This window comes from Lacerta agilis, chromosome 8 (assembly GCF_009819535.1).
Source record: "Lacerta agilis isolate rLacAgi1 chromosome 8, rLacAgi1.pri, whole genome shotgun sequence".
Lineage (NCBI taxonomy): Eukaryota > Metazoa > Chordata > Lepidosauria > Squamata > Lacertidae > Lacerta > Lacerta agilis.
In genome coordinates, this window is record NC_046319.1 from 53897356 (window position 1) to 54176781 (window position 279426).

At 46.6% G+C, this 279426-nt stretch overlaps 16 protein-coding genes across 44 annotated transcripts in view; 7 read left to right on the forward strand and 9 right to left on the reverse strand.

The window, feature by feature from the left end:
* Positions 1-5494, forward strand: part of EVA1B (eva-1 homolog B) — a 9235-nt gene extending 3741 nt beyond the window's left edge. For all 3 annotated transcript variants that reach the window (XM_033157516.1, XM_033157517.1, XM_033157515.1), the window contains 2 exons: positions 2997-3082; positions 4087-5494. In XM_033157516.1, the coding sequence (XP_033013407.1) occupies positions 3016-3082; positions 4087-4508 (489 nt within the window). In that variant the 5' untranslated portion in view covers positions 2997-3015 and the 3' untranslated portion in view covers positions 4509-5494. The remainder of the gene's footprint in view (positions 1-2996; positions 3083-4086) is intronic.
* Positions 5495-9543: 4049 nt separating this feature from the next.
* On the reverse strand, positions 9544-12650 carry LOC117051956 (IQ domain-containing protein C-like). The gene is given in 5 exon segments (XM_033158683.1): positions 9544-9722; positions 9985-10045; positions 10047-10215; positions 11520-11668; positions 12429-12650. Coding segments are annotated over 5 exon segments (621 nt in total). The 5' UTR covers positions 12492-12650.
* Positions 12651-17554: 4904 nt separating this feature from the next.
* On the reverse strand, positions 17555-31489 carry DCDC2B (doublecortin domain containing 2B). The gene is made up of 11 exons (XM_033157518.1): positions 30695-31489; positions 26655-26712; positions 25169-25245; positions 24499-24630; positions 23290-23436; positions 22812-22848; positions 22122-22190; positions 20008-20191; positions 18975-19078; positions 18453-18515; positions 17555-17833 (listed from the first exon to the last, which is right to left on the reverse strand). Exons 1-11 carry the CDS (start codon positions 30970-30972, stop codon positions 17729-17731), a joined length of 1254 nt encoding a protein of 417 aa, XP_033013409.1. The 5' UTR covers positions 30973-31489; the 3' UTR covers positions 17555-17728.
* A 4486-nt stretch (positions 31490-35975) lies between these two features.
* Positions 35976-44482, reverse strand: CCDC28B (coiled-coil domain containing 28B). 2 transcript variants are annotated; one of them, XM_033157519.1, is made up of 6 exons: positions 44387-44482; positions 40529-40764; positions 38725-38897; positions 38289-38443; positions 36735-36757; positions 35976-36431 (listed from the first exon to the last, which is right to left on the reverse strand). In XM_033157519.1, exons 2-6 carry the CDS (start codon positions 40687-40689, stop codon positions 36368-36370), a joined length of 576 nt encoding a protein of 191 aa, XP_033013410.1. In that variant the 5' UTR covers positions 40690-40764; positions 44387-44482; the 3' UTR covers positions 35976-36367. The 2 variants fall into 2 exon arrangements, with proteins under 2 accessions (XP_033013410.1, XP_033013411.1); XM_033157520.1 differs by having other exon boundaries at positions 35980-36422; positions 44387-44480.
* Positions 44483-46648: 2166 nt separating this feature from the next.
* TXLNA (taxilin alpha) lies at positions 46649-58475 on the reverse strand. Of its 2 annotated transcripts, none has more exons than XM_033157521.1 (11): positions 58280-58475; positions 56528-56775; positions 55073-55399; positions 54423-54514; positions 53109-53279; positions 52358-52552; positions 51171-51290; positions 50801-50875; positions 50239-50331; positions 49923-50018; positions 46649-48899 (listed from the first exon to the last, which is right to left on the reverse strand). In XM_033157521.1, the coding sequence occupies exons 2-11, from the start codon at positions 56739-56741 to the stop codon at positions 48555-48557; spliced, it is 1728 nt and encodes a 575-aa protein (XP_033013412.1). In that variant the 5' UTR covers positions 56742-56775; positions 58280-58475; the 3' UTR covers positions 46649-48554. The 2 variants fall into 2 exon arrangements, with proteins under 2 accessions (XP_033013412.1, XP_033013413.1); XM_033157522.1 differs by lacking the exon at positions 58280-58475 and adding an exon at positions 58077-58114.
* A 4496-nt stretch (positions 58476-62971) lies between these two features.
* On the reverse strand, positions 62972-92669 carry KPNA6 (karyopherin subunit alpha 6). Its single transcript, XM_033157523.1, has 14 exons — positions 92475-92669; positions 79949-80085; positions 78821-78916; positions 78389-78488; positions 75774-75868; positions 74440-74571; positions 73400-73488; positions 71112-71211; positions 70349-70512; positions 69630-69708; positions 68951-69076; positions 67219-67346; positions 65419-65597; positions 62972-64885 (listed from the first exon to the last, which is right to left on the reverse strand). Exons 1-14 carry the CDS (start codon positions 92476-92478, stop codon positions 64698-64700), a joined length of 1617 nt encoding a protein of 538 aa, XP_033013414.1. The 5' UTR covers positions 92479-92669; the 3' UTR covers positions 62972-64697.
* Positions 92670-94941: 2272 nt separating this feature from the next.
* FAM229A (family with sequence similarity 229 member A) lies at positions 94942-100770 on the reverse strand. 7 transcript variants are annotated; one of them, XM_033157530.1, is made up of 4 exons: positions 98468-98637; positions 97930-98094; positions 97120-97253; positions 94942-95179 (listed from the first exon to the last, which is right to left on the reverse strand). In XM_033157530.1, exons 3-4 carry the CDS (start codon positions 97236-97238, stop codon positions 95077-95079), a joined length of 222 nt encoding a protein of 73 aa, XP_033013421.1. In that variant the 5' UTR covers positions 97239-97253; positions 97930-98094; positions 98468-98637; the 3' UTR covers positions 94942-95076. The 7 variants fall into 7 exon arrangements, with proteins under 7 accessions (XP_033013421.1, XP_033013416.1, XP_033013423.1 ...); XM_033157525.1 differs by having other exon boundaries at positions 97120-97257; XM_033157532.1 differs by lacking the exons at positions 97930-98094; positions 98468-98637 and adding an exon at positions 100545-100770.
* Positions 100771-100924: 154 nt separating this feature from the next.
* TSSK3 (testis specific serine kinase 3) lies at positions 100925-104014 on the forward strand. Its single transcript, XM_033157524.1, has 2 exons — positions 100925-101231; positions 103284-104014. The coding sequence occupies exons 1-2, from the start codon at positions 101060-101062 to the stop codon at positions 103943-103945; spliced, it is 834 nt and encodes a 277-aa protein (XP_033013415.1). The 5' UTR covers positions 100925-101059; the 3' UTR covers positions 103946-104014.
* A 1262-nt stretch (positions 104015-105276) lies between these two features.
* On the reverse strand, positions 105277-118092 carry BSDC1 (BSD domain containing 1). 8 transcript variants are annotated; one of them, XM_033157536.1, is made up of 11 exons: positions 118033-118092; positions 116259-116319; positions 115337-115453; positions 114925-115092; positions 114779-114833; positions 112893-113008; positions 112283-112351; positions 111150-111231; positions 109289-109813; positions 108907-109010; positions 105277-108097 (listed from the first exon to the last, which is right to left on the reverse strand). In XM_033157536.1, the coding sequence occupies exons 1-11, from the start codon at positions 118041-118043 to the stop codon at positions 108065-108067; spliced, it is 1341 nt and encodes a 446-aa protein (XP_033013427.1). In that variant the 5' UTR covers positions 118044-118092; the 3' UTR covers positions 105277-108064. The 8 variants fall into 8 exon arrangements, with proteins under 8 accessions (XP_033013427.1, XP_033013426.1, XP_033013425.1 ...); XM_033157535.1 differs by having other exon boundaries at positions 116259-116343; positions 118033-118057; XM_033157534.1 differs by lacking the exon at positions 118033-118092 and adding an exon at positions 117718-117811.
* Positions 118093-127720: 9628 nt separating this feature from the next.
* ZBTB8B (zinc finger and BTB domain containing 8B) lies at positions 127721-148145 on the forward strand. 3 transcript variants are annotated; one of them, XM_033157548.1, is made up of 5 exons: positions 127754-127961; positions 132339-133315; positions 135170-135348; positions 136725-137046; positions 148044-148145. In XM_033157548.1, exons 2-4 carry the CDS (start codon positions 132370-132372, stop codon positions 137031-137033), a joined length of 1434 nt encoding a protein of 477 aa, XP_033013439.1. In that variant the 5' UTR covers positions 127754-127961; positions 132339-132369; the 3' UTR covers positions 137034-137046; positions 148044-148145. The 3 variants fall into 3 exon arrangements, with proteins under 3 accessions (XP_033013440.1, XP_033013439.1, XP_033013438.1); XM_033157547.1 differs by lacking the exon at positions 148044-148145 and adding an exon at positions 141008-142407; XM_033157549.1 differs by lacking the exon at positions 148044-148145 and having other exon boundaries at positions 127721-127842; positions 136725-138617.
* Positions 137023-154073, forward strand: ZBTB8A (zinc finger and BTB domain containing 8A). Of its 5 annotated transcripts, none has more exons than XM_033157546.1 (4): positions 137023-137046; positions 148044-149005; positions 150800-150969; positions 153349-154073. In XM_033157546.1, the coding sequence occupies exons 2-4, from the start codon at positions 148066-148068 to the stop codon at positions 153679-153681; spliced, it is 1443 nt and encodes a 480-aa protein (XP_033013437.1). In that variant the 5' UTR covers positions 137023-137046; positions 148044-148065; the 3' UTR covers positions 153682-154073. The 5 variants fall into 5 exon arrangements, with proteins under 5 accessions (XP_033013437.1, XP_033013436.1, XP_033013432.1 ...); XM_033157545.1 differs by lacking the exon at positions 137023-137046 and adding an exon at positions 144467-144575; XM_033157541.1 differs by lacking the exon at positions 137023-137046 and adding an exon at positions 144754-145054.
* Positions 154074-157181: 3108 nt separating this feature from the next.
* LOC117051302 (ferritin heavy chain A-like) lies at positions 157182-161400 on the forward strand. 3 transcript variants are annotated; one of them, XM_033157551.1, is made up of 4 exons: positions 157182-157649; positions 159034-159180; positions 160372-160497; positions 161158-161400. In XM_033157551.1, the coding sequence occupies exons 1-4, from the start codon at positions 157590-157592 to the stop codon at positions 161311-161313; spliced, it is 489 nt and encodes a 162-aa protein (XP_033013442.1). In that variant the 5' UTR covers positions 157182-157589; the 3' UTR covers positions 161314-161400. The 3 variants fall into 3 exon arrangements, with proteins under 3 accessions (XP_033013442.1, XP_033013443.1, XP_033013441.1); XM_033157552.1 differs by having other exon boundaries at positions 157186-157844; positions 161034-161251; XM_033157550.1 differs by having other exon boundaries at positions 157188-157844.
* Positions 161401-163050: 1650 nt separating this feature from the next.
* On the reverse strand, positions 163051-168689 carry ZBTB8OS (zinc finger and BTB domain containing 8 opposite strand). 2 transcript variants are annotated; one of them, XM_033157554.1, is made up of 7 exons: positions 168322-168689; positions 167508-167532; positions 166012-166133; positions 164794-164876; positions 164441-164493; positions 163783-163819; positions 163051-163591 (listed from the first exon to the last, which is right to left on the reverse strand). In XM_033157554.1, the coding sequence occupies exons 1-7, from the start codon at positions 168407-168409 to the stop codon at positions 163505-163507; spliced, it is 495 nt and encodes a 164-aa protein (XP_033013445.1). In that variant the 5' UTR covers positions 168410-168689; the 3' UTR covers positions 163051-163504. The 2 variants fall into 2 exon arrangements, with proteins under 2 accessions (XP_033013445.1, XP_033013446.1); XM_033157555.1 differs by lacking the exon at positions 167508-167532 and having other exon boundaries at positions 168322-168421.
* Positions 168690-169909: 1220 nt separating this feature from the next.
* On the forward strand, positions 169910-180810 carry RBBP4 (RB binding protein 4, chromatin remodeling factor). Of its 2 annotated transcripts, none has more exons than XM_033157557.1 (12): positions 169910-170184; positions 172661-172808; positions 173467-173612; positions 174223-174396; positions 175369-175484; positions 175586-175746; positions 175896-176022; positions 176382-176459; positions 178036-178112; positions 178202-178259; positions 178879-178989; positions 179841-180810. In XM_033157557.1, exons 1-12 carry the CDS (start codon positions 170169-170171, stop codon positions 179904-179906), a joined length of 1278 nt encoding a protein of 425 aa, XP_033013448.1. In that variant the 5' UTR covers positions 169910-170168; the 3' UTR covers positions 179907-180810. The 2 variants fall into 2 exon arrangements, with proteins under 2 accessions (XP_033013448.1, XP_033013447.1); XM_033157556.1 differs by lacking the exon at positions 169910-170184 and adding an exon at positions 170334-170479.
* Positions 180811-181829: 1019 nt separating this feature from the next.
* Positions 181830-192049, reverse strand: SYNC (syncoilin, intermediate filament protein). The gene is made up of 4 exons (XM_033157558.1): positions 191861-192049; positions 187211-188171; positions 184717-184841; positions 181830-182305 (listed from the first exon to the last, which is right to left on the reverse strand). The coding sequence occupies exons 2-4, from the start codon at positions 188162-188164 to the stop codon at positions 182245-182247; spliced, it is 1140 nt and encodes a 379-aa protein (XP_033013449.1). The 5' UTR covers positions 188165-188171; positions 191861-192049; the 3' UTR covers positions 181830-182244.
* A 33425-nt stretch (positions 192050-225474) lies between these two features.
* The window catches only part of KIAA1522 (KIAA1522 ortholog), a 55069-nt gene continuing 1117 nt past the window's right edge, over positions 225475-279426 (forward strand). The window contains exons 1-6 of one of the 2 annotated variants that reach the window (XM_033157559.1): positions 225475-225751; positions 271242-271397; positions 272875-272930; positions 274848-274968; positions 275301-275417; positions 276493-279426. The exon at positions 276493-279426 is cut by the window's right edge and continues 207 nt beyond it. In XM_033157559.1, the coding sequence (XP_033013450.1) occupies positions 225514-225751; positions 271242-271397; positions 272875-272930; positions 274848-274968; positions 275301-275417; positions 276493-279426 (3622 nt within the window). In that variant the 5' untranslated portion in view covers positions 225475-225513. Of the gene's footprint in view, positions 225752-263223; positions 263455-271241; positions 271398-272874; positions 272931-274847; positions 274969-275300; positions 275418-276492 lie in introns of those variants that run through there. The other variant, XM_033157560.1, reaches the window with a different exon arrangement.

The following is a 279426-nucleotide window of genomic DNA, read 5'->3' on the forward strand; positions in this document are numbered from 1 at the left end:
ACAAATGAGAACCGACATTTCTCACCTTTGGTGGAATTTAGCAGCAACACCCCCTGGATCCCTCCCTTACAACTTTGTTGTTATCCCCAACTTATGTGGAAATACTGCTTAGCCAGTCTGGTAGGAGCTGAACAGACCCCTGATGCAGGACCTTCTCTGCATTCCTTGTAGAGATGAACAGTGGGACGTAACAGGAGGAGGTGCTCTCCTTCCCAGCAGTAGTGACCAAACTCACACCCCGGATCAGCAAGGCAGTGATAGTCACCAAGCTAGATGACTCTAAAAGTGGTTTAGACAAATTCACAAAGGAGAGGGCTATTGATGACTAACAACCATGATAGCTACTACCCATGACCAGTCAGGGGCAGCAAAGCTTCTGAATACCAGTTGCTGGAAACCACAGGAAAAATCCTGGTTGCTGTTTCCCCTTTAGGACATCTGTTTGGCCACTGTGAGAACAGGATGCTGGACTAGATGGGCCATGGGCCTGATCCCGCAAGCTGGTCTTATGTTGTTATGTTTAGGGCCCATAACTTTGCATGGTTTATCCTTAGCATGTTCAGAAGAGGAGGTAATTTTCCCCCCAGAAACAACACCCTCTTTCTTCTCTGGCCTGCTGCCCAGCCCAGCTGCCTGGCTCTCATCAAAGGGTCACTCAGAGCTTTAAATCTTGGACTCATGAAAAGCTTGTGGGGTGAGGGGTGAGAATTCTGTTTGCAGATGAGGCTGGCATCTGTCTGGGGGGCATCCAATCCAGCATGTTGTCCTGAATAGGGGGGGGAGTATGAGACAGGGGGGTGCTTTCTACCTATTATTCAGCAGAAGAAGTGGGGCCAGGAATAATTATTTGCCCAAGGCCTTGTTTAAGGAGTTAGTGCTGTGGGTAGTAATATTGGTGAAAATTCCTGTTCACGTGCAGCTTAAGAACCTTCAAAGCTTTTGACTCAGATCTAGTTTGAACCTGAGAGTCTCAGACCCAATCTGTCCTTCTGTCCCCAAGACCTTTTTGCTCTGATTGCAGGTTTGATCCCCCTATGGGACAGCCACATATTCCTGCATTGCAAGGGGCTGGACTAGATTATACTCAGGGTTCCTTCCAGCATCTACAATTCGTTGACTATCAGCTTATTCCCCGGCCCTTGTTCCGTCCACCCTGGAGTGTGTCCTCTGGACCCTCTGCAACATCTTTTCAACCTGCCAGAAATAGCCTTGACCTGGAAGACTCCTGAGTGCGGCTGTTGCTGGGTGGGGGCAGAGGAAAAGGCAACATCCGGTCTCCAAACAACAAGCCATCTTCCCACCACTGAGGATGCATCTTTTCCTGTGACAGTGGCAGGAAGTGCCCTGGGGGTGGGGTGGGGGGCTTAAGGGATGGGGGAAGAGAGGAAACATTTGCTGGGACTCAGTTCCCAGGATCATGCACAACCGTAAATTAAACATTGGGCCTCGGTGCATGACAAGGCAGTGTGAATAATGCATTGGGTTTGGGTATGGAGAAACTTGGGTTCAAACCCTGTTCGGGCATGAAACTCAAAGGCCTGGGTCAATGAGAAGATTAAATGCCACAGGAAATTATTTGTATCCTTTGGCACCCCTCTTTTCAGCTTGCGGAGTCACTGACAGATGCCTCCATCCAAGCTTGCCTGGGGTGTGGTGTGTGACGCATGTCGGAAGAGGCCCCCTGGGAGGGATGACTGTCACAGGACTTTGTAGCCTGAGAGGCTGTCCTGTCCAGCAACCCCATGACTGGCCTGGGGGCCTGAGGGAAGCAAGGCAGCTGTTTTGCTAATTAACGGGGGGGGGCAGTTGTTTGGCACAGTCAAGCCCCCAAGGTTTCTTTTATTTGACTATTTTAAAATATCTCAGCTGTTTGCCGTTTAAGCTTAAGTGTTCTGGGTCTGTGCACCCAATAGTGTGAGCAAAACCAAGAGAGAGAAGTTCTCAGGAGTGCCACAATCAATTTATTAAAAGCCCGACCCATTTTAGAGAAATTCCTTTGTTGAAGGCATCTTAGAGATACAATAGACCTGCAACCCACATGCATTTAACTTGCAGGCATTCAGCTTTATGTGACCTGGTTCTAAGAAATGATTCACAGTGGGGACGGTGTACCTTGTTTTTATCCCACACGTTACTGAGGTGCTCATCTGCAGTGGTCTTTGTGTTTGACCCACATACAGTTTCCTGCATGCACACCAAATGGCATAATACTACATAAATGCTGCACATGGAGAAATGTTGGCTGGTATAAACTGTTGGATTTGTGAACGTGTAAAATTTACTTGTATGATTACAGTGAATGCAGTGTCTGCAGGGATTAGATATTCCCAAGATAATGGACTGTTGTGGATTTTACACTAGAGTCGCTGTGGACCAACCAGTCCTTTAAGTTCCTTGTTCTTTTGTGATTAAAGGTTTTCTGTCTAAACCTAGAACATCATCTTGAGATGCCAATGTTTGTGAATACAATTCTGAAGACCATTGGTGACACTGTCCTATCTCAGACCACAAACAATTCTGTCCTTGCTGCTCAGCAGGGATATTGATAGAAGGTCCTCTGTGTACTTTCTGAAGGCCCTTAGTCTGATATTCTCTGCAATTCTTCATGGACACCCTCTGTCATTTAGTCCTCTTTCCAGTCGAGCTGCCTCCTGTCTGAACGAATCGTTAGATGAACCATGTTTCCTAATTCTAAGAAAGTGGGCAGGAGAGCCAGTGTGGTGTAGTGGTTAAGAGTGGTAGACTCGTAGTCTGGGGAACCGGGTTCGTGTCTCCCCTCCTCCACATGCAGCTGCTGGGTGACCTTGGGCTAGTCACACTTCTTTGAAGTCTCTCAGCCCCACTCACCTCAGAGTTTTTGTTGTGGGGGAGGAAGGGAAAGGAGAATGTTAGCTGCTTTGAGACTCCTTCGGGTAGTGATAAAGCGGGATATCAAATCCAAACTCTTCTTCTTCTTCTAATATGCTAATAACGACCCCTCCTCCCTGTCCTCCCAGGTGCCACTGAGGAGCCACCATGGAGACCCACAAGAGGGAGATGGAGCTGTTGAGCAACAGCATAGCAGCCTATGCACACATCAGAGGTGGGTCAGGAAATGGGGGCAGGGGCGGACATATATGTGAGCAATGGCAGTCTCTGGCACTTGGCCAGAGGTGGCATCTTGTTCCCACTATCCATCCTCAACACACTATCTTGGGATGTGGATGGAGGATCTTCTTCCTCCTGTTTCAAAATGACAGGCCAACCTCCTTCCTTCCCATCCCCAGAAGGGAGTCTGGTTTACCTGCATTTATGAACTGACCGACCAATTTAGCCACCAGCCTTTGGATTTCTTCTCTCAGAAGCCAATATAGTCCACTGCATTTCAAGTTAAGGAACCCTCTTGGTCAACTTCATCATAAAAGTTATATTGCTCCATACAGTGCAATGTGATTTAGGATACCTCCTTGACTTCATTCAACACCGTACTCTTCCATTCATTCATTCATTCATTCATTCATAAACTAATTTGTATACCGCTGTGTCATTGAGGATGAAGGCTACCCATCCCTTGATGTGCAATTCACAAATGCCTGAAACTGAGCATTTACAATGTGAAATAAATAAATAAATAATACTCTGGTAACCATTTAAGAAACCTCAGCAAAAGACTAGTGTCAAATTAATTGCCTTCTTCCTGTACCCACTTCCGTATTCCCTCATTGCATCCCAGCTATTCAAAGGCCATTTCTTTTCACACAGAAGAAACTGTATCCCTATATTTTATATATATGGCATTCTACTTTCCCTCCACCATAGTAGTTATCTAAGTTTTAAGCATTTAGTACTGAACAGCCCTTCACCTCCAGCTGCACAATAGTTTAAATCTCCAGTGTCTTTCAGTGTTTGGCTACTAAAATTCCAGCATCCACAAAGAAATGGCAAATCAACTCAGTTTCTTACCGCCTAATGTCTACAGAGTCTGTGGGAGCCCCAATTCTTAACCATTTCTGTCCCCTTCACTACCATTTGAATCTCAAAAGCCGGTCTCCTCAGTGGTCTTCCTGGCCTATTTCTGACCCTCTCCTCCATGTATCTCTCATCTAGATCACCCTGAGAGCTTTGGCCTTTATTTCGTGCTGGGGGTCTGCTTTGGCCTTGTCTTGACCCTGTGCCTGTTGGTCATCCATATCTCATGGCAGCCTCAGGCCATCCCCCGCAAGCCCCGAAAAAGCCTACGTGACTTCAGTGAAGATGAGGACGAGGAGGATGATGACGATGAGGAGGAAGAAGACACCATTGACCAAGCGGCTTCTGAGCCCCCCTTGGCTATGACGGAGCTGCCGCTGGAGGCCCACTCCACCCCTGATGGGACCCTCACCGTCAACGTCTTTGCCTCAGCAGAAGAGCTGGAGCGCGCCCAGCGGCTGGAGGAGCGGGAGCGCATCCTCCGGGAGATCTGGCGCAACGGGCAGCCTGACATCCTGGGCACAGGCACTGGCACTATTGGCAGAGTCCACTACTACTGACCCATGGTTGGCCATGGTCACATTCCTCACCCGGGCAGGGTGGACTGCTACTGAACTCTTGAACCCCCTTGTCTCACCTCAAGGGATTTATGGTTAATCACTTCATGCAGCCAGTATCTCAAACATTGCGAGACCTGCCCTGATGCCAGATAAGAGGCAGCGGTTTTGCACAGGGGTGAGAGAGGATCAAGTGACAGTGATAAAATGGCAAGAAGGACCAAGATGACTTAGTTAAACTGTTGGACAGCAAATTCAAGGACTCTGCTCCTTTTCCTCCTGGGAACTTGAGAGGAAAGGCAGTGCAGGCAAAGTAAAGGAGCAGCACACAGAACTAATGCCAGTTCCTTTGTTTACATGTGAGGACTATTCCTGATTTTCACAATTGACATGTGTAGGGAACATGGAAAGTGGTGTAGCAGTGCCCACTGCAGTAACAGAAAGGTACGAGGGTTGCAGTTCACCAGCCTGAACAGAACCAGACTCAGTACTTGCATGCAGGACTCTGGATTGCATTGTGCTTAACTGATCTAGTAGGCAAAAAAGGAATATGGTGCTCTTGGGGAGGACTGTGGCGGCAGTGGGGGGGATCTTGTTGCACCTGTCCAGGTACCTCTAAAGGAATGGGTTGGAGGGAATAGACTGCAAGGACCTTCAACCCACCTATGCTTACACACAACCACACACCAAGGGAGACAGATCAACCGTTACAAAGTTCTGTATCTCCCTTTTTTCCTGGCTGTGTTGGAAGCCTGTTTTTCTCCTACCCCTCCCAAATGATGTTTATTATTTCAAGGAGTTGCATAGGGAACAGGTAAGTGCCAGCTTCAGTATTTTTCCACACTACCAGGAAACTCCCAGTGAATTCTCAGGGTGCAGCACTTCATCTCATCCCACCTTCAGCCAGGCTGATGCACAACTGGGGAGCATCCTGCAGGGAGGCAGCTTGGGGATGACCCCAGCACTTCCTTTGCTGCCTGACTCCTCTCATCCCAGGAGGGAGCCAGTTTGGTGTAGTGGTTAAGAGCGGCAGACTCGTAATCTGGGGAACCGGGTTCGTGTCTGCACTCCTCCACATGCAGCTGCTGGGTGACCTTGGGCTAGTCACACTTCTCTGAAGTCTCTCAGCCCCACTCACCTCACAGAGTGTTTGTTGTGGGGGAGGAAGGGAAAGGAGAATGTTAGCCGCTTTGAGACTCCTTCGGGTAGTAAAAAGCGGGATATCAAATCCAAACTCTTCTTCTTCTTCTTCCCACAAACAGGGTGTGGTTTGGCCAAGTATTATCAAGCAGCAGCCTTGTCCAGTGGCCTTTATGGCTCTTTCCCCGGATGGAAAAGGGGGGGATTAACAACCCTCCCACTGGTCCTGTGGGGCTTTGTGCCTGGTGCCCATGTACCCCAGAGGGGAACTCTTTCAACTTTGCACAGACCCATGTTGCATACAGGACAATCTTGCTTTATAACAGGCCGGTAAACTTTTGTGTAAAAATGTGCCTTATCTTTCATAAACATAATTCCAGTTTTCTACAACTTGCCTTGTGGTCTTGGTCTCACCTCTGGTCCTCTGCCTAATTTTACCTGGGTAACAAGGAAATTGGGGGAAGCAGGCAGGAAGGCTAGCTTTCTCCTGCCCTTGGTGGAACCTCCTTTGGTTGAGATGCTTTGCCAATTGCCTCTCTCTCCAAGCCCCCTAATGCACAGGAAGGAGCCAGATGGGAGGTCTGAGAGGGCGGGGGAGTCTGAGAGACTCTTGGCCATGTTCCAAGCATATTTTGGTAGTATAACTTCCTTTAACTTTCTCTCTGTCCCCATCCACACACACACAGACCCACCAACATGAAGGATGTCTACTCTTTTCCTGAAAAAGGCTGGTTCTCCGCTGCACCAGACCTTCCCTGTGTTGTTGGAAGAAAAGCTTTTTGTACCCATGCTACTTGAAGGCTCTTACTGACCCTCCTTGTTTGGGAGCCCTCTGCCTGGTTCCCACAAACCACCTCCCCCCCCCCCGCCTGTCCCTTGACTGAATCTTGGAAAACAGTAACAGGCTGGTGGGAAGGGGGGGGTCAGGTTGGGGTTGGCTTCCCAGGGTCACAACCTCTGTCCAGTAACTGCATGCTTTCTCCCAGAGACACAGCACTGGTGATGTGGGAGGTGTGGAGAGTGAGAGCAGAGTAAATGTGTCTGGGCTGCGAATGGGCAGTGCGGAACAGGGACAAGCACAGCTGAAAATCAGATGATTAAAGAGTTTATTTTGCAATTAGGGAAAGCAACCAATTCTTCCATCCAAGAAAACAAACCCCACCCGATAGCATCTGGCCCCTGGTAGGACATTTGGGGTCATTGGTCCTGGGACAAAAAGGGCCCTTCCTCCCTGCTCCTTTTGCTCTTTATCCCACTCCTCCCTAGTTTGGTTTGATAAAAATAGCCTGTCCTCTCCTGCTGCTGCTGCTCTAATTGGAGCCAGATGTTTTCTTGCAGGCAGGGGAGGGGGCTGGGCAGGAAATTGCCTGGAATGCAGTGGATGAGGGGATGAGAAAGGGTGTTGGGGGAAGGAAGCCATCCTGCATCTAGGGAGTGGGAAAAGAAGGCATGGCTTCTGGGTCCAGATGCCCCAAAGAAAGCCTGTGCCTGCGCAGGGTCTTCCCTGTTCCCATCTGTTGAAAGTTAGGAATGTGACACATCATCAGCTGTGTTGGGATTTCACACAAACAGCATCTCCAAGGCCAGTGTCTCCAGTCACCCTAAAATTCTTCTCGGTCCTATCCTGCCCCACATTTTTTTCAAGGCTTGTGTGCCACTTCTTTCTGTCTGTGCATGGGAAGGTTATTATGCCAGCTTCATAAGAGAGGCTTAGTATCATTTCCCTTATATTATTTGGTGTAAGGGGGAAGCTAATGAGTGAGGCTTATGACCACCCCACCAAAACAAACATCATTTAGCTGGCAATTATTGTTGAAAGCAAAACCTGACCTACCCAATTCAATTTGGGTGGGGGAATAGAAAGGAGGGCCCCACAAATAAAATTTATGTCTGCAAGAGTCTAAGAGGTTCCGGTTGTGCCAAAGCTTAAGAGCTGAAAGGTCCTGGCTAAGTGAATTTCTTCCCGTTCCCTTAAAAGGGGGCAAATGTCGATCCCTACAGGTGTGGGTGATGAGACTCCAAACAGTGTTAAACATTCTCTCGCTACTCACCTGCCTCCTTGAGTCCCTTTAGTGTTATGAGCAGCACAAACAAAGGCATGTGCCATACAACATACCACTTATCAAGCAACATCTATTCTTTAGGAGGGAACCATGATATGCAAACTGCCAAAAACAAACAAACAAACAAAAAACACAGGTTCGGAAACTCCCTTCAACCCCTTGAAGGAAACAGGAAGCCAAAACTTCAGGCAGAGTCTCTTCTTTCTGGCCAGGACGGGCTGCCTGGAGCTCTGCCAAACTGGAGGTTCCGAAGGAAACTGGTTTTTAGCCAGGTTTGTGCATGTGCTTGTTTAGTTTCAAGTAGTCACATCCATATCTCTCCTCTCCCCAAAGAAGCCTGGGACCAAGATATTGGGTTCGTGGCCAGTGCTCTTGATAGTCATTTAATCCCTTTGAAAATCCAAGTTTCTAGCTGCAGAATGGTCCTGTTTGCACAGGGCACCTTGAAAAGAGCATCTCATCAAAAGCAAGAGTAAGGCAAGTAGCAGGGAGGACCATGGTGGACAGGAGTTCCTCTTTGGGCACTAGCACATTCATATGGTCTCAGTAAGCCATGGTTTGGCCCAGTGCAACATGAGAACTAGGACAACAAAGTAAGTAATGGAATAGAATCATCCAGGAGTTGTCTACACTAGACACTTGCAGTTCCCCCAGAGTCCAACAGCACTTGCTTTGCACATTTAGCAGGGAGCTAACACATTGTTCCCTCATTTGTTATGGGACACCTACATGATGATGCCACCCAGTTGTTATTCTCTTGTGTTCCCCACAGTATCGGCTTTTTCTTCATCCAGCTTCCCTTAAAAGTCTCTGCACTACACCCTCTACCACAGGTGTGCTTTTAAATATTTTTACAAAATGTCCATGGAGGATGGAGAGGTGGTTGTGAGTGTGCTGACGCATATCTAAACACTGTGTGGCTTGAATGCAGCCTATTCTACAAAGGTTAAGATCCATGTCTGTCACTTCACAGTAATATTTGTAAGTTCTGGAGTACAGTTATGGGAGCTGGACTCTTTGAAGCCACAAAGCTCCGTTTCTAATTTGGGACTTACTTCCGTCTGTCAAATCACCCACATGCAGCTAAGGTCAACAACCAACAGACTGCAGAACAAGCCAATACAGGGACCACAAAGGGTGCTAATAGCTCATGTAAAGTTCAGATTTCATCCAAGGTATACCAGCTATCAGTCTGTAGAAATGGGCTCTGGGCCTCACTCACAACAGATAAATTGGAAGAGAATCTTCACTGTTGCTTTCACAAGCATCAAAGCTGGGGGCATGCAGAGTAGCCAACTCCAGGGAACTACAAGCCCTTCCCTGCAGTCATGGTGGGAGCTGCTACCCCAATGCTTTCTGCCCCCTGATGGCTGGTAAAAGCATCTACATCTGTTTCTGTGTGACTGGGAACATAGGCTGGAGACCTCCAAGTCAGCAGTCACTCTGGGCTCCCCAACTTCTGTTTCAGGATCAAATACTATGAAGAAGGGAGAGAGGGAGAAAAGAGAGAGAGAAAAGGGAGAAATAAGGAAATGATTTGGGGATGAAGTCTTGTCCTTTGTACAGCACCTAGTGCACTGTTGGTTCTGAAATGAATATTAAACACTAATAAGAACCAGCGTACGCTATATCCCCTTTAGACTCCAATGGATACTGTCTCTGACAATTCTAGCTATTTGTGGCTGAGCACCCACCCACTGAATTTAAAAGAACCAAAAGCTGAAGAATCACCCCAGACCCACCAGCTCTTTTCTCAAGGGTGGAGGGTGCTGTAGGCATCATTTTACAAAGGTGTGAACAAGAAGTCACAGCTCTGCACCGCAGCACCTGCTCTCCTAGCATCTCCTCCCCATGCACAGAAGGCACCCCATGGCTCCTTGAGGACCAGCTCTTGCATTCTTATGGCTAGCAATTGCTTGTTGTAGCCACAGCAGCTCCATGGCCAGGTGCTTTTGGTAGCGCTGGAGGTCAGGCACAGCTTGGAGCATTTCTGGTACTCTTTGGAAATGAAGCTCTGCATAACAAGAGGTGCACAAAAGGTCAAGAAACCACTTAGTCTGCTCCCCTTGTCTCTCTCCTCCAGTTGGCTCCTCTTCCCTGCCCCCCCCCACTACCAGGTAAGTTTATTGGGGCAGGGACCTGCCTTTTTAGCATAAGCAAAAAGCACCATGTTGAGTGACGATGCTGAAGAACAGAGAAAAACAGTAACTGTACTGCAAAGCAAAGGAAGATAGTGGGTGGGAGCTTGACATCTCAAATTGTTCCACATGCCTTACCTTGGCTCAACTTCGGAGACTCCTTGTTGAGGATCATGCTGCTCCATTTGGATGACATGCTACTGTGGTGCTTGCTTGCCTTCCTCACTCTCTCCTGGCAGGCTGCAAACATTCCGAGGGGGCCTGCCCACAAGATGGTCCTCAGCCTCAGTTTTTGCCACCATTTCAGCTGGTGACTGCATCTTGCAATCAAGGTCTTTTTCGGAGCGTAATGTTATAAAAATTCTGTAACTGGGTCTGTCTCCAGAAGGGAGTCCATAACCCCGGGAAGAGCTCTATATTTTAAGAGCCCTTTCTGACAATGCAGCACAAAAGACAAAGACAATACCGAGTCTCCCAAAGCAAGGCCTTGTTTATTAGAAACTGCTGCAGCAGGGTGTTTTGCAAGCAAAAACAATGGCGCGCAAGCTCCTATATAGACTTTTGAAATTGCCCCCCTCCAGCTCAAGACCACCCCTCCAGACATCATACATACATCACAAATTGGGAGGGTCTGTTAGCAGTGATCTGAGCATCCTGGACCCTGCCCCCATGTCTCCTCTTGCCCTCCACCAAAAACCCATCAAGTGAAACAAAAGATATTTACATTTCCCTATTTCCCAGCCTGTTGTCTTTGTCCATGGAATTGATGCTTTTGAATTATGGTGCTGGAGGAGACTCTTGAGAGTCCCGTGGACTGCAAGAAGATCAAACCTATCCATTCTCAAAGAAATCAGCCCTGAGTACTCACTAGAAGGACAGATCCTGAAGTTGAGGCTCCAGTACTTTGGCCACCTCATGAGAAGAGAAGAATCCCTAGAAAAGACCCTGATGTTGGGAAAGATGGAGGGCACAAGGAGAAGGGGACGACAGAGGATGAGATGGTTGGACAGTGTTCTTGAAGCTACTAACATGAGTTTGGCCAAACTGCGAGAGGCAGTGAAGGATAGGCGTGCCTGGCGTACTCTGGTCCATGGGGTCACGAAGAGTCGGACACGACTGAACGACTGAACAACAACAATTTCCCAGCCAAGTTAATCACACCCTTTTGTTTGGCACTCAGGTATCAGGATGCCAGAGATTATCACTCAGGCAGGGGGCTGCTGAGTAGCTGGAGGGCAACCCCCCCCCCTTTTGTTCCTGAGACAAAGAAATACTTGGTCAGTTGGGAGTAAAAAATGGAGTGAGGCCTGTCTTCCTGTGCTGTTTTTGTTTTGGTACATTAATAACAATTATTATATATAAATAAAATACCTTAAAATTCTTACAACAGTAGCTCTTCTTGACAACAAAGCGCTGCCTCCTTTTCATGCAACTTGTTCTTGTTGGCTCCTGGCTACTTAATTCCCTGCCTTTTATTAGTTTCTGGACAGACTATATTTAAGACAGAGGAAGAAGAGCACCATTTTCAATACAAGGCTGCAACATTAAGTATCACCCTTACTTTTACTGACGCCAGTTTTCATTTCCCTCTTCTCTTTCCTCCTGGTGCAATTAAAAGCCAGTGAAATCATAAGCAACGACAGCTTCTACCAAGAGCAGAAAGAACCAGTAACCATACCTTAGGAAGAAGCACTGGCACTGGCATGGAATGCCTGTTCCACTTCAGCCAATCCAGATCCCCTTCAATCTCCTTAATGATGCTCTCATATTCCCCCTTTAAGCTTTGAAATTTCTTCCTGACCAGGTAACCCCTGACATGAGCCTAGGAAGTAAATGAATCATAAAAAATAACAATCACAAATTAGGAAGGAATTAAAGGCCATTGGCTCAAGCCTGGCTATAATAAGGCAAGTCCACACAGACCAGCCTTCTAGGGTTGCCATGAGTCCCCCCACTTCCTAGTCTTGGGGCTTTAAAAGGCAGCCCAACAAGCAGGAATTACATAGTGACAGTTTTTTTCTATCTCCACCTTTGCCAGGCTGCTGTAGAAGACACAGGAGAAAGGCCAGTGAGGAAGTTAGAAGTCCTAGTATACTCTGCTCCTGACCCCAATCCCAAGGGAAGAGATGCTGGAGGCAGGAAAGGAAAAAAAAGAGGGGCAAAAGGCATGGGCCTATAATTGTGTGCGTATTTATGTATTACATGCTGCACCACCACTTTTGAGAACTTTTCCCTATGGGCATACTTTAACAGAAGCCACCATTTCCATTTAAAAACAGCAGCAGCACAAAATGCTTTAAGCAGAACAGTTTATTTGCTGCAAGGGGTGGGATGGGTGAAATGTGTATTTACGCAAAGCAGGCCATGTTTGGAAGGGAGAGTAATGGCTCAGTGGTAGAGCATCTGCTTTGCACCCACATCAAGCATCCCGCCCTCCCAGGGCTGCTGCTCCTTTTCAGGGTCCTCAGAGGGAATGAGGCCACGATAGGAAGCCAAACGATGAGGACTAGCACCCCTACGTCTGCCTTGAGTGGCAGGTCCACCATGCCAACAGATGCCACCCAGAAACCTCGTTCCGGCACCTGAAGCGTCACCACTCTCCTCAGCACCAGTTGCTGCTGCTCTTCCTCACTCTCCTCCATCATCTTCCTCGGCGTTGGCTGCCCTGGCAACCGCGGCTCTCGATGACGTCAGTGAAGCGCGACAAGCGCGGCCTCTTTTCTTCTTCCTTTTTCCTGAAGTTCCTCAGAGCGGTCGCGAAGTGGCGCTGTCCAGGCGCCCTCTTCGTTCTCCGAGCTGGATGACGGAGGAGAATGGGGAAACTAAAAAAAGTCTTCCGTTATTTGCTTCCAAATTAATTGTAGGCATAGCTACATTGAGGGTTTCTCAGCAAGTGCCTATAATATCGTTCACTGCATTTTTAGTCCCCTGCTTCTCCAAATAACTGCCCCTTATTTTATAACTCTAATCCGTTATAATGGAAAGATGCAGGTTGATATACCGGTATGATATGATATATTTAATGAAATATTATCTCCCCAACCCTCGCACATGTACAGTGTAGTAGAACGTCTAGCGCGCGCGCGTCCCCTCCCCCAGCCCACCTGCCCCCCCTGCTGCCCGCAGCCAAGTCTCGTCTGCAGCTCGTGGCGGCTGTTAGCAGCGAACTCTCGCGAGGCTTGTTCGCAAGGCATCGCGGATGCGCCTCTGAGCCGCGCCATTTTGGAACTGGCTGGCTGACTGGAGCGAGGCCTTGTGGGCGCGGCGGGGGAGAAACGGCGGCAAAGAGGAGCGTTCAAAATCCGGGATCCCGACTGGAGCTGCTGTGCTTTGCCGGAACTTGGCTGACAGGTGAGAGCCTGTCGCTTCCTCCTCTCTCCACACCGCCGACCGGCCTGAGGGGAAGAGGAGGCGGAGGAAACAGTGTTTGCGTGTGGGGGGCGGGGCGCGTCCCCGAGAGAGAAGAGGGAGGAGAAGCCAGGCTATCTGAGGCTCCCATAGTTCGGTCTCTCACCGCCTTCCTAAAGCATGTGGCCTCTCCGTCCTTCCCCCCCCCCCGTCTCCCTTCTTCCAAGAGGAAAAAAATAATGGGTCGCAAGTTGGTCGAGGGGCGGCAGTTGGAGGCGGATTGCGAGGGAGGGAGAGTGTAGATAAGGCAACCTGGGGCGGATGGGGGGGGGGAGCCGTCCCCGACTTTACCTGGCTATGAAATGGGAGGGGAGGAGGAGGAGGGCAGGAAACGCGCGCGCACTCCCGCAGGTTAGGCGCTGAGATCCGCGGGCGCTTTTCCTCCTCCCGCCCCCTCTTGCTTTCCTCGGGTCTCGGATCCGAACTTCCCACCTCTGGTGGTTTGCAGCGCCGTCCTTTTGCGTGTTTATTCGGAAGTAAGCCACACGCTGCGTAACGGGGACTTTTGTCGAGTAACTCTTATGCCTTGAGGTTGCAGCTGCAACTCCTCCTTTCACGAAGGATTGCCTTCTCTTTGGCTAGTTCGTTGGGCCAGGCAGCGTGGTTGGTTGCAGTTTTAATTCCTCCGGTTTTCTTCGCGCCTGTCTCCCATGATAGTATCCCCGTTTCACCCTCAGTGAGACATTCTCCCCTCCCCTTTTTGCTGCCGACTTTTGCACGTTTCCAGCACTATCAGCGTGGATTTCGTTGCATGTTCTTATTTTAAGGCTATGGTGTTCACGTCTGGAGAAAGGAACATTGATTGCAATGTGTCTTGTCTCTTCTTCCCAGCCTGGCCTTCTAGGTGATCTGGATTCTGAACATGAGGCCTGGATATTTTGCAACCTGTTGCCTCAGCTTGTGGGGGGAAAGTAGCTGGATGTTGACCTGCAGAGTCTGCTTCGGTTGAAAAGGGGAAACGTTGCCTAAAAAGGGAATTGGGATTATAACCTGCTCAGTCACTTTTCCACTTCAAACACTTCTGAAGTCTGCAGAACCCACCTCATTAACTTTTGAAATTCTCATTAAATTCTGGATAACACCTTGGACTAATTTTTGCCCATATGGAATGGATAATTGTATAAACTTATTAAGTTCTGCATACTACTTTCAAGAGCTGTTTTTTGCTTTCTGGTTCAAACATTTCGGACAAAACTGAGATTTTGTGCTTCTACGCAACAAAATGCCGAAAAGAAAATGTAAATTTAGTGTTGGGCTACAGAAGAAGTATACCTGTTTTAGAAGAGGTAGAGATGATTTCGAAGGTGAATGCATGATATGTAAACCGGGTACATTTGTCTCTGTGGCAAATAAAGGAGGAGGCGACCTGCAATCACACGTGGAGTCCGAAAAACACAAAAAGGCAATTCGAGGAGAAGCTTCTTCAGCACAAGTAACAGACTTTTTCATAAAACCGTGTAGCAAATTGGAAGATGAAGTAACCGCAGCTGAAGGAACTTTTGCTTTTCACACTGTTAAGCACCACAACAGTTATAACGTGATGGCGTGCACATCAGGCCTACTGAAAACATCATTCCCAGATTCTGATATTGCAAGGAAGTTTTCAAGTGCAAAAACCAAGACAGAGGCAATTGTAAATTCTGTATTGGCACCCGACTGTTTGGAAAATGTTTTGAAAAGCATTGAAGAAAATGACATAGGTTATTGTGGAGTTTCTACTGATGGGAGTAACCATGGTTCAGTAAAGGTGTTTCCAATAGTTATTCAGTATTTTGACTGGAAAAGTGGTGGTTTGCAGTCCAAAATAATTGAAATGCAAAGCCAACCCAATGAGACTGCAGATACAATCTTGTCATACGTGAAGGAAACTCTTGAAAGTAAAGGACTGCTAAAGAAATGCATAGCATTCATAGGTGACAACTGCAACACAATGTTTGGAGGGATACGATGGGATTCAGAAGGAAGAAATGTGTTCGCAAAGTTGAACAATGAGCTAGATAACAAAACTTTAATTGGTGTGGGATGTCCAGGACACATTTTGAATAACTGTGTTCATCAGGCAGCAGAAACTTTGGATGTCGATGTTGAGAGCATCATTTTCAAGATATACCAGTACTTTCACATCTATACAGTCCGAACGGAGCAGTTAAAGGAGTACTGTGAATTTGTAGATATTGAATACAAAAAGCTGCTATCTCATAGCAAGACAAGGTGGTTGTCATTATTTCCAGGCGTCAATAGACTCATTCGCGTGTTTCCAGCTGTCAAGGCATTTTTTCTCTCGCAGAATAATCCACCAACAATGTTAAAAAAGTTTTTTGAACACGAGTTTAGTGAGGTTTATTTATTGCACTTGCAGTCTCTCATGAGTATGTTTCACTCATATATTTTAGAACTCGAAAGGGAAAATAATTCAGTTGTAGAGGTTCTGAAAGTTCTGCTTTGTGTTCAGAACATGCTCAATGAACATAAAGGCAACAACTTTCTGTCCCTCAAAGTTAAGAGCCTTCTAGAAGAAAAGCGTAAGGAGGGTCTTGGTGCAGAGTGTAACAAATTCTATGCAGAAGTAAATGGCTTATATGACAGCTGCATAGAATATCTGGGGAAATGGATGGAGTCCATGAAAGAGTTTTCATGCTTCATGTGGATGTCTCTTAGTGAGTCACTTGAGTGGGATAAGGTAGAACCTTCCATAAAATTTCTCCTGGACAGGGATGTGTCCATAGATGATGTGAAGTGCTTTGATCAATTTTGCAACCTCAAGAAGTTTGTGGATCAATACAAAGGTGATGATGAGTTCATTAATCTTCAGGCACATCAGAAGTGGACCAAGTACTTTGAGACTTCCCAAAACATGCGCCACTCAGAACTTTTGAAGATTGCACAGTTTTTTTTTGCTGTTGCATCACATGATAATGCAAATATGGAACACATTTTCTCTTTGATGCAAAGTTGGTGGAGCAAAGAAAGAGGCCACTTATCCTTGGAATCGCTGCGGAGTATATTGCTAGTACAATATAATTATAAGCACTTTACTTGCAAGGAATTTCATACTTATCTCTTAAGCAATAAGCAGTTGTTGAACAAGATAAGATCTACAGAGAAATATGCTTGGGCCAGACAACATCAGAAAGAAGAACAAAGTGCATTTGAAAGTGACATACCATGAGGTAGTTAAAAGTAGAAGTTAGCAAATGTGTCCTCTTTTCTGTTCTTCAAAATAGGGCATCCTTAGTCTGGAACCGAGAGGCATGTTGTGCACTGTTGGCACTAAATAAATGTTTTGTGCTGACGGTATATGGTGAATGCTAATGCATACATTTGCTTGGAGATAGAGCTGCATTATTAAACAGTCTGTCTCCCCACACTGCCTCATATTTAAATCAAGCCTTCCAATTGTGTATTTGTGCCCCCTCTCTCAGCCTTAGTTCCCAAGGCAGCTTAAATGAAATTTAAAAATCCATCCAAGAAATGAAAGGGCCCCTGAGCAAATGAATGGGGAGGACACACGAGGGTGACACAGCCAAGAGGAGCCTTGGGGCAGAACAGCAGTCCCCTAGGATTGCTATCAGCCAGATAGGTCACTAAAGTGTAGTGCCAGTTCCCTCCCTTCAAAACATTAGTATTGGAAGCTGAAAAGCTGTAGGAGAGCCAATATACTCGCATGCACCCTCCACTGGTGTAGACAGCAAGTGTGGTTATAGTATGAGCAAGAATTGAGAAAAAAATACCGTATATTTCCATGTATAAGACTAGGTTTCCCCCCTAAAAAATAATGTCCAAAATTTAGGGGCGTCTTAGAGATATCTCCCCCCACTTTCTTAAATCAGAGTCCCCCAAAATAGGGGGTGTCTTATACATGGGGGTGTTTTATAGACGGAATAATACAGTATTTTTAGACAGTTTGCCAGTCTGACTTGCTTTGCCACAATGATGTCTCCCAGCCCACATAAAGCCCCTGAACTCCTGGCTCACTGCCCCCTTGGTCATGAGACCTTCTCCCTTCCGGCACGATGTGCTCTCAAGGCTCAGATTAATTCTACTGGACCCAACTTTTGCACAAATCGCTTGGAAAAGTGAAGTGAGTGCATGCAAGCTTTCTCTTGCACACCTCTGATATCTATGATGTTAACTGTCCTGTCCATTCCCATATTTTTGTGTGTGTGTCACTGTATTAAACTTGCAAGTATCAGTTTTCTCACATACACAGTCCCATTGAGGGCTGTGCCCCTTTCCCCCTCCTGGATCCCACCACCACAACCCACATCTCTGATCCTCAGATGTACATTCCAAAGTAGAGAGCATTCCAATGCTACATCTTTATTTTAAGAACATCCATAAGATAAGCATTTGAGACGAAGATTGCACAATACCAGCATGTGGTTGTTTTAGGATCTCACACACACGCATATCTAGGAAAGGACTTGCGGGGTCTTTGTGTTACCACAGTCTTTTCTCAGGTGAAACAGTTTCTTCAAGCCAGATGAAAAGGAGGCTTTCCTGTCACTTCTTCCTGTGAGTCACCAGCAGAATACTGGATTGTGTGGGCCTTCTGTAGTTTGTCAGTATTTTCAACCTTCTTGTTGCATAAAGAATTAGAAATTAAAAAACAAGGCTAGTGCTGTCTCCAAAAAAAATTGAAATAAGCATATAGGGCTTTGAAAGGAAGGTTGAACTGGGGTGCAACTGCTGGAACAGGAGAGCTGTAGGAAGAACAGGGATGGGGGACTTAAGGTGTCCCAGATGTTGCTGGACTACAACTCCCATCATCCCTGACCATTGGGCCATGCTGTGTGCAGGGGACAATGAGTCCTGCAAGATGTGGAGGGCCACAGATTTACCCCACCCCTGCCTTAGAAAAAGGTAACAGGTGCAAGAATAAATGGTATTTTGTGCTCAAGTGATTAAACACATTTTCTAAGGTGACTTGGGGTTAAACTGTGGATAGGTTTTTTCTGTGAAAGGTGCTGCAGGCAATTTGCACATTTCTCTGAGATGGCTACTTACCTTCCTGCGTTGCAAAGCTTCACTTTGGGGCACAACTTCCTCTTCTACAGTCTCAAGTAATTAAACACATTTTTGAAGGTGCTCAAGTGATTAAACACATTTTCTAAGGTGACAGGGTTAAACTATGGATAGGTTTTTTCTGTGAAAGGTGCTGCAGGCAATGTGCACATTTCTCTGAGATGGCTACTTACCTTCCTGCGTTGCAAAGCGTCACCTTGGGGCACAACTTCCTCTTCTACAGTCTCTGCAGCTTTCTGGAAAAATGGGAGAGGGAATTGAAGAGGCCCAGGAGGATTCACAACACACACATCTGGAGAAGTGCTTTGTTGCTCCATACAGTAGTAAGTCCCAGTGAAGAAAATGGGACTTGCTTCTGCGTAGAGGGCTGTACAATAAGTTGGCCACAGCCACAAAGCCAGCTGCAGCTTAGAATAGTGGCCACGATTGGAATGTAAAATTAAACAACAGGCTCCTTGTGTGAGGATGGAGGTCTAAAAATGCTTTCGGCTTTCAAGTCAATGAAAAGGCAAAGAGACTCCAGCCCACTATTCAGAGTTCTCCGTAACTCCTCCCCCAGACACATTTTGCAAGTGAATTCTTCCTGCTGAAGTTTTGACACCCACTGGGATTCTTTGCGGTGGTGACAGTTGCCATTCATAAAATCAATCCAGAAGATGTTGACCTAAAGAGAGGCCCACATAACCCCCTCATACCTGGTCAAGGGGCAATTCCACCTGCGTGTTTTCATCATCTCTGATTTCCTGTGCATCCCGTATCTCTTCCCTTGCACATTTTATTTTGTAAACACTTCCTTCATCTGAAGGAAAAATAAAACATTTTGAGAAAATGTTCTTTCGTATCCTGGGGCATCCTTGCTAGAGGAAGTTTGACTGCGAAGGCAGCCTACCCAAATGGCCTGCAAGTCTGAAGTCTTTACTTTGGGAGAATCCTATGATCTTTCCCCTTAAAAAGGAGCACCCTTTCATTTCGCCCAAGAGGTACTTCTGAATAACACAGCCACATCACATTCCAGAGAAGTTTTCAACATCTCTCACACATGATGTATGGGATTCACTGCCAAAACACCGTTCTTGCCACCAGCTAAGGACAAATTCATGGAAGACGGAACCTTCAGGGGGCACAGCTTAAATTTAAATCAAGCTGGCTCAACCCGAGACCTTCCACAACCTTGGGCTTTATGTGAATTCTACCATCTTTATTACTGCCGTATTACAGATACCACAGTCCATATTAAACCAACCAGTAAAGACATTTGGTTGGCCTGAATGAATACACTGCCCCTCATAAGGATTTGAGTTTTGTTTTTTAATGACCAATAAGGCTATCTTTGTGTTATGTGCAACATTCATTCATTTAACATTTGTACTCTGCTCTTCAGCCCTAAAGGCTCCCAGAGTGGCTTACATGCAATCAAAACAAGATAGGCTTATCATCTAAAAATTGACACAACACGCAAGGGGAAAGGGACAGGGAGGGGAGAGGAAAATCACTACACAGGCACTACACAGCTGCTCCTATATTGACCAGCTGGCACAGTTCAGGGGAAGGAGGTGCCTGATGGAAATGATCCTCCAGCAAAGCTGATTACGTTAACCCTGTTGATTTCCATCTCTTCCCCTGGGGCAGCCTGAGAGAATGGCTGCCCCCGGGATGACAGGGGAGGAGATCTGGTGGGGCTGGCTTAGCTGACAGAGATTCCAAGCAAGAAACCCTTTTCCTTTTTACCTTGGTCAGAACTCTGCTTTGAGTTCCTCCTGATATGCCTGGCCTGGCCTGGCTTGGCGTGGAAGATGGAGTCCGCCTCTTCCTTGCGCAGGTGCTTCCTGACTTTCTTGCGCTGCATCACCGCGGAAAGGTTCTGGCTGCTGTCCTGCACAATCCCTGTGGACTGCACTCTCCGAAGGTTCCTCTGCAAGCCACATTCAATAAAAACTCATAAGTGTGTATGGGGGTGGGGTTCCATTCAGCTGCAAGTGTGAGACAATTTTATCATTCTCAGGAGAAATTTATTTCTAGGAGTGGTGCCTTGTTTGAGCTGGGAGCCCCACCATCTCCACATTCATGAGTGTCGATGCTCAGGTCAGGTGTTTCTTCACAATCACACAAGTTGCCATGGCTGTCACTTGTGAGCTCCTACACTCACATTTCACCGCTGACATAACTAGGCTCTTTCCACCAAAAAAAGAAAGCTAGTGTGGTGTAGTTGTTAGAGCATGGGACTAGGACCCAGGAGGTAAAGGTAAAGGGACCCTGATCATTTAGTCAAGTCGTGGACAACTCTGGGGTTGCAGCGCTCATCTCGCTTTATTTGCCGAGGGACCCGGCGTACAGCTTCCGGGTCATGTGGCCATCATGACTAAGCCGCTTCTGGCGAACCAGAGTAGCACATGAAAATGCTTTTTACCTTCCCGCCAGAACAGTACCTATTTATCTACTTGCACTTTGACGTGCTTTCGAACTGCTAGGTTGGCAGGAGCAGGGACCGAGGAACGGGAGCTCACCCCATCGCAGGGATTTGAACCGCCGACCTGATCGACAAGCCCTAGGCTCTGTGATTTAACCCACAGCGCCACCCACGACCCAGGAGACTAGGGCTCAAATCCCCACTCAGTCACTGGGTGACCTTGAGCCAGTCACAGCTTTCCAGCCTAACCTACCTCCCAGAGTTGTGAGGATAATGGGGAACAGAACCATGCATGCTACCTTGTCACTTTTGAGCTGGCCATCGGGTTTGAGGGAGAAGCAGGGCTGTTTCCATACAACGATTGCTGAGGTGGAAGACATACCACAGGATGACTTTTCCCACTCCATATTCTCATGCTGAAGCAAACTTGGGGAAAGGGTCCCCACGTAATAAAATGGCAGACTTGGGTAGCCAGAGAACAGGTGCTTTCAGCACATCCATCATTTGTCATTGCCCTCTAGCTCTAGAGGGTGGACTTGATGGCAACCTCATGGAGATTTCTCCACTTTGAAAATGCACCATCTCAAATCGGGGTGTACAGTCTTCCTGGCCCAGTGGGCCTGATCACCTTCTGTTCCCACCCTCACAGGGTCATTACGATGCTAGCTGCTTGGGGGTGCAGTAAGAGGAGCTTGGGCAACCCTATGCTTGGCATATCTGTATTCTGGATGGATTGGCTGTGCAACTGAGTTGCCCATGGGTTGAGTTCACCTGCTGATGGGCAATGGGCCAATCCTGCTAAGTGCAGGAACCATGATCAAGTATCATGCAGATGATCTACCTATGTCTATACTTGATGTTACATTTGCAAAGCTAAGCAGGATCCAGTATGGTTTAAAACCATGGAAGACCACGTGTTGAGATTCCTGCATTGCAGGGGACTGGACCATAACACCTTTGGGGTCCCTTTCAACTCTGCAGTTCTATAAATCTATTATTCTATGTGACATCAGGTATGGGGAAGATGGGTGTGGTTTGGGGAAAACAGTGTCACAGGCCAAACTAGAACCCACACAGGGACAAATCTGTCTTGAAGTCTGGAGATTGCTCACCCCTATCTTAAATTTTTCAAACATTTATATCCCAAATGGCATATCAAGAGCCACCATTTGCTTTTCTTGGGGGGTGGATAGAAGTATTTAATGATGGAAGGGAGAGATATGTACAATAAAAACATGTTTTTTTAAAAACGACATCAATGAATTTTTAAGGCTGCACAAACCTTTGGGATCTTTGTTAAGTTCTTTGAAGTAATATTATTTGTGCACTTTTACTGAAGACCATGTAATCACAAGCTCCCCTTTTCAGTCAACACAAAAGAGAAGTGTGAGGAGAAACCCCCATTTCCCCAGAGCTGCTGTTTGTGTTTCTCTACCTGTTGTGGTGGTTCGAGGAGTGCTGAGTCACTGGACCCCTCTTGTGGAGCCAGGTGGAGCTTAGCTAACTGAAAAACAAGAAGATATAAAATCCCCACCAGGGTACCAGTGAATAAATCAAATTTATTGTTAACTTAACCCAAGCAGGCTTCATTTCAAAAAGACAGGCAGACTTCAGGGGGCTGGAATCATAGTAGAGGAACCAAAGCCTATTTCTGCATTTCAATGGGGTTTTGAGCCATTGCAATGGAAAGGCCAGACTTTTGTGGCACCACATCTGGAAATCCTATGCACTGAGATTAAGCCAAAGTGAGATTTTAGCTTCCCTGGGATCTCTTTGACTTGATGAAATGGGGGTGGACCAGCCCAATAGATCACACAGGGAAGCAAGCGTTTTGCAGAAATCACACTTATTTTTGAAGAACCGTAACATCTCCTTGGGTACTACCAGATGGTCACTGGAAACACCCCCTCTTTTAATGGATTTTTCCCAGAAAGGGAAAATCTAGAATAAAATATTTTTCTCATAAAATATCTGAGAAGAAACATGGGCTGGCCATTCTGCATGAGCACCACCAAACCCACCATATGACACACCGACCCATCTGGAAGTCTTGTCCCTACCCTGCCCCCTTCAACCAGCAGAATCCCTGGTCAGCACCATCCCTGGGGAAGTCAGCAAAACTTACCCCTCGATTGTGGCTCATTCTTCTATTTGAGTGGTCCCTGTAATCATAGAAGCAGGAAATTCACTGCAGCCCACACTGGGATAAGTTTAGTTAGGGAAAGAGGGTCTGGACAGGTAAGATTTATTTTCAAATAATAATTCTTATAGTGCTAAAAAGTTGCCTTTGGTATGTTATATCTGCTATTGTGTCGTTTTACTATGTAATTAGGACATTGTTTTGGCACTGTTTGATTTTGAAATGCATTCCTGTTTCCTTGGTTGTAAGAGCATTATTTGTTTTGTAGAAAAGTGGCCTACAAATACGATTATGAATGATTTTTATTTTGTTTTAAAGGGCAATGCTTGGAACAAGAGGGACTGAACAAATTTGAGCAGCATGAACACAACCACGGAGGAGTGGGGAGGGGCTGGTGCTTACAGACTTGTGGCCATCTAAGGAGTGGCACTTGAACCGCCCCCCAGTGACTTCAGCCACCTACCGAATTGGCTGGTGTGTTATCTTTGGGGGCACCAGCAATTCAAAGTAGGGCAGGTCTTTGTACTTCTCCAGGCCCACCGCCACGTAGTAGTTGCCGCTCACCAGATCTTCACCAGTGGAGACGGCATCGCCATTGAGCTTGCAGAGCCTGGCCAGAGACAGAAAAGTGAATATATATAACAGGCAGGGAAATCTAAACTGGGAACGAGATCAAGGATGGAGAGAAAGTTCTATATTTGAACGGGGAAGGGCCATAGGTCAGTGGTGCAGCACCTGCTTCGCATGCAGAAAAGAACCTTTGCATGGGAGAACCCTGGAGAGCCACTGCCAATCAGTGTGGGCAATACTGAGCTAGATGGGCTAATGGTCTGCCTCGGTATAAGGTAGGTTTCTGAAACTTCACTATAAATCAGAAGTGAAACTAGCAAACCAAAATGCTTAAGAAGCCTTAAGAATCGACTTTGCACCTTTCTGCATTACTGTAAATAATAATAATTAATTGGTATTCTATTCAAACATTAAACCTACAGCACAAAACAATGTGGGTTTAAATGTCACTGTCTTCCCTTAGGAACTGTGTTGACAGCCTGGGACTTTGAGCATAATAGCCACATTACAGTTCCCTGAATTCCTTGGGAGGAAAACTATGACAGTGATGCCGATATAAAAGAGAGTGCATAGTGCTTGTAACCCCCAGTCAACAAACCTTGTTGCACATATTCCTAGGAATGGGCACTTTCAGGGGAAGAATCTAGCAACACCAATTACTTTTATTTATTTATGGCATTTATACCCCATCTCTCCTTCAAGCTCAAGGTAGGATTCTTCCCCATTTTATCCTTATAACAACCCTGTGAGGTGGGTTAGGCAGAGAGTGACTGGCCAAAGGCCACCCAGTGAGCTTCATGACTGAGTAGGGTTTTGAACCTTGGTCTCCCAGGTCATCATCCAATGCTCTAACTACTACACCTTTGGAAAGGCAGCCCCATACTGCAAACATCTCATTCCCAGCTGGTTTTTCTACTTGTAAACTACTTAAAAGTCTATTTTGGCATTAAATGACATATAAATAGCCAGTCTTCCAGAATTCAATAAATCCCACAGAGGTGCCTCCTAGGAGACAAAAATCTTCGGGTCCATTTCCCGAAGAATCTCGTTGCTGGAAAGCGAAAGGCAGGCAAAAGGGGTGGCGTTTGTTCAAAGTACTCACCTTCTAACAGCCCCAGTCCGCAGGTTCGCCTTGGTTGACAAGATGGACAGGACGGCGCTCCACTCCTGCAAGGTGCTCTTGTTGAGGATCAGGCGGAAGGGGGGGCTTAGCAGGTCCCCATTGCGGAAAACACTTCAACAGAGAAGCAAAGGGACAGGCTTTGTGGGGCATCATTTTTATAGTCACCTGCATGTGTAAGCTTTCCATTTCTTTGGGAAGGGGCATGGCTCTATGGTATGGTTGCATATGGAAGGTCCCAATTGAAACCCCAGTGGCATCTCCTGGTAGGACTGGGAGAGAACCTGGCCTGAAACTGGAGAACCACTGCCAGTCACTGTAGACAATGCTGAGCAAGATGAACCAGTATGAATGGTATTGTTGTTAATTCGTGTCCGACTCCTTGTGACCCCAAATCCACCAACTGCATACAACAAGACACTTAATGCCACTGTTGCTTCAGGAACCTCCAAGCCTCCTTGCATCCAACAGGTACTCAATTCAGATTTATACATTTTTGCTAACTTTGCATTCACACAGGAGCTAAAAGCAGCATGAAGCCCTTGTGCAGAGAAGTGTGCCCCTATAACGGTCAAGAAATGTAAAGACATTCGTTTTATTTCTCTGCTGCTCCAAAGGGGAAATTGTCAGAAGAAACCAGGGAGTCACTCACTGTATAATGCAGGGCAAGTTCGTCTGCTTCCTCCAGTGTGTCGAAACAGGCATCTTCTGGGGAATAACTGGGTAGCTCTGAAGACCAGAAACACCAAAATTGTTATTGACAACAAGAGATCTCCAGTCGTGCTCTTGGTGCTCTGCAGTTAAGCATAAACAGAAAAGAGACCAACAGGGGTCTCTGCCCCAGCAACCTTACAATCTGATTTTTGGAAGACCAGAAGAGGGGAGGGAGGACCAAGTCTGACAAGCGTCGCACATTGGGTAACTCGGAAGACAGAGGCAGCCCAGGAAAGCCTGACAGGTTTATGCATCCTAGAGTTCAAACTCAGAATTTGAAACCAGACAGCCAATAACAGGTTAAATGGGCTGTTTCCCTCCCTGCTAAGCCCAGAACTATAGCACACAGCAGTGAGTCATTGTGGCCTTGGCAGGCCTGTTCCTAAGAGGCACTGCTAAGACAAGGTCTTTCTGTTGTCACCAACACAGAAAGAAGCCTTCACAATGGCTTGCTGAGGGCACATCCTGCTGCTACGGTGACTAAAGCTTTACTGTATATGCACACATCTCAGTTGGTAGAGCAAGAAACTCTTCATCTCAGTGTTGTGGGTTTGAGCCCCACATTGGGCAAAAGATTTCTGCATTAAAGGGGGTTGGACTAGATGACCCATGTGGTTCCCTTCCAACTCTTACAATTGTATGATTTTAAGTCTTGTAAGGTGGATGGGACTAACTCAAGGGGTTCCACTCAGCCCTAGGAAGATTTAAACCTTCCTCCACAGATTTACTCTTCAGAGGTTAACCTATATAATTCATATCACCATCTTCAATGAGTGGACCATTCTGTACCCCACCACTGCTTGCCTTTCAACTGAAGTAGAATCACAACAGTGATAGATAGTTCAAGGTCTTGTTGCTATATTTAAGAGAAAAATCAGTGGGTGGGTGAATAACTTGCTTGCATCAGCCACCAGGCATTGCAATTTGTGTACAAACACATGCATTGTTATTGTTATTGTTGTTATTTTATTTGTACCCCCACCCATCTGACCGGTTGCCCCAGCCATTCTGGGTGGCTTCCAACAAATATAAAAGCATAATAAAATACCAAACATTTACAATCACTTAGAGCTGTTTTCTACTGAGCCTAAAAACGGAAACAGAGCAGTTCAGAGCCCTCTTGTAGGTTTGCTTCACTGCATTGGCTTCTCAGAGACTGGACTATATTGGAGTGGGTGGGCCAAGCGGAGAGAGTAACTTTTCCAGCCTCTAAGCGTGAAGGCAAAGCTTATTCTTTTGCTTCCACAGTGCCTAATGTGCCAATAAATATTTTTTTAAAGTGTGTGTGTGTGTGTGTGTGTGTGTGAGAGAGAGAGAGAGAGAGAGAGAGAGAGAAAGAACCGCTTTAAACTGCTCATCCTTAAAGCATCATCAGCTGCTTACAAAACAGCCAAGGCCTTTCCCTGCCCCACTCTGGAGCTCACCTGCACTCTGTCTTTCTTCTGGCTCCCATTGAGCTGCTTCATTCCAGGGTTTAGATAGCTGTCAAAGCAATGAGGGAAGAAAATGAACAGGGTGAGCAAGCAGAGGTCAAATCCCAGCTCAAGTCTGTCTCACCGATTGGGTCTGGGCAAGTCTACTGTTGCCAAGTCTCACTCTCCCCTGCTGTGGATTGGACATGTAATTTAGCTTTACAGCTTCTTGTTTGGGAGAATTAATGTCCCCTGACAAAACCAATGTGATCTTTATAAACAGCAACATTTGGGTGATTAATTAAAAAACTAGTTGGATCTGCAACAAAGTGCTGCGGTATAGCAGGGGTGCCCTCCAGGACTTGCAGGGGTGAGCAAGTAAGCAGACACCAGCAGCACCATGGCCATTGCTGCTGCTGCTGCTGCTTTATTACCAGTGTTCAAAATTAGCCAGGAGCCAGGCACATTTTGCAAACAAATGAAGATGCCAGGGAGCCAGGATGGCGCCTAACATCTCCATCATCTGGAGGTACATGCCTGGGAATCATTGGATCTTGATTGTTTTCATACACTAATATCACATCCTGTAGAATTCTATCTGTTATATTTTATCTGCACAATCAGAACAAATTTCTAGAACCACTTTTTTTTCCTGTGCAGCCTGAGCAAGAGTGGTGAACAACGTTAATTGTTGTGCAAACCTAAAGTTATGGTGTTCCCTTGAATGCTGCCCCTCTCCCAGAAAATAGTGACTCTTTGGAGGCGACCAGAAAAAGCCAGAAACACTATGGTTTACAAAAGCCAGAAACAACTCCCAACTTCATACTGTAACAGCCTCCCAAAATGCAAACTGCCAAACAGCTGCCTGCCTGTCTCCCACCCAGCTTTCTCTTCTGCCAACATCCCTGTCAATGGCCATTAACATCCCAAAGCTCTTGAACAGGTAAAGACTAGGGTCCTAATCCAGTCTCAAATATATGATTATGACTACTACTACAAATTATACACTTTTTGGCCCAAATACCCCCAAAGTGGGAAACAGCACGTTAAAACAAAATATTTATTTCTTTAAAATATTCACAAACTGCCTACTCCCATAAAATATATTAAGGCAATGTACAACAATGCACACACACACACAGAGTAAAGTGTCGCAAAACAGCAAAAAACAATCATAAAAATGACTGGCTCATCTTTTAAAAAACTGAAACAACTGAACAGGCCTGTCAGCATAGAAATGTCTTCAAGAGACATCTGAAAGTCAAAAGCAAGGGATGCCCTCCTCTGGTTAATGTCAGTGATCAAGCTGTGGTCCTTATTTCATTGAGTACAAGAAATGCTACCATCAAATCAGCAAGCAAAGGCAGCCAAATCACAAGAGGAAAAGCCTCCCCAAGCAAGTTTGCTTACAGGTGACCACCAACCCTCCACACGACTGAACAGACAAGAAAGAAACACTTCTCTTAAAAAAAACGAGAGAAACACTTCTAGAACATGCCCCCCATTATTTCTAGCAAAATACATGTATAGCCCCTCAATAGAAGCCTCATTAGACTTGTGTGCCCAGTCCCTCAGAAACCTCAGCCATGACCTCCAAAGTCAAAAGCAGTTGCAGAAAGGTACTAGTTCTCATAATAATTATACTGATTCACCTCAGCCACTCCATACAAGTCTCGGGCAAAGGGCTGAGTCACCTCTTCTCTCTGGGACCCTCCAAAAGCCACTAGACTTTGGACACACACCCTGTTTTGGGGCATGTTGGCTGGGGCTGATGGGAGCTGCAGTCCAGAGCATCTGGAGGGCACCAGGTTGAGGAAGGCTGCACTAATTATTGACCACCAGATAGACTGCTTTTTAAAGCAGCCCTTTTTACCTGCAGACGGGGATAAGAGGCGCTGAAATTCAGACCGTTCCGTTACCTTGCACATCTGCTTTGTAAGTCAGGAGCCCACACGTACACAATACTTGTTGGGGATAATGCCTGTGATGCTTGTGGGCTGACATCACATACTTGCTGCTGTCACAATCCAGGAGGGGAGTCTCCCTGGGACACACGGCCCATTGTGGGGCCTCCTGTATGGGTACGGGAATCACAAATGGGGAGAAGTGTTGTTGTGGCACTCAAGTCCTTGTGCGCTTCCCAGAGGGCCAGAGTAAGAACAGGATGAGAGAACATCCAAGTGCCCCTATTTTCCAGGGACAGTCCTGGATTTACAAAGCCGTCCCAGTTTCTGATTTGATCCCAGAATATCCTGTTTTTCCACTTTTCATCAGAGAAATGTGGGAGGGGATGCAGTTATGCAACCCCTGAGCTAAGAAGATAAGTACAGTGGTACCTCGGGTTATGTACTCTTCAGGTTGCGTACTTTTCGGATTATGAACTCTGCTAGCCCGGAAGCGCAACCTGTTGCACACGTGATTTGCGCATGTGCAGAGCATTTTTCGTGGGTTTTTTGGTCTGCACATGCGCAGAACGAATTGTTCGGGTTACGTACTGTAACCTGGAACGAATTAAGTACGTAACCTGGGGTACCACTAACTGTACAACCTTTAGAATGGGGTTGCTATATTCCCAAAAGCGAAAATCTGGACAAAGTTGTTGACCAAAAAACAAGTAAGTCTTTGGGCCTTTGGGGGATTTTTAAAAGCATTTTTATTTTAAAAATCACCCTAGTTGCCCAGATGCCATTTTGACAGCCTGATTCCCAAACGTGTCCAGGAAAACCAAGACATATGCCAGCCCTACTTTAGAAGACATCTGAAAGCAGCCCTGAAAAGGGAAGTTTTTATGTTTAATATTTTATTATGGTTTTTATATACATTGGAGGCCACCCAGAGTGGCTGGGGCAACCCAATCAGATGGCTGAGGTATTACTACTACTACTACTGAATAGGACGTCCCTATTTTCATCAGAGAAATGTTGGGGCGTAAGGGGTGATGGGCTAGATTGGCCACTGGCCTGATCCAGCAGGTGGGCTCTACTTGTGCTCTTACCTTCTGCTCATGCCATCAGGACTCGTGTAGGAGATCCTGCTGCAAGGAGGCCGGAGGGTGGCAACACAAGAATGGGCCTTTTCTGCAGTGGCTCCCTCTTTGTGGAATGCTCTCCCCAGAGAGGTTCAGTTGGTGCCTTCATTAAACACTTTTAGGTGCCCAGAGAAAACGTTCCTTTTCAACCAGGCCTTGGGCGGAATGACATCCGATGCCCTTTTAAATGGGTGGTGGTGGGGGAATTATTGGATTGTCTTTGTTCTTACGCTTATGTATTTTGTGTGTGTTTTTATATTAGAATTTTATGGTGTGAACCGCCCTGACATCTACTGGTATAGGGCAGCATGCAAATTTAATAAATAAACAAATAAAATACTACGTGCCAGCAGAGGGAGCTCTCCGAGGGCGTTTTCTTATAAGACGACTTGCCAAACACAGCGAGATTCAGTGTCTATTTCTAGTCACCTCCCAAACATTCCTAAAATTCTCACAGCCACGAGGCGCTGTACGTGAAAACAAAAACATTGAAGGCTCTAGATTGGATCAGGGACAGCATACGGGAGAAAGGGTTAACTCTGTTTGGCATGGTCTTTCAGGTTTAAATGACCTTCCTACCGCCACAATCCTGTTATTTGCTCAACAGGAGAAAATGTGCACATTGAACCAGCACATGTTTCCCTACAGAGCTAACTGCAGCTTGGGAGGACAATTTTTATCTGGGGAAATGGTGCAGGACAGCTGGGTTGAAAGCCTAACTCCCCTCTACACACACACACACACACACACACACACACACACACCCCACTGGCAGCTCCTTTCAAATAAAAATCTGAAATCCTGCAGTGCCCCAGGTGAGAAGATACCCTCATTTTTGGTATGAAATCAATGCCCTTATACCTGACTTCATCCCTCCCTGCCAGTCCACATACCAACAGGTTCACAGTTGGTGCAACTGATTTTCTGCAGAGAGCCTGGGATTTGGGGGGGCGGACACACAGATATTCTGCTGCCATCGGTATGGCAGGCAACACAGCCAGCCTCCATCCAAGTGCCTACTCACTCCAGTCTCTTGAATCTCTCAAAGCCTCCCGCAACGTACTGGCACCCACTCTGCAGCTCGCCCAGGTCGGAGACCCGATGACCGTGCCGGGGGGTGTAGATGCTTCTGATGGCTGTGGGGGCATGGATTGCGCTGGTCACCTCGTTCAAAAAGGCCTCAAAGGTCAGGAACCGCCGGTGGCTCACCACGAACTTCCTGCCATGGAAAAAGGGGTCCCCGTTGCGATACACCATCACATTCTTAGCCACAGGGGCCACTGCCACTGTCCCTGAGCTCATGTCCCTGTGGCCTGTGGGTACCAGCAGGTTGCTTATCTTGCAAATCCCCTTGGCCAAAGTTGGAAAGGAGAGCAATGGGGGCGGGGGGCAATCCTAGTGAGCTCCCACCACTGCAAACCCTTCCAGTCTGAGCAGCGCCTCTTTGCCAAGTTCTGTTCTGAGAGTGCAAGGCTTGCCGTTTCCATAGCTGCCAGCTCAGCAGGGGAGGAGGAAATATCCTCGGTCAGGCCAGGAAGCTGAGCCACATCAAGAGCGAGAGGGAAGGAGAAAGAGAGTGAGTCACTTTTGGCTTGCCATGGACACCGATCCTCCCTTGAACAACATTCATAATCCAGGTTCCTTCCTTTGACTTCAGAACCTATCCAGTTCTCAGGCCAGCAACATGTGAAGCACTTGAGCATGTGCAGAATTCCTCCCACCTAGGATTATAAGCGAGGCTTCCAGGCCCTTCTCACTTATGTTGAGAAGTGATGCCACTGGTAGACACAGCTTGGGAACGTATATTTTTCACACTATAGGAAATACATTTATTTTGCAAAAGAATTTGCAATCCTTCCTGTGCTTGCCCACCTAACAACGCTGCAAGGTAGTCCATTGTTGATTCCAATTTACAGATGGGGAAAAAAGAGGTTGAATGTGTTGCCTACCCACTGAAGCCACAGGACTTGCCCCTGGGCTGCTTATTTGTCAAAGCAAGCTCTGTAGACCCTGGCAGGACCAAGTACTACAGTCACAAACAGCCGTGTTATAACTCCTGTGATGCAGAGTAGATTGTCTGTTGGAGAATATTCTGTGAATATTCACAGAACCTGGTGCTCCATAACCATCTCCCTGCATTGGGCACTGCTGTCCAGCCAGGTAGGAAATGTGGCTGCCACCTCTGATGATCACGGATGGTTTGTATTCTGCAATTCAGTACAAGAACAGGAAAAAAATGCAGATAGTGGCACAAGGGGCAGAATCCAGATTCTCCAGAATCTTTAACTTTTTGCTGGGGGGAAAGCATAGTCATAAACCTTGCAAAGGATGTGGGCAAATCTAACCACAGCAGGCCCACTTGTTGCACTGCATCTTGCTTGCACCCACAGAAGGCAGCATTGGACCAGAAGTGATGGTTTGGTACCAGGCAGAGGACACTCCTGGAGAACTGGGTGCATAATCTGGGGTAATCCAAAGATTTTTGTGGGATTGCTGGGAGCCTACTTTGTTTCATACACTACATATCTCAGCCTTTCCCAATATTATTGCCTTACGACAGAGGATGAGATGGTTGGACAGTGTTCTCGAAGCTACTAACATGAGTTTGGCCAAACTGTGAGAGGCAGTGAAGGATAGGCGTGCCTGGCGTGCTCTGGTCCATGGGGTCACGAAGAGTCGGACACGACTGAACGACTGAACAACAACAACAACATCTTGTTTATTTTCTTCCCCTGCCTTCTAAATTGGTGGGGACAGGGCAATCATGATTAGGAATCTGGAGGGGGGGTCAAGTATTTTGACTCTTTCATCCTAATTAAACCCTACCGCCCACTTGGCTACAGGATGTGATTTGGACTCCAGAAGTCTGGAAACTGAGTTGTGATACCATTTGCAGCTTAAAGTATATCAGCAGTGACTGGGTGCTGCTAAATTGCAGTGTTGCCAAGTTAGCTGTCAAAATCAAAGTCACAAAATAAACTTACCTACCAAATATACTGTACACACAAAACTTGTCCTATAGAAAGTTTAATAATTATTTATGAGCTGATTTTACAAATATTGGACTCCACCCACTCCCAAACGTTTCATGTGTTAACAAGCATAACAACATTTAAAAAAAAATTTTAAAACCACATCCATTTGTTCAGTAGACTACAATTTTCACAAAGGTTTAGAAGAGCTTGGGAGGGAAAGAGAACACAAGGAAGCGGGCTAGTAATACAAATTAAAGTTTGCATACTTTATCTGCTTCTTGTGATTTTAAGTGCAGCTTTTGGGGGTACACACTACCCAGTCTTTGCCAAATTTGTGCCCTCCAGATGCTTTTGGATACGGCTTCAGACGTAGCCAAAAACAACTGGAGGGCACCATGTTGGTGAAGGCCACACTAACCCCTGCCTTCAGCAGTCCTATGCATTAACAAAGAATTCTTCCATGGGACTTCAACTCACTTAAGCACTCAATCCATATCCTTACACCATCACAGTTACTAAACAAACACTAACTGGGCCATGTGAGATCCTCTCCAAACCTCAAGGGATGGGCAGTGCACTACTGGTCCAGCTATCCAAATGGCTCTGGCAGTGACTCTGGGTTCAAGGCTAAGGGTGATCAGGAGAAGGAGGCAGTTGGGAGCACTTGCAGCACCACCAGAACTGGGGAAGGGTCAGAAAAATCCCAAGAAATGGTCCTCGAGATTCCTGCCCCTGATACTCCTCAGCGCTAATTTCTCCTGCAGGAAGACAGAGGTGGCTCCCATGTGCATTAATCCGCATGGAGAATCTGGATGTTGATCTTGAGTTAGCTAGGCCTGCGGAGCCATCAGCTGCAGCAAACAGCAGCAGGCAGTAGAGCAGCCGTCATGGGCTAAAGCGAATGACAAGGTCAATTCTGCCACATTGCGCAGGCCGCTTGGAACTTTCTGCTGACCCTCAGGGACAGTCACAAGAGGCCCTGGCAACCCGATGAGGTCGTCACAGGAAACATAATCCCATCAGCATAAATAAGGTACTAAAAAGCGCAATGAGAACAACAGCCACAGCGCCTCAGCAAATGTGGAATCAATAACATGATTGACAATGGAGTGTCAAAGTGACCTGAGCAAAGGTGTGCTGGAAAAAAATGGGGCTCACAGATTATGGACACCCAGAATCTACTTCTTATATGGGCTTGCCAAGCAAGTAATTAAATTGATAGAAAAGGTAGAAAACACAATCTTTCTGGTATATAAAAGGTGTTCAGAGAATCTCTCTCTTTCTACCTGCCTGCTTGGGGTCTAACTCTTTTTTTACATCCTCTCACCCAGCAAAAAGGCCACTGGATCCTAGCCCACAGCTATTGATGGTTAAGTATTTTATTCCAAAATGCTACATGTGCCATCAAACTTAGAAATTATTTTTCACAACTAGATGGCTCCAAGTCAGGAGGCTAAATTTTCTGGAAACCTAGGTTTGCTCGGCACAACAAAGCCACTTAAAAGAAAAAGAAAAAACAAGAGCTTTCTGCAGTTAAGAAAGTGATGCACTAAAAATGCACTAAAAAGCATGGGATAAATGACTGATTAAAAGGAAGGCATAACACCATCACGCAAGCAATTCAATCACAATGAATGTCCATTGTCGTATAACGTCCCTGAAAACAAATCAGGATGTTTGCTCAATAAAAACCAGACACCGTATCACCTCCACATAAACATAGTGTAGGCAAATCATGCTCAATGTAGAGGCCACCTGGAGGCGATATCCATATTAAGTTCTAACAGTACAGTACTGCAATATTACATTTCTTCAAATGCCACAGTTATCTATTTGAAGAGAATAATACACCTTAAATGAAGCAAATGAATAATATACCTTCATTTCATGTATAATCTTGAGTCTTTTATCACTGGTTATGCATTACTGTCTCACTAGGTTCTGATTGAGCAAATGTGAACCCTAATTAGATTCCCCAAGTTGTCAACACTGGGAAAGTTTTGCATCTCCGTTTTGTTGCCTTGGAAAAACCGCCAGAGCCCTACATGTGATGGAGGGGTAACCTAGCATAGTCTTGGATTAGGCCTGTCGGGGGATTCCTAGGGCTGGGTTGTGGGGGTGGGGTGGGGGGAGAAATGAGGGACAAGCCCCAGGGAAGAGAAAGGAGGTAGCCCAGGAATAGTATTTCTACACCTCTAGCAAATCAGCTGTTTGTGTGCAGTTGCAAGGGACAGCTACTTCCTGAATAGAGAGAGTGCAGAAGTTCACCTGGCAGCATGCAAAGGGCTGTGGAGCCAGGAAACCTCCCCTCCTCAAGTGACAGTTGTTCCCTGAACTGTTCCACAACCTGTCCTTCAAATCTGGTATCGGGGGAACTGGGTCCTCCTTTTCATGGCAGAAATGAAACATGCAGACCAAAGATTGGATGATCCCAATGATGAGGATAATAAAAATAATAACACTTAACATTCGTATAGCACCTTCACATGTACTCTCTCTAGCTGTAAAGCTTAGCAACAACTCTGTAAGGTACCCTATATTGCAGAGTGGGGTACTGAAGCTGAGAGAAAGTGACTAAGGACAACTAGTCAGTTTGTGGCAGAGGCAAGATTCAAACTGGACACTTCGTGATTCATAGTCAGTCTCTTAAGCCACTACACTACACCAGCTCTCTACAAGTAGGCCTGGGGGATAAATTTGGGTCCGGCTTGCATTTTAATGCAGAACTCCATAAGCTGTGCTTATTAAAACAATGTGTAAATAAAAATACAGCTATTCTTCAAAATTCACACTCCTCCGAAGTCTAAAACAGTTCTCAAACCAAATAATGTTTTTAAAATGTGTATGTGAGGGGGAAGTGTGCATAAAATGCATATATTAATGAAAATTACATACAAAAAAAATGCATTCAGGGAAATTGCTTGCAAAAATGTGTTTAAAGAAAACTCTGTATAATTATGAGGAATTCAACTGAAATTCTGATAAATTTGGCCTCCCGTCATAAGACCACTTTCCTCCTCCAGGGGCAGTTTCCTATTAAACAGTTGGCATTAAAAAAAAAATGTTGATGAGGCACCAAACAAACAGTCATGAAAATGAGCATTCATGCTATGCTGAAAAAAATAAAATACTAAAACTGGAGGCAGACATTTCTTGGCAGAAGCAGCAAGACTGATGGAATACATCACCATTCAATTTGCTGGCCTTGCGCCTGTCAAACTGTGTGTACACACATGGCATATGTGCAAACTGGTCTGGAGCTGTAGGAGTGGGGGGAGGGGAGCAGATCCTGGTTCTAAGGACTGTCTGTAGGCAGCCAAGCCCTAGAACCTACATCTCTCTGTGTTAGCACAGGACATTTTGCCAGTCAATGCCAGAGCCCTGCATGGCCCAAGAGGGCTCCCCCAGCATCCCTTGCCACATCACTCAGGGCCCTGCAGTGGAGCTCCCAGTTTGCCCTCTGTCGGTCGTGGGGCGCAGGAGTCTCCGCCAGGGACTGGCTTCCATGCTGCATCTGCAGTGTATCCCCAGTGCACTGACACCCAGGAGTCGCATCCTTTTCCACCAGGCTTCATCTAACTACAGTCCAGAAGTAGTTCTGCGCGAGGGTCTTCTTTGCTTGGCTCCGCAGCTTCTTCTTTGCTTCCTTTGTTTTTCTTTTTGAGGCTTCTTAATGAAAACAGTCAAGAGAAAAACCAGGCAGCCTCCTCCTCCTCCTCGTTCTAGACTGTGGACGCATCCTCCAAGTCAGGGTTTTCTGCCAGGTGGAGCTTTTGTCTGAGGTGCCTTATTAAGGAAAAATGGAAGGCAGCTAAGCTATGATGACCCCCCCCCCTTCTTCTCTGCAGATATACCTTTTCACTCTGATGCTGCTTCTCTTGGGGAGAGAGAGGAGGAGGGAGCCAGGGGGAATCTCCTATTTAAAAAGGAGCAGCTGGACTATTCAACCTTGCCTATCTGCCACAGATAGATACACTACTTCCTCCCTGCACAATGTACCCCACCCTTCTCCCCCGCCATTGCCTCTGCCGCCAGTCTGCCTGGGAAATGGCTTGGGCATTCGCACACTGGGCACCATAAAGAGGATACATGGAGTTGCTGAGTTCTTCCAGCTGCAAAAGCAAAAGACAGTCAGCCACGGACAAACACAAGGAGCTCTTAAGAGGAACCGAGTAACAGGAGCCTTGCAGGCACTGAAAAGCAAGAGGTGTCCTTTCTGCACCAAAGCAGCTGACATTCAAAATCAGCCTCCCCAAACCTGGTGCTCTCCAGCTGTTTCGGACTACAACTCCCATCAGCCACAGATAGCACCTGACCGGTGGGAGCTGCAGTCCGTAACTGCAGCAGAAGAGCATGCTGGGAAAGGCGACTGAACATCACAACCACACTGTACTACAGTAACTCGGGAATGTGGTGCTGAAAAAATGTAAGACTCCATGGGCAAAAACTCCACATTCTGCAGTGGAAATAAACTGGGGCCACACTAAGCAAGGTGATGGAGCTCTGTGATAGGATCTCTTTAGATTTTGGCAAATAGCAGCTTCTGGGAGAAGGCAGTGATAAGCATCAAGGGTGCAGGCGCTGAGTGAGTGTGTGTGGTGGTGTTTTTAACACACACACACAAAGCCCAATTTTTCAGATAAAGATGCCCCTGAAACAGGTATTTGCTCTGTTAAGGGAGAAGCCAGAGGGATCTCCCACTGCCACCTCTGTGGCTGCCATTTGCCAAAATTTAAAGAGAGGGGATATCCAATATATCATATTCCCTTATTTAGCCTGCAGGTACTTTAAAAATGGATCAAGATTAAGAAAATTAACTTGTTTCCTAAAATGCAGAAGAGAGTACCATAGATATTGCACCAACATGGAGAAAGCTCTATTGCAGGGTTTTGGAACAGGATCTGGCCAGGAGGCTGGATGGATCTTTATCTCCCCCATAGGCCAAGCTTGATAGGCAGGCCAGTCAATCACGCGACATCAAAACAATGTCAGGGATCTAGTTTTTGTCCATGCAGACGATCAGCTCATTGATGGGGCTTGCAGAGTGCTGCTCACAGAACACTGCAAGTCCTGATGATCAGCTGACCACCAGTACCTCCAAACCTCTTCTGTCTCAGCCACACCTTTACCTGCCCAACACCTCATCAGGTATAGGGCTTGGCCAAAACCACCAGACTGGCCATAAATATTGGAGGAGCACAGAGCAAGGTCTCCCCCAGCAGGCAGAGGAGTGTAATTTTGCCAGCAAATGCACCCTACACACAGACTGAGTAGATGGGATGTCATGGATGCTCATAAACTTCTCAGGGGCATAGGCAATTATATTTTAAGTATGCTGGGTTTCCATAACAACCAAGGCATAGGCACCCAAACATGTCTTGTGCTGGACAACATTTGTGACTTGGGCTACTTGCATACTATATATTGTAAAGCACACCCCCCCCCCACCTCAAAGAATTCTAGGCACTATGGTTTACCCATCACAGTCTAACAATTCGCAGCAACCTTTAAACTACATTGCCCAGAATTCTTTGAGGGAAAGTGTGTGCTTTGGATGTGTTTCAAAGGCATAGTGTGTAAGCAGCCTGAGCTCTTCAGTTCCGGGCTGAGAAAAGGGATTCCAGGATTGCTCACAGCACTCACATTAGTCAGCAGCTGATCCAGGTTCCTGTCGGCCACCGTCTTCTTCTGGTCCTCGGCAAGTTCCTCCACGTAGACGTCAAGGCTGAAATGCAAGCGAGCCAACTTCTCCTGCATCTCCCGAACGTGCTCCAGCTGCTCAAAGGAACATTCCTTCCCTGCATTAGTCGAGACAAAGAACACCAGCATTATTCCACAGAGCTTCTAGGAGATGCCAACCCTATTTCCCCTGCAGGGAGGACCAGTTAGCTACAGTAGGTGAGGCTGAGAAAGTTTAATTCAGCCAACTGCACTTGCTAAGCAAATATTCAAATTCAGGCCTTGTCGTTCCCCGTCCAACACCCTGCATATTACAACACCCTGTCCAGAAACAGATATTTCTGAGATGTTTTTCTCCCTTGGAACTCAAGGGCCGAGAAATGACCCCCGAAGCACTTACCAAAAGCCTGCAGCTTTCCCGAATGGAAGTCGTTCAGGAGGTTCAGGAGGCCCCCCTCCATCTCATACACATCCGAGACGTCGGTCAGGAACGAATGCTGCAGAGGGGTACCCACAGCTGCTGTAGCAGCGCTTCCTCCGGGCTGGGGAGCTCGGGGCTTCTCCTTGTTTGCTCTGCACCAGACAACAGCAATAAGAAAAGGTGACGGGTGGGGCGGGACCGGGCAGGAAGTCCGTCTTCCTTCCTCAGAGCACAAAGGAAGCCAGAGACGGCCTCCAAGAATGTCCTCAGCATCACTTCCACTTTCCTTGCCAAGGAGTCAGGGGCTGTGCCAACGCAATGGCCAGTTGGGCACGCAGGGGTGGAGAAACGCCAAAATGTCTCCTAGGAGGGCTGCCTCACCTCCTCCTACGGAAGTTGTGGGGGAGAGCTGAGGGATCCCCCACCCCAAACTATTAACAGGGAGGCATTGGGGTGGTTTTTTTTCCAGGGTGGAACAGAAAGTTAGACAGCTAACAGGATGTGAGCAGAGCCTTTTTCTTGTATGTGGACTTCTTCTCAGCAGCTGACCTCCCCCTAAATGCTGCTAGGAATTCTGCTATATCATCACCCCAGCTACTGGACATTGATCTGCTTACCCACAACTTTAAAGCAAAATTTCTCAGTCCAGAACTTTCAGCTTAGAAGCTCAGAAGACATATTCCTTCCAGCTCCCTCCCACCTCCCACACACCAGGCCACAATACCTGGACTAGGAAGTCAAATCCTTTTGCTTTGTTTACCGGATAAAGAAATGCCATTGACTCAAGGCCACGGCCTAGATTCCACCAAGGCACCCATCTGGCTTGCTCTAGCAAAGATCTCCTTTCATTTCAGTGAGGCCTGCTCCGGAGGACATTGCTCGCAGCGCTCAATCGTGTCCATCTTCCCTCCTGCCACCCTTAAGGGCAGCCCCAAACTGGAAGCCTGGGTCCCCTTCGCTTCAGGTTATAATCTGGGGAGAGGTGTCATTTCAAAGGGGAAAGAGGTGGGCTCCCTCTAAGGGGAACGGGCCTTAGGTAAGCTGTCGCCAACCTAGCTGGAGCTGGTTTTAGTTGTAGTCCCAAGCATCTGAAGGCTGCCTTAAGGCACTGTGAGGTGAAGCAAGGACCGCTTGTGACTTTAGCAAGGCATAAGCCAAGACACTGTAATTCTTCATACACTGACTCACTGTTTTTGACTGTGCCTTGTTTGCTACTGCAAGGAGATGCTGAGATAATTTTATTCAAAAGCAGGGTTGCCAAGTTTTTCATATCCAATAATGTTTCCAGGGGTTAAATGCCTCTAAGCATGTGCCGGGTCCCCTCCTTTTGTGAAGGCAGACAGCTTTTTTAAAAAGCAGACCTATTAATTTTATCTTACTTACTATAAAAAATTATACCCTGCTCTCCCCCTGCGAATAAGTCAATCAAAGCAGCTTAGAAATGTAAAAAAAAGAAACAATGATGCAACCATTTAAATGCAAATCATTAAATTCAAAGCAGTAGCAAAAAGCAAGAAAAGGGGAAAGCAGTTTGTTTTTTAAAAAAATAAAATAAAATAAATCAGCATAAGGTTAAAGTGTCCTTAAGCATGCATGGAGTGTCCAATTTCGAACAGTCCTATTTAAAGGTAGGAACACAACATAAGGATTAAAACACCTCCTCCCCAGTTTCACATCTTTCCGCTTGGCAGCTGCTAGATGGATGAAATTCTAGCCAGCTGGGCTCTGGGTTCAAATCCCTCCCAGAGGAAACCATGCAGCTCTGCCCCAAGCTTTGGCTGACCTCTTGAACTTGGCTCTTTGCTTTGGCGAAGGGAGATGAGGCATCGCCAGGGAGAAAGAGGTGCTCTTGCTAGAAGGGACTGGCAGCTTGCGGAGAGCACTGGCTGGAACTGGTTGAGCTAGGTGGGCTTTGGGACTTTTCTTCTTCTTCTTCTCCTCCATCCTGGAAGCAGCGGGTCTCTCTTAGTCACACACTGGAAACCGCTCAGGGGAACCGAGAATGAACCTAAAGATAAGCTAGAAAGAGAAAGAGATAGCAACAGCATATTGGTGGCCTTCAGCCATGGACGAAACTAGATGGAGCCTCCTGTGCTCCAAGGCAGTCTATCTCGGAACATCAGGTGCTGGGACTAACAACACGGCAGTGGCCAGTCCTGCCATGCTTTGCAGAGGAGCTTCCATAGGAACACAGGAAGCTGCCTTATACCGAGTCAATTCCTTGGTCTTTCCAGCACAGTACTCCCTGCACTGACTGGCAGCAGCTCTCCAGGGTTTCTGGGAGGGGTCTCTCCCAGCCCTACCTGGAGATGCCATAGGGGAACTGAACCTGGGACCACCTGCAGGCAAAGCTGATGCTCTGCCACTGAGCTATGGCTCTTGCACCTTCCAGACGAATCTGGCTGGCCTTCAGTGAAAATAAAAGGCTGGAACAGATATCTTTATTATTAATATTTTTAAAAATCCATTTAGTCATCAGAAAACTCCAGGGTGTACAAAAGTTTTAATAAAACTCTTCACACAGCTTGCAAATATTTTTTATAACCCCAACGGTAAACAAGACGATAAGAGACATACAGTATAAATGTGTCTTCCTCCTGTATACAGGTACATAGATATGTAAGGATGTCATTGCACAGCCCCCGTTGAAGGATTCATCACAATCCTGGATTTGCAGGAAGTTGTGGTGGGGTAGGGGAGGAAAAGAGAAGGCAGGTTGTACAACAGCAGTGGCAACGGCAAGGGAGTGAGAAGGGAGGCACACTGAGAGGGGAAGCAATTTTGTCAAGTGTTGGCCAGGCAGGCCAGGGAGCATTATGAAGACAGCAGCCTGTTCTGTAACCAGGACAAGAAACAGACTTCCACCACTTCCAGACTTCCTCTTCCTCACGTCCCATCTCCAACCCTTTGAATCAGAGGTGGGGAATTGGATCTAGCAAACAAAAGCCAAGGTTTGAATAAAGAACCTTCCATACAATGAAATCAAGAGCTCCTCATCCTCTCTCGCACAAACAAGAGTCAGGTGAGGAATAGAAGGAGGAGACGTTTGAGTACAGCGAGAAGGGAGAAACACTGAAGTGGGAAAATCGCAGAAGTGGGACTGGAGGAGCACAGAGGGAAAAAGTAGTTTCAAACAGCAGCACAGGTCTGAATAAAGCAGGGGTGGGATGAAGCAGAGCAGGGGATGGTTATTTTAAACAGTGGCAGAGGTTTGAGTTGAGGTGACATTAAGAGGGGTGAAGCAGCAGATTAGAAAAAGGTTTGAAAACATCAAGAAGGGAGGTGGGAAGGCTCTGTTGTGTTAGCTGCTATGATGCACCCATTTCTACTACTTCTCCTTGTTAAAACAGTTTTGTTTTTTAAAATAACAACCCCCCAGTGTCTCTCCAACCCTGCCGCACTCAAGCCTCTGTCATGGTTAAAACCACCATTTTTGTCTCCGTGTCTCCAGCCCCGCTTTACTCAGATTTCTGCTGTTGTTTGAGTACAGTGAGAACTGTGTAAGTACAACATGAGAACACTTTCTGGCTGTTGCTATTTTCAGGTAGGATTCAGTCACACACTGGCAAATCCAGGTTGCACAATTTTTTTTAATGCTTGAGCACATCAATTTTGCTCCCCCCCCCAAAAAAAAGATTGTTTTGGTGATAAGAAAAGTGATGGGGGAAATGAACTGGAAGGTTTTTGGATAACATTTGCTCGATGCAAGATTGTACAACCTTCCCACAAACAAATCAGTAAGTGCTCAGTAAGTCTGCATCCGGCCTAAGTCTTTACTGCTCTCCCCTTCAAAAGGATATCATACATGGGTTGTATTGGCCCTGGAGTTTCTCATTACTTGGAGACAATAATATGAGAAAATGAGGTGCTGGGTGTTTTTGGTTCAGTGGAGATACCTAAGTACCCTTCTTAGAGTCTCAGAATTGTAGAGTTGGAGGGGACCCACGGGTATTTCTAGTCCAACCCCTTGCAATGCAGGAATCTTAATTAAAGTATCCATGACAGAACGCCATCCAATCTCTGCTTAAAAACCACCAAGGAAGGAGAGTCCACAGCATCCTAAGGGAGGCTGTTCGACTGTCAAACAGCTCTTACCATCACAAAGTTCTTTCTGGTGTTTAGTCAAAAACTCCTTTCTTGTAACTTGAATACATTGGTTTGGGTCCTATCCTCTGGACGAGGTGAAAACAAGCTTGCTCCATCTTCCATGTGACAGCCCTTCAGATATTTGAAGATGGCTATCATATATTCTCTCAGTCTCCTTTTATCCAGGCTAAACATACCCAGATTCCTCAACTGTTGCTTCTAAGACTTGGTTTCCAGATCCCTGATCATCTTGGCTGCCCTCCTCCGAACACATTCCAGCTTGTCAATATCCTCCTTAAAACTGTGGTGGCCAGAACTGGACACAGTATCCCAGGTGTGGTCTGACCAAGGCAGAATAAAATGGTATTATTACTTCCCTTGACCTGGACATTATACTTATGTTGATGCAGCCTAGAATAACACTGGCCTTCTTCACTGCACTACCAGAAGATACAACCCAGAAAACGGCATCGCTGATCAGCGTTGGGGATAGGGAGAAACAGCTTCAGTCCCCACCCAGCCACAAAGCTCACCAGGTGGTGTTGGGAAGGTGTTTTGCTTGCTTAGGCTAACTTAGCTCTTAGGGTTTGTTTTGAGAATAAAATGAGGATGCATGGGGGTAGCGGTGGGGGGGGGCAACTGCCCCCCCAATCAATACAAATCAATATAAATCTGAGGTTCTCTCCTCCCCACAAAAGCCTATTCCCCCCCAACAAAAATCCTGGCTAAGCCCATGTGAGGGTGGGATAAATATTTTACACCCCTTAGCTCTGTGTAAGAAAACTAAGGTAGAATTTAAATTGATTCCATAAATAAATGTGTTAATATTGCAGAAGGGACATTTAGAGAAGGGGCTGTAATCCTCCCTCCGTCCAGTTCTCCAAAGCTGCCAGCTGCCTGCTGCCTGGTGTTCGAGCCCCAGCTCTGTTAAGGCACATGGTCCCATCAGGGACACCTCTTGGTTTAGGGCCAATTAGCAGAGGTCGGTCGGTGCGGGGCGGGGGGAGTGATGGGTAGAAGGGCTCCTTCTCCAGCAGTAGCTGCTGGGGGTTGTCAACTGCTTGGGTGACGAGGACTGGTTCTCCCGCTATGAGCAATGTCCTGTGCACCTCATTTAGGTAACAACACTAAACGCTGAAGTGCTAATTTGAACCCTCCCCGGCTCATCGACCTTCTCTTATTTTCGCCCTTGCATCACATAAGGAGCTGACATAAATAGATCGATAAACACGACCGTGCAGAGGAGGCAGAGATGATGCAGCGCCTTAACAAACAGCCCTGCCTGGCTTCTAAGAAGAGGTCGCTGCCCGAGAAACGAGGTCCGGGGCGACAGAAGTAAAGGTCTCGCTCTCCGCCGGCAATCTTAAAAGGCCGGTTAATCCCACCCACCGCCATCTGCCAGCAACAAAAGATGCCACGCCAATGTTCCGATTTGGAACGCTGATTCCTCGCTCCGCGTTCCAAATCGGAACGTTCTCCTCGCCGAGGTTCCACGCCCCCCCACACACACACTTCGCACCGCATGGGGTGGAGGACGCGCTGCGGAGACACTGACCTCTGCGGCGGAGACAGGCCATGGGGGACGCTCCCGCGGCGACTGCTCTTGCTGCTGCGCGCCCGAGAAGCGCCGAGCGCGAGCGCGAGCGCGCGCACTCCCTCTCGGAGAGGCGGTGGCCAGGCAGGCCCCTCCGCAAAGGGGCTAATGGAAACGGCGGCCGCTCCGATGCTCAGGGTCCGCTCTGCCTCGGGTCAGCTGCAGCTGGTATCCCAGGGCACGGGCGGAGGGAGGCTTGGCGGCCAGAATGACATGCCCTTTCACTGGATCCGACGCCTGCCACCGCCTTCGTGGACAGCAGCCGCTGCCCCATCGCTCAGATCCGGGCCCTCGGAAAACTAGCTTGCTCCCCACCCCCACCCCCGCTCCGAGCCAGCCCATTGCAAACGCCCGAATTCTTAAACCCGTTTTGGAGGATACGGTTCAGTAGCCCAAGAGCACGTAGAAGGGGCGTGAGCATCGGATTCCACCTGCCCATCTCCCCCCCCCAAACAGCTTCCATTCAGCCCAAGTAGTACATTAGACTTCTTCCTCCCCCCCCCCCTCCACGCTTGACCTGGTACATTTCTCCAGGGTAGAAGCAGGACCTTTATAAAGAAAGAAAAGGAGATGGAGCCCCCATCCCTTGAAAAATGTAAATTAGAAGTTTAGCTGCTTGCCCCAAGCAGAAACGCTTAAGCCCGACATGATAGCCTGCAGAACCTCGCCAGTGGGGGTGGATCTGTGTTTGGTCATATTCATAGCTGTCAACTTTCCCTTTTTTGCGGGAAATTCCCTTATTCCAGTGCCGTTTCCCACTGCAAAAAAAGGGAAGGTTGACAGCTATGGTCATATTCATAGCCTAAAGCTTTGGGGCAGGGTACACAGCTACAATTCCTTTATCACAAGTGTTGCTGAAGGAGTACAATGCTTGAAAGCACCCTGTCCCCCCTCCTCCCCAAAAAGCCTGAATGGGGGCTAGGATGCCTCATGGCAGAGTTATATGACTAGAGATAGGGGTGCCTGCTACATCCATGTTCCAGATTTTGTTGGACCAGACTCAAAATCGGTCCTGGCCAATGGTCAAGAATCAGAAGGGTGTCATGTTACCCCACGTTCTACAGTGGGATCCACACCAGTTCATTCAAAATTACATGGTTTCAATAAAGCATTGAGAACTTGTCGTGCTAACAGCACAAGATATTCAATCCTGGAAACGGTGGGCACTCTTTTTGGTTAAGAGGTTTTTAAACAGAAGCTGGATGGCCCACACCTCTATAAGGCTGATGTAACAGTACACTGGATGGTCTTTGAGGTCCCTCACAGCTCCATGGTTTCCTTTTTAAAAATGCAGCTGGAAGAAATGCTATTATGTTACTGTTATGTTATGTCACTATATGTAATTATTATTGTTAATATCAATTTTACTATGATGGAAGTTTAAATAAAGTATATATTTTTAAAAAATGTAGCTAGAGTTCCACTTAAAATTATAATACAAATTAGTAAGACCCCTTGTAACTTCAGTCTTCAGTATTCTAGACCAGGGGTGGCCAACTTCCAAGAGACTGTGATCTATTTACAAAGTTAAAAACTGGCAGTGATCTACCCCCTTTTGGGGGGTTCAGGTCAAAGTTGTTGAGCTTTATTTTTAGGAAGGAAAGCCCTGTTTGGGGGGTTCATGTAAAAGTTGTTGAGCTTCTTTAGGGAAGAGGAAAGCAACGTTGAGCTTTTTTTTTTAGGAAGGAAAGCCCTGTTTTTGGTGGTTCAGGTCATTTTAGGGGTGCAGGGCAAAGATGTTGAGATTTTTTAGGGAAGCCAAAGTTTTTTAGCTTCTTTGGGGGGAGCCACTGATCTACTGGTGATCTACCATAGACGTCCAGTGATCTACCGGTAGATCACGATCTACCTGTTGGACATGCCTGTTCTAGACCAATAAAAAAAACAAATGAGTTGTCTTCTTGAACTGGGACCTGAAAGTTTGGTGTTGATGCTTAAGAAGTCTAGCATTCCCTCTAAAGCACTACATTGGTTTTATTTCTGAATCCTAACCAAAAAATGATTTTGAAGCTAAGCAAGGGAAAATATTTCCCAGATCCATTTTCACCACTTACAGTACACATGAAAGTGATGCAAAAACTGTTCCAACCCCCTTGAAAAGGACCAAAATACCCTTTTTAGCGAATTGGGATGGAATCTGGAAATTGGTGCTGTGTGCCAAGCTCAATAGCCTGCCTCAATATCCATGATGGTAGCGGAGAAAAAAGGAGCAGAGACATGCAGTCAAGTTTATGTTCATTTGTATTGGATACAAAGATATATATAACAGATCTAGATATTGCCTGTACCACTGCATTAAAAAAAATTGGAAGGTTTTATTGAAAGATCCTGGTGTTCAGTTCTGTCCTGCTCCAAGAGTAAAGTTCTATCTCCCATTAACATTCACCAGCTTTTGGCCAAGCCCTGCAAAGTACGAGAAGAGGATGGAAGGCAACCCATAGCATGGACTTGCTCTCCCCACCCCCACCCCAGCCCCCCATGCACCCTTGAAATTGCTCAAGGGTTGAGGGACCCTCCAGAGCAGATTGGGCCTGCGTGGGGAGAGGGGTTGTGACGAAGGTGAAGTCCTGCCATATCTGCTGGTGCAATGCTGGATGTCACCCAAAGCTTTGATGAAATCACTACCTCCAGTAAGAAAAACAAGGAAGCAAAACAGCTCTGCAAGAAATCTGCCAACCTGAGTGAGAAGTCAGATCATACAAAATGCATTGCTAATCCTGTTTCCTAAAGCCCAGCTTCCTTTAACAGAGTGTTTGAAGTATATAGGGCGGGGCCTGAATGGTGCCTGCCCACAGCTGTTCCCAAACACCAACACTCAACACAACTGAGGAATAGGCAGCTCATCAAGACAGGAATTACAATAAAGGCTAATAATGGCCCCAGCGAGGAGGGACACAGAGTTTTAAAAGCAAAGAAGGCAGCTACTAAAACACAAAGAAGTCTGTAGTTGGGTTTTAAACCCAAGAAGCAGCAGAAATAGAAATCACAAACAGAAAAAGCCTCTATGCGTTTAAACAAGCCATGGCAGCACTGAGGACTAAATAGGAAACCTCTTTTTTACTGACATGGAGCTCTGTAGAGAAGGTGGCCCAAGGAAAAGTGCTGTTATAAGGAAACGGGAGTCCGGTCACGGAGGACAATCTCCAGGCAGCTCCTGATGTGTGTTGTTTGTTTCTAGTTATTGGGCTTTGCTGCCTGGGAGGTTAGGGTTTGTCTCCCTGAGCCTCTGGGACTGTGAAGGATGTTTAGTACCAAAGTATCCCAAAGAGGAGTATATAACACATGCGGGGGATTCACTCCCCCTGCCCGCCCCACCCCCACCCCCAGAGCATTCCCCACACGCAACCATGCGCACGGGTGCTCATCATGTGCAAAACACTTAAGGAAGGAAAACCTTTGGATTAAATCTTTAATACATACACTTGTGCGTGTATAAGCATAGAGGCAACGGTGAAGTCGTAAGGCTGTTGAAACATAGATTCTGGAAGTAGCAAAGTCCCAGAGAGGATGCTCCCCACCCACCCTCTCCTCAAACCAACAGGGCTCTCAATCTCTTGTCCCCGTGAAGCAAAGTCACATCTACTTTATTCTCTGCTTTCTTAGGGGAATCTACATGCTAAAAATAACCGACTAGAAAGCAAACTCCTGAGTCTCCTGTTCTGGTTTTAAGCCTCTGAGTCTGGTCAATATATGAGAAAAAGAAACAAAACCTGATGCCAACCTCCTAAATTTGCATTCATGGCATAGCACCCACAGTGAGATGTAGCAGCTGAACTGAGTTTGGGGGAGGGGAATAGGGTTATGGTTGGCAAGATTCTCCCACGCCCATACTTCAGAAGGTATTTTGGTGAAACTGCCACACACTTAAGAGATGTTCACACGACACATATGGATGTGGCTCAATCTAGTTCCTAGGCCTATATATAAAAAGTGGGAGTTGCCCTGCACATCATATCGTGTAATATATTGTGAGATAATTTTTATAAAGCAAAAAAGAAAAGAAAAATGCCTTCAAGCTTAAACTGGAACACCTTAAATGCCTGGGGGGGTGGGGGACTGAGCTTTGTCACCCCAGGCCTGGGGCCCAGTCTCTGGAGAGGTATGCCCGCCTCTCCCCCTTCCTCCATCTTTACTCAAGAGAGACAGCAGCTTCATCCATCTTTTCCCGAGCAGGGGCTCCTCCCATGCTTGGCTCCCCAAACCTCTCGGCTGGTCCTGTGCAGCACACTGCCTGTGCCAGGGCAAGGCATTCCTCCACAGTGGTGCCCTGAGGTGCCAGCTCCTCTGAGCTGCCTTGGGATGGGTTTTTGGGTGGTCCTTGGAGGTCCGTGCTGGCAGCGGGGGGCACAAGGGCACACAGGTCCTGCACTTTCTTGTTCAGGTCGTTGCGCTCTGTCTGCAGGGCCCGGCAGAGCTTCTCCAGGCGCTGGATTTTCACTTGGAGCCCTTCCAGTTCTTTGTCCCGGAGAGTTTTCTGCAAGGGGCAACAAAATCAATTTCAGAGCCAGCTTCTGCCTGCTTGCCAAGGTAGAGAAGAGATTGTGAAAAGGCGACAAAAATAAGTTGCTTAAATACAACTGCTAAGACGTTTGGAAAATTGCTTGTTCTTAAGCATGGGAAATGTCCTTAACCAGCTTACAGGCCAGCTCTAGACCAGAGACTAAGTAACCCTCAGCTCCTTGTACCACTGGCATCCTCACAACTGCCTGGTGTAGAAGCCCCACAGCAAGTAGTGCAATGTGTGCTCTGGAAGAAGAAACTTCCAAGTACAAGGACAGGGAAGTGCATATCCCTGCTTCTTTCCACTCCACTCCAACTCATTGTGGCATTGAGGTTGGCCTGGAGCTTCTAGTCCCAGCCAGCAATGAAGAACAAAAACAAGGGCACCATTCCTGGGTTGTCTTTCTGTCAACTGGCCAGCGCCCAACTGCAAAGCCAGGACTGAGCGCCAGGCAAAGAGCAAGAACAAAAACTCAAAGGCTTGTTGAAAGGAATCCTGACCCAAGAGCACGGAATGCCAGGAGCAAAACTAAGGAAGTGAGAGAGCAAGAGAGGTTTCTTCTGCTGGAGAGGATTTGTGATTTCACCAAAATGCCCCCCTTTTTACCCCCAAAGAGTGGCACATAGGGAGGAGGATGCTTCCAAGGACTGAAAAACTACGCGCAGGCCACCTACAGGTTGAGACTTCAGCAAAAGGTTGCTCAGCATTTCCAAGCTCATCTCTAAAACTACAGAGGCACCAGCATCTTGTACTGGATCTGCCAATATTTATTATTCTCTCCTGAATGCAGAGTCAGGGGGGAAATGAACATAATCTTCCAGAAAATCTGATTTCTTGAACATTATTTAGATCCTTGAGGGTTTCAAAGTTTTGAAGGGGTAGGCACAGTTTCAATCCCTCATAGGAATTTCTAGAGCCTGTCTGGCTATGCATTTGACCCTGAAACTCTTGTTTCCCCTAGAGAAGCCAAGGTGGGTAAGGCAGGGGTGACATTACCTCTTCTGCCATTTCCAAAAGGGCCTTGTTGCTGCTTTCCCAGCGGGACCTGTACATTGTGGTCTCTTTCTCCAGCTTCTTAATCTTCTTTGTCATCTATGGGGTTGCAGCAAGGAAGGAAAAAACAGTGTAAGTCAGTCAGTCCTGAGATGCCAGCAGAGAAACAGTTCAGGGATTGTCTTCCCCTCCCAAGGCAGCAGCTCAAAGGGATGGGCTTATGTGCTTCAGAATTTAAGTGTTGTTCAACAGGAGTGACAATTTAAGACGCAGAGCCTCCCCTCCCACAGCACATGAAGGCAGCACAAACATACAGCACCTTCTCCATTTCTTGCTTGAAGGTTGTGAACACTTCACTGCTTTTGGATAGTGTGTTCTGAAACTCTTCAAACTTTGCTGTGTAGAGGGCCAGCTGGAAAAAAGGAGAAGGGAAGGAGAAGAGTTAGCATCTACAACTCTTTCTTTAGATTAGGGCCGAGTAAGAGAAAGGGAAGTGTGCGCTCACGCTCTCTCTCTCTCTCTCTCTCTCTCTCTCTCACACACACACACACGCACACACACACACACATATGCACACATTCTTCAAGCACCATTTACTGAAAACAGTGCAAGTGCAGAGGTTGGGTGGGAAGAGGGAGCTACTCAGGACTCAGCTGGGAACTCAGACAAAACCATCTTAAGTGCCTAATAACATTCCAACCCAATTTAGGTTTGGAGGAAGCAACTGTTCCTTTAGCCATACCCCTGTCGTGACCAACTGATCCTGCCAGAAGGTTGCAAGAAGGAAAATTGTTTCCCCATTCGAAGAAAGTGGATTTTGTATAGAAAATGTGAACTACTGCAAGGGGGGAGGGAGAGAAGAGTGCCACCCATGCACACACCTGCTCCTTGAGATGCGTTTCCTGTTGCTTCATCAACTCGCACATCCTCTGGGACTCCACGGCTTCCTTCAATAGCTGTGCAAGAGAGAAGGAACAGGGGGAAGACAATAAGAGAAATTAACCCCCTACCACCACCACCACCACCACCACTGCAGGAGAACAGCACCCTGCAGCCTGGAACTTCCCTCCACTCCATGTTTAGAGGATCAATTAAGAGGCAAGCAGGGCCTGATGCAGCTTTGAGGAATATCAAAGAATCCAGGAGGAGGGGAAAGGACTCCCTAGCTTTGACACAGCTCTCCTCCTAAGAGATGCTCAGCTGCGGGAGCCTGACTGGGGCTTCTCCTTGGACCATTTGAGCAAGACTCACAAAGTCTTTCTCTCGCTGATGCCTGTCCTCAGCCTCCTTCAGCATCTCCTGGGCCTGCTGGAGCTTGGCATCCACCAGCTGCTGCTGCAGGTCCTTGTGTTTAAAGACCTTGTCGATGTGCTGCATATGGAAAGACAAAACAGGCTGTCAGTCAGCAGCAGCGGCAGCCACTTCTGGCAAATGCATGAGCCGAAAGTCACAGGCACAATATCAAGACACAAATATCACTTTTATTTTCCCAAGTCACATTAGCCGAAGGAAAGCAATCGCTCATGGGGAGGTTGCCTCTGGCATACCAGAAAAAAAGCTGCAATGTTTTTGGGGTGTTTTTTTTTTAAGTGAAAGCATTTTAATTTGGGGGACTGCATAGGACAGGTCAGTTTAAAGCCAGTGTGCAGACTCAGGGATCAAAATGGTGTTTCTTCAGTTGCCAACAGGCCACTGGCTACTACGAGCACAGGAAGCTGTCTAATACAAAGTCAGACCCTTGGGCCACCTAGCTCAACATTCTCTATTCCAGCCTTCCCAAACCTGGTGCCTCCAGATGCTTTGGATTACAAGTCCCATCAGCCCCAGCCAGCACACTTATGAGACTGATGTAAAAATCAGAGACCCCAAATGCATATTTTTTATTTTAGAAATGTTTCAATAATTGCATTTAACCTTTGGCTAGAATGCATCCATGAATGATTCCTGTGTGCCTGCATTTTATGACTCCTAGTAGCTGCATTCCTTTCCTATTTGACCCTGAAAGTGGCACAAACGGTCACTCAGGGTGTTTTGCCGTGTCTGTTTTGAGTTAGCACTAGAATGAATTCCGGCACCTCCTTGAAAGGTTCCAAGGAACAGATAGGGACAGGAATGTCAACAACCCTGTCAAAGGCCTGGTTGCTAAGGAAACAGTGATAAAGTGGGACATTTGCAATAGTGTCTAATAAACTCTGGGTCCCTAACTGGATCTGCTGAAGCTTGCTGTAATTCCCTTGGTTCTGTGTGGTTTTTTTTAAAGCTGTTCCCTCACTTGGGTAACAAACAGGTGGTGTAGAAGTAAATTCTTATCATAAGACTAAGGTTGCAGAGATTTGGGGATACTTCTCCTTCTCCCTACCTCCCCAACTTTCCTGCAGTCCCTCAAACCCCCCTCCCAGTCACAATGCACACCCCACCGCTCACTGTGGGCTGCGCACCTCCTCTCGCAACTCATACTGCTCGATGAGTTTTTTCAGTCTCTCGGCCAGCTCCATATTCTCCTGGCGCAGCTTGGAGTTGCGCTCATTGTGCTGCTCCATCTGCAGCTGGATATCGTTGAGGGTCACCTGGAAGTGGGATGTCACCTCCTTACGCTTCTCTTCTTCCTCCCGGGCTCTTTGGACACCTTCTTCCTAGAGAGATGGGTTGGAAAGAACATGTGAAAGTCAGGGGGCAGAAGAAGGGCCGCAGCTCAGGGGGAGAATGAGGACTCCTGTGGGCAGAAGGTTCTCCGGGTGGGGATACCTGGCACCCCCCTTTTAAAGGACTTCTGTTCAGTGGCCGCAATGGGAAAGGAAATGGCTGCAAGTCACAGTAAGCAATGCTTAGCTAAAAATGGGCTGGCTCGCTGGAGAAAAGCATTTATTTATAATCCCTTATAGGAAAACACCTGCTGAAATCCAGTTCAGAAGCTGTTATCTTCTTCCTTCTTCCCCCATCCTGCCCCCCCCAACCAATTTGTCTACAAAGTCACAGACTGGGAGCTCCACTATAATAATTTAAAATCAGCCAAGAGGGCAATCTTCTTAGGCTGAACTACGCTGCTTGGCTCGCGCTTTCTTTTGACCCCAAAGGTGCAGCAGCGTCACACAGGTCTCTGGTCCAGAGGCCTGCACATGACACTGGTACAGCACCCAGGGCTTTGATGGGGGTGGGGGAGAGGCTACCCACAGGTTGGGCCTCACTTGCCTTGAGGGTGCGGTTGTGCCTCTGGAGCTCCCGGCACAGGCTCTCCAGCTTGCTGCGGGCCAAGATGGCCTTGCTGTGCTCGCTCCGTAGATGATCCTTCTCCTGCACCAACTGGGTCTGCTTCTTCTGAATGATTTTCATTTGCTTCTGAGAGTTTCTGTGCTCTTCCAGCTGGCAGGACAAAGAGAAACAGACCAGGACAGGCATGATGAGTAATGGTATCCACATAGCAGTAAAAGGAGTGTCCAGATCAAGGAAAGTTAATAGTACCACTTTATTCTGCCTTGGTCTGACCCTACCTTTGAGCACTGTGTCCAGTTCTGGACACCACAGTTTAACAAGGATATTGAGTAGGAAGCATGGCATTGCAGATATTTTGCCATAGATTGGACATTGCAAAGACTATGAAACTCCAAGGAAGGTCAGGTGAGATTGTATAAATCAGTGGATTGAGATGCATTACACCTGACACTGTGGGTTTGGTGAACACACTGGGGCAGAGATGAACCTGAACAATAACCCCCTATTACTATCAGGGGTAAGAGATAACTGCCACTGGAAGCCATTAGCAAAAGTACTCATGGTCAGTGAACAATCTGGAACCACTTGTGCCTAAAGTGTTTTAGGTATTTCACAGGTCTAAGGCAGCTCTCTTAACTCTTTAACTGGTAAATCTTTTGGTAAAGCCTCCTTTACCAGTGGTTTGGGAAGGTCTGCTCTACAACTCCTCCCCCACCCATCCTGCCAGCACTGGCAGCAACTTGGCAATAAGCACACTGCTGCCTGTGGTTTAGTTTTGGGTTCCCAAGAGGCAAAGCACTGCTAGAAGCCTGTTGAGCACTTCTGCTTGGCCATAAAGGTTTCTGAAAGAGTCTCCAAGGACAAAAGGAGGGAGCGCTCTGCTGCCTGGGTGTTTTGCATTCCTCATCACAGGCAAAGCTACTTTATCTATGGTCCCTATGAAAAACTCCCAAGTCCCTTGAAAACAAAGTTTCCCCCTTATGAAGGGCCAGGCAGTTAAGTGGGATTTGGATATGGCACACACGTCCCCAACGTTTAACCTACAGTTGCACCAAACTATAAAAGCATATGTCTTGGCTTTAGCAGACGACTTGGGTGGAGTGCCACTTGTTCTGAACCTGTTATGACCCACAACAAACCATACAAGATTCGAAGCAAAGCATGCACACCCTGCCCCTGGCATCTGGTTTCCTGAGAGATAAGCTCTCACTTTCAGAAGAAGCCCTCTCCTGTTGCCTCCTGCACCGATACCCCACTCAAGCATCCCTCCCTCTCACTTTGCCAGACACTGACCAGTTCAGCATACTTCTTGCAGAGGGCTGTCAGTTTCTCCTCAGATGTGCTGAGAGTGTTGAGGGTCTGCATTAACAACGTGATCTCCTTGCCTGGAACACAAAGGATAATGTAGAGACATATTCAGATCACAATGCAAAGAACTAGGGGGTGGAGAGTAGGAGTTTGAGACCAAAAGAATCTAGGGAACTAGAAACCTATAGACTGTGGAAATTACTACCAGTTCCCAATAAGGTTGTAGATCGGGGGTGGGGGGAGGATGTGGATTGGTCTCTGCTATACACTTTCCTGCCTGCCTTATGTATCTCATTGTTCTTTAACAAAAGGCGTTTTCCAGAGATCAGCCAGCTCACATTATGTTTTTTTCAGTCATCATGTGAAAAATCTCTGCAATTCTCTCCTTAAGCACTCTACAATCTGAACTTAGGCAGGCCAGAACGTCTGTGACAGAAAGAAGTTCAGTCAATACCAGCCACAATAGCCCTGGCATGACTATTCTAACATCAGAGCACAGCAGGCAAAGAGACCAGAGGCCCATGAAGAGATTGCAATAGTGATTACTCTTTAGCACGGGCAACTGCGTTTAGGATTAGGACATAAACTGAGGATGGGACAGCAGAGAAGAGCACTATCAGGAAGGAACCACCTACCAAGCCCCTTAGCTTTCTTTTTTTCTTGGGCACGTTTCTGGTCACGCTCGCCACCTTCATCACTGGTCCCTCTGGGTCCCTCTTTCTCTCCATTCATCTCAGGGCAACTCTGCTCCTGCTCGCCATTCCTTGGGGACTCACTCCGGCACTTTTCTGCCTCATCCATTTCTACGGGTTCACTCTGCCCGTTGTCATCTCCTGGTCCTTCCTGGTTTGTATCCAGGCAATATGTGTTCAGAATGTCCTCCAGTTGTCTGCTTAGCTCTTCAGAGACATCACAGGTAACCGGTTGGTGGGGTTGGGATACAGCCTCATCCACCAAAAGTGCTGCAAAAGGAAGAAGTGAACAACACTACTCAACATTAATACGAAAAATGTTACAAGCCAGGTGGTAGCATGTTAAATGTGTGAACATGTGCAAACTGGAGAGAAGGATTTTACTAACTAAATCAAATCAAATGTTATTGTGTTTCAGATTGTTGTGCAAAATTTATAGAGTCTACTAGAATAGCATACATACTTTCAATATTTCAAAATATTCTGCTCGTAATGTGCTAGACATTTTACCAACAGCACAGATGAAACTAGCTGTTTTTTCTGTAAAATAAGGCTTGGAAACTGATAACAGAAAATTGACATACAGTAAAAACTAACTTCCTGGGTAAGGTTCAAGCAGTTAACAAATAAGCACTTTATTTAAACCACTGCATATATTGCACTGAAAATATATGCAAGTCAAAAAAAAATTGCACTTCTTAGCCATGTAGACACTAAAAAGGTAAAGGGACCCCTGACCAATAGATCCAGTCGTGTCCGACTCTGGGGTTGTGGCGCTCATCTCGCGTTACTGGCCGAGGGAGCTGGCGTACAGCTTCCGGGTCATGTGGCCAGCATGACAAAGCCGCTTCTGGCGAACCAGAGCAGCGCATGGAAATGGCGTTTACCTTCCCGCCAGAGCAGTACCTATTTATCTACTAGTACTTTGACGTGCTTTCGAACTGCTGGGGGGGGGGGGAGGAGCTGGGACCGAGCAACGGGTGCTCACCCTGTCGCGGGGATTCAAACTGCTGACCTTCTGATCAGCAAGCCATAGGCTCTGTGGTTTAACCCACAGCACCACCCGCGTTTAGTAAATAAGGTGCTGGGAATAAAGGTGGTACATCAGAATTACAGCACGGGGGAGGAGGGGAAGAGATGACACCAACGCTTCCTGGAAGAGAGCATGGTATGGCCTCAGGTGTGTTTTGGCTTTAGAGTTCTCAATCTATGAAAAGATGGGCATTGTGAGATTTAAGAAAGTATGCAATATAAACAACAGTCCCTTTTATCGGTGGTGGTGCAAAGACAAAGGAAATAAATGTTTAAAAGCCACTTGCAGCCTAGTGCTGAAGAAAAATGTAAAGGGATATAAAAATTAACGTTTGAAAGGGCAACAGGCCTCATGATAACACATACCCTCTTTCTTACTCTGCTCCTCACTCACTGGGTTTTCAACATTTCCGTCAACCAAAGAGTTCAAGCTGCACATCTCAGGCTGGTGTGGACATTCACAGCTTTCTGTAGTCACTATGGGAGCCTCAGCTAAGTCTTCCAACCCCAGCACACTACTCATTTTGGAAGGGCTGGCAGGTAGAAGGACAGCTTTGCTTTCCCCATCTTGGCTCTTCATTGTAAGTCACCTTCCAAGCCACTTCCAACAGCGTCTAGTAAAAGAAAAATGTGGCCCTCTGTTTAGCATTAAGTTCAGAGGATGACTGGCAATTTCAATGGAAATTAAAAGTCATTACTAGGTAATAAAACACCACATTCAGGAGAAAGGCTAGCTGCTGGTGCAGTCATTGAAAGCATATATCATTCATTACAGCTTGGGACAATTTGAATGGTTGCTTTCTCTCAGCATAGTGGAGTGTTTTGCTCTCATAGGTTTAAAAACACCCATGATTAATCTTCCTGCCCTGGCCACACCCATCCCCATCAGAAACAAGGTAAGAGAGGCCTGTTAAAAGCTCATATGTGAACCCTATCAATTGAGGGAACTCAAACTCCTAGCCCATTCCCATTATGCCCCTCTCCTATGCCAAAAAAATAAATGTGGCACATTTCCACACAGTCCCAGAAAACATTGCCAGTCCCTTACAAGAAAATAAAATGCCCTCAGATGTTCTCTCATGAACCCCACCAAGTGACTTACCTCTCTGTCTTATCAGCCAAGCCCCACTCCAGGGCCAGCCCACCCATGAGGCGAGGCAGCCACCTCAGGCGGCAGGGTCCACAGGGACAGCAGATCCAGTCCCCAAGGAATGCATTGCTGCCCCCCTCCCCAATGTTGCCTCTACAGTGGCCTCTTGGTGAAGAGGAGGCACTGCTGGTCTCCTCCCACCCTTGTTCCCGATGTAGCACTTTATTCCTTCCCACTCTGACCCCCGCTTGCTCCTGATGCAGATCTTCACACACCTCTTCTTCTCTTGTGGGCTGCTTTGTGTCATTTTGTGGTTTGTCTCAGGTGCCAAACTGTCTTGGGCCAGCCCTTCCCTGCTCCCACTACAACTGCCTTAGGACATGAGCAACTCATGGGACCCCTCCTCCCCTTAGCTCAACACCACCTATAATTTTCATTCCCTCAGCCCTAACATCTCCTTATTACATGAGTTGGGAACTCAGGCCCCAGATGCTCCCTGCTTGGCTCCAAATTTTTCCCTGTTCACCTCCCACACCAAGCCCTCAAGAAAACAGCACTACTGTTTCTCCCTCATCCATGCATACAGCTCAGCAGTCTACTGACCTCAGCCCCGTTTCTTTGCCACTCAGTCAAACACCCCAAATACCCGGCGTGGGTTTTACTGCTTTTACCAGCCCATGGCTGCTGCCGCAAGTTTCCTTTTATGTATTCTGAGTGTTTACCTTTGCAACTTTGAGGGGCGGGGAAAGAAGGCCTTATGGAAACCTACAGGCCTCCTCCTCCTGCCACTCAGTCCCAGCCCCGCTCCCCATACAGTTTGCCTACCTTTCCACCCAGTCCCAGCCTCCGTCCGGGACTCCTCTCGTTCCCACAGCCTCAACTTGCCGACCCCACTACGAATGCTCCCCCGGGGCAAGGGCGCTACCGCGGCCCTCCCTGCTCTCCACACGACCACATCACTCAGTTGTCGTCACTCCTAGTGCTCTGACGTCACGGCCCAGAGGTATGACGCGTCCTACCAAACTCACCGCACGGCACCCACGAGGCTGCTCTGCTCGCTTTTCCTTTTTCCCTTTTGCTGCTTCGCCGCCACTCTCTTCTTAACGAGTCGCCGCCGCCGCCAGCGCTTCCTCCCGGTTTCCACTCTGGATTTAGCGGTTCCAAAAAGCTCGAGAACGCAGCTCCGGCCCCGGGTCTCAGAATTGCGCATGCGCCGCCAGCCGCCGCCAGCCAATCAGCGGGAGCGGCCGAGAGAAGCATGCTGGGAAACTTCGATGGGGAGGAAAAAAGCGGCACGCGAGGCGGGAGTCTGGGCTGCACTACAGTTCCCGGCATGCATCACGCCGGGGAAAACGGGGCGGTGTAATACACAGCCTCGTTAATACAGTACTACAACTCCCAGCATCCTCTCGAATGCGGTCCAAGACTTCTGGCTGAAGAACAAATCCCGGCTAGTTCCACGCACCCACCCCAAGCAAGGAAGGTGGCAAAGGGAAAGGGATCTTACCCAATGGCAGGGCGGCGGCACGCAAGGGAGAGCTTTCATAATTAACATTTACACTGACCCTTAAAGTGCTAAAAGGGCTTCAGATGCGCTATCTGGTTGTATTTACAAGCGTGGAAGGTAGATAACCTTGCTCCCTATTAGAGTGAGCGTCCGTCCGTTGAGATTCATCCTTGGCAATGGTCGCTTTGCTTCCGTGGCCTTAAAACAAGCCAGACTTCCTTAGATTATTAAAACACTGAAATTTAACAATACGGAAATTCGGATAAAGTGGTCTTACACAAGACCTGTGCCGTTTTTTAAAAAAGTTCCAATGTATATGTGCCACAGTGATATGTATATGTATACAGTGATTGTCTCCAAGGTAACCCCTCACATGTGTTGCTATCTTGAGAGACTAGCCTCTCCAAAGTAAATGTTGAGAGTGCAACACGCAGGAATTGAAAAAAGGCTAACTGACGTTGTTTGGGCTATGCAAGGTTGTGATCAGGCGAGGAGCAAATGGGCGTGACAAACCACTCACTCAAAAATAAATAAAAATGCTAATAAGCTTCCACCACATCCATGACTTCTAATGTGCACCATATTTTTACCGGTACTTAACAGGTTTTCTGCTGTATGAGGAAATCTGAATTAAACATGGACAGTTAAAAAAAGCATGGTTGCACAAGTAGCAACAATTCTACAATAGCATTACCAGATTAATACAGTTGTTATTGCATTCCCTTATTTTATCCTGTTTGCTAATTATGTTGTTTTCATTAATGTGATTTATTCTGTCTGAAAAGTGAGCAGATAAAAATATATTGTTAAAACCCCAGTGCATAAAACTTTGCAGTGCATTAGTCTAGTTTTATCCATATTCAGTAGTAGTATAAAGCTTCTAGGTAGAAATTAGGTTTCCTTAAATTTACTAGACTATTTATACCAGAAATAATTTTTCTAGATTTCAATTGGAAAATTCAAGTATATTATCACCGTTCTACATTAATTCAGTTCACCAACATAGCAACCCTCCTATGAAGCCTCTTTATGTTCTGTGGTTATGTGGATGGTTACCTCCCCCCACCCCCGGAAAAAGTACAGAGCTGAAGGAGGAAACTGGAACAGTGATACTCTTGAGATTTTCAAGGACTAGATTAGTTCTACTGGATCCAACTTTTACCCAGATCCCTTGTAAAAGCAATTGTGTGTATTCATGTGTGCACTTCTTCTCTGAGGGAGAGGCCTAATACAGGGGGAAAGTGGCCAGCCAGAAGGGATGGCATCCATGTCACTCAGAAATCCAAATATCAACCTAATGACAGTCAACAACCTCTAACTTAATCCTTGGAACATTATAGATGGCAGTCCCCTTTCCTTCAAGCAGGAATTCTATTAATCACAGGTCTTGGGCCTTTTATTATCAAAAAGAATTTAGTCTTCTACACAGTAATAAGTTTTCTGTCTCAGTTTGATGACAAATTAGCCAAATGACACTTCCATAGTAAAAAAAACAAAAAAAAAACAACTCCAAATACTTCTAGCTTTGTCTGCTATGAGAAATCAGATCAGCTCTAATAAAATCCTTCACCAAGATGCTCAAATAAGGGGCATATACATTATGCCTCACTCGATTTTTAAAAAATCATGCTAAGAGATATAAATCAAGTTTTCTACCACCACAACAAAGTTGTATCACGATTACTCGCTGGAAGGTTTAAAGCAGCTTTCATCCACCTGGTGTCCTCTAGATGTTGCTGGACTGGACCGCAACTATCAGTACCATTCAGTACTGGCTAGGGACCTAGGGTTGATGGGAGCTGCAGTGCAATAGCAACTGAGGAGGGCATCAGGTGGGCAAAACCTGCTTTTAAAGCAGCATATATTTCTGATTATCTCCTTTTAGATGTGATGGGTCACATAATTTCTTAAGGCAAGAGAGGGAATCCTCAGAACTGATGCTTTCAGTAGTCCAGGTCCTGGTCACAGTGGCCTTGTCCTGTTCCAAAAAAGGTATTATTCAGACCTCCAGAACGACAGGTAGATGAGTAGGCACAGGAATTGTACATATTTTTTTACAGACTAAGTAGATTTGGATACCTACTTAAGGTTCAAGGAGTCTGCATATTTTAAAGCAAACAAAGCAGACCAACTCTACTTTCACATCATTGGGATTGTAGGGGAAAGTACATTTGCCCCTCATGTAGCTAACGTCTTATTAGGAGAGTGAGAGAACAGAAGAGCTTGGTTATTGGATGAGCATCATTCAGCCCCACTTAAATTTCTCAATCAATGTGAGCAACAGTTGCATTTGTTGATATGCTTGTATTTGAGACGAGGCAGTATGGTTATTAGTTATAAACAGACATATTAAAATCAGCCCTGGCCTGACTGGAATTCCTAACAAGCGGGAAAAGAATATAGGTAGAAGTTGTGTGGCATAGGAATTTCACATCATCAGCTGGGTGTATTACAGAGATTGTACAGAGACATTAGCATATAGATCAAAGATATATAAATCCACTTATATTTGCATAATCGAGGTACCTGGGGCTTCCCCCCTCGCTCACTCTTCTTCCCAACCCACATCTCCTTGCCTCAGTTTCCCTCCCAATGACCATGTGGTTTTTCTTTCTCAGCTTCCAAATCTACATAAAAGGTCATAGTATGTCCTCCACCCACCCACACAACTTCCCATCAAAAGGACAATCTCTCCACACACCCCAAATTCTCTCACACACCTGACTGGAAAAGCCTCCCTCAGTAGCTGGGAACAAGAGCAGCAGGGAGGAAGTTCCCTCTCCCAAGCACATTATAGTGACACCTCCCTCTCCCTTGGTGACCCATGTGGGCTCTAAGGTGGATTTCTGCAAAGGCCAGCTTCCAGGCCTCAGATCACTCCATGTTTCTCTTGCACCCCTGGCAGCTCAGCCTGCGGTCACAGGATGACAACATACCAGTACAAATTCAGAGAGACGAGGATGTAGTTAAGTAAGGAGCAAGAGAAGGTCACCACCAGTTCTGTTAACAAGCCAGCCTCTTCCCATCTGCCACTTCATAGCAGCCACAACATCAGGTCAAAATGAAAGAATGGAAAGAAGGGATGCAGGGCCACTTCATTAGCACAGCTGAGAGAACAGCAGCTTTTGGCTCCTCCTCTCCTTGAACTTTTCCACTTTAGCTGGACCCTGGAAGAACATGTTAACTAAGAACTTGCACCTGCATGGTACACATTCCCCACATTCAATTTTAACTTGTACTAAGCCTTTTGAGGGAATATGTCTAGGCATTCATATTGCTTTGCTTGTGCTCGAGCCTTTGGTTCATTTAAATCAGAAAAGGGAAACTTGTCGCCCCTTTGGACGGGATTTGACTCAAGCTCCTACCAAACCAAGAAAGCATTGCCAATTGTCAAGGATGATGGGAGCTGTAGTCCAAACATCATCAGGAGAACCACAAGTTTCCCCACTCCAATTTATATTACATGGAATCAAAAACAAAAAAGGAAAAACTGCACCAGGAGGATGAGATTGGTGTGTCAGTAAAGTAGACTCCTCCACATGCTGCAACACGGCTTGTATAACCTAGACTGAGATCCAGAAGAGGCACTTTTTATGAACTTTATGGGTTATTTCAACAGGCAGAATTCTTGTTTAACTTTATTTCTTGTAGCAAGAACTAAGAAACCCGTATATTTACTGTGGCGGTTTTTCTTCTGGCAGGATTTCAAATCCAAGCATCAGTTTAAGGCAAAAAGGAAATAGTGAAGCTCTCCTTATCCCCCACCCCTTTATATCCCCTGATCTATGCCTGTACAGTGGGGGACCTTCAATTCAATGATCTCTATGCAAGTGTCTCTAAAATCAGTAGTAAGTTGTGTAATAAATTTATTATTATTATTATTATTATTATTATTATTATTATTATTATTATTATTATTACTACTACTACTACTACTACTATCCCACCAATTGCATAAAGCAATGCTTCCCGGCAGTTAAGAGTGCTGACCCACCTATGACTGCCGAGTAGGTTCAAAGCCTCAGCTGCCTCAAGAAAACACTGTGGCCTCAGTCAGGAGTACTTTGCCTCCATTCCCCTTCAACAGTAAAATAACGTTAACCTACCTCGCAGGGTAATTGCAAGACACAAATAAAAGCATGCATGCCATTTTGCACATTGGATCCTGGATATTGCTAGTGTTATGTTAAGGAAAACAGTCTTCACTCCAGTCTTATCTGGATTGCAATCACTGAATGCACAGATGTAGTTTATTAGTTTCCTTGGCATTTGTTTCACTTTTTTTTTTCCTTTTAAACAACAAAGAGCAAATCTCTATTACAAAATGCAGCCCAAGGTTTCGCATCCAGCTTCACACCTGCCTGAACGTCTCTTCTTGAATGCTTTGGGAACCCTGAATTCAAATGTCGGAGAGTGAGAAGAAGAAAAGGGGGAGGGGATATGTGCATACCGTAAGCATTTAAGCAATCTGAAGGGGCCATTCCCCATCGCAGAAATAAGTTTATAGTTTGCCTTGGCCAAGTAATCTATACCTGGTAAAGGGAGCTCAACTAATCTGGCACTTCCTACAGTAGGTAAAAGAAGAACTCAAGATAACCAAAGAGGTTTTCATGGCCATGTGTTCCTAGGCAGGCCTGCCACACAGTATCCTATATATATACCTTAGAAGAATTATAGTTTCCCCCCCTCTGGAGACCAAATTAGACAAATATCTACGTGTATATATAATATATAAAAAATACAGAGCTTTCTCTTCTTCATTTTGAAGTAGAATGTATACGACACAGTTGAGCAGGAGGTAATTCTGAGAAAACACAGGCCACTTGACTCTTTGAGCTGAGAGCAGATTGTGCACCAAGTGCAGGCACAAGACCTGCTCCAGGAAACATGTCAGGTTTGTCCCCACCCCAGCCAGCCAAGACCCAAAAAAGGGAAAGAATTTCTTTCAAAATAAATGACATGGAACCAAAAGGCTTCAATAAGTTTTGAATTTTTTCTTCAAGTAAAGATGCAGGATGAGGTTTCCTCCACCAGTTCAACACTTCAGTCAGTAGCAAATGTAAGAGAAGCCCACCTTCATGGTTAGCTGTGCTTTGAGTCCTTTTTATCCTAGGCCTCTTCCTCTTCCTTAGACTGGGCCTTCAGGAGACAGTGGGAACTGCTGTACTGCTTGAATTCTGAAGCAGTTCAAAAAAGAATCCCTCCATGAAGGACAGTCCTTCTGATGCCTGGTGGGATGGGGCTGTCCAACTTCTCCTGCATCTGGGTACAGGAATATTTTTGAGGAGGGGGCAGGAGCAGCAGCAACTTGGCCAAAATCCCTTGAAAAGGTGCTGTTTGGCAAGAGGGTTTCAGGGGTGGGGGGACACAGAACAATGAGGGCCAAAGTGCTGCTTTTGGCAGATCAATCAAGAGTCTTTAATAAAAATCAAGATGTGCAAAAAAGATTTTTTTTTAAATAGCTGAACCCAAGCATCCAGGATTAAATTCCTTGGTTGTGATCTACGTTATTTTGCCTTCTCCCAATGGAAAAAAGTCATCTCTCAAATACCCAAGTGAAGATACACATTTGGGAAAAAAAACCAACACAAAAAACCCCAGAGGAAAACCACACATTAGAAGGTGTAACTGATTTACACCTCCACTTTCATCCACCTCAGCACCTGCTTTTTTGACACACATGTGCAGCAGCAAAAAGGAAAAAAAATGTATTGTGTGTAAGAATCTCTCTTCTTCTGCTTCTTCTTCATCATGAGCGCGAAGTACTGCTGCCATGTGTCAGTGAAGGAGAAAGCTGTTTTGTAACAGGTGGAGTGGGCACTTTGCAGGCTTCTGTTTGGCTGAGAAGAGAACACGGCTGGGGGTGTGAAGGCTCTCTGCAGTTAACTTTCCAACAAAGTTACGATGTTCTCCCCCCCTTCCCCCACTCAGCACACATGTTATAGCTGGAAGCCTTCCATGGGGGCCTCTGGTTGCTGGAAGATAAACTGCTGCTGGGTCTCGTCTACCTGGGGAGCCAAAGTGGAGTCATCGTCATCAATGCCAAAGTAGTGCTCAATCAGATCAAAGGCTTTCTGGTAGATCTCTTGGTTTTCATGGCTCTGGAGAAACTCTATTTTATCCAAGCCTGGAGGAGAAACACATTGCCCTTGTTATTATGCATACACAGCTCCACCACCTGGTGCTATGCTATAGCTACAACTATGGAACTCACTCCCATAGGAGGCAGTGATGGACAAATTAATGGAGGAGACAGCCGTCAATAATTATTGTAATCTGCCCTCGTGCTCAGAGGCAGTAATGCTTCTAAATACCAGCTGCTGGAAACCACAGGAGGAGGAGAGAGTGGTCTTGTGCTCGAATCTTGTTTGTCGGATGGGAACTGCAGCTGAAGGTTGGCAAAAGTTGTGGTAGGGTTTGGGGAGGACTGAGGTGTGCCAAAAAGTTCAAGGAAAAGGAAGGAAGGAAGGAAGGAAAGAAGGAAGGACTTGCAGGTGGCTGAGGCTGGTGGAGATGGAGGAGCAAATGTCCCATGCAGGTATGTGTGAGGATGTGAAGGAAGAATCACTGACAATTTATTGGGAAGTGTTTGCAAATGAGGGTATACTTATTAAGCTGCCTCGGGAAAAGAGTTTCAAGATTGCAGACGGGTCAACTCACCATAAGCTTCCTCAATGAGGCTACAATAGGGGTTGATGCCAGAGCCATTCTGTTTGGCCTCCTGCTCACCCAGGCGCAAGATGTTCTCCAGGCCATTCAGGGCCACTTGAACGATCTTGGAGTCCATGACAGTCAGAAGGTCACACAGGGGCTTGATGCAGCCAAGGTTGACTAAATACCTGAGAAAGGGAACACAAATGCTCAGAACCAAACCAAACAGGCAGACGTTACTGGTTGAAGTTCAGGTCAAATTTATGTAAGACTTTCAAGTGTGGGGGGCGGGGAGGTAAGCAACTCAAGCTTGCTTGGAATACATGCTCTTCTGCCCCACCACATGCTCACACAAAAGGGCTGGGTTTTGGCAAAAGATATGAAAATGGTACTCTGCCCACATTCAGGAGAAACTTTAGGTAAGCTTGGAGATGCAAGAGTCTTGGAAGATTCCAGGGTTTAAAAACCTGCAAGGTTCAGCTGAAGTTAAAGTACTAAAAGTAACAGAAAAAGTATGTCCTGGTTGCCAAGTTGTGCTACTCTGTTTTTAGACATGTACATTTTGATCTACATTCTATTACCTCCCTCCAAACCCCCAGGGAAGTGCTTGCCAACCAAGAGGAAGGTTACAGTGCTCTGAACAAGGATGCTGCTCTAATCATCAGACTTACCTGCTGTGAATTAATACTTTTTAAAAGAAGCCCTTTGTTCTAATGAAAAATGTAGCAATTTAACCGTCTGAGGCAATGAAATCTGCATACACTGTGGGAAATATGCCCTTGTCCCACCAGTAATGCTGATGATCATCAGTTTCTGGTGTGCGTTTGTTGTTGTTTTGAATAATTTTAAATTGGATTTTATAAACAAGGCTCATAGGAATAATAAATGATACAAATAAATAGACCACATCTTCTCATGGCATTTGTAGCACAATAAATTTGCAGTAATATCTATAACATATATTGCATTATTAGTGGTCAATGTACAAGTTATTGGTTCGGGAATTGGTTTAAACAAAAACAAAGGGGAAAAAGAATAGAACAGAGTTAACAGATAACATTCAGCATCACACAGCTAGACACTGAATTGGAAGTTCTTGCGGTTGTGGTTAGATTAAGTATGAGTGATAGTCATTGATGAACATGGGAGGCGGGTTCAGAGTGAAGATAATAATTCATCAACTAGATTGGGCTAAAATGCTGATGGGGAGGATCATTCATTTTCTGGAATACTGGCATATGTTGTGAAATTAAACCACACTGGGGTAAAGCCATCTTTCTTGATCTGTCCATATGTTAACTATAGTTTATTTGTTACTCTCTCAAGGAGGGCTGTTTCCCAAACTGTTTTGTACCAATTGTCTATTGTTGTGATAATCAGTTTCTGTTAACTATAAAGAAACAGGGGGTGTGGATTGAGAGAGAGCTCTACTCTTGTCCATGCTAAGCTCCTGGCCTGCACCTGGTCATTATTTCTCCTGAGAGCAAGAAGTTGGGGGAGGGGGTTACATGTCGTTCATTCTTCCTACCACAAATAGTGTCTCTTTCTGACTAATTCTTAAGTCTCTCAACAATCCATTCCTGACTTCCTCCACAATTTAACCAGCAGCCCAACCTAACTGCAGAACTCCTCTTTCTACCCAACTTATTTGGCCAAAAACCATAAAAGCAAGGTCAAGACTAGGCACAATGTATCCTAACCCATCCCACAAGTCCTTTCACGGCAAAGTTCTTCTGGAACTGCTGGTAATGAGAACACCGTGATACAAAGAGGGAAAGACTCTGACAAATGAGAACAGCCTCAACCTACTTGATCTGCTCTGGGGTTCCTCCCGATGTCGCATTTGTGATTGCCCAAGCAGCTTCTTTTCTTGTGCGAAATTCAGCCTTCTGCAAGATCTCAATCAGCACTGGGAAAATGTTGGCATCTATGACTGCCTGCAGGGGGAATGTGAAAAAGGGAACAGTGAGTCCTTCTCCTGCAAGAAGGAACTCCTGCCATCCGTATTGATGGGGCAGTTCAATCATTTCATCGGCTTCCGTTTCTATGGGCTCACTCTCCCCAAACTGGATTCTGGCTGGTGTCCATTGGACCTCTTCCCAAGATTTGCTTAGGCTCAGGCAAGGCTTTCCTTATAGCAGCCTGGCAGTATTGGCAGATAACTTTCTTTAAACCATTGCCCTTCTTGCAACTATCACTAGCTACTGTTGAAAAGTGAGAGGAGTTTCCAACAGCAGTTTGCCACATGGGCAAAGGAAGGGAGGATGGAAAGGGAGCTGCTGCTGTTTCAGAAAGTTAGGTTCTCGCTGGCACTCAACAAACTAATCCCACAGCTCTTTAGATTCAGGCTCTGGTTTTCAAAAATTCTAGCAAGAAATTCTGGAGAATCTCAGGTGTCATTTCATTAAGTTTTAGGGGCTTTAATACTTTGAGGTGGTGTGTGGGGAACCTCCAGATATTGCTGAACTACAACCCCCATCAGTCCCAGCAAGCATGGCCTATGGCTAGGGATAATGGGAATTGTACTTCAGCAACATCTGTAAAGCACTAGGTTCCCCACACTTGACTTAGAAGGTAGCTATTCAATATCTGCTACAGGCTTTGCAAACCCATCTTTTGAAAAGGAGCATTTGGTTTCAGGCCAAATGATCGGGAAAGCACGTCATGGAAGGTTCCCGGGTGTCTCAAATGAATTAAGATGCAATTTGGTGAGTATATGTTCTGAGGGGGGAAACGGATCCTGCTGCAGGTGATTGCTGTAGAAATCAATTGCTACCTTCAAAAAAATGCTACAATTCCTTATGAACATCAGTCATTGTCCAAGCCATGCAGCCAAGAGCATTTTGTTTGCTTTGACCACTACCATTTCTGCAGTATTATTCAAGCAGGAGAAGTCTCAGAACACCTCTACTTAGGAGATGCAATCCAAAAGCAGGCAGGCAGACTTGTACATCTGCTTGATCCAGAAGAATTTCATTCTTTTGAAGAAGCTTTCACATTCCAAAGTATTTTTGCTTTAGCAGTAAGAAACTGCCTACTTATTTCCATCCTTACAATTTGTAAAAGTTGTTGGAGCAAGATTAATATAACCTAAATCTCCCACCGAACAGCTTTCCCCTCCTTGCAGTATCCCCAGGCTTGTACAGTACTGTAAAGTACCATAGCAGTATGGCTGCCACACCCCAGGACTGGCTTTCTCAGGCACCTGCAAAGGCCAATACCCCAGCAGTGGCCTGCTGTCAACTGCTACAGCCTTCTGGCCCTGATCCACCTCGCCACTGCCACCTGCACACCCTCTCCCTGAAAGCAGGTAGGTGAACAAGCAGTAGTGGCGACAAGGAGGAGAGGATCGCCTTGCCCCAAGGGCTGACTACAAATGCAGTGCTGGCACTGTTACTGCATCAGCACCCAGGTACCCAACAGGGAGTCTGCTTGAGAAATAGCCAGTTATGTATGCCCCTCCCACGCCATCTCTCCCATTATATTACCAGAGTAAAAATCCCAAAAGGTGTGCTACGCTTTGAGTCAAAGGAAGCTGTACCTGTATCTGAGCACTGTTCCCCGCTGTGACGTTGGAGATCGTCCAGCAAGCTTCTTTCCGGATAGACTCTTTGGAGCTGCTGAGTAGATGAAGGAGACAAGGCAAAGCTGAGCAATTCAGGATCACCTGAAAAGGGTAAGTTGAAGAGCCACTTGTTAGAGAGAGCTGCTCCTACCCAAAAGAAGAGCACCAAGCTCTTGCTCTCTAGCTATCCTGAAAAGTCTCTCTGTTTATGTTACACTTCACAGTAGCAAGAAAACAATCCAGCTTTCCCTGTATGACTGCAAATCCTACCCCCCCCCCCAATAAAGCCAGTACAGTGGTACCTCGAGTTACATACACTTCAGGTTACATACTCTGCTAACCCAGAAATAATGCTTCAGGTTAAGAACTTTGCTTCAGGATAAGAACATAAATCGTGCTCTGGCGGTGCAGCGGCAGGTCCCATTAGCTAAAGTGGTGCTTCAGGTTAAGAACAGTTTCAGGGTAAGAACGGACCTCCGGAACAAATTAAGTACGTAACCAGAGGTACCACTGTATTTGCTTTGATGTCACTTTCACATCTTCTCCCAAAAGCCCAACAGAATTGTATCTTCCAGAACCAACCCTCTGCAGTGGTTGCAGGTTCCCGTATCCTGAATTTGGGACGGCCCCATTTAACTCTTATTCCCAACATCACCTGGGTCTGGATATCATCCCCCGTCACAATGTTGCCAACAGCTCGCAAAGCTGGGGAGGCCACCTTGTAATCACTGTGCCTGTCAGGAGAAGAAGAAGAAAAAGACGAGATGCTCACCTTATTACCCTGCAGAAGGAACACCCCAATCCCTATCTCAATGCTTCACTCCTCTTGGCACTGGCTATGCTCTACCATTTTGAGTGTGGTACTTCTGCCCTACTTAATACATCTACTTTATTTATTTCATAAGATTTATGTGCCACTTAATTGTGTGTTAAAAAACAAACAAACCCAAAGAAAAATTATGGTGCTGTTCACATTATCCCACCTATTTATTCCATTTTAAAACCAGTGCGCGCGTGCACACACACATATGCAGGGGCTGGTGCCATTCCATGCTTCCTATGTCAGAAGGTCTCAGTACCTATAATGTAGATTAACATTATCCCCCTTCTGATGAATGGAAGCGACTCTAGCCGTAATAATGGTCAATATTAATTCCATATACTGCTTTTGTAAAACTTCCAAAGGTTGCCAACATTTCTCTCAGGCCAACATGTGGCTAAAATTGTGACACACATATCCCTTTCATGTAAGAGATATGCCCTCCTATGAATCCCAGCTATAGTGGGGAGGCAACTCTGCCATTACACACACACACACACACACACACACACACACACACACACACCAACATCCTTCAGAGGCTGGGCACTTACATCAGCAGTTCCACCAGTCGCCGACACACCCCTGAATCTATTACAGCCTGGATTTTCTCATTGGGGCCATCCGACAGGTAGGAGAGGGCCCAGCATGCATCCGCCAGCAAGTCTGAGTCACTGCTGAAGAGTAAGCGTGACAAGACTGGCAAACACGATGACACCTACCAAGAAGCACAATCGTAAGGGAAAGAAAGTAAGATCCCAAGAGAGGCAGAATGACAAATAAGACCGTGACAAATTGGGGGTGGGAACCAGGACAAGTTGCAAGCATTGAAGGAGCATGCCTGAATGCCTGTCAACTGCAAGACCAAACTCTTGTCCAACTTGACTCATAATATAAAAATCCATTTTGGGAAGTTGGGGAGGGATTGTTTGAACCAATGGCCCAAGCCACAAATCCACCCCCCTTCATTTCCCTTACCCTGGGGCTTGGGGCTGTTGCTCACATTCACTCTGCCTACTGGAGAGCACAGCAGGGTCACAATGGGATGTCTGTGTAGAAGAAGCTCATGCCTATTACTTCACACACACCACAGGGTTAGTAGTGGATATTTTTGCCAAGGGCAAACCCTGAAACTTTCTTCCAGACATAGTAGTTTCTTACTACTACAGGGTTAGTTTTTGGCCCCACACATTACAAAATATGAAGCATGTGGGTGGAGTGTGAGTGTGTGTATCTACTTCAAATGGTATAGTCTAGAGTTCTATGACATCATTCTGTGGAAGGTGCCAGGGCAGAGGCCACACTTTTATATCTCACCTTCTCAAATTCAGGGGGTGGATTTTTCCCTCTGCACAAGTTTGACAAGGCCCAGACAGCATTTCGTGTCATTGTCAACCTGGTGGATTTTGTGAGGAGTCTGGAAAACAGGCAAATTATATTTTATATAAATATTACAATGCTAAATATAAAACCAGAGATTACGATTGTTTGTTATTACAGTCATCATTGTTATCAGTTAAAACTCTTCTAATCCTTAAATCCTTTTCCTTTCAGCGACAGCTTGAATTCAAGCTGAACTGCAAAAGTAGAAAAGGAGAATCTGAAACACACCCAGACCTTTCTGGTTTGTTTAAAGGAAAGTTGGGTTACCTCAATCCAAAATCCAAAATGCCTACTATGCCACAATGAACACTTGCAAGATACGTCTTATTCCACACCATCAAGCTTTATCCTGCCCTTTCTTCCACCTACTCAGGGCAGCTTATGTGGGGTATCCTATTTTAACATTCGTGATTGACAGGTGGGCTGTCCCACCCAACTATCTTGCAGCCAGCTGGCTGTCAAGCACTTGGGAACTGCAGTGCAATGGGCTTTGCAAAGTGCTGAGCACAGGGCTGGCAAAGCTGCTTTCTGCAGGGACCAGCTATGTGATTGAGTTCCCTGCAGGTAAGTCTACCACACAGCAGATCCAGCCACATCTCTATCTGCCCCACACCAGCATCATATGTGACATCAGGTGGGGGCAAGCAAGCAAGATTTGGGGGTGGGAGGAGGGAGGACTCTCTTGCGAGCCAAACTGCAAAGTGTGCCAGGCCACATTTGTCCCATGGGCTGGAGATTCCCCAACCATGACTTGGGAGAGATTGCTTAGGCTGAGAGAAATGGATCATGGTCTGTTCTGGTTGAGAGCTTCCCATAAGCATCTGGATGATCATTGTGAGAACAGAACACTGGAGATGTGTTTGGCTTGATCCATGACTGCTCTTACGTCACCTAGCAAATTTAAATGACCAAGTAGAAACCTGAATCTATTAGCCTCTCTGTTGCTCAACTAAACATGTTTGTTTATTACATTTATATCCCACCTTTCCTCCAAGGAGCTCAAGGTGGCATATAAAGTCCCCCCCCCCATTTTATTCTCATAACAGTCCTGTGACATAGGTTAGGCTATGAGTGTGAATGACCCAAGGTCATTGAGGGATGAGCGGGGATTTGAAAACTTGTCTCCCAGGTCCTAGTCTTAACCTATCTATCCATTCATTCATTCATTTTTAAAATTTGTATACCGCCCTACACCCTTAGAGCTCAGGGCGGTTCAAAATATAAAACTGGCTCTCATCCACATTCTGATCTTCATCCACCATTCCACTTTCCTTCATTATCAAGAAGGAAGGAAGGCCTTGCACGTTCTTCCCTGAGCAGAGATCTTTCCCACGCATCGCTCCTCAGGTGAGCCACATCACAAAAAAGGTAAAGGGACCCCTGACCACCAGGTCCAGTCGTGTCCGACTCTGGGGTTGCGGCGCTCATCTCGCTCTATAGGCTGAGAGAGCCGGCGTTTGTCCGCAGACAGCTTCCGGGTCATGTGGCCAGCATGACAAAGCCGCTTCTGGTGAACCAGAGCAGCGCACGGAAACGCCGTTTACCTTCCCGCTGGAGCGGTCCCTATTTATCTACTTGCACTTTGACGTGCTTTCGAACTGCTAGGTGGGCAGGAGCAGGGACCAAGCAACGGGAGCTCACCCCGTGGCAGGGATTCGAACCGCTGACCTTCTGATCAGCAAGCCCTAGACTCTGTGTTTTAACACACAGCGCCACCTGGGTCCCTTGCCACATCACTAGCATCATGCTAAACCACCATGGGCTTCTTGAAATCTGGGTTAGAGACACTTCATGTTACAGACGCTTGAGGACAGTTGAGGAAGCGGGAGGCACCATTAGCTGAAGTGGTACCTCAGGTTAAGAACAGTTTCAAGTTAAGAATGGACCTCCAGAACGAATTATGTTCTTAACCCAAGGTACCACTGTAACAGGATTGTTTAAAGTTATTGGACTGGTAAGTTTTGTGTTAATAAGAAAAATTATTCTCCATCCTGGACCTCCTGCCAGTCTGGTCTGGGGATAAGTCTCCTCCAGACTCCAAATATGGTGATCAATTTGATCCTACTCAAGAGAAAAATCCCACTGGGTCTTCCCAGGGCATTTCATGCCACCTAACAAAATTTTTACGTCCATGGCTGTAGAATGGAAACAAAGGAACACACGCACACACACACACTGCCAAGGAGCACCCGAAGTCGGAGTTTCATGCAACTGCTACTCACAACAACAAGGGAGGGAGGATGCCACAGTTGAGGACGTAATCACGGCAGGCAGAACTGTCTCCAGCAATGTTCCCCAGTGCCCAAACAGCCTGGAAGAAGAACAGGAGCTTTAGCACTCAGTCATTGAATGGAGAGGGAATGGTGGAGCAGTAATCCCTGGGCCCCCTCAAAGAATCCAATAACTTGTGGCAACTTTCAGCTATTTGTCATTTTTGCAATTAAAACATAGCAAAGCTATTTTTCCTGAGAGTTTCTGCACACACCAATGTGGGCAGCTGTTAACTGCTGTAGGGAGCTACTGCCAAATGTTTGGTTGAAATCAGTGTAAAATGCATCCCTAGCTTTCTGATCTTGCTCTCCCTACTTTGAATCATTGACCCACAATGATTCAAGCTCCTATGTTCCCTTGCTGCCCCATTCCCGTTCTTGCCAACTGCTCTTGAGCATGCCTACAAAGCACTAATACCACCACAGGCCCTGCTCACTGCTCGGAGCAGTCAGGATGCTATTATTATTATTTAATTATTATTATTATTTAATTATTATTATTATTGTAAATTTATATACCACCCTTCACCAAGAGACCACAAGGCGGTTTACACACACACAAACACACACTGCATTAAAAGGCCATAGATTGATTAACAGCCCAAGGCCTGGCTGAAAAGGAATGCTAATGATATGTAACTAAGGCACCTGGCAAGCCTCCCTGGAAAAAGCATTCCACAAATGGGGAGCCACCACAGAAAAGTCCCATTCTCGTGTTGCCACTCTCTGGCCCTCCCGCGGAGGGTGCACATGAAGAATGGTATCAAATACTGACTACAGGGTCCGGGTCAGTTCATACGGGGTAAGGCAGTCCTTGAGCTATCCGTGACATCACTGCAGCTTTGTCGATGGCATTGAAGGGGCAGGGTAGGGGCTTCACAAGCAACAGGGAACAGCCAGTTTTTCTGTCATATAAAAGCTTTGCAGCAAAGAAATTATTTGGAACTGCTCACCCATACCTAAGCCAAAAGCTCTCCCTGAAAACGCCTTACCTGCTCTTGGACATCTTCAAAATCAGAGCTCAACAATTCAATGAAGATCGGAACTGCTCCAGCTTCTATTACTATTTTGGTTTGTAGTGAAGTGCCCGAGGCAATGTTTGTTAATGCCCATGCAGCTTCAAACTGAAAAGTAACAAGCAACCAATTAAAGAAATTCTCCAACAGAAGTACACTGTTCAACAGAGCAGTGGCCCCCAAACTCCCCACCCCAGACACTTGAAAATCACTGATTGACAGAGTGGACCACTTAATGGTTTTTCTGCCTGTTAGAGCAATTGCAGTGAGCTGTATGAGATGCTGTGTGATTTTAATTGTTTTTTTTATTGCTTCTGTTATTTCTAATTTTGTATTTATTGTATTACAATTCACACTCAACAAAATTCCAATTGTACTGCAATAAAATACAACACAAGCAACAAAAAAGCAATAAAAATACAATTAGAAATTCAATATTAATATTTTATATGGACATGCCATGGACCACCTGAATGAAGGACCACAGTTTGGAAATTCCTGCAACAGAGGAAGTGTGCATGCACACGAAAGCTCATACCAAGAACAAACTCAGTTGGTCTCTAAGGTGCTACTGGAAAGAATTTCCTATTTTGTTTCCTATTTTGTTTCTGCAACAGAGGATTAGTTGTCCTGGATTTTAGCTAAAGCAAGTCAAAACTGACTTCTCACAGAACAGTTCAGTTTGTGCCTTGAGAGAAACATTTCACAGAGCAGAGCATTTCAGAGGTTGGACCCTTTGTTGACATGCCGTGACCAGGGCTGTGGTGAAAGTTCAAAGGACTTAATCCAATTTTCTATTGGGGGTGTACAGGCAAAATTTGGAACCCCTACTCCCCCCTTCTGCCTAAAAAACAGAAGCCATTTTACTGATTCTCTGAGGATACAAAAGACACCCTCGTGGAAGAAGTTTGTCCATTTTAGCTGTAGTAGCTAAAGCATCACTCTTAACTTTTTAAATTTTAATTAACTTTAATCTGAGAGAGCACAGCCTCCATTTTCTTTTCTTTTCCCCACCATGCCCCAGATTGATGCTGTGTCTGGGACTGTGGGGAAAATGAAAGGCAAACAACATAACCAAAGTCTATGGATATCACATTATGTAAGTGAGCTTTTATGTTATAGGTTTGTGGGCAGATGCTTAATGTTTGGTGGGAAAAGTCAGACCACAATCGTGGCTACAGTCACAAACAACCCTATGCAAAGGCACAAACACTAAGAGTGACAAGGGGGCGGATTTAATTTCCAGAGAAACAGATGACAACCTTGCTGAGAGCACTGAACAAATGCAAAGGAATCTCATTCTCACTTACCTGCAATGTGCAGTTTTCACTTTTTTTGAGGAACTCCACAAACCTGTCCACCACACCCTGAGTATTGATCACTTCATCTATTGGAGGATTGGGCTCTAAACAGAGGGGGAAAGACTATTGTTAACACATACTTATTTCTTCACACCAGTGGTATGCTAAAATAGCACTTAGGCACCTAGTTTGTAAGCAGTTAGCACAGATAGTGATGTGAGGTGAGAATATTCTTCAGAGTTTATTTTCTTTGACTTCGAAGAATACAAAGTATGCTTTAAAACAGGGGTCCCCAAACTAAGGCCCGGGGGCCGGATGCAGCCCAATCGCCTTCTAAATGTGGCCCGTGGACGGTCTGGGAATCAGCATGTTTTTACATGAGTAGGATGTGTCCTTTTATTTAAAATGCATCTCTGGGTTATTTGTGGGACCTGCCAGTGTTTTTACATTGCAGAATGTGTGCTTTTATTTAAAATGCATTTCTGGGTTATTTGTGGGGCATAGGAATTCGTTCATTTCCCCCCCCCCAAAAAAAAAATATAGTCTGGCCCCCCACAAGGTCTGAGGGACCGTGGACCGGCCCCCTGCTGAAAAAGTTTGCTGGCCCCTGTTTTAAAAGCTTTGGCTGTAAAAGAAGAAGTGGAAGATATTTTATCAAAAGTCCCTGATACTAGATGAGGCAGTATTTTGGCTAAGAGTACTAAAATTTCATGACCTTATTGCTCCAATAGTGAAATGGATAACATTATTAGAATCGGACACACCAAGGTTAAGTAGGGTGGTTGAGTCATTTAAAGAACTAGAAGATCACTTTGAAAAAGGGATGCCTTTGAGCCGCCTTACAAAGCAAGAAGACAAGCAGCTGAAAGAGGCAGTTAAGAAAAGAAATAGCATTGCGGCCAATTCACTTTGCTGCAAAGATCCTTGATCCCAAGCATAATGGTGTTCATTTATCAAGAGATGAACAAATTCAAGGTACCGAGTTCATTGATCTCAAAATATCAGCAAGTGCACCAAATGATGCACAAGATATTTTGGCAGAGCTGGCAGCATATTGTGCTAAGGAAGATTTATTTAGCAAGTCATATGTATTACGGTATATCATTTTCAATGCATTAAAATGAATGTCCTCCTATGTTAAATGAAAATTCTCTAATGTTCTCAATAATCGAGAATATTCTCGAGAATATTCTCCAAAAGATTATTCTCGAGAATTTAACATCCCTAAGCACAGGCACCCTTTTTATCGTTTTCCATCAATGACACAAAGGCAAGATATTCCATCAATGACACAAAGGCAACAGCTGAGGTTCTCAGCATTCAATGAAGGCTACACCTGGGGCAAGGGAAGATTGCGTATTGACAAGCGCCTAGCTCCTAGCTCCTACATGTGGTGGACAACATAGAGCTCAACGCCAGAAATCTCACCACCACCAGGCCATCCGTATTTTGAAGACTCTAATATTCTAAATTAAAATAGCCATTGCATTAAGAATATAGCATAAGAACGTCAGAAGATCCCATATAGTCCAGCATCATGTTCTCCAAGTGGCATTGGAATACCTATGGGAATCTTACATGCAAGACACTGGTGTAGTAGCACTCTCTCCTCACTTGCTATTCCCAGGAACTGATAAACAAGAGGCATACTAGAGACAGAACATAGTTTTATCCTCCATGAATTTGTCTAATCCTCTTTTAAAGCCATCGAGATATGAAACAGAACCCACAATTTAATTATGCACTATGTGGATAGGTACTTTCTCTCACTGACTCACACCCCTTAATCATTCAACATTCAGCTTCACTGAATGGTCAAGGTTTTAATATTATGAAAGACAGCAAAAAACTCACTTTTCTACCCACTTTCTCTACACCATGCATAGGTCTACAGACCTCTCATGTGACTCCTTGCTCACCTTTTCTCTACATTAAGAAGCCACAAATGCTGCAACCTTTCCTCATTGGAAATCAGGGTTTCTCTTTTCCCAAACCTTTCTAGCTCTACAATATCCTTTCTGAGGTGAGACAACCAGAATTGTATACAGCATGCCAAGTACAGTCACACCATATGATTTGTATAACAGCATTATGACATTGTCACTTTTATTTTCAATCCCTTTCCTAAGGATCATTAAAATAGAACTTGGCTTTTTCACAGCTGCCACTCACAAGGTTGACATTTTCATCAACTGATCCACTATGACACCAGTTCAGGCCCTATTTGTACATATGTGATTTAACCCTATCTTCAGGTTTGTTTAAAACCATCTGCTTTCTTTATAAGAAGCTCTTCAAATTAGGGCCAACAAGGCACACATACATCCATGGGCACTATTGGAAAGGGTCCAGAAATGGTTTAAAAATCTAAAAAAACCACCTATCATTCCAAGAACAATCAGGGTTGAAAGGTTATCAGTATTCCAACCCCATGTTTGTATATCCCCATTCTTAACTTATTATACTCCACCTATTCAGTCCACTTTCATTTATGAGTTTTTCATAAGTTTCTGGCAAACAATTTACGCAATTAAAGCATCTCGAAGTCAATCAAACAAACAAAATACACGCAACATTCCTACAATTTCTATTTACAATAGAAAATTCTAAATAGCTATATTTACCTTTTGAAAGCAGTTTCCTGAAGCGCTGGGTAGTTATTAGCTGAAGATCAGGGTCGTCGGAGAACAGCATTTCCACCATCTCCCTTGTAATTACACCTTCCTGAAAAAAAGCCCATATGCAACAGTCCTAAGGCTAACTCTTCAAAGCAATGCCCAAATCTAACAGTTCTTCAGATGAGAAACTACCAAACTGGACCTAAGAACATGCAGGTTTAGATCTTGTAAGGTCCATTTATTTTATTTTTAATTAAGAAATCCGGTCCTCATCTTACACCTCTGCAAAAAAACTAAAAAGGAACAGCAGAGAGTAAAGTAAGTTACTTAAAACAGTTCTTCATTTCTGTACTATTAAGATTATACTGGTATAAGCCAAAGCACAATAAATGCCATTAGAGGGGAATATGACACAGCTTCTGAGACTACGGTACTTACCCCACCTGTGGTGGAACTGACAAATGAGTCTACATGAGGACTGTCAGACATAGCAGCATCTTCATTAATTAGCTCCACATTTCTTCGTTTAAAGAGCTGAAATAAAAAATGGATAAGTATCAAATCAATGGCAAACAAAAATGCCAAATGTTGGGCATAAGCAAATGCTTTCAGGTCACTGAAGTCCCCTTCACTCTTTGAAAGCAAGGTTCTATTTGTTCCCATCAGCATTTAAGATTCATCAGTCATTAAATCCTCTTGTGAGGATTCTTCACCTCTAAAAAATCAGAGTTCTAGGACACAAATTCTATAATAGTGCAGTATGACTGAGGAGAAGAAGAGTGTGTGCACTGCTGGCAATAAACAACAATAAACAACCCTTTTCAATCATCCAAAGCACTGTACTTCAGCTGCAGTTAGCTTAGCAAGAGACACAGCTCATACTGGCTTGCTACTCGTTCCTCAAGCCTCACAATCTACAAGTTCTGAGGGGTAAAATTTGGGGTTTGCCTCCCTCCCCTGCTGCCCCTTCCCCAAATTGAATTTGCAGAACCACATCTTCTGAAACAGATCTGAAAACAACACTAATTCCAAGGGCCACAAAACTCCTCATCAGGAAACACTGGTGCCTTACAGAGTGTTAAAGTTGTTGAACACTGTGTAAAGGCACTGTCTAGAGATTTAGTTTATTTGCATTTTACTGAAACTCCATATAAGGGCATTTTGGAGATACAAGTGGGAGATCAAGAACAGTAGTTTTGTTTATGAAAAGGAAAGGCTCTCTAGTACTTCCTCTCATTACCTGTTACCATAGCATACCAGATCAAAGACAGCCTCAGGCAACGCATGTGTCCACTAATTAAAACTGGAACCCACCCACCTCCCTGCAACTTTAGGCCAATTCAGGTTAGGTCAATTAAGACCCCAACGTTTTATTATCCATTTTGTTGTTCTGCCAGCTGCCTAGGAACCGCACAGCCAGTGATGGCAATGACCAAAGAATCATTTACACAAGAAGTTGAAACTCGTCTGTCTCCTACACTCTAGAAACACAGAAGTAGAAACTATCAGCCTGGGCCATATTTCTGGTCGACCTACATGCCTGCTCACCATCCACACAGAAGTTACCTGCTGCTCCCGCTTCTGTTTGCGTAGCTGTATCCCTTCTTCTTCTCTCCTCCGGCGCATCTCCTCGGGGTTCAGTGCCTTGTTTTTGTAGCTCTTCATTCTGTAATTGTTCTCTTTTGCTGGGCTCGCCATGGTTTCTACAGTGGAAGAAAAGAATGTGTCATTTTTACTCCATTTCTTTGTGCAACCAAAAGAAAACAGGGCATAGTCCTCAAACATAGGCACTGTTTGCAGCACTTGCCAAATGGTACCAACAGAATCCAACAATCTATTTGCAGATGAGGAACAGATTGTGCAGTGAGTCGGGACATTGCATGGATGAGGTTGCCTGTGCTCTATCCCCAAGTAGGGCTGGGAAAGACCCCTGCTTCAAATCCTGGACCACTGCTGCCAATCAGTGTAGACAATACTGGGCTAGATGGACCAATAGACTGAATAGGTATAGGTAGCTGCTTATGCCTTAAACCCCAACAAAACTCTAGTTGTTTTTTTTTAACTCCTTTAGGAAGGTGTACACACACACACACACACACCACCCTATCTAAGGAGAGCAATGAGCCCAGAAGAGAAAGTGAGTAGCAGCTAATCTAAAAGGATTATAAGCTATCAAACATAAATGGTTAAAATAATTAGCTGCTCAGCTGCCTAAAAGTCCACCTCTGTTCCAAAGCCAACCTCCCTGCAGAGAACACCCTAGAAGCTCTATTTTTAGAGTATAAGTCCAGGAGAGCTTCTCCAACACCAAACAGGAATGCTGTCAAAACCCAAGTTGGTCAAACATTCCACCTTTGGCCAGGTACAGAACCTGCAGAGTGTGCCAGATTGTTTCTTCAATCTTATGCTACTGCAGGTAGCAGCTGAAGAAAAATGAGGGAGGGATGAGACTGAAAAAGGAATTTTTATATGATACAAGTAGGATCTAGCAACCTGTTTACCCAATTCTCAACTTCCAATCCCACTTTCAGCCAGCCTTTGGTCCAGGCTTTGCCCAGGCCTTAACTCCACCAATCATAACGAGGTATGCACGATAATGGCATCCCATCCCCATAGCAACATCACATGTCACAAAAGAAGACTTTCAACTTCACTGCAAAGCTGGGCGGCAGAAGAAGCTTGTCAAACGGGCTATAGTGGGGAACCACCAATAAAACAGCTAAGACAGTTCTGCTTCACTCAGGATGACTGCAAAGCTCTTGCTGGATAATTTCAACTATCGTTCCCACCACAAACTTACATAGTGTCTAAGGAATGGCTGCAAATCTTTAACAATCTAGCCCAGATCCCACTCAATCCTCCTAGTTACTTTTCCCTGCTCTTGAACCTCTTATTCCACTACTCTCTACAGCTTAAGGATCATTTCCTCCTGAATTCTTCCTGTTCTCCCTTGGTGCCGTCTCTGCCTGTGAGTTCTCTACAAACTACCACTCATCTCTCTTCCTTCAAAACTCCCCCAAACCCAGATTTCCCACAAACTGTTTGAGCTCAAGCTAGCCCTCCACTCCCAACCACACCCATCTAAGTGCTATGTACAACTGCATTTTCTCACCCCTCGTCACCCTCCTGCTTCTGTCTCCTATCAAAACTTAAGATTGGTGTTTTTAGAAAGGCCAACACCCACCCTAAGTCCTTGAAGACACGGACAGCTATAAACCTATCTAATCATTCTCTCTGAAGGTCAGTAGCTTCGGCTGCTCAAGCCTTTACCAAAATTGACTCAGGAAGCACAGCAGAGCCGGGTCCAAACTTCAGCTGTGGCTTTCCAGTCTCCTGTCAACTATGTCGCCACTTTGTGCTTCCTACCTCATCTCTGCTGAGTAATTGCTGAAACCCAGATGTCTAAAACTGGGCTTTGCATTGCTGAGTCAGACTTAATAGCAGACAGAAGGGGGGGAGTATATGGATTAGACAAATGCAGCAGTGTTTTTATCCCAACACACATCCCAATAAAGGGAAGCCCAAGCGGCAAGACTTGTGGGAAAACAAATGTGGGTGTGCTGGGGGTCAGCAGGACAGATAAATTCACCTGTACAGCACTATACAAAATGTTAGCCTACGTCACATATATATATATATAATGCCAAATGTGAAAGAATCAAGGCTGCATCAGAGGTTTATCTGGGGGTTTTTTTGGGGGGGAGGGGGGTTTCTTCCCCAACATCCTTAATGCTGAGAACATTCACCTTTTTTGGCACCTGTCTGCAGTTTTCTGGTGTATTTTGATGGAACCACTGTTTTTTAAATGGGTCTCTGTCTTTAGACCAGTCACACAGGTGATGCCACACAACTGACCATCATGTCCAGCCAGCATCAAGGCAATATGCAACACAACTGGACTATGTGCAGAGGTCACGGAGAGCAAACAAAGCAGCAGTAGGTTCACTCTCAGGATCTATTCCTTGCAAAAAGTACAAGGAATAGATCCTGCTCCTTCATGACACAGTAACATCCTGTGCCCACAGCTCAGAAGTTGCAAAGTGCACACTTAGAGCTGAAGAACTTAGTCAAGGGCTGGTGTATACCTTATGGTTTGATGGCAAAACATGCTGTCTACCTTCCCCACATGTCTCCTACACTGGCATTCCCTCCCAACTTGGAATCAGATGTGCACACCAGTCTAGAAACTGGGCCCAAACCCATTCAGTAATCTCCTCACTTGCAGTCTTTGCTTCCATCTTGACTAGTGATATACTAAGCCTGCTAGGCTCTGTGGAAATTCCAAGTTCCAAACAGCTGCTCCCCGTAAATATGGAATCTGACAGTACTACTGTTGAGGGGGACAATGGAGAACTGCTAAGGCACTGCAAAGGAAGGGAGAATAAACACACAGATCTCCAGTTCTCTTAATTATATGCCCAGCAGGTGTCTTCAAGGGAACTCTCTGACGAAATCCTGTACTATCCAATACAGAGCTCCTATCACCCACTAAGAGACTGGCTCACAAATTAAATCCGGCAAGCTGACGGCAGAGTGCGACAGAGTGCTGCTTGTCATCTTTGGCTCCTGGTGCCAAGGGAAGTATGAGGAGCCAGTGAGCAGTTTGGCAGCAGACACCACCTGCAGACATCATCGGCTTAAAATGCAGGCTCCTCCATGCAAACTAATTCCAGGATTCAGCAGGAGTATTTTGTGATGGTCTCACTCTGTGCCAAGCATGCGGCAGTCACTAGGGGATGACTAACTAGATTTTCCCCTTGCTCATTTCTCTGGATTGAGAGAAACTCTCAGCTCTGTTCAAGCCTGCCTTCTCCTGACATATTAAATATGCAAAAACCATCACACCTTCAGAAAACACATGCCCAGTTTAGATCCCATTTTATGTGTCTGAATCCCACAAATTCCAGTTTTATTTGTTTTTAGATGCTTTCATGCTGTTGTTTAATTAGTTTTAGGCTGTATTTCGTTTTAACAGCATTATTTCTTTTCACCACTTAGATGGTTTTCAAATACTAAGCTGTTGATAAATGCTTTTCTAAAATAAATAAGAGCATAGAAACCCCTCTCAGACTACCCTCCATACATTCAGATAATCTGAATCATGTGATGTCATTCAATTATTTGTTTTATTACATCTGTTTGCCATGCATATATCTGTATTCCCTGGATGGTTTTCCAACCATCAATAAAAAATGCAGAATGCAAAATTTAAATGATAAAATAAAAAGACCACTTAAATAAACCAGTTATGTGCCCTGAATTTCACTGGGAGGGAGAGAGAGAATGTGCAAGTGCTTGCCCAGGGTAAAGAGCTGTGGCACAGCAGTCCAATGTGGTCTTGGAACTGTCAAGCTTTCTGTCTGCTCCCCCAAGTCAGAAACAGAGCCAACCTCCTGCTTTACAGAGATTCCCTTTCTAACAGGGCTCATAGTGAATTTCACGGCCAAATACAAAACCACCACCAGATGTGTACCTACAGCCAGTCAGAGAAAAGGGAGGACAGGAAGGGAAAACAGAGCCCTGCTTTGTAGAAACAAAGAGGCTCCACTCTCTACATACAGCCACAGACACATTTAAATTGTCCTCTCCAAAGGGCTCATGTATAGTACTTAGAACTCTGATAATATTGAAACCTGTCAGGACCAACTGGGCTCCTGTACCGCTAGGAACCTGTTTTCAATGTACTGGGACACAAGAGGCTGAACTCAACATTCAAACAATACCTGAGCCACTTGCTATTTGCAACCAGTTTAGCAGACCCAGCATACAATCTGCTTTAGGAACATGTGTGTAGGCAAAGCCAGTAAATGTCATTTTAAGGGCTCAGCAAGTAATGGCCCTGAAATCAAATCCATTCCCACTCCCCACATGCCTTCCTGCCTGGATTGCTCAAAGTATCTTAAGGCATTAGAAGGAAGGACAGCCATGAGCACACAAGGAAGTGTGTAGGCAAGACTTGTTAGCAGGGCATGGGGGATGGGGAGAGGGGGGGGATCTCAAAGAAGTTTCCAACCTACATTAAAACATCAAATAAAAACAATACAGAAGAAAGTCAAATATAAAGTATACATTCAAAGCAGCATAATTAACAGGAAATTAAAATAATACCTTAAAGTTTTCCTAAATAAAACATTAACACAGCAAAGTTAATTAAAAATAAATATCTTAAACATTTCAAAAGAAAACATTACTAAAGGAAGTCAAATATAAAACATTTAAAACAGCATAATTAACAAGAAAATAAAATATTATCGTAAGCATAGAACATGTTCTGCTGTTACTGCTGCCAGTCCTGGCAATGTTGGTTCATGGTGGCTGGCAGCTGTAGAAGCTGAGACTTGATGATCTGCGTCTGCACTAAGAGACAACCAAGATGGTCCCTGGCATCTTCAGCGACTTCAGCTTTTATAGTGGGAGTCAGTCAGGGCCCTCCCCTCCCAGGATAGGTGGGAAAAAGGCTACAAGGTGGGGAAGCATGTCTTCCAGGTCTCACAGTCTTCTGTTATTATTTCTGTGGCCTTTTAGGAGTAGGTGGGTTGTTTTTAACACATTTCTCTTTCCTCTTGGTCTTAATATATCTATGTGGGATTTGCTATTTGTTTGGTTGCAACTTCGCTTTAAACCAGGCATAGGCAAACTCCAGGCATAGGCCCTCCAGATGTTTTGAGACTGCAATTCCCATCATCCCTGATCACTTGTCCTGTTAGCAAGGGATCATAGGAGTTGTAGGCCCAAAACATCTGGAGGGCTGAGTTTGTCTATGCCTGCTTTAGACTGCCCAGGGCAAGATAAAGCGACTGACAAATTTAAGGAAGGAAGGAAGGAAGGAAGGAGTGCACACACTGCAAACTAGCACCGATCCCAATGGTAAGATTGATCACCAAAGCCAAGAGTTTTGGGCATAGTTCCCTCTGTGCTGACAACAACATCTTCATCCCAGCAATTCTTTCAGCTCGCCTGGTGCTGTGGTCACGGCTGGCTCACTCAATCCCACCCACCCAGTGAGCTCACAGAAGCCAGCAGCACATGAGCATCTGTGGAATGTACTACTTTGCTGACCAAGCTGGCTCCCACACGAGGGAGGAAAATAAAACATTTTGAGATCTAGGACATAATGATTGCCATAGCAATCCTGCCAAAGAAGGGCAACAGTTGGACACTGGAGTCCAACAGTGCCTCTCCACCACACTTGTGTAAGAGATGTAGATCAGAAGTAGGGAGACTTTTTGGCTCCACAGGCCAGATCCTTATCAGAATCTGCCTCTCAGGGCTGCCCACCTGTCAAAATAGCTTGCGCTTTGCATGTCTTCCTGTTCCCCACTTTTAAACTCTTGATCTCAGAGGCTTAAGCTTTCAATATCAGGAACTTAAAGGGGTAGGGAGACTATAAAACTTTGCACTCCCATTTGAGCTTCCAGAGAATCAGATAGGAGTGCAGAAGCCTTTGCAAAAGCTTTTTTTGAACCAGCTAGCACACGAGAGCTGCTTCAATGGGGGCACTTTTGCACAGGACTTAAATCCCTGCTCAGCTAATGAACAGGCTTGAATCCTGCTACACTGGTTGCACAATCTTGTTCATTGCTGGGAAAAGGATAGTCCAGCTAACAGGATTAAACCATTTTCTCCTGCCCCATTCAGCTAACATCATCTGTGACATAAACTGATAGGCAGGTGGGCCTGATTTGGGGAAAATGGCCTTGTTGGCCAAATTGGATCCCCTGGCTAGCCAAGATTAGCCCACAAACCAGAAGCTCCCCTCCCCTGATGTAGATATACTGTAAAAGATGAAGATGGAGGCCATCATCACACCTTTTTGTTGTTCAGTCGTACAGTCGTGTCCGACTCTTCGTGACCCCATGGACCAGAGCACGCCAGGCACGCCTATCCTTCACTGCCTCTCGCAGTTTGGCCAAACTCATGTTAGTAGCTTCGAGAACACTGTCCAACCATCTCATCCTCTGTCATCCCCTTCTCCTTGTGCCCTCCATCTTTCCCAACATCAGGATCTTTTCTAGGGAGTCTTCTCTTCTCATGAGGTAGCCAAAGTACTGGAGCCTCAACTTCAGGATCTGTCCTTCTAGTGAGCACTCAGGGCTGATTTCTTTGAGAATGGATAGGTTTGATCTTCTTGCAGTCCATGGGACTCTCAAGAGTCTCCTCCAGCACCATAATTCAAAAGCATCAATTCTTCGGCGAATATCCAAACGCCTCTACATCTGGGTGTCTGAAATGTTTCCAGCTCTGTGGCAAACAATATGGGTGGGGGTTTGACGATACAGTCCACCTAATCTGATCACACATTATCCGAGTTTTGACAACTGCATTATAATTACAACCAAGGAAGCTGGATCCAAGGAGACCCAGACAAAACAAAATGACTAGTGCAGTTATGTGGGTGGTGATCAATTACCAAACAACAGGGTTTAATTCGTGGATGTGCAACCATCTTACTCTGTCTCATGTTCTTGTCACTAAAGTAGGAGCAGGAAGTCAGGGCCACATGTCACTAGCCTACACTATGGCTGGACCATCAGCCATAGTGTGTGGCAATTTTTTATTACATTTAGCTGGTTTAATAGATTTATTGTTAGCCAATTTGAGTTGTTATGGACAAAAATCGAGGGTATAAGTTCCCCCCCCCTTTAGGTATCATTGCAGGCTTCCTTTGGGGTGTTCCTGGAGTACTCCCTTCCACACCCCAATTGCAGAACTGGTGCGGCGAAAAGGTGTGCAAACCACTATTTTCTCAGACTCACTCCTACATATAGAAGCACCTGCAATATGGGAATAATATGGATCTGCAGTGACTGCTGTGAATTCCAGACAAGTAGCCATGTTAGTGTGTTGAAGCAAAGTCTTGCAACACCTAAAGACTAATATTCTGTAGTTCATGTCACATTACAAAAACATATGCCACAATAAATCCATTTTAAGGTACTATTGGGCTGCTTTAGGGCTGCTTAGGGATCATTGAGATAATATATGAATTGCTTTGTAAACTCAAAGTATCTTGCTTGCTAGCAGCAAGGAATCCTTAACTATGACAAGTAGCTGCAGGTGCATCTTCAATGCATCTACCAAAAAGCCTACAGCTGAACCCACATTTTAGGAGCTGTGTCATCCACTGCTACTAACTGCTACTTTGCAGGTGTCCAGGCATTCATCTCCCTACCTTCCTAGCAGCACTTAAACAGATTAGGGTTTTCCTTAACACAGTTTTGGAAGAAGTGATATAAATTATTTGTCCCCAATTTCAGATTTATGGGAATCAACAGCAACAACTATCAAGCAACAATAAAAACTTGGCATTTACACACACACAAACACACACACAACTCTTACAGCCCTCCACAAGGTAGGCTAACTTTCTCAGCACAATGAGGTGAGGCAGGAAGCCTATGAGAACAACATCCTGCCTAAAACAACCTGATGAGGTGAACTTTGAACTGGTGACTTCCTGGCTCAGTGTTGATTTGATGTTCTCAGTCTCTCAACTACAGGCAGGACCCTGGCTCAGCCCTGTCCATCCCTTGCTATGCGCATTAGGTGCTCTTCCAGCAACTGGTACAGTATTACAAAGACCAACTGAAATACTGCAGCAACCAAGAAATAGACTCTACAGCAGGAGTTGGCAAGGCTTACTGGGCATGGGCCGGACCGGTGCAGCGCGACGCCAGAAATTGTGTCTGTGCCTGTCCGCGGCACCAGAAATCGCTTCTGCACATGCCCAGACACCCAAAATCACACCTGTGTAGAAGCGATTTTTGGTGACTGGGCATGCACAGAAGCGATTTCTGGAGCCATGGAAGAGAGTCCCTGCGCCGTGCCACACTGGTTTAGCACAGCTTGCAGGGACTCGCATAACAGGCAGCTCGGTTCAGGGGCAGCTTGTGGGCCAGTTAAATGGCCTCCATGGGCTGCTTCCAGCCCATGGAACGTGAGTTGGGAACCCCTGCTCTACAGTATTGCCAGTATACCAAATGTACTCCTAAAGTACTCAAAACTAATTTAACTACTTAACACTACAACTCTTCCACCATTTCTTTTCCTTCAGCTGGTTGAATGAGTTTTGATTTGAATCCACCTAGCCCTTATTTTTAGGTGTATTTCCCCTTATCCGGGATGTTTAATTTGTTAATTTGTTTTATTTTACTGTAAGCTGTTTTAGGGCCAAAAGAAGGACTTAAATATTCTTAAGAAAACAAGGAACCTTAGCCCCAGACTCCTCAAATGGAAACTAATAGCCTTCTCTGTAGAAAATAAAATTATCAGGATGCTAGGAAGATCATGCTTTATCATTATTTCATCTCTGAATAGCTGTTCACTCCATAGGCTCCCAGGATAGTATACAAATACAATATAATATAATATAATATAAAGCACTACTTTGAAAAAAGCAACAAATATGAATACTTTATAATCATGAATACTTTAGTACAGCACAAACCAATTACGAACTGCTCCGCTCTCACTCATCTCCCAAAGACCTGAAGGAATAGATGCGGCTTCAACTAAAACTGGAAATGGTATATCAGTATATTGAAATGTTTAGCTAGTGATATTCTATCATGATGCTGAAAACCAGATATCGCCCAGGCCTACCTCACAGTTCTCAAAACTCAGGTCAACAGTTATTGAAAGAGGTGCTCCGTTAAATACTTGGGTCCTAAGCTGTTTAGGGCTTTATACACCAGTCCCAACACCTTGAATTGGCCCCAGTATCAAACAGGCAACCCGTGCAGTTCTTTAAACAGCAGCAGTATGTGATCCCATTTTGCTGTTCTACTTTACTGCTTTTTAATACATACGTGATACAAGTAAAGATCAGAGGATAATCAGGGAACAGATTCCTCCATTGTTTGCAAGTGGGGGAACTACCTGTTCAGAATGCCTGCTTTTGAGGTGGTTTGGCAATACCACCTTTTCCACATGGACTGGCAGGAAGAACAAAGAGCCGAGCCATCCTATGCACAGAAAACATATGAATATAAGAAGTTGCCTTATACAGTCAGGCCATTGCGCTATCGAACTCTATACAGGCAGCAAACAATTTGCATGGGAGTTATGTTCCGGCTGCCCTGCCCTGTCCCTTCTGTGACACTTCTGACTTCGATGTGATGCATGCGTGTGCAGTTGCACACATATCAGACATACCTAAAATGGTTGCTGCCTGTACTTCAACTTGCTGCAGCTTACCAACGTTTCAGATACAGTGGTACTTCGGGTTAAGAACTTTTCACTCTGGAGGTCCATTCTTAACCTGAAACTGTTCTTAACCTGAGGTACCACTTTAGCTAATGGGGCCTCCTGCTGCCGCCGCACCACCACCACCACACAATTTCTGTTCTCATCCTGAAGCAAAGGTCTTAACCCGAGGTACTATTTCTGGGTTAGCAGTCTGTAACCTGAAGCGTCTGTAACCTGAAGCATTTGTAACCCGAGGTACCACTGTAGAAGGTTTTAATTTCCCACCCTGAGGATTAGTGCTGAAGCTGCACATGCATCCCCCGAAACTGGAGCTGCAATTGTGTGGATGTGCCCATCCAACTTTGACACGCACAGACTTTTCCAACTTCCTTAAGTCAACGCTTAACCTAGAACTTAAGTAAGATGCAGAAACTAAGCCCAGAGTGATGAACCTGAGCAGTGCTTATCTGACCTCCTGGCAGCAGAGCTGCTGCTGCTTAAGAGAAGAAGAAGAAGAAGAAGAAGAAGAAGAAGAAGAAGAAGAAGAAGAAGAAGAAGAAGAGTTTGGATTTGATATCCCGCTTTTCACTACCCAAAGGAGTCTCAAAGCAGCTAACATTCTTCTTTCCCTTCCTCCCCCACAACAAACACACTGTGAGGTGAGTGGGGCTGAGAGACTTCAAAGAAGTGTGACTAGCCCAAGGTCACCCAGCAGCTGCATGTGGAGGAGTGGAGACACGAACCCGGTTCCCCAGATTACGAGTCTACCGCTCTTAACCACTACACCACACTGGCTCCCAGTGGAATGGGAGATCAGTGCTGGGCAAATATGCTGGCCGAGCCGATACGGCGCTCCTGTCAGTGGATCTGCATAACTGCAACCTCCTCACCTCTTCTGCTACTGGGCCTCAGAAACCAGATGTTGCTGCCTACTCTGATTATTTTGCCAACTTGTAATAATCACTTCATTGTTAACTGGAACAGTTGGTGTGGTGTTGCACTTTTTAATGTTCTCACTGTACCAGTTTGCGAGAACAGGTGGGTAAGTAATTTTTGCAGGACAAATGTTTGTGGGGGTAGAGAGATGCAGAACTTCAATCCTCCTCTGCAAACACACATCAGGTTTCATCTAATGTATGAAGACTATCAAGAGTAGCTATTAATACCACTTTGATATCAATGCAGAGGTAATGAGGATAAATAATCCAAAGTAAAAGCCAAAGATGGTTTGGGGGTTTAGAGGAAGCAGCACAGCTCTGAAAGGCTATAACAGGGATGATCTTCCCATGCAGATCCCAGGTTAAATCCCCAGAATTTCAACACATTGGGTTCAGGTATCAGGGCTGGGAAAACCCTCTGCCCAGGGCCAGAAGGTCCACTAAGGTGGCTGGTATAAGGAAGAGATAGAGAAGCTGTGGCCCTTCAGATAATGTTGGCGTAGAGTACAAAGATCAGGGATTATGGGACTGGGAATCCAGCAACAAGTGACTGCCACATTTCCCACCCCTGGTATAAGGCAACAACTTGTATCTTACTACGCCTTCAGAAGAAAGTAAAATCATTTCAGAAACCACCAATATGCACTTATCATGCTGTGTGAACAGACTCAAAAAGAGGTTTGCATGTCCAGGAAGACCTCAATAAAAGCCAAGTAGAAGTTTACCAAGGGCGGGAATGTAAATTTAGAGCCACACAGGCCCTCAAAATACTCCCAATATCCACCTTCTGATGTACTTATAAACATAAGAACGAATTTGGTATAATGGTTAGCGTGTTGGACTATGACTTGGAATACCAAGGTTTGAATCCCCCACTCAGCCATGAAGCTTACTGGGTGAACTTGAGCCAGTCACTTTTTGTTGTTCAGTCTAATCTACCTCACAGGGTTGTTGCGGGGATTAAAGTAGTAGGGAAAGACCCTAATGTGTGCCACTTTTAGAAGAAGAAGAAGAGTTTGGATTTGATATCCCGCTTTATCACTACCCTAAGTAGCTCCTTGGAAGGAAAGGTGGTACTGTATATAAATGCAATCAATAACTATAAATCAATCAATCAATCAATTTGGAAACCAGATAAGTGAGAAAGAACTATCTCAACCAAACCCTTAAATGCCACAGGATATCAGGGACTTTTGGGGCGGGGAGGGAGAACGCACGACTCCCGGGCGCAGAAAGCAAAGCCCCTAATGCCGACAGGGACACCGGCGGTGGGCCTTCCAAGCCCACGGAGAGGGAAGGAGACGGACACCTAACAAGCGCTGCCTCTTGGCGCGAGATGGAGCACCTCGCCCGTATGGAGGAGAACTGGGGAAACCTCACCCACCCGCCCCAAGGGAAGGAAGGGCTAGAACTGGGGCCGAAGCCACGCCGGCACTGTCGGAATACCTGGAGCCAGGGGCGTGTGCGCCGGGGAGCAGCGGTGAGAGCTGCTGGAAAGGGAAGAAGAAACCGAGGAAGGGAGAATCGCCCGCCCACCATCCTGTTGGGTTATTTATACATCGCCCCTCACAGACAGACGTATCGTTAAGGGCTGGCACTTCTCTCCTGCCTCAAACTCAGCCGCGGAGGGAGACGGGGGAGACTCCCTTCTCCTCCTCCTTCTCCTCCTCCTGCTGCTGCTTAGAGGCGGCCCAGAAGGGCAGCAGAGTACAGCCCCGGCCTCAGCGGAGCCCGCGCCCCACGTTCAAGGGACTGAACGCGAAGGCCTCGCTGGAGCAGCGACGCCTGAGGCCGGACTGGGGTGCGGAGGAGACCCAGGAGAGAAGGGCCGAAGAGGCCCTCAAGGAAGAGAGGAGACCCCCTCGCCGCCCACCCCGGGAGCCCAGAGAGTGGGAAATAGAGGCGCCCGAGGAGGGGAGGCGCTCTATGCCCGGCGCAGGCCCTCCCCGCCAAGGGCTTAGCCTCACCCATGCCTGCGTGCGTCCGTCGCTCTCTCTTCCCTCCAAAGGCGGCGGCGGCGGCGGCGGCAATATGGCGGGCGGGGCCGGAGCGGTGGGCCAAGCGGACGCGCCGGGAGGCGGAGGACGGGGCCGAAAGGGAAGCCGACGGCGGCCGAAGCGGGACAGAAAGCCTCGGTGGCACCGAGCGCCCGAGACCGGCCCCTTCCTTGGGCACGCCCCTTTTTTTAAAGAGTCGGTTGGGCGGAGCTGGGGGCGGGGCGGGGGGAGGTGGGCGGGGCGAGGAAGAAGAGTCCGGCTTGAGACCCGGACAGAGCGCTTCGGGCGGAATGCAGGAGCGGGTGAAATCCCGGCGGGGCATGCCGTGGCAGCGAAAGGAGACGGGCATCTGGTGGCCTCTTCGAAGGAGGCAGTTTTTGTTGTGGCCTGAATCTCCGTAGGCGAGGAGAGCCCGCTTCCTCCGCTGCCTAAAGTGATAAGGCGGTGTGTGTGTGTTTGCGTCCTAGTCAGTCCGTTAAATTAGTCGATTTCAGATATTTTGACTGTCTCGGAAAGGGGCCTCCTCCCCTCCCCCCACTAGTTAATCAGTTCTTTAATTAGCACCATCACAAAATAATTTCCAGCAATATAGGCCTGTTAGCCTCTTGCAGTACAAAGAGTCTTGTGGCACCTAAAGGCTAACTAAATTATTATGGTATAACCTTTTGTGTCACTCTGAATTATACGTCAGAACATTATGCATCAGATGAAGTTGACCGTAGGTCATGAAATCTTGTGCCTCAACAAGTCATTTACCCCATGGGTAGGCAAATTAAGGCCCCGGGGGCCGTGTCTGGCCCAATCGCCTTCTTGTGGCCCCCCACAAGGTCTGAGGGACAGTGGACCAGCCCCCTTATGAAAAAGTTTGCTGACCCCTGATTTACCCTTTAAAGTTACCACTCTTTGACACCTAAAAAGAGACATTCCTCTTCATCCTGTGCAGGAGGGACCATCTCTTCTAAGATGAAGACTGCACCGCATAGTATCTAAAAATAAAAAAACCCACACCTTTTTTAAAGTGCCTCTTTCAAAATGAAGTGAAAAACAACTAAAGAGTGCACTAGTTCCTTCCTTTTATTTATTAGAATATTTTGTGCCCACCTTTAGTACTCAAAAACAGAGCATCTATTTAAAAATGGGAGGGGGGGATAGGTTGCACATGTGAGATGCTAGGAATGCAAAGCCACCCACCAGGGGGTTTCAGCAAATGGTTGCAGCACTTAGCCACTCTCCTGTGTGGCCTTTTGGATGCCAATTAAATGGTGCTCACAACAAACTGGCACCCAGTAGAGCTGCTTGAGAACAAGTTTAAAAAGTTCATTTCAGCTGGTCCAAGTTATTAACCTCACTGCTGTATTTTGAACTGGTGGAAGTTTCTCAGAAGTCTGCAGAGACAGCCTGTTATGTAACACACTGCAGTAGTCTAGCCTGGAGGTTAATAGTGTAGACCAGGTATGTCCAAAGTCCGTTTCGGGGGCCTAATCCGTTTAATGTGGCAGTTTATTTCCTGGGGTAAAATCCTAAAAAAAGATCAACAACTTTGGATGGCCCTTTACTTCACCAAATCTGGCCCTCTTTGGAAAAAGTTTGGACACCACTGGTGTAGACATGGCTCAGGTTATTTCTGTTGCAGAGTGGGGCAGGTTAGATGGGGATCATTTTATGTCGGATGTGCTACTTGGATTGTCTTTAATGAAGTAGAACTTTCTCAAATACCGGTAAATTAAAAATCCAGTAGCAATATTGGATGCAAAAAGAGCTTTTAAAGGAACTACAGAATTGTAGGTTTAGAAGGGACCCTGAGGGTCATCCAGTTCAATTCCCCCCCCCCACACACACACACACTTCTGCCCCACAATGCAGAAATCCTGCTTGCAGCTATCCCTGTGTGGGCTCGAACCACCAACCTTCTGGTTAACAGCCAGACCCATTGACCCATTGTGCCACTCAGGATGTGAACCTGCAGGTGTGTTTATATGCACAATCTCATCCAAAGCAAACTTATCCACTCAGATGGGCCGTCCACCAACAACACTGCCATCCTCTTAGCGTGGAGCCTGTTTATTAGCCATCATCCATTACTGACACCGGACGCTGCTTTAGTGCTTTCACAGCCTCCAAGGCATAGCAGAACTGAGCGTTAGCAGCATGGGCGGAATTATTTTTTTTAAGAGAGAATAAGTGCTTGAGCTTCCATACAAATAAAGCTCTCCGACACAGAAGCTATCCCTCCAAATCCCAGCAAGGGTTTGGGGACAGGGTGGTCATGGCAGCTGGCTGGGCTTACTCATCAGGGAGGGAAAGATCCAGTTGTACCCTTTTATTACCTACATGTCCCAGGGCTGATTCCACTCCCCACTGCAGGGTTGATATGGGGAGGGGAGGGGAGCAGCAAGAGAGAGAAACGAAGCAGAACTCCAGGAAGGACACCCACAGAAACATTTTAAGGTGTCCTTTTATTAAAATGTGCGTCACTGTTCTGTGTGGCTTGCTTTGCTGTTGTCCGGCTGTCAGTGTGTTTCCTGGGACAGCCGCTGTGGCCTCAGCACTCGAGCCCGACCTAGGGGAGCCTTCAGGTGGTTCGTGGCCTGTGGCTCCCACCCATGGCAATGTAGACGTCAATGGGGACGTTGGGCAGGGTCAGGCAGTGGCACCCTGGACATCTTCGCAGCTGCCTGCCCAAAAGACAGAGAGAGTTGATCCCTGCATTTGTTAGGAGCTGCATATTCATATGCACTATGCAAAATGGAATGTGTCCCAGAATGTCATTCTATTTAAAATAAAATAAAATCCAAGTTCCAATTTCAAACAGAACTTAGTACTAACACAGCCAATCATTTCCATGTGTGGAGCTAGTAAGTGGGTGCAACTCACCAGGACCCATGATGGGAGGTGCTCAAGACAAGGACAGATTCCTCTACTTATCATTGTTGCACCAAGTCTTACCTCTGGGGACACATTTAGGAAACCACTAGGAGCAGCAGAGTGGGAGGTGCTGCTTAACACAGCCTTCCCCCCCCCCCTCCGGTACCCCTCTTGATGTTTTGGACTGCAACTCCCATCAACCTCTGATTTGAGTTGTAGTCCAAAACATCAGGGAACCAGGTTGAGGACAACTGGATATTTGCCTGTACAAGCCCCACTGGACTAAATGAAATATATTAATTAGCACATGGCATGTTGGGGGGAGATATAGATCTGCATTTGCCACTTCAGGCATCAAAACACTGTGGGCCAAGGGAACGTCAATTCCAGATTTTCCCATCTACCTTCAAAATGCTGCACAGAGAGAGTGACAAAGCACAGTACAGTTGTTGTTGTTGTTGCTGCTGCTGCTGCTGCTGCTGCTGCTGCTGTTGTTGTTGTTGTTGTTAATAATTATATTTGTTTTCCGTATTTCCTCCCAAGAGATCAAGGTGGCTTACATGGTTATCCACTCCCATTTTATCCTCACTCACAACAACCCTGTGAGGTAGTTTAGGCTGAAAGTGAGTGACTGGCCCAAGGTCACCTAGTGAACTTTATGGCTGAGAGATTTGACCCCTGGTCTCCCTGGTCATATTCTTATACTTTCTGTAGACATCTACCCTGTTTCTCATAAAATAAGACGTGCCTATAAAATAAGCCATGGCAGGATTTTCAAGCATTCACAAAATATATGACATACCCCAAAAATAAGCCGTAGTGCTGGGCGCAGTTCTAGAGGGCGCCAAAGAAGAGGAAGAGGCCTGTCGGGTTGGCACCCAGACCCGGATGTTGCTGCTTGTGCAGCCCCGTCAAAATGCCCAGCAACCCAGCAAGAGCCGCAGCGCGCGCCGCCCGCAGCCAAGAGCCAGCGGGACCCAGCAAGAGCCGCCTCCTCCTCCTGTTGGCTTCCGGAGGCCCGGGGTGCTCAGCGCAGCGCTGCTGGAAGCCGACCTGGCAAGCCTCCTCCTCCTCCTGCTGCTGCGACTCGGGGCGCTCCGTGCGGCGCTGCTGGGCGCTGACCCGGCAAGCCGCCTCCTCCTGCCGCGGCTCGGGGTGCTCCGTGCGGCGCTGCTGGGCACTTTGTGCGGCGCTGCTGGGAACAGCCAGCAGGAAGAGGTGGCGGTCTGCCAGGTCGGCGCCAAGCAGGGCCGCGTGCCCCGAGACAGCTGGACCAAGCAGCAGCAACGCCGGCCGCAGCAGGAGGAGGCAGGTGCCCAGAACTATTTTTGGAGAAACACGGTATTGCCTGTTATTCTCCCTACCACCAGTAAAATAATATATTTTATCCTCTCCACACATACACACATATTTTCTTGACCATTTCTATCCCTTATCAGCTAATTTATTCTAACAGCCCTTCATCTGGTCTCTGCATAAACTGCAGTCAGGCTGGCAACTGACAACTGTTCTGTCCACCCATATTTTCAGAGGCAGATTCCCTCATACACTTGCCTGCTCGATGCAAGAGAAGACGGGTTAGCACCTGCTCTCCACAGAAAGAGGAGTGGCAGCTTAGGGAAAGGGGAACCTGCCTTTTTTGAAGTCCATCTAGCCCATTATCATCTATGCTGACTGGCAGTGGCTTTCCAGGGATTGAGGCAAGGGCAGGTTCCAGGCCTGCCTGTCCCACTGTGAAACGTTTCCTTACCTTGTTGCAGTGCGCTCAGGGGCAACTGGCTCCTGTGTTTCGGGGGCAGTCGCCAGGCTGGGAGAATCTCCTGCCTCTATTGGAAATCTCCGAGCTTGTGGGGTCTCTTGGGAGCTCATGTCCGAGCCCCAGACCTGTCTGTGGAAGAGGAGAATGGTTCAATGAGACACGCCCATCCCTCTGCCCCTGCACCAGGCCCATCCACCTACTCCAAAATGCCAGCTGGGTAAGCAACTCAAGGAGCATCACACACCAGCCTAGGAAGCTCCTGGTTCTTCTGAGGGTCCCCTGCCCCACTCTGAGGCCTCACAAGTGGGTGCTCAGGAGGCATATCTGCCGACACCAATGAATTCTTTAGTCCATTGGTTCATTTTGGGGTTGTGATCTTTTGAAAAATACTCTTAATGTCAACAGTGTTTTTGTATATGCTGCCTGCTTAGATAATACATTGATATGCGAGTCATAGAAAGGGAGGGGAGCAAGAGAGAATCTGGTTTATGTGATTGGAAATGCAGAAATAGTGTGTGCACAAGGGGGTGGATCCTGTGTATTCGTGCATCGCTAAACATTCAATAGTTCTACATTTCTGACCATGTATGAAAGAACTCAGAGGGGTGCCAGAAGCTGCCTGGGAGCCCCAGCCAACTCCATACCTCAGCTGCCAAGAAGGTAAGTGTCTGTTTTCCTGTTCCTGTTCCTGTTCCTGTTCCTGTTCCTGTTCCTGTTCCTGTTCCTGTTCCTGTCCCTGTCCCGTCCCCCCCCTCTCTCACACACACTACAGTATGGCTGCGACATTATTTAAAACAACATCTTGTACCTTCAACTGAAACCTGACACAGAAATTGCGCAGGGGAGGCCTTTTCCTGGTGTGGAGAAAAGTTCGCCCCAGGCACTCTAAACGGACTCCAGTCCAGTCCAGCCCAATACATTTCACTGCTCCCAAGGCAAAGGGCAAGAGGACAGCCGCTACCCATCCTGCAGAGGAAAGTTGCTGAACTTGCAAGTGAATCACAAGCAACAGAGTGGTGTGTCCTCTGCTGCACCCAAGGCCCCAGGTTAGTTTGGGGGGGGGGCAGGGCAGACCACATAGCATGAACAACTCCAACCAAGGGGAACAGCTTGGGGTATTAAGGAGGAGCAGCTGAGGGAACACTGCTTTTGCCACTGCCCCTCAGAATCTACCACCTGAGGTGGTCGCTCCACTCTGCCTCATGACAGGGCCGACTGGTTCCACTCCTGCTTTGGTTGAGTATTGTTTGGGTGGCCCCACCATGGGATGCCTGGAGTCTGGCATCCTGGGCCGGCCCATTCCTCTGTCTTGCCCTTGGCTCCTCCATCCCAGCCTTACCTATCAAAGGCGGAGGAGTGCTCCCTAAGAGTCTACTGGGCAGGTTGAAGCGCCTATTGCAAAGGGCAGGCTGGGACGGAGCCCAGAGGGAGGCAGCGGCTCAGAGGCATTGTGACTCGGAAGGGCTACGCTTGCATCACAATGCATCCTGGCCTTCTCTCTGCTGATGGTCCCCAGGGCAGGGAATCTTAGGCTGAAAGCTCAGCCTAAGCCAGCCTGGCCCATTCCCTTCCTAGCCTTGTGGACGCAAGAGTCACTTCTTGCTCTCTGACAGCATCCATCCATAATGGCATCCAAATGTGGGATGTTTGTGAGAGGACAATCACATTTACATTCACAAACCAGCCAACCCTATATGTTTTGTCCCTGTTGTAGCACCAGTGTCTTCTATTACCCTCAGGTAAGAGCTTCTTTAAGTGGGACGTGGGTGGCGCTGTGGTCTGAACCACAGAGCCTAGGGCTTGCTGATTGGAAGGTCGGTGGTTTGAATCGCTGTGACGGGGTGAGCTCCCATTGTTCGGTCCCAGCTCCTGCCCACCTAGCAGTTTGAAAGCACGTCAGAGTGTAAGTAGATAAATAGGTACCACTCCGGCGGGAAGGTAAACGGCGTTTCTGTGCGCTGCTCTGGTTCACCAGAAGCGGCTTAGTCATGCTGTCCACATGACCTGGAAGCTGTCTGCAGACCAACACTGGCTCCCTTGGCCCATAGAGCGAGATGAGCGTGCAACACCAGAGCCGTCTGCGACTGGACCTAATGGTCAGGGGTACCTTTACTTTTTTTTAAGAGCTTCTTTATTCATATCAGCTGACAGGTTTATATGATACCTCCAAGCGTTCGCAGTTGCTCAGCTCCTAGCAATTTCCCCTTTAACAAACCCTCCTCCCTCCTCCTCCAGCCTCTCTAGTGATGTGGCTTTCAGGTCCTCCTGAGGCACAAAGGTGATGCTAGAAAACCTGTCTCTCTTGTCTTCCTTAACGTGTGGCGCTGTATGAAAATGCCCACAGTGCCTTAAAGATGTCAAGCAGAAGTTGGGACTCCACCATCATGGGTCTGTTTAGAGCAGGGATGAGGAATCTGTGGCTCTCTATATGTCCTTGGGCTACAGTTCCCTTCATCCATGCTAGCTGGAGCTAAGGGGAGCTGGAGTCTACCAACATCTGTTGGACCACAAGTTCCCCATCTCTGGTTTAGAAAGAGAAACACCAGTCTTTACCTAATGGGTAAGGGAGGGATCAGCTTAATTTTGGTTTCTAACCTCCTAGTGTACAACATGGGCCTTGAAGATTTCGTTTGAAAAACCACTTACAATGGGTATATTTATTTCCAAACTCCAAGTTATGTCATCTCAACCCTTCACATCTTGAGTTATGCATACATTTAACATCATAGCTGCATAGTTCCAGGTCTTGCTACCAACATACAAGATGGTGGTCTTTAGTTTGCCCAACAGCACCAACATCAAAGCCCAAAGTGCTATCAGGCAGTCATTATTACAGAAGTCCAAAGAACAAAATTATTGTATCTTCTTTCACAAACTGATCATCTTCCATATAAAGATCTGCTTGAACTGCTGGGACCTTTTAGGTTATAAAAAAAATCGTAATTGTGAGGGGTTCTCTAGTTAACAGATGATGGAGAAAAGCAAGAAAAATAACCTATCAGACTCTGCTCTTAAATTTCTCTTATGCACCTGGCTGGCCCTTCAGAAGGCTCATAATGATGAACTAGGTGGCCTACTGGTTCCATTATACATCATAGATGAGTGATTCGAAGTAGACCACGAATGGATCCCCAGCAATTCCAGCAGCCACAGGTGCAACTCCCAAAATAGGAGTCCCAATGTGGTGTTCACAGATACAGAAGCACATGCAAAGCCCCCCTCCCGCAGTGCCCACAGGTTCCCTTCTCCGTACTTGAAATTTGGTTTGAATGAAGCATTCTGTTGTAGCCAATAGAACGCGTTGTGTTGTGTGTGGCGCCCACAAAGGTTTTGGTTTGCAGGTGTGTCCAATGACTAACACTTAAGGAAATAATCTCACTGAATAAGAAAATGGTTGAGGAAATTAGAATACTTACTCTTAAGAGTTGCCTGACGTATTTAGACCCAAACCCTGCCAAGTAGCCTCAAGCCAGCAGACTTCCATGATGGGGAAAAGCAGACTAACTTAATTGTCCATGTTCACCCTGGACAAATAAAGAGGTTCACTACACTACAGTGTGGACTATAGTCATCTCTTACCCAAGGCCTCAAAGCTGTAGGCCTCTTGGCAGGTTAACCCATCACCCCCCTGGAGGGCACTGGAGGAAGCTGAGGGCTTGGGCAATGCAGGCTCTCCAAGGAAGCATGTCTGCTTTTCTCCCATTGGTGCAAAACTACTACCTCCAGCCCGGGGCCCTCAGGTAACACAAGGTTGCATCACAATGGGGGCTCAAAGTTTCAAGATGTCCAACCTCAGTTTCACCCCTCATCAAAGGACCTTGTCTGGGCAGGAAAAATGATCTAGCATCCTGGGCTGCAACCAATGCAGACCCTGGTCTGGGAGGAGAAGGACGGCGATGTATATACTTTGTGATGACATGATGTCCTGAGAATGACAGATGAGCACGTTAAAGACACAATGGAGGAGTTTCTTCTCTCCCATGGTTACCAGATGGGTAAAACCATTGGAGAAGGGACATATTCAAAGGTCAAGGAAGCTTTTTCAAAAAAACACCAACGAAAAGTGGCCGTGAAAATTATAGACAAAATGGGAGGACCAGAAGGTAAGAGCCAGGAAAAAGCATTAAGCACAGGACAGATGAGGTTATGCCGGTTCACACACCTAAATCGAGGAACAAATAGGCCCAGTAGGCTGCATTTTCCTCCAGGGAGCTGGGATCCTCTGGCACAATTGCCTGCAATTGTCATGGAAACACTCTTTGCAAAAGCATTACCATTCTTCTGAATGGAGACTGGACTGTCTTTGCCCATATGGCTGACTAGATTGTTCTTCTAACTACAACATGCAGCAAACTGCTTACTACTTTGCAGAATTTGTCCTTTCTGCAGGTGCTTCACCAGAACATATTTGGGGTGGGGTGGGGAGAAGAGGAGGTAAGGACAGTGAACTAAAGATCCCTAAGAACAAGCAGGAACAGCCCGCTCCTCTATCTTGTCTGGAAATACGGGGCCCCTTTAAACATTACTCTAGTTTTGTCAGAATTGCTTTTCTGCAAGTGGCTCTTGCACAGCAAGGGTAATGGTAAAAGGAACCACCAAAACAGCAGGGCTGATTATGCAGCAACCAACAAAGGAAGCTCCCCATGGGAAGATGTCTGAGGTTAGACCTTGCCCATGGAGGTGGCATTGCTATTCAGCCTGTTGTGGACAGTTGGGAAGGGGTTGTATCACAGCTCCAGCTTTTTGCTGGAGGGCCAAGTGGCACAGAGCAGCTTCCAACCAGCTAAACCTGGTACACGAGCTGTGGCCTTTTCTTGGCACATAGAGCCTGGCCATAGTTATCCATGGTCTGGCATTCTCCTAGTTAGTATAATGGGTTGTGTGGGGACCAGCTTTGAAGATTGCTTGGGAAGGAGAACTAGTTCCAGACACAGATGCAAGCTTCCTCACTAGGATCAGGTATTGGAAACTCATTTCACCATTAATGGTCTCCACTAGCACCTGATGTGTTTTCAAGTGCAATTCTAGGTGCTAAACTTTCAATCCATGGCTTATGATTTGGGCACCTGATGGAACATTCCAACATTGACCAATCCAAGCCCCAAAATCTTTGAAGGTCTTCCTCACTCCCTTGTCTGAGGGGTGCTGAGTGGCAATTAGGAAAAGGACTTTTTCGATTGCAACCCCTCTTTCCCCAGGGAAGCTTGCCCAGTACCTGCTTAGAGGTCTTTTAGGCACCAGGCAAACTCCTATTTATTTTCTCAAGTATTTTAAAACTAGATTGGTTTTAACACTCATTTCTAGTGTACCGTTTTAGCATATTCAAAACATATACTGTAAATACTTTAATTTAATAATACTTCCACCTATGGTGGGGTTGTACTAGAGTGCAAGAATTTTGGGCAATGGTATTCAGAGAAGTTGGTATAAAGTGGTAGTTTAAAATCTTATCAGTTAGCCCTTTTATTTATATTTGTGGAGGGTGATAAAAATTTGCCTAATAAAGACTTGCTAGTATACCTGCTTATAGTAGCTAGAATGACCGTGGCACTGTATTCAAAAAATTGGGACGGGGCCAATCTTACTACGTGGTACACTGAAGTTTGGATATTGCCTGCTGGAAAAACTAATAAGCTAAGAGTCCTTAGGGGCCAAAGAAAAAGGGATTTCATGCCTGTTTGGTCTGACTTTATTTCATTTGTAAGCAAGGAGGAACATGGCCAAGGATTCCCCCTCAGCCTATGAACTAATATGACTAATAAAGTATTCAAATGTCCTGAATCAAATGTAATAACTTTCCCTTGTATAATAGGGCATATGTTTTGTAACTGTTTTTTTAACCATTACATCTATGCTGTAAATAGTTCCAGTCGCTACCTTCCACACATTCACATACCTGTGGCTTATTTATTATGGCTTTATGTCTCCGTTTGACAGCGAGCTATAATTGGTGATGGACTATGTATATTGTCATAACGTCTTGTTTGAGAACTTCCCCGGTACCATCATGGTCATTAACAGAAACATATAATTTCCCTGGAGGGACTCCTGATTTAATTTTACCAGGAATATGTAAATAAGCTCTTCTCCAGCCAGCTTAGTTGCTAGTTAGCCCTTGATGCATCTTTGCTTACTCTTGCCATTTGCCTTTGCAGAGTTTATCGAGAGATTCCTGCCCAGAGAGCTCCAGATCGTCAAGCGCTTGGACCACAAGAACATCATCCGAGTGTACGAGATGCTGGAGTCAACGGACGGGAAGATCTACCTGGTGATGGAACTAGCAGAGGATGGAGATGTGTTTGACTGTGTCCTGCAAGGGGGGCCCTTGCCTGAGAGCCGGGCCAAATCGCTCTTCCGCCAGCTGGTGGAGGCAATCCGCTACTGCCACAGCTGTGGCGTGGCGCACCGTGACCTCAAGTGCGAGAATGCGCTCCTGCAGGGTTTCAACCTGAAACTGACCGATTTCGGATTTGCCAAGCTGCTCCCCAAAAACCGAAAGGAGCTGAGCCAGACATTCTGTGGCAGCACAGCCTACGCAGCCCCCGAGGTGCTGCAGGGTGTGCCCCACGACAGCCGGAAAGGTGACATTTGGAGCATGGGCGTGGTTCTCTACGTCATGCTCTGTGCAAACCTGCCCTTTGACGACACGGATATCCCCAAGATGCTGTGCCACCAGCAGAAGGGGGTCTCCATTCCTGGCCACTTAGGGATTTCTGAGGAATGCCAGGACCTCCTCAAAAGCCTGTTGGAACCAGACATGATCCTGAGACCTTCCATCGAAGAAGTGAGTTGGCACCCGTGGTTAGCAGGCTCCTGAGAAAAGGACCATGTCAAAAACTCTCCCCAAATAAAAGGGGACAGGCTGTTTCCAAAATGCTCACATATATTTTAACGTTATGCTCAGTTTCTGGTCTATCCTTGCCCAATTCTTTGCACACTTCCCCCTCACTGGGCAAATTTGAAGTGGCCCCGGCCTCTGGAGATATATGAACAAGAGCAGAGAGGCTTGTCTTCCCTTGCCAGCCTCTCTCTCTCTGCCATCCAAAGCTGCCTCTAAGAAGCATTCCAATACAGACCAAGGGCATGTGTGATGACTCTTAAGGAGGGTGATTGGCTCCTCCCCAGCTGCCTCTTAAAGGCACAGTTTCAGTGGGCATCCCACAGGAGTACTTGCTACTTTGCAAAAAATATTCCCCCATGTCAAATATAAAACCCTAAGAAGCTGTCTTGTACTGACCCATCAATCCATCTAGTTCAGCATTTTCAGCTCCAGCCTACACCAACCTGGTGCTGTGAAGATGTTTTAGACTAAACAAATATAGGGCAGCAGGTTGGCAAAGGCTGGTCTGCTCTGACAGGGAGGTTTATCCCAGGCTGGTACCTCAAGAGCATTTTAACTGGAGGCGTCAGGCATGTTGAGCACAGGGTCTGCTGAGTGACAGCCCGTCCTTCCATAGCTCTTTGGCTATGCGTGGGGAAAGAGCAAAATGAGACAACTGATAGGGTAGGAAGGACACCCTAGAGCCCTTGCAGCCAAAGGCCAAGCAGGGATTTACTTGCTCCCAAGAGCGCTCTTTCTCCCTTCTCATGAAGGCCCCAAAGAAGGAACTTTCCAAACAGAAGCTGAAGGAAGCAGCTGCTTTTATTTTTCTCATGGTGGACCTAGAGTGGGGGGGGGGAATCCCACTGCCACTCCCACATTCTCCTCTTCAGCCACCCCTAAATACCTTGCCCTTCAGACTAGAGGGTACAGCTCCTTCACCCTCCCATCCCACTATATCTTCCAAGAGGATAGCGGCTAGTTGTAACCCCTATTCTGGCAATGCAGCCTGTCTTGTTGCTCATCCCCTCTAAGACAGCAGTGTGTTATTTGGCATATCTGAAAGGAAGAGAATCATAGAATGGCTCTGGCAGGTGGGCAGCCAACCTTGGTTGAAAAACCACCACCTTCCGAAGTTGTCGATTCCACTGTCAAACACTTATCAGTGTCACAAAGTTCTTCCTAAGACTTTGAATCTGAACTGAATTTGAAAAAAAAAAAACCACACTTCCTAAACTATGGCTGCTACACCTACCGGTACTTGCACAACAGGGTTGGTGGTGCAGGGGGGGGGGGGATGGAGTCAAGAAACCAATATCACCAGGCCATTTCTGTAGAACTCTTTTAATTGCTGTTAACGGCAAGTCTGTAAAAGGTTCAGGAGAAAGTCATCATTACAAAACTAAACAGCTGTTAGAGTCACTTCTTCACCCCAGCTAGAAAACAGTCCAGGGAGTTGCAGTATAATTTAAAAATGAGAGAATATTGCACAACCAAGAGAAAAAAAAGAGAGAAGAAAATGAACTATGGAGAGTTATGATGAAATCAGAGCCTCAATGCTTTTCCCCAACCCCAACTGGGAATGAGCCTCGTCCCCTTGGCAGGCTACCTCCTTGAAACAGAATCTGGCTCTATACTACAGTACCATGCTTTGCCAAATCATCACACAGACACATCTAAAAAAGCAAGCTGATCCAAGAGCCACAGATGTCCCTTGACAACCATCATCCTTCTCAGACACTTTGATTTGGGTTCCTCTAGACAGATGTAACACCACTGATTCCTGGCACCCCCTATGCTCTGCTAAACTCAATGAGATCCAGTCTTCAAGGGGACATAGAATATAGGTCATTTTCTAAACTACCCGTGTCCGTGGCTTAGCCAAACCCTCATATGATTAAGACACATCCAAAAGCAGCCTCCTCAAGACTGTGGTGGAGCTCGTACCTGCAAATGCAGGGAACATTCATTAGAAATAGAAATGGCCTTATACCAGCAACTCGGGCAGAAAGTCAAACCCACCTCCTGCTGCTAATGATCCTTCTAAAGGGAGATGGCAGGGATGCAGCATGAACGTATGTGCTCCACCACTGATCCCCATTTCAGAAGCAACAGCTCATGCGGACGAACACAACAAGAAATACTGTGCACAAAGCAACCAAGAAACTTGGGTGCTTCACTCTCCTTAATCTGCTTTTAGGGCCGACTCTGTTGCTAGTTTCCCCCAAATGGGGGTTCATTTACAGGAGCCTGCAAACATGTCTCCACACCATCAGAAGCCTCTAGGAGAGGTGACTGTAGCAGCTATAAATTCTGACAGCTACTAAGCGACCCATGGAGCGCCTCCTTCCAGCTCTCGCACGGCACTGCTGCGTCCTCACTTGCTTACTCTCTTTTTGGCAGTGTTTGGCTTCCAATTGGAGCAGGAAAGAGAAATAAGTAGCAGGAACTTTCTTATTCCTGTCTGGTACTCTCAAGAAGCCAGGCACTGTTGAGAAGATGAATGAATGAGCAGAAGCACTGTGAGAAGGCTGGAAGGGAGCTGCCTCTGGATGGCTTAAACAAGTATCAGATGCTTCTGAAGGCTCAACCACAGGGGCTCTGGTATGAAACCAGCCTGAGTCAGAAAACCCCCCCAGGTATATTGCATCATTGGGGAGGAACATAAGCACATTTTCTGTCACAGCTGTATGAATCAGGGAGATGCTGAACATCAGCACAACTCCCATTTGCTTCAACGGAGTTTGTGCAGGAGAGCTTCCTAATGGAGAAGAAGCCGATTTCCATTTTGGACCCATTTTAGAAAAGCATGAATAGAGCTAATCAGTTCTGAGGTCAGAGATGCTCAAGTAGTTACAGACGTTTTCGACTCAACTATGTTGTGGCAAGGAGCATATCAGGAGAAGGGGGGAATCGCACCAAAAGGAAACAGATATGCCTAGAGAAGGTCAGAGGGATGCGGGCAAGGAAGGAACACAGCCTTGTAGGCAGTTGTAGCTCTTGGCAAGGTTGGGGAGCACGAGACACCTCTCCCCGGGGATGGGGTTTTTCCAGAGGCTTGCTACATACTAGCCTTCACTAGGTTGGCAAAGGCTGCCATAGACAGAGATTGACAAATGCATCAGCCCAAGTGGGGGCGGGAAAGAGGGGCACGAGGCTTTGGCAAATGCTGGTCCTTCAACACTGACTGTCAGTGCTTCTCATGGATGCCTAATAGCAAGGCCACCAGCAGAGGAGCTGCACTTGCGCCATTCAGCAGCTTCACAGAAACTCACACCCAGCCCTTTTCAAAGAAGGTCTCAGCAGCACAACCCAGCAGGAACATCTCCTTCCACTTGTGTTCAATTCAGGGGAGCTTGTGCAGCAGATGCTCCCGCTAGTGTCACGCACTGCTAAGCAAGGATTCGGCTTAAGATTTCATTTTTATTTTTTGAAAAGTGCCTCAAGTCCCAGAAAAGCAGAGGAGCAGTTCAGGAGGGATAGGTAAGGATGAGAGGAGGATTCTCCCAGCTTTTCAATGTCCTGGCTTCCTATCAGGCAGTGCAAGATGCTAAGGGAAATGGGTAAGAGCAATCAGACACCATGCTAGAGGGGTTGTCTTCTCCTTCTCTAAAAGCTTATTGGGTTTCATGAAAACACACAGAAGGAGGCACAGCTAGGAAGTGGCCAGCCTAGTGAAGAACAGGCATAATAATCCTAATTATCTTCTAGAGCCCAGTCACTCACCTCACACCCACCCCAAACCACCATCAACTGACACCCACCTCAAACCGTGCCCCCCCCAAAGGAAAATAAATCCACACCGAGACAGCTCTGAGAGAAGCAATAGTCCAGAGGACCTACTGGGAAGATACACCTATCCCTGTGCCCCACTCCCTCTGCTGAGGCTCTTCGGCAGCCCCACATGATACCAGCCACCACCAGAATCCAAATGTGGGTTATGGTCCAAGGTCCCCAACAGGATTTCAGCAGAGATGAGATGCAGGCAGCCCGGAACACATTTACACAGGAAAAAGGAACCGGTTGCTCTGTGGTTTAATTCACATTGGATGGTGCGGAGGGGGGAAGGGGGTGGGGGAAGATACCAAGATGCACCACGGAAGTGACGACCCCACATTATTCCCAGTCTTCCCATTCTTCATCTTCTATCTGCAGTAGGAGAGGGAGGGAGCACAAGAAGAAGAAAGGTGTTTTAAGGTAGGATGTTACAAAGGGACAAAGAGCAAGCACTGACCGAGGTCACACAATGATTGTGCACAGGATTAGACCGAGAGCTGCCAGCAAATTAAAGCATTCTAAGTTGATTGATCCTTTGCCTTGCAAAGAACCAACCAAGCAATCCAGTCTATGTGTTGCTGAATCATTATTAAAACCTGAGACCAGAAGCCAGTTGCAATCAAAATTATTCAACCCCCATTGCAAATCAGGTTTATTACCAAAATTTTACAGACTTTCAGCTGTTGGCAATGAGGAAATCAAACAAATGCGATTGAAATAGCTCAACCCAACAGATGCTTCAAGTGGTTTCCCCAAATTCAGCTAACATAGATGTGGTCTTGAAGATACAAGTGACTGGATCCCAGTCAGCAGTCTTGCCAGAGAGAGAACTAAAGCATTAAGATAGTCTTCCTCTTCCTCCTCTTCAGTGCCTGGCTGCTCCCCTTCTGCAAAAGAGCAGGCATGGCATTTTTTCTGGAGCACAAGGACACGCCTGTGTCCAACACAAGTCATGTACACTTTAGTGTCACGGTATCACAAAGGTGTCAGCAACAAAATAAAGAAAAATAAGGTCCTCATTGTCTCTTCTGAAAGCCCTCTTAAAGCTGCAACCCTTTCCTGGGAGTAAGCCAGTGACCGAACAGCAGCCTTTTTTTCAAAAGGCCTTTGTAATATGTTCTGCCACCATCCCAAGAACGCCAGGGACGGTCTTCTGGACCTGGCTGCCTGCAAGGACTCACCTCCCCAGAGACGTCCATCTTGGAGAGGGCCAACTGCACCTCTTCTTCAGTCATGTCCAGGTCAAAGTCCTTTTCCCAGTCCTCACTAATATCTGTGCTGGAGCCTGAAATTAATAGAAAGAACAACAGAGACGTCCCCTGCTCAAGGCTTTTGATGTACCACAAATGCCACAGCAGAAAGTAAGTCACTAAACAACAACAAATGCACTCAAGGCTGTGAAGCATCCACACCTTTGTAGCCAGACCACACCAGCATGGAAATGGGTATTGTTCCAGAGCTGTCAAGGGTTAAGAGGGGCTTGCAAACAGGTTAACTTTCCACACGCTAATGCACATTTACAGAGGGCTGGGGTTTGGACTGAGCCCTGTCCAGGCTACCCACCTTTCTTCCCATTGTTCGAGGGAGTGGATTTCCCACTGTCGGAGTTGAGTTCAAAGAGTCGCAGATCCATTGGCCCGTCTTCTCGCAGAGTCTCTGTCCTGCTCACTGGCTTGGCCTCCGCTTGCTCCTTGGGCTGCTCTGGGGACGGCTTCGCCTCTGGAGCAGCTGGGGAAGGATGTGCAGGCTCTGCTGGCTTTGCAAATGAGGTCTGCTCCTCTGCGGTAGCTTCCTGCAGCCTCTGAGAGATGTCCCCTGCCCCAGAGAGCTGAGCTCCAGTCTGTAAGGGCACAGCAGGTGAAGCAGCAGCAGCAGCAGGGTTTGCAACCTGAGTCACCAAAGAGATGCTTTCGCTGCTTTCAGATGGAGTCACCTCTGCCGGGGCAGTGCTCAGCATAGCCCAGCTTTCCACCGATGCCTCCAAGGTTGGAGTGAGCACTGCTGCAGAGGTGGGGGAAGCTGGCTTCACCTCTTGGGGAGATTGTGAGCAGGCATAAGATTGGGAGGAGGATGACCCAAGGAATTCCTCTGTGGTAGAAGAGGTGGAGAGAGTGAGGCAAAACGGGTAGGTGAATGTGTCACTGATGACATTCATAAGCAGGGGAAAATGAGACGGGGGAAACAAGCAGGGGGAAATTATTGCTTTTCCCTCTGACTTGGTAAGGGAAAGACTGATCAGGAAGTTTTCCTAACAGTCTTCTGAATACTATTAATGCCAGAAGTTTCTCTACAAACAGGTTTCTCTCCTCTGCCCTTCTCTTTTGTACTTCCTGGCGTGTTATTTCTTAGCAATGAGGGCACTACCAAGCAATAAGCCATTTAATTCCCCCCTGCCAGGATGCCTGCGATTTTTTCTCCCTTTCTCCCAAGCTTTAAAAACGTCCAAAAATTCTAACACTGCTAAGCAAAACAGCTCCTAAGATTTTTTGTGTGCAATAAGACAAGCAAAAACTTCATCTGCATTCATTAGTGGAACTTCAGGTGAGGGCCCCATCTTTATATATGTGTGTGTAGCTTATGTTACTCTGTACACCAATAGGGCTACGTTAACCATCAAGGCAGACTAACCTGGGAATCCCCAAACAGAAACAGCTACAGGAGGATGGGCAACTTGCCTAGAAAAACCCACTCTTGCACTGCAACCCAGAACAAAACTTTAGGGAGCTAGAGCATGTTTGCAGACTCCATCAGGAAAGGAGCAAACATGTTTAAATAGCCAAAACAAGCCCAGCTGCTAAGGAGGCAGCCAATATTGCAACTTTCGGCCTAATGAAGACACACCAACTCCAAATATGTCTCCAAGAAGATTTCAAAATGCTGGTTCTCACCTATGTGGAGGCTTGAATGACCTGGGAACTGGTTACCTGAAGAACTGTCACCTGTCAAATAGATCTGCTCATGTCCTGAATTCATCAGCTGAGGCTTTGCTTCAATTAACTCCACCTTCAGGGGTTAGACAGGTGGCTACCAAAGACAAGACCTTTTCTACTATCGCACCAAAATGATGGAAGGCCCTTCCCATAGGTATATGCCTAAGCTCCCCCTTTACTATTCTTTTAGGCACCAAGTGAATTCTTCTCTATTGTCCCAATTTCTGGAGATAAAAAGCATGAGTGGTTTAGTCACTGTATTTGTTCTCAGGGCAGATGCTCTTCTGATGTTGATCTGAGTTTTATTTTGTATTTTATCCTTGCATGGTTTTAATTTGGCATGGAAGTTGCCCCAAAAGCTATTAGTGGAAAGATGCAGTAGGCATCTTTTCAAGAAATAAATTGTGCATAAAGAGCAGGAAACTACAAACAAAAGGGCCAGAAGACCCCTCCAGGCATCTTGCCCAGCTGGGAAGCAATTGCTGTTCACTAACCTTCTTCCTCTTCCCAGCCTGGCTCCTCTGAGTGAACACTTTGTTCTGCTCGCTGCTTCAAAACCTCTCTCCGGACCTCCTCCTGGGACAGAAAGGAATTCAGATGGCTGTCAGAAGTTGCTCACCTGCTGACCAGGGAGAGGGCACAAGACTACCCCTGCAGGCAGAGTTCAAGAGCTCATACTCCCGGGTGAGAAAAGATTTCTGACAGCTGCACATGGGAAGGAAGGTGGCAAGCAAGGGGAAGAAAGGAAATACTTATAGAGCTAAGCCAAAGGGACATGCCCAAGAGTAGGGCAGAAGCTTCTGGGGCCAGGCCTCAAGGCAAGCCCTCAATCCCCTGGAAGGTACTATGGAAAGTCCTCACCTGAGCATCAGAACAGATCAACAGGAACGCCATAGGCCTGAGTGTAAAACCTCATCTGCGGGTTTACCAGTTGGTGTTCATTGCGCATGATTCTGGCAGGCTGACAAGACTTGGGCTAATAAAGGCTTGACTTTAAAATGTCTTGGCAAAAGCAAAGAGTTTCCTGCTAACAAACAATCCCTCACCATATAAAACAGCCACTCCTTCCACTTCTCCTTAGTTCAAGCTGCACTTTGCATCTAGACTTCCAAGTCATTTGAAATGTGACCACATATGCCGCCTTACCACTTGCATGCTTGATTCTTCCAACTGCTCCAGTCTCTTCATAAGAGCATGATTCCTGTAGTCTGAAGCAGCAGCACTCTCCTGCCGCTTCCCACCCACCCAACTGAGTAGGCCAGAATCTCAAAGAATTCTACAAGCATAGGACATTTCCAAGGGTTCTGCTGTTCCACAGTGCTACTGAATGCTAAGTGACACACTGTCTGCTTCAGGAAAAAAGACAGGAAGGGCTTGGCAAGCAAGCTGCATTAAGGGATGAGGTAGGAGCCACTCTGTGTGCCCACAGGTACACATAAGAAAGGCCTATAAGCATCTTTCCCTGAACTTAGAGCCTCTCTCTGGAAATGTGACTTAGAAGACTGTCCTGGAAAGACACTGTTGCACCCTCCTTCAAACACCCTTGTGTTGCCCCTTACTGCATCCTGCAATGGAGCAAAACTGCCTCTGTCTCAGTTGCTCCCAGAGATAACCTCTACAAACTCACCTGCTCCAGCTGATGGACTTTGTAGAAGTAGCGTTGCCAGAATTCAGAATGGGACACAGCCACTGGCACCTGATGTCAATAGAAGGAAACAGAAGGGTAAACAGGGATGCAGTGGATACAGTTGTCTTAAACCAGAATCACATTAGGGGAGTACACACAAACCCCTCATAGGTTCACCCAGGAGAGCAAGGCAGTTGTAGGGTTGCACTCCATAGCCCCATCAACATCAAGTGTGGGACAGGCCCTGCATGCATATACAGAGATTCCTCCACACTGGGGGGACTCTAATAAGACAGACAGTATCCTGCTGCATGGCTGAATGTGTGTAGGGAATTATGGGTAGAGAGATTACCTCTGTAAGAGGTAAAAGAAGAAACCCCTAGATTTAAGACACTGCTGCTCCCTAGAATCTTCTGTTAGGAACCGAATTTCCTGCATTCAAAAACATTACACAGGGATTGCAATGGACACGTTCTGGAGCCCTGCCTCTTCCTTCAGAATAGAGACCACCACCACCCCACAGATAAATGTGAGCAACTAACTTCTAGAGCAACTGTTTGAAAACAAGACCCAGAAGATCAAGGGACTAAGCCACACTGCAGCACCTTACCATCTTGGAGTAGAGAGAGCGGATGGAAGGGCTGTTCACCAGCAGCTCCGAGATCTCCCCTTTCTTCTCCTCTAGGTTGAAGTGCAATAGCCAGGCCTCAAAGAGCTGAGAGGGTCCTGCAGAGGATGGAAGAAATACCACCATATCACAGCGGAAGTGGTACAATCAGCTTCCATACCTGAGGACTGGAAAGTGACCAATGTAACACCAATTTTTGAAAAGGGATCCAAGGGGGATCCTGGAAAATTGCAGTCTGGTTAGCTTAACATCTTTCCCAGGAAGACTGGTGGAAAGTATAGTTAAAGAAATCTGGAAGGTGGCAACACGAGCATGGGCCTTACTGTAATGGCTCCCTGTTTCTGGAATGCCCTCCCCAAGGAGGCTTGCCTGGCACCTTCATTACACTACCTTTAGGTGCCAGGTGAAAATGTTTCTCTTCAACTAGGCATTTGGCTGATAAACATTCTATGACTTTTTAAATGTGTTTGTTGTATTATGCATTTTGCGTTTTCATTTTGTATCGTGTTATGAACTGCCCTGTGACCTTCAGAGGAAGGGCAGTACACAAATCTAATAAATAATAAAATTATGTGTGGTGCGCAGAAAGTGGACAGAGAAAGGTTTTTGTCCCTCTCTCCTAACACTAGAACTCAAGGACCTTCGATGAAGCCGAATGTTAGAAGATTCAGGACAAACAAAAGTACTTTTCCAAAAAGCATATATAAAATTCGCTCCAAGAGGCAGTGATGGCTACCAACTAAATCTTCTATATCTTAAATTATTAAGTATGATCACTTTCAGTGCTTTGAATCTCCTATATAATTTTGGAATTTGTATTGTATCCTTTATTGTTAATCATCTTGAGATTTTTTGGCTAAGACAAGGAACAAATGAAACAACAACAATACATAGACTCAACTCATTTCACAAAATGCCTCCCCACCCTCCACCTGTATGTAGGTTTAACACTCCAAGCTGGCATCCCCAAAGCAGGTTTGGTAGGCAGGCATCCACCAGGAAACTTCCCACACATTTGTTTACAGTTCCTGCCCTTTCTTAAGACACTCTGCAGACAGCAGAGGTCAGGCTATGCCATGGATGTGAAACCTCTGGCCTGTGGGCCAATCTTGTCCAGCTAGGGGGTTCAAGTTGGCCCTCCAGGGCTGGGGAGATAAGGATATGGGTCAGCTAGCCAAAAAAGCATCTACATCCCTGCATTACACTGTTCTTAGGCTCAAGTTTCTATGGTTTCTGCCCACATGCCTATATTCCAGGCAGGATCTCAGCCTTCCAGAATGGACTCTTCTGACCTTAAAAGACCAGCATGTGTGAGCAGCCACTAATGGCTGGAAAGTAGAGTGCAAAACTATCCTGGTTGCCTCTCCAAGCCAAGAAGGTGGCAGGGTAGCTTCACCCTTGCCAGTCTGGCAGAGAACACTGTGAGGATAGGGGGAGTGGCAGAGGGTGGGGGAAAGCAGCAGGAGAGGGGAGGGGCAGGTGCAACTTGGCTTTCATGAGAAGCAGGTGCCTTGCAAAACCCTTCCTCATTATTTGCAAAAAGTCTAACTTGCCAGAGGCCACCCGCGGCTGAGCAGGAATTCTGAGAATAGCCTCCCATGATGAAGCATAACGCATCCACTGCATCATGCACCAATCCCCAACCTGTCACCCTACTTTCTTCAGACCTTTTGACTGCAGCCCCCAAACCTAGAAGTTACTTTTTCTTTTAGCAAGGCCTGCATTTCAAAATTTGGGCCATCCCATCAGGTTTTGCTTTATGAAAGCAAACAGCATGTTGTGGACTTCTGTCACCCTCCAGATAGATAGTTCACCCAAACATTTCCCTGACTGTGGGGTTTTTCAGTCCAAATCAGCCCCCAACTTACCATCAGGTTCATTGCAATAGGTGGCTGGGTCAGACTGAAGGCTGTACAACCGAGCCTGGAAGAGGACAGACAGGGAGAAGTATATGAGCACAAGACATTAATGGCGGGGACAGAGGCCTCTTTTGGGGGGTAGAGGCTGGAGGTACCTTGGCACTGTCGTATAACTCTGTTGTTCCAGAAGGGGTCGCCATCAGGGTTATGACGTCACAGTCAATGGTCATATCTGGTGAAGGTGCAAATGTGTCGGAGATAACGCCCAGGAAGTTGGAGAGCCCTTTTCTCACTTTCTCTGTCGCACCCGAGGAACTTTCCGTCTTCACAAAAACAAAGAAATTCACAATGAAAACTAATTTAAGGCAGAGGAACCAGAGTGGACAGTATCTCACAAAGCCTAGCATTGCCATGGGCTTGATACACCAAATCAACAAAGAGAATAATGAAAAAAAGTTGTGGGGAGAGGGAAATGGCAAACACAAATGAAAACCTGCCAGCCCTTCCCAATGACATGCATTCCTGCCCCTGCCTCTCCCTCCATTTCTGTTTTTGATGCCCACTCACAGCCAGCTTCTCCTTGACCACACTGGCAGTGGCAGCAATGGTGCAGGCTGTGTCATGCTGGACCACTTGCGTGAACTCGGTCAGGTCACGTTTCATGAACTCCAAGGCCTCTGTGGACTGCAACAGAGTGAGAGGAGAATATACTTATTGTTGGGTACACTGTGGCTGAATTTCCAATGAGTGTGGTAGTTAGCCTGGGTTGGGGGTTAACAATCAAATAACACCAAGTGTTTATCAATCTAAGAGTGTGGCCATCACAAGGAGAAAACAGCATTCATACATCCAAAACAATAAGCACCTGACAGCTCTTGTTCCAATCACCTCAGGTGGCTTCAGGAGCATATTCACAACTGATCCCAAAACAAGCATTTTTAATTCCAATAACAGATACATGAAACGTGACTGTGAGGTGTGAATGCTACTCCAATGAACCAAAGTATTACCCTGGCAGATCAGACCAAGGTGGGTCCATGTAGTTTAGCCTTCCCCAACCTGGGGTCCTCCAGCTGCTTTTAACTAACAACTCCCATCAGCCTCAAGATCCTACAGCCATGCTGTGTGGGACTGATGAGAGCTGTAGTCCAAAACAGTTGGATAATACCAGGTTGGGGAAGGCAGGACTAGTTCAGTATTTCATTTCCAACAGCTGGCAAGCAGGTGCCTGAGACAGGCTCATAAGCAGGGGCACAAAGATCATGGCCTTTCCATGGCACCTAATACTCAGTAGTATAATAAGCAAGAGGTTTTTCTTACAAAGGGAGTCATCAGTCATTAATTCAGAGGTAGCCAACTTGATGCCCTCTAGACCATGATGGACTCCCACCAGCCTCAGGCAGCATGGCCAAATATCAGAGTTTGAGCTATGTCTTTTTGACAGCCTCTCTCTCTAGTTTACCAGTGGATAAAAAGCAAACCCACCTACCTTATCTTTGACTGTCTGAAGGCTTTGCTGTAGCCAGCTCCTCCACCAGCCTCCATCTTCCCTATTACAGGACAAACATATGAAGCTGAAATTGGGAATTTTACATAATAAACTCAAGACAAGGAATGTAGAACAGTCAGCTACTGCAGCAAATCCTACAACAGCAGCCTTTGTTTCTATGAAATGTTAACAGAATCTTTTTCCAACTCCAATTCAGGACCTTCCCTTTCAAGAGCCAATGCAGAAATACCTTAAAATCATTACTGTACTACACTTGTGTCCTTGGCTTGGCCTCCTCCTGCCACAAGTAGAATAATTTAAATTCTTAGGCACAAGATTCCAAGATTTCAAAACTTGTGCTACACTTTCAAGCAGACCAAGGCTCCTGTTTTTCTCATGAATTGAAAATTCTTTCTAGTAGCACCTTAGAGACCAACTGAGTTTGTTCCTTCACAACACAACTTCTCATGAATTGTTACACATTACCTCCTTCCTTCTCTCTCTTTTGCCCCTTCTCAACATTACCTCCCAAAATAACCAATTGCAACCAAGATAGAAAGCACTTTAACAACTTAGCAGGTCTTTAAATACTTATTTAAGTTTAAGGGAATATTATTGAACTCCTACAACATGATGTGAACGATGCAAAAAATGTAATACAAACTCAAGCATCCTACATAGAAATCTATGAAAAAGAAGGGTACGAACAAAATAAGTACTCAGCTTTTACAGCACACAGCCTCAAAGACATACAAGTGAATTAGAGGCTCCTGTGCCACCTGTTTAAATCATATAATTTAGTTTGGGGAGTAGTGAAAGAATGTGGATTTACTGGTTCCCTCCTCCCACACACAGTTTTTCTAGTTTGCCATAATTAATACATAATCATGGAACACACTATAACCACAATCATATTCTAGTGCTACTTTGGAATTCTGTATATAAATGACCATACAAGTGGTCTAGGAGCAGGGCTGGGCCAAGGAACCTTTGATTCAAAGCCTTCTTCAAACCATTAAACCCCTGCATAGCAATCAATTGCACTTCAATCTGCATGCCCCCACCATCTGTCACACTAAGGTACTACCTTACAAGGCTCCTCAACAGATGCACATGGCAAGAAAGGAGCCAGTGATGAATAATTTCATATATTAACAACAAACCTACAAAATGGGTCAGACTGCAACACAGTGGCTTACCCAAGGCTGCCAGAGAGTCTGAACCCAAGTTCCACACATCCAAACACATCATTTGAAGTGCTGTAACAAAGCAGATGTTTTTCAGGACCCTCTTTTCCCGTTGTTCTCAGATATGCCCACTTTGACAATTTTGAGGCCTCACCGCACTATTAGCCCCAAATTCCTATATCTCTTCCCAAAACAGCCAACGCTGCCCTACCCCCAAGCAATCCTAAACTGGCCACCACCCCCCCCCCCAATACTATACAGTACAATCCTACCTTTCTCCTCCGCAACCTGTTCCCCTGAAAAACCCACACCTCATCTTCTGGCTTCGCAACCACCGCCAGGGCTGCCTCTACCGGTACAAAACAAGAGTGCCCAGACTCAAGAGGGAGGGGGAGGGGCTAACAACACTAACTCAGGACCAAAGGAACGCACTATGCATTACTAGCGGTACTCTTTCCTGCCTAATTAGTCCAGGGGTCCCGAGACGAAGCTCTGGCACAACATCCCGCTCCTCCTCCTCATTCGCCCCCAGGTCCCCCCCCCCCAGTCGCAAAGGCACCACTCCCAGCGATACCAGCTACGCTCACCCTTCCGCCATCTTGGCCGTCTGACGTCACCAATATTTACTGACCTTTGACACTGAGCAGAAGCCCCGCCCTTTTGACGCAGCAACCGCCACTACTTCCGGGGGAATCCTCCACTTTCTCTCAATCGGGCTGTCACAACTTCAGTGTTACCATAGAAACACTTCCGGCTTCCACGATAGAGAGCTCTGGGTAGAGTGGCTTCCCTGGGGTTACACATCGAAATAGAAAAAGCCTTTTGGCGATGTCGCTGTTTTCGCATTATGCTCCTCACACGGGTGGCTTTCAAAAGGAACCCGAAAGTGAGGGCTGGAATGGGGAGTGTCTTCTCTCACTCTCTTTTTAATCTGTATTCTTCTCCTGGGTTTGGTCAGCCTCTGTAGGTACGGCAACCGCCGAGGCCCGAAAACGTTCGCGCGAAGCACGTTCAGCATTTTCCTCCCGCAGCATCGAGGCGGGGCCGGGAGAAAGGCCCTCCCCTTTCCCCTCCCTGGAGCTAACGAATTCCGTAGCTCCTTCGAAGTTAGCTAACTTCTGCAATCACCTCTTACACTTACACTTACCAGTATTTCACAACAACGCATTTAAAATATGTGTGTATGTATCATTTGCATTTTAAAACTCTCATCCCTCCTCACCCGATCCATAGCTGTCAAGTTTCGGATTTGAAAATACTGTAAGGGATCAGCACCCTCACCTGTCCCGGGGACAGTCTACGGTTCTCAGGGACAGTCCACGCCGTGGTAATCCCCCCAGGCTACAAATTAATTTACACCAGGCTACACACCATCATCTTTCTCCACATTCAAATGTGGGATTTGACTGGAGTAACACATGACTGGAAAGGTTTGCAGTTCCACAAACACAGGTGTGCACTGCCTCGAAATAAAAAGAAGTGAACAAAAGAAGGCTCACTAGGGGGGCATTGCTAAAAAAAATGTCAACTTTGTAACCAGAGGTTCAACTGAATAGAATCTGAATTAGATGCACCACAAGGCCTATGCAGCCTCAACTTAAGGTGGCTCCCGGCCTGGCTTTTTACAGGCCCCAGCTGACTGCACAACCTGGCCTTTGGAAAGGCCATATAGACAGATACCTTTAGCTTCTGCACCCCTCCTTTGCACACCTGTCAACACAACCACATAGGCATTTTCCACAACAGCTCCGCAGCACAAATCCCTTCTGCAGGCAGGCACCCGTGCGCAAGAAATGCGCTCCGCTCCCCACAGCGGACCCATGCTCCCTCACCCTCTCGAATTTCCCCTCTGCAAGCTGCATCCGTGGATAGAACATCGCACCTAAATATTTCCATTCTGCACAACGCGCAGCATTTGCACGACCCCCTCCTGACAGCACCACACATGGAGGGATAATTCCCACACACAGCTTGATGGGCACATTTGCAAACCCACCCACCCCTGATATATATATGTATGTATGTATGTGTATATATATATATATATATATATATATATATATATATAATCTCAGAACTGCATCAGAGGGAATGGCACATGCCTCTTTGACAATTCGAGCATAGTTGCACTCTGTGGGCGACAACGTACGTGAATAGAAAGAGATGGGCTTGGCCTGGGCAGGCCGCGGCAGGCCGGGTCGTCCTCTTATATACCTGCTGGGATTGACAAGTCATCTGACCCTCACCCTCACCTGAATCTCATAGCTCTCCGGTAGCTGCCTCTGATCAGTTATAATTTAACTCTTGGGGAAAATAATTAGCATCACACATCATGTGCCTGGAAGTTGCCAAACCAATTAACCAGCCAGAAGGATTACTGTTAATAGCACCAGTTTCCCTATAACTTGATATTGCTGGATAGTTTTGATCAACTGCAAAAGCATTTTTAGTTTGCTTTCTGTTGCCACACTGGAATGTTTCTTTATTAGTGCCACTTGGTTTTGTATGATTCCTTGCAAATGAAGGAAAACAACTTTTCTGCTTGTATACGTTGATAATATAATTTTGGTTACAGAGGACAAACAAGATTGTACAAAAACAACATTAGGTGCAGGCCATGCTGTAGTGTAGTGCTTATGTGACTGTGAATAAAAGGTGGCTGGGCTCATTGTCTCAGGGTTTGGGGGGAAGAGGTGACAAAACTGATTTCCAATACGTGTCCCCCTTTATTTCTATAACAAGTCCTTGAGTCTGTACTCTGAATGGTGACATCAGGGACCCAGAAGGTGCAGGGCTTGTCAGTCCAACCCCTACACAGTCTCATCAGGGCTGACCTTAAGGCAATTGGAGCAATTCAGCCAACTTGGGCCCCGCGGGCCGCTCCCAAGAGGGCCCCTGCACCAAGGCAATCTAGATGGATTTTATTTATATCTATAAGATTTTGCAGACTTTGGGTGTGAACTGGGGCCCTACAAAAAAATAAAAAATAAAGTTGCGCCCCACTGCTTCAAATTGGGCCCCACTGGGTAGCCCTGAGTCTAATAGTTGCTGGGCCTGAGTTGCCCCCTGCCCTTGCATGCAGTCTTGGGTTTACAATTTTGGGAGAGGGGAGACTGCGACACTGGAGAGTGGGCAGGCTGGCGAGGCCCCCTAGATTTAGAGGCCCGAGTTGTCCTGCCCTCACATGAAGTCTTGGGGAGCGGGAGGGCTGGCGAGGCCCCCTAGATTTAGAGGCCCTAGGCTTCAGCCTACTTAGCCTATACAGTGGTGCCCCCGCTAGACGAAAATAATTCGTCCCGCGAAAATTTTCGTCTAGCGGGGTTTTCGTCTTGCGGAGCGGCAATGGGAGCCGCGCTCCGCAAAACGAAAAAAAAAAAAGACGAAATTTTTTCGTCTTGCGAGGCAGCCCCATAGACTTTTTCGTCTAGCGGGGCTGCCTCCCGCTAGACGAATGCTTTCGTCTAGCGAGTTTTTCGTCTAGCGAGGCATTCGTCTAGCGGGGTACCACTGTACATAAATCTGGCACTGATTAAATCCCAGCCTGTAGTTTCAAGGAATGGCCGGCAGATGGCAATACAATAAAAAAGGAAAGCAAATATTTATTCGTGATCTGCTATTTTTGGACAAATGGATGGATGGATTTCGCTCCTCTCTTTCTGCATGTGCCATTCCCAAAAGGTTTTCTCTTACGGGATAAGGGACCTCTACACCTATAAAGCAGGATGGGGGGGCGGGACCATAATTTGCAACCGGCTTCTCACCTCTCTCCTCTTGTCAGAACCATCCCAATCCCTTCGGCCCTGACTGGTTTGGCAACACACACACTGTTCCCCCTTTTAGGCTTATTCTCAGATTGGGAAAACCCGATTTACAAGTGAGAATGTGTGAGATAGGGGCTGAGTGGAGAAGGGCATCATGAGGGCATCATGAGGGAATTGCTAAATAAACAGAGACATAAGCAACCTTAAATTCCCATTAAACTCCAGTGTGGACAACCCCTCAGAGAAGAACATTGAGTTGCAACCACTCTGGGACAACAAAGTCCCTCACCACTCCTTTTAAGGCAGGCCTCTGGTCTTCTGCCTACTACGTAGACCAAACAATATGATGCTTAATGTCCTCCCAGTGCTATTTTTCTAGGAGTTTCCCGCAAAAAAGGGAGACTTGACAGCTATGACCCGATCTCAACATGTTTGTTAGCATCCGTCTGTCCCAAGAGACCATGGAGCACGCCTCCGGGGGTGAAGTCCAACCACTGCGTAGGCAGCACCAAAGTGACTCTCCTGGGGTGCAAGCCTGGGTAGTGGGCATGGAAAGACTAGTGCAGTGATTACCAATTGTTGCTCCGTGGACCCCAGAGGACCACGTATCCCATACAGGGGGTCCGTGACACCATTTATAAAACAAAAACTACCATAGAGATATAAAAATAATAATAACGAAAAGTAGGAAGTCCAAAAGTACTCCCTAAAGTAGGCTTTTGAAAAACAGGGGAACCACAGTACTTAACTAATTGGGAACCACAGCTCTAGTGGTACCATAGGCGCGGGTCCAGGGGGCCCTGGGTGTTCCAACCCCCACAACATTCCCTATGGAGGGGCCGGGCACCCACCATTTTTTGTGCCAGGGGCGCGGAGGGAGCCCGCTGCGCCCAACCTTGCCGGGCCCAGGAATTCTGTCTCAGCAGCATCCTCGCGCGGCACTGCCCAGCCGATGAGAGGGGCGGCAACGCTGCATCATTGATATCAACAGGATAACTCCTGCAATCTTTACCACTAACGTCAGAAGAGCCCAACACACTTTAATAGACTATACGGTGGACCAAGGTTGTTGGGGAACTTTTCTATCCGAGAAACTTAGTAGAACAATTTTGTGCATGTCATCTCAGAAGTAAATCCCACTGTGTTCCATGAGTAAAGGTAAAGGGACCTCTGACCATTAGGTCCAGTCGTGGACGACACTGGGGTTGCAGCGCTCATCTCACTTTACTTCAGGGTCATGTGGCCAGCATGACTAAGCTGCTTCTGGCGAACCAGAGCAGCGCACTGAAACACCGTTTACCTTCCCGTGGGAGCGGTACCTATTTATCTACTTGCACATGCTTTCGAACTGCTAGGTGGGCAGGAGTGTTCAATGGAACACCCTCCCACCAGATGTCAAACAGAAAACCAACTACCAGACTTTTAGGAGACATCTGAAAGCAGCCCTGTTTAGGGAAGCTTTTAATGTTTAATAGATTCTTGTATTTTAACATTCTGTTGGAAGCCGCCCAGAGTGGCTGGGGAAACCCAGCCAGATGAGCGGGGTATAAATAATAAATTATTATTATTAATATTAATATTATTATACGGGTAAATGTGCATAGGGTTGTGACTGTGCTGACTGGGGTTGGTGGGCGCTGCAGTTCAAAACATCTGGAAGGCACCAGGTTGGTGAAGGCAATGTAATGGGGTGACCTTTCCATTCTATCAAGCACACAAATTAGGTGGGAAGCTGATGAAACGCTTTCCAGAGTACTGTATCTTAAAGGGAAACAAGTGCAAGCTCATGTAAAAATAATAATCTAGGACCAAATGCACCAGTGCCTCAAGGCTCCTGCTTGTTCTTTCCACCATTTATATACAAATAAAACTGGAGGGCTTTTGTTAATGAAGGACACTCCAGTGGTATGCTATATACCGGTAAACAAAAAGAGCTGGTGCCCTTCATATGCTTTGAGCTACAATCAGCCCCAGCCAGCTCAGCTGTATTGTGCTGGTGCTATGGGAGCTGTTGGGAATTGTAGTTCAAAGCACCTGGAGGGCACCAGATTTGGGGAGGCTGCCATAGTAGCTAAGAAACTCAAGTTTCCAGATAATTTCACTTGAACCCCTCTTATCCAGCTATAATAATTAGCTTTATATTGCCATCTGTGCACATGACACTTTACAAAGAATAGATCCTTGGCCTGATAACTACACAAGAGAGACAGCAATGAAAGGCGAGGCAACAGTAAATACTAGGGCTAAACTGTTCATCTCATTTTCATCCTATCCTTCCTCCAAGGAGTGCTTACCATCCCCAGGGAGACTTGCCTGGCACATTGGTTGTTATCTTACATGCTGCATAAATCCTATCTTATTCACTCAGGTCTTTGGTGGGTAATTATAATTATTGGTTGTGGGTCACTACCACCACCATCATTTTAAAAATATTTTTAACTGCCACACTAGGGAGTTCTTGCTTCTCTTGTTAGTTGCACAACTAACTAAAGGCTAATTTGTTTCAAGACAATTTTTAGTAGTTGGCAACAAATAATAATAATAATAATTGTACATAATGGCAAATTGTTCTTATTTGTAGGAGAAAGGCAATACTGTACAGAATTTGTTGAAAATAAATACATTGAAGCCATGAGCATCTAGTCTTCCTTGTATCTTTAGTCTTTAGTGTGCGTTGAAATCTAGCCCTTGCCTGTCTTAGCAAGGCCACTCTTGTGCTCCTATATAGCTTGTGCTATTTATAGAGTAGGATGGATATTCCTCTTTTTTCTCTTTCGCATCTATCTATTCCTCCACTTCCTTGCTCCACAGGGAATTTCCAGAGGAAATACGCTTGGCTGATAAAGCAGCCAGTGAATTCATGCCATCTGCTTTCAATCAGTGACTCTCTGAGAGTCAGCTTCACACAACTTGGTGGGTCCAATTATTCTAGCATGAGACTCCCATATACATACCGATATTTCAGAAAGAATGCTTAATGCAGTACACACAGATATATGTACTAGCATTCTCCCTCCAAGCTGGGAGTAGATTTGGAGCTGTAGGAGGTGTAGCTTGTAGACTGGAGAAATGCTGAGTACCACCTAGTCTGAAAACTAGGGGTTGTGCCTACGATGCTGTTGCTTTTATTCTGAGGAAAATTCCTTTTATCCAGAGTGTAGCCTTCTGCTTTTTACGTCTCTACAGATCCCAATCACAAAACATAAATGTGTAGTAGCACATCGCTTTGTTTAAAGCACCCCTCTCTCTGGGCACAAATTCCCCCTTCCTCCTCTCCCTCCCTCCATTTGGAATCTTTCTGGGGCAACTGCCAAGAAACGCAGCAAGCCCAGGTGGGATCCAAGGGGTAGAGGACACACAGGGGCTTTTTGTCTGCCTTCTTCCAGCTGCTACCTTTGACAGTTGTTTTGCAGCTGCCCTCACTTTAGATTATTTATTTACTTAACTACATTTGTAGAACCATATTTGTATAAGCTCACAAAATAAAATGTTCACATACAATAAAAATAACAACTTAATCAAACAACAAGTTTCTGCCTGCAAAATTCCAGCAGAAAGCATAAAACCAGATGTCTGAAAAATCACACATGCACAAAACCAAGCAAAGTCACAGATTTTAAAAAAGCAAAACCCTGGGGGAATTAAAAAAATGTCTTCACCTGACACCAGAATGTAACCACAAAGAAGCTCCCCTTTTCCCTTGTGTGCCATGTTTTTCTTTTCTAGATTATAAACCTGTAGGCTAGGGATTGCCTGTTTTGGTAGTATGTAAGCCTCTCTGGGAGCCTTTTTGGCTGAAAAGCAGGGTACAGATGCTCTAAATAAAGAATGTATGATAGGGGTTTAGACTGAGGAGTAAAAACATTTCACATATGTAAAGTGACAGGCTGATGGGAGTTGCAGCCCAAAACATCTGAAGAACACCAGGTGTCATGAACTGGCAGGACAATGAGGAGGACAACCCAGCAAGATGTGTAGCCGTGACTGGTACACACCAGGGCAAGCTGGGGTGGAGAATGAAAGGTTGGGGGCATAGGAAGTACTCAAGGGCAACAGAGGATGGCGGGGGGTGGGGGTGGAGGTCAGTACACAGGAACCAGAGGAGCAGGACTCATCCCCAGAGCCAGAGGTGCCCCTGTGTCCATGAACACAGCAGGCTTGGAGGCATCGGAAGCAGTGGGAGGTAGCTGGCCAGGTAGGGGCTTGTTAGCTCGGGAAGGAGGTGTGTGAGTCTTCAGCTGGAGTAAGTTCAGGAAAGGTAGGGTCACATGCTTTGTCAAACCCAGATGCTGCAGTCAACATTCATGGTATAAAAATGAAGTAGGAGTGAGCAGGTCTGCTCAGCTTCCCACATTGATGGACCTTGGTTTGGATGTTCTAGGAGCTCTAGGGGACTACTTTTTGGGACTGTATGTACCAGCGGAGACTTGCTGCCAGATGCGCTAGGGATTCAGAACACCAGGAGGGCAAAGACTGTGCTAAAGCCTTCATACTGTTGAGGCATCACATTTTCTCAATCAACAGAAAGCAAAATTAAAACATGTTCCCCATGCAATGCTCTCTCTTAGGACCAAGATGCTTCTGTAAAGTTTACTCACAAGTGAGTCCCATTCAGCAAAGGTCTTTTGGAATGTTAACTGAAAGTGTCCTCCTAGCATGTTATGCCCAATATCAGTTTGTTACCAACCTAGGGGGTGTGCTATTCACAATACAACAGTTGTTTAAAATTACAGGTGAAACTCGAAAAATTAGAATATCGTGGAAAGCTTCATTTCTTTCAGTAATTCAACTTAAAAGGTGAAACTAATATATGAGATAGACTCATGACATGCAAAGCAAGATATGTTAAGCCTTTATTTGTTATAATTGTGATGATTATGGCATACAGCTGACAAGAACCCAAATTAACAATCTCAACTTTGGGGTTTTCATCAGCTGTACGCCATAATCATCACAATTATAACAAATAAAGACTTGACATATCTCGCTTTGCATGTCATGAGTCTATCTCATATATTAAACTCCAGTAGCTAATGAAAACAATTGCTTACATAAATGAACTTTTCCACGATATTCAAATTTTTCGAGTTTCACCTGTATTTCAAGAAACTGCATTATGAGCCCCTTGTGGTCCATGCACATCAGCTGGAAAAGTGGAATAAGCCCCACCCATGCTGCTGATGCAGCCAGTGGCGCGCCACACTGGTGCCATTCTGTCAGTGTATGAGGAAGGTTTATATGCACACTGAGGTATGTGTGTAGAGATCCTCCATGCAAGGGGAGGAGGATGGCCTTATTTGTGCCTTGTTTTGGAACTCTTCAAGTCATTGCCCTAGAAGTGAATACAAAACTAAGCTAGATGGATCAGTGATGTGACTGAGTATCTAGACAGGCCTTTGGTCTGATCCAGCAGAACTCCTCTTAGGCATAGAAATTTATTAAATAAATATAGGTATAAAAGGTAAAGGTAAAGGTAACCCTGACCATTAGGTCCAGTCGTGGATGACTCTGGGGTTGTGGTGCTCATCTTGCTTTACTGGCTGAGGGAACCGGCGTACAGCTTCCGGGTAGAGAGCCAGTGTGGTGTAGTGGTTAAGAGCAGTAGACTCGTAATCTGGGGAACTGGGTTCGTGTCTCCACTCCTCCACATGCAGCTGCTGGGTGACCTTGGGCTAGTCACACTTCTCTGAAGTCTCTCAGCCCCACTCACCTCACAGAGTGTTTGTTGTGGGGGAGGAAGGGAAAGGAGAATGTTAGCCGCTTTGAGACGCCTTCGGGTAGTGAAAAGCGGGATATCAAATCCAAACTCTTCTTCTTCTTCGGGTAATGTGGCCAGGGTTAAAGCAGCTGGCTTTGTTCAAATATTTTATCAGCCTTGAAGCTTGCTATAGGGAAGGGTCATAACTCAGCAGTAAGTTCATTCTTCTCATTCAGAAGGCCACATGTGCAACCCCTTGTAAATGTAAATGATTTAAAATGTTTTTGTACATGCAGTTGTTTTAACTGTTTTACAGATTTTTTATGGTATTGTGAAATTTCTCCAAGATGCTTCAAAGGAAATAATTCATGATAGAAATAACATGATAGCTGCCTGCATTAGTATGTAATGAGAGTGTCTAATAACGAACTATAAAGGAATTTCCTCTGGCTTGCTGGGTAGACTTCCATCCTCCCTTGAAGACCCCTTTGGCCCTATTAAGAAAAGCGGAGTGGCCTCAGTTGTCCCCGATCTGAGGCTATGTACATTATTTCGCTAGCAGCTTAGAGGTTCACGATTCAAGCAAGCAAGCAAACAAACAAACCTTTAAAGCAACACACAGAAATATTTTATTCCCATTGACACTGACCCACCCAGCGCCCGCTTCATCACAACGCCTCAAGATGAGGGAACTACAATCCCCATCAGGCCATAGGCACGGCGCATGCTCTGTGGGAGGGGAAGGGTAGGGGGCGATGAAACCGCCGCACAGGCGCAGCTGAACTTGCTGGGCTAGCTCCGCCTTCTTTCGCTCGCGGCTGAAGCTGCGATTGGCGGCTAGAGATGCTCGGGGAGTTTGGGCGGCTCCTGCGAAGCGTGTGTCTATGTGTGTGTGTCAGGCTAGGTAGAGCCGTGCAAGGCAAGGGACCGGCTGAAAGGTGAGCAGCACAGGGAGAATGGAAGCGGCTGCTACTGCGGTTTTTGGTGTCGCTGCTCCGCCTTTGCATTGAGGGGGAAGAGGAGGAAGCCTTTCCTGGCTAGCCGTGCGTGAGCATAGGTGGGCATTGCCAGAAAGGGCCACTGCCCTTCCCCTCCTCCGGAGACTGCTGGTGGACCTGGGTGGTACCCGCATCTTCTCCCCCCTCCCACTCCCCCCCCTTACAGGCTTAATGGGGAGGGGGAAAGCATTGGCCCAAGAAGCCTATCTTGAGCTTCTCCTGTACCTGTGATATTTCATCTTCTGTAGAAATCAGTAGGAGGTGAAGGCTGTAATAGCAGAGAGAGAAACCTTTTTGTCACCTGTGAGCGTGTCTCCAGGAAATGGTGATGTTTGCTGGGGTAACGGAGCAAAAAAGGGGTGTGCTAGAAAGACGCTGGAGCCAGCTTTGTATGGAAATTGCACCTTTCCTCCTTGTCCTTGTAGTTCTGGGAGAGGTAGTGGAAGCACCCGGTTCCCTGGCTGCTCTTACGTCCTATGCTCCAAGGTTGAGATCCTGTATCGAAAACAGTTGCCAGGGCTGAGTTTTGAATGACGCTGAAGAGTGTGCTTTCGTGTGTGTCTTTGGGACTTGCTGCTTAAAAGGAGACCTGCTGGGGCTGAGTCTCTGTGGCAAGCATGTGTGCGGTGACCTGGAATTTCCCACTGTAGGTGGATTCTGGGTGCTCAGAAGGGAAGGGCAGTCTGTACAAGCTCAGAGGCACTGTCCCTATTGCTTAGTGGCACTGGACCAATTTGAGACATTTGAAGTGGGAGCTGGATGGCACCTATTTTGCAGGTTGAAAGATGCAGCCTCAAAGTGGTGAATTTGGTGTCCCTGAGCTTTACAGAGCTGTGATCTTGTGTTGCCCATGAAGGGAATTCTCCAGTGCTAATTTTCTAGGAACAAATATGTGTGGGCAACTTGTGGGTACCTTGATGGTAAGGGAAATGCACTCTGTACATGCTTTGCGGCTCTTTATTTTACCTCTGTTAAGTCCTTGCATTTCCAAAAGTGTGTTCTGTATTAACCATTTTGGTTTGGTCTGTGGCTGTATTGACATTTTTGTAAAAGGGTCCCATTCCATCCCCTCACTGTTTGCGCACAGTGAGGGCGGGACAGAGGATAGTGTGATAAGTTTGATCTCCTGGATTGTCAAGGCTACCTTCTTGCCAACACATGTTGCAGTCCACACTTTAAACCAAATGCAACTTATACTTGCATGCTCTCAGATTTAGAAGAAAATGAGATCTTATTCTATGTACTGACTTTGTTGACATCCATTTGTCTCAAGAGACAAAGGAGTGCTTCTCCAGGGGTGAAGTCAAACCACTGTGTTAGCAGCATTGAAGTGACCTCCCTGGGGTGCAAGTCTGGGCAGTGTGTATGGAGGACCAGGACAGCCCAGACGACAATAACCTAACTGATGTCCAGAGGAAAACAGAGCAATACATTTGATGCAGCTTGGTTGCAGGCTTGCCAGAAGGAGGCATATAAGGTGCCATCCAACTGTCTTAGGGACTGATATCTGGATTTGTGTAGGGTTTAGTCCTTCTCCCAAAAATATCCTGCAAGGCAGTGGAGGGTAAGGATCAGAATTTTCTTCTCCTAGAAGGGCTACCTTCCCAGGTTGATGAATCCCATCTGCTCCTGACTTCCCTCTACAGCAGGGGTTGGCAACCTAATGCCCATGGGCCACAAGCGGCACACGGGGGTCGCCCTCGAACCGAGCCACCCGCTCAGCGAGCCCCCGCACATTGTGCTAAACCGGCACAGCGTGGCATGGGACTCGCTTCCGCAGTGCCAGAAACCGCGTCTGCACAGATGCCAGAAATTGCACGCGAGATCCGGTTCACGGAGGGATCTCCGCTGGGGTAAACCGGCCCAGGCAAGGTAAACGTTGCCGACTCCTGCTCTACAGCTTATGCAGAAACCACCTTCTTCACTGTTGGACCCAGTATTGGTCTTGTTTGCTCAATCCTCCAGAGCCTCTTCACATGCAGGGAAGTCCCTAACTCATGGAGGGTTTGAGGCCCATCAGCTACTGTCACCTGGTTTAGCTGGCCAGTGGAAGCTGTTCCCAGGTAGTGGCCGTTGTCACTTGCTGACAGTTTCTATGAGACATAGCTGATAGCTGAGTTCAGGGTAGGGACCAAAGGTGGACAAACCACCCTAGAAAAGCATGATGTGTCCCCCAGCTGAGGTATTGCCCCTCCCCTAATATCCGATACATCCCTGTACAGTGGTACCTTGGTTGTCAAACTTAATTCATTCTGGGAGTCTGTTGGACTCCTGGAACTGTTCGAAAACCAAGGCGTGGCTTCTGATTGGTTGCAGGAGCTTCCTGCACTCAATTGGAAACTGCATCAGACGTTCAGCTTCCAAAAAACGTTTGCAAACCAGAACACTTACTTCTGGGTTTGCGGCGTTGGGGAGCCGATTTGTTCGGGAGCCAAGCCATTCGACAACCCAGGTGCTACTGTACTAACTACAGCAACACTAATGTGGTGGTTTCAGGGATGAATCTCAAAAGGAATTTATAGTTGCATGCCTTTATTCTCTTGCCTGCAAAATGGGTGCCTCATCTCAACTGTGTTTCACTCGTTTTTATTCTAGTAATAGCTAAGAAAAAAGGCTACCGTTGTGTCAGTCACACAATAAATGTGATTGTTTTTCTGCCATTTATTCTTAACCTCTGTACAGTGAGGACTGTTTTCTTCTGTCTGCAGCCAATTTGTGAAGGAAAATAGGTTTTACTTTAAGTGGAATAGTTATGGCAAAAGAAGTGTGGAAAGTAAGATTTCTGGAGAAGATTATTAAGGAGAGTTTGACTGGAGAAGTGGAGGCGAGGTGAGGGGCACTGAAAGAGATGTGGTAGCTCAGAATTGACAAAAGCATGCAAGTATTTCAGGGGCGAAAAGGCTGAGTGATCTCCCGGATGCTCCAGTTTTTGGTGTGTGTTTTCCTTGCTGGCTGTGCTGAAAATTCTTTGTTCCTAGGACTGACTGGCTTCCCCTGGAGGGTTATGCTACACAAGCCACATGGTTGAGGAGTCTGCTTGGGTCCTAATGCCCTCTCTGTAGAAGGGTCACCTTGCATATTTTTGGACTCTCGCAAGAGGAATGTAGCGAGAGAAGCTGCATTCCTGTTCCCACTTTCTCCTCTCCTTTAGGCACAGTAATTAGATACCCCATTAAAAAGCACAGGTTTTTCCTCTTTAAAATACTTCTCCATTCCACTTGAGCATTTTAAGAACTCATATATGAACAAATCAGTCCTATTATTCTGGTATGCCAGCTGGCTGCTTAACACCCCTGAACATTGCTGGCACTTAATTGGGTTCCCGTGCATGTTCAGCACAAAAGTTGTGAAGAGCAGAATACCACCACAATCTGCACCCTCAGCACCTGTGACAGCACTGCCAACTCTCGCAAATTATGGCCTGGTTCAGTGATGGCACCCTTGTGTGCTTGGTGGTGGTAAGAGTCCTCAATGGATGTGCCAGAAAGATACATTGTTGTTGTAAGAATGTTGTTTTTTGGTCCATCTTTGTCTTTAGCCTCTTATGCAAGAAATAAATACTGTATGTCGTTCAGCTTTGAGTACCAGTGTTGTGAGGTGGGATGGGTACCAGATTTTTTGCCATGCAAAGGATTTGCAGTGATTTGTGCAGATGAAGTTGATGCCGGTTCAGATTCAGCCCTTCTACCTTTTGTGGCGGCTTAAGGGCTCCTAAAATATGTTAAATGGTGAAGGAGTTGATAGCCAGACTGGGAAATGCATTTTTCTGCCTGCAATTGTTGGAGAGCATCTTTTGGACCAGACAGTAATGAACTAGAGATGAACCAGTTGTCCAACTTGTAATTGGGCATTTCCATACATTAATAGATCATTGAAAGCAACTTTTAGCATAATGTGTGAATTGGCAATGAATCCTGACAAACCCCTGAATGGATACAATTCTCCTAAGTCAAGCCATTTTCAGACAATCTCATGCTGATTTGTCTGTGGGAAGATTAGACAATGTTGCATCAAGCAAATGTTATCTCACACGTTCCAGTGCATTTCCTCATCACTTAACACAAAAAGTTTAAAGTGGGTTTGTTGTGCAAGAGCTCCAGAGCAACTTCAAATGCGCTTCCTGAATTTGCCAATATTTGATTGAATCCCACCCGAAAATAGCAGTAGTCTGAAAGTGTCCTAGTGTGCTCAGCTTCTGGTTGAGGTGATGTTGTGTTCAATATAGGCCAATGTAGATGGAATATTCAGATTACTGGGTTTTATAAAGGTTTATTGCCAGCATATGCATCAGCTGTTCTGGCTGGAATGTTTCTCTGGTCCTCAAGTTTTCCAGATTCAGTTCTGTGTGCCTCGGAGGGGTGGGGAGGGACTCAATCTCTGTGCACGAAAGGAAAGGCATTTCTGTGCTGATGTTCTGTTCCTGCATTTTCTTTCAGAGTCAAGAGGTAGTTCTTTGCTGTAGGAGCAATGGAGATGCAATCTTACTACACCAAACTCTTGGGAGAGCTCAATGAGCAGCGGAAGAGGGACTTCTTTTGTGACTGTAGCATCATTGTGGAGGGGAGGATTTTCAAGGCCCACAAAAACATTCTGTTTGCCAACAGTGGTTACTTCAGAGCTTTGCTGATCCACTACATCCAAGACAGTGGCCGACACAGCACTGCTTCCCTGGACATTGTTACATCAGAGGCCTTCTCAATTATCCTGGACTTCCTTTATTCAGGGAAGTTGGATCTTTGTGGGGAAAACGTGATTGAAGTTATGTCTGCAGCCAGTTACCTGCAGATGACTGATGTTGTCAACTTCTGCAAGACATACATCAGGTCATCACTGGACATCTGCAGGAAAATAGAGAGAGAAGCTGCCTTTTATCAGGCTGACAGTGGGAGCTCTAGTTCTGCTCGAGAGGGCACGTCATATGGGGCAAAGAGCCAGTGCTCGGCGTCGGTTTCATCTCTGCAGGAGAAAGAGAGGGTTCCAGATTGCCAGCGAGACCCTCCCTGCGGGGAATGTTGCAGCTGCCACCCCATTCAGCTTGTAGTGCGGGACCCTGTAAGCAGTGACTCTCCAGATGACACAAATTCTTCACTGCCCAAAGTGGTAGAACCCAAAGTAGAGTTTGATGCAGACGAAGTGGAAGTAGAAGTTGGCGAGCGACTACAGCAGTACCCAGCACCGCTGACGATTGAGCAGATAGAGGAAGGGCTCCATAGTGGCCAGGCCATGGACCTGGCATGCAACAACTATCACATGAAGCAGTTTTTAGAAGCTCTGCTGCGCAACAGTGCAGCCCAGAGGAAGGACGATGTGGTCCATCATTTTGTCCGTGGGTTTGAGGGTAGGCCAGAGGATGCAGGAGTGCCCATGAGTTCCGTGGTGGACATTCACAATGACTGGTATGGAGAGGATGCAGGTGAGATCAGATCTCATGAGGCTGGATGAGATTCCTCTGTTGCAGTGGATAGCTTTCTGGAGGAAACTGTAGATAGTTGGTTATACCTGCAAGGGGGAGTGGCGGAGACACAGCAAAGAATAAACATACATCCTGTTTTGATGACTTGTAACATTGCCTTGGCAGTGCACAGTACCAAGAGTTCACTTTCATTAGGGCCAACCAGAATGTCACAAAATCATGAGCAATTTCTTCAGAATGGGCTGGATATTGGGCAAAAAGGGTGGGGTGGGGTGGGCAAGGGGCTGCAGGAGAGAAAAGGAGGGGGGTACAATATACAAGCCTACAAATCTACAGCATGTAACAGTCTTAAACTCGAGAGCAGAAGTCTGTTAACCAGACTGAATTAGCTGAGACTGTGCTTGGTGCAAAACAGATTTCGGGTGGTACTGAGGGCTGTTGGAAAAAAGAAGCAATTACTATTTGTCCCTTTATATATATTTTAAAAGCCTCAAACAGTTCCCTGGGTCTGTCTCCAGCACCAAATGGAATGCAGGGGTCTTTTGTAAGCAGGTTAAGAATTCCATTGTGGTCCAAAGATGGAGAATAATTTTAGATGGTACACTAAACAGTAATTCAAAGCCAAATTAGGTGGCATCACTTCATGGTTTGAGGGCATATATAGCCTGCTGCCCCCCCCCAATGTCCAAGCTTCAGGTCGTAAAATACCTTTTTTCTTTCAGTTTGAAGAGTTCTCTCCTGGAAGGTTAATAGAGTAATCCTATTCGAGTTTACTGCAAAGTAAGTCCCATAGAATTAATTGCAGCAGGAAATTGCTGGACTGCAGACATTTGGTAGAAATAAGCAGCGTTTATAACAAGCTTGAAATATCAAGGCTTGGGTAAGCAGGCACAAACATCCTTATGAATAAAAAACAAATTTTGTAGCATTTATTTTCTGCTGTTGATGTGCAGAAAAAAATGGTTTGCAGTAGTATGTTGAGGCTGGGCAGGCTGGTAAAAAAATCATGAAAAAGAAATGTTTGTAGACTCAGGCTTGACCCATGCAGACAGTTGAGCAATAAGAATCTCCCTGCGAGTAGACAGTCAGAACATCGGGAAGAAATATTCCAGGCCTGCCAGCTATCACTTTGTGCTAGTTTTATATTTGTAGGGAGTTGCATTTAGAAATGTTTTACCGCCTGTAGCCTGAAGTAGTACAACCTGCAGGGGTAGTCTAGGTATCAGCCTTGCAAGGGAAGTTTGGCCTTAATTTCTGCCAGAATGAGATCGCCGACTATACTGCATTGCTTCAGGTGTGTGAAGTATGAATGCAGCTTGGTGCAAGTAGAAAGCTAGCATAACAGGTAACAAGCAGGACCAGAACCTTTCCTCCTGATATTTTTGTTTTCTATTTGCAGATTTTTATGTGTGCATTTTTCCAGGACAAGAGCTGCTATGTTTCTGTGTGGAATTTGGATGCATTTCCCCCAAAGAAAGCAATTTTTTTTGCAGGGAGATTACATTTCCTTAGTTTCTTCTTGACCCAGCACCATCCAGCTGTTTTGGACTACAACCCCCTGGCTGAGGTTGATGGGAGTTGTAGTCCAGAACATCTGAAGGCCGCCAGGTTGGAGGAAGGCTGCACTAAGGGAATTCCCACCACACCCTGGTGCTGTGTCAGCTGTAGCAGTAGTGTTGTGTGGCATGTGTGTGACATGGCTAATGATACACAGCAAAACAACCTCCTCTTTCTCCCTCATATATTCTAAACCACCCCCAAAAATGTGCTTTTCTTCAGTTAGCAGCATTTTAAATTCTGACCCCACTTCAAGAACAGCGAGTTGAAACCTCTGAAATGCTTCTCTTTCCAAAGGTGATGTGCTGGTCGTGCCGATCAAGCTGCACAAGTGCCCATTCTGCCCATACACGGCCAAACAGAAAGGGATCCTGAAGCGGCACATCCGTTCACACACAGGCGAGAGGCCCTACCCATGCGAGATATGCGGCAAGCGCTTCACACGGCAGGAGCACCTCCGGAGCCATGCTCTGAGTGTAAGTCAGAGATGTGCAACAAGAGGCGAGTTAAAGAGGAAGCTAAATTGTGGGGTGGCTGGTGCTGCTGTCACTCCCGGGACTCTGCCAGGAGAATCCTTAACACCCGTTGTTTTTAAAAAAGCAGACTTCAACTAGCGCTAATACACCCAGGAACCTCACCAAAATGCTGGAGAGGATGCACCTCCACAGGCACATACCTCCACATGTGGTGGGAATGCCCCCAAATCCAACTATTCTGAACAACAACCATACGAGAAATATGCAAAATAACTAGGCAAGTATTAGAAGTCACCCCACAACTGGCCCTACTAAACATCTTCCAAGAGAATAATGCCCACTCACATCACAAAGAGCTCATAGCCCACCTAGTCTCAGCAGCCAAAAACATCATAGCCAGACACTGGAGAGACCTGTCAGGAGTAAGCATGGACCAATGGTACCAAATAGTGTGGGAAACAGCCTTATTAGAAAAACTAACCAATAAACTGAAACTGACATGGGGACAAATGGAAGAAGACGCCTTCACCCTGGTATGTCTCCCCTTTATCACATACACAGCTCAACAAGACAACAAGAATCCACCAACAGCATACGAATCAATATGGCTAACTTGATTCGAAAACACCCACGCATCCCACTCACACATGAAAACAAAGTTCACCACAGCCAATCACAAACAAACAACCACACCCTATGCCAACTCCAGCCTCTCTCACCACCAAAGGAACACAAGCAAATAGTAAAGAGAACCCGCACAAGCGACGCTGGCACAAAACCCCACACATACACTAAGTAGAATAGAAGCATTGCCACCTGACTCCACCCCCACTCACCATTGCCCCCCCACCACTTTCCCCCTTTTCTTCCTAATGTAACAATAATGTCTCAGCAAATGAAACTGATATGTAGGAAATGTGAGTTGAAGAAAGAGACATTGCACATACTTTTGTAAACCAAGAAATCATTAATAAAAAAATACTTTTTTTATAAAAAAGCAGACTTCAAACCACTTGTAGGGAACCTCTGCCCCCACCCTCCAGTATAATTGGGGCTGGCATGGCGCTGACTTTTGTCCAGGAGGCAATTTCCCCCAAACTGATAGCACACCTGACATTGTATGTGGTGACCATTTAGACGTCTGCTTTGTCCGTTTGCACGTGGGGTTTGGATTCAAACCGCCCCTGGAAATGGACTCTTGCCCTGATCAGCAGTTAAATTGATCCCTTCTGGACCTTGATAGGTGGTTGGGGTTGCTGACCTGTCAAAATTGATCTGTGAGGAGTGCAGAGCCTGGCCAGAAAGCCAGATCCAGTTCAAACTGTCATGCTTGTGCCAGCCAATGACCCTTCCTGCTTTGTGTCACAATACTCCAGGTCCATCGGTCAAACAAGCCAATCATCTGCAAGGGCTGCAGGAGAACGTTTACAAGCAGCCTTTCCCAAGGCTTGCGCCGCTTTGGATTGTGCGACAGCTGCACTTGTGTCACGACTACGCACGAGGATTCAATGCCCATTAACCTCAGTCTGATGGAACCTTCATCTGAAGGCCAAGAAAAGAGCGACCCAGACAACGATTGGCCCATCTATGTGGAATCTGGTGATGAAAACGACCCCCCTGAAGATGATGATCCTGACCCGGATCCTGACGACAAGCAGGATCTCCATCGAGAAGCACTTATGTAGCAGCAAAAAGAGGGTGGGGAGGTGTAAATTCTTTTTCTTATTTGATTTGTCATCCTGACAGCCGGAAAACTGCATATTTATCCCAAGTTGTGAAGTTTGTGGGGTTTTTATATGAATAAATTCCATTTCCTAGAACAGGTAGGAACAACTGGACTTTTAAAATTCTGAAATGTCTTTTTAACTTGTTAGTGCTGTGCGCTACGCCTTTGAAAGGAATTGTGTGTCCAGGCTGAGCAGAGGCTATGTTCCTTGCAGACCTTCTTCCACCCTTTGGATATGAGGCCAGGCTTTGTCCCTTTATGGCCAGCAATCTTCCATATTCCTGTGATCTTGTCTCTCTTCCCCCCCCCACCCCACCTGTTTTCTGCCTCTCCCTCTCCCTCTCCTCTCAGGATCTGGGTCTCAAACTTAATTCTGAACTGCTGCTTTCTATCCTGGACTTTTAATTCTACCTTAGAAATGTAGATGATGACTTGATCAATGCAAACAAGGCTAAAAGTCCACTACCATTAAAGCATATCCAAGAATGAACAGTTGTGTACACATAAATCTAGAAATGGCTCTTTTTATACAGTATTTTATTTTTTACTGTACGTTTATAAAAACTAAATACTGACACTTCTGTTCATCCTCAAGAAACTTGCGAGGAAGGTATCTAGTCAGGCAGCAGATAAACAGTATGCAGATTTCTGTGGCAACCTCCTTGAGGATCTGAGCCATTCAACCAGGCACTGACCGTTTTTGTAGCGCTTCAACCGGGAAAGGCCTTTCAGGGTTAGGCCATGTAGCTACTACAAGCCACATACTTTTGACGTGTTTTGAAGTGGGACCATAACTCAGTGGTACAGAAAGTCGCAGGTAGGATCCTGGCAACATCTCCAGCTAGAAGGATCAGGTAGCAGCAGGCAGTAGGGAAAAAAGTCACTGCCTGAGGTCCCACCCTGGAGAGGAACTGCTGCTGCTGTCACAAATCAGCATAGAAAATAATGGGCTGGGTGGACATACCTTCCTATGAATTAGAGTATTTTTGTTACCGATCTGTCTGGAGACAATTCCAGCACATAATCTGTTAAACATTTATTTAAGTAATTACTGAAAATGTTCTTCTCATTGTGCAGGCCCATTTTTTTCCTTAAGAAAAAAAACCAAACAAAACCAGCATGCCTGCGTGCCTTTAATGGATTTGCAAAATCGTACCTGCTTATATCTCTAAGCACCAGGAGAGCAGACATGGCAGCAGCAGGAAGTCCCTCACAATGAGGGGAAATGTGAGAGGGATAAATATAAAATCCTGAAGAGGATCTCATGAAATGCCTGAGAGCTGGCCATACAGATGCTTGTTGGAATTGCAAGAACCTCAGTTTACTCCCCCTCGTTTAAGCAACAAACTACTCAAGGCTACAAGAACACCAGAGTTCTGGTCATTGTAGATGGCATGAATTGCCCCCTTCTCAAATAACCATACTCATGCAATTATTGTAAAAAATGTGAATAAGCAAGGTAGCTGGCCGCTCTTCTGCTTATACGACTTCTCTGACGTAGCCCCTGTGCTCTGGCTGTCCTACAACCCCGCCCCCCTGTATATGTTCCAGTCAGTTGGTCGTATTTGTTGATCATTGTGGTTTCTACATTTGTACTGTCTTATGAATTGGTCTTGAGTACTATTCCTTGTTAAAAATTTCAGCTTGGGCTCCGCCCTTTTCCTGTTGAATGGCAGGAAATTGGCTTCTTGAAGGATGTGAGGTTACTTGTTTTACTTTTCTAGTGCTGAATTTCTCTAGGCTATTAAACTGGCTGGAAAACTGTGAAATGTCTGTAGACATAAGATAATGAAGATACCAAAACAATTAAGTTAAAATCAAGGTGCATAACTGTACATGGCAATTCATAGCCATCTTGGTCATTTGAAAGATTTAGGTTTACCTAAACCTGCTTACCTGAATGACAATGGCACACTCAGGTTGGCCACCAGTCTTACAGGTCTGCCTTAATGAGGCTGGTGTTCCTGTTCTGTGTTGGGCAGCTCTGATACGGACCATCTTGCAAACAGCATTCTGTCTAATTTGTGATGCTTGGTGGATTATATTATCTTTTAGCATGCAGGTTTCTCCCACCTGCTTCTTCTTGAAGTGAAGGTGTAAATTCTCTTGTGCGTTCACAAAACACTACCGTAGAAGGGGTTATGATGTCATAAATGTAGCATTTTTATATCATCATGAGATTGTGCAGGATGAAACAAGGCAAGGAAAGAAGCAATAATCTTTTTCTTTTTTTAAAAAAAGTTGTAACTATAGCAAAAAAAAAGAAATTTACAATAGGCTCCCATTTTCCTGAAAAGAACCAAGGCTCTGAAGTGCAAAGTCCTGAGACCATTTTTGTGAGGTGTCTTTCTGAATAGGTGAGACTTGCATAGTTATTGGAAAACACAGTGAGGGGGGATGTAATCTGATCTTTCAGAAAATTGGTCTTGAGAAACAATTTGAAAGGTTCAGCCCTGAAAGTTAGCAATGGCTTTCCCCAAAGCTGAGCACAAGGGAGCCTGGAGTTTACAAAGCAGCTGAAGGTGCTCTTGGACCTCTAAAGAATGGAGTTGCTCATTGAATGCAGGTTATGGACACAATTAGTGCTCCTAACTCAGGCTTTGCCAACCTGGTGCCCTCCAGATGTTGGACTACAACTCAGCATGTACAGCACAGTGTGTTGGCTGAGGCCAGTTGTAATGCAACATTTGGAGAGCCCCAGGTTGGTGAAGGCTATTCTTTAACCCATTAGCTCTGAGCATTTGGGATACACGCTCCTTTCTGTCCTCATTCGGACGACTTGTCACTTTGTTTTGAGTTCTTTAGAAACTACTGAAGGCTTGTGATGCCCAAGATTCGTAATGGCTTGTGTGCTAAAGCTGATCTGAGTGGCTTTTCACACAATGCATCCTTGGAGGTGCATAAGCAGAGCTAGGAGGAAATTGGACCCCTCTTCTAGATTTGAGAGATGCGGATTACTTTTAGGCTGCTTCTTTTGATCCTTAGAGGTTTTCTTGTGTACCTTGTGAGTAAAGAATGAATCTGTTAACATTTTTGTGTTATGTATGGGGTTTGGGGTGGAACAGATTCCAATCTCATTCCTGTTAGGAGACTGCCAAAATAAGATTTGTAATTGTTTTCAAGTGGATCCTGTGTGTCATCTTGTGTTTAATTGAAAATGATGCACTTGACTTGCTCATCTGTGGCAGGTGTTCTGTAAGTGTAATACATGCTGTGATTCTAGCTCAGTTCCATGACGTTTCCTTGGAACCCTCCATTAAAAGTGTGCAAGCAAAGGGGATACTACAGTTCTAAGAAACAATTTCATGGTGCTTAAAGAAGAAATTGAAAGCCACCGGAGCTTGCCATAACTAATTTTGCAGAGGGAGTTTCCTCCCCCCCCAGTGTAATTTCCCTGGTTTCCCCCTCCCCCTACATAAATATGCAGTTGGTATATTAGTGGCACATTGTACTGCTAGGTAAACTTTTTGATCTTGCAATCTTACTCCTGTCCTGAATGTTCATACTTGGAATTAAATCCCATTGATTTCAGTGGAAGTTGCTTTTTAAGCATTTATGGTGTCTGCCTTTCAGAAATTCATATGCTTGATTTTGTTAACAGTGAATGGTAACTTTATAGCCACAGCCCTTTTTAAACATTTTTAAAATAATAATTTAATAATAATTCATTTTACAAATGAAATGTTGTGATTAGGACCAATCTAAGAATATAGACATATATTAGAAATTATGACTCTTTAGGGAAACCCTCCTTTAATTTATGAAGTTTTAATCAAGGACTGCAAGCTAAATGGAAGCAAAAATAAATTACCGGTACTGTAAGTAAACAGAAAGGATATTGGCTGGATTTCAAGCAGACAGCTCAATGTTCTCACATGCTGCACATGATATGACTCTTCCTGTCATCCGTATTAACTTGATTCTGTTCTGCAGGCAACCTATTGAAATCAATTGGACCAATGCAACAATGGATTGTAGGTGAATTTCTGAAAGTGCAGTCATATCACAGTTTGGATTTGTTGTAAGGGTATGTACTGACACAGCAACATAGAAGAGCTCTGCTGGATCAGGCCAAAGGTCCATCCAACATCCTGTTCTCTCAGCCATCAACCAGATGCCTGTGGAAATCCCACAGATAGGAGCCAAGTGCAAGAGCAACTCTCCCCACTTGTAATTTCCAGCAATTGGTATTCAGAGGCAAACCATCCTGGAAGGTGGTACACAGCCATTTATGGCTCCATGAGTTTGTCTAATCCTCTTTTAAAACCACCCATGTCGGTGGCTATTACTGTAGTTTTAACTGTGTCCTGTGGGAAGAAGTACACCGTCAGTGTACAGGTTACTTCATATAGCTTCATAAGGAAAATATTTGTAAAAGCTGCTCTGTGCTCCCAACAAGCTTGCAAAATCCTACATAGAACAGAGCAAGGGGTAGGGAGAGACAAGGCTGGGGAGTGACTAATGCCATGATTACAGCTCGAGTAGAAAGCTCTTTTTTAAAAAAATTCCTTCAAAGAAAGATGCCACATTCTTAGTTGGTCAGGTAAGAGCTTGCACATAACTTAGTCATATGCGCTTCATTGACAGCAGGTGTTTTTTGCACATGTAGTTTTCTGGTGTGTGTATGCACCAAGAGCTGGGGGTCTTCTGTTTACTGCAGCCGGCGACAGCTCTGTGTACACATTTCCACTGCATGCACGGAGCTGCAACTGATACTACAGGGAATGGAGTGACATACTCCCCAAACTTGAGTTCTATTTGCCTGTGGAGCTTTGGACTGGAATATGGCCCATTTGACCTGTAAATTATAAACGACTTGGAAGCCATGTTGGCATATAAGTGGTTATATAAATAATAAACAAATAGTAAGGGGGCCAAAGGGGTAAGAATTAAAGTGGTCTTGATGGTATGCAGGGAAACGACCTGATCTGATTGCTTTCTTAACATACCAGGTCTCAAGAGACTAATCAGAACTGTGTGTTTATCTGTGGGTCCCTAAAGGTGAAAGTAGTACTGAAGTGCCATCACTGCCTGCCTAATTTCTGGTGTCTCCTTTCTGATGTTTGACTTGTGTCAGGGTAGATCAGAAATAAACCAAAGTTGAGAATCTGCAGAGACCGCCACTATAGCAGCTATTTTTATTTTGTCTTTTTCTTCCCGGGGAGGCGGGAGAAACAAATATGAAGTGCTTTTGTAATTTTGTTTCTGCAGTGGTGCATTATCAAGTCTTGTATGTTTAAACTGTTTATGTACTATACATGTTTATATAACTGTAGTCCAGTTCTTTTATAGCTGAAAATGTGAAAAAAATAAATATCAAAATAACATTGAAATAACAGTGCCACCTTCTGTTTGTATGTAAGGTGCTCAGCTGTGTAAGAAGGTACTTTGGGGTGCACAAATAGTAGAGTGGTTTTCCAACCCACCCACTTCAGATGTAGACTTGGAACTGAGCATTTGCCTGGTGCTCCTGCAACTGGAGTATCAGACTAGGAATTTATTATTATTATTATTATTAAATTTATATACCACCCTTCACCCAAAGATCTCAGGGCAGTTCTCAGGATAAAAGTACAAAATAAATTGATAATACAAGAACTAAACAAAACAATAACCCCCCCTTCCACAAACACATTTTAAAGGCTGTAGAATATTAGTCAGCCGAAGCCCAAAGATAAATGTTTTCACATGGCACCTAAAGATGTATAATGAAGGTGCCAGACAAACCTCCCTGGGAACAGCATTTCTGGGAATGGGGAGACCCAGGTTCAAATCACCAGTCAGCCCAACCACTAACTCTTAGCCTCATCAAGGTAGACCAGGGGTAGGCAACCTAAGGCCCGTGGGCCGGATGTGGCCCAATAGCCTTCTCAATCCGGCCTGTGGATGGTCCGGGAATCAGCGTGATTTTACATGAGAGGAATGTGTCCTTTTATTTAAAATGCATCACTGGGTTATTTGTGGGGCCTGCCTGGTGCTTTTACATGAGTAGAATATGTGCTTTTATTTTAAATGCATCTCTGGGTTATTTATGGGGCATAGGAATTCATTCATCCCCCCCAAAAAAATATAGTCCTGCCCACATGCTCTGAGGGACGTTGCTGATCCCTGAGGTAGACTAAAAGGGGCAAGTCTCGTATGCTACCTTGAGTTGCTTGGATATACCGTAAAGTGTATAAATGATACCCTCTAGGGTTGCCATATTTCAAAAAGTGAAAATATGGACACGAAAGTTGTTGAACTCCCCCACTCCCCGCCACCCAAATCTACACTGCCATGCATCCAGATTTTCCCGGACATTTTTTTTAAAGCAATTTCCACCCGGACGCTGTTTACAAGGGCCAAATACCAGCTATGTCCGGGAATTTCTGGCTGTATGGCAGCCCTACCCTTGGCAGGATGTAAATGCAAAAACCCCAACCGCATACATAAAGGGGATCTGCCAGTTGAAGCAGCCTGCCTTTATTCACACAGCCAATAGGGATGCACATCGGGATATTTTGTCATATGCACTGTGATGCTCATCCAGTCTCAGTGAACTGGTAGAATAGGTCTTTAGTAAGTCTGTGGGATGTGTGGTCTTTTCTAATGGAGAGGAAAAGGAAACCAGCTTCTTTTATACACAACTAGAACTTGGATTAGAGAGATTGTCATGAGAAGCTGCCTTATACCATGTCAAACCGTTGATCCATCTAGCTCAGTATTGTCTGGTAGTGACTTTCTAGGAGGTGCTGGAGATTGAAGACCTGCATGCAAAGCAGATGCACTGCTAATGAGCTGCTGTCCTGACCCATAAATAGAAACCAGTGGGACACTTACCCAAAGGGGGGTGGGCACCATGCAGTCACCAGTGCAAGCCCTTTTTCTGGATTTTTTTTCCCCCTAGGGGAAATCCCTTCATAGAAACATTCAGCTCTTGGTGGCTGTTTCAAAGCCCATCTTTCCAAGAGCTCAAAATGGATCAAAAAGTGGTGGATATGAATAAGCCTAAAAGCGTTCTCTTAAAAAAAAAAGTGTTACAATTTTCAAAGTCATTTGCATGCCCATTTTCTTTTCCTACTGGGAGGTTTGTCGGTTTTAGGTCCCCAAACCATTTCCCTTGATCCAGGAGGAACTGCCTCTACTCTTCCAGCTAAGTGAGGGGACAGATTTAAGAGCACCGTGAAAGGGCAGTAGGTCGGTGGAGTTTATTCGTTAACCAAAGGCGTTTAACCATTCAAGAGTAGCGCACACAGAGACCAAGTGTTTCGTGTTCAACAGCCCCGGATGGCTCGCTGGATTTCCAGCCAGAGCCACTCTGTACACCGTGCCTTGTCTTGGCCCAGCTCCGCCTCGGGGCTTGCCTATTCTCCAGCTAAGCCCTCACGTTCCAGCTCTGAAGGCGAGAATGGAGCCGCACCATTAAAACCAAGGCGGTTCGGAGCTGCAACAGCAGCGGTCGTTGACCTTTTTGAGCAGAACAGAGCCCAGCGAGGGAGGCCCGTCTAGAGGGGCTCCTCCAGTAAGTGCCCATTTCGCGTGGCTTCTATGGGCTTCGAGAGGCTCGCTCGACTGGAGCCGCCCTCGAGACCCCGGGGAGGCGAGCGCGCTTGCGCCCGCTGGAGAAGCGGGGGGCAGCCGGGCGCCCAGCTGGGGCTGGCAAGGCGAGGCGGCGGAGGGAGAGGCGGAGGAGAGGAGGGGGAGGCGCCCGCGCCGTCGGCAGGCGCAGAGCGGCGTGCGCGCCTGGCCCCTGCCGCGCTCGCTGCGTTGCCCCTTTAATTGTGTCCCCAGCCCTCGGGCGTCTCTCTCCAACGCCCACGTCAGCAACTACCTTTTGTTTCTCTCCCGGCCGGGCTGCTCAGCGCTTTGGGGCGGCGGCGCCCGGCGAGGTTTCGCGCCCTCATCCGTCGAACCCCGAGCCGGCGCCGCTTGGAGAGCCCCGCCGCCCCTCGACCGCCCGCCTCGCCGCCGCCGCCGCCCAGCCCGCGCCTCTGCCGAGCGGTAAGTCAGCGGTGCCTCCGCGGCAGCGCCAGCAGGCCGAGCAGGGCGTCCTCCGGGCTGAGGCGGCTCTAGGGTGAGCCGGGCGCGCCTCTGCTTCCCCGGCTAGCGGAGGATGTCCGGCCGCGCCGCCTCTCCCTCCTCCTGCGCAGCGCCCCAATCGGGCAGCGCCCGGCCAGCCCCGTCAGGCGGGCGAGCTGCCGGACGCCATTTGCTGCCGATGCCGCCCCGGGCGCGGCGTTCGGCTCGCAACAAAGGGCTGGCGAGGGACCGACGGAGTCCTCCCTGCCGTGCATGCGGAGCTCCGAGCCGGGCAGGGGCACCTTCCGCGCCAGGGCATCGAGTGGCGGCGGCGGCAGCAGCAGCAGCAGCGGGAAAGGCCACGCTAGGCAGCCCGGCTGCGGCGACGGCTGGGAATTCCGCATCGCCTCCCGGCGCCCTTCCCAGGAAAGGCGGGCGGGTTGGGTGGTGGTGGTGGTCCTCCTCCTGGCAGGGCGCGCGGACCGGTCCCCCTCTGGAGGCGACGCCGGGGATCGGTCCCTGGTGACTTGGCAGGTTGCCTCCAGCGCCGTCGGGCGTCCCTGGCTCCCGATGGCCGAGCCTCCAGCTCGGGGTGGGCGGGCGAGAGACTGACGGCGCCCTCTGCCAATGTGCGGCGCCGGCAGTCTCTCGCCCGCCGGGCAGGGCTAGGGGAGGACCGGCGCTGCTGCGGTGTCGGCCGCCCGCTCCGAGGCAGCTCCTCTGATTCCAGCGTCCGCGCCGCCGCCTGGGAGCCCTTTCTGGCGGCGAGCGCGGCGCACCTGGCGAGCGGAGGGGCAGCCCTGTCGGTGGGTGCGGGGCTGTGACGAGAGGGAAGCGGCGGGGCCAGTGGCTCCTCGACCCCCCGCCGGCCCCTCCACGCCACACACTTGGCATGCCAGCAAGTCCCGTTTCCCCACTTTTCGCCTCTAGGCTAGAAGGACGCCTGTTGTCTCGGGGGGCCGGATTTGGCAAGCGGAGTCTCCAGTTGCTGACCTCTGCGCTAGAGCCGCGGAGCCCCGCGGTGCTAAGGGCTGGGACGCTGAGTGGTGTGACAAGGTGTCGCGCTGCAAGCTGCGGGCTTGGAAACCAGCAGCCCAACCCAATTGGTGTGCCCGTTGCAGGTTAAGCCCAGATCGGCTGCCTTGGTAATAGCGATCCAGCTGGCAACTGTCGGGGCTGAGAAGCAAGCGCCGGCCCACTCCCCCCCCCCCCCGACAAAAACGGGGCATGCAATTAGGGCATAACGGGATGAGGGACAACTTCCATGTGACAGTTTGATTATGAGAAGAAAGTAGTGATTTGCTTAGGAATGGTGGGTTGAGCTTGCTGGGTCTCTAAACAATGACCGCTTGCAATGTTAGGCAAACTGGCCTTGCATGTGATTCCGGTTTCACAAGCTGTGTGAGGAGATGCAAACCTGTTGGCATTTAAACCAACTGACCTTACTGCTCTGGGGTTTCATGTAGGCAGATGTTGTGAGTCTGGGGGCTTCCAGACAGGGGCTTAATTTGCAAACTGGTTGTTGACAGCAGGGTTTCTCTCCCCCCCCCAATTTATTGGATTGCCCTCAGAATGGATAAATGCAGATTAAAGTGGGTGGGAGGAATACAGCCTGCCATTTTGATGCTGTATTTTATCTGGAAAATTCAAACAAGCAATTGAAACATGCCTGCTTGAGGAGTATCCATCCCACAGTCATCACCCAGAGAGATTCAGTCTCTTATGTGTGGCCAAAATGTCCAGCTCATCATAACTGTGGTGAAGGACACTTGCTGCTTCCATCATGCTCAGCTCCACAGAGGCAAAGATGCTGGTGTACAACTGTGCCCTTATGGTACAGCTATTTATTGGTATCTGGATACACAAGTTAGGAAGCTGCTACAGGTGCGAGAGAAAACGCTGTGTACTGAGCACCCCTTTCCTGGCCTCTCTGGATGTTGATGTTCTCCAAATCCCATCAGCCCCAGCCACCAGGGACCATGGGAACTGTAGTCCAGAAACATCTGGACAGCTGCAGATCCCCTACACTTCACTCAGAAGTACTTAAGAGTTTCAGAGGGACTGACCAGGTGTGACGTGAAGTGTCTCTCAGCACAGTATTATTGTACATTTAAATGTTTTATCTTCTCCCTTAGTTCTAAAAAGCTCAAGCAATCATACCCCCATTTTATTATCATAACAACACTGTGAGGTAGGTTAGCTGACAGAGAAAGTGACCAACTCCAACTCCCAGTGAGTTTCATGACCAATTGGGAATTTTTGAACCTGGGTCTCCCAAGCTGCACCCCAGCACTAGAACCAGTACACAACACTGATTTGTATTTATTTTTACTTGAATTCAGTTGCAGAAATGACCATGTTCGTAACTATGTTTGAGACCATGGCCAGGGGCAGATTAGCCCTTTCCAAATGGGCCATTTTTCTGATAAAAGTTTTACCCCAGGCTGCTTTGCCACCCATGGGGCAGAGAGAGAGGCTCTACCAATATTTTCCTTTGAAGGGAGAAAAGCAGTTGGGAAGATTTTGATCGGGGGAAATGGGCCATAGGGATTGCTGCTGTCCCAGAAATATTTGGCATGTTGCTCTCCCTGCCCCAATAAAGCTAAAAAACAGACCAACCAGTAGTGGACAGTTCTTGGATAGTGTGCTGGTCAGTGGTGAAGCATGTGCTTTGCATACAGAAAGTCCCTGGTTCAATCCTTGGCATCTCCAAGTTGGGCTGGGAAAGGCTCCCATTAACTACTCATTGCAGACAAGACTTGAGTTGTCTAGAGGTCTGACCTCCCAATGGCACCATCCCGACGCTCACATCCACTTTGGCCCTTGAAGATTGCGTTCTGTCACTGACCATCTTGTGCTTCAACATGTGGGTGAATGACTTAGAAAGTAGCAGCCATTTCTGAAAACCTTGCAGCTGCAGTTTATATGTAGCAAACAGAGACCTGTTTATTTTTTATTTTTATTTTTGTAGAGCAACACAACCCTGTTTGAGAATGGAGATTTCTTCCCATCAGTTTCATCTCCTGCAACAATTAAATGAACAGCGCAGGCAAGACTTATTTTGTGACTGCAGCATTTTGGTTGAGGGGAAGGTCTTCAAAGCCCACCGGAATGTGCTGTTTGCCAGTAGTGGCTACTTCAAAATGCTCCTTTCACAGTGCTCAAAGGAAACCAGTCAACCAACAACCGCAACTTTCCAGGCATTTTCTCCTGAAACATTTTCCGTGATCCTGGATTTTGTGTATTCAGGCAAACTCTCTCTCACTGGCCAGAATGTGATTGAGGTCATGTCAGCTGCCAGCTATCTGCAAATGACTGACGTTATTAGTGTTTGCAAGACATTCATTAAATCCTCCTTGGACATCAGTGAGAAGGAAAAAGATCGCTATTTTAGTCTCTCGGACAAGGAAGTGAACTCAAATGGTGTGGAGCGTTTATGCCTGTATGGGACTGGGTGGAGAACGGAGAGCAGCCCCCCTCATTCACACTTAAGCCCAGATCAAGGGACATGTATAGTGGGTGGAAATTCTTGGACCAATTTCAATTATTACCCAGCCACTCAAAGAAATGCCCAGCAGTTGTCCAAGCATGACCAAAGGCAAGAACCCATGAAGAAAACCAGTAGACACATAGGGCTGCCACAACCCTCCGATGTCCCTCACTATAAGGCAAGTAAACTTGAAGAGCGAGTTTCAGAGCCTATAAGCCACACTTCTCCATCTGAAGAGGATGTCCAAATTGATTCGGAAGGTGACTCTGGCCATTCCAGCTACCAGTACGGCCAGGGATCCGACACCGTCCCGAGAGGCTCGGCTGTGTCACAGCAAGAGCATGATTCTCCGCACCCTGCTGGCAAGTCAAAATCTTCCAAAGGGGACGAGCCATACCCTAGCATGCCCTCGGTATTGGGTGTGATGGGGAACTGGGCGGATGGTAAGGATATTAATTTAGCATGCATTCAATTGTCTTCTTGGCCCTTGGCTGCATAAAAGTTTATTATTTCACCTTTTAAAAATGAGTGTCATTTATTGGAGGTGAACTAAATTTTGCATGCAAGGAGAATGATTCAAATGGATCCAGCTATCATAATTGCAACAATGACCTCATTGCGTGTTGAGCATTTAGCTCCTCAGCAGGGGAATGTGTGTTTGAGAAGTCTCCTTTTTCTGTTCAGCTTACTCAAGGTAGAGGTCAAATTTTGTGGGATACGGTTTTGACGAAAAATAAAACTGCTTCTTGCACCCACTGAAATCTTTCATTTTTATGTTTGGGCTTGTGGTACCTGAAACAGATTTCCTCCCCCCTCTCCCCGCAGCCAAGGGCCTGCACTTTTTTAAAAGTCTTGCTGCACCACTGAGGCACCAGTTCTTCCCTCCATCTCCTCACCCATCGCAATGCCACCTGTAGCAAGATGCTTCTTTCCCCCACTGTGTGGCAGGGCCAGTTGTGGTGCCACCCTCCTCAGTAAGATCATAATATGTTTTTTAAATAAAGCATATCTGCAACCCAGCTCTTCTGCTTTGTGCTTTCTGCACTGGTGGCAAGGAAGACTTGGTCTTGCTTAGTTTCCAGTGGGGCTGTTATGGGAGGTGGAAAAAAAATACATGTCTTATACCACTTTTGCAGAGAGAGTGCAGAGTGGGGAAGGCTTCTCCCACTCTGCAAAAGAGGGCTTCATGTAGCCCCAAGGTGTATCGCTGTCTGAATCAGATGACCAAATGCCTCCCACCAACACCACCACTTGGACTAGTGCTTTAAAAGTTTTGCTTGACCATTCAGATATCAGTTACATGTGTTCCCCTAAATTGTGCAGCCTGAAGCAGTTGCCTTCACCTTGCTGTATGGTAAGGCCAGCCATGATGGAGCAGGGGAACTGCCCCTTGCAAGGAGATTCATAAAGCCCCTTCAAGAGTGCTCCATGTGTTCTGGTGACTGCAATGTGCAAGAGCAGAATGCCGTATTGGGTGTAAAACAGAAGGGCTGTAGCTCAGTGGGTGTAAAGCACATGCCCTGCGTGCATGAGGCCCCAGGTTCGATCCTTGGTGTCTCCCTTTAGAGCTGGGAAAGATTCCCACCTGAAACCCTGTAGAGCTGCTTGCCTGTACAGTGGTGCCTCGCTAGACGAAAATAATTTGTTCTGAGAGCATTTTCGTCTAGCAATTTTTTCGTCTAGCGAAGCACCAATGCAAACCGCGGTTTTCGCTAGACGAATTTTTTTTTTCGTCTTGCGAGGCAGCCCCATTGACAAATTTGTCTTGCGGGGCAGCCTTCCACTAGACGAATACCTTCGTCTAGCGAGTTTTTTTGTCTAGCAAGGCATTCGTCTAGCGGGGCACCACTGTAGACAATACTGAGCTAGATTGACTGGTCAGACTCTACATAAGGCAGCTTCTTGTACTAAATTCAGCATCCTGAAAATCCTAAAAAGGTGAAAGTGTGTGGGTCTCAGAATCCAGAGTGCATGGTTTCTTGTGGGTGCACGGTGTCGGGGCAGGACCCGACAGAATTCACTACAGCTTCTAATAACTAGCAGCAACAAGATTGGGCAGAATAAACACAGGCAGATTAAGTAAATTTGCATAATTTATACCCATTGCAGAACTGTGTTTTTATTTAAATAATACAGTGTTTGCATTCTTGAAGTCAGTTACTTTATTTTGACTAAAAGTATCACTGTGCTAGGCGTGTTTTTTGCAGCATTTTAAAAGCATGGCTTGGTACTCACAGATGATCTGCCTAGGATGAGGTTCAAATGCCCCTTCTGCACTCACGTGGTGAAGCGGAAAGCAGACCTGAAGCGCCACCTTCGCTGCCATACGGGAGAACGGCCGTATCCGTGTGAAGCATGTGGGAAGAGATTCAGCAGGCTGGATCACCTGAGCAGCCATTTCCGAACAGTACGTTTGCACATGTTGTATTTTGAGATGATACACCCCCAGTAACTACTTGATGCAGAGATGCATTGTCTGGCATCAGTCCATTTTTAGGAAACTTGCTTTATTCTGACACCAGGCTTGTCTACATTTCTAATTTCCAAGGAGGGCCCATTTCTCAGTATATCTCAAATCTTAATCCCAATGGGGCCAGGACCTAAACAAAAAAATGTTAATATTGGTGTGATTCAGCCACAGTAAATCACTTTGAATCCCCTTTAATTTCAGTGGGAGAGCTCACCATATGCTGGGTGTCTCCCGCTGAAGCCAATAGAATGTCAAAGTGATAGTTAAACTCTGGAACTCACTCTCACAGGAGGCAGTGATGACCACCAACTTGGACGGCTTTGAAAGAGGATTAGACAAATGCATGGAGGAGGAGAGGGCTATTGGTGGCTACTAGCCATGATGGCTATGCTCTGCCTCCACGGTTCAAGGCAGCAATGCTTCTGAAGACTAGTTCCTGAAAGCCATAAGAGGCCAGAGGGCTCCATGGCTCTGGTCCTTCTCATGGGTTTCCCATAGGCATTTGGTTGGCCACTGTCAGAACAGGATGCTGGACTAGATGCTGCAAGGCTCTTCTTATGTGGTCAACTTCAGCTGGATCATGCCCTATATTGTTTCTACTGAATTTCTAGAGTGCCCTGTCTTGAGAGCTAAAGGCAGAAAATCCTAACATGATGATAAAAATGTGTAAGTAAAATGCCTTGTAACATGAATGTGATATGATGAGTAAAATTACACAATGTAAAACATGGTACCATTTCTTTTCTGCCTACCTTAATCGAAGCAACCATTTCTCCACCACCATCAGGAGTATTTTCACTTTCAGTGATCTAAAGAAATACAAAATACACAAGTACATATTCTACAGAATTTGTTGCTCAGTTAATCACTTAGTACCTCCCCCCTTTCTTGTTCCTGTTTCAATTGATGCTTATTGTGGATTACTGAAATTATAATAAAAAAACTTGAGTGAATATACATAATCATGTAGGGCTGCTGATAGGTGACACAGGGGGTAATGCACTGGGCCCTATAGTCAGCCTCAGAGTATTCATTTTAAAAAGTAAGTCTCTAGCCCTTCTAGAAAGAATATTTCAAAGTAAAATGTGCAGGTATCCTTATAAGTGATATCTGTGAGATATGCCAGCCTGGCTGCGCCTGTCTTTCAATGTTTTCATAAACAACAAACCACCACACAATGGCTGAAAATGTAATGAAAGATTTACTGGAACACTCTTCTAAAACACCAAAGTTCCTTCAACTAAGCCACATGATAAACAGAGCCATGTGTAGAACATATAACTGAATACATACCATATAACTGAATACAGCCATTGTGTGGTGTGGTTTGTTGTTTATGGTCATATTATCACCACAGTGATACTTTATGTTGTTTGTTTCAATGTTTTCAACCAAGAGCTGGAATTGATGAGTTACCTGTAGTTGTTGGGACACCAGGCTATAGGAAAGAGCTGCTGTTTTCCTTTAGTGTACTTTTCTTGTTTCTTTCTTATATTCCAGTGCTCTTTCCTTTCCCTCCCTAGCAATCATGGTATATATTTCCTGTGGTGGGCTTGTCTGAGATCAGATACTCCCTGGATGTTATTTTCAATAAATACTCCTATACAATAACTGTGTGTGGATGTTAAACCCACCCCCATGACATGTAAGATGTGAAGCCTTTGCAGTGAGGCATAGGCAGCAGAGCTGAAGACTTAAGAACTCACTAAGAATCCAATGTAACTTGCAGTACAGCAGTGTTCAGGTCTCCTGAAAGCCTATTTGTGTTTAACTGAGCAAACGCCCTGGTTAGCGGGTGCCGTATTGCAGCCTAGGCTTTGGTGTAGGGTGGGCATTGGGGGAATTCGGTGTTCTTCTGCCTTTAACAGTTGTGCAGTAGGCAAGTTAAACATTTTCTAGTGTGGAAATACAATTATGGGAACAGCTTCACCTACGGGTATAGGGCGATACACAAATTTAATAATTAAATAAATAAATAAATATGGGTACACAAGGGAGTAATTTGCAAGAGAGCACAGTATATAAAGTGATACAATGATTTTACCACTACACACTGTGGATGTTAAGGCAGGAAGTAACCTTAGCTCACAGTTTCTGTGCCTTGGGGACCATGAATTAATTTTGAATAGCCATATCTTGAACCAAAATGATTTTTCATATCCTGGAATTCTTCCTTTTCACCACACTAGGCTGCCAGGGTTAAATTTTAGTAGCAGCCTCTCGATACTGAGAGCATTGCTGTATGGAAGGGGAACAAAACATTTTTCTATTTCCCTTTTGAGCAGCGATCAGCATTCTCCCTTTCAATTTTCACAGATCCATCAAGCCTGCAAGCCCATCTGCAGAAAATGCAAGCGTCACGTGACTGAGATGACGGGGCAAGTGGTCCAAGAAGGGACGAGGCGCTACAGACTGTGCAATGAGTGCCTCTCCGAAGCTGGCATAGACAGCATCCGCATTGATTTGGACACTGAGCCACCACCTGAGTTCCCGCTAGAAGAGGATAAGGATTCTAACTGGAATTATGGTGAAGACAACAGATCCGATGTGGAAATTGTAGAAGATGGGTCTACTGATTTGGTCATCCAGCAAGTGGACGATAGTGATGATGAAGCTGAGGAAAAAGATATAAAACCAAACATTAGGTAGTTATGAATGGACTGGATGTTAAATAAAAGTTCCCCCTTTACGTTGTCATTCCTTTGTTTTGACCATTGACTCCCAACCAGCCTGTGGTTAACATACAATCTATTATATAGGCTTTCTATGACTTGGGCTAAACTTGCATGCATTTATGGACATGCCATTGTGTCTATATTGAATTTAGTTACTCAAGAGTATCAATATTTTGTTCCATAAGCAAGCATCCATCCATCCTGAGATGGTACCATGTATGAACAATTACCTGCTGAAGTGCGACAGTGATAACTTTTGATAGAATAAAATGGATCTCTTCTCAAACCTTTTTCAATGTTGGGGAGCACTTCAAAATAAAGTTAACAGCTTCATTGTAAGTTACTCTATTAAAGCTTTTAACAGTGTGAGGTTTTGTTTTTAAAAAACTGCAGGCATAAAAAGGTGCAATGATAATTTATATTTAAATTTACGCAGTCACACACACTGCAATCCTATGCATGTCTACTCAGAAGTAAGCAAGTTCAATGGAGCCTTTTCCCAGGTGAATGTACATAGAATGCATAGAACTGCAAATGTTGCTAGATCACCCAGGTATTTGAGTTGTTGCCTTGCTCTAACCTGGCACATTGCTCCCGTCCTCCATTCTTCCCAAGGAAATTTAAGTGGAGAACAATGCATAATCCTTCCCCAAAATGCACAACTTCAAGATGATTATTTACTGAGAAACATTAGGGTAATTCAGCCTTTCAGAACCAACTCTCTTGATTTCAAAATCTTCAAAAAGCCAGTTTTTGTATGTCTTGCAAGCAGCAGATTCACTATTTTCAACTACAGAACCAAAACACATCATGGCAATTCAAATGTTTCCTTGAAGTTCTTTGTGCGTACCCATCTTTGCCCGCCCATTTTTCAAACTGGATATTTTAAACATGCACTATCACTAAATTTGAAACGGGTACCAATGTTCTATCAATTCATCTCACAGTGTGACCCTTTTAAATAAATCACTGTATCTGGTTCATTTACAGAAGGGAGCCTTGAGTCAAAGGGTGCTTCCAGATGGGTGCTTGCTGCACGATGGGTGCTCCACATGCATTTCTTTTTAATTTTTTTGCAGCATCCACATGCTGGCATCAAAATGCCAGCTATATATTTTGCCGTTTAGTCGAGATTTACCCTTTCTAGGAAAAATCAGGTAAGTTATTTTTTTAAAAAAAACACCACTGTTGCTAGTGCCACGTTTATGATATCTGAATAACCCATTTACAGCATTGCCTAGAAGCACCCTAAAGAAAGCATATCGAGTAAGCAACATGGTATTCCAGAATCAAGGTATAAGCAGGATGTGGGAAGCAGGTGAGTCTCCTGGACACAATTATTTTCCTCTTGAATTGCAGCTGCTGGGGGCTCTGATTGCTGTGCTGTATCACAGGGGAAACTGTGGCCAAACTGCGAGAGGCAGTGAAGGATAGGCGTGCCTGGCGTGCTCTGGTCCATGGGGTCACGAAGAGTCGGACACGACTGAACGACTGAACAACAAATCACAGGGGAGCTCCATTGATTGCTGTGCTGTATCACAGGGGAGCATTCCCATTTGACGGTCAGCGATGCTTGCACCTACTCCAGGCAGACTCCCTTGGCGCACTTGCAGAGTTGCAGGCAGCCCCGAACAGCTGAAGTTTCAAGTATGGAAGGGAGGAGAGGAGCTGACTTACGCGTGGACTGTTTAAACGCTCTATTAATGAATTTACATACCTCACCTTTCTGCAACAGGCAGTAAAAGCGGCTTGCACAGAACGAAAAAGGTGCTGAATAAGAGATGAACGATGCAACCGAATGCACTCTCTAAAAACAAAATCAGCCAACGAAACAAAATGCAATTGAAACCTAACAAGCTGCAGTTGTAAACGCAAGTAGCTCAATCAAAGACTGAGCATTTGGGGGTGGAGAGTGTTTCTCCTTCAGCTCCTCTTTCTCTCCACAGCTTTAAATTCAACCTACCCCGCAACGGTGCTAGGGCGGGGAAGGCAGCCTGGACCCTGGCGTCGTTTTCTTCGTAGCATCATCAAGGGGCGGATCGCAGGGGTCAGTAGGCGACGCTGAAGCGCAGCGGGGAGAGGGGACTATGCCTTAAAGGGGCGCGTTGCCCCTTTAATCGCCGCCCCTGCACCTCCCTCTCTCCGACGCCCACATCCGCGTTGGGAGCCAACCCCCCCCCCCCAACGCCCCACGAAGAAAGAACAAGGCCCCCTGCTGCAAGCGATCGGCCCCTGTAAGGCTGGTGGCTGCAGCGTCTTGGTTTCGGACATTTCTCTCCCACCCTCCTCCTTCCGGGAGGGGTCTTTCCTGGGTGTCTTCCAGCCACTGACCTGTCCAAAACCAGCTGAGCTTCTGCCACGCGTAGCGTCCCCGCGGCTCAACCCCCCCAGCCCGTGTCCACCCCAGGAAGGAATCGATCTCATCCTCAGCCCCTGGAGTGGAGTATGAGAACCACCACGCACCGTTTCTCTTCCCTGCAAAAGGGACTGTCATTGGGTTTTCTGGTCGACAGCGAAGAGGGTCTTTCTCGCCAACCCCACCTGCCACTTGCCCCGTCGTGGCTGATTCTAGAGGACCCAGCTGTGTGGCTGGCAGCACCTAGTGTTGGTGATGGACCGGGACCATTGCCCGGCCACCTGGTCTCCCTTCCCCCTCCCTCTTGAAAGAGGATCAAACATCCGGTAATTCAACATCAGGATGGCTGCTGCCCATTGGGACTGGTAGGGCAGAAGGCAGGGAGCCCAGCAGTAGGTGGCGCCAGAGCCAATGACAAGCAGAGCCAATTCATTCTAGTTTTGTCTTTCTCCTCCTCCTCCTCCCTGCTTCAGTTTTGCAAAGGCAGCACTCAGACTAAGGAGGGGAAGGAAGCTGGCTGGTAGTCCTCCCCTCTGGACTAGTTGTAAATAAGAAGGCAGAGAGGTGGGGCAGTGTCCCTTAATAAGCCCCCTTGGACCAGCCTCCACTAGACTGTGTACCTCCAATGTCAGAGGCTTAACTCTGCAAAATAGGTCATTCAGATATCACAAAGAGGGTCGTGGGCCACTTTTCGTTTTAAAAAAACAAAGAAATACAGTAAACAAAAAAATGATATTAAAAAAGGAAGAAAACAACCACCGTCATCACTTAGCTCAAGCCTGCAACATAGTCCATACAAACAATGTCTGCATTAATTTAACACAAACACTTCAGAAGCCAGACTATAATCTACAACATCTTGTCTATACTGTGGGGTGCCAATACAAAAACTCTCATCTGTAAGTCACATTACTGGCAAAAAATAAAAAAGGCAAAAAAACTGTCCCACCTGCAATAATACATGTCTCTGCAGTATTGATTTCTACAGCCACAGCAGGCACGGCAACTCTCCAAGGGTTTGACTTTACCCCCGAAGGCACACTCCTCCATTGGTTCACTAGAAAGAAGGATGCCAACAACAATATGGTTGTCCTGACTCATGGACTACCTCCTCTGGGGGGCCAGGTGGCTTTCCAGCTTTGTGGGAGGGTCTACCAGGAACTGGGTGGCAGGGACTTACCAAGCTGCTTCTGCTTCTCCTCTCCTCCCCTTGAAGGGCAAGATGGTTCTCCAGGAGGGCTTTCCCTGCTGTGTGGCTCACGGCCAGGGGAGGCCAGGGCAAGGTCACCTGAGGAGGAGAACCAAAAAGGGCTTCCATGTGTGGTTGCTTGATGAATGCTGGTGAAAACTCACACCAAGTGCTTGCAGGATCAGCACCCTGGTGTATTGCTTTGCTGTTTCCCTGGCATCAGCCTACCTTCCCAGGTGTCATGGCAACCCTTGTGCCACACTGCAGAGTCGTGCTCTCGCCTACAGAAAGGTCATTAAAGACCCCAGCGACAGAGGACCTCTGTCTTCCCTGCTGAATGGTTTCTTCCTGTGTCCTGACCTTCTTATTTGAGCTGAAAGGCCAGCTATGGTGGCTGGTCAGTTACTGTGGAAACTTTCAGGGTGCAGAGTTGGATCAGCCCTTTAAGAGGGAAGTATTCTACTTGCCAGTTTAGTGTTGAACAATAGATATGAATTCCCAGGTGCAGCAGAACTACCACGTGGACTGTGAGGCTGCTGTGAACCACATGGTGAACCTGGAGCTCCATGTCAGCTACGTCTATCTTTCCATGGTACCTGCTTGCTTTTTCATCTGTCTTGCGTTTTGAGGGAGCATCACCAGAGAGAAGCCCCTTTGCCTTATGTATGTCAAAAGGCCTCATGTGTGCCGTTGCAGGGGGCTGAGAGTTGTGTCACCCAAGTCTGTTTTAACTGAACATTTCATGGGGCTGGTGCCAAAAGCATCATTCAGCAGTGGCTGGTGTTTGGTGGGGTGGCAAGCAGGGAGGTCAGCAGCAGGTGGCGCTAGAGCAAATGTCAGGCAAAGCCAACAAACGCTAGTTTTGTCCCTACCCTTCTCCCTGTTGAGTTCTACAACGGCAAGAGTGAGACTAAGGAGGAGGAGGAGGAGGAAGCTGGCAAGCAGTGCCACACCCTGGACTGGTTCCACATCAGAAGCCAGGAAGGTGTGGATTGTCTGAGAGCAGACCGAAGTTGGCGTGGCAGTGCTGCATTCACCCCCATGGACCAGACTCCACTGGCATGACAGCTGGTTGGACCTGGTCACATAGGAAGGCACAGAAGAGAGCCTGCAGACAGGCAGTGATTACCTGGAGCAACAGATATCTAAAATCAGGGCCACTGTAGTCATCATGCAGCTACCCTCTCACTGGCATTGCCTGTAAGCACATGGTGGCAGGGGGCATGTTGAGTGGGGAGGGGGGCTCCAGCAAGAGTTGGGGAATCTCCTCAACCCTGGTGTTGGCCCTGCTTAAAAAATCCAAACACTGTTTCTCCCATGAATCATATTTGCAACTCCCAACGTTTTAAGCAAAGCTACTGTTGGTCCCCGGTACGGCAGTTGGTGTCCCCTATTTCCTGTCACGGGTCAGGTCAAAGTGTAAAAAAGGCTGAGCCATTTTCCTGGGTTGCTTTAGCATAACAGCCTTGTTAACGACAACAGGTGCATCATAATAAAGACTGAACAGTTTTGCCAATATTGACGTTGATTTGTAATTCTTAAGATTTTAAGAGACCGGCTGGAATTGTCAGAAAATTCTAACACTTGCCAATGGAATGTTCTCAGTGAATGGTCAAATTTCATGCTCCCTTCCATGTTTTAGCAGCAAAGAACTAAGAAAGCCGCCAGGCACCTTTGCCTGAACCTGATCCACAGGTGGTTGAAACAGCAGCTGAATTGCTGCATAGTCTGCTTAATTGTTGACCGGACTTTTCTGTTTTTCTCCCCCTCCCTGACCTCAGTCCTACTACTTCAGCCGTGATGATGTTGCCCTCAAGCATGTAGCTACATTCTTGAAAGAGGAATCACTCAAGAAGAGGGGATATGCAGAGATGTTATTGAAATACCAGAACAAGCGAGGGGGGTGCATCGTTCTTCAAGACATTCAGGTGTGTGGTGTCTGCTTTCTTGATTAAATTAGCCAGCGATTGGGGAAAACTAGTCCATTCCCTGTGGTGCCACTATCAAGGCATCCACCTCTGTTTGGTTTACCAGTGTCAGGATGTCTATCCATATGCTTGTATCTTTTATTTTATTTTGCTTTTTAAAATTAAAAAATTGCCTTTTCACATGGAACATACTTTAATATACAATAAACTAAAACAATAGCAGCAAATCTCTTGTTCCTTGGAAAAAGGCGTAACAGCATCTTGAAGCTAGAACCACTACTTAGAACCCATTCATAATGCAGATTAAAGACTCTAATCCACTAGGTCTCTCCAGATGTTTCTGTGGGCCTGGGCAGGTTGTCTTGCCTGATGGTCACATCTCAAATGGGAGATGGATGGATTCTATATGTTGTAGAAGGATGAGGAACTTATCTTGCCCTTGTCCTGGTTACAGACCACACCTGAGCATATACCATGAGTCTATTGTCAGGCCTGTTGCAGAGCACCAAAATTTAGCTGTTTCTAAATGAGTGGCTACCAGCAACAGTGCCAACATCGCCCAATGAGATAAATGTTGATTTGATTCATTTATTATTCCTAGCAAGGCTAACAAAGGAGTTGGATTTATATTACAGATATATTACAGATTAATCTGATTTCTTCAAAGACTGCTGACCAAAAGCAGAACAACTTGTCACAGCACCACCAAAGATGTAGAATGTCTATTTACAGGTGAAACTCGAAAAATTAGAATATTGTGGAAAGGTTCATTTATTTCAGTAATTCAACTTAAAAGGTGAAACTAATATATGAGATAGACTCATGGCATGCAAAGCGAGATATGTCAAGCCTTTATTTGTTATAATTGTGATGATTATGGCGTACAGCTGATGAGAACCCCAAATTAACAATTTCAACTTTGGGGTTTTAATCAGCTGTACGCCATAATCATCACAATTATAACAAACAAAGGCTTGACATATCTCACTTTGCATGTCATGAGTCTAACTCATATATTAAACTCCAGTAGCTAATGAAAACAATTGCTTACATAAATGGACTTTTCCACGATATTCTAATTTTTCGAGTTTCACCTGTATATGCTTGTTGATACTCTCAAAGAACTCTGATAGAAAATTAGGGCAAGGCCTGTCTTGCTAACCTAATTCTTCCTCGGCCTCTCCTTAACAGAAGCCGGAGCAGGATGAGTGGCAGTCCAGCCTTGAAGCCTTCCAGAGTGCTCTTCGGCTGGAAGGAAAGGTGAACCAAGGTCTCCTGGACTTACACAAGCTGGCTCTGGAGAAGGAGGATCCTCATGTATGTCACCTGTGGTTAGTAAGCAAAATTAAAAAGAAATAAATGTGTAGACATTTGGGGAGAATGGAGGACCCTGAGAAGGCACTGAAAAGCTCATTCTAGTCACCTGGTGCCCTCTGGATTTTTGGAGTGCAACTTCCACCAGCCTCCAGCCAGCATTGCCAGGCGAGTCCGGGCTGATGGGAGGTGCAGCCCAAACCAACTGGAGGGCACCAGGTTGGGGAAGTCTACACTAGAATCTCTAAACAAAACATGCAGACCAGGAGTTGGCCCAACATTTAGAGACAGGTGGCCCCTTGGAAAGTTTATTTCATATTCTCAAACATTGGCTTGAGCCAATGATAGCTCAGGCAGAAGCCTTTCCCAGCCACTATGATAATACTCAAGATCACTTTCATGAGTGATCTTGGGCCCTGGGCCCTCTAGCGTTTAAAGCAGGTGCTTCACACCTGAGCTATGAGCCCTCTGCTCACAACGCTTGTCTTATCTAGTATCAAAGCCTTTGAGCATTCAAAATCTATTTTTTTCTGAGCTAGCAGATCCCAGGTGTGATGAGGATGATCTGGGCTGGGACTCACCAGCAGTGACTGTTTCAAAAGAAAAAGGAAGCGCAAGCCCTGAGCAATTCTTCTCCCTCCCTTGCTTGCCTTCTCTGTGCAGCTGTGTCACTTTCTAAAGTCTCTGTTTTTGGAGGAACAAGTGAAGGCCATCAAGCAGTTGGCAGACCATCTATCTAACTTGAGGCGCCTGGGAGTGCCCCAGGATGGCTTGGGAGAGCACCTCTTTGACAAGCTCACCCTGGGGGCGTGCAGCTGAAATGGCAAAGGACATGCCCCAAATCAGCGGCTATTAGTTATACACGAAGCCCTTGCAATAAAACATGGATGTCAATTGAACCCAATCGGAAAGGGGTGTGTGTGTGATTTTTTTGGGGGGGGGGTCTGTGGGACCTGCAAGATAATGTTGCAGCACAGAGTGCTCCTGTTCTGTCCTGTTAATGTTGCAGCACAGAGTGCTCCCAGCTAGCCATCTCACCATTATTTATTATTATTATTTGTTAAATTTGTATTCCACCCTATACCTACAGGTCTCTTGTTGGAAGTTTTCATTCATTACCTCTAATGCAATAATATTGCCAACCAATAAAACTAGTATATATGCACACAAGTATGAACACAAGTTTTGTAAAATGGATTTTATTTTTATATTTTTTTAAAAAATAGTTATTTTAAATTAAAACCAAGATTCTCCTTTTTCTGTCATTTACGTAAATTTGAGTACCTACTCCAATAAATACACCAATGACCTCACACAATTGTAGAGCTAAGTGGAGCACATCAAAACTGAAATCACACACAGATTAACACAGAGTACCACACTGTCTACACCTCTTATGACATCTTCTCTTCTTATATGCAGCCATCATCAGCCTGATGCCCACCAGCTGCTTTGAACCACAAGGCCTATCAGCCTAAGCCTGCAAGCTGAGACTGATGGGTGTTGATGAAGGCTGCCTTCTAGAAATATTTTGTACCCTCTCCTAACAAAAAATGCTGGATTTGTATCATGGTGCAAAGGGCTGGCCCGTTGTAAGACACCTGCCACCAAGTATGCTCCTCTGCAAATCCCATGAAACAAATGCTGCTTGTAAGAGACTGAGACCTGTTCCCAAGGTGTGTGTGTGTGTTAAGTCTGCAATTCAAGTTGCATGTGCGACGTGCGTGTTCATATAGATCAGGGTTTGTCAACCTGGTCCCTACCGCCCACTAGTGGGCATTTCAGGATTCTAGGTGGGCATTAGGGGGTTCTATGGCACAAGCTGAATCCTCCTTCCATCGAGCACTGGTGGGCGGTAAGGAAATTTAACCATCAAGAAAGATGCATTAGTGGGCGGTAGGTATAAAAAGGTTGACTAGCCCCAATATAGATTGTCAAAAAGAAATGCTGCTCCTGGGTGGGGGTGTGTGTCAAATGTGTGTATGCTGTTCCTTTCCTTTCCCCTTTCCGTGGAGACATAATAGCTCTGATCTTTAATGGTGGCTAAGGCATTGGGAGTGTGGCATCCCATGGAGATAGTGCAGGTGGGGTAACTTGGTTCTCCGGCCCTGCCAACACAGCAGGTCACTGGCACTTACATAGAGGGGAGGGCTGAGGCATCGGGAGCTTGGATCCACTGCCATGTGCCACACCAGACCATTCTCCCTGCACCTCCCCCTTAGATAAGCACCAGCATCCTGCTCTGTTAGGAAGCCAGCAAAGAAACAGTGCCTCACCAGTCACTACAGCTCTAACCATGGTGTAGTGTATTGTCTGAAGCAGCATTAATCAGGAACGCTAACCAGGATTTCCTTTGTAACCATGTTCTGGAACAACCTATCTTCTAGGGCAAACCATAGTGTTGTTGGTGGGAACTTACACATGACAGGAGAAGAGGAAGCTTGAGAGGCAGGCTTCTGTCATCTCCTAACGTGGTTGAAGGTGACCAGGAACATTATTACTGTTTCAAATGGCTTCGTAAGGGGAGAGGATTTAGGCTAATTTCCTGGCAACTTCTCACTGGAGGAAAGCAGCATTTTATGGTGGGTATTTTACAATGGGCTATAAATGACAAAAGAAGCAATAGAAGAGGTAGTATTATTAAGACAGAAGAGAGTGAATAGTCTTAAATCCCTGCATTTCCTGTCACTAAAGAATATTAGTCTCCCACCAAAGTAGATAAGGAATTAGAATCCAGCATTTAAAAACCACATTATAGGCTGCAGTACCAGATCATGCTTGGGCTAGCAATCAACACATGCACATCATCTTTTCAATGCTTTCTGCTTGATGTATCAGCCTCAGTAACACGCCAGAGCTGGACATTCCTCAGGAGTCCCGGATGCTCCTCACCACTTTGGTTCATTTAGCCCTCTGCCGAGTCATTTCCAGGAGGACAAACACTTCGATTAGGATGTACAGCACTTCTGCCAGTTAAACCAGGGTGATGCAGTTTTTCGGGGCACTTTGTTTAGATATCAATAATGACAAAGACCTCGGGCGTTTCATCCTCATGAATCTGCATCGCTGAATAGGTTATAGCTTTGACCTCTGTGCCCTGCGAGGGAAGAAAAAAGACAATTTGAGTTGGCCCAGAACAGGAGTCTAGGAGCTCAACTGCACAATGATAGGCAGAATCTCTGGTAGGTCTAAGAATACATGAATGGAAGGGGTAATTTGTCAGTTAAACCTGATTTGTCTCTGGGTCTCTAGTACTCAGGAAGGAAAACGACAACATTCATAACATACCTGGGGATGCTTGGGCAAAGAGAACTCTTCTCCCCACCTTAAAAAGAGAAAAAGGATAATGATTACTACAAGGTAACTGAATGATGTCACAGTGTAGGACACCCCATTGGTCATTTGACGACAGACATGTGGAACAATGATGAATGTTGAGAAAAGAGGAAGCCATTCTGGCACCCCTAGCAGCCAGAGTGATTTCCCACCCAAGAACCTAGAGAGCTATGGCATACAAGGCTCTCTACTCCAGTTCCCAAATGGTCCACACCCAGGAGGCAGTGCAGGGATCCATCGGAGGAACACTGTCCCACATGCTAAAGTGTGAATCAGGGATTAAGAAGGCCAAGACAGCTCCTGGCATCTTCAAAGGCCTCCATTTCTTCTTCAGAACCAGGGATTAGTTTGAGCCATTACAGCAAAGCAACATTGCCAAAGCAGGAACATGCATTCTCTTTAAAAAAAAGCAAACTCTTCGCTGTCCCCATCCAGGAAAGATCCTGGAGGAGCCCATGGTGAGAGTCAGTGGGGATCTAAAAAGTCTCCTGGCACATGCAAAAGGACACCTGGTACACTCTCTATAGAAACTTTCACACAAAGCCAACATGTGTTGGCTCCCTGGCATTCCCATTAACATTTTTAAATGGCATGATTCCACTCAACTCACCCAATAGATCTTATTCTGAATCTTATTCGGTCAATGTGGAGCACTTTAACTTCCTACAAAATGGGGGAGGGGAACAAACATATATTAGTTGATTTCAGACAAGTTAAAACTTTCACATAGCTCTAGTAAGAACTGGAAAAGGCACCAGGTATTTCAGTTCCTTGCAGAAGAATAAATCCCAACCACCCACACAACCTCAAGGCATATGAAAAGCAATACATTTCAGAAGTCAGAGGAGCTTCTCTTTCAGTCTGTATAACAATTTCTTTCTCCCCATTCCAGCATGTGCAGAACACATTCCAATAATTGAGAAATATCTCAAGACCGTAAGGAGGAAGAGAGCAAACACTCACCCTGGGAACGAAAAACTCATTGGCGCTGAATTTATAAAGCCACTCATCCAGAAAGTGGAAGAGAAGAGACAGCATGTCATGTCCTGTTGGGAGAGAAGGGGGACGACATATTGGGAGCTTTAAGGTGCAGGACCCAATATCTGTGGCAAGCCTTCCAAATGACAGACAGATGTCAGTGCAGGCTCAAACTCCCACTCAATTCCAGCGTGGTGTAGTGGTTAAGAGTGGTAGACTTGTAATCTGGGGAACCAGGTTCGCGTCTCCGCTCCTCCACATGCAGCTGCTGGGTGACCTTGGGCTAGTCACACTTCTCTGAAGTCTCTCAGCCCCACTCACCTCACAGAGTGTTTGTTGTGGGGGAGGAAGGGAAAGGAGAATGTTAGCCGCTTTGAGACTCCTTCGGGTAGTGAAAAGCAGGATATCAAATCCAAACTCTTCTTCTTCTTCTTCCTTGCACCACAGATCATGGCTCAGCAAGAAATCAGAGAGCCAACCCTTGTGTGGGGACACCTCATGAACCGTGGACCGTATCTTTAGGTGTCAGGCAAAAATGTTTTTCTATAACCAGGCCTTCAGCTTGGACCAATTAACATTCTATGTCTTTTTGAATGTGTTTGTGGAAGGGGGTGTGGTGCGTTATTGCTTCACTTTTGTTTTTATTATGTATTTTGTGTTCTCATTTTGTATTTTTATGCAGTGAACTGCCCTGGGATCTTCGGATGATGGGTGGTACACAAAAAATAAAAATGTCACGGTTTCTTGTTGCTCTACTTGCCTCTTAGACTGAACATCAGCTGGATAGCTCAGTTAGTTACAGCATGGTGCTGATAATGCCAAGGCTGCAGGTTTGATCCCTGTAAGGGACAGGTGCATATTCTTGCACTGCAGGGGAGTTGGACTAAATGGTCCTGAGGGTCCCTTCCAACTCTATGATTCTATAATTCAAATTATATGATTTTTATGCTGAACTTTCTGCTTGCCTGTTTCCTGCTTGCAAAAGCATCACCATTTATACTTACAGGTCTGCTGTGCTAAGTTTTAGCAGTCCTATTTCAGTGAATCCTGAATAAGCACAGGCCTCAAACTATAGGGTGTACTCTGTTATAAATGTGTTTGGGAAACAGCAAGTGGCAATTATGCTGGCAAAATAGTAAAGACAATCATTTGCCACTGTGTTTATTAATCTGAACTGCTGTAGTTCTCAAAGCATCACCTTACCCTCTGCTTCCACCTCTACTGTGTCCAGAGGTTCAACCGTCTCCGTATCCGTCATGTACCCAAACATGGCCATGGCGCATTGTTCAAATGCTTCTTCCAAGGTATCTCCCCAGGCATGCAACCTAAAAACACACACACATTACGGGGCAGTAGTTATAAGCAAAAGATGGGAATGTACAAGGGAGAAACTTACATTTAATATAGGAAAGAACAAGTGTGCATGCATACGAAAGCTCATACCAATAACAAACTTCGTTGGTCTCTAAGGTTCTACTGAAAGGATTTTTTTTTAAATTTTGTTTCCACTTCTAACAAGTTCACTATTTGCAGTTTAAGAATTGTCCATTCTTAGGATCCACATATAGTAGTCGCCCTTTAAAACTTTGTACTTGGAATTTATTAATTCCTAGCTTCATCCTCTGCACAACTAGGAACTTCCTTTGTGGGTGGAAAATAGAGCAGCAGGAACATCCAGCACACAAAAGAAGGTGTGCAGCATCAATCCCTGCTTCCCCATATTTGTTGCTGTTGGAGCTTTCAAGAATTGTGCTAAAATATGAGCATTGTGGGAATGGGGGGCCTGTGAGAGGTAATCTGCTGCAGACTCTAAGAAATCTGGTTGCCATTTCTTGCACTTGGCACTTTTTTGGGTATTTTTTCTTACCATAGATAGAGTGATAGCAAAAATCCAGAACAGCCTTGTGCTGAAATATAGACGCCATGACAAGAAAACATAACAACAAAACTCTAGGCATACACCTCATTTAGAGGAGTTATAGATAGCACATCACCCAACCTACTTCACTCCGTAGCAGACAAGAACTGTAAAGAGGTCTCTCACACACCCCCCCCCCCCTCATGAGTTAATTATATATGTTGCCATATTTCCCAGCTCTTGGCACTTTTGATGAACTGGAGGTTGGTTATATTATATTATTATATACAAATTGAAAATACCAACAACACTGTTCCCCCATTGAAATCCCTGAGGCTTTGGGGGGTTTTCTCATATAACTCCATCTACTGGGATAATGCCAGACAGATACCTTTGAAGAAAAGCTGTTGATTCAAGAGGTAGAGCATCTGCTTTGCACAGAAAAGGTCCAGAATTTAATTCCTGGCACCTCCTTGAAAGGCCAGGAAAAGTCTTTCTCCAAAACGATGGAGAGCTGCTGCCAGTCAATGGTCATAGATGCCCCTGAGCTTAATGGACCAAGAATCTTGCTCAGCAGAGGACAGCTAACCCTGTTCCATGTACCTAGGCAGATTTGACCTAAGCAGCACGCTTGTGCTTGTGTATGCAGAAAAGATCAGATGTGCTATCATCAGCAATGGGGAGAATAGCTGGTGAAATATGGTATTAGCAGGGTGGGAAAGTACATGCATTATGCAACTGAGGAATATTTCCCCCTTAAAAGACTATTTGGGTCATTTTGCTTTTTGTTTTGCCTTCTCATTGTCTCTGTTAGATGGTAAGCTTATAAATAAATACTTACTGCACATCAGCAGTATGATCCAGATCTAAATAGGGATTAAAAATATGAAAAAATATGAAGCTACCTGGGGCAACTTAAAACAATTTATTCAATTAAAATAAGAAAAAAGAAAAAAACAGATCTAAAAGACCAAGGTAGGGAAAATAAGCAGTCACAACAAGAATATTCCAAACACAGTAAATTCATTTTATAATACACACACAGCTTAACAATAGGTAGCAAGAAGCTGACGGTTCTAGAATGAGGTCAGGGGGTGCAGCAAGTTCGTGTCACCAAAAATGAAGTTAAGACAAAGTGAACTGCACAGAAGTACATTATATTAAGCTCTCCACAGCAAGCAGTCTCAGATTTTATTTTCGAGAGCAAAACCTCGCCTCGTCTGCCAAGTTTCAACGTGCTCTCTTAGCCTGGGCAACAACAACGCTTTACAGGAGGGCAAAACTTTCAGCATACTGGACAACCCAAAGTGACAGTCTGGGTCCAAATAAATAGCATTGCTTTGCTAAAGATTTTGGTTTGTTTTCTCCTACAGACGCAACACAGCTACGCTGTTTATGGGTGTGCGGAGCCAACGCTGTTACTCCAATCCGCCGAGCCCACCCCTCTCTCCGGGGGCGCAATACAAGACTCCGGAGAAGGATCCCACCCAGCAATGCTCTGCTGCAGCTTGTACCCGGCACCCTCTTTCCCGTCCCCGGTTCAAGATGTCCAGGCACCCGGCTTGGGGAAACTCATGAGCTGAGCCCAGCGCTGCATTTCCACCAAAGAACTATAAATCCACGCACAGACTGAGACCGCTCAGGAATACACTCACATTCATATTTCTTATTGAGAGGCGGGTACTTCGTCTTAAGGATTTTCTGGTCCTCTGTCAAGTTGTAGTCCCGGTAGTTATCTGCCATGGCTTGCTGCTTTTGCCATGCAAAATTCAATTCACTTCCTCCTCCTAGGAGAAAAGAGGCGAAAGATGGCCTCCTTCCTGCCTAAAGCATGTCAGCCGCAGCCAAGCCCGCATTTAAAGGAACAGTTCCCTTCATTATAGATCTATCTGTATAATATTTGTGTATCTGTATCCATGCTGCTTTATTAGTACTTCCCCTTCCCCTGAAAAGCGGCAATTTGAAATCTTGTGCTTTTAATTCTTAGACCTACACATCGACCTGGCAAAAAGACAATTAAACAAGATGCTCCCTTTTCCTGAGCTATACTTGCTGTTTTTAAACGAAATATTCAAACCAGGGCTGCTGTGCGTCCTTCAACAGCTGACTCCTGTCAAGCAGAAATTCATTAGGAGAAGCCTTTCCTGGCATATATGTGATTGCAAGGGCAAGGAAAGCTTCACCTGCTGGATATCTGCCTGGCCTTATACACCTGTGAAAGGCACAAGTGTTGTCTAAGTCTCTAAGAAGATAGTTGACAATCCTTTTTTTTTTTTGCTAGCATAGTAACGGTGCCATAATTTTAAGGTTGGCATGTGTATATTAATTTTATTCAGCACGCTTTCATTCCACCCTCCCAGAACCATAGAGTGGAGTACTGGATTCTTCCTTTCACAACCTGGTTATCACCATTGTAAAATAGGCAAGGCTGAGTGATGGGGACTCACTGGCACACCATCACTGAAAGGCAATTTGGACCTGGGTATCATCAGTCCTCATTTGACAATAACTGCTGGAACAAAGCAGTGCACAATGGGTGATCGCTCTTTTTTTAATAAATAAAAATATATTAAGAAATATGCTACATGCTTTAAGCAAATCATGTTCCTCTCACTCTTTCTGTTAATCTCATATTCGAAGTATTTCATCTGTTTTGAAAACAACAACAACAAAAAAACCGAAAAACCCCTTCCAGTAGCACCTCAGAGACCAACTAAGTTTGTTCTTGGTGTGAGCTTTCGTGTGCATGCTTGATTATAACAATCCCCACAGTATGGAATGGGCCTTACTCCCTGGATGATGTGCATATAAGTGTTTAGTGGCTCTGAGCCTGGCCTTGGCCAGGGAGGGCGGGATACAAATAAAAATTTATTATTATTTTTTGATTGTTACTCCCACTTTACAGGTGGGAGTGCAGAAGCAGCCACATGTACCTCAAAAGCCATTAATATTCAGTAGATTTTTTTCAGCTATGACATTTCCCTAATCTCAGCCCAAAAGGCAATGTTTGCTCCTCCAATCGACTCGTACAACCACCCCTGTTTCGCTAGAGCGGCCTTGCAACTCTCAGGCCACCTAACCAAAAACAAAATGGCGGCCCCTACGCAAGCTTCGGCAAGCAACTGCCCTTCTTCCGCAACGACGAAACGGGAGAAGGGAGGGGAGGAGAGAGCGCGTGCGCCATCCTTCCCTCAGCGAGCACGCCCACTCGGCCCCTCCCCTCCTCCCCCATTCCCGCCGTCGTGATTCGCCGAGAGGATCGCCGCGGCTGGGTCTGCGATTGGACGGAGTTGGCGCGAACCCGTCTCGCGCGCCACTGCTGTTCTGAAGTGAATTGTGAAGGGGGGGAAAGGAGGAGAACTACGACGACTCAGGAAACAATAGAGGAGGGCTCAGCAGCCCAGCGCGGGTAGCACGAGGTGCCTAGTGAAGGGCGGGCTGAGTCCTGAGGTAAACTAGGAAGGCCGCGACGTCGCCGGCGCTCCCGAAGAGAGTTGGAATCATGGCGGATAAGGAAGGTGAGCGGAGCCGACGCTACTGAGGCGGGAGACTCGACTAGGCCTCACTCCCCCCTTCCCCCTCCCTTTCCGGCCTCTGCGCGGGCCCTGGCAGAAAAGCGCCTTGTCCAATCCCCGCGCCTGCTTTCTCGGCCCTGCCCCCTTTCCCTGGGAGCCGCCCAATAGGGCGCTCCTCCCTCCCTTCCTGGCACCTTCCCTCCCGCCCCCTCCTCTTCCCTCGCTTCCTTCGTGGTTCTCGGGTTCTTTGCGTGGAGCTGCTTTGTAATGAGGCGGGGAGGGCTGCAGGATGGCTCAGGTGGGCTTTTCGCGAGGGCGGCTCGCCGGCCTCTCAATCCCCCCTCCCCCCATGGGCCTTGAACAAACTGCGGCGGTTCCTCCGGCGGCGCTTCTCCAGCCGGGGAGGGAGACGCTCGCGAGGTGGTGGAGGAGGAGAAGAATTGGGGCGCGGGAGGGGTCCCACCGTCTCGTAAATTTCTGCTTCTGGGGTGTTGGTGGTGGTGGTGTTATGTAGCATAATGTGTAGAATTTTCCTCTTTCTCCAAGGGGCACAGGGCTGCGTACATGGCCTCCTTCCCCTCTTCTCTTCCCCCGCCCCCGCTTTAGATTCTCAGCAACCTGTGAGGTACATTAGGTTGGGGGGGGGGGAGGAGAGAGTGTCTTAAAGGCACAGGGCCCTAGAAAAGAAAGAGAAGGATGCAATTTCTTTTCGTACTTTCTCTATGTGCTCCAAACAGCCTAGATGGGTTGTTCTGTTTTTAAGAAGTGCTCTTCTTTAGAGTAGGGAGTGGGCAGATTTCCACGTTGCTGACTTTTTGTTTTTTAAGCTAAAACTCTGAGATACACCTGAAGCCAGATTCAGGCTAGTGTCTAGGGGGAAAGAGGCACAATGCGCAGTTAAATAAGAACATGCATAATCAGGGATTCGTTTTCAGTAACAGAAGTTAAGCTTGGGTTCTTTAGCAAGCCACTGCCTACCCCAGCCCCCAACTTCTTTTGTTTAATAGTGCCATTTAGTGAGGGGAACCTTTTTTATTCTTGTCATTGCTCAAATTTTGAGAGTGAGAAGTGCTTGCTGCAAATTGTCCAGAGGTCACTCTTTCTGCTTAGCCTTGTTTTAGCAGTGTTCAAAGTGCCTCAGTTCTGTTACCTAAGTAATCAGTACAACAGCCCTGTAAAGTAGATCTTGCTCCACTTGCAGGTGGGTTGAGAATACAGTAATTTGCCTAAAGCCATCAATTGACTTAATGATATTATAAATGAACTTTGTGTGGAGATGGTTCCCAATATGTTGGCATTGGTCTTTCTAGAGACACAATGGAGTGTGTCTCCAGGGGTGAAGTCAAACCTTGAGGGGTGCAAATCTGTGCAGTGTGTATGGAGGTCCTGGGCTGCCCAGAGGTCAAGATCCCCCTCCTGGCCTTGATGATACGGTCCAAAGGAAACCCGAGCAATATGTTTGGCATCAGCTTGGCTGCAGGAGTTGCCAGAAAGAGGTGTACAACTTACAGTTCAACAGTCCTTACAGCCACATCGTAGGAGTTTTCTCTTAACTGCATATTACAAGTTGGGGGCTGAGAAATTCTGCTTAGAGAATTCCTGCCTAATTTTGAATCACAGGTTTCCTATCTGAGGTCTTACATAACTGCTGCTTTGCAAGAGAATTGAACTTCTTGTTGCTGTTCAATTGTTAGTTTGGAAAAAAAAACCTAAAGCACAGTAGAATAGTAGCTCTGATGCTCTTTAGGAGAATGCTTTTTTGTATCCTGTTTGAAGGAAAGTGAATGCAGCATTGCATGAGTGTACAGTACTTGTAAACTATGTTATGATGCAACTGACAAACATGACTTACTGGCCTAGTGAAAATGATTCCTGCTGGCATAGAAAAACAATACCATGTTTAACAGTGCATGGTTATGTAGAAGTACCCTGTTTCTCCTAAAATAAGACATAGCCATAAAATAAGCCATAGCAGGATTTCTATGCATTTGCGAAATATAAGCCGTTCCCCAAAAATAAGCCATACCCCGAAAATAAGCCATAGTGAAGTGGTACCTCCCATTAAAACAGCCTGGAGAGGCGTGGCTATGCAGCGTACCGATGCGACGCGGTTAAAATAAGACATCCCCTGAAAATAAGCCATACTGTGTTTTGTAGAGTGAAAAAAAATATAAGACGGTGTCTTATTTTAGGAGAAACACGGTAAGTTCAATTGTGCCTAATGGGACTTATTCCCAAGTAAGTAAGCATAAGGTTGCAGCCATGAGTGATCTTGCTGACCTGCTATGCTCCCTCAGTGATTAATCAGGGTGACACAGTTTGGGGCATAGAAGAAATTCCTGAGTACAGAAGATGTGAATATCTTCCTCTCTACCCTAAATTCTAAATATATTTTGTGGAGAGCTATGGCATGTGCCCATAAGGTTTTTAGGTTTATTTACCAGCATTAATTAATGCATTGTTTTCTTATAATTATCAGCTGCCTTTGATGATGCTGTGGAGGAGCGAGTGATCAATGAAGAATATAAAATATGGAAAAAGAACACTCCATTTCTCTATGATCTTGTAATGACCCATGCTTTGGAATGGCCCAGCTTGACTGCTCAGTGGCTTCCTGATGTAACCAGGTAACACACATGACTGCAGCATAAACACTTACTTAATTGATTAAGGCCTGTGCAACATAGAGGCTTACTTGAGTAAACATCCATAGGACCATGCCTGCATTTCTTTAGTATATGAACAAGTTTGTTAAACTAAGTAAGGGCCAGTTTGTGCGCACCAACATTAAACCAGGAAATTTATAACTGTAGCTTCTTGTCTTGGTCAAGCTAAGGAAACTGGTTAACAGCTCTGGAACAAGGCATAATATTATAACAACTTCAAACTCTGGTTTAGTATACTGGCTTCTGAAGCTGGAAACTGGTTTAGTTGTGGCAGAGGGAGGAGCAAAGAAGTTGAGCATTTCTGACTGATAAACAGATGTATAGATGTATGATGGAATGCAGCCAATATGTTAGCTTCTTTGAGTGTCCCAGAAAGGCAATAAATATTTTAACATCTATTGTAACTAATTGCTACATTGTTTTCCTGCTTGTAATGTTTCATATTGTTGGGTAAGGAAAACCAGCAACTCTAGTCTAACAGTTTCTGTAGCACTGGAGTAAGGGAAATTCACATTGAGTCTCTTGGTGTTCCTAACATTCATGCCAGTGACCCTAATGAGGAGTCAGTCCAAGTAAACAAACACCCTTTGACCTCATTATTCCTTTTATGGCATTGTAGACCTGAAGGCAAAGACTTCAGTATTCACCGGCTAGTTCTTGGGACCCATACCTCTGACGAACAAAATCACCTTGTGATAGCCAGCGTGCAGCTCCCTAATGATGATGCACAGTTTGATGCCTCACACTATGATAGTGAGAAGGGAGGTAAGAGAACAAAATGGGAAAGAAGGGTGGGTTTCTTCCTGAATCTTCCTGATGTTTATCTTATTAGGTTAACAAGGCACAGATCTTGGAGAGGACTGTTGGTGTTAGGCTAAGATAAAAAACTAAATAAATGTCCCAATGAAGCTTTGATTTCCAGGATGTATTTTCTGTCCAGAAAATTGGATATACCGGTACATTAAACAGTGCAACTTAGTAGATGAAGTACTTGTCTGAAATTGAAGTCTTGCTGTTACAGGAATTATGTTTCAACATCTGGTTGATTAGCAATATGTTGGCTTACTGCTGTCTTGAACTTTATTGCTTAATGAGTGATATAACATGTTACAGATTGTGAATATGATATGTCAGCAGTGTTGTACCTATTTAAATATATATTGATTGATTAATAAAGCTTTCTAAAATCATATTGCTTAAAGATACTTTGGGATATTGTTTTCCAAATGTAAACAAAGACATACTGCATCAAAAAATACATTTTTTAGTTCCATAATGTCCATATGGCATAGATTCTTGGTTTTAATTGGTTTATTTTCTAGTATGAATGACTTGAAACATGTAGCTATTATAGAAATGGCTTCTTTATTTTCAGAGTTTGGAGGTTTTGGCTCTGTTAGTGGGAAAATTGAAATTGAAATAAAAATTAACCACGAAGGAGAAGTGAATAGAGCACGCTACATGCCCCAGAATCCTTGCATTATTGCTACAAAGACTCCATCCAGTGATGTACTTGTGTTTGATTATACTAAGCATCCATCTAAACCAGGTATTTGTCTGTTGTCATATCTGAACCTTGCTCCTTTTATATATGTACTTTGGGGATAAAATAAATTGATAGGCCTTGTTGATTCCAAGTATTGTATTGAGGAGATTATTTTTAAAGTGTCGGAAGCTGCTTCTTTTCTCATTTGTTGTATATTAATGTATGCTTTGTTTACTGCCATTTAATTTATTTTTATTGGTTGAATCTAGGCTAGGAATGTATAGCAGGAAAATTAATGATGTTCAGGATACAGAGACTGCTCTTTAGTTGTTCACCACAGTTGCTAGTCTCAGAACTGCCCCAGAAAGCAAGACACTTCCAAGTGAGGCTATACTAATCTGATTTCATGCTGGAACAGAATTTAAGAGTAATGTTTTCAGATAATTTATTAAGATTTGTGATGGACAAGCATAGTTTGAAAAACTTGAAAGCAGAACAAAGAAAAGGTTTAATTAGGAAAAACAGTATAAGTTCAGACAAATAGAATTAACATAGACTGCTGAAATCTGTGAATTTTAAGTGGCATCTTGTATTGTCCAACTAAATCATGGTGGATAATTTTTTAGCTCCAATTTGACATGTGGGCAGGGGTGCCCACTGGTCAATAAGCAGCTTTGCAAGGCTTCCACCTCTCCCCTTTTAAACTCCCAGTCTCAGAACTTTAAAAGGAGTGTTGGAAAGGCCTGTATGCTCTTGTTTCAGTCTGAAATGGGAGTGTAGGGGCTGTATTAAAGTCCTCTGCCAAAGCACTTTTTGAATCATCCTTCCCCTATCTCCATTAAATGAAAGAAGTGGATGGTGGAGACTTAAAAAAAGTACTATTAAGGACTGCTTTAAAAAGACCCTTATGGTGCCATTTCTACTATAAGCCAGGAAGAAGATCTGATCATATGTTTTAAGAGATTAATTTATCCTTATTTGCTATTTTATAATACTGCAAGAATAAAGCAAGCAATAACCCTATCTCCTTTGCAGACCCTTCTGGTGAGTGTAATCCAGATCTACGTCTTCGTGGGCATCAAAAAGAAGGCTATGGTTTGTCTTGGAATCCAAACCTTAGTGGTCATCTGCTTAGTGCATCTGATGATCATGTGAGTATTGTATGCTTAGTTAGTCCAGGTATACATAATGTACATATCTGCCAAATGAATGTTTCTTATGTTAATGTATTTTCCCATTTTATCTCTTTAAGACCATTTGCTTGTGGGACATAAGTGCTGTTCCAAAGGAAGGGAAAGTGGTGGATGCGAAGACTATCTTTACAGGCCATACAGCTGTGGTGGAAGATGTTTCCTGGCATTTGCTGCATGAATCTCTCTTTGGATCTGTTGCTGATGATCAGAAACTTATGATGTAAGCAAAGCTATATATTTCAATTATTGTTCCTTGAATTCTCTTTAAAAGTTGGAGGGATAGGCTCTTATTAATAGTTGCACTTGCAATTTGTGTGTGTTAATCAATCCATCAAAGGTGTTTCTTATTTTGAATTTCGTTCTTTACAGTTGGGACACCCGGTCAAACAACACTTCCAAGCCAAGCCATTCAGTGGATGCTCACACTGCTGAAGTGAACTGTCTGTCTTTCAATCCTTATAGCGAGTTCATCTTGGCCACGGGATCAGCTGATAAGGTGTCTGTCCAGAATTCACAGAAAACATTGCCTAATCCATAGTTGCAGAATTCAGGAGATTGTTCTATATGTGTTGAACGGTCCTAGTCTGTGAGGCTGTGGGCTGTGTACAGTACAGTGGTACCTCGGGTTACGTACTTAATTGGTTCCGGGGTGCCGTTCGTAACCCGAAAAGTACTTAACCCGAAAATCGCCCTTTGCGCGAACTGCGCATTACGTGCAGAACGCTTCTGCGCATGCGTGGAAAAACACTTCCGGGTTACCGGAGTACGTAACCCGAAGCAGACGTAACCCGAGGCACAACTGTACAATAAATGAATATTCTTATTTATTAATTATGCTCTGGTTTTTCTGGCCAGACTGTTGCATTATGGGATCTGCGAAACCTGAAACTGAAGTTGCACTCCTTTGAGTCACACAAAGATGAAATATTCCAGGTAAGCTCACATAATATCATGTGACATCATTTTCTGATCATTTGACAACATGGCTGCTCTTAAAAGGGTCTTTGATTTTTCCTTCTCAGAATTGGCCTTGCTATTAAAGTTTCAGACCAACTATTGACAAGTTTGCTCATCTCTGTGTTAGTTCAGTTAGAAAACTTACAGCAGATACGTTGATTTTTCTGCTTGTGAAAAATGCATGTTTATGATCCTTCAGCAGCAGATTTAAAAAATTGGAATGGAATATTCGGGCAGTGAGGTTTAAGTGACTGACTTGGCTGACAGAAAAAAAACATTGGCAGTTACAAAAAGAGGGTTAGAATACCAGAATAAGTGTAGGACAAGGTTACTTATTTGATGACTCAGTACTAATTTTCTTCATTTGTTATGGTGATAAAGTATGCATCAGTAAAGTGTTCAAGTAATGACTAACAAAGACATTTGGAGATTTTTGAGTTCCCTAAGTTTCTCTCTTATTTGATGCATTGCACTTATTCCCAGGGGTGGAAAATATAACTAATAGGTCTGGTGATACATCTTAAAGACTTGGGTGGTTTCATGATATACTAGCTTTATGAGGTGCTTCTAGAATTTAAAGTACAGGCAACCCGCTATTTACATGGGGGTTGTGTTCCGAGGCACCACTTGTGTCAGTGAAATCGTGTACATTTGAAACACCATTGAAAAAGCTGGCAAACTCCTTATTCTGTTCTGCCCCTTTTGTGGCTTTTAAGGTCACTTCCAGGTTTGGCGTGTATGCGCAGTCATGTATGTATGGAACATGCATAAATGGGGGCTGCCTCTCCATAATTTGGTTTCCAAAGGCAGACTGCTCAAAGGAGCAGAGTGCTGGCAGCCTGTTAGTCTGCTGTTGAGAAAGCTGAACTGGTTGCTGATTTACTGCCAGACCAGGTTCAAGGCTCTTGTGTTAATTCACAAAGCCCTATACAGCTTTGGTCCAGAGTACCTTAAGGACTATCTGATCTTTTGTTCTCCACCTCAGATCCTTTGATGCAGCGTGTCTGCAGATTCCCCAAGCCCTTGAGGTTCCATTGGCTTCCAATAGGGACTGAGCCTTAAATGTGGCAGGCCCTGCCCTGCCCTGTGAAAATCCCTATCTGTAGATATTCAGCAGGACCCATCCCTGCCTTCTTTCAGACATTTTCTGAAAACTGCTGTTGAAACAGACCTTCATAATTTGATTTTTTTTTCTTTAAACCAACCAGTATCTACTGAGTTTTTAAATTATGTTTTATAGATTGATTTAATTGCATTTTATAAGTTGTAGGCCGCCTTGTTATATTTTATGAAAGAGCGGATTATACATTTTCAAATAAATGTGTGTGTGGATTTCTGGTCATTATGATTGATAGTATCCCTCCTCTGCTCAGCTAATTGTGTAGCATATTTGAACTGTGAGCGGTTTTCAAGAGCAGAATAATAAATAGGGATTTTAAAGTGATTGACTGGCATTAATGAACAGCTATGGTTTGATATACTGTGTAAGAACAATAAAAATTGCATCAGAACTACCGAGGCAAAATGTTATATCTCATCCTAATTGATGCAGGTTCAGTGGTCCCCACATAATGAAACCATTCTGGCTTCCAGTGGTACCGATCGCAGACTGAATGTCTGGGATTTAAGGTAAGCCTCAGATGTGTGTAGTGTTGTGGAAATGCTGAGTTCACCAGAAGTGCTTTTTATGTGTCTCTAATTACTGTCTTCTGTTTCAGTAAAATTGGAGAAGAGCAGTCTCCCGAAGATGCAGAGGATGGCCCACCTGAGCTGTTGGTAAGTGAGAGGTTTTGGTGTTGCCACCAATTCTCCCCCCACTCCCCAAGGAAAAAAAATGAGGTTTTATGCCTTTGTTTGGGTATGGTCAGCTGGTGAGAGGCTGGCACTTGTGTGCACCATCTTTGATCAGAGTTGAGTAGTCCTAATGTGGTGTTTCATTCTGCTTTGCATGTACTTTTCCTTCCATGAACTATTTTTCAGCTTCCTGGGTGGCAGCTTCTTGCTGACACACCCAGCTGATCTGTGAATGAGATGCTTTCTGAGTCCAGGATACTTTGTGTGACTCTTCTTCCTTCTCAAACCCCCTCCCCCCAGCTGCAAATGAATTAAGCCCTGCAGTTGGGAGGGGGAGGGGAAGAAAATAGAAATAAAAATGGATTAGCTCAATTGTGGAGTTGATACTTCATTGTATTTTAGTCCTACGTTTGGATTTTTATTTTAAATTTTGCCTTACTGATAGTCCAGCCTTTTTTGAAGATTGGTGGGTTTTATGTTGGTAATCTACTATGGATATCTATGATATGATTCACACGTAAGAATTGTAACCCTGTTCTTGAAGTATGTATTCTGTATTGGAATTGTGTGCTTAAATAACGTATCTTATTCTCAATGTTAGTTTATTCATGGTGGTCACACTGCAAAGATATCTGACTTCTCCTGGAATCCAAATGAACCCTGGGTAATTTGTTCGGTATCAGAAGACAATATCATGCAAGTCTGGCAAATGGTAAGTACTTGGTTGATTATTTGACGGGAAAGTGAATCCAAAACTCTGCAGCAGTGCAGTAGCTACAACAGAGTGAACATTCTGGTTTTCTTTTATTGGAGTTAATGATAAATTTCTTTCAGAGATACTTGCATGAAGCTCATATGAATGTTAACGGTAGAAAGAAGCTTTTAAAAATGGGTAAAGGACCCCTGACAGTTAAGTCCAGTCACAAACGACTGGGGTTGTGGCGCTCATCTCGCTTTACTGGCCGAGGGAACCAACGTTTGTCCACAGACAGTTTTTCCTGGTCATGTGGCCAGCATGACTATGCTGCTTCTGGCGAAACCAGAGCAGCGCACGGAAACACAGTTTACCTTCCCGCTGGAGCGGTACCTATTTAACTAGTTGCACTTTGACGTGCTTTTGAACTGCTAGGTTGGTGGGAGCTGGGACCAAGCAACGGGAGCTCACCCCGTTGTGGGGATTCGAACCACCGACCTTCCAGTCAGCAAGCCTTAGGCTCAGTGGTTTAGACCACAGCGCCACCCGCGTCCCTAGAAAGAAGCTACAGGGCTGTCTTTCCAAAGATTTGTAAGCATTCAAGATTTCAAAGGCATTCCCTTCTGGTGGGGCACAGAGCACCCATAGGATGCATATAATCTCAAACTGTAGAAGGAAGTCTGTCTTAATAAATATTTGGCAGAATAATGACTGAATCCTTGTGTCTGGCAAAGGTATTGAATTTGCTATGTGTTACTTAGGGTAAAGTTTGTCATTGTAGTGTTTGGATTGTGCCCTTAGAATAGGAATTTGCTTAACTGTCAGATTAATACTTCTATCTAATTCTTTATTCCTCTCTCTCTGTATAGGCAGAGAACATATATAATGATGAAGATCCTGAAGGAAGTGTGGATCCAGAAGGGCAAGGCTCTTAGATACTTGACCCCTTCAGTCCTTGCTGTTTGTTTCCTGTTGTTGTCCTCTCCCTGCCCTGTTCTCCTAAGTTTCTTGAGATTGTCAGCTGTGCTGTTTTGCGAGAGACAAACACATGCACTGTGCATTCAACAGCCCATCTGTAGATATTATCCATCAGCCTTGCTTCTAACTCAGAAAGTGAACTGTTGCTGTTGAAAGTTGAACCTTACTTGAGCTAGCACCACACATTGGCTTCTTGGTTGACAATTTTTCTCCTAAAAACTCGTTGATTGAGAGCTGGTGTACACAGCCTGCTACAAGAAATTTTAATACAAACTATGCCTGAATTGTTTCAGTACAAGCGTTGGTCAGATCTGAATGTTTTCTACTGAGGGGAATTTTAGAGTAGAAGCTTCTCTCTATTTTATTTTTATTGGTCCCTCCTGATAAAAGAATATGTTTAGAGCTTTAGCTCTAGTCTTGTTTCAGATACAGATAAATCCAGTGCAGGGTCACCTATTCTTAACTTTGTCCTTGATTAGAGTAATTCTGTCTGTCCAGATAATGCCTGAGTTTTCTTCATAATACTTTGGTCCTTCCATCCTTTTCTGATGGGGCAACTTAGGATGTGGATATGAATATGGTAGTCACCTATAACTGCACATTACTTTGCCCTCTTGTGTGTTTCTTGAACTGTGTTCTATTATCTTTCCTTTCTGTGGTTTTTTTAACTGGGGGGACCACCAAGTTATGAAAGTGTTTGTTTTCAGCTGATATATGTAATAAAGACATATAAAGAATGATTACATGAAATTTCACCTTGTATCAGCACATCTCCTGTGAGGGTGAACTGTTCCACCAGCAGCCCATTTAACTCCATGAACCATACAAGTGCTTCAGATTAAATAAAATTGGTTTTCTATGTGGGATGTGATTGTCTTTTCTTTTTAAAAAAATCAACACTTTTAAGTTTTCTGGAACCAAAGTGGTGGCTTAATTGCACGGCTTCTAAATTGTTAATGAAGTACAGTTATGCTAGAGAATGGAACAGAGTGATATATTATGAAGTTGAAATCTTGAAATATGTGGAAATCACTTGGTCACTGGCAATGAGAGTATGATGTAAAATGGCAGAACTTGCTGCTGCCTGTGTTTTGAGGAGGGTTGAGAGTGGTGAGCTGCCTGTTGCAAGAACCAATTTGATATGATCTGCTAAAATAACACAATAAGCTGGGCACTGGAAAGCGTTGATGGGTATGTATCATTTAGTAGTTTGTGGCTGGAGATGTTTAGGTAACTCCTTTCCAGGTTAAAGTTGATTCCTACAGGTCTCTCTGTTTCATGTTTCAAACTGGGTTTCCTTTGCCAGCTCAACTCTGTGTGAAATACCTCCCACCCTAGGTTGGATGTCAGAACCTCTCAGTTTTCATTCCCACCCAGCAGTTCTTGCTTGAAGGCATTCAGTAACCTTGTCCGCCTACCTGACACTGTTGAATGCAGAAGGAAGGCTTGTGCCCAAATCTCCTGACACTGTAGGCCTAACTTTGTACTTTGGCTTGGATGCTGTGTCAGTGGGAGAATGGAAGTAATGCAGTTACTTTGGCCCCAGTGGTTCACATCATGGTCGTCACCTTGTACAAGTTTTATACATAAGTCAGTAGCGCTCTACTAGTGTATTTTGCAGGTCCTTTTATCCTAAGTGTAGAACTGTTCTTGAAGATGTTAACCTTCAAACTGGAAAACACCCTCTTATTTGTAGAATTTTTACTGAGGCAAGGGTAGTGGAAAGAAAATGTAGACAAACCTGGTTGGTTTGCCATTGGGGTAGAATAGGGATGACTATTAGCCTGCAGTCGTCTTGAGTGGATTTTCAATCTGTTTAACCCTGTTGCTATGTTACCAAAACACTGATTTTTCCTCCATTAATAGCAAAATGCTCTATGTGCGTATAAAAAAGCATTTAATTAGGACTTCTGCTTCCTATCCATAAGATGTCAAAATTACAAACTGTTGCCGAAAATAACTAAACAATCCTGTTCTCAAACAGGTTTTGTACAGAATTATAACATTAAAGAAAAGTTGATTAATGAACTGACACGTCAGCTTTACACAAACCTTAAACTATGAAGTTGTGCATAATGCACATCTGGTATTCTGCTGATGTGACATCTGTCCAGTGTAACTACCAGGTTTCAGACCATTTGCAGCCATTTTTATAATAATAAAAATGCAAACCATCATAGTTTTCCTTATTGGCTGTGTCATCAGATGGAGAGGATGTACTATCATTCCCACTAAAGAGACAGCAAGGAAGGAAGGAAGGAAGGGGAAGGATGTCCATGCTTATAAATCCATGATTCAATCTTGGTCTTGTTTAGCTTCAGACTTGCAGAGTCGTCCATAGATTTCTAAGCAGTCTCTGTAGGGATTGAAATTGAGTTACCAGTTGCTCAATGAAATAACATTTCACAAGGAAATCAGATTTCTTTGCTGTTCTTTCCCTTGTGGGACTCTCATCGTTCCACTCAGCTTATTCCAGAGGTCGAGTGGGAGACCTGTGCTCATGACACCCCACATCTTTTGCCCTCCATCCAATCCAATCCTACCTTTCCAACAGCCTCTCTGATATTGCTGCCTGAATGTTTCAGCAGTATTTCTAACCACTGTCTCCTATGACATGTGACCTCATTTATTTTCATTTGTCAGCATCTACCCTACTGATTTTGACACTTTTCACTTTTGCCTCCTGGCTCAGTCTGTTGCAGAGTGGTATACAATGGTGGTTGCGAACCTGGTGCTTGTGGCATCGGTTTGCTCAGTAGTGCTGCTGCTGTGTGTGTATGATTGCACTAGCTCTTAAAGTGGTTCATCTTTGCCTCTGTTTCTTGGCCTGAGCACACCCCCTTTTACCCATTCTGCCACCTTACCTTCCTTTTCTGGCCCCTACAAGAAAATAGGAGAGGGAACAACACACTGATTGGAAGAAGCAGCTGACTACAAATAGGTAGATCACGTTGTTGACCTGAGGGGCAGAGTGTATGTGTGCTTGAATCAATAGGGCATTTGCTGCTCACTTCCATCTACCTTGTGGTACCAGGCACTGCCTACAGAGCCATTCACCCCCTTTTCTCTTTTTGCTAAATGGGTGCTGAAGCTGACAGGCCCTTTATCTGCCTTGTCCTTATGATACTCATTTTCTTGGGAGGCACTTTCCCCTCTTTATTTTCTTACCACCTCCCTTTTTTTGTTTTGCTAAACAAAGAGGTTGCAAACTAGCTGATCTTTACCTGCGCACCATGTCCTTGTGGTGTTAGTGTGTTTTCTGGCTATACATGCTATTCAGGGTCTTTTTGCTGAACATTGAGCAATATTAGTCACAATTAGCATTTTTGCTTTTTTTCCAAGGAGAGGGAGAAGACAATGGTTCCAGCAGGACATTTGCCTTTTGTGGTGCTGGGCACATTTTAAAGCAGTAACCTTTTAAAAGGTTGTAAAAGTTATGCAGTCAAAGCATTACTGCATATGTTTAGATTTATGAAACTACTCTCAGAAGAAGAGACCAGAAAGATGCTGTACAAAGACAGAATTTACATTCTATATGGTTCCAAAAAAAACCCAAGTAATTTTGGAATGCTTTCAGAAACGTAAGAGGTTCTTTTCCTGGCAATTACTACTGTGCCATTTTGGGTGTCTCTCACAATCACTTCAGTAAAAAGGCTACATTTTGTTTGAAAAAATGAGTGTGAAAAGGCAGGCTTGTACTTGAAAGTTTCCCCAGAAAACCTTTGACAGGGAAATGTCCACATCCTCTACACACTGTCCAGAATTAAAATGTTCAGCCTTCTCCATGCCTAAACTATCCTAGGTTATATAGTGTTGTCTGTTGCAAAGAAAGGAGCTTTTGAATGGCCTATCCAACAAGAATTTCCCATTCTACTACAAAGTCTAGACCACCTCTTGTTAAGCACAATTAAGATAGTAATTCTTTGTTCACCTGGAAATCACACCATGACCAACCTGTACTCTTGTGAGTTGAAGCATCTTGGATCATGAAATTTTACATGGTTATATAAACTACTGCCCAACACTCTTAATTTCTGAATTCCTGGCTGGGTGCCTCTTACACTTCTGGAACCCTAGATTTGTTCCCTTACTATCGGACTCTATCCATTAAGTCTTGCTGTGGCCTTGGGCAGACTTTTCACTTTCTTTGGATTTTACTCTACCACTGAGAATACTTGTGTTCTTCTCCTGTGTTTTGGACTGAGCATAGGGAAGGGAAGTTTATAAAGGCCACACAATTCTCTCATATTCTTCTACCTTTCAATTTCCCTGAAATGGCAACATCACATTTCCCTCCTTCACACCTAACTATTCTCATTTGTTACACCTGCTTAATAAACCTCTGTTAAGAAGCTGATCTTGTGTTTGTTGCTCTGAACCCCTTACAAAGGAACTTCTCTACCCAGACTATGTGGACTGAAGTTGTTCATGCCATTCTCCTGCATGTTTTGTACAGCGACTGATTTCTAGGCCAGCTCTACCAAAGTGACAGGAGCCTGTCCGCCAGAATAGAGCTAGACCCTCAGTGGGAAGCAGTTCCCTACTATATTTGAGATATATGTCCCAGGTCAGTCATATTCTAGAACATCCTATTCCCCAAACACAAAGGGCTAGTCTGCAAAATACAGAGACGTATCTTGAGCAAGCATGGTAACTGGAAGGACCTATAGTGAGAATTTGTCACTCCTTTCTCACTGCTGCTTTCAGATTTTCTTGCAGACTTTGCTTTCATGTGGATAGAGTTTCAAGAAAGGTAGTAAAACCTACTTGTAAATTGATAGTTCCTGGTGTAAGCTGGCCCTCAGCTCTTCCAATTCTTGGTTTTTCTTCTGCTGAAGTTGGACTCCATTCTTCAGCTCCCTCAGCCTTTCTTCCATCTCTTCCACCTGTTCCTGTGGGTGGAAAAGCATTTAAATGTTTCGGAAAGGAATGTAGCCTGCATTTTAAATTCATCATGTAGTGTTTATGTACCTGTTGTAATCTGGGCCAGCATATGGCTGATAATTATTCTAGAGGGCATCACAATTTGCTGTCCAAACACAAATTTCACATCAGAAGGAGGAAAACCACAGCATTCTATCAGAATCGATAAGTTTAAATTGTTCATTCCCTTTTGTGAATTATATGCTTAAAATAAAAATTTGTTATTAAGATAAGGTTAACCACTCCTGCTTCAAATCATGTGATTAGATCCCTCTCCAGAACCACACAAATAGCAGCCTATTTTTGTGGCAAGGCAGGCAAGAAGCATTCAGTGGGTAGGAACGGCCTATGACGCATTCAGCCAAGTTGAATTCTGAGGGCAACCGAGTCTTGTGTAACATCAGGAGTCTCAGCAGTGCTTTATTTGTACCAAGGGCTCAGCTTTAGAACCAGGTCTGAGTACTGCAATACAGGAAGTGTAAGGAAAATGCCTTTGAAATAATGCATGGCTTGCCACTGTGACTCCATCCTTGCCACCATGTGTACTCTGTATCCACGGGGCCTCTTTTAAAGGACTCACTCTGTAGAACCCAGCCTTTGGAGGAGCTTGTATATGTGAGTAGAAGGGGTGGAAAAGAGCAGTCATATTTGCATGGCAAGGAATGTGTCTCTCTCAATTCCTGTATACTTCCTTGGACCTTAGAAAACCCTAAACCTTTTAATATGCAGCATTTCCTACCATCTGTAAATAAACTTGAGTCAAGGAAGGCAACAGCCTCGTAGGAGCTGTTGATGATTTGGTAAAATCCAGATATGGATGCTGGGCAGGCTAGTCTCCTCCCTGTTCCATTTAGAAGTAGTTCTTATTTTTAAAGAAATAGCATTTACACAGCCTTGTTTCTTGGCATTACTGTGTTAGTGGATTAAGTGAAAGGTCCACCTAGTCCACGGTTCTGTTTCCACAGTGGCCAACTGAATGCCTCTGAAAGTTCAGAAACAGGGATTTAAGGCCATAGCGATTTCTCTGTTGTGTCATTACCAGATGCTGGTATTCTGAAGTACACTGCCTCTGGATGTGGAGGTGTCATTTAGCAATTCATGGCTGAGAACCACCAACATAGCTCTCCTCCAGGCATCTGCCTAACTCTAATTCATCTAAAATACTGTAGTGCCTTTCACTACAGATCGAGTATGGAACATAGCAAGTTGGTTCATCTAGCTCATAATTGTCTAACAGCCTATATATAAGGGTCTGGTGACTTCTGTTTCAGTGTATCTGAAGTGTGCATGCACACGAAAGCTCATACCAAGAACAAACTTAGTTGGTCTCTAAGGTGCTACTGGAAGGATTTTTATTTTTATTTTTTATTTTGTTTTGATTGAGTGACATCAGTCTTTCCCAGCCCTACCTGGAGATGAAACAGATTGCATCTGGAACTGTCTATAGGTGCTGTGTCACTGAGCCATGACCCCTGTATTGATTCCATATAAATTATGTGTTAATGTGACATTTTAATATGTGTTAAACGTGTGAGGTGCATCTAAGACTTAGCATCTGTACATGCGTTTTCCTGGAAGGCAATACTTTATGCTCGGTAATAGTTTTTTTAAAAAAATAAATAAACACATGGGTAGATATTTTGGGATGTCAGCTGGGGAAGAAAGGATTAAGCCCACTCTAGATGCAATCCATCCTGCTGAAAATCTCTCTCCACCCCTCATTCTAGATTTAGGCTTAGGGGAAAAACTTTCTTGATTGCAGTGTTAAGAAAGAGGCGATGCTGTGGGCTGGTTGACTTCAAAGCCCCTCCTATTGGCTCCCAATAGGTTATTTTCCAAGCCAAATTGCGTTGTCTCTTGGAGGGGCTCCCTTGTATGAAAAACATCTTGCATGCACAGTATTAATATAGTCTTCTACCTGATGTGCTAGTTCTTTTTACAGGAAGGAAAATGTTTAACCTGCTTCTTCACTATTTCTCTCTCTTTGAGCTGATAGCTAGATATACCTCTATAAAGGACCAGCCAAACAGAAATTTCCCTGGTACAGCCTAACAGGAGTGGCATCTCATTCTCCCAATAGTGTTTGTTAGCTCAGATATTCTGGAGTCTGTGTCATAGCAGGTGGCATTTCAACAGATAGGCAGGTGCTACCTCAGCCTGCTTGGCAACTAGCTTTAGAACAGGGGAGGCTGCAAGGCTGTTAAGCAGCCTTTTCCAACTGGTGCCCTCCAGGTGTTTTGGACTATGACTTCCATCCTCCTTCCCCATTGGCTAATGTGACCTGGAGTCCAAACCATCTGGAGGGTACCATGCTGGGAAAGGCTGCCATAAGGCATACCTTGTACTGAAGAACTTCTTCGTCCCGTTTTTGCTTAATGAGCAGAATCTGTTGCTCCAGGTTTCTGTTCTGCAGCAGTAACTTGCTGACCTCTCCCTGCAGTGGTCTCAGAGTTTCCTTTAATCTGTGAATCTCGCCCTGTGCCTTTTGCAAATCCCTTCTGCTGGCTTCTCTCCTTTCTAAGAGGCGCATCAGCTTAGGCTCATACTGTTCTTCCAGGCCCTGACGGCTCTCCGCCACAAAGCTCTCAAACTCCATGGAAAGCCGCCTGCTTGCCTGGAGGTAGCAGCTGCTCCTTCGCCTCCTCGGAGCCTTCAGCTGTTCTCTCAACTGCTCCTTCTCTTTCTCACAAGTCTCTCTCAATTGGGATAGCTCCCCTGAAAGCTGGCTGACCCTGCTTTCCAGTTCTTCCCGGTAGACAGCAAACTGGGCCACATCGTGCCTCCTGTTTTCCAGCTGGTACTGGCACGCTACACATTCCCGGGTCACCCTAAAAAGCTTCTGTTTCACTTGCCGAATTTCATCCCGCAGACTGTCCCTTTCAAGCTCCACCTTGGCATGCAGCCTGTAGGCTTCAAGGATCTCTTCATGGGCTTGTTTGATTTCCTCAAGAGCTGGTTCCCGTAGGAGCATCAGTTCCTGAATAAGCTGGTCCCTCTCCCTCTCCAGCTCTTCCACTGCTTCAATGCACTCTTGAAAATGCTTTCCGAGATCCTCAATGCTCATGTCTTCTGCATCATAATATACTTCCTGGTCTTCCATGTCTTCCTGCAGCACCACTGCAGCGCCTGTGCTTTCTGTGTCTTGAAGGAATGGTATGTTGATGGGATCCATATACAGCATCTCAGGGGTGTCTTCTCCATCTAGCTCTAAGAGTGCTCCTGCAACCCCAGCACTTAGATCTGAAAAGGCTTCTGCATTGTCCAAATCCAGAGCAGGCTCGGAGTCTGCCATCACTTCCCTGGAAATAAAAAGCAATCATGGAATCAGACTTACAAACCGCTGAACGACAGAGCTCATTAGCATAGGTAGGCAATTGAGAAGTAGATGTGCCATCCCTCAGCTGAGAATCCTGCAACTGCAGAAAGCTTTGAAGAATTTGATGCTTTGTTACCAAGGCCAAGAAGTTAGCTTCCTCCCCCAACTTCTCACCATATACCCTAGCTGGTTCCCCTAGAACAATGCTTCTCAAAGTGTGGTACATGTACCCCCCGTGGTACACAAAAGGGTTTCAAAGGGTACATGGCATACATTTTTATTTTACTTTACCATAGTTTTTTTTAGCTGCAGAAAACAATTCATAAAATTTAGTATGAGAATGGTGTGCTGTATTAAAACTACCCCCAAATTATCTTTGCCCAAGAAGGGGTATGCTGGTAAGACTAAACTCTCAAAAGGGGTACGCAGTTATTGTAAATTTGGGGAACACTGCCCTTGAACAACACCACCACCACCACCACCACCCTGTATTTCACATACCTTATCTTTCTATTAATGCAGTGTGATCACATATTACAAACATTTAATTTGTGCAATTTCAACATGGTTGAATGCAGGCTGGTTGAAATTATACAACTTAAATGCAATCAAGGTGGATTGTTTAGAAGCTATTTTTGCACCAGGCCCATTTGGGGTTACCTGGCGCAAAAAGGGCTTTTAATATCTACTTGTTACCTGGGCTCTGGGAGTACGGGGAATTCCCCCCCCTTTCTCCCCCTCACCGACAAGCTGCAGCGATGGCTCCAAGATTTTGGGTATACATGATTTTCCCGTATACCCTGTATGGGCAGAACCCACAATTCTCTTGGTGCATCAGGGAAAAAAATCCAGGCACAACAGTTACCTAATAAAAATATTAGGACCATTAAAAAAATCACAAAGGCTTTTTTAATGTGCTCTTAATGAAGTAGTATACCACTGTTGTTCCTGTAACAATTCTACATGCTTAGAGACAACTTGTAACCTTGTTGAACAAGCCTCTATATGTTGAGTTGAATGTGGTAAACTAGGTATGGCTGAATAAATTTTGGAATCAAAATCTGCTTTCTACCTTAGCAGTAAAAATATGACAATAATTTAAAAATTGTCAAGTCTTCTGCTCACTAATGATGCTCCAGATCTGCTACCCAATGGGATCACGTTACCCTCCTTAAAGGTAAAGGTAAAGGGACCCCTGACCATTAGGTCCAGTCATGGACGACTGGGGTTGCGGCGCTCATCTCTCTTTCTTGGCTGAGGGAGCCGGCCTACAGCTTCTGGGTCATGTGGCCAGCATGACTAAGCCGCTTCTGGCTAACCAGAGCAGCGCACGGAAACGCCATTTACCTTCCCGCCGGAGGAGTGGTACCTATTTATCTACAGTCATACCTCGGGTTACAGACGCTTCAGGTTGTGTGCTTTTGGGTTGCGCACTGCACCGAACCCAGAAGTACCGGAACAGGTTACTTATGGGTTTCGGCGCTTGCGCATGCGCAGAAGTGCCGAATTGCGACCCGCGCAGACGTGACGTGAGTTGCGAACGCTGCGGGTTGCGAACGTGCCTCCTGCATGGATCACGTTCGCAACCCGAGCGTCCACTGTACTTGCGCTTTGATGTGCTTTCGAACTGCTAGGTTGGCAGGAACAGGGACCGAGCAACGGGAGCTCACCCCGTTGCAGGGATTTAAACCTGCTTAAATTTAAACTGTGTTGCAACGTGTTTGTTTAACATATGTATCTGTGATGCCGCATATCGTTACTTCCTTCAAGTTCTCTTCAAAACTCAGCTTTTCCACGAAGCTTTGGTCACTCCTTCCTTGCCCCCCCCCATGCCATCCTGTAACTAAGCCTAAGTAAATACAGCTGCCATCATTCTTCCCTCAACCCACCTCCATTTCCCTCACCTTCTTTCTATTGGATTGTTTTCTAGACTGTAACCAATGTGGGACAGAGGCTTGTTCTCTTACTATTTATAAAGTGCCATGTATGTGGATAAAAAGATACCGGTAGATACAAATATGGGTATAAAATGTAAATATCAGGGGTACGGGAACCCTGATGGAAATACACTGACCAGAACAGCTATATTAAGTGAATAAATAAATAAATATACTTTAAGCATGTGTTTTTTGTGTTGACAAATGGGGAGCAAATGAGCTGAGAGGTGGGTTTTTTTTTGTTTTGCTTTGTTTTTTTGTTTTTTTGCCAGGCTACTTAAGTACCATCCAAGGGGTAAGTTGGAGGGGAATCTGTGTTGCTTTAAGTCATTGATTACTGAAAAGAGGGCAGCTTTTTTTATTTTAATTGAAAATGCTGACGCAGCCTCAGATGTACAGAAGAGAGTGCCCAAATGAGCTTGCATGCATGCTCTGCAAGATGGCTGATCAAAATATCACAGCAGGCAAGGGATATTATTGAGGGGCCCTGGTTTCCAAGCAAGCAAGCATCGTAGAGTAGAGTCATCCCCTGAAGGAAGAGGGTGTGTGCAGCAGCTGTCCGCAGATGAAAGACCTCGGGTGAATGTGCACTGTGTTTAAATGGCAGGGAAGGGGGTGTTTAATCCACTGTCCTTAAGAATGTGGAGCGCCTGAACAACTTAAAGAGGTAAATGTTCTGAAACAGAACCAGCTGTAGTGAAATACCTGATGGGGGTGGGACTGAAGCCCCACCCAATGTGAGCAGCACATTGAAGGGCCGGTTGGGTAACATGCACTTTAAGAAGGGGAGCAGGGAAACTTCCATGGAATATTTAATGGGTGAGCACCTGCAGAGTGGCCCTGTCATCAGGATGTCAGAGAAGGAGACAAAAGACACATCCAGGGGGCATCAGCCCCCTGCCCAACAGAGGCCCATTGACATTTCAGCAAGGTTGGTACATGAGAGCTTAATGGCAGATGGTACCCCCTGTTAAGTTGTTGGGGAAGGGAGTCTCATTTGCATGTTCTACTTCAGCTCTGAGCACCACTGGAGATTATTTTCAGAGATAAACCTTCTCTTTTCCCAAATAAGGCATTTTTCCACCCTTGTGAAAACAGCAAAGTGAAGCAGCCTTCACTTCCATGCTTGCTATTTCTTAGTAGTTGGATACAGAAAGCTTAGGTGAGGACTGGTGCAAAGCTCTTTGGTTTCAACTTCTGAATTAGGACCGGAATCTGTCACCAATCATCTATCTATCTAGCAGCAGCAGGATTCCTTCCTTGTGAAGATTTCTTTCACAGGCAAATGGTCACGCTTTCCACCCAGGCAGATTCGGCCAGTCCCTGCTTCTCCCCCCCCCTCCTCTCTGTAGAAGGATGTCGTGCATCCAGGCTGATATTTCTTACTTGGGCAAAGAAAAAGAAAAAACCACACAAAGCCTGGGAAGACAGCCTCTTTCTCAGTGGTCCAGCAGCGGGTGAAGGTACTGTACCTTTTTTCCTTTTTCCAGTCAGGCCTGTGCTGGCCACAAAAGGTCTGGCAAGCAACCCAATTGAGCCCACCCTGAATAAACCTGATGCTTTCGAATCTGAATTATTCGCCAACCACACCCCGTTTCCAAAACCGTTAGGTTGCTCCCCTCTCCCCCTTAAATGAGCCTAGTCTTTTTTAGCTTGGAGCATCTCCTTTCCGCTACTAGAACAGAAAAGGGAGCCCACGCTCACCAATGAATGGTAGCAATTTAGCTCTTCTTACCTTTCTCTCCAGGAACCAAGTTCCTTGTGCCCCCGGCCGGACAGGGTTTTGGCATGGGGTGGGTGTGAGGTTATTAATAAACAGTGCAAGAAACCGGAGCCCCCGGGGCCACCCCCACCTCAGTCTCTGGAAACGGCTGTGCAATTCTAGTGGAAAGGCTGACACCAGATCCCTGCCTACGGAGTGGGGTGGGGGAGGAGGCGGGGAAGAGAGAGAGGCAGGGCGGCCGGCTGGCAGGCCTCTCCACTCGCCTCCCAGTGCCAGAGGCAGAGTGGTTGGCGCTTGGCTCTGTCTGAACTTTCAGCAGCGGCAAGAGGAAGGCTGCGTTGGGAGGGGCTGGGAAGGAGCAAGCCTCTTTAACCCTCTCTCTTTCCTTCACCTCTTCCACCCCCCCTTTGCATGTATGTTGGCAGCCACGTGTGAATGCTTACATGAAATACAGGAATGTCCAGAAACTGAGGAGACACCTGTGCATGCCGAGGGTCATGGACGTGCGCTTTCCAGTACTTGCTGCTGCTGTTATGCTCCCAAAGTGGGGTGGGAGGGAAGACTAAATGTCTGGTTTTGTGATGGGAGAGGGAGAGAGGAGGAAAGGATGAGACCAGAGTAGTAATGGGTGGGTGTTAGTAAATGCAGTTTGCATAGACCTGCTGCGCAATCTTATGTATGCCAGCTCAGTCCCGTTGCATTCTGTAGGGCTGCTTTTTAGGTAGGCATGTAATAGGATTGCAGGTTAAGAAAGTCATCTTTGCCCAGTTAAAGTTCAAAGGTGGCAAGCCCAAAGGGTGACTGGCAAAATATGAGGGGTTTGAAGGAGCAGAAGGCATCACAGAGGAGTGGCAGGGGGGACAGTCCTAGTATTACTGTACATTAATATGGCATCATCCCTGCAAAAGGCATTTGGCCTTATGTAGCTCCCCGAAGTCCTACTTGCTAACTGAGCTCTTCCTGCCTGGAGGACAATCGTCCGGGCAGCAAAATGCACCATTCAACACCCACGGGCAATAAGCCTGCCCTGCTGCTGCTCAGTCCTCCTCACTCAGCTTTCTTCAGCTTCCTTGTCCAGGGATAAGGTTACTTGCCCTGGCTTGCTCCCTTGTTGGCTTTGAATTTCAGGTCAGAAGTGCAGTTGCACTGTGAACCCAAGCCTCTCTTGGCTAACTACAAGAAGCATATTTAAGAGGAATAAAGGGTTATTTTTAAAAAAATTATAATAATAAAACACCGAGTAGTGCAAGCCACATGTCTCTCCCCTCTATTTGTGGAGGCGTTTGACTCAATAGCGTAGGAATGTTGTTAACTTGAACAATGTTTCGTGTGTGTATAAATACCCACCTAAATCTATCTAACGTTAAAACTGCCAGCAAGGTTACCAGTGAGGGTCAGCTGGGCTGGTAGGAAAGAGCCTTCTATGGCATGAAAATAACAAAAAAGGAGTCAACTTGTGAAATGGCAAGGCCAGACACCTCTTTCTAGTTTATCCTAGAAATAGCCTGTTTGGGGAAGGGGGACAGAGGGGCATGGGAACTGTTGTGGGCTGCAATCAGATGCCTTGAGTTAGCCCTGCTGCTCTCTGTTTGTGGACATAGCTAGGCAACCAAATGGTGGTGTGTCATCTGCAGGGGAAAGGGGTAAGCATATGATAATGCCCGAGGCGATGACCATTTCCAAGGACAATGCAATTTATGGCAGATTCATAACGTGCTGTGCTCCAGAAGCAGAGAGAGCCCTGTCCTGGGGCAAAATGTAGTGGTAAATTTTGGACAGCAGAGTGGGGGTTAGGTGAATTGGGGCAGGAAGGGAAGTGGTTAGAAAATGAGTTTAGTGGCAACCCTACCCGCTAGGGGACTAGGTAATATCAGTAATTTGAATAGACAATTCTCTTTCAGACCTTAGTTTAAACACTCTTCATTAAATTTTCTGTAGTATTTCCAGGCTAAGCCACATTTAAAGGAACAGCCCTATAATATACTTTGTACCTAGTCAGTATATAGGGGTTTGGTGCAGTAACCTCCACACTTTTTGCCCAATTTGGGCCTTCATGAGTTCAGAATGACTGGAAGAGATCTGCAATGTACTGAAATAATTTGTGAGAGCATCATGGGAAAGATGCAAATTAGATAGCACAAAATGTAGATAGAATAAATCTTGTTGTTCAGGTTCTACTTAAGCAAGAAAAACTAGCTCCCAGAGCCCTGATATTTGATCTAATAGTGCATGGTCTGATTGTTGCCTGCTCTCAAAGAGCTGTCTAAATGGATAAAAGTTTGATGTAAAACACACAGTTCCTACATCAATTTTTTTTTATCAATTTATCCTGCTCTTTGAAAGTATGCAACAATCAGACCATGCACTATTAGGATGGAATAGATTTTATCACCCACCCACTGACATTTTCTATCAGTGACAACACTCACAGTACCTTTCTGCTCTGTGTGTGATGTGTTTTTGCTTCGTGTGAACTAGCCAAAGCCAGTGCATAGACGTTTAAGAATTCTTTAATACTGACAACTGCACATTCCTTCACAGGAAAGCCATATTTTCCTTATTTGGCAGCATTAAAGAAAATCTGCATGCACATAGCTAATGAAAACAAAATTATCATGTATAACTATCTAACAGGGTAGGAATCAATGCTTTCAGCGAGGATAGGTTATATGGAAGCAAAGTTGTAAACAAACAAACAAACAAGGTACAGCCAATACAATAGCCACCAATATAAAGTCACATATTAGTTTAACTGCACACATTGCAGAGAGAAAGGAATGTTGTTACAACAAGCCAATTTGAAATGGAGAGCAGAGGAATAAAAATCCACAGAGCTAAAACCGTGTAAAGTCATAACATTGTTTTAGAAAACTGGGTATGTAAAAAGGCATCTGCCTGGTGCTGGAACAATATTAAAGTAGCCTTTTTGGGATGGTGTTCCACAACTAAGGGACCACTGCTGAAAAGCTCCTCACCTGGTTGTATCTCACCTGGCATTGACACACAAAGGAGCCCCAGGTGATGATCTCAGGGTCCAGGAGCATGTGAGATGAGGCAATACTTCAGGTACCAAGGACACAGGCCAGGAATAGCTTCAGCAGTCAAAACCAGCAGTTTAAATTGAGCCTGGAGATTGACTAGGAGCCAGTGAAGGTGATAAGCATAATATGTCCATAACAACCTACCCAGTCCTCGTTAGCACCCAGGCGGTGATAATTTCTATCAACTAAAGTTTCTGGGTTGTTTTCAAAACAAATACAACACCAGGAGATTATCAGGGCATGGATAATTGAAGCCGCATTCTGTCCAGGTAGGGCTGTAGCTGGTGCAGCGCAGCAGTCTAAGGCTCTGGGTGCTCCAAGACTCAGAGGTGACGTGCCCCTAATGACAAAAGGTGGATTGACAAGCACCCCAAAGCTTCAGACCTGTCATTTTAGGGTAGAGCTGGGGGACAACTTGTGGCCCCTCCAGATGTTGGGTTACAACACCTGTTATCCCTGATCATTGGCTGTGCTGGGTGACAGCAACTCTTCAACAGTCATTGGCACAATTAATGAACAGCCTAGCTGGAATGCAATGATCTCATTCACATGTAACATTAAGCCAAACTATGGCTTAGTACAAATCAGCAAATGTGTGTGCTCCTGAAAAAGATACCATGGCCAATTTATTCCTCCTGCAATGAATCTGCTGCTTGCATTGGACTGACCTAAGTTGTGGTTTCATAGAATCATAGAATTGTAGACTTGGAAAGGACCCTGATGGTCATCTAGTCCAACCCCTGCCATGGAGGAATCTCAGCTAAAGCATCCATGGCCGCCATCCAACCTCTGCTTTAAAACCTCCAATGAAAGAGATTCCTCTAACTACTGGAGAGAGTCTGTTCCACTGTCAAACAGCTCTTACTGCCAGAAAGTTCTTCCTAACATTTAGTTGGAATCTCCTTTCTTGTCATTTGAATCCATTCATCTGGGTCCCAGTCTCTGGAGCAGCAGGAAACAATTTTGCTCCTTCTTTCCTGTGACAGCCCTTTAGATATTTGAAGATGGTTTTCATATCTCTTCTCAGTTTCCTGCAAAATACTGACAGTCTGAAGGGGCTGAGGGAGAGAGAGGTGGTACCATGGGGAGTTGCAGGTATACGGGTAAGTCTTAAACTGCACTCCTTTATCCAAATTTCCAATTATCCAGTCAGCAACTCTTTCGGAGAATGGCCTATAATATCCTTTTTTTCAGGTGACCTTCCACTTAAGCACATTTGGCACATATGAGGTTTTGTTCCACCTCCTCCACACCCTTAACTCAAGCCCAGCAGAAGCATTCATTATGTTGGTTGTTCTGGGCCTCTTCCCTGCATGATCAGTATCTCCCTTCTTCTTCCTTCTCCTCCTTCCATCATCAGCCAACTGCATTTTCAGCCTTCCAAGTCATTAAGCAAAATTGATTTGTATTTAGCAATCTCTGTGGCTCGCTGCTAGCCAGAGACTCCCCACCTCCAGCTCCTCCTGCACAAGGAGGTTTGTGTGCAAACCACGCTCCAGTGGCCGATCGAGATCCGCTGATTTAATTGCTTCATTTTCTTCAGACTGACTTCCACAACCATTACAAAGAGGGAACACAAAGCTTGCCTCTTCCTGTCCAAATCCTTGCTCTTTTGGCTTGTTCGTTCTCAATTTCTCTCTCTCTCTCTCCATCCCTTCTCCCATATCGCCTGCCAAAATAAGGCAGAATCACACACACACATTTATAGTAGAGAAGTTAGTCTGCAGTCTCCATCTTGGAACTTCATGGCAATAACATCCAACTATTATTATTTTATTATATTATAATGATTATGGTTATTATTTCTGGTTTGATTTTTAGTTTTCCTCATTCCCCTGCCCCTTGCCTTGCATAGCACCTTTCCTGATGAAGAATTCTGCAAAAACTTGACACATATTTGTGACTTTTTAGTTGGTACTGGACTGGATGAATCCCAAGCTGGAATTAAGATTGCCGGAAGAAATATCAACAACCTCAGATATGCTGATGACACAACCTTGATGGCAGAAAGTGAGGAGGAATTGAAGAACCTTTTAATGAGGGTGAAAGAGGAGAGCGCAAAATATGGTCTGAAGCTCAACATCAAAAAAACTAAGATCATGGCCACTGGTCCCATCACCTCCTGGCAAATAGAAGGGGAAGAAATGGAGGCAGTGAGAGATTTTACTTTCTTGGGCTCCATGATCACTGCAGATGGTGACAGCAGTCACGAAATTAGAAGACGCCTGCTTCTTGGGAGGAAAGCAATGACAAACCTAGACAGCATCTTAAAAAGCAGAGACATCACCTTGCCGACAAAGGTCTGTATAGTTAAAGCTATGGTTTTCCCTGTAGTAATGTATGGAAGTGAGAGCTGGACCATAAAGAAGGCTGATCGCCGAAGAATTGATGCTTTTGAATTATGGTGCTGGAGGACACTCTTGAGAGTCCCATGGACTGCAAAAAGATCAAACTTATCCATTCTCAAAGAAATCAGCCCTGAGTGCTCACTAGAAGGACAGATCCTGAAGTTGAGGCTCCAGTACTTTGGCCACCTCATGAGAAGAGAATACTCCCTAGAAAAGACCCCGATGTTGGGAAAGATGGATGGCACAAGGAGAAGGGGACGACAGAGGATGTGATGGTTGGACAGTGTTCTCGAAGCTACTAACATGAGTTTGGCCAAACTGCGAGAGGCAGTGAAGGATAGGCGTGCCTGGCGTGCTCTGGTCCATGGGGTCACGAAGAGTCGGACACGACTGAACGACTGAACAACAACAAGAAGTTGGTACTGATAAAGTTACTATCCAGTTCTGGGTTATTTGTATCAGTCATCCGTTTGACTTGCTATGGTTCTCGGGCATTGTTTTTTGATGAGGGTGCTGGGAATTATTTGCTTAAATATCTCATGCCCACCTCCCTCACGGAATTCCCAGAGCTGCTTAGTGAAAGGGAATGACTGTTACACCAGTGTATATGCCTGTAGTGCAGCCTTCCCCAGCCTGCCGTTGCCCCCCTCCCCAGGCAATGATGGCTGGGGCTAATGGGAGCTGTAGATCAGAACACCCGGTGGGAGAAGGCTCCTGCAGTGTCCGTCTCCCCAAGATCCACTACCACCCTATGCATGTTCTTAGCGCTCCATTGGTTTACCCAGCAGTGACCCTGCTATGGCACAGCTCCTGGGGCGCGGCTGCTATTTTCAGGTGGAATGTAATCACATACCAGCAAATTCAGGTAGTGCAGTTAAAGTTGATTTGGCTTCCTTGAAGAAGAAATCTGCTTCCTGCCCCAAACTGGACTTTTTGCAATAATGAAAGTGAGGGGAAATGCATGGGAAGGTGTCTCATGACAGTTGTTTGATGCAACATTGTATAGCCTCCAGATGAACAAATTGGAATGAATGCTCAATGAACAGCCGGCATAATGTAAACTCCCTGCAAATATCAGGATGAATGTTGAATGAGCAGTTTGGCTGGAAGCAACCTTTTCATTTAAATGGGGCTCTTTCACTCTTTTACCCCAGGTGTAGAGATCTCCCCCTTTAGTGTTCCTTTTTCTTTGCTGTCTCCCTTTCCTGATTCCATCAGAGCTCTTCAGTGATTGTTTTCCTCATTTTCTGTGTGCTGTTTTTACTGCCGCTGGCTGCTGGGAGGTGCAGGCAGAAAATGGGGCTTGGCTCTTCTCCAGTTTTTCAGACGGAACTTTAAGTCCCACCATTATTCACCCTTGAGCTTTTTGCTTCTGCTGCAGGGGAAGCCCAGCCCATCCATTACAAAACAGTTGTTATTTATGTAATTGCAGAAGCACTTAAGGCTCAGGATTGGCATCCACAGACTAAGTGAAAAGTGTATCAAGAGGCATCCTGAGAACAGGTTCAGCATAACGGCAAACCACCTCTTGCCAGGGACTCATTGCCAAGAGTTAGTCAAATGGCTTTCTCTCAGCCTCAGCACATACACCGCTGCCCAATACTCAGCAAACAAATTAGTACTGGCCTACCAAACAGGATTGGTGTAAGGATTCATAGAATCGGAGAGTTGGGACTCGGAGGATCATCTAGTCCAACCCCCTGCAATGCAGGAATCTCAATTAGATCATACAGGATAGATGGCCATTGAACCTCTGCTTTAAAACTCAGGACAAAAGGGAGAAACAAGCTAAGAGGAAGGCATGTTTGGCAGACCCTCACCATGATCAACTCCTGCCTGGAAATCTATGTCCTCACTGTGGAAGCACGTGTGGATCCAGAATTGGCCTCCACAGTCACCAAGGACTCACCGCTAAGACTGTGTTCATGGAAGACAATCTTACTCGGCTACAAATGATCACCAAAGAGGAAGAAGCTTAGAAACCTCCAAATAAGGAGAGTCCAAAACCTCCTGAGGGCATCTGCTGTCAATGCTTATGAAGTGTTTTATGCTGCAACAATAATTTTTTTCCCTTCAAAAATGTGACATAAATAGCCTCATATTTACTTGAAACACTTATAACAATAGTATCCTGCCTTTCCTCCAAGAAGCATGCATGGTCCTACACCCCCATTTTATTCTAATAACGACCCTGTGAGGTAGGTTAGGATGCAGGTAGTGACTGGTCCAAGGCTGCTTCCACTATGGTACTACAACCTTCCCCAATCTGGTGCCCTCCAGATGATTTGGGGTACAATACCACCAGCCCCAGCCATCATGATCTGCAGAGAGCATTAGAGTGATTTTGTTCTAGCAGAGCTCTTCCTGTGACTTCATGTTGAGGGCTCGTAAAGAAATTCCACAAGGGGGACTTTTCTTGCCTACAAACAGAGTGCTCAGAGGAAGGCTAGAACAGGCCCCCTGGGCCCTCAAGGGTTGTGTAGTAGAAGAGGGGATTTTGGCATGGTCAGCTGCTTGCATGACCAATGTCCAAAGGGCCCTGGCCTCATCTTCCTCTGGCCATCCTTCACAGAAATGAAGGGAAGGGCTGGGAAAGTGCCCAAGGGCAGGAGAGTTAGCTGCCTGGGGTCTCAGTTCTCAGTCAGGATGGTACCCCAGACATGGATGATTGGTCCCTTTCCCACTAGGGGAAATGCTTTGCTCAGCTGCCTTTAGCCAGCTTTCCTGCTTCATCTGAATGCTGCAGGCCCAGGAGATGCCCTGGAGTCATGAATTTCTCCCTCTGCCTGTTCCTGAGAGAAGAGGGTGCAGAGAACATTTGGATCATGTTCTCCTGGGGAAAATCTGAATCACCACATTTGCTGCAGCTGTCGGTGATGATTTTCCAAAGAAGGGAAGATTTGCTAGGAGAGTGGTCTCAGTTTTGCATCATGTCGAGAGTTGCAAGAGTCACCCTTCCCTCTCTCTCTGCCTCCTCCTCTCCCCTGGGACCTGGCTATGCCCCTCCCCTCCAGAGGCTGATGCTGCTGGCAAGAAAGGCTCAGAAACAAAACATGGGCTTGTGATGAGGATTTTGGTGACCCTTTTGGGAGGTCGAGGCACCCCTTTGGCCACAAGAGGCCGCTACAGATACAGATATCAGTGGCGAGATTTTTCTGTGTGTGTGTTTGGCTCACACATAACAAAGTAAATACAATGCAGTGGAAATGAAAGGTTGCAAGGCAATACTCGTCACCAGATCTCCCGATTCTCTACCTAAACCAGCCACTTATCATACATTCCCTCAAATTTATCTCTTACTTTGTCAACAGCGTGACTAAATTCTGTATCCTCACCCCTTGACCTTGGGCCAGTTTCCCTCTCTAATCCTAGCCTACCTCACAGGATCGTTGTGATGGTAAAATCGGGAGGAGGGTGGACCATCTGCACTACCCTGACTTCCTTGGAGAAAAAGTGGTATAAAAAACGCAATAAATAAATAAAGGATGAGAAACAGGTCAGTGGCCTAAACAGATAAAGTGGTAGACCTGAATGCTAGCATGTCAAAATTTTGCTCTCTGCCCTTTTCTTAGGGTGTCCTCCATGTGGTTACCAAGAGTCGGACATGACTAAACAACAACAACCTGCATCATGCACCAGGTTAAAAACATATATAATGCAAAAGCAAAACTCCGAAGTAAGTGTTGCCATGTCAACAGCCACCGCTGCAAGTTCTTATCAGGCTGGGTGTGGCAATAATATTTTCCACTCTTCCCTCCTCCCCCGCCTTTCTTACCTGCCTTGGAACCCATCCAAGGATATTGGGCAACAGGTGAGCATGCAGTTGGCTGCAAGGCAGAGCTCGGATGGGGAGGGGACTTCAACTGAGCAGGCAGGAAGTCATCAAGAACAAAGGCGTCCCAGAGTGACCTGGGCTGGATATCTAAAACAGCAGGGAGGGCAGTGCGGGAGGGTACCAGAGAACAACCAATGAGGTGGGATAGGTCCAGGAGCAGCCAGCCTGATGTGCAGCTTCATCCTGACAGGGGCCACGGCCAGGTGTAGGAAAGAAGACAGGCTCTCCTACACCTTGAGAAGTGGAAGAAATGCAATGTCGGCAGTTGTTCCTTGCATCACAGACTGCACCTACTAAAGCGGTCTCTTCCACATGCCTACTTGTGCAGGAGCCCAGTCCCCTTTTCAGTCTGGCCCCCTTGACGATGCCGGTTTGGTGAAAGTACCAGACAGGTTTGCCAATTAGCCACAGCTAGAGGGACGATGGGGGAAAGGACAATGTTCTTCCCCCTGTGCCTACACTGTTTCGAGCACTTAATTCTCCCCTCCCTCTTTTATAAACGCCACCATTAAAAGCACCTGAAGAACTGGGTTTTGTACTGTATCTGAACTCAAAAAGAACAAACCTTTTGCCTGCAACTTTGCAGAAAATGAGCCTATAAGGAAGGGAGACGACTCACCAATGGATTATCCATCTAATCGTCTGTCTGTCTATCTGTAGAAGTTATGTGGTTTTCTATTTTGCTAGCCCTGTTTTGGAAAATAACAAGTTGTGGTGTGTGGATTTGTAACCAGGCCAGTGAGTAGGACTTGGCAGCTAGCTGGAGGAGTCTTAGCTCAGGGGTGCAGCACCCTCTTTGTGTGCAGAGAAGCCCCTGGGCATCTGCCGCTGGCATCTCCAGTCAAAAGGATCCTAGGGACCAAGACAGGGAAAGATCTTTTCCCACCCAAGATCCCAGTGAGCCAAGGAAGGCACCACTGAGTTAATGGCCCAACAGTGCAAAGCAGCCTCCCACATCAAGGCCACAACCCTGCGTCGAGTAATCATGGCAGTGTGTAATCAGAACCAGTGTGGTGTAGTGGTTAGAGCAGGCTTCCTCAACTTGGGCCTTTCTGATGTTTTGAGACTACAATTCCCAGCATCCCCCCTGACCACTGGTCCTGCTAGCTAGGGATCATGGGAGTTGTAGGCCAAAAACATCTGGAGGGCCGAGGTTGAGGAAGCCTGGGTTAGAGTGTTGGTCTAGGACCTGGGAGACCTGGGTTCAAATTCCTACTCAGCCATGAAGCTGCCCTTACACCAGTAATAATCTCTCAACCTAACCTTCCCCACATGGGGATAGTGGGGTAACTATGTATACCACCTTGAATTCTTTGGAGGAAAGGCAGTAATAATAAATAAATTCAACTAAATACCGCAGATGGGAAGCTGAGGCTGAGTGAGAGATGCTTGCCTAAGGCCCACCAGTGCGACTATAGCAGTGGCTGGATTCAAAGCAGGAAATTCTGATTCACTGCTCTCTTCCTCACTGCCGTAGGCACTGTCGATGGAAATGTTAAAGACGCACGCCTCCCTTTTTTATTTTGTTGCTAATTATGGGCACTGTTGTCTGCTGCTTTTGTATGGCCCTGATTACATGTGGATTAATGCTAATCATTTTAGATACTGAGCATCACCTCCCCAAAGCGTGTATTTGCACCCAAGCGGTAGGGTGCAAATTGGTCCAGGGTGGGCATTTTCAGGAGTGGTCGGATCATCACTTCTTTCAAGTGTGCCGGAACCAGTCCCTCTTGCAAAGATGTGTTGGCCACACCCTGTCATATCCCATCAACATGGTTTAATAAGCGCAGAGGTGCAAGGGTGAAGGTAGCATGTCGTTGGAGACATCATGGAAGCACCAAGTCCACATCATCAGGCTGCATAAACTGAATCAGCAGATATTGTGCTGGACACTGTACTGGAGGAAACTGCAATGAATGTGGCATTGAGATTTCTTTTCGGTTTTGATCATTATTGATCATTATTTTGAAACAATTTGGGACCTGAAGTCCCAAACAATACAGTTTGACCAATTATTCTCGACCAAACAACCCCCTCAACTTTGTTTCCGGAGACTCCAGTGTGATACCAGCACTTCTTACAGTGGTAGCATATTGCTTTGTGATAAGGGAAAAACAAAACAAAATACAAGTGATTATTTGTTACACTATCCACAAGTTGGCATAAATGTTGGCAACTGGTCTTTCATTTTCTGGAATATTTGCTCTTCAGCAAAAGTGTCCTTGTGCTTTATTTCACTTGCTGTTTCCAGTGTTTGTGTTAATTTCTCTGTAGCGCTATTTGCTCTCTTGTAGTGGCTCCGTTAAGGTCCTTCCAAGACTTGGTGATGACCATACATGCTGCTGCCAACAGAAATCCAATGAAGGCTTTGTCCTTCAGGCCCCGGTTTACTTTCCAAAACAAAATCCATAAAGATAACTCCAATGTTCTGGTGACATGCTGGTGTGTAATTTTATTGATTTCTTTTTTTTTTTAACAGAATTTATTAGCGTTTTCATAATATAACACAATCCCAAACCCACACCTACAAATACAAAAACAAATACAAATACACATAATGCCAGGATTCTTCTTCTTGTTTGTATACCTTATATAAAAAAAATTTTCTAGTTCTGAATCTTGACTTTTGACTTCCCCCGCCTTTTCACCTTCGGTTTTGAATCGATATACTACTTTCCTAACATCTTTTCTCTATATATATAAAAAAAGAAACTTTAACTTTAATTAAAGATAACACCATTATCTTGATCTTTCTATTATAACAAAAATCTTAACCAAATATTCTTATAAAGACTGAACTTATTTCTTCTATCCTTTATCATGCTGCTTTTAACTTAAAATTCAATATCTCCCTACTTGTTTAAAATAAACTTATAATTAACAGACTTCACTCTCCGATTTCAGATACCATGACAGACCATTTGGAATATACATTTAATACTTCAACCCACTCCCCCTCTGTCCATTGTCTTTCTCTGTCTTTCACCAGAACCGGATCTCCAATTCTCTTCTTCTAAATGCCCACAGATCCAGGCAGCATTCACAGCAAACCTTGCATCAGGCTTCAGGGTGTCCATCACTTCTTTTTTGGGCTCCTCCGTTTCTTTGTACCATACTTCTTCTTCTTGTAGAAATCTTAATTCCATGTCCCTTGCCCCCGAGCTCCCACCTCGGGGTCTGGATATTATAAATTTTCCCGTTCCGGGGCTGCCACCCCCAGGAATCGGTTCCTTTTCCCGGAGTTGCCCAGCCATTTCAAACCATCCTTCAAGCACCCCTCCCAGCTCTTTGCCAAGGTTCGATTCCATTGTATAAAACTTTTGAAAAGCCTCCTCTGTGGAAGTTAAGTCCATTTTCTTTAAAATCCCACACAAGACTTGTAGTTTCCGATTAAGTAGTTCCAGCTTCAAGACATTGAGCATTTCCTCATCTTTTAAACCGGAGTTCAATACAAGTGCGAGCACAAAGTCCAGCATTTTGAAAGGGAGGGTGGGTATCAAATTTCAGCTCCTGTCTCTTCCTTCCTTTGTTTCAATTTTTTCCCACGACAGTCCAAATCGTCGCCATTTTTCCGAAGCCGGAGTGTAAAGACCAAAACTTCAAATGGAGATATTTTCCCCCAATTAATCCCCAAAGGGAAATCTCAGCAGTCTCAGTTTTCAAATTCCAGATACTTTCTATCGATTATTGTAGCAGCAGTCACTTAAACTGGTTAGTTTCTTTCATCTCCCGAAGGGAAGGGAGGCGGGCTGCCTTTCCTCTTTCCCCCAGATCGTTCCAAGATTAAAAAAAGTCAAGTCGTAATTTTATTGATTTCATCCATCTTAATGCCACAGGAAAAGGCATAGTGTCAAATGAATAATAAGTTTGCAAAAAAAATGATACTATGCCTTTTCCTATGGCATTAAGATTTCCATGGAGGCAAGTGACTTTATCCTCAGTGCTTTGCAAACAGGTCACCATGGGCTTCCAAAGGGTCTAAAACTTCCTTCTTTTCATCCAGCTGTCCATCAAGATAAAGCATTTGACAGCAGACTGAGTTGGCCACCTAGTCAGTCTTTCCCACTTGGTGAGATGTATTGTATTTCTATTTAAATTATAAAAAATGTTTCTAAATTTACACATAAAATAGCATATGGGAATTTTATGCAAACAAGTGTCTGCTTCTGTCAGCTTTTTTTCATGATGCCCATCATGGATGGGAAGGTAGCCATCTTCCCTACTAGGGAGGAAGCCCCACTGAACACAGTGAACCTTACGTTTGAGTAAACATGATTTAGGGTAGCACTGTAAGGCCGCAGGCAGACAATGGTTCTTCAGAGAGGTGCTTCCCATGGTTTACACACGTTTCATTTATCCCTCTGCCACCTCTCATCAAACAGGTTTTGTGGAGTTTTGAAGCAATTCCAAACCTGCTAGACTCTACAGAGAAATGTACACACCACAATCAACAATGACTCTTTCAGCTCTCTGGAAACAAGCTTTCTCCAGGCTTCAGTTTTCTTCTTTGGTTTCCTCTACAAGACACGAACAGAGAAGCAAACGAACAAAAGTAATGGTAGTTGGAAAAACTCACCCATGCCTTATGAATCAGCATACTGCTACTTGTGGTTCGTTTTCTGAATTGAGGGCTTGGGGGGAGGGGGGAATGAAAGGCACCTGGATCCTTCAGATGTCATAACAACTGCACATTTGTAAATAAAAACCTGCTGAGAATCTGGGAAAGGCTTTGTGCAGCAGTGAGTGTTTGTATCTGGACACAGCCTGTTCCCTTCCATGTCATACATTCTCTATAGAAATTTGCCTTGCTGTTCTCTAGGCCAGCATTTCCCTGTCTATATATCTCCCAGATGTTCGCCTTCTGATCCTGCCTGCCTGTGTATGTATTGTTTCCATGACTCTTGCCTTGGGTGTTTCTATGATTGTGTGTGTGTGTGTGTGTGTGTGTGTGTGTACGTACGTACGTATGTACGCTCTCTCTCTCTCTCTCTCTCTCTCTCCAAGGCTCTGGCTCTGTGTGTGGGCCTCCCACCCAGATGCCCAAAGCCTCCTGGATCATCCACGGTCTCCTGGGGTGGGGGTAGGGGGTGGGGAGCGGATGAGTGATATGACTCAGTACAGCTCTTGTTCTTATAATTTCAGGGTGTGGCACCATTTGCTCTCTTTGTTCTCATACAGGGTTTTTTTTTTGTCTTGGCATCAGAGGGATTTTTGCTGTGCAATCATCCAACATCCGCTCTGCTGACTGGGGAGGAAGCAACGGGGAATGGAAGAGCTCTGGCTGAGCTTGCTCCAGGCTCATTCATTTTGCCACTTGTGCTTCTCCCTCTCTGGACACATCTACGGAGACTGAGGCTGCTCAGTGCCCTGTTCTGTAGTTTGGCTTGCATACTTCCTTCCCTTCCCCTGTTCCTCTCCTCTATTCATGCCCCCTCCAGCGGTGAGGCAGGCCAGCCCTGCTTCCTGGCATCCCATCCAAAAGATTCCCCTCCCACATCTGTGCTGTGAACTTATTGCTCAGACTGCCTGTTAAGCTTCCTTGTGATGTTTGGTGGCTCCTGAAGCATTTCCTCACTTGTACATGCCTTCAGAGGCGTAGGAAGGTCAGGTGGCACCCGGTGCGGAAAATTTCTTGTCACCTCCCTCCATTGATTCCACCTCCCCCCGCAAAAATGGTTTTACGTTATTTCATATTTTCTTACAAAGGAATAACAACAAGTAATAATAATAATAACTTTTATTTATATCCTGCCTTCCCTTGCCGAAGTCAGGCTCAGGGTGGCTAACATCAGATACATAACATTGGTATAAAACCAAACAATAATTAAATCACCTCCTAAAAACATCTCAAAATCAAATTAAAGTCTAATTAGATGGCTTTCCACAGGTTTAGGGTTGGGAACGGTAAGTGCTCCACTGAACTGAAATTTCAGCCTTCACAACATAGAAAAACAGCTATTTTGGTGGAGGAGGGTCAAGATAATAACCGATATGCATGAAATTTCATATATAGCTATATAATCCCTAGTATAGTAATCCCTAGTATAGTAAGATAAGATCTTTCGAGCAGGCATTCAAAAAAAAAGTTTTTTTTATGAACCGCCCTAGTAGGGCAGTAATTGTTCCTTGATAATTTGTCAACCCCTCCATTATGGAACATGGGGCGAGTCCGCCCCTTACGCCCCCTTGCTATGCCCCTGCCTGCCTTGGGGATCAACCCGGGAGGCCTTTTGGAAGAAAGGCAGCTGTTTTTCAGAGGGTGCAGCCTTTTGGGACACCCCATCTTGAGGATTCCTGCCCCGGGGAGATCTGCCATGCATTGCCCCTGTTCTTTATTCGGTGTCTGGTGACACCTTGCTCAGTTGCCGTTTTCGGATTATTGGTCTGAATCTGATTGGGTCTTATGCTGGCATTTTATTCTGCTCCACTGTGGTTTGTCTTACAGTGTACTCTTTTATTGTTTTCTCTTGTAAGACGGTTTTGAGAGCCTCGGCTGTGGGTTGGCCAGTGCAAGATTTAAATAACAAATATCACTGGGACATCACAGCGGCCGTTGTAAGCAGTGCTGTAGTGGCTGTGGCAGTGGAAGGGGAGGAAGCTGAAGATGTCTCCTGGAGAGGCTTAAGAAGGCAAATGTGTTTCTGCTGAAGAGCTAGCATCCTCCTGCCCTGCGCACTCTGCTTGTTGTGGTAGGGACACCGTCTTGCATGCATGTACCCTTCCTGCAGGTGGCTTGATCTGAAATCTGAGGCTCACACAACCAGCTACCCAGGGCCATGGGCATAGCCAAGACTTTGTTTGGGGGGGGGGCAGGACTGAAACCAATGGAAAACCTAAGGAGCCAACTCACGGATTGGTTGCAATATCACCAGCTACATGATATGTTCAAATCAGATAGAAAGAATGGATTTTTGGACCAAAGCCCATAATCTGAAGAACTCTTGGCCCTACAGCTGTTTTGGGACTATAATTCCCATCATTGCTGACCACTGGTCCTGTTAGCTACGGATGATGGGAGTTGTAGTCCCAAAGCAGCTTTGCTAGCCGGAGAAAAGGGTGAGGGCTCATCCAAACTCAATCTTTACTGCTGAATCAGATGTCAATTGGGTTTCCTGTAGATTTATGTTTGCTCTGATTCAGCACTAAAGAGCGTGTTTTCCAGGGGGAAGTTGTGGGGCAAACAAAACTGCTTGGACACGTGCCTAGAAAGCATGGAACAAGCAGAAAGCCACTCAGAGCTGTGCTTTTTAGGCACAGGAGGAGCAAATGAGTGCTAAGTCAATTTGGATTGGTCAAAACCCTGAAATGCCTTTTCACTGGCAGGGATACCAGTATGTTCTTTTCTGGAAAAAACATTTCCCCCAGAGAATTTTTAGAAAGTGGAACAAGCGTAAGGGACAAGTAAGGGTGATGGTGTATGGACAGCGGCCCAGAATTCTCTAGCCAATGTGCTGCAGTATGTGCTTAGATTTACAGGCATGATTCCTTCATACTAACACTGAAATACTCCAGAGAACAAAAAATCTATAAATGGGACCTGGCTGCTGGTTCTAAGCATACATGTAAATATATACGTGTTCAGTCTGACTAGCAACAACAAAGTTCTGGCAAGGACAAGAAACTAAACTCAGCTTCCCAGAGCCTGTTATGAATAAACTACTCTCCCCTCCCAGGGGCACCTGCTGCCCCCTCCCACCACCTCCCCCTCCTCCTTTCCTAGAGCTGGATAAATATAGCCACAGTTTTCAAGCACACTGAAATATATATATATAGGGCCATGCAAATAGGTGGGTAAATATGAGGTTGTAGGCTCTGTCTCTAACCAGACAAGAGCTGTGATTTAATGTACACTTAGTTGGCAGTAAGCCCCACTGAACACAATGGAACGTACTTCAGAGTAAGGCTGCAGAGGGTTGAGGTGAATAGCATTGAAGTATGGCCTGAAGCTGAAGAGCTGGAGTTCAGGGGAAGATCACCGGCTTTACATTCAGAAAGTCTTACGCTCAATCTCTGGCATCTCCTGGCAGGACTGGGAATGTCTCTTGCCTAAAATCCCAGGGAGCCACTGCCAGTCAGTGTAGACAATATAGATCTAGATGGACAGCTAGATGGAGTGCCAATTTAAATGCTCCCACACACGGGGAAGAATACGAGCACAGTAAAAAGGAGTTTCCAACTCCCCATCTATCCACTATGCTTATTTCCTACTTTGCCAGGAGATGTTTCATGTACCTGTCTTTTAACGTGGGGGAACATTAAAAATTACACCCCACACCTCCCATTTGGATGTATTTCCTCCTGGCTTTGCAACACATGTACATATAACCAAAGAGAAATTTGAACATATGTCAACCACCATGAAGGTCTACGTCATCAAGTCAGGATTGGGTTTTTTTTGGCAACTGATGAGCACAGTAACCCTCCTGGAAACCACTCAGAAGAGAACTCACACCAGGGTTCCTACAAAGCTGGAATGACAGTGCTCCCTAGGCTTGCTGTGTCATGACTGAGGCTTTTACCATGAATCCAGAGAACTGAGTCCTGGATTCTGCAGGAAGTTGCAAGCCTTTAGATACCAAGGCTGATGTTTTTTTTTGGGGGGGGGGGAAGGAGTCTGACATTGTGCCTTTCCAAGCCTCATTACTTCCAGAGTCATCCATCTGCAAGCTTGTGTGTGTTTATGTGAGATGGGTATTATTTTCTTCTTCAGTTGCCTTTGATTTCAGGTTATTTGCAGCGCTGGGGGATTAAAATGCAGATTTAAAATAACACAGATCCAGAGACTGACTGCTTCAAGAGAGACGAAGGGCTGCTTAAGGCAATGCCACAGACTAGACTTTGGGGAAGCATATTCCCCCCCCCCCCGGGGGGTGTTGGGGTGTGTGCAACCCCTCATTGATCATGAAGCTCTTCTCTTGCGGTGTGAAGTGCCACCATTTATTCTGGAAGAAGTGGCTCATCCATAGTTTCTGTTCTTTGTTCAGAGAAGCCCAGAGTCAAGGACGCCTCTGGTCTTAGTGGGCCCCCATGCTGCATTTCCTTCCTGACTGGCTTGCACTTTTGGCCTCCTCATCTAACAGTTGGCATGGCAGTGAGAAATGTTCAGCCTGACTCTAATATGGCATTCTCCTCTGTGCAGAGTTATTAATGATCGAACCTTTAAACATTCATTGCACCCTCCCCATCTTATAGCCTGAAATTGTACATTCTAAGAGAAGCTGGTGAATTAATATGTATGGCAAGATTCCCTGGTCCTCCTGGCATAGAGAACTATTTTGTGCTACACACCACCTATGTCTCTGAGCGGTGTGAGATTCCAGGGTTCTGGGGTCCTTGTTTCCTTTTGGAAAGGAGGCATAGCAGAGACTGTGGTGTATTTATGAGATATAGTTTATTTTCACATATATACAACCGGAGCTTAAAATGGAGGGACTCACAGCATTAACACTCCAAGAGGTTCTTGCTTCTCCCGCGACCACCGTCTTGGATGCCGGCAGAAATCAGCTTTGGCCCCCTGCCCCTCTGCTGCGTTTAACAGACTGCAACTATTTTTCCTCCAGCTGCAATCCTGAAAACAATTGCTCTCCTTCCGACTCTAAAACTCCACTTCAAAGGCTTTTGGCTTTCTAACTAATTCTGAGTTGAGGGAGGGGCACAGAGCCACTCTATTTGTCTCCCTAAAGTCTCATCTTCTGTGGGCCATTACTAGGCAGGCTACTGGCTTGTATTTTAACATGCCAAATCCAGTGTATGGCACTCAGCAAGTTGAAGGGGAGTCCAGGCACCCCACAAACTTGTATGGCAAGATCTCCTGGTCTTCCTGGCATGTAGAGCTATTTTAGCAATAGGCAAGGCATTGGTGGGTACTGTTTCCTGAAAGAAGCCACATTCTGAGCCAAGCTGTACAAACTATGCAAATCAAACATATTTGCATATTTGTGCTTCTGTTGCCTTCTTTATACTGCTTCTTTGCTACTACCCAAGGAGAGAGGGAAGGGCACTGAAACCCCACCCTCAGCTTCTGTGATTTCAGAATCTATTCTCACTCAGGGGTGCCAAATTGAATAAAATACGGAGGGACAGGTAAGCCCTAGCCCACATAATTGATCACAATATGTGGCACATACACACCATTTAAATGGCAAAACTCATCAATGAGTGGGAGGGCTCAGCCACCTCAAATATTTTATGTGGGGTGTGTGTGAAGGGACCTTGGCCCCTAGGAGTTGGCTCCTATGGTATGCCTCACATCCACAGAAACTAGAAACCTGTTTTGCAATGGTTAGTTACTGAGCAGGAGGAGAGCTGAGGTTTACAGAAAGTTGCATTATGTGCCTGGCTCTATATTCTGCAAGTTTTCTGCATTTGTGTGGAATAGGAAACACACACACACACACACACACACACACACACACACACACACACGAGTGTTACATGTATGTAACAACAGAGTCTTGACAGCAAAGGCTATGGGAGCTCTCCCTCCCATCTGCTCTGGCAAAGGAATTCTACACACACACACACCCCAATTTAACCACCAAGTTCCTTTCCAGCAGCTGTTGCAAATTATGCCAAACATCTTGGTTCTGCTGGCTAGGATGAGTCCCTTGGTCAGTACTGATCTCTCAGAGGTTTTCTTTGCTGTCCTGGGGGTCCAATATGTGGGACAGGGAAGGGATGCATTCTGCACCACCAGCTTTTATGGGAAGGGATGTGGAACTGGAGATGTTGGGGGAAGGCAGGAAGAGGAAAGAGAAACGGGGCTGGAGGGTGGGTGGAGGAATCCTCCCTGTTTCAGCGAAGAAAGATGAAAAAGCAGAGGCCAGAGGGTGCCACCCACCCACTGCTTCCCATGTCCTGGAGGAAAAGATTTCTCCAGACAATGGATTCACTATGAGAGACTGTGGCACACACAGAGCATAAGGGGGGGTGTCGGTCTGCTCTGGATCTGAAGGACAAAGGCACATTAAAGGGGTTTCTTCTTCCATTGGAAACAGCCAAGTTCAAAGACGGCGTGGGATGAAGATGGATCAACAAAGAGAGATCTGCGGAGGGGTGTGTGTGTGTGTGGAGTGTGTGTGCTGCACGTAACTGGAGAAGACACACATGTATCAGATCCCTGGTCAGGATAAGGCAGAGGCTCTGAGCAGTGAGCAGGATTGGCCACTTATCCAAATGGTGCTCCCCCTTCTCTGTTACTCTTTTCCAGGCTTTGGCCCACACTCCTCTCTGCTCCACTTCAGTCACTATTTTGCCATGAGATGTGTGAACTCTGAGGTGTGCAGAAGTACACCCCCCCAAGTCCTAGAAGGAGGACTCCCCACCCCATCTCAAAAAAGCCTGTTGAGGAGTGAGCAACCTATGCTGCTTGAAGCCACATAATGCTGAGCATCATTTGGAAGTGAAAACCAGAAAACTGGAGGTGAGGGAGTGAACTGGGCTGCTTGAGTCCCCTTTCAGTTCTTCGTACCCTGGAGGAGAGTGTGGCACCTGTTAGGGGATAAAGAGGAAACACTGCAGCTTTTTGTTTCAGATACAGCCTTGCCAATGATTACCACCTGGTCTTCCCACCCCTCAGCACTGCATATGGACAGACTGGGAAGGCAGGGGGCTTTTCTTAGCCCTATTTCCCAGGACTCCAGCTCTGGGGGGGGGGGGTGTTGAGTTAAAAACAAGGAGACTCTGGATTTACTTACTCACCTCCCCACCCCAAATAATCTTGTGGGCTATTTTTAGAACGCAAAAATGTAGCTTAGTCATGCAATCTTAGCACACGGGGAAAGCTTTTAGCGAGAAATTCCAGAGAATAGTCTTTTAAAACCACTGAAGCCAAATGCCAAAATATAAATTTATTAGGGAAGAAGGGAAGGCAACGATTGCACAGCCAGACTTTGCAAACGAGATCAGTAACATCAGTCCAACTTAGCTAGTTACAGGTTACCTTCCCGAACAGAACCTTGGGTTTCAGAACATTTGCAGAATTCATTTGCAGAAGAGGTGCTCTGACAGTGAGCATATTTGGACCCACAATCAGATGTTTGGACTTCTACCTGGTCAGCAACCTTAATTGCACAGGGTTCCTAATGTTTGGTAACCCCCCATGTACACACAGTTGCACAAACCCAGGAGCCCCCTTTCCCATGTTCAACAAATGTGCAAGTGCTGGGTGACACTGGAGACAAAGCTAGCTGGCGCCATCCCCTGTTCAGTTGGTTGGGGTTGCTTTTGATCTTAAATCTGTATCTCTTGTCTCTTAGGCCGTAACCAGTTACAGGTGGGTAGCCGTGTTGGTCTGCCATAGTCAAAACAAAATCGAAAATTCTTTCTAGTAGCACCTTAGAGACCAACTGAGTTTGTTCCTGGTATGAGCTTTCGTGTGCATGCACACTTCTTCAGATACACTGAAACAGAAGTCACCAGATCCTTAAATATAGTGAGGGAGTGGGGAGGGGCCGTAACCATTTATTGAACTCTGCACAACCACTGAGAATGCCTTGTTCTGAGTTGCTCTCTCCCGCTACTGCACAAACGTCACAATAAGCAACATTACAAACTTACTCTTAAGTCTTTGCTCCTTTTGTTTGTGATAACATGTTGGGTAACATTTTTATTTTTGCTTTTGTGGTTAAAGAATAGTGCTTTTGCAATTGCTTCAGTAACCAGTTTCACTTTTGCCCCATTAAAAGTGCCCCATTAAATCTATTTATCTCCTCCACCCCCGCTCATTGCTACATTTCTGGAAAACATATTCAGCCACTGTGACTGTGAGAGAGAAACCCCAGTAGGGATAGCATGCCTTATTAAAATAATTTTTCCTGCTTCTCCGCTGCCAGTGAGAGACACACAATAAAATGCTGCCTGTAATACCTGGGCACTCAGGTGTCAAAGCCAGGTGTTGGCTTAGCAGCCTAGAGTGTTCTTGGCTTCCTCCTGGACCCCAAGAACAAGATGTAGGGTCCTGCTCTGTGTCCCACCTGAGATGCTTGGAGGGCAACAATGGGAGGTCTCTCCCGTGGAAGCACCACCTCATCCCCTTATGGATTGTCTGGGGCCAACTTGGTTATCTGTTCCCCACTCAGTGAAGACCTTATTTTTCCTCTAGGCATTGGGGCAGCATGAATGAACTGGCTTTTGGTGGCTAGTCTGGTGTTGGTTCTTGTGTTGGATGTTGGTGGCTGTTTTAGGGTATTAGGTGATTATTTTGGATTAACAATTTCAGTATATCAGCCTCTGCATTATTTTAATGAACTTCCTGTACAAAGTGCTTTACTAGACTGTAAAATACAAAACAACAACAACATAATATATAATAGAATCTACTGTACTTTTATGCTATTGTCTTGTAAATAGGTTTGGGACTCCGTTTAGGGACTCCGTACCCTCTCTTCATCATTTCCATAAAGTGAGATATATATATAAACTAACATGCTGCAAGGGATCCCCTCAGCGGCCAGGGTCTTGGTCCCAGGAGGTATAAGCCTCTTAGCAGTAAATGCTCGCCAAGGAGAGCAGTGGGATAAGGTGCAGCCCAGACCATGCAAAGCAAGGACAAGCACAGAGAATCAGTCCAGGTTCAAAGCATCATCCAGAGACAAAGTCAGGCAGTGGTGCAAGGTCAATAGCAGAACAGTTCACATAAGATACAACACAGCAGTGTATGAGACTCAGGAGTGAGAGCAGCCAGACCTACAATGTTTCCAGAAATTGGGTCAAGAAGGAGACCTTATACAGTCTGGCTTTCTAGACCAGAGTATACTACTTCTGCTGGTAGTAGAGGCATTTCAGGGATTGCATACCCATGAACCGTGCAACGACTCTGGTCCCTCGATGCATGCTATGCTGTCTCTCTTTGGCCAGGCCCTTATGGTGACACTGTTCTCGAGGACTGAGTGGTGGCTCCACCTCCTCCTCCATCAACAACAACTCCAAGGGATCTTCAGCACTGATTGCAGGAGACCCTACCTGCTCCCCAAGGCCCTTGACCTGCAGAGTGTCTGGTTCGTTTTCTTAGAACTCAAGTGTCTAGCATCAGGTCTAGGCTAGACATGACACCAATTTCAATCTTTTTCTCGCATTTCCAGTATTTTCCTGCATATTTCTTCATCGAGGGGTCTTGGTTTTTCTGAATCCCAGTGTTGAGAGTGTCATGGTATATCTTGCGGGCTTCCCAGTGAACTTGTGTCACATAAATTCATATCCAAGGTCACTCCCATTTCAGGCTTTCACTTTTCCTATTTTGCACATGCATAAATGTTTTGATGGTCACAGTAAAATGGAGAATGAGATACCAAAGTGAATTTTTTGCCTGGAAGTAGGGTTGGCACTCCCCTGCTTTTCTACTGGCCATTCTCTTGCGCCATTAATAGGAGTCTGATATGCCGAAATTAAGCAATGAAGATTTTCCAGGCTGTCACTTTTATCTCCATTCCTGGAAAAGATCCACTCCCTACCTTTCCACCTGCCAGGAAGCAGGAGCAGTAAAGGTAGTGTCAACCCTAAGGGCACCTAAGCCTTTTAGCACATTGAAGGTCAGTTTAGAGACTGAGCTGGCCAATGCAGTCCATCACTTTTCCCCGCAATCTGCATCTCCACCCAGTTTCAAGATAGCTATAAACTCTTAAGTAAGTTCAGTGCTGTTTCACATGCAAACAGAGAAGCCGCCCTTATCAATTCTGAGCCCTTTGAATTCCAGGGCGACCAGTGAGATATCACTGTGCTTTGCATGCTGGGATGGGGGAATGCCTTGGGAAACCTCCTATTTGCAAAAGCGAGTTATTTACAGACAATAAAAAAGTAACATCAGCACTGTACACGTTTTATTTTCATTTATTCATTTGAACACTGGTGTTATGCAGGGGTTAGGGGAGCAAGAAGCATGATGAAAGCTTAGCTCTGGCTTTTGCACTACACACACACACACACACACACACACACACACACACACACAAACTTGCTTATGAGAGATTAAGGGCCACTGAGTTCAGTGAAGGAAGTGTGCATTAAACTGCAGCCTTACGATGCTGTCGCCTTCTTAGGAATCAATCCAAATGGGTTCAGTGGAGCTTACTCCCTGGAAAGTGTGCACAGGTTTGCTGCCTTAAGGCTCATCCTCACGTCTGTTTGCCCCATGTTTACTTCTCTTTATCCTCTGATTTCTGGGAATGGGTTTGAGAGGCTTTCGTTTTGCCCCGTTGCTTTCCGTGGAAAAACCCACTGCTTACCACTGAATAAGAACAAATGTTAATCCAGAGAAAAAGTAACTGTTGTTGTTGTTGTAAAGATTTTATACACCACCGTTCATCAAAAGATGTCAAGGTGGTTAACAAAATAGAAGCACAAATTAATACACAAAACAGTAACAACATACCCACCCACCCCCCGCAATTCAGTAGTAAACAGTGGGATTTTCTGGGGAAAGTGGCAGGACGAAGGAAAAACCTCTCGGACCCATGCCTAGAAATCACGAGACAAACAGAAGTGTGTGGTTTGAAGCTTATGGAACGATTGGTTATTTGTTCTGGTGCAGAACCTACAGGTGTATCCTTGAATGAGCATATACCATATGCTACGCTCAGTTTAAGCAGCCTTCCCCAACCTGGTGCCCTCGAGATGTTTCGGAATGCAACTCTTGCCAGCACAGCTGTGCTCCCATCAGCCTCACTGTCTGACAGCTGTGCTGGCTGAGGCTGATGGCAGCCATAGCCTAAAACATCTGGAGGGCACCAGTTATGGGAAGGCTGATTTATACTGTGGAAACTATAGCAATTCATCTATTTCAAAATCTCTTTGTTGAGAGGGATCGGCCTCAAACATCTCTAAGGGGGGGAAAGCAGACTGATCTATTTCTGTGAGTTTGGTGGATGCTGGAGTTGCTCGGCATCACATCAGCAGAAGCGGGAGTCACCTTTTGGGGGGGGCGGGGAGGGAGGCAAATTTCTTGTGGTGCCTTTTTGAAGCACAAAGATGCAAGTCACCTCCTTTCAAATCCGTCTGAGCTGGTGATTCACAGACTGCCGGTTGGGGTATTCAGTAGCTAGGATAATACAAAATCACTTACACAGTGATAAACTGGGACACTAGCAGGCCTGGATTTGTGTATCGCTCCGCGCTGAATGGAGAAGGCTGATTAGAGAGGGGAGGCTGTCTATGGGCACATTCCCATCCCAGAGTAATTGCTGGAAGTGGGGAGAGGAAGTAATAGGATTTGTAACACTGATATGGGGTTTCTTAGTCACATGAGTCAATAAAGCAAAGAGCTCAGTTCTCCTTTGACAAAGGCATGAGGGGGACAAATTCTTATGGGCAATATAACCCAGCAGCAAGTTCTCTGTAAGCCTCATTGAAGTTACGCAGAGCTGTGCAAGAGCACATAAACCCATTTCAACCATTCAGAGTTTAGGCATTAGACTAATGTGCTGAGCAAAAGGCCTTTGCAGTTCATCAAATCTCAAAATGGAGAATGCAGATTTTAGACATTGCAAGTACAACTGAACATATGCGCTGTTTTTAATTGATAGATAATGTAAGGTAAAAAGTAAATGACCCCTGGATGGTTAAGACCAGTCAAAGGCAACTATGGGAGTGCGGCACTCATCTCGCTTCAGGCCAAGGGAGCCGGCGTTTGTCCACAGACAGCTTTCTGGGTCATGTGGCCAGCATGACTAAATCGCTTCTGGAGCAACGGGACACTGAAATGGAAACCAGAGTGCACAGAAATGCTCTTTACCTTCCCGCCATAGCGGTACCTATTTATCTACTTGCACTGGTGTGCTTTCAAACTGCTAGACTGGCAGAAGTGAGGACAGAGCAATGGGAGCTCACCACCGTTGAGAAGATTCAAACTGCCAACCTTCCCAACGGGAAGCGCAAGAGGCTCAGCGGTTAAGACCACAGCGCCACCCGCATCCCGATAGATAATGTAAGGGTTACATTGGCTACAGTGTTGGTGTCAGAAAAAATCCACAAATATTTAAATGAGAAGTGTCCAGAGGAGGAATGACCACTGGGAGGCAGTGGCAATAGGACATGTCTATCCCATATTGGTCTCTACAGCCACAGCAGGTGCTGTAACTCTCCAATGGTTTGGTCTCAAACTAAAGGCACACTCCTTCATTGTCTACAGAGACAGACAGATGCCAACAAGATCACCTTGAAGGGCTGCGGTTGGTACTGGTGCATTCAGACGGAAACAGCTTCCTTTGGTGTTCTCAGGGGCCACCCTATTCTTCAGGCAGCAACTGGGGGGCAGGGAGGCTGAAAACCCCTTAGCTTGAGAAATAAGCGGTCTGACTTCCTCATGAAGTGAGCATCACTAAGCAGCAATGACTTCATAACAACGAGAATGCAAGAGCTCAAGAACAGCATTACAAGGAAATTACAAGTGCTGTTACATATGCACAATTCCCCAAAGAGATGGCATGACAATGAAGTGCTTCCTTCTGTTTCTTACAACTTTAAAATCCATTCCCTGCTTGAGTGAAGCTGTGGGCAAACTAATATGTCATACCTCAATTAAAAAATGGCAATTTGTACATCAGAACACATGCATACACCACAAAACCTGCTACAAAAATCAGGCCTGCAAGAGCTGATATGATGTGAAGCACTTTTAGGATTCTCTTAACTTTGTCCCAACACAGAACTGCAATGCTCAGGACTCCTTGTGGAAACTGCTCGTTGTTATTTTGGTGCAGAAGCAGACATGGAACCAGAGCTGATGCCATGATGGTCAGAAGCAATTCCAACAGAGTCAAATGGAGTTTCCTCATGATTATAGAGGCTTGGAATTGGTGGAGCTATTGGTGAAGAAATAAGTCCTGCTAGTCCTGAGATTTACTGCTAGTCACCATGCTCAGGGCTGCCATTTTGCTTTGTGCCCACTGAACTTGGAGCAAACAAGGTGGTTCACACAATATCAAATGCTATTATTTATTAGTGGCCATAAGTCACAGCTTGGCTCACAAAAGCACAGAAGCACCACCACCAATTCCGCCGCCATGTTGAGGCAGTTGCTCCAGCCGGGAGGGAGGAAGGACATGCCCAGGCAAGAGACAAATTGAGCAGTGCCTTTGACACACTCACCGTTGAGGTAAAAATTAACAGAAACCTTGGGGAGGGTTTTTTTCCAGCTCCTCAAGGCTCTCCCTCTAACAGGAGCTTATAAATTACAGCTGAAAGGTGTTGTTTGCTGTGACCAGAGAGAAGGAAAGCAGCGATGTCAAGTGCAGGTTAGCAAAGGTGTGACTTTCCAGGCTAGAGAAAATTCCAGCAAAGGCCTTGCCCTCAAGCTAAAGCACAAAGTGAGTGTTAATGAGTAATGAGGATAAGCTCTGTGTGTTTCACCTCTCTGGAAAGTTCCAGAGTCACAAAGCAGACCTATCTGAAGCAGCAAACAGCCAGACAGTACTATATAGGAAGTTATAGGAGGTTCCAGGCTGTGCAGGCTTCATCTGCAACATGTCAAAACAGCGGTCTACCTCACGGAGGTATTTTGTGAGGGGACCAAGAGAGGAAAGGCATCTGTACGCTAAGAGTGTAAGCAAAAATGATTGAGAGGAGTGACACAATTTTGCCATGGAAGTGAACACTGAGATCCTTGCCAGCGCCTCCCTCCCACCCAAATACCAGTGTGAGTTTCTACCTGAGAAACACAGCGTTGGCAAAGTGTTTTATCAGAGAAGCTGAAAATGAGCTCAACAGCACCTTCTGAGCTCCTGAAGAAAACTAGTTCCCTGTCTTGTTCCTGCTGTGCCATCTTAAGAGCAAAAAGCCTTGGAGCCTGAGGCTTAAAAACGGACTAAAACTGGCTCAAAGTGCAAATCTGAAATGAAACTTGGCTCTGTCCTCCTCATCCTCGTGTGGAAATTGAGAGTCAGTGAATAATAGCCTTTCCCAGTTTTGATCTTTGGAGTGGCTGGATTGGTGACTCGCAAGGGGTGGGGGTTGGAGAGAAGGAGGGGGAAAAAGACTATAACTTTGGGCACTGGAAAGTGACACGGAGCCTCTTTCCACCCTGCTCTCAGTTTCCATGATGGGGTGGGGGAAAGTTTGTGAGCATTGCCATTCTGCATACAAAGCTGCCTGCATGCTGGACATCCAAATCTTATCACCCAGGAAAATTCTCCCCAGTGTTTCGGAAGGGCCTACAAGAGTCCATTGATCACTTTGGCAGAAGCCTCCAAAAATGCTGCTGCTTGGTTTAACAGTAGTCATTCTTTTACTGTGAATCATACTTCAATTTAGGTATTTTGAATAGGGTCCTTGATCTATAAAACAAGCATTCCATAGGTTGGTGGGAGAAACAGAGGAAGATAAAATTCCAGGGAAGGAGATACTCCCAAGGACAGGGAGGCAACTAGGTGAGCTGTGTGTCTGCTCCTCACCAAAGGACACTCATTGTATTTGTGGGAGTGTCGAGACCCTCCCATCCTGCTCCCCCACCCCAAAGAAGTGAGCTCAAAGTACAGCTTATTTTTCTTATTTTTCTGTTTGCTGCCTAATTATGGTTCTGTATGTGTACTTCTGGGAAGGTGTTGTGGTCAGTTCTGAAGTGCAGGAGCTCCATAAGACAACCCCCACAGCCATAACAAGTTTGGTAATGTACTGACAATCTGAGCTCATCCAGACTTCCTTTTCTTCTGGATTTTTAAGCACAGGTCCACACTTTAAAGCTCCGTGTCCAAGCACTCTTTTAGTTTGTTTCTTCCAGAGCCTTCCCCATGTAAACCTGCTTTTCAAGGCTGAATTGGCGCAAATGGCCATCTGCGGAAAACCCGAATTGTTGTTTGTTCTGATTCAGCAGTAAAGAGCGGGTTTTCATGGGGAAAGCACCATGGCTAAAGAGAGAGAGAGAGAGCGTAAGATAAGAGACATGGAGCTTTAAAGCACAGACCTGTATCTAGAAAGTATGGAACAAAAGTTAAGTGTGGCTGTGCGCTCAGTGCAGACCTTTCAGCCCTGGTGTAATATGCTGATGTGGAGCTGTTTTGGCCCAAAGCTGGGCGCTGGTCCTTCTGCACTTAGGTGTTGGGAAAGACCTGGAGAATTACTGCTAGCCAGAGAAGGTAATGCTGGCTACGACCAATGGTGGTATAAAGCAGCTTCAAATGTTCCTATGTGACTGTAGGGAACAGGTGGTTGGTGATGGGCGAGATTAGGGCCAGGGAAGCCAAGGCCGATGGTGCCCAAATTAGGAGGTAAAAAATTAAGTGGGAAATTTAAGCCTATCTCAGTTATGTCCAACAGTGCCCCACACTGAGCACTGGAGACAAATGGCAGAAAAGTGCCTTTCCAGAAGTCCGTGAAACAGGCTTAAAAGGTTTGCATGCTCTGTTCGGTTTGTTATCTCAACACTCTGTACAGGTGAGGTTGGAGGAAGGACAGTTACTTCAAATGGCATCTCCCTGCAGATGGACATGGGACGATGCTTGAAGTGCCGTGGCAAGGTATAAGTCCAAATCACCTCCTTTAAAACACAATACTTTATGGCCATTCCTTGAACTTACCAAAGGGTTTGTAGTAATTTAGACAGGCTGCTGTGTCAGTCCTCAGAAACATGGCTTTGTTTTCAAGAGGAGCCCAAACATCCTGCTCAATTAAGGAATGGACAAAGGAGCTTTATGCATGTACAGAAACAGCGGTTTATCTATAAAAGGCTTTTGCTTAAAAAGAGATCTAGACTGTGCCTCACATAGTGCTTACATGGTAAGTACATGTGTTCATTCCAGGGGTGCTTCCTATACACACGTCTTGGAGTTCAAAAGTGTGGGGAATGTTGTACATGCATCCAAACATACATGGTGCACTCCTTTAACACGGAGCATTATTGGGAAACCTCATTTGTTGTCTGGTGGTGTGTGCATATGTAAGCAGTAGCCTTAGGTTTCTTCTCCACTTCCTGCTACAGAGATTTATTGCAATAGTTCCAGAAACAGAAAAAATAATGTAGGGTGAAAAAACAAAACAACTGATGTGCACCAGTTATTATCGTTAGTAATTATTATTACTACTCACCCTTCACCAAAAGGTCCCAGGACAGGTTGCAGCAATATGAAATACAACCTTAAAAACAGTTTAAAACAGTAATAATAGGATGCACCACAGCATCTTTAGGATGCATCAAATGAAGAAAAACACATGCTCAGAGAAGCTGAGTCATATACACACAGCTCTCATTCCTAGCCCCTCTTGGCAGCCTTCCTCAGCCAGCTTGCAATTTGCCTGTTTGTTAGCAAATGTGTTGATACACTTGAGAAACTATGAATCTGTCTTGCAGAAATTCCAATTTATGCCGCAGTCCACGCGCTTAAGATTTGTTTGCACTGGAAAAAGTTCCTGCTTCTATAGATTGTGTTAAGACACCAAAACCAGAGGGCAGACCCCCCCCCCCCAAAAAAAATAAAAGGACCAAGCTGGCTCATGCAACATGGCAAGCCAAACTATGACTTGGCAAGATTGCACGAACATGCAGGTGCCCAGAGTCCTCCCTGCTACTTTTTGCTGCTTAGTCTGTGAGTCATCTGAACTGGGACTGGTAGTTAAGGTTTGTACTTGGCTACAGCTGATGGTTAGCAAGGAGAGAGCTTAACCCACAAGTCCTGGTTTGGACAACATGCTAAGCCACACCTTGGCACAGCAGCAGAAAAAAAGGCTGGGGAAGAGCAAAGTGACTGCAAGTTCCTTTCAGGGAGTCTGCCTGTTCTCACTATACCATAGCCTGGCCTACTGTACCACGTCTTTATTGTTGCATCCTGAAACAAAGGAGAAGGTCCCCAAAGATATGGAAAAGCAGCAGACAAAAGCACATGAACCCCTAGAGCAATGAAAATGGCATAAAAGTTATTTATAAATTAACAAAACAAGATCACTTTTGTCTGTTGTTTTTCATTGTATTCTGCACAACTCTGCAATATTTTGACTCTACACAATTACGCTCTTTACTCTGTCCTTGCTGTTTCCCTTCAGGCAGGGCTGGCTCACCCATGAGGCAAGGTGAGGCCACAGCCTCAGGTGGCAGGGTACATGGGGGGCAGCTGACCCCGATGCAGATGTTTATTCCCCCCCCCCGGTGTTCCTGATGCAGAGCTTTGTTCATTCCTTCTTCCTTGGCTGGGAGGGAGGTGCTTTTTTGTGGTTTGCCTCAGGTGTCAAAATACCTTGGGCTGGCCCTGCCTTCAGGAACAGCCACCGCTCAGTGGCAGAGCACAAACTCTGCAGGTAGAAGCTCCCAGATTCATTCCCTTGTATCGCCAAATAGGGCTGGGAAGGAGCCATGCCTGAGACTCCAGAATGAAAGCCACTGCCAGCCAGTGTCAATAAAATGTCAATACTGACCTAGGCAGACCAGTGGCCTGGCTTGGAATCAGGCAAGTGTAACACACAGGGTGGTTAGCATGATAAGAGCAGCTACAAGTCTGAACTGGAAACGTGGATTTAGGATAGGATAGAAGGGCTGAGCCCCATAGATGGGTTCACGAAAAACACAGATAACCCAGTTGGCTTAATGGAGCTGTTCTACTTTATTTATTTTTTATCCTGAATTAGACCAAGAACAGGGGTGGGAAATGGAGTGCATGTCTACTGTAGACAACGAAAGGAGTGGTCCAAAGGCCATGGTTATTGCTTGCTGAGGGTGGTAGGAATTCTTCGTTAAAGGTAACAGAATCATCAAGGTTTTTTGGGGTATGGTAGACCATCTAGCCCACCTCTCTGCTTGAGTCAGACCCAGGATCACAAGCCTAAGGACACCTTGGTTGGAGCCATAACAGTGTAACTCATGGCCCCTTTAGCTTTTGCAACTGAAGGTACAGTATGTGCAGCTGCCTGTAATTAGGACGACCAGCTCTGCTCCACGGTGGCCAGTCTTTCTACCAGTCTTGCCCATAGAATGGAGACAAGATGGCTCCCCACAGCACACAGGCACCCCCTGCATCTTGACCTCTAGTTTACCAGATGAGAAACAGGCACCAGCAGTGCATGACTGGAAAGACTATGCCCCAGCCAGGCTGGTGCCCCTTCACACTCTCTGTGCCACAGGTTGACCCCTCATGGGCTAGGATGCCATTTCTGCACACCTGGCCCTGGCAGGCACACATTATTCTCTTCTGGTGAACAGACATTGGCGCTAGTAGCTGCAGTCTTCTGCCAGTCACTGTCTATCTGGGCTTTCCTTTCATACCCAGAAGGAACTGGCATGGTAGTTGGACGCATGAGGAGGACAAGTGGTTTCCACTAGCACAAGGTGGGCCCATTTATGCATCCCTAGATGTTTCTGGATCCAATCATTTTGATGGAGGAATTAGAACACATGGGAGTCAAACGGCACAGCAACAGAGCAGGCAGAGTTTGGATCATTTCCTCTTGGGTTGCCTTAAGGGTCCCAGGGTCATTGGTGATCACCACAAATATTACTTTGTGAAATCCCACCTTTATTTTGTGATGGTGCTATAGACATCTAGCATGGAATTTGCAGCAAAAATTGCAGCAAAAATCAGAGGTGTGCAGGATTAGAGTTTCCATGGAGGGTGCCCAGTATTCTAATTACAGCACAGGCCAAAAAAGTAGAACTTTTAGTCTAAGACGACAGAGATCTTTAGGGACATTTTAGAACTGCGGTGAAAACTCGGGGCTTACTTCTGCACACGCTCAACTGCACTTTCGTCTTGATTCCTACAGAATCTAAGAGCTGGACTCTGGTATGGAAAATAGACTCCGGGGTTGAATGGCGTGGAAACTCCTCATAGGCAGAGGGTAGGACTCTGGTATGGAAAATAGGTTCCGGGGCTGAATGGAAGCGTGGGATCTCCTTTCAGACAGAAGCCCGGCCAGCCCCCCGCATACCCCACGCCCTTTGCCAGGTCCAAACCTCTCGGGTCTCCCTCTCTCTTACTCACCTAGACAAGGGAGGGCCCCATCCTCGCCAAGGAGCGTGTGTGTCCCCGAGCTGGAGACGGGAGCGGCGGCGGCGAGCTGCAGCGAGCGCGGCGCGGAGGCGGAGTGTTGGAGGAGGGGGGGAGCCTCTCCACACCCCGGCGCGCTCGGCAGGCCCCGCCCGGCCACCCCACACGCCCTCCCGTCCGGGAGAAACTTTCCCCGGCGGCGGCTGCCTTTGCGCCTTGCCGAGCGGGGGACGCGCGCACGAGGGGCGGGCATCGGGGCGCGGCAGAGCCGGGAGAGGACCCCCAGGGCCCGAGAGCGGGAGAAGCGGCGCGTCGGCTCGGGGAAACTTTGGCGCGGGAGCGCCGGGCGCAGCCGCTGGAGCCCCCTCCGGAGGCGAGAAAGAGAGGCAAGGCGTTCTGTGTAGCGAAGCGGGGGCCTCCCATGGCTAGCCCGGCAGCAGCACCGGCTCCCCGCCGCCAGTGACCCCCGGAAAGCAAGCGGCGACCGCGGCGGAGCCATCGTGCGCCCCCGCGTCCACTCCACGTTTGGCCGCCCGCCAGGGAGATGTCCGGGAAGAGCGCACCTGCGGCGGCGCTCGCCGAGGACACCTGGATCCCCGTGGAGAAGGGAGGCGGTTCCCCCGCCGCCTCACCCCCCAAGAAGAAGAAGTCCAAGTCCGGCTCGTCTAGCCTGCGCAGGGCCTTCAGCTGGCTGCGGGGCAGGCGGAAGAAGAAGCCGAAGGGCCCTCCTGGTGCGCCCCCTGCGGAGGGCAAGAAGCACGACGAGCGCCACAAGGGCAAAGGTAAGGCGCGTCGGCAGCGGGGGTCGCCAGCCAGATCTCAGCTGCGGGACGGGAGGGGTCTGAAGAGCGCTCTGCACATGCTTAACGGGTCTTCCCGTGGTCTTGCTTCACACTTGCCAGGGTGGAGCTGGGGTGAGTGCCAGCCCGAGCCAAGCCCCTGGCCTGAGGCTGGTCGTACTTCCACGGTGGCGACCGGAAGGCGCTCTGCACATGGTTAGCTAGACTCTGTTTTATGAATGCTCAAGGGGTACGCCGTGGGACGGAAATCGCGTGCTAACTTGGACTCGGCCCTTGTGATTTCCTGGCGTAGACGAAGCTCTGAATTTTTGCCAAAGGTTGTACTTAGAGAATAGAGTTGGGTTCAACTGCTTTAGCTCTGCACGTGAACAGTGTTACAGTGAATATGTGGCCCATTCCCAGTCCACTCCTTGTAACTGAAAATTCCAAGGTGAAGCCCAGGTTGCCTAAAGTTGCTTTCCCTTCCTGAAACGTTTGACATGCTTTATCAATCCTTCGCGTGATCCGATATCCATGACTCTGCCCCACCTTACTGAAACCAGGCCCCAGTTTTAGCCCATGGCTGAGTGGGCTGCCAACAAATCCCCAGGCAAGCCTCTATAATGCCATTCCGACCAGCCTTCCGCCATTCCTTGACTTACTTCCTCATGCCAACTTAACCCGTTCCCTCCTTGCCTTGCTTGAAGCAGGTGTGGGTGGCGCTTCGAGGACTGGGGCACAGGCTCAAGGCACAAAGTTGCATAAATGTGCAGAGTGCCCCTGGGGCAAGTTAAGATGGCCAGTGGCTGGGCTCTTACCTGCATGGCACTCAGCATCACGACTGAGAGAAAGTGTGTGTGTTTTTAAGTTCAGAAGAAGGAGGAAAGGGGCATGGGATCTGCAGCATGGTACAAAACAATCTGAGATGTAGCCCCCTGTGCTGCCACCCAGGGGGATTTTCCTGTCTCTATCTTCTTTTTATTTTTAAGAGTGCCTGTTTGGAGCTGTGGGTCATCATTTTGACTTTCCTCTTCAGCAGCAAAAGTGTCTTTCTGTCAGCACGGGAGTGCAGCAGGTCCTAGTTTTGGCTAACCTGTGTGTGTATTTGCAGGGAGAGAGCTGCATTTGGTTCTTCTGCAATTGCAGCCAGACCGTTCTTTCTACCGGTAGCAGTGTGAGGTGTGGGCCTCTCCTTCCCACCCACCCCCACCTACCCCCCATTGCAAATTCCATTTCTACCCAAGGCTGTTGCTGGTTCAGTGGGCATGTTCCTTCTCCCTCTGACTCATGAGGTCAGAGATCCTGAGAGAAATCTGGAGCAGCTCCAGATGCTTTCCCAGTCCGCACAACTGTTTTGCACAAGCTGAACTGCAGCTCTGGCCCCACCCTGAGCATGTCTCCACTTTGGGTTTTTTTTTTTTTAAGAATCAGAGAATTGTAGAGTTGGAAGGGTCATCTAGTCCAACCCCCTGCAATAATGCAGGAATCTCAACATAGTTTCTCCCCTGTGTTTGTCAATGTTTTCTAAGGTTTCCACTATCAGTGAAGCTCTTTCCTCTCTCCATACACCCAAACGGTTTCTCCTCTGTGCACAATGTCAATGTACACCCAGGTTGGTGGGAAACAAACGAACGAGGCTTCTGTACTGTTGTTGGAAGCGCCCCCCTCCCCAATTTACTTTGATGTGGAGTGAAGAGGTGCAGAAAAACTCCACACGATGTTTTGGCATGGTTGGTCTTCGTGAACATGCCTGTGCTGAGTTGGAGTGAACCAGATCCATGAGTAGCCAGTCTGTGTCACAGATGCCACAAGTGGCATAAACAGTAATAATAACTTAAAGACCAACTAAGTTTGTTCTTGGTATGAGCTTTCATGTGCATGCACACTTCTTCAGACCTGAAGAAGTGTGCATGCACACGAAAGCTCATACCAAGAACAAACTTAGTGGGTCTTTAAGGTGCTACTGGAAGGATTTTTTAAAATTTTTATTTTGTTTCGACTGTGGCAGACCCACATGGCTACCTACCTGTAACTAGTAATAATAACAACACTGATAAACCTAGAGCAATGTCCCAATGGAGCATTTAAGCAAGTGAAAGGAGACTCCTCCTACTCTGGCCAGGTTAAACCACTGTTCTGAGGATGGGGGGGGGGTCCTCTGGGCTGCTGCCATTGCCACCCTTTAGAATCAGAAGAAAACCTTTTGGTAAATGGGTGTGTACCTGTGGTGTTGACCCAGGGAAGCGTGCCTAATTGTGACATTGCCAAACTCTGCATGCTGATTGCCCTGTATCCATGACATCATAAGCAGCTGGACGTTGTTTTTGTCCTGGCACTCTGGCAGATGTGGCATTTGGCATTCTAAAGAGCTCAGGAAGCCTCTTGGCCAAAGAGGGATGGGCAGCTGTTTTTTGGACCCATCAACCCAGAAGCTTCTCTAGGTACCAGCTTGGTTCAGAGGAACTCTGGCCTTGTCTGGGTGGTCCTCTGCTTTACTCAGCCCCAACCACACACTGCTCTTCTTGTAGCGGTAGCCTGCTCATGTTAAGAGACCTGTGATATGCTCTCAGTGTGAACTTGTGCTATTATCTGCCCATTCCCTTCCAGCCCTGCCATGTGTCTGTTGGCTTCCAGCCCCTGGAGAGCTGCTCCAGATGCCAATCTTTTCACAGAATCATAGAATTGTAGAGTTGGAACTTTGAAGAGTCCCCCAAGGGGCATCCAGTCCAACCCCCTGCAATGCAGGAGTCCAACTTGCCTTGGCCCCTGAGCTGCTTGCTCCTTTGTCCCTTTGTCCAGGTGCGCTTGTGCTTTTCAACCCTGGCAGGGCAGACAAAAAGCCCAAGGGACAAGGTGATAACGAATCAAGACTGTAGCACCTTTCCAAAGCAAACAAGCACCATCTTGGTGTGGAACATGAGTGAGACACGGAAGTCCTCTCCTGGCCCCCCTCCACTTGGCATCAGGGTACCATGTTCAGCTCTGAATGCAGAACTGAGCTGAATACTGGTTGTTGAACTCTCAAGAACGGCATGAGAGAAGCTGGAAAGAACACAAAGAAGAGCATCTACCATGATCAGAGGTCTGGAGAATATGGGGAAAGGCTGCAGTGCAGAAGCGATGGCTTGCTAGGTCAGGCCAAAAGTTCAGCTAGTGTACCGTAGCTTTATGTTCCCAGCAGTGGGCAGCCAGATGCCCCCCTTCCTCCCTGCCCCAGGAAGCTTACAAGTGATGGACACCCTTTGCTGTTTTGGCTCAGCACCTAGGACCCCAGTTGCTGCTTCAGTTTGAAGAATATAAGTCTCTTGAGAGGAGAATCTGATCGCTGTTTTCAAAATACACAATGAGTTACCTTGAGAGGAACAGTACCAGTTTCTTCCCTTGTCTTCTGGTTGTGGATCTTTACGCGGGGCTGGGATTGTATTTGCAAGAAGTTGGGAATCTGACATTTGTGTGTGGGATCCATGAGGCTTTACTGAGGAAAAGTCAGAAATGAGATAACTTTTGTGAACATCCCCCTAGAAAAGGCATATAGTCACTTTAAGTGCCTTAAATTCATCTTTTTATGGCTCCTGTCTCTCTTGTGCTTGAGGCGACTCACTACAATATATAAAAACAGCAAACAGCTCTCTTGAGGAGGCCGTTCTGACAGACCCTCTTGAAAGCCAGACCTTCTCGTGGGGAGTGAGCATGGTGGGAATGAATGGCCTCATTTGAATATAGCAATACTGCAAGTATTTATTTTTCTTAAAATGCATATCCTGCCTTTCTCCCACCGCAGAGCTTACGTTGATTATGCACATGGGGTTCCCAGGTGGTCTCCCATCCAGGCACTGGACCTGATAAACTTCAGCAAGGTGGTGCTGCCTTCAGAACGTACCTTGGCTTTTGGTGTCTTGGGATTGAGCTGCATGGTAGTGTAGCGTAGTGGTTACAGTGTCAGACCAGGACCCCTCAGAGGTTTTATTATGATCAGTCCGTATATAAATTTTGTTAAATAAAAAAATAAATAAGTTAAATTTATGGTAGTTGAAGTCCAGCAACATCTGGGGTCCCAAGAAAGCTGCTTTAGGGAGACGCAAACCACAGTCTTACTATGTTGGGAAGTAACACCACGCCAAGACTTCCTGCCTGTTGCTCTTGCTTGTGATTGGAAGGAGGGATTGGGCAGTGGACACCATCCGCCTGCTTGATCCCAATAAGCCATACACCAGGGCTTACCATGACGGGCAGACTTGCCCCGATGTGCATTTGACCTTCTCAAGACAGGCGTACTTTTCTCTGGATCAGCTTAGAAACCTCAAAGTGAGTTGGCTGCAGTTTCGCTTCCTATGGCAGTTCACCACCCATCCGCACAATTCCTGCCTCTGCCTCTTCTTCTGAGTTCTGCTTCTCTACCCTCTTACAGGCATAGTTTCCAAATATCGATTCTCAGCACTTTTGCTAGAAAAGGCCAGAGAAGTCACAGCCCTTAAGATTCAGTGCTATTGCAGGACAGCAGATGCAGGGGTGTACAGACCTCTCATTTCTTTACTGCTGGTGCCCTCTTCAACATTTGTACATGGGCACTGGAGGGCTTAGAGTTACAGGGAAGCATGCTGAAGGGGCTCACTGTCCAGTAAGTGCAGAAAACATGGTCCCCCCCCAGCCCTACCCTTAAGAGGGACCCATGAATTTCACTCTGATCCTGAGTCTAATCCAGCCTTCCCCAACCTGGTGCCCTCCAGATGTTTCTTTTTTATCAGCCACAGCCTATGTGAGCTGTATCTGAAGAAGTGTGCATGCACACAAAAGCTCATACCAAGAACAAACTTAGTTGGTCTCTAAGGTGCTACTGGAAGGATTTTTTTTTCTTTTATTTTGTTTTGACTATGGCAGACCAACACGGCTACCTACCTGTAACTGGACCTATGTGAGCTGTAATCCAAAACATCTGGTTGGGGATCAGATTGGTCTAATACTAGGGAAAACAGCTAATGTCTCTGCTTGCGGGCCCGTAGGTTGGTGGTTCGAGCCCACCCAGGGATAGCTGTGGGCAGGATTCCTGCATTGCAAGGGGTTGGACTAGATCCTCAGGATCCCTTCTGATTCTACAATTGATTTCATGACCCTCAGCGTTCATAGAACGCTTCCAGCTAGGATTCTATGACTTAAGGCACCCAGCCCCCTGCCTGCCTGCCTTCCCCCTGCAATGTAAGGACTAGAGTTACTATAACCCTTATATTGCAATTTATAATTTGATGTGCACTCTGCTTCACATGGGTATCTCTAGTAGGCAATCACTTTTGGAGCAGCTTTTGTGCAGGGCAAGTTTTGTTTCTCATATTCTGGGGGAGAGGAGAGTGCTATTGACACTTTGCTTTATTTAATTGCAGACTGTTGGTAAAAAAAGAAAGCCAATACACCAACTGCCTAGTGCTTAGAAGTGAAGCCAGAACATCCTGCAGATTCAGGGATTACTTATTGATCAGTTCCTTCATAAAAGCAGAAGCATCTGGTTAGCCACTGTGGAAAAAGGAAGCTGGGCTGGATAGGGCTATGGCAGGCATAGGCAAACTCGGCCCTCCAGATGTTTTAAAACTACAGTTTCCATCATCCCTGAGCACTGGTCCTGTTAGCTAGGGATGATGGGAGTTGTAGTCCCAAAACATCTGGAGGGCTGAGTTTGCCTATGCCTGGGCTACGGCCTCATCCAACAACCAGGCTCTTCTTGCATCTTTGAAGATGTAAGCACACCTCTTTGGTGGGACAGAGGGATGCTGCTCCAGTGGTCAGAGTGCTGGTTTGGATAGAGTAAGTGACTGGAGCATAGCTTTGCAATGGGGAGCAGGGATGTGTGTTGCACAGGCAGCAAATTTAGAATCATGGCTGTTCTAGGTGGGGGCAAATAACCACAGTAGTTTCTCGAAATACGTACGTTTCTATACATCCTGCCTCTGAGAGACCATTCCAAAGCCCTGAGGCCACTGGAAGAAGGGCTTCCTGAGACTGACCTGGCCTCCTGAAGTGATGGAACTCAAGGCTGGGATCCTGAAGCTGTTATTTACCAGCTCAGTGGTACATGTGAAAGGAGGGGATCCTACAGACCCCAGGCTTAGAGGGGTTTTTAAGGTCAATATGACCACAAATGGTCTCTAGAACTGTTGGACCTCTTGGCAAGGAAATGCAAAAAAAAGGGGGGGAGCCAAAGTTATTTTTAGTGGTCCCCTGAAACAAATGTTGGTTTTAGTTGATTTTAGTATTGTATTTTTTAATTTTATTTTGGCTTATATTTCTTCACAAGCAATTTTGTGTGTGGGGGGGGAGAGGGTGGATTCCTGAAAAGTGGTCTATAAATCTGTTAGATGAAAAATAAAGAGGGACAACTGCTTGAAAACGAGGTTCAAATTGGGTGCCGCCTCCTGAACAACCAAAAGTGCTTGAAACATGTGGGCAGAAGGATCTGCCGGTGGAAATATTTAGGATTACGTAGGAGAGAGGGAAACAGCCATCGGGGTTCTTTCCTTGCCCTCTTTCAGCCACGCAAGATGGCTTGTTACAATTCCCATGAGCTGCTGCTGCTGGATGAAATCACCAAAGTCTGTCATCACAACATACTCTCTGGTTTCAAGAAGCATAACGCGGAAGAGCCACACCCTGTTCAACCCTTTCAGCTCTGGCTGCTGAAGCTGCTCACCTCCTACCAGGCAGGGCTCAGAAACTGCCATGGCCTAGTTAGGAGATGAGCTTCCCAGGGCGATGGTGACTGCCGGCCACGTGGCCTTGGGTTGGTCACGTTCTGTGTTATGGTGGGTGGCAAGGCCTTCCAGTGCAATTCCATCTGGGCAGGAACTTGGGGACTGGTTTATAGCGCCTTCTGACAGTAGAGTGAAAGACCTATAAAAATTGAGATGGTTATTATTAGGTTTTTACTAGTTTCTTTCATGTAATTTGGGGTGTTGCAGCGCATTCCACTATTGGGCAGTGTGGCTGAAGCTGCATATGCTCAGGTGGGGACTGGATCTGCTGCATGTGGATGGCGGGCACTGCCAGCAGTTACAGCAGGAGGCGGCTGATGGCCCAGATGGCAAGAGGACCATTAAGTTTCCAGCTGAGGGTGTAGACCAGCCTTCCCCAACCTGGTGCCATCCAGATCTTTCAGACTACAACTCCCACCAGCCCCAAGCATTTTATGACTACGTTGGGTGAGGCTGATGGGAGACCGAAACATCTGGAGGGAACCAGGTTGGGAAAGGTTGGCAGAGAGAGAATTTCGGCTCCATGCTGACTTTTCTGCTCTTGAAATGTTGCTGGTGCATACCGGTACATTTATGTTCCCGCTCCTTGATTTGATATCTCTTCTGTTCTCAGTCTTCTGTCTGGCAAGACAGGCACTAGATATGTATCCACACTAAGAGATATGTCTGAAATGTAGTGAATGGAAGAGAAATCAATTTGGCCCACATTTTGATGCAAACCAACCTAATACAGCTAATACCTAATCCTGAACACGGCTGTCCATTGGATGACACCCTTCTCTGAATGTTGTAGTTCCGGTTCAAAAGTGCACAAAAATGCCTATTTGATATGGGTGGGTGGGTGGAAATAGTACAAAATGCATATTTTAGGGGAAGAAGTGTGTGTAAACGTTTTCAATCCCCCAAAAGCCTATGGATGGAATGGACCTAGGATTGACTCCATGCAAAAGTAGCATCCCTTCCCAGGATATACATTTAATGACAGCATATTATCAACACTTCCTCTTGTCCCATGCATAGAAAGCATGGGTCTGAGTGGTGTTCCCCTTGCTCTGCTCCTTTCCCAAGGAAAGCCTGCCCTTAAGCTCACAACAACAACAATCTGCAGAAACCCAATGGCTGTTTGCTCCAACTGAGCACTAAAGAGTTGTTGTTCCCGGAGGAAAGCAGTGGGACAAGAGGAAGTGTGGACAAGCCCTAAGTCAGACTATTCTGCCATTTAGCCCAAAATTGTCTGCCCTCAAAGTGCCAGCTCTTTCTCTGTCCTGGACCTTGGATCCTTTTAAACTGGGATTGAACCCAGGACTTTCTCTGTGCCAGGCATGCATATCAGCACTTGTGCAATCCAAAGGTTGCATGCCTGGCACGCTCTGCAGCATTGCAAGGGATCCTGCACAAGTCTTGAACCACCTGCTGCTTCCCTGCCACTGATGTTGCCATGTGCTGCTTCCCCAGGCAACAACTTTGCCTGCTTGCAGAATGACGGTCTGGCTGAGCTTGCTGACAGCAACCTTGGTTTGCTGCTCAACCTTGAACTGAACTCAGATCCTTGCACACCATTCAGCTTGTCACCAGCACTGCTAAGGAAAGGGCAGCTGCTTTGCCCCTTCTAACTGCTTCTGTTCCTCCTTTCTGTATATTGCATCTAGTTTGCAGCATACTCTGCAAGGCATGCCCCTCTTGCTCCCCTTTTACAGGCTGGGGTGTGGATTTTCCCTGATGGAACTGGGCCTTCCAGCTCTTGAAAAATCTATGCTCAACTCTGTTTGTTTTCCTTTGTGAACCAGACCCTACCACTGTGGGTCAGCCAAGACCAGACACCTGTTGCTCTAGGCACCCAAGAGAGTGCCTAGAAATTCAAACCAGTTTGAAAGTGATTTAGATGTCACACCTCCCTCCCTCCCTCCACCCACCCACATGTACTGGTGTTATGCTCAGCTTTGAGCAGTGGAGGGTGCCACCTGGAGCTGCATTGCTGGTGCACAGGCTCAATCCCCCACTCAGGCCACCAGGACAGGATCCTCTGCACTGAGCAGCCTCCTCCAGCCTTGGCTGGGGCTGATGGGAGTTGTAGTCCAGACCATCTTTAGGGCACCAAGTTGGGGAAGGCCAGCCTAGAACTGTAGTTCCCTGGCTGAGATTCAGGGCAGTTAAGGCGTTTTCCAAGGGCTTAAAATATGTACTGTGGCAATAGAGGTTTTGTATACCAAAAGCAAATAATTAAACTCGGCTCAGTGGCATATTGGGAGCCAGTGCAATTTGTTTAGCAAAGGCATTACATGTTGGGGCTTAGGATGCTCCGTTAAGCAATCTGCACCAGCTGCAACCTCTGGACTCACCTTAAAGGCAGCCCCACATAGAGTCCCTTGCAGCAATCCAGCCTCTCTCGCTTTCCACCCCAGGAGCTTGGGACAACATACTTGGGCTTACCTTATTGTATCCTCCTCACAACTACTCCATGGAGTAGGCTTAGGCAGGGGGAGAGGGGGGCTGAAGTCACCCAGTGAGCTTCCTGGCTTGGTGGGGTTTGGCGTCCAGTAGAAGGGCAGCCCACTCTCCTTGGCTGTGCACGGCCCCCTATTCTGGACTAATGAATACAGCAGGCAGGGAGGTAAGTGCAGGTATGTGGCACAGAGCCACAAAAATATCCCAGCAAGGCTGTCTGCCCACAAGCCAGGCATGAAACAGCTAAGCCTTGGCTAAGCTGCCCGTTCTGAAGACTCGCAGGACGTGTTCACGCATGAAGTGCTTGGTGAAATTTTGTCTGGTGCTTGTGTTCTTTCTTTTTTCTTAAGAAGAAAACTCTCAAGTGCTGGGCCAGGTGATTTCCTGGGACCAGTTTGTTCCCACCTATCTACTGCAGTAGGACCCCCAGAGCCTCACGCAGACATCTCCCTTGCTTCGTATGTTAAAACAGCCTTTCCTAATGGCTGGCTGGGACTGATGGGAGTTGTAGTCCAAAAACATATGAAAGGCTGCATTGAAGTCTTCTCCCTACCACCATATGAGGGACCTTGAATTGCCCCCTCCTCCTTAATGATTGCTCCATCATCTCGTGTTATCCACACATCCATCCACTCTGACTGTGCCTGCAAGCTTTAACAAATTAATTGGTGCAATTTGTCAACGGATGGTTTAAAAGGCACCTTCGCTGTAATTTTGTAATTTGTATATTTATATAGATGCCATTGATTAAAGGCCAGGCTGATTACAGAATCTTTTCTTGATCTCTCTACCCACTGCGAGCTGAGATGGGGGGAAGGCCAGAGTTGGAAAACTCCTTAAAAAAATTCTTCGTTGTCATGTTGCATAGAGTGTGAAAGCAGCCTCTGCCAACCTGGCGCCCTCCAGATGTTGTTGGACTGCAAGCTGGTATGCTGACCTGGGGCTGATGAGAGTTGTAGTCCAACAACATTTGGAGGGTGCTGGGTTGGCAAGGATGGGGCAATTAAAAAAAAAAGATTTCTACGTGACTGCCTCAAACTATATCTGATTTCTCTGTGCTCTGGAGACCAGCTAGGGAATTCACAAAGGTGCCAGCTGTCAGAAAAGAAAAAGCAGACTACATTTGTGAATTGCAGAGTTGTCATAATGAAACAAACTTGTGCACGAGGAAGGAGTTCCTCTTTGTGCCTGTCAGTTGGAAGTGGGCTTCTGTGACCAAAGAGAAGAGCCATTGTTAATATTTCCCAAAGTCTTCACTGTCGTTTTTGTCATTTTAGCAGCTTGCAACTGCATATTTATTTGTCCTCACGGCAAGGCAGAGTTGGTTTGTTTTAATAAACAGAAAACATGCGTGCACACAGATGCCTCTCCCTTCCACAGCTCAAACCTGGGTTATGATAGGGGGCCCAGACTGAGGCTGTCGGTGCTTATAGCTTTGTTCAGGTTCTTTTTGTTTTAAAAGCAAGCGGAGCTCTTGGCTTGCCTGTTATTTTGTGGCAAGGAGTTCCACTAGTCAGTTAGTGGGAAGAAAAGCTGCTCCCTGCTTTTTCCCATTCCTTCCTTACCTGGAAACAAGTAAGCAGAAAGCTTCCATAACAGAATCCAGGGAACAGTAGTTTTTGCTCAGAGTTACAATTCACAACACGCTTCGCAAACTTCCATTTCCTGGGGTTCTTTTGTGGGATCCCTGTGGTTTAAGTGTGTGTCTCATATGGTGTGCACTATTTCCCTTCCCTCCTTTAGGCAGGCTCCTGGTAACTTTTATTTTTAAAAGTCTGAAACAGTTGGGGACCCTCCCTGTTTATACGAACATTCATCCCAACTGCTGCTTTTAAACTGCATTTCCCCCTACAGCTACCTGGCTGAGTTCCTCTCTTCTGTTAATAAATAGTATCCTTGCCATCTCTTGGCTCCTCGAAAAGGAAGGGTACAGTCCACTTAACCCTTTCATGAATGACAGGTTACACAACCCGGAAGTTAAAATTCAGCCTACTTTGGAAAAATGCCTTTTCCAACAAATGGGATTATTCTCCTTCTCCTCCAACCCCAGCTGTGCACTTACACACACACAGGATATGACATTGCATTGCTGCAAAACCTGCAAGCGCTGAAATACAGGGTCTTGTGTGCACTTCATTTTCATCACAGAGCGGTGCTAGTTTGAACCTCATGATGTCTCTTTTCCTATACTAGAAATGTCTGGGAATTTGAGTGGGTGTGAAATTTAAAGAGAGTTTGAGGTTACTTCGTTGAATCACAAGGGATGAAAGAGACCTGTAAGCTTGGTCCAAAGGCAGGGTGCCTATGGGCGTCAACGCCACCCCCTCCTCCCCGAGATTTGACTCCCATAATCCAGGCCACAAATGGCATCCCAAGGCATCTGCAAAGCAACTAGATCCAGATGACTCAAGCAAGCGAGTCCAGTTCAGTACTGTAGAGAACAGGGCCATTCTGCTTCCATGCAGTTCCTCTTCTGAGGAACACTAGCCAAGCTACCCAGTGTTAGAAACTCAGATATATTAGCTGGACGCCACATGGCTCATTAAACCAGGGTTACAGTCGCCGAAACGGAATGCCCAGTTGTCATTTTTGGGCCAGACTGACATCTCGAAAGTCGTATTTTTCAAAATGACTTTTTGGCTCCTGAAATTCATTCTGATCAAATATAACAAATAGAATTCTACAGGATGTGTTGTCCGTATCTGAAAACAGTCAAGATCCAAGGATCCCCCAGGCATGCACCTCCAGATGGTGGAGACGTCAGGTGCCATCCTGGCAACCGAACAACTTCACTTGGTCGCAAGTGGCCAATAGCCAGGTGCAAAATGCACCAGGTGCCTGCCTGGCAAATTTCGAGCACTGATGCTAGTTATGATGGAGGCAGCATGCTTCTGAATGCCAGTTGCTGTGATGCACAAGTCTGGAGAGTACCCTTGCTCTCAAGTCCTGCTTTTCGGCTTCCCATTAGGGCATTCGGTTGACTACTGAAAGAACAGGATGCTGAACTAGATACCCGCCCCCTTAATCTACTAGGGCTCTTTTTTCAGTTAGGTAGGTACTGCTTCTTGATCTGCCTGGCACAACGGCACCTCCTGCATCAGTTGTGGACCCCTTGTCTTTACTGTGTAATATCAGTGGGGTGGGGGAGCAGCATGGCACACTTGGCCTGATTTCCAGGCCATTCCCAGACCAAATGATGCCTAGCGGCAAGGCTGGGGAAAATCCACAAAGTGGCAGAGGGCACAGCTCATTGGCAGAGTCCCCTGGGAAAGGGGAAGAGTTCTGCTAGGGAGCCTAGAGAATCCTCCCTAAGCGGAGCAGGGAATGCCAGATGGATCGGTGCTCCACTTCATTCCAAGGCAGCCTGAAGCAGAGCTGGCCTGGTCATTAGGCAAAGTGCGGCAAAATGTCTTGGGCCAGCCGTGGCTTCAAGTGAGCATGAAACAGCAGGTGAGAGCAGGATATAATAAATCAGCATCTATCTATCTATCTATCTATCTATCTATCTATCTATCTATCTGATTTCTTATCTGCCATGAAGCTCTGGGGTCGGTCACAACAATATAACGTGCAGTTCAAAAAAAAAGTTACTATAAAACATTACAATGATAAAAAAGAAGGAAAGCCATTCCAGATGAACAGAAGAGTATACATTCAGCAGAAAGAGGTGATTCCCACAAAACAGAGTATTTTAGCTGTCAAAGGCTAGGGGGAAGAGTTGCGTCTTTTAGCATTAAGTCAGAAAATGTGGAGAAGGGAGCATTATCACTGAGACTGTTGCAAGGAGAAAGGATTTAACACTCCCTAATTTGCAAGGGCCGGATGCTGCAATTCCTTCTCCCACCCTCCATTGCTTGGCTGCTGTTTACTTTTCTGTAAAAAAAACAAAAACCTCAGTAGTGCATGTTAATTGCACTATTAAGTCACGTCTAATTTGGTCCTCAGGTAACAGTGCTAAAGGGATCCTGGCTCAGAAGTAGAGAACAATTCTGGGTTCAGAGGGACCATTGGCTTGGCTAGGCATAAGGCAGCTTGCTAAATAGCAGTGGCTTTCCCAAATGAAACCACTCAATGAGGCTGAGATGGGCCTGTAATGGAGACTGCACTCCTACCTGGCACTGTGTCTATCTAGCTGCATCAGTCTACTAAGTAACCAGGATGCATAGGAAAAATGCAAAGATGTGAGATGTTGGTGACAAGGTGATGTGTGACAAGATGCCATTTATTTCATAGGGTTCAATTGCATGCTGTGCTAGAAAGGCTCCCTGGTTCCTTCCGCTGCTACTAAGCACACTGTTGCTGGCCTCAAACCTTAATTGCTGAAATAGTTTCCAAGTGTTTGTGAAATAATTTTGTTAATCTGCAGGGCGCAGAAGGCCAAGAGTGACATTTCTGAAAATGTGGGCAACAGGAATCCAGTGTCTGGTTTGAACTGGAAACCAGGGTGAGCTTCTCAGACTGAACAAAGAGAGGCGTGCCTCTTCTACCTGGAGGGGAGGGGGAAGTGCAAGAAATGCTTTTGCAAACAGCATAATCTGAGATCTGAATTTTTAAAACTCACCAAATTGTTTTGGAGTCAGATTTCTGTGTATGAGGAACGTGCTATTTCTTAAGACAATATGATCATTGACATGGTCTCTGGCACAGGAGAGAGAGTGAGAAATGAAGGTGAAGAGCTGAACAAATATGAATTAGAACGGATTTGACTTGTCAAACCGGTGTAGGTTCCTTTGAGTTTCTGTATTTCTTCAGCTTCAGATGAGGAAGTCAGGGGCTGTTCAGTGAGGGCTGCCATCTTAGGCACCCTTACCTGGGTGGTGCAAGTCCCATGGAACCCAGTGAGCTGACTCCACAGGATCAAATGGGAAACATTTTTTTCCATCGATTTGGATCTTGGTTTCAGCAGGAGGAAGGCACAAGGGGACCGAAATCAGGTCTCAGCAGGAAATAGCTGGCGAACGTTTAGCTTATTTCTGTTAATGATTTCAGATCTTAACTTAGGCTTTTTGGTGTTAGGCTTTTGTTTTCACCCAGAAGGGTTTTTGTTTCCTCCTTGAGGGACCCAGAGACTCAAGTACCTTTCTGTAAACTGCTTAGACTCTCCCAAAACTTGGTTTCACCCGCTAACCCCCAGTGACCCATAACATACTCAGGAGTTTCATTTAATCAGCTTTACTCATTAAGCTTTCCTTCCATTCCCTTTTACAGATTTCAGCCCTTGGCGGGGGGGGGGGGGTGTCCTGCTGAAATAAATTCCAGATTTGGTGCCCATTTTTAGGGCAGTGCAAGGCTGCCAGTTTGCATACACCTGCTTTTCATACATTCTCTTTTCTATGAATTTTGAATTATTGGCAAGGGACAGGACAGATGCTGCCATGGCATTTTAGGCAAAGGTAAAGGTAAAGGACTCCTGGACGGTTAAGTCCAGTTGAATTCAATTATGGGGTGTGGCGCTCATCTTGCTTCAGGCCAAGGGAGCCAGTGTTTGTTCGCAGACAGCTTTCTGGGTCATGTGGCCAGCATGACTAAACTGCTTCTGGTGTAACGGGATACCGTGACGAGTGCCAGAGCACACGGAAACGCCGTTTACCTTCCCACTGCAGCGGTACCTATTTATCTACTTGCGTTTGTATGCTTTTGAACTGCTAGGTTGGCAGGAGCTGGGACAGAGCCAAGAGAGCTCACCCCATCACACAGATTCGAACCACTGACCTTCTGATCGGCAAGCCCAAGAGGCTCATTCGTTTAGACCACAGTGCCACACGCTCCCTTTCACGGCATCTTAAAGGACAGGGTGGGCCATGGGGCAAAGAATAACAGTTGCAGGGGTGTCCTATGACCATTGGGTGGGACCGTAGGTCAGTGATGGTAGAGCAGAATTTGCATTTGAGTGAAGGAGAAATCCATTTGAAATAGATTTACACATGGATTTTGCTGGGTCCGATCCAATTGGGCTTCGGATTGCCTCTCATATTCAGGGTCTGCTTATATGCCATTTGCTTGTGCAATGTCTGGTGTCCTTTCTTTTCTTTTTTTTGTAAGCCTGACTAATTACCGGTACATAGAAAATGGCTCATTTTTTAAAAACATAGATTATACATATATAAATGCATATAAAACAGTCAAGGCCTCTGCTGTACAATATTTTGTGCAGAAGGATGTTACCAGTATATTAATACATATGAGTTTTATAAAGTAATTTGCATTGTTGTATGCATCTGTATATGTCCTGGTTAACTTTCTACTTTAGAACTCGTGTGTAGTATTGTACGCATAATAATATACAATTTGTGAGATTTCCTTGTATTTGTAGCAGAACAGGGGACCTCACTTCTAGTCAAGATTAAGGAGCAAGTTGGGGTTTGGGGTGGGGAAATCTCTTGAGATAGTCAGAAGATTGCACCCCCTTTTGGCATGCCGAAAGCCCAAAGATTAGAATCTATGGCATTTTTAAATAATTTTTTGAATAGGGCTACTAGGAAAGAAATACTGCCCCCCCCCCCCGCATTTTCCTGAGACCTTACAGTCCCACTGCTGGCCTGATGCTAAGCCTGGCTCAGTAGTACAAGGCAGTTTCCTGTATTCACTGAAAGACTTGCTGAAGGCCCTTCCTGGATTCTGACATTTCTTTAAAAGCACTTGTGATGTGATATGTAATCTGAGTATTTTCCACCTGCCAATCTGCCTCGATCGGGGATAGGCAATGTGGTGCCCTCCAGATGTTCAGCAATCAGCTGTAGTCGGCAGATTGGGATTTCTTGTGCCCTTGGCAAGGAGCTGTATTGGCACCCCCCCCAGCCAACACCCCCCCAAATAAAACACTTTACCGCAATAGCCACATTAGAAATGACTACATTTTACTTGACCCAAATACTCGAAGCATCCAGAGTGAGTGCAAGGGGGAAGGGCTAAAAATAAAAACAAAAGTGCATGTCTTTATGCTGTGAGAAGAATGGGAAGTTTCTCCTACATTTCAACTTGCTGCGGCAGGGGCGCCACATCTGCACACACATTTACACCATGCACTCCATAGTCTGATAGGTTATTATTATTATTATTATTATTATTTGCATCCCAGGCCTCTTTCCCGGCAGAGTTTGGTTTCACCAACCCCTAGGTACGCCTCTGGCAGGCAGTATGGTCAATGGTCAGGGCTGACGGGAGTTTGAGTGCATCAACATCTGGAAACCCCCGGCCTAGAGCCACAGAAGACCATGGGATATATTTGGGAACCCCTAATCACACCAGGACTGTGGATGGAGGCTCGTAACATTATACAGGAGACAGCAACGAAAACCATCCCAATGAAAAAGAAATGCAAGAAAGCAAAGTGGCTGACCAATGAGGCCTTACAAATAGCGGGGGAGAGAAGACAAGCAAAATGCGAAGGAGATCGTGAAAGATACAGGAAATTGAATGCAGATTTCCAAAGACTAGCAAGGAGAGACAAGAGGGCCTTTCTAAACGAGCAATGCAAAGAAATAGAGGAAAATAACAGAATGGGAAAAACCAGAGATTTATTCAAGAAAATTGGAGATATGAAAGGAACATTTCGTACAAGGATTACCACAATTAAGGGCAAAAGTGGAAAGGACCTAACAGAAGCAGAAGACATCAAGAAGAGGTGGCAAGAATACACAGAGGAATTATACCAGAAAGATATGGAGGTCTCATACACCCCAGGAAATGTGGTTGCTGACCTTGAGCCAGACATCCTGGAGAGTGAAGTCAAATGGGCCTTAGAAAGCCTTGCTAACAACAAGGCCAGTGGAAGTGATGATATTCCAGCTGAACTATTTAAAATTTTAAAAGAGGATGCTGTTAAGGTGCTGCACTCAATATGCCAGCAAGTTTGGAAAACTCAGCAGTGGCCAGAGGATTGGAGAAGATCAGTCTACATCCCAATCCCAAAGAAGGGCAGTGCCAAAGAATGCTCCAACTACCGCACAATTGCACTCATTTCACACGCTAGCAAGGTTATGCTTAAAATTCTACAAGGCAGGCTTAAGCAGTATGTGGACCGAGAACTCCCAGAAGTGCAAGCTGGATTTCGAAGGGGCAGAGGAACCAGAGACCAAATTGCAAACATGCGCTGGATTATGGAGAAAGCCAGAGAGTTCCAGAAAAACATCTACTTCTGCTTCATTGATTATGCAAAAGCATTTGACTGTGTCGACCACAGCAAACTATGGCAAGTTCTTAAAGAAATGGGAGTGCCGGATCACCTCATTTGCCTCCTGAGAAATCTCTATGTGGGACAAGAAGCTACAGTTAGAACTGGATATGGAACAACTGATTGGTTCAAAATTGGGAAAGGAGTACGACAAGGCTGTATATTGTCTCCCTGCTTATTTAACTTATATGCAGAATACATCATGCGAAAGGCTGGACTGGATGAATCCCCAACCGGAATTAAGATTGCCGGAAAAAATATCAACAACCTCAGATATGCTGATGATACTACCTTGATGGCAGAAAGTGAGGAAGAATTGAAGAACCTTTTAATGAGGGTGAAAGAAGAGAGCGCAAAATATGGTCTGAAGCTCAACATCAAAAAAACTAAGATCATGGCCACTGGTCCCATCACCTCCTGGCAAATAGAAGGGGAAGAAATGGAGGCAGTGAGAGATTTCACTTTCTTGGGTTCCATGATCACTGCAGATGGTGACAGCAGTCACGAAATTAGAAGACGCCTGCTTCTTGGGAGAAAAGCAATGACAAACCTAGACAGCATCTTAAAAAGCAAAGACATCACCTTGCCGACAAAAGTCCGTATAGTTAAAGCTATGGTTTTCCCAGTAGTAATGTACGGAAGTGAGAGCTGGACCATAAAGAAGGCTGATCGCCGTAGAATTGATGCTTTTGAATTATGGTGCTGGAGGAGACTCTTGAGAGTCCCGTGGACTGCAAGAAGATCAAACCTATCCATTCTCAAAGAAATCAGCCCTGAGTGCTCACTAGAAGGACAGATCCTGAAGTTGAGGCTCCAGTACTTTGGCCACCTCATGAGAAGAGAAGAATCCCTAGAAAAGACCCTGATGTTGGGAAAGATGGAGGGCACAAGGAGAAGGCGACGACAGAGGATGAGATGGTTGGACAGTGTTCTTGAAGCTACTAACATGAGTTTGGCCAAACTGCGAGAGGCAGTGAAGGATAGGCGTGCCTGGCGTACTCTGGTCCATGGGGTCACGAAGAGTCGGACACGACTGAACGACTGAACAACAACAACAACAATCACACCAGGATCTTCAGCCTTGCTCCAAACTGTGAGCAGATGTTAGGCCATGCCATAAAATGTATGCACTGCTAGATTGTGAGGAAAAAACCTCAGAGCAGTTCGCAAAAGAATAAAACAATGAAATCGTCGATAAAAACAGTTAAAGTGGAGAAGGTAGCAGCAGAGGACAGCCTACCTAAGGCCCTCTTATGCATGGCACTGGCCCTTGCATGGGCCAGAATGTGCAAACTTGTAAGCTTCACAGAACTGTTTGTCATAGGTGATAAATAATGGCCTGGTTTGCACATTACATTAAACTGTGGTTGAAGAACCATGAGTTGTCCCAGCGACAATCAACCAAGCCATAGCTTGTTTGTCCAAAGTCTGTTTTCTGTCCCAGCTGCTTTTGCTTTGTGCCTTAGCAGCTTGGCAGTTGTGTGCGGAAATCGCCGAGGAAATCTAAAGGTGACAGAAAATTAAAGCGGGACAGAATGTTGGGGAAAGAGAACAAATGAATGTGCATGGGTGAAGGAGTAAATTGAGATGGATGGATGGATAGCTAGATAAGCTTCAGGCAAGTAAAATTACAATGCTTTTGACTGTAAAGGACTTCCACAGGTATGGTGAAGGATAGCTAGATTCTGAGTCACTTTTTTGTCCTCCCTAAAATGCTGCCACCTTGTGGACTCTGTCATCCAAGGCTTCCACCTGTGCCCAGGCATGGCCCCAGAGACATGTAAATCAGGAACAGGGCTTTGGAGCATGGGGCAAAATCTCTTTCCTGCTCCAGTGAGCAACCCCCAAGTCAGAGGGGTGCAATATTCAGGCAAACCTTTAGCTGGGTCGCCCCTCACTTTTTGGAAATAAAACCCTTCTGGTGAAACTGGAGGAGTGAGATCGAGGGATGGAGCTAGGAGGCAGCAAAGCTGTCAGGGCAGGAAGAAGACAAGAGGCCACCCCCCCCCCGGTGCCCCTCCCCTTTGCCTGCTGCGATTGGCTCAGTGACTAAGCAAGGGAGGGAGCGAGTGGGTGCTGAAAGCAGGCAGCAGCCCAGAGACACAGGGATGGGAAGGCAGAGCTGAGCCTTTCCGCCTCTCCCTTTCTCTCTCTCTCTCTCTTTCTCTCTGCCACAGAAACCCAGCCAAGGAGAGAGAAGGCTTGCCTGGCTCAGTCATGTAAGCACCCTGTTCCTCCTCCTCCCAGCAACAAGGGGGTGGGTGGGGCAGGGTGAGGAGGAAGAGACGGGGGGAAAGGTGCCTGTTGCACCTACGGGCACCATGGGCAACTCGTACCACAAGTGGAGCCCCCCAAGCGCCAAGGGCTGGTCTCTCTGGAACTTTGGCCGCTCCTCAGGGCTGAAGACAGGTACGGGCTTGTCAGGTGGGGAGCCTGTGGGAAGCCTGGCAGGGAGGGTGCGGGCTGGGGAGTTGCTGTGGGGCAGCCGCTTTGGGGAAGGGACCGAAAGGGGCAAATATCCTCATGACTTACCCCCCCCCCCCCGCCTCTGCCAAAATCTCCAGAGTACAAAGCTCCTCTGTGGGCCCTTAACGTCCAAGTTCGTCCCTCCTCAAAGTGGCAGATACGGTGGGGGCGGACTCTGGTTTTTCCTCAGGTATGAGGGGAACCTAAGCTGGCATTTGCTCAGAGGCATTCCTGTCTTCACATGCTCCAGAGCAGCTTCCTGTAGCTGCTGGGGGTTGTAGTCCAAAACACTGAGCCGTGGCCTAGCTATGAAGTTAGATTCCAGGGTTGCATCGGAGCTCTCATTGCTCTGGCAGTTCTGAAATCTGAGGTCCAGAGATGCTCTTCCGCACCTGGCTCTTTACCCTGCTGTCCCAGAGTTCCTGGCGCCTCTTGCTTGGGGAGCCAGCTAGGAAATTGCAGCTGGGAAATACACTTCACCATTGCAAGATCCTGACGTCAAAACGCTGGGGAGACTGTCTCCTGGTTTCATTGAAAAAGCAATTTGCGAAGGTGCTCTGCAGTCCTGAAGAAACCAAATCTGAAATTAAACCAGGGCTCAGTTTTTTATTTTATTTATCACAAGATCTGCGTAACACTTGTCCGCTGGCAGATTTGTAAGGCAGCTAGGAAAGCGCCAGAAAAGACCCAGCAATAATTTTTAAAAATGATGAGCGTAACAAGCATGCATTTGCAAATACACGTGTCATATAGGAACACTGAACAGAGAGCCAGGTTGGGTTGTGGCTTTTGGTTTGATTGTGCATTGAGTAGCAAACTTTGGGTTGTTGCTGTGGTTTCTCCTTGTTGTTGGAGCTCCTTTGCTGTTTCAAAAGAGCGCCTTCCCTGCCATGTTCCGAGAAACATGGGGGCTGTCCTTGGGCCATCTCTGGTGTTGCAACCAGCCCTGAGGCTGCTTTGTGGGTTTCTAGGGCTGGTGCTTTGCTAATACAATCACCCCACAGAGGAGATCACTCCCCTGGAATCAGCCTAACTAATCTGGAAGGATTGTTCTTCTGTAGAGTCACTGGCCTGGATTAGAATCTCCTCTCCATCCATTAGGAAAAATCAGAAGGGCAGGGAAACACAAGCTCTTCCTCTTGCTTAAAATCTTTTAGAGCTTTCCACCCTTTTACTACTTGGTGTGTGAATGCCATCCTCAAAACTAAGGTTGCCAGCCTCTGTGCCTGCACCTCTAAAAAGAAGCCTTACAGGTATTAGCAGAATAGAAAGCTTATCTCCATGTTGTGGAGTCTATAGGTTTCTGCAGATTTTTCTGATAATAAAGGCAAAGGAGCAGGGCTCCCTCACCCCACCCAGGTCAGCTTGTAACCCCCAGCATCCACCTTCTCATTCACATCTAATATTACCAGCCAATATCCCAAATCCAGGTTTGACTGCACTTGGAGTACTGTTTCAGTTCTGGTCACCTCACCTCAAAAAGGACATTGTAGAGTCGATTCAGAAAAGGGCAACCAAAACATTCAAGGGGTTGGAGCAACTCCTCTATTAGGAAAGGTTGCAACATTTGGGATTTTTTAGTTCCGAGGAAAGGGCAAATAAGAGCTGCCATGATATAAGTTCATAAAATGATGCGTGGCCGTGGCAAGGAGAAAGTGGATAGAGGAAAGTTTCCCTCCCCATCTCATAACAATAGAACTCGTGGACATTCAACGAAGCCAAATGTGAAGATTCGGGACAGATAATAAGACAGTATTTCTTCATGTAGCACATAGTTAACTGTGGAGTTCCCTCCTGCGGGAGGCAGTGATGACCACCGACTTGGATGGCTTTAAAAGAGGAATGGACAGATTCATGGAGGAGAAGGCTCTCCGTGGCTCCTTGCCATGGTAGCTATGCTCTGCCACTGCTGTCAGAGGGAGTATATTTCTGAATATCAGCTGCTAGAAATTGCAGGAGGGGACAGTGCTGCTGTGCTCAGGTCCTGCTTGTGTTCTTCCCATGGGTAGCTGGTTGGCCACTGTGAGAACAGGATGCTGTGCTAGATGGGCTATTGGCCTGATCCAGCAGTAGTGGTGGACATTGGACCCTCAAATTTCAGCAGCGCCCTGTGCAACACAAAAAATCGGCACCCTCCCACCTCTCACGCTCCACTCTACAGCATTGATGTGGTGTCCCTTGCAGTGTGGCCGAACCCTAAAACTGCCTCTGCCAGCAGACATTTATGTTTTCATCCACTTGTTTCTCTGTGTTTCAGCCTCCCCCAATCTGAATGCCCTCCTGGCTGGGGCTAATGGGAGTTGTGGTTCAAAACAGAGGGTACCCAGGTTGAGGATGGCTGCTGTATTCATTGCTTGTTCTCCTTGCCCCACCTCTTAGTCTCCCTCCCCATTGTCAAAGTATAGATCAAACACGCAGAGCAGCAGACACCCCTCTTATTTGCTTATGCCACCTTGCAGAGATACATTGATGGATTACAACAATAATGATCTTATGTTAATATCTTGATACATTTTTTTTAATGCCGCCTTGGGTACTCCTGTGTGTAGAAAGACGGGATAAAAATTCCCCTGCTTGTTTCAAGGATATTAAGAAGCAGCTACGGTAATTGGTGCTCCGGTGTCCTTGAGTGTGCTGAGCGCTGGTCTTTTGGAGCATAAGGAGAGACTGTGGCTGTGAATACACTTCGTACTTTCCCCCCCTAGCAGGCTGGTAGTATAAATGTTGTTTGCCTAATTAACAGCCGCTGGATTAGGGACTCAAAAGTTCACTTTATTTTTCAGTCTGTTGATGCGCTTGTGGTTATAGCATGTGATGGGGAGGTCAGGACTCCTGAGTTTTTGTTTTTGGTGTTGCTGCTGATTCAGGGAAGCCAAGGCCTCTTACCTCCACCCCCACAAAGCAGGATTTTCTGTTTAGCTGATGTTTTTTTTTTTTTCCCCCAAATGAAAACCTTGACACAAATGGGGTGATAATCCCTGTAAACAGGAAAGTTCAGTTCCTTAATTTTTTACCGTATGGTGCTGTTAGTTTATTCCCCTGCACTAAAGCCCCCTCTCCCCTTCTCTGTTTAACAACAAAGCTTGCTGTTTTTTTAGAGGACAGGTTGTTGCAAATGCATTTCCCCCAAACAAAACAGGCAAATGATAGAGGATCTTCCCCGATGATGATGTTGATGTTGATGTTATTGTACAGGGTGGGGATGATGTTTTCCCCCTCCAGGACACAATTTCAGCCGCCCTTGGGTTCCTGATCAATCTGCCTGCTAAGATAAACTGTACTGAAGAACTGAGAAATGAAACTTTTTAATGTTCATTAAATCTGTGCTAGGATAAGGACCTTGCTTCATTCTTCACCCACCCTTTTATAGTATGAATAAATCATAATTCATTTCTAAAATGTGAGACTCTTAAGTTTGTGAGTTGCTTGTTGGTGATTGAAATGCAGAAGCGCTGGGTTTTTAAAATAATAAAATCTACTGCATCCCACGCTGAGCCTTGGCACCGATAGCACAGCCCAGGGTTGGCTTGAGCATGATTGACTCAGATTAAGCCCTGCTTTCCTGGCTGAATTCAAAGCTGTGTGGTGACCTGGTCATGTGCCTCTAAAAGCCACCTGACATGCAAAAACCTAGCAAGTGAAACTTCCTCCACGACTTATTTGATTGATTTCTGCATGCGAGGCTCCAGTGAAAGGCCCGGTGGAGCAGGACCAATAAAAATAGTTGGCAGCCCTAACTCAGAGTTGCCACTTGCAGCCAAGTAAGAGAAGCACCTTTACGAGTTTGATTTGGGATGTGGGATGGCACCTGGCTTAGCCTGATGTCCTGGCAGAAGAAAGGTTGCTGAGAGTCAGACGTGGATTTTGTAGGCTTCCTGGGCTGATTTCTGAAACCCTGTCTGTGAAGTGACCTTGGCCAAGACAGCCTTGCTTATTTGCCTGCTGATGCGTCAGACTTTCCAGGCAAGGTATTTTGCAAGATGTCGTTGGAAAAAACACTGCGTGACATGTGTACCAGTAACAGTGGTGGAGGAACACCTATTGCAATGCCAACGTTTTGGCTCTTGGCACTGTACCAGACCTTGCTGAAGAGAGGGAGAAGGCCCTGGGCCTGGATGGATGGAGTGGAAGCAAGTCACCCCCCAAAGTTGGCATTGCACCCTTGACGCTGCTCTTTGGGTGATCAGATGCCAAGGAGGAGAGCTGAACTTTTGTACTTTCCATTGAAAAAGGAATCTGGGCAGATGTGGCCTTTCTGTCTTGCAGGGACTTGAGACAAACAGGTGCCTGCAGAAATCCCTATTCTGTGCTCCTGTTAAACCGCCTGCCCTTCCCATTCCACATGTGCAGTCTGCGAAATTTCCCCGTTTTGGAACTACGATTACATAAAGGAACGGGCTGAGGGCCAAACTAGACATGACACCATTTGAGCAATGAGCAATTGTGCTTTTAAAATATATTTTAAAAACTGAATAGCAGATACGGCATTGGGATCGGGAATGCAGGAAGGTGGATTTGGCAAAGTGTTAAAGGCTCCCTTCCCCTGCTTCCAGCAGCATCCTAATCTGCAGTTTAGTACAGACAAGCCAACACCATCCACAAATTGCTAATTGCATGAATGGTGTCATGTCTAGTACGTGGAGTCCTTTGACCTTGACCTACGCAATACTCTGCGAAGTGGGTTTAGACTGCTCCACAGCAGATGGTTGGGCTCAGCTTGTTGCTTGTCCCAGCGCCTTCCTTCTGATTCCTCAGGGTTGACTGTAAATGTCTTGTAGCGCATGGCTGAAGCTGAGGTTGGTTGCTAAAGTGACATACAAGGTATACACATTGGGCCCAGGTTAAAAACACTCTCCAGGACGTACAGGGAATCCACGCAGTTTAGAGGTGACCTAGGAAACTTGTGTTTGGAGATGCTGGGCAGAAGAAAGGGAAGGGAAATAATTTTAAAATGTCATTTTTAAAAAAGAGAGTGACTTAATCTGGGGTTAGCTTGTGCGTTAAGCAGCACAGCAACAAGCGGGAATTCTGCAAACAAATGCGGCGATTGGAAAACTTTCCTGCTTACTGTGTTGTGGCTTCCAGAGCCTGGGATTCAGAAGCATTGTGGCCTCCAGCTGTGAAAGCAGAGCATTAGCTTTTGATAGCCTTGCCCTCCATTAATCTGCCCAATCCTCTTTTAAACCTCATCCAAATTGGTGTGGCCATCACTTTTCATGTTGAACTTGTTGCTCATGAGATGCGGCTGGACTCCAACTTCCACCATCCCTGCCTATTGAGCATGCTGGTTGAGTCCGATGGGAATTTGAGTTCAAGAACATCTGGAGAGTTGCAGTCTCTATATCCCTGGCATAGACAATTCTGAGCTAAGTGGACAACAGCTTCCTATGTTCCTAAAGCAGATTTCGGCAACCTGGTACCCTCCAGATGTTGTTGGACAACAACTCCCATCAGCTCCAGCCACCCAAGAAAGCTGTACTAAAGCATTTCACATCCTGTATAGAAAGGGACAAGTGGCATGATCCCAGACAACAATGATTATGATGATGACAATTGTTGTTGTTGTTGTTTCCCTAAAGGAGTCCAGAGTGGCAAACAGAACCCCCCTTTAAAAAAACACCAAGCAAATCTCCTCACAGCTGAATTAAGTTCAAGGCTGCCATTTGCTTACAGCAGGGGTTTGCTGTCAAGATGGGGCCACAGCACTTTACTTAAACCTTTCCTGGGTTAGGGTAAGAAAGAGAAGTTTAAATATTGCCAGTGCATCAGAAGAGAGCTGTCTTTTATCTCAGGTAGGCCTGTGTGTTGTCAGTCCCCATAGCAATCCAGCGAGATGTGGGCAAGGCCAGACGGAGGCCCTTCCTTTGAATGCCACATTCATCCCCTGACAAAGGAGGAGAGGGGGGCCTCTGCTGATAAGGCACTTTGTGGCAGAAGAGTGGGCCACATGTGTGAACAGAGAGAGGGCGATAGCAGGGAGTGGCGGTGGTGGAGCAGGCAGGCGATTGTCTGGAAAACGTGGAGCGCGTTTTGGTCTGTTCCTAGCGCCATAGCAACCGATCATCGGAGGCCGCAGAGCAAAAGAATGTGCATTGTGTTGCTTCAGCGGTTTTTCAGGCGCTCAGCTGGGATCGATTGGTGGGGGCCGGGGTGTGTCTGCCCCTGCAGGACGGTCTAAGGCTGCCTGGGGGCCCCCCAATTCTCCATGTGTAGCAAAAAAGGAGGGGCAATGGTGCAGTTGGCTCGTTGTACTTCCAGTCTCTGAGAAATGGGAGAGTCTTGACCGAAAAGCGGGCAGGAGAAGTAGTTGCCTCAAAACTGTGAATTAATTGGGGAAGGTATTGTCATTGTGGGACACAATCCACCAGGGCATCCTTGAAATGAAGGAGAGCTGCACAAGTAGAGGTGTGCCTTGACTGTGCCTTGGTTCCTAGTGTGTAGGGCTTATATGTCCTGCAGAATGGCTAGGGTTAGCTGCCACGTGAAAGTTGCAGACTGGGACAGGGAAAAGCTGGGTTTGAAACCCTGCTCAGCCCTGAAACTCACTGGGCCAGTCACTATCTCTCAGCCTTACCTACCTCACAGGACTATTGTGGGAATAAAAAATGTGGGTGGGGGGGTTAGAGCCATTTTGGAGGAAATATTACATTAAAGTGCATTAAATAAGTTAGATTTGATTCCCTCACCCCTGGTCAACTATCTTTACCAGAAGTACATATGTGAAATTTTGTCAAGTTCAAAACAATAGATTTCACCAGGAAATATCACTGGACAGGCTGGTGCACTCTGCACATGTTTAGCAGTGTTCCCTTCTTTGTTTTGTTGGCTGAGCCCTGGCACTGAATGCAGACTGCAGGGTTGTTCATTTGCCCAGCTGGCTATTCCTTTCCTTTGCTCCAGGAAGCTTGCAATGTTTCTTCTTCCTCATGCCAGAACCTTAGCAATTAGGTGCTTGGATGCATTAAGCAGCCTTTGATCTGAGCAATGGTCCACGCCACGACTTCTTCTGCCATGCCTTTGCTCCTCCAGGTGGCCAGAAGGGGGCAGAAGCAAACTCTGAAGGGGGGGTTATTCAAGCAAACACCCACTGAATATTTTGGTTCTGCCATGACTAGGCATAACTTTGACTCCTAATCCCTAAGATTGAGGGACCTGGTTCAGTTATTTAGTAACGACGGAAAGGCACTCTGCGCAGGCCTTGCGGCACTCTTTTTAAAAATTATTCATAGACTGAGCCCTGGCACAAGTTAAGCCCGGAATTAATTTGGAGAGTTAATCAGGGGGTGTATGTGTGTATTTTCAGGTAACTAAAATGTGATCTCAGGTGGGCTCAAGTCTTAGCCCTTGAATGCTCAGTTCCTCTTTCAGTACCACCCTGGTTTGGTGCCCCAAATATTGCACTGCAGTGCATTGCCTTGGGAACTGCCCGGTTGCCTTTAGGAACCTCTGTTGCCCATGCTGAGCTGGGATGTAGCTCCCTCCTGTCCTTTTTGACTTCTGCTATCACATTGGCTGGAACCCCTGCTTAAAGGCTATGGAGATAGGAGAGCAGGATCATGCCCTTATGGGGAATGGGCACACCAGGCATGCCACTGAGTCATCCTGGTGGAATACAGCCTGTGGCCAGATGCCACCCATTGGGAACAAGGTGTGTGTGTGTGTGTGTGTGTGTGTGTGTGTGAAACATCTAGTTTACAGGAAGGGCTGCTGCTCAGTGCATCCAGAAGGTCCCAGGTTCAATCCCTGATCTGATGGCATCTTCAAGTAGGGCTTGGAATGTCCCTTGCCTGGAACCTAAAGACCTGCTGCCAGTTGGTATAGACAGTGTTGAATCCTGTGGACCAGTGGGTCTAACTTGTGGCAAGGCAGCATCCTGTATTCTTATGTGACTTTAAGCACAGGGGAGTTGGGTTTCCCTGTCTGGAAGTCCCTGTCTGGAAGTGCTTCGAGGGGCTAGTGTAGGGCTGGGGAGTAGATTGACTGAAAGCCACCAGCCCCTTTGGACTGCTTCCTCCAGGACCTTTGAAGGTGACTTCCACCATGCCCCTTTGCAGGCACAGAGATTCACCACTGGGCATTTTTTGTGGGAGAGCCATCACTATTGTGCCATTCGAACAAGTGTAGTCCTACCCAGGCAAATTCATAGAACTGTAGTCTAGTCCAACTCCCTGCAGTGCAGGAATCCCTGACAGATGGCCCTCCAAACTCCGCTTAAAAACCTCCAATGAAGGAGCGTCCACCACCTTCTTAGGGAGTCAGTTCCACTCTTACCACCAGAAAGTTATTCCTAGGATTTAGTTGGAATCTCCATTCTTGTCACTTGAATCCATTGGCTTCGGTCATCCTTTCCGGAGCAGCAGAAACCAAGCTTGCTCAGTCTTCCATGTGACAGCCCTTCAGATATTTGAAGGTATCTATCATATCACCTCTCTATCTCCTCAGCTCTTAATCCTCTTTGATTTAGAAGAGGGGGGTGGGTGCAGAAGGAACTTCTTTTTTTCCATCTAAGCCAGTTTCCAGAATGAGAAGAGAGGTGTGCAGTTTGAGAGGAAGAGCCCCAGCTGATGGGCAGCAGAACAGCACCTGCTTGGCAGGTAAAATGTCCCAAGGCCAAGCCAGTGGCATCTCCGGTCAAAAGGGTAGCAAGGCTGGAAAAGGCAGTTCCTGTTATTGTTTGTTGCTGTTGTTGTTAAGTTTATTACTTGGCCTTCACCCGCAGGTCCTAGGGCAGGTCATAGCCATTTAAAAGTCAGAATTAAAAACAATTAAAACAAATTGCAGCCACTGGAATAGGGTGGGCCCTGAAATCATACACCTCACGTGTCAAAGGACAGGTGCATCTTCAGCATTCCCCGAAAGCTGCTGGCTGCGCCTACCTCTGTGGGGAGGAGGAGGGTTCCACAACTTAAGGGGCTGATAGCTGAGGTAGAGCCAGCCCTTCTCCAACACAGTGCCCTCCATATATTTTGGACTACAACTCCCATCAGCACCTGCCAGCACAGCTGTGTCATCCAAGACATAAATTGTGCATGCCAGTTGCCAGGGGCACCAGATTGGCAAAGGCTGAGTACTGGGCTAAACTCGACACAGGTTACCGGTACCTCCATGTGGCAGAATTGCAGCCCATTACCCTATTTGTGATGTTGTAAGGGATCCTAGGGTGCCTGTACCTTTTAGATTCTGCTCCGCTCCAATAACACTCAAACAGAGCTATTACCAAAGCATCAGTTGTGTTCTAGGCTTTTTGTTCCTTAGGACTCTGCATATCTAGTTTAGGAGAGGCAGTTGTGATGCAGCCCCTTCCCATAGCTCCCTGAGTGATGTGCGGTCTGAATGTGATATCTGTCTGTTTGTATGTCTATCTATATATCTATCTGAATTAGCCATATATATATATATATATATATATATATATATATGTGTGTGTGTGTGTGTGTGTGTGTGTGTGTGTGTGTGTGTGTGTGTGTATGAATATATTCATTCTTTTTTTGTTGCAGTTTAATCCTGAATATATCCAAGAGCAACCAAGCTGATGACCTCCAGTTTCCATCAGTCCAGCAGTATCATGCAGGGACTGATGGGAATTGTAGTCCAAAACACCTGGAAAGCCTCCAGTTGAGGAAGGCTACACAAGAGCATTTCTTTGAGTTTTGCTGTGAACACAATACACTGCCCATGGAAACCCCACAGCAGAGTGTGATTTAGCTGTGGTTCCTACACTGGAGGGGATTGCACTCGATAACGCTTTGGGTCTCTTCCAACTCAACCGTTCTATTATTAAATTTCTATACCGCCCTTCATCTGAGGATTACAGGGCAGTTCACAATAGAGAAACACAAAAAATGCATACCATAGAAACAGACAAAAACAATAACCCCCCTGCCAGTATTATTGTTTATTTAATTTCTATGATTCTGTAACTCCCTGGTAGGGAAAGGAGGTCACTTGGTCTGACTGAAATTGAGCTTGTGTGGCATGAGAAGACTGAGAAGGGACTGGGACATCCTTTCCCTCTCAGATGGTGACCTCTGCTTCCCATCTGCCTAGGAAATATCATCAGGCCCTGGGCTGCTGCATGAACAGGCTCGGTTCCTGCAGCAGGAAGAGTTCTACATGCTGTGTTGCTCCTGGGGTTCCTTCTCCTTGGATGCCGCCCTTCTGTGGCCTAGCCTGCCTTCTCAAGTGGCCTTGCAGCAGGCAGGCAGGCAGGCAGGCAGGCAGGCAGGCAGGCAGGCAACCTCCTGCCTTTTGCTGTCTCTCTGGCTCTTCCTGTTCAACCTGGGAAGTCTGTGTTTAGACATACTGTAAACCTGTTTGGTAGCTTTTCTAAGAATGGAGGGGAAGGCAGGGAGGCAAACGGGCTGACCGAGGGAGGAGCAGGGGGTGATGATGTGGCAGGCTGCCATGCAGGTGGTAATGCTATATAGTGCCCAGCTCTCCTTTAGCCAAGGCCCAAAAGCACATTTTTCCTGAACTCTCCAGGGCGTGAGGGTGTACTGCCCTTGTTGTGCACTGTGGCACAACAAGAAAACCACTCCATTCTCTGGCTCTCTTTGCAGTTGTGAAGTGCCAGTGCAGTGCCCATGAGTGTGTTCCCTGGTGGTGCCCACAGCCTCCCCCTCTCTGGCTGAAATTAGGCTTGAAAGAATCCATTCATTGTAGTCAACAGGGGGGTTTGTAGTACAAACAGGAGATTTGTATATATTATGAAACAGAAAGTGATTAAAATAAGTATGCAAAGTGAATGCCAACAGATATGAAGGCTGTGCAGGTACCTGGACTGACAGCTCATTGGATTACTTCTGGGAGAAAGAAAGGCAGGGGAAATTACTGCTGTTGCAGTATAAGAACAGAGGCTGGGCACAAAGCAGGAGGAGAAACCGAGATCAAAGTGGATATAATTATTATATTCCATGGTGCAACCTGCTTGGCTTCCGTGCGCGCTGAAGCCATCTACAGAGGTCATCTGAACTTTGCGTCTTCAGGATGCTTGTGGCGATTGTAGCATTTTGGGTGTCATGTGGGAACCTCCGAGAACCATTCCCCTCTCTTTGCAATGCAGGGACATCCATGTCTCAAAACCAACCCTGGACCTCTTGATGCCATTATTCACAAATCATTTTCTAGAGCACTTTTTGGCATGCGCGGAAGTCCATAGCTATGATCTCATCTATGCTCAGTTGTCTCCTGCTGGCCGTTTCCTCCTCATGCTTGCTGCTTTCCTCGCACATGACGAATTTGGCCCCAGGAATCTCCTGCTGCTGCTCCAAGCTGGGCCTGAGTTTTGTGATGTATGGAAATTGGAATGTGTTTGGGGAGTGTGACAGAGCTGGGGTTACAGAGTTCAGGCGGCAACATGCACGTTATTCTTCATTTTGGTGACACACGCTTGAGCAAATGGGAATGTAAGAAAGAAGCATGTGCAAGAAAATTATTTATGCCAGTGCTTATTGGAACCTAAAGACCTTCCCTTGAACAATCAAGGGATCCCCTTTCATTTGCAGAGGAGCAGCATGTGTATGAGGGATGATCTTGCCACTCCATGGCCTGTGCAAAACCCTCTGGACAAGGGCTTCATTGTGTTGTCCACCATGCAGGGTACAGAATGGACAGGAAATAATAAACTGTAACGGAAGTAAGAGCAGAGAAAATGAGGTGGGAGGGCTGACGAGAGAGATATTATTGGTGCAAGAATGAAAGTGACCTGGAACTCTGAATTATAGGGGTGGGTCACACCTGTCCCTACCCTGACAGTGAATTTTACTGAATGCAGTGGGATTTCCCACTGGAATGGTGGTTGCATGTGTGTGAGCTTGTTCTGTAGGACAATGTTGACTTTGGGACACCAATCGGCAACATCAAACAGCTCGCTGGATCACACTTGCATGTCTTGTTACATGGCAACCACAACATTGCATGTTTTGGGATTTTTTTTTAGTTTAGTTTAGTTTCTCTTTAGAGAAAAGGTGAGTAAGAGGTGACATGGAGAAAGTGAGTAGAGGAAAGTTTTCCTCCCTGTCTGATAACACTAGAACTCATGGACATCCAGAAATGACTGGCTCATCTTTTAAAAATGTAACAGTTAAATAGGGCTGTTAGCATAAAAAGGCCTCCCAAGAGATGCCTGAAAGTTCGCAGTGAGGATGTTTTATAGGGCAACCCCTAGTGTGGCTGTGCTATATCATCAATAGTCCAAAATGCTCTTGCTTTTCTGTATTGCTCCCTCTCCCCCCCCCCAAACGCAGGGCACAAAGTGCTCCACATCTATTCTCTCAGTAACAGCCTTGCAAAGGCCCTGTTGATTATGATTGCCTGTGGATGCAAAGCGGTGTCACTGTAGGCTGGGTTGGGCAACCCTTTGTCTCTCAAGAGCTACTTTCTCAAGGGGATAATCTGCCAAGGGGGAGGGAGGCTGCATGCTGACAGGGAGGCCACCCTCTTTTCTCTCCTTCACACCCAGAGGACCGCAGAGGGAAGGACTGAGTTTGCAGAGGGCTTCTGAACTTAGGCCAAGGGCTGTGGATTGTCCTCCTTGGCATCTTTGTTGTAAAAGGGTTAAATCAGCCTTTGTCAACCAAGTGCTGCAGCTGGGGTTGCTGGGAATTGTAGTCCCAAACCTCTGGAGGGCACCAGGCTGACAAAGGCTGCCCTGTATACCTTACACTGGAGAACAGAGGGGGAAGCCAGTTCAGTTTTAGGCCAGAAGCCCTGTGTAGGCACCCTTAAGGAGTTCAGTGAGTCATCATTTGAACCAGGGACATCCTGGTTCACAGTCTTTTCCGTGCTGCCCCAGCATCACACAGTACAACAATCTAAAGGTGCCTCACTTATGCCAGAGGTTCAGGACCTATGAGCAAGTCTTATTTGGGATGAGCCACTGGCTCTGTCTGGGCATGTTGCTGGCAGAACAAGAGGCTGCAAATGAAAGTCAAATTCAGCAGGAAATCAGCAGCTATTTCTGGAAATCCTGGGAGGGCTTCTCTCCCTGTTTTGCCTCTTTCTTTTGATATTCTAGTGCCCAATCAGTCTGGGAGAGAATCACAAGAGACAAGGAGCTTGGGGTGAGTGAGGGGAGCGGGTCGCAGTGAAACCATTTAGCTCCTTGGGGAGAAGAGCAAGGCAGGTGTGCAACAGAGTTATCTGCACTTCAGATGTTTCTGTTTTAATTCAGTTCAACCGCTGCAGCTTCCCCCAAAGAATCTTAGGAACTGCAGTTTGGTGGCTGATAATGCTTCAGAAGCCAAGAAGCTCCTAATTACACAAGGCTAAGAGTCAAAGAGGCACGTGGCACGTTAAAGACTATTATGGTTTTCTGCATCCTTTGCCCTACAGGTGTTTTGCACGGAAACTACCATCACCCCCCAGGCATCCTGGCTGGAAATTGTCCAAAACATCTGGAGGGCAAGAACCAAGTTGGCAAAAGCTGCCCTACTTCTTCAGAGTCAGCTTAAGAGCTGCATTGTCCAGAGCACGAGGAACAACTTTTCTTTCTTTCTTTCTTTCTTTCTTTCTTTCTTTCTTTCTTTCTTTCTTTCTTTCTTTCTTTCTTTCTTTCTTTCTTTCTTTCTTTCCAGTGTCGCATCTGCAAATATTCTCTCCCACCCCTGTTTATTTCTGCCTCAGTGGTGGGTGGTGTGTCTTGGTCATCTTAGGCCCTGGATTTTAGGTAGCCATGTGCATTACTTCCATTGTGAAGCACCACATCTCAGATCCTCCCCACTGCTATTCCCTGCTTTGCAACTGCTTCTACGTTCCTGACATGTTAGAGCAACAAACAAAAAGAAACTTAACAAGCCTGGTTTTTTTTAAAAAAAAAGAAAAGAAAAATGCTCTGAGCATGTGCAGTTACACTCTTGAAGCATAACACCACAGGAGCAATCAATCAATCAATCAATCAAAACAGAGTGTTTGTTATGCTCTGTTGACCCATAAACAAAGTGCAACTACAAAATCACAGCCTCCATGGAGCCCATTACTAATTATTAACACTGGCAAGCTAGCAAGTCTGAGAGGTAGGACAGCATTCTGACTTATCGCTCGCTGTTCTGGAATAGATTTATTAAGTCCCCTTCAAGAAGATGCTCTGTAGGGTCTGTAACAAAGCGAGCCGCTGCCTGGTAAGAGGATAAGTTATGAGTTCTCTATCCTCTTGATAAAAATCTACAGTGGATGAGAGACTGTTTGAATCTCCAAACAGTTACAAAGACGGCACATGCCCTTGAAGGGAACTCTGGCAAATCTAAGATTTCGGAGGATGAAACAATAAAATGAGTGAATGAAATCGCTTTTCTATACTTAGGTATATTAAGGAAATTTATATATGGCATATGCGCTTGATTGAGGCAGAACCAAGCAAGGCCCAGTGACTACAGGAATGAAATGGAGTTTGATTCTCTGCCTTGAGGCTAAACACATTTACTTGTGAATAAGCACTATTCTGATGCAGAAAAGGAATATATTGGGGGGAAAGAACAAAAAAACCATTAATGTGCTGCTGCCAACCAGTGCCAGTTCTGCTAAGCTGGGCTAAAGAGCCCTGGACTTGGGCTCAGAGACCCAGGCCTGCTCGGCAGGTAAACAGAGACTGCCTGGACCTGGGTTTTTATTTTCTATTTTTTTGCCCTTTAATAATTTCACACAGGCAGATAAAGAAGTAGAGCAGGGTTAGGGGATCTCTTTCAGCACACAGGCTGCCTTCTCTCATGGGGAACCTTCCAGGAGCTGTCTAGCAGCAGCAGCAGCAACAACAACATTTATACCTCACCAATTTGACTGGGTTGCAATGGATGTGGCTATTAACTTTGTGCACACATTTAAAGTGCACAACTTTCCCCAAAAAGAATTCTGGGAACTGTAGTTTGTTTGGGGTGCTGGGAATTGCCACTTTGTGAGTGGGGAAACTAAAGTTTGGGGGGGGGGGGGGAAGCCATGTGCATTGAGTGGCTCTGCCCATACAACCCGCCCACTGCTGCATAGAAAAGGCAAGGACACATCCTGACTAAGCAAAAGCACTTGAGGGCACAGAGCAGGACTGGGGAGGGGGGAACAGCTTTGAGGGGAGTCCCAACAGCTGGACAAAGAGGCCCAGAGGGCCAAATCATTCAGCACTTACAAGCCTAAGGTTCCCCACCCTTGAAGTAGAAGGCGGCATTTGCCTAGCAGAGTCCTCCCCATCCTGGTTGCATTTCCTTGAGCTACACCGTAAGGAGAAATCTCAGGATGGAGACCCAGAGATTTATGGGTAATGGTGAAGGAGAAGGGGAAGGCCCAGAAAGAATGCAGGAGTCTCTGTATCTGTCTCAGAAGCCCTGGGCTGGGCGCAGCCACCTTAAATAGATGATTAGCTTGGCTGGTGGCCGAGGTGGTTGTTTCGTGATGCCATCAAGTTACATTTTTTTTGGAGCAATACAAACCTAAGTAAAAAGCTCCTGCCAGAAGGAAGTTACAGTTGCAAATAGACAGAGAGAAGGCAAGGCCAAGGAGAGAAATGTCTGTAGTTCCACCTAGGTGGCTCCTCAGGGTTGGGTTTAGTTGGGGGGTGAGCACTGATAAGTCCTTGCCCCCAGCTGCCCCCCAGGGACTCTCCCCAGGTCATACACCTTACTGCCCCTCACCTTCACCCCAACTCAGTGCTCTCCAGATGTTTTGGACTCAGACTACATGGGAGTGGAATTTGCTGCCAAGGAGTGTGGTGGAGTCTCCTTCTTTGGAGGTCTTTAAGCGGAGGCTTGACAGCCATCTGTCAGGAATAATTTGATGGAGTTTCCTGCTTGGCAGGGGGTTGGACTGGATGGCCCTTGTGGTCTCTTCCAACTCTATGATTCTATGTAGTCCAAAACATGGCGATGGGGCAGGCATTTCTAATGGATCACTTTGTTGGCTTGAGTAGGGTCCCTCTCCGTCCTTTCCCCCCATCCTTGTCTTAGCTCCCCATTTGGTCACCCAAGTGCCAGATGACAATGGCTGTTGCTCCCGGAGAATGAGCAAGCAGCACCTCTTCTCTCTCCCAGCCCTGCATGCTTAGAGCGCCCCTTGCCTGAGTGCCTTGCCGCCTGCCAGATGGCGTGGGCCTGACCTGCCGGAGTCTCCTCTCTTTCTAAGTGGCCTGATGAATATTCAGCTGTGGGGTGGGGGGGTGAGGTTCTCCAGAAGGGTGAAAAGAGGACCCTGACAGCTGGCAATGAAAGGACTTACCGGTAATTTGCTCTGAAAAGAAAGTAAGAGGAAGAGCTGAGGCTGAGCGGAGCTTAAGAAAGAGAGAGTCTGGGAGAGGCAGGCCGTGTGCAGGAAACCCCACAAGATAAAAGCATCCCCAGCTGGAGAAAACTGCTGCAGAGAAAGGAGCCTGCATTGATGGCACACATTTCTGCATTTGGAACTTCTGGCTCTTCAATCCTGGTGCCTGAAATCTGTCTGTGGGGAAATTTTACTCTGCAGGCCCTCAGCTGCACATGGGGATGAGGGCCTCTCCGGTGTGGGGAAGCTGCTCTCTCTATGGGAGTGGGGGACGAGTGTTAGTGCAATGGAGTCCAGGCACAATACAATGTTCACACATGGCAAAGAGGGGAGGGGAGAGAGTCGCAGCAGTTCCAATTTGCAGCAAGAGGAACATAGGAAGCTGCCTTATACCAGTATTTCCCAACCTTGGGCCTCCAGCTGTTTTTGGACTACAACTCCCATCATCCCTAGCTAGCAAGACCAGTGGTCAGGGATGATGGGAATTGTAGTCTGAAAACAGCTGGAGGCCCAAGGTTGGGAAACACTGCCTTATACTGAGTTGGACTCACTTGTCCATCCTGCTGTGTGTTGTATACCTCAGGGGACTTCAACCTTTTCAGACCCGGTTTTAACCCAAATGTGCATTTGGGAACCCATTTTTTTAAATCTTTTACCATATGTTTGCATAGTGTTCCTGTTGCAACCCACCTTGGATCAGACCCTGTCCCACCCATCTGGTGAAGACTACACTGACTGGCAGCAAGTGTCTCTCCAGGGTTTCCAGCAGGCATTTCTCCCAGAGATTGACTCTGGCCAGGACCTTCTGCATGCAAAGCAGAAAAAGCCCAACTTTCTAAGCCGGTCTTCCTAAGGCTCCCAGGTGGATTCATGTGTGCACATTTGCAGCTGCTTCCTCACTTTCTGCCTGCTGCCTGGAGTTTGTGAGGGGGCTGCCTGAGACAATGCCCCCATTCTTTACTGTGGTGAGGAATGGGTGTTCCTGCGAAGCTGCCCAAGTTGTGTACAGTTCAGGTGTTGGCTACTCACGAGTTGTTACTGTTTTTACATTTCTAAACCTATTCTTAAAGCCTTTTTGTTATTATGCTCCAAAAGGCAAGCCTTTACACGTGAGCGGTTTCCCGAGTGCTTGCGCAGCCTCAAGCAAAAGCGGTTTTGAATGGGGTACCCTGGGAGGAGGGAATTGGGCCTGCAAGACCCGACCCTAAGCCTGGAGGGACCGCTCCCCCCCCCCCGCCTAGATATTGCGGCGGCTGGGAAGTGAAGATGCCCCCCCGCCCCCTCCATTGTTGCCCGTGCCGCCTTCCTCGCGGGCCGCCTTCTGAGGACCCCGACGGTGCTGGCGGCGGCGGCCGCAGGAGCGGCGCTCTCTCTCCTTCGGCGCCCAAACCCTCCCGGGGCGAAGCGGCAGCGGCGGCGGCGGCGGCTGCGCTGGTCCCGCCCCGGCGAGGGAGGCGGCCGACGAGCGATGCTGAAGGAGAAAGGGACGAAGAGGCGCCTCGCCTCACCGTCGAGGGTTGGCTGAAGAGGAAGAGGACGCCGCCGGAGCAGCAGCAGCAGCAGCCCGGAGCGGGCCGGGCCGGGGGTCGGGATGGTGGTCTTCCTCGGAAGGAACCTCCCGTCGCTGCTGAAGCTCTTCAAGAAGAAGGGTGAGCCGGGCGCGGCCGGGGCATGGAGGGCGTCCCGCCCGGCGGGCTGAGCACCGGGGAAGGAGGCGAGCGAGCCCCCCACCCCCTCAATCTTTGTGAACTTCCTCGGGGGCTATCACCGAGCGCAGGATCGGGCTTGCCCGGGTATTTCCTATTAAGCCCACGGCCCCCATCCCCGCGCAAGGGTGTGTAGATGTACCCGAGAGTAAGTCTTACTGACCACCACCCGCTGCGCGCTTGCTTAGGATCGCAGCCCTGCAGGGCAATCCTTACGAGTCTACTCGGAAGTAAGCCCCACGCGCTTTTTTGGAATCGGGACTTTGGGGGGGGGTAAACTCGGGGAGGCGGCTGATTTGCGGGTGCAGCTGAAAGACCGGAAACTCTGGGCGGCGGAGCTTGTCCTTTGCCACCGTCGGGATGTTCCGCCCGGGGATGGGTTTGCAAAGGGGGCTTGTGTCTATGGAGCTTTGGGGAGGGGGCCGGGTGGAAGTATGTGCCACCCGAGGCCCCTCTGCGCACCAAGTCCTTGGAATCCGCTGCCTGCGTCTGCCCCAGCCAGCGGTGGGGAATCTGCGTGGTGATGATGGAGGAAGGGGGATTCACTGGAAACAGCATCCCCCACCCCACCCAGCGCCTCTCTCCAGTGTTCTTTTACAACAGGGTGGAGGTTTCCCCCCCCCCCCGTTGCTCTCAGCTGCTTTCCTCGCCTTGTTGAAGCCAACAGCATCCAAGCTTTTAGGAAGCAGGGCTTGTTTGCCCATCTCTGCAGCGATTCTGCTGCCTCCTGCCTCTCCCCCCCCCCACCTTTCTCCGCTCAGATTTTGTTTTTCTCCTCTTTGGATGCTGGAAGCAATAGAGGAGGCTGAGTTAAATCTGATTCGGCAGGAACTGAACAGTTGCGCGTGTGGCAGCGGCGGCGGGGAGCTCCCCTCCCTTTGCTCTTTTTTTCCCTCTCGCTGGCCAAGGGGTAGAAATTGCAAGGTCAACTCAGCGTTCCTGAAGCATCTCAAGGTGCACTTTTGAGAAGCAGCCTAAGCCCAGTGGTTAGCGCAGGTATAACCTAATGTGGTCTCCCAGTTCCACATGGCTTTTCTTTATCACAATGCTGGCCGTACATTAAATATGTGGCTGTCTGAAGAGATACAGAGATAATTTATGTTCATCTTCCCCACCCCAATCTACTGTTTCATGGGTTTTTGAGACTACAACTCCCATTAGCCCCAGCCAGCATGAGTTAATAGTTCAAAACAGCTGGAGGGGCACCAGGTTGGAGAAGATCAAACATTTTAAAACACCAAGTATTCTACTTGTGGGAGAAAGTTGCAGGAATCCAGTTGACCTGGGTTCAAAGGTTCTTCTCATTGTAAGGCGAGGCAACATTTAACATTTAAAAGATTGGAGGGACATTCTGCGAACTAAGAGCATTACTTAGAAGTGAGGAGTGCCTCTCTTCATGGGCATAGCCAGGGTTTTGTTGGGGGGGGGGACAGGCCTTTTGTTTGTGTGGGGGTGGGTGGGTGGTAAAGAACCTCCACTGCGTATTTTTATTGATTTTTTGGGGGGGGGGGGTAGCTGCCCCTCTCTGCCCCCCCCCACTATGCCCATGCCTCTCTTGAAACTGAAACCATTATTGCTGAAGCATCTCACAGCAATCTGAACAGCCTTGGAACAACCCCAGCTTCTAAGGGCTTCACTGAATAAGGAGGTTTAGGCACATATTAGACCTTTGCATGCTTTTATGTGCTTTGTTGGGCAGATCCTGATTCATCTGCTGCCCATATCTGCTCACATAGAACACTACAGCGCTGCTAAGTCCCAGTTTAGATGATGAGATTGTCCTGTGCAGTTCCTGGTTGCTGTTTGGCATCCTGTCTCTGGTATCCTTTTGACCTCGGAGCCCCTCCCCATTCTGTTCCCCAGCTGTGTGGTTCTCCATGGGTCAGGCACCCTAGACAGGTTCCTTTTGCTTTCCAGAGAGAGGTTGGTGCAGAAAACCTGCTTTATTTGCTTTGCATTTGCCCAGGGAAGAGAATGGGTGTATGAGCAATACTTTAGCAAAGAGGCTCCATGAGTATTGATCTTGCTGTTAACACAGAGAACAAAGATGGAGCTTGGGGGGGGGGTGGCGAGTGGCAGAACCAAATCCAATGCAGAGTCAGCATCTCTTGGCCTGCAGGGATCGAGGTGACCTTGGAGAAAAGCGGTTCACTTCTCTCTCATCTCGGCATGGGGCTGGGGGCCTTGTGCAGGCAGGGAGATTCTCCCATTCTTTATTTTGTCTGGTTTTTCTGTGTGTCGGGGATGACGAAGCTGTGGCCCTCCAGATGTTGTTGGACTCCATATTCTGACATGACCAGTGGGCAGGGGTGGTGGGAGCAACTCCTGAAGGCCCACAGGTGCTCAAAGCTTTTCTTAGCTCCTGTTGAACTCTTGTGATGTTGGTAGCCTTTTAGGGGTTCCCTGTTCCCATTTCATAGCCCAGTCCACTGAGTCTTTAGCCAAGGGGCAGATCCTGGTAGCTCATATCCGGCAGGCACCTTTCTGGTTGTTGTCTCTCCTGATGACTTCAGGCTCTCCAGCAATGAGGCTGTCTCTTTCCTGTGGGCTTGGAATGAACTTTCTGTGTTAAGGTTGAACCTCTCATCATCAAGATGCAGAGGAATGTTAAGTAACCTAATTGCTAGCTTTGTGTTTGTTTCTGATTGATGCTTAGCGCTTGAGAGGCACATAATTGCTGCCATGTTTAGAGGTTCAGTCTTCAGCATCCCAAATATGAAAGGATATTGGGGGTGCGAGCTGGGAAGGACTTCCCTTCTGGGATATTGCCAGGGGTGGGCTATGGCAGGGGTGGGGAGATGGGCCACAAATCTTTTTCTGAGTGGCCCAAGTGGTTCTTGTGGGTAATGAACTTGGGGAGAAATTGAAGGTGTATGCATTATCTGGGTTACACGGTGGGATATTAATTTGTTCCTCAAAAAGTCAGAAAAATTTATCTAGGGAGCGATATATAGGGACCATTGAGTATAGATTTGTAGAAAGATCTGGTGGGGAAATTAACTGGGTAAGTTAATTGAATTGGACCTGATTTGGATGGCTTGGGATGAGGTGCAAATGAATTTATTTGGGGTGATTTGCATAGGAAATTCTTTGGTTTTCATTCTACAACAAATGGAAATCTATATGTATCAATGAGCACATGCATGTCCTATGCAAGTGCCTCCAGTCTCTTTAAGTACATAGCAACGCTGCTTCTCTCTACCTGGGACCTTGGGCAGGAATAAACAGGGCTGGGTTACTTAGACAAGTGGTCCAATTTGTAAGGAGGTTTCAAGGTGCTCTAACACCACTCATAGCTCTTCTAGGATTGCACCTTTTCCAGGCAGCCCTAAGTGTGAAAGAAGGTGTAGCAAGTGTACAAACAGGTGTTGGAAGAGAGGAATAGGCAACCTCATAATCTGGTTCATCTCCCCTTGGGACAAGCCCCTTACCTGGTTGCCCTCTATTTAAAGGCCAAGCTGTATGCTGTGTTGGAGTTCCATGTTTGGCACACTGAAAATAATTAATATTTTTGTACAAGCAGTTGTGAGGGGCCATGATTTGAATCAGGACTGTGGAGGAGGGGTCTAATCAGAGGCCCCCAGTCTAAATCTGCCTCCCTTGGAGCTGCTATTAGCCAGAGAGGGAAACTGTGTTGGTTTAAAACCCACCCTTTGTGATGGGCCTAGATGCACAGAGACTAGAGTGGCAGACTGGGTTGGCGGATGTTGTTGGAGGTGCTGCACGCTTTTCCATATATTTCCATATTTTGCAACATCTCCCCTGTGCAAGCTGTGTGGCCATTGCCATTCATGTGCCCACCAGATATTTGGATGACAGTTCCTATCAGCCAGGTGATGGCTGGGCTCTAATTAGGCGTTCCCAGAGTATTAACAAGCAAGTTGGGTTATATATAACTATCTAAATACCTCTTAAGAACTGAGTGGGTGGGCAGAAATGCCTGGGGAGTTCCCAGGGTGTGTTTTGACTTGCCAGGGCAGTGGCATTCAGAAGCCTCTTATAATTGTTTGGAGACAGTGAAGATTTTTGCACGAGGGTTTTCCTTTTGACACAGTTTCCCTAGGCAGCTAGATCCCCCCCCCCCCAACTCTGAAGACTAAGGCAGGGTAATGGTGTTTCTGTCTTTCAAACCATTTTCATACAAAAGGTTAAGACTAGAGTGGAACATATTGTCTGTCTTTTTTTTTCTTTTTTTTATAAGAATTTGTTGGGTTTTAACAATAAAAATACACAAAAGACAAATACAAACACTACATAAACAACACAAAATAGACACAAACAAAACAAATATTTACTTATCCTCATCTTCTTTATAATCCTAAGTTTGGGACTTCCTCGCATCCTCTCTTTTGCGTTCATTTCTAATCTTCTTTAGTAACTTTGTAACATTATAAAATCTACTTTCTTACATCTAATGTTAATTTAACAATCATAATCAAAATATCTTAAATTTTAAATCTTATTCTTATCTAATAAAACATCAGGTTCCACATCTTAACTTCTTTTATCCTCTCTTCACTTAACTATATTGTCTGTATTTTCAGTAGTAAATGGAAAGGCAGGACTTTTTGCATGGCTTCTTTCTGTCCTGGTGTAGGATTTTGTTGTTGTTGTTCAGTCGTTTAGTCGTGTCCGACTCTTTGTGACCCCATGGACCAGAGCACGCCAGGCACTCCTGTCTTCCACTGCCTCCCACAGTTTGGCCAAACTCATGCTAGCCGCTTCGAGAACACTGTCCAACCATCTCATCCTCTGTTGTCCCCTTCTCCTTGTGCCCTCCGTCTTTCCCAACATCAGGGTCTTTTCTAAGGAGTCTTCTCTTCTCATGAGGTGGCCAAAGTACTGGAGCCTCAACTTCAGGATCTGTCCTTCCAGTGAGCACTCAGGGCTAATTTCTTTAAGGATGGATAGGTTTGATCTTCTTGCAGTCCATGGGACTCTCAAGAGTCTCCTCCAGCACCATAATTGCATTTAGTATTCCATTTAATCCCAAAACTGCCAGTAAGGAGCGTGTTGTTCTCACCAACCATCCTGTGAAAGGAAAGAGCTTCCTTTCCAGTCGGCCTCTCCTGTCTAAATGATGGTGCCTGCTGTCAGTTCTTCCTACCATACCTCTTCTAAATACAGTAGTACCTTGGGTTAAGAACTTGATTAGTTCTGGAGGTCGGTTCTTAACCTGAAACTGTTCTTAACCTGAGGTACCACTTTAGCTGACGGGGCCTCCCGTGCTGCTGCCACACGATTTCTGTTCTCATCCTGAAGCAAAGTTCTTAACCTGAGGTACTATTTCTGGGTTAGCGGAGTCTGTAACCTGAAGCATCTGTACCCCGAGGTACCACTGTATGCCTTTTTAACAAGCTCTTCCACTGCCTGCCTCTTCCACACACAACTTTTGGCCAGTGTGTCCTAAGTGCTCTCTACAGGAAAAGAGTTGTGTGCTCAATACAAGAGTGGTGGGAATACTCATCCATCAAAACTAGATACTTGCTTTTATTTTGGTAAAAGATCAGCACCTGATATTCTTGGCATCATACTATAGTTTAAAAAGACAAAGTCGTTCCCTTTGTGGCATCCTGCTTTCTAGCTGGCCAATAATAATATAGTTGCTTTATTTCTAAAAGAATCCCTGGTTGTGGGGTTCTGACTAATCAGTGGTTGTCCAGACTTATAAGTCCTGATTTTTGCCTTGATTGGACTAAAGAAACATTGTAGGTGGTTTGGTAGAGTAACTTTTGCCTGGGCAGAAAGGGCAGGGGGTTGTTTTTATGTTTGCGTCCAGTTCCCTTTCTCAGGAGGCAGGCCAGGAAAAAGCAGAGAAAACTACCAGCAGCTTAATCCCCTACCCAAACCCCCAGGAAACGTTTTCCATGCAGGTCCCAGCTTCAATCCCCGGCATCTTCAGGTAGGGCTGGAGAAGGACCCCTCCCTGAAATTCCCAAGAGCTGCTGCGAATCAGTGTAGATGGCCCTGTGTTTGATGGACCAATGGGCTGGCTCCAAATAAGGCAGCATCCTGTGTTCCTATGGTGACTGGCACACAGGAGCAAACTGTTCCTCTTTGAGTAGGCTTGTTCAGGAATACACCCGATATCTGGTTCTCTGTCCTCCCGCCCCTCTGAACCCCCCTCCCCTTCTTCTGGAAGGTAGCTGTTGTTGTTTTGGTGTGTGGCAAAATGTGCTGAGCGCTGCCCCTTTAAGCTGGACTGCCTCACTGGTGGTGTGTGTGTGTGTGTGTGCGCGCGCGCAAGGTGCACAGATATTTCTGGTATCAGTCATGTGATCCTGCCCTGGGGTGCTTTCGCTTATTCAGTGCACTGGCTTTAAAAGGCTCAGGCTTTGGACATGCAGAGCCTGCAGCCTCCCACCACTGCTGAGAGCAAGGGCAGTGAGTGCTGGTCGGTGTCAGATCACCTCTGTCAGTGGAGAAGGGTTGTAAAGAGATCCCAGGGGCTGCCATGGTTACACGGGGCAGGGGGTGGCTCTCCTGCTGCAGAGATGCGGGAGTCGCTAGTGATTCCTCCCAGCAAAGTATTGAGGTATCGCTTAAAATACCCCTCCAGTTTATCCTGTTTCTTCACTGGGCAAAGTGGCTCATCGTTGGAACGTAAACATCCACAATAGATCAGTGAAATCATGCATGGCAAGAGCAAGAGGCCAATGGCTGCAATCCTGAGTGCACGTTTACTTGGGAGTAATTCTCTCTGAACTCTGTTGGACTTGCTTCTGAGTAATGCACAGCAAAGCTCTGCAAAGCTGGTGTCTGCTTGACTGGTCACTGGCTGTTCTTGAACCCTTGACCCTCGCAAGAGTTCCATGCAATGACTGGGATGAGGAGGGGGAGGGGGGGTTACAATCGGCACAGATACCACTCCTGATGTTTTTGCAAAACTCCCCAGCCCCTGACTTCCATATGCTTGGTTAAAATACATGTCACTAATTATGCACAGCGCAGGCATTAAAATACAAAAGAGTTAGATGAACAGTGGCTAATACTGTCTTGGTAGTGATGACAATGGTCTCAACCATAATTGTAGAAGTTGTGACAGCTGATAGTAATTAGCTGTTGATAACTTTGGTGTTATGACATAACTCTGGTGTTGTGACAGTGTAATCATTGTGACAATGATTATGTATTGATAAAAAGACTAGATTTATGGCCTGTCCACATTCCCATGTCTCTGGGTTAGCGGCACCATTCCTTGTCTTTGTGGGATCATGGCTATCTACATTTTACTGCAGGGCAACTGAGTCTAAGACTTGCCCCTGACTTATGGACTGGGTGCTCCACCAGCAGTGATGAAGTGCATGGTGTGTGTGTGTGTGTGTGTGTGTAATAGGTTGAGAATGAGTCTAAAATGGAAAGCCTTTCTTCCTGGTGCTCAGGATTTGGCACTTACAGTGCCTGGATTTAGTTTCTAGCCTGGGAAGGTTTCAGTTGGTGGAACCAGATCTCAGTGGTAGCACACCTGCCTTGCCAGAAGGTTTGACTTCCTGGCACTGCTGGCTAAGAGACTTAGCTCGCAGTTGATGCGCAAGACTCTGCCTGACGCCATGGAGAACCATTGCCACTTAGAGCGAGCCATGCAGGACTATGTGGGCAAGTAGACCAGCCTGATAAGTATACACCTCCTTTTTGAATTGTGTTGTGGTGGCAGATCTTGGTGGAACAGAAATCCACCCATTGTTCTTGTTGCATCAGGGATTCCAGGATTCTCCCCTTTCTCTTTCCAGGGGCTGCCAAGGCTGAAACCGAGAAGCGTCTGAGTGTCCAGTACAAGGCAAGGGATGAGCGGCCTGACAATGTTTTCTTCCCCAGCAACCGACCTCCACACCTTGAGGAGCTACATATCCAGGCCCAGGCGGGGCTCAAGTCTTTGCAGAGCCAAGGTACTGGGTTGTGGGGTCGGCAGGAGGGAGTGAATGGGGACGGATGTGTTAGGATCGACACTTAGGCCATTTTGTCTCTGAGCCCTCATAGAATCATAGAATTGGAAGGGACCACAAGGGTCGTCTCGTCCAACCTCTTGCAGTGCAGCAATCATTGGTCCACCGTGAGGCTCAAACCCATGACCCTGAGATTAAGAATCTCATGCTCTACTGATTGAGCCATTTGCTCTGTTTTCCTTCCATAATACTCTCTAGGCACAAAACCTCCCTGGTCCAGGGTCCTCTTGGGTGGAGAGCAGTTGCTTCTTTGCTCTCTGTTGTCACTTGGGATGCTAAACTACAGCATCAGCCCTCCCTCACATTAAATGGTACTCATGTTCAGAACAGCCTGGAACCGGGCTGTTGCGGAACCACAGCTTAGTTAGGTCAGAAACAAGTAGCTGTGTTGGCTTGATAGGAGAAAAACTACAGAGACAGTTAAAATTGTGCCTGGCTCAAAATGCAGCATGCAAACTGTAGAGCAGGGTCACCAATGTAGTGGCCACCAGGTGTTGCTAGACTACAAATCCCATCATCCCTCACTATTGACCATGCACAGAACTCTACCACAGGCAGTGTGTGTGTGTGTGTGTGTGTGTGTGTGTGTGTGTGTGTGTGTTGTGGGGTGGAATACAAGGGGAAAAGATTTGAAATCTCTAACACACATACCTCCCCCCTTTTTTAATTAAATACAAACTAGCAACCATTTGGCCTAATGTGTAACTTGAAAGTTTGAGCGGTGCAGAATAGCTTTGTGTGGGCTTCTCAAAATGGGATCATCATCGTGTCCCAGCTGAATCTGAATCAAGCTTTGTCCCCTGAGCTCATTTATAGGGCCTGGGCTTAGGCCTGGAATTTGCCATCAACAAAGCAGCCGCCTCTGTGTACATGCAAAGTACATGTCCGTAACTGCTGAAGAACTGCACCCTCCATGAGCACACCTGAGTCAATGGGAAGAGGTCCCTCTGCTCCAGGCATGGTGCATCTTGCTTAGAGCTGTGGCTGTGAGGCGTCCCATCTGCCTCCTTACACTACTGGGTGGGGTTCCTCCCTCTGCCCCTGATTGTGGTTCTGCCCACGCCAGAGATCAAACAGCACCTGCCAAGCATGGAAAGGCGGTTGCAGCTGCGCAGTGCCGGATGGGCAGGTTGCCGTCTCGGAGCAGAGTCCAGTGCCTGTGAGGCCAGTGGCCTGCCTGCCAGGGAGAGCAGGCTGCTCTCTTCCTCTGAGGCCGGGCTGGGTCATGAGCAGGATCTCTAGGAGGGTGCTTGAGAAGCCCCTTCCCGCCCAGGGCAGCAGGAGAGGCAAGCAGGTGGGAGACTATTCCTTCCTGCGTTCTCTTCTCTGCTCTCCGCTCCTGGCACTCTGGATCAGCGCTTAGTAGCCTCCAGCCCTCCCCGGGCTGGCAGACAATTGTTTTTCTGCTGTTGCCTTTCAGAGAAACACAAGCAGAGCAAGAGGGTCTGGGACCACAGCGACACCAGCAGCATCCAGGTAAGCCGTTTGCATGTCAGGCAGCAGCTTGCGTTGCCCCCTTTCCTCCACAACCCCCATGTACGTGTCACACCCTTGCAGTGCCATTGCGTATTTTCCATTGGCCTGTGTTGTGCTAACTTGCAGCGTCTTCACCACCACACCTGCCGCCCTGAGCATAAGATACACAGGAAGCCTCGGGGTTGTTTTCCCATAACCCTTCTACCCTCCGCTGCAAACAGAAAAGCATTTGTGCTGTGTCCCTCCAGCCGCTGCTTCCTCTTTATAAAATGATCCCGATTTTGCACAATATGAGATCAAGAGCTGATCTTGTTCCTTCTTGAAATTGCCCAGAGGTGGGTGAGGGAGTCTGGCAGCTGGTGGGACCTGGGAGGGTTCGGGAAGGTCTTCCTGTGGAAGGAGCCAGCACCAAACTCTGGGGTGAAAGCTGGCCTCTTTTTCCACAGCTTCTCCTCTTCTGTTTATCTTGGCTGCAACCTGGTGGACTTTGTCCCCAGCACTTCCCTGCAGCTGCACTTCCCTCCTCCTGGCTGCTGATTCCCACAAATCCTCTTCGCCCTGCAGCCACTTTCCTAGCAGATGACCCTTCCTGGAGGGGTGTTTGCTTCTTGCTCACATGTAACCCTTTTGGACTTCAGGAGATAAAACTAGACAGGCCAGAAAGAGGAAGCCAGACTTCAGCAGAGAAGACTCTTCTGACCTCTTGGTTTCCCGTGTTGTAGGTTATGCAGAATGGGTGAGAAACACCTCTCTGTGTGTTGCACACAGCAGTACCAAATCGGTGGTTATTAATCAGCAAAAGCTTTAATCTTTTTCTCTTTTAAAAAAAAGAAACAATGTTCTGGCTGATTGGCAAACCATATTGGAATACCCCTTTTTCTTCTCAAAAATATATTTGGCTGTGCAAAGGAATTTGAAGCAGCAAACAGTCTCCTGCATGTTCTGGCCACTTTAGTGTTCAAGCGAACAGCTGGTGCTGAATTGAAATTCTGTAACTTGACAGTAAAACAAACAAACAAACTGAATTCTGCAATCTGCATGAAGTATGTAAGGGAAGCAAATGTGCATCCGATGGGTTCTGCAGGGCTCTGAAATCCCCCATTGTACTCAGCCCCCATTCCTCTGGCTTTTGAGATTTCAGCAGGCTTTTCAGAGCACTTTCAAGCATTTCTACACAGCCACAAGGCCTAGAAACTTTAAAAAGGGCACTTGAGACTCTTAGCTTCATGCTGCGCCCTGTGCCACATCCTTTGTTTACATGGAATGGCAGGGCTTACGGTGTCCTGATCATATAGCTGAGGAATACTGGCTAAGTGGGAAACAAGCACCCAGGCCTTGTCATTGTCGGAGAGCATGCCTGCGGTTGGAGCTCCACCGACTGTTTTTACAAATGTACAAAACCAAGGCAACTTCTCATGTGCCCTTTTACACTGATTTCATGGTCCTTTAATCAGAAAGGAGTTTGTGCCCTTGAAAGCAATGCCAAGGCAGGCCCAATGGCTTGGCTTTTGTCAAGCAGCGCCACCTGGTGGACAGGAAGGATGGTCCTGTCTGCAACTTGCTCCCTCGCTCATTTCATAGAATCATAGAACTGTAGAGTTGTAACAACTCCTTGCAATGCAGGAATCTTTTGCTCAATGTGGGGCTTGAACCCACAGCCCTGAGATTATATGAGCCTCATGCTTTACTGACTGAGCAATTAATGCTTCTGTTTTTTTTACGGAGGCAAGAGGGGGGCACAGCAGGCAGACTCCTGGGGGCTGCCGCCTCCTTGCCCTTGGAAGGATCCTGGGTAGATTGGGTGTCCATGCCTGTGAGACCCATCTCTGGGCTCCAAGGGGGGACCTTCTATAGCTGAACAGGACTTGGTGGAAAATTCACCCTCTTGCCTTCATTTCCTTCCCTCTTGGCATGCAGTCTTCCCGCTCATCCACAGAGGGTGACGACCTCTCGATCCGGAGTCAGACCCCATCATGTGCCACGGAAAGCACCTCCGAGGATGCCCTCTCGGTCCGCTCAGAGATGATCCAGAGGAAAGGTACTACCGCCAGAAGCCTTGGGGTTAGAGGCAGGAGGGCCGCTTGCTGACACAAAGGGTTCAGGAGCTGGGCTTGGTGCAGGGAGGGAAACTGCACCCGCTTTTTCCAGAGACCACCCCCACCCTGCAAAATTTCAGAGGGTCTGCTTGAAGGAAGGGCCAAATGCAAAGTTGAGCTGTGAAATAGGCCTGTGTTGGGAACAAGCAGAGATGAGAAACTTTGCCCATTAAGGCCCTCCACATTGTCAGACGTGAGCCACTTGACAGAGCATGCAGGGTTGGATATAAGGTCTCTTTTGCTTCCTTTAATTCAGTCTCCCCCTCCCTTTCAGGCTCCACCTTTCGGCCACATGATTCGTTCCCCAAATCCTCAGCGAAGGGCGAGAAGAGGAAGAAAGAACGGAGGACTACTGTTCTGGGTCTCCCCCAACATGTGCAGAAAGAGCTGGGTAAGCCCGGTCAGCTTGGCAAATTAAAATGTAAAAACAGTTTGGCTGCAAAGGGCGGGGGCAGGAAATCTGCCTTTGCTCTGCAAAATTTGAATTTGAAAAGTCGAAAAACTGCACTGATGGAAACTGGATAAGCATGCAGTGACTTAAGTGCGCACTTGGAGTCTGGCGGCGTAAGCTGGGAAACTGCTTTGGCCAAACTTGTGGATTGCTAGGCTTGGCTGGGTGTGGAAAAGCAATTTGTGCACACTTGAGGTGGGATGAGATGTGCGAGCAGGGAGAGGCTCAGGAAGCTGGATGCTGTTTTGGGGCAGAAGTCTGACGAGAAACACAGACGTCTGGTTAAATATATGCAAAGCATATGCTTAGTACTTTTAACATGCAAAATGAGTTAAAATATTAAACCTCGGCAGCACCACTATGTGAGTTAGTAACTGCGGGGGTTTGCTTCCAAGGGTTCTGAAAATGTGTATGCTCAAAACACTTGGAACTGCTCCTGTGTCAGCATCCCTAGCCTTCCAGAGCCTGTGCGCTGAGCGGGCCTTGACCTCCAAGCAAGGCTGAGAGCTTAAAAGCCCTTCCTGCACTGTGAAAACGAGGCACAAAAGAGCTTTTAAGCTCTCTGCATTGCGTGCATTTAACTTGCGCAATTTGAACCAGCCTGCCTTTCAGCTGTGCAAGGGTTAATTGACACACGTTACCTGCGCATAAGATGCCACCATGCTATATTTTGCAAGGTGGAGACTGGAAGTTGAGAGGGAGTTGACATGTTCCTGGTCATCCACTGAGGTGATGGCTCACTTGGTGCTGGGAACCTTCCAGCACCAGGATAGACCCTTCCTTTTTTCCATTCTCTTCTCCTGGCTGGTGGGACCTGAACCCAGGAGCTTCAGCATGCAATACTGGTGTCCCACCACTGGGACTTCCTTCTCCACCTCATCAGTTACACAATAAGGTAACTGAGAAGCATTTATGGGACTTGAGAGCATTGGGGTTCATTTCTTCTGCTTGCGCTATATCTCTCCCCCCCCCACTGGCTCCTCATTCCTTATCTCCTTTGTGTTATCTGCTTCAGGCCTGAGCAACGGATATGAGGCGAAGAAACGCCCAGGCAGCATTGCTGTCCGACCTGATGCGACCCCTCCGGCCCTCTCGAATGGTGGCGAGGTCCACGGCAATGCCATCCACATCCCCACCGTGGACGGGAAACTACGGCCCACCGCCATCCCCAAGGGCGGTGCCCGTGTCTCCCTGCAGGCCCTGGAGGCTGACACTGCCCTCCAGCGCCACCTCAACTGCGTCTACTACGATGACTCACTCCTGGGGCGAAAGACGGCGGCGAAGCTGTCCCCCTTGGCCAGGCCCAAGTCTCTGGCTGTGCCCTGGATGACCACCCAGCCAGGCTCCCCCGAGCTGCTGGGCCCCGTCATGTCCATCTCTCCGCAGGGCACCTACCTGTCGAAGATCATCCCCAATGCCGTCATGCCTCCCATGGTGGATGTCATCGCCCTCTCACGTAACAAGGTGCGCACGCTGAGCCGTTGCAGCCTCTCGACTGCTAGTCCAGCCTCCGTGCGTTCAGTGGGACGCTTCCCTTCCGGACCCCGCAGCCGCGAGCACTCCTCCTCCAGCGACAACTGGAGCCATTCCCAGTCCACGGAAACCATCGTTTCGAACACCTCCACCATCTCCTCACACGGGGGCACTGACGGCAGGAAAGGCGAGGCCAGGCCCGACGGAGAGGTCCGGGCGGCGGCTAGGCCTGACTTGGACCAGCTCAGTAACTTCAGCTCGGTGAGCGGCACCAGCTCAAACTGCCTTGGCGGCAAGGCCGCCCCCGCCTCTCCCCACCTCCTTGGGGTGCGGCCCCCCGGAAGCAGCGGGCGGGCCTCCCCCGCCTACAGCACCGGGAGTGCAGCGGAGGGCTCAGACAGCATGAGTGTGCGGAGCGACCGTTCCTCCACCCGCAGCGTCTCCCTCAGGAAGATGAAGAGAGCCCCCGCACCCCCACGCAGGACGTACTCCCTGCACAAGAAGGCTCAGCAGCTGGAGGCTGAGGGGGCACCTAGAGCAATGGGCCTGCCCCCCATGCCAGAACGCAGGCCCCCACGGGAAGGCAGCGAGGCGTGGGCTGCGGGGCGGCAAGGGAGCCCCAGCCTAACCGGGGATGACGAAGTGTTCTCCCCCTCCTCGCAGAGCGAGACCAGCAGCCTCCGTTCCGACAGCCTGGCCTGCTCTCCTGAAATCTCTCACCGGAGCCCGAGGACCATCCGAGAGGAGGGGCAAGTGGGCGAGACGCCGGAAGTCCCCTCGAAGCACAGCTCCCCCGACCACTTTGGCCGCACGATGTCGCCCTCCAGTGGGTACTCGAGTCAGAGCGGCACGCCCACCCTCCACACCAAGGGCCTCGTGGCCCACGCCTCGCCCTCCGGGAAGAAGAGGCCCCAACCAAAGAAGCCGGAGCGGGTCTGCTCCCTGCAATCCCCGGGGCCCTCCGTCTCATCCTCCCTGACATCCTTGTCCTCCTCTGCCTCGGACCAAGCCGCTGTGGAGGGGACGGCCCTGCCTTCAGCAGGACCCTCTGCCAACACTGCCCCCGCTCTGAATAAAATGGACAGGTTCCTTATCCCTCCTCACCCCAAGGTGCCAGCTCCCTTCTCCCCTCCACCCACCCAGGGCCAACTGGTGGAACCCAAACCTGGCAGTGCCCCGGCGGGCCAACCCCACCAGCAGCCCGCTGTCCTCACGAAAGCTAGTTGCAGGTCACCTCCTCCATCGCCCCCTCCAGCCTACCACCCGCCACCACCCCCAGCAAAGAAGGCCAGTGCCATTCCGGAGGCGCCTGCTGCCCCTACACCTTCTGAGACCGTGCCGGACGCTCCTGTGGATCCTCTGTGGCCCCCTCCGCCCCCACCCGTGCCCGACGCCCATGACCTCTCCATGGCCGACTTTCCTCCCCCGGACGAGGCCTACTTTGTGCCGCCCCTGCCAGAGCCCCAGCTGCAGACTGTGGGGACACCCTCCCTTCAAGTCACAGTGGCAGCTCCTGCGGAGAAGGAGCAGCCAGCCAACCAAAGAGCAGCCCTTGCGGATGAGGGCCAAGCGCCTGCCTCTTCGCCCTCCTTCTCCACGAGAGTGTCCTCCAAGATCCAGCAGCAGGGAGCGCCGGACGCCGCACCACTGCCAGCTCCTCAAGCAGAGCCGCCGCCACCTCCCAAGTTCCCCGCGGCAGGAGACACCTCCCTCCACTGGAAGCCCGCGATGCCTGGCCCGGCGGCAACAACCTCCAGCCTCCAAGCCCAGCCCAGCCTTAAGAAGCCTGCCGCTAGCGCCCACCCCGACCTCAAGAAAGAGCCGGCGTCTCGCAGCAAGAGCAACTCCACGCCAAAGGAGGACGCCAGCCTCCCCATTGTGACCCCTTCCCTGCTGCAGATGGTCCGCCTGCGCTCGGTCCACATGGACACCCACGCGCCTGCTGCGAGCCCGGCGGCAGCCAACCCCGTGGTGGAGCAGAATGGGCCGAGCACTGGGGTCAGCGGGAAGCTGGGGCAGCCTGCCCCACAGAAGCCTGTCCGCAAGTCGCTCTCCTTGAGGGCCCCGAAGGACAGCAGTATATCTTCAAACCCCCTGCATGATGCAGTGCGCCTGAAGGCCTCCACGTTGTCTTCCAGAGAAGCGCCGGGCCTCAGAGGGGCTGAGAGGAAGGCTGGCCACCGGCTGACGCTGCCGGCTTTCCCCACCGCAGCAGCTGCTCCCACCGGCGAGGCGAAAGAGGACCAAGTGTCCCCCCACCACAAATCCCCGGCTTCGACGGCCAGCTTCATCTTCGCCAAGAGCCCCAAGAAGCTGGTCATCGACACCTCAGCCTCCCCAGAGGCCCAGGCCAACCTGAAGAAGAACCTGGTTGCGGAACTGATGAACATCTCTGGTCAGCGGTCCACAGCAGCCCAGGGGCTCCCCCAGCAGGGCTCAGGAAATCCCCAGGCCCGGAAGATCCCTCCACCCATAG

Excerpts from the sequence above, each read along its gene's own strand:
- LOC117051302 (XM_033157550.1), top strand. The coding sequence starts at position 157,743 with ATGAATTCCCAGGTGCAGCAGAACTACCACGTGGACTGTGAGGCTGCT. Across the intron at positions 159,181-160,371 it reads TCGTTCTTCAAGACATTCAG|AAGCCGGAGCAGGATGAGTG; the intron begins GTGTGTGGTGTC and ends TCTCCTTAACAG. Across the intron at positions 160,498-161,157 it reads TGGAGAAGGAGGATCCTCAT|CTGTGTCACTTTCTAAAGTC; the intron begins GTATGTCACCTG and ends TTCTCTGTGCAG.
- DCDC2B (XM_033157518.1), bottom strand. The coding sequence starts at position 30,972 with ATGAGCTCAGGGACAGTGGCAGTGGCCCCTGTGGCTAAGAATGTGATG. Across the intron at positions 22,849-23,289 it reads ATAACACACCAGCCAATTCG|GGACCACTCAAATAGAAGAA; the intron begins GTAGGTGGCTGA and ends CTATGATTACAG. Across the intron at positions 17,834-18,452 it reads ACGCTTTGCAACGCAGGAAG|AAGGTTGAAAATACTGACAA; the intron begins GTAAGTAGCCAT and ends TTATGCAACAAG.
- SYNC (XM_033157558.1), bottom strand. The coding sequence starts at position 188,164 with ATGGCAGACTCCGAGCCTGCTCTGGATTTGGACAATGCAGAAGCCTTT. Across the intron at positions 184,842-187,210 it reads AAGAAGTTCTTCAGTACAAG|GAACAGGTGGAAGAGATGGA; the intron begins GTATGCCTTATG and ends TTCCACCCACAG. Across the intron at positions 182,306-184,716 it reads CAGGAACTATCAATTTACAA|AGACTGCTTAGAAATCTATG; the intron begins GTAGGTTTTACT and ends CAATCCCTACAG.
- FAM229A (XM_033157525.1), bottom strand. The coding sequence starts at position 98,093 with ATGGGTAGCGGCTGTCCTCTTGCCCTTTGCCTTGGGAGCAGTGAAATG. Across the intron at positions 97,258-97,929 it reads GTTTCAGTTGAAGGTACAAG|ACAGGTCTGGGGCTCGGACA; the intron begins ATGTTGTTTTAA and ends CCTCTTCCACAG. Across the intron at positions 95,180-97,119 it reads CCTGAGCGCACTGCAACAAG|GCAGCTGCGAAGATGTCCAG; the intron begins GTAAGGAAACGT and ends TCTTTTGGGCAG.
- ZBTB8A (XM_033157546.1), top strand. The coding sequence starts at position 148,066 with ATGGAGATTTCTTCCCATCAGTTTCATCTCCTGCAACAATTAAATGAA. Across the intron at positions 149,006-150,799 it reads GATGGGGAACTGGGCGGATG|ATGATCTGCCTAGGATGAGG; the intron begins GTAAGGATATTA and ends TGGTACTCACAG. Across the intron at positions 150,970-153,348 it reads TGAGCAGCCATTTCCGAACA|ATCCATCAAGCCTGCAAGCC; the intron begins GTACGTTTGCAC and ends CAATTTTCACAG.
- RBBP4 (XM_033157556.1), top strand. The coding sequence starts at position 170,449 with ATGAGGCGGGGAGGGCTGCAGGATGGCTCAG. Across the intron at positions 174,397-175,368 it reads TAAGCATCCATCTAAACCAG|ACCCTTCTGGTGAGTGTAAT; the intron begins GTATTTGTCTGT and ends TCTCCTTTGCAG. Across the intron at positions 178,113-178,201 it reads CTGAATGTCTGGGATTTAAG|TAAAATTGGAGAAGAGCAGT; the intron begins GTAAGCCTCAGA and ends CTTCTGTTTCAG.
- CCDC28B (XM_033157519.1), bottom strand. The coding sequence starts at position 40,689 with ATGGAGGAGAAGAAGAAGAAGAAAAGTCCCAAAGCCCACCTAGCTCAA. Across the intron at positions 38,898-40,528 it reads CAAAGAGCCAAGTTCAAGAG|AGCAAACAAGGAGAAGCCCC; the intron begins GTCAGCCAAAGC and ends TGTCTGGTGCAG. Across the intron at positions 36,432-36,734 it reads GAAGAACTCAGCAACTCCAT|GCACCTCAGACAAAAGCTCC; the intron begins GTATCCTCTTTA and ends TTCCTTAATAAG.
- TSSK3 (XM_033157524.1), top strand. The coding sequence starts at position 101,060 with ATGACAGATGAGCACGTTAAAGACACAATGGAGGAGTTTCTTCTCTCC. Across the intron at positions 101,232-103,283 it reads CAAAATGGGAGGACCAGAAG|AGTTTATCGAGAGATTCCTG; the intron begins GTAAGAGCCAGG and ends TTGCCTTTGCAG.
- ZBTB8OS (XM_033157554.1), bottom strand. The coding sequence starts at position 168,409 with ATGGCAGATAACTACCGGGACTACAACTTGACAGAGGACCAGAAAATC. Across the intron at positions 167,533-168,321 it reads TCTCAATAAGAAATATGAAT|ATCTGGATCATACTGCTGAT; the intron begins GTGAGTGTATTC and ends ATCCCTATTTAG. Across the intron at positions 163,592-163,782 it reads CTTTGCCCAAGCATCCCCAG|GGCACAGAGGTCAAAGCTAT; the intron begins GTATGTTATGAA and ends CTTCCCTCGCAG.
- KPNA6 (XM_033157523.1), bottom strand. Across the intron at positions 78,489-78,820 it reads TCAGTTCCACCACAGGTGGG|GAAGGTGTAATTACAAGGGA; the intron begins GTAAGTACCGTA and ends GCTTTTTTTCAG. Across the intron at positions 67,347-68,950 it reads GGAACAGTGCTCAGATACAG|GCAGTCATAGATGCCAACAT; the intron begins GTACAGCTTCCT and ends TTCCCCCTGCAG.
- TXLNA (XM_033157521.1), bottom strand. The coding sequence starts at position 56,741 with ATGAAGAGCCAAGATGGGGAAAGCAAAGCTGTCCTTCTACCTGCCAGC. Across the intron at positions 55,400-56,527 it reads GGAGCAGAGTAAGAAAGAGG|CACTTTTGGTGGATGAGGCT; the intron begins GTATGTGTTATC and ends TTCCTTTTGCAG. Across the intron at positions 53,280-54,422 it reads GCAAGAAGTATGCTGAACTG|CTGGAAGAGCACAGAAACTC; the intron begins GTCAGTGTCTGG and ends TTGTCCTGCCAG.
- BSDC1 (XM_033157533.1), bottom strand. The coding sequence starts at position 117,761 with ATGAGGTGTGGGTTTTTCAGGGGAACAGGTTGCGGAGGAGAAAG. Across the intron at positions 111,232-112,282 it reads AAGTCCATCAGCTGGAGCAG|GAGGAGGTCCGGAGAGAGGT; the intron begins GTGAGTTTGTAG and ends TTTCTGTCCCAG. Across the intron at positions 109,814-111,149 it reads AGGCTGGGAAGAGGAAGAAG|AGGAATTCCTTGGGTCATCC; the intron begins GTTAGTGAACAG and ends CTTCTACCACAG.
- ZBTB8B (XM_033157549.1), top strand. The coding sequence starts at position 132,370 with ATGGAGATGCAATCTTACTACACCAAACTCTTGGGAGAGCTCAATGAG. Across the intron at positions 133,316-135,169 it reads CTGGTATGGAGAGGATGCAG|GTGATGTGCTGGTCGTGCCG; the intron begins GTGAGATCAGAT and ends CTCTTTCCAAAG. Across the intron at positions 135,349-136,724 it reads TCCGGAGCCATGCTCTGAGT|GTCCATCGGTCAAACAAGCC; the intron begins GTAAGTCAGAGA and ends ACAATACTCCAG.